The 288,358-nt window shown below is 37.0% G+C and overlaps 13 protein-coding genes, 1 long non-coding RNA gene, 1 other non-coding gene and 2 pseudogenes across 23 annotated transcripts in view; 8 read left to right on the top strand and 9 right to left on the bottom strand.

Annotated features, from left to right (window-relative positions):
- LOC145015949 (protein FAR1-RELATED SEQUENCE 5-like) overlaps window positions 1–395 on the top strand; it is a 2,490-nt gene extending 2,095 nt beyond the window's left edge. Inside the window, exon 6 of the mRNA XM_078974415.1 lies at window positions 17–395. Within this exon, the coding sequence (XP_078830541.1) occupies window positions 17–395 (379 nt within the window). The remainder of the gene's footprint in view (window positions 1–16) is intronic.
- Window positions 396–59,653: 59,258 nt separating this feature from the next.
- Window positions 59,654–60,160, top strand: LOC145015948 (uncharacterized). The gene has a single exon (XM_078974414.1). The coding sequence runs from the start codon at window positions 59,654–59,656 to the stop codon at window positions 60,158–60,160; it is 507 nt and encodes a 168-aa protein (XP_078830540.1).
- Window positions 60,161–69,866: 9,706 nt separating this feature from the next.
- LOC145015190 (late embryogenesis abundant protein D-34-like) lies at window positions 69,867–71,472 on the top strand (annotated as a pseudogene). Its single transcript, XR_013665778.1, has 3 exons — window positions 69,867–70,503; window positions 70,763–71,051; window positions 71,162–71,472. The product of XR_013665778.1 is annotated as a late embryogenesis abundant protein D-34-like (transcript).
- Window positions 71,473–73,471: 1,999 nt separating this feature from the next.
- Window positions 73,472–74,782, bottom strand: LOC145015191 (small ribosomal subunit protein uS13z/uS13y/uS13x). Its single transcript, XM_078973640.1, has 4 exons — window positions 74,668–74,782; window positions 74,392–74,552; window positions 73,864–74,052; window positions 73,472–73,760 (listed from the first exon to the last, which is right to left on the bottom strand). Exons 1-4 carry the CDS (start codon window positions 74,668–74,670, stop codon window positions 73,655–73,657), a joined length of 459 nt encoding a protein of 152 aa, XP_078829766.1. The 5' UTR covers window positions 74,671–74,782; the 3' UTR covers window positions 73,472–73,654.
- Window positions 74,783–78,781: 3,999 nt separating this feature from the next.
- LOC145014480 (uncharacterized) lies at window positions 78,782–83,975 on the bottom strand. 4 transcript variants are annotated; one of them, XR_013665542.1, is made up of 10 exons: window positions 83,770–83,975; window positions 81,325–83,414; window positions 81,107–81,233; window positions 80,929–81,011; window positions 80,589–80,827; window positions 80,312–80,498; window positions 80,042–80,228; window positions 79,398–79,959; window positions 79,014–79,321; window positions 78,782–78,915 (listed from the first exon to the last, which is right to left on the bottom strand). XR_013665542.1 is itself a non-coding variant. In XM_078972854.1 (9 exons), the coding sequence occupies exons 2-8, from the start codon at window positions 83,401–83,403 to the stop codon at window positions 79,418–79,420; spliced, it is 3,444 nt and encodes a 1,147-aa protein (XP_078828980.1). In that variant the 5' UTR covers window positions 83,404–83,414; window positions 83,770–83,975; the 3' UTR covers window positions 79,009–79,321; window positions 79,398–79,417. The 4 variants fall into 4 exon arrangements, 1 of the variants encoding a protein (XP_078828980.1); XR_013665544.1 differs by having other exon boundaries at window positions 79,014–79,313; XR_013665543.1 differs by having other exon boundaries at window positions 81,325–83,405.
- Window positions 83,976–87,187: 3,212 nt separating this feature from the next.
- On the top strand, window positions 87,188–88,667 carry LOC145018915 (18S ribosomal RNA). Its single transcript, XR_013667273.1, has one exon. It is a non-coding gene; the product is annotated as an 18S ribosomal RNA (ribosomal RNA).
- Window positions 88,668–134,050: 45,383 nt separating this feature from the next.
- Window positions 134,051–136,280, bottom strand: LOC145018442 (uncharacterized). Its single transcript, XR_013667013.1, has 2 exons — window positions 135,817–136,280; window positions 134,051–134,711 (listed from the first exon to the last, which is right to left on the bottom strand). It is a non-coding gene; the product is annotated as an uncharacterized LOC145018442 (long non-coding RNA).
- Window positions 136,281–136,768: 488 nt separating this feature from the next.
- On the bottom strand, window positions 136,769–138,530 carry LOC145018282 (small ribosomal subunit protein eS24z). The gene is made up of 6 exons (XM_078976185.1): window positions 138,437–138,530; window positions 137,828–137,907; window positions 137,677–137,718; window positions 137,429–137,599; window positions 137,225–137,311; window positions 136,769–137,003 (listed from the first exon to the last, which is right to left on the bottom strand). The coding sequence occupies exons 2-6, from the start codon at window positions 137,900–137,902 to the stop codon at window positions 136,968–136,970; spliced, it is 411 nt and encodes a 136-aa protein (XP_078832311.1). The 5' UTR covers window positions 137,903–137,907; window positions 138,437–138,530; the 3' UTR covers window positions 136,769–136,967.
- Window positions 138,531–162,945: 24,415 nt separating this feature from the next.
- On the top strand, window positions 162,946–164,103 carry LOC145017390 (uncharacterized). The gene has a single exon (XM_078975430.1). The coding sequence runs from the start codon at window positions 163,089–163,091 to the stop codon at window positions 163,998–164,000; it is 912 nt and encodes a 303-aa protein (XP_078831556.1). The 5' UTR covers window positions 162,946–163,088; the 3' UTR covers window positions 164,001–164,103.
- A 388-nt stretch (window positions 164,104–164,491) lies between these two features.
- LOC145017391 (uncharacterized) lies at window positions 164,492–165,898 on the bottom strand. The gene is made up of 3 exons (XM_078975431.1): window positions 165,556–165,898; window positions 165,442–165,468; window positions 164,492–164,968 (listed from the first exon to the last, which is right to left on the bottom strand). The coding sequence occupies exons 1-3, from the start codon at window positions 165,881–165,883 to the stop codon at window positions 164,613–164,615; spliced, it is 711 nt and encodes a 236-aa protein (XP_078831557.1). The 5' UTR covers window positions 165,884–165,898; the 3' UTR covers window positions 164,492–164,612.
- Window positions 165,899–192,054: 26,156 nt separating this feature from the next.
- On the top strand, window positions 192,055–193,747 carry LOC145015235 (spindle pole body-associated protein). Of its 3 annotated transcripts, none has more exons than XR_013665800.1 (4): window positions 192,055–192,431; window positions 192,971–193,112; window positions 193,221–193,360; window positions 193,458–193,747. XR_013665800.1 is itself a non-coding variant. In XM_078973690.1 (3 exons), the coding sequence occupies exons 1-3, from the start codon at window positions 192,127–192,129 to the stop codon at window positions 193,302–193,304; spliced, it is 531 nt and encodes a 176-aa protein (XP_078829816.1). In that variant the 5' UTR covers window positions 192,055–192,126; the 3' UTR covers window positions 193,305–193,437. The 3 variants fall into 3 exon arrangements, 1 of the variants encoding a protein (XP_078829816.1); XR_013665801.1 differs by having other exon boundaries at window positions 193,447–193,747; XM_078973690.1 differs by lacking the exon at window positions 193,458–193,747 and having other exon boundaries at window positions 193,221–193,437.
- Window positions 193,381–194,608, bottom strand: WDR5B (Transducin/WD40 repeat-like superfamily protein). Its single transcript, XM_078973689.1, has 2 exons — window positions 193,910–194,608; window positions 193,381–193,799 (listed from the first exon to the last, which is right to left on the bottom strand). Exons 1-2 carry the CDS (start codon window positions 194,573–194,575, stop codon window positions 193,509–193,511), a joined length of 957 nt encoding a protein of 318 aa, XP_078829815.1. The 5' UTR covers window positions 194,576–194,608; the 3' UTR covers window positions 193,381–193,508.
- A 2,234-nt stretch (window positions 194,609–196,842) lies between these two features.
- LOC145013977 (F-box protein SKIP17-like) lies at window positions 196,843–198,631 on the bottom strand (annotated as a pseudogene). The gene is made up of 3 exons (XR_013665357.1): window positions 198,188–198,631; window positions 197,880–198,055; window positions 196,843–197,203 (listed from the first exon to the last, which is right to left on the bottom strand). The product of XR_013665357.1 is annotated as an F-box protein SKIP17-like (transcript).
- A 3,836-nt stretch (window positions 198,632–202,467) lies between these two features.
- On the bottom strand, window positions 202,468–208,958 carry GA1 (Terpenoid cyclases/Protein prenyltransferases superfamily protein). Of its 2 annotated transcripts, none has more exons than XM_078973318.1 (15): window positions 208,552–208,958; window positions 207,943–208,005; window positions 207,529–207,614; window positions 207,104–207,413; window positions 206,146–206,329; window positions 205,803–206,017; window positions 205,578–205,698; window positions 205,378–205,490; window positions 205,076–205,302; window positions 204,751–204,866; window positions 204,019–204,117; window positions 203,521–203,769; window positions 203,296–203,410; window positions 202,998–203,183; window positions 202,468–202,921 (listed from the first exon to the last, which is right to left on the bottom strand). In XM_078973318.1, the coding sequence occupies exons 1-15, from the start codon at window positions 208,646–208,648 to the stop codon at window positions 202,697–202,699; spliced, it is 2,406 nt and encodes an 801-aa protein (XP_078829444.1). In that variant the 5' UTR covers window positions 208,649–208,958; the 3' UTR covers window positions 202,468–202,696. The 2 variants fall into 2 exon arrangements, with proteins under 2 accessions (XP_078829444.1, XP_078829445.1); XM_078973319.1 differs by having other exon boundaries at window positions 203,004–203,183.
- A 23,054-nt stretch (window positions 208,959–232,012) lies between these two features.
- Window positions 232,013–234,284, bottom strand: RRF (ribosome recycling factor, chloroplast precursor). The gene is made up of 11 exons (XM_078976116.1): window positions 234,030–234,284; window positions 233,857–233,944; window positions 233,524–233,593; window positions 233,346–233,441; window positions 233,082–233,179; window positions 232,902–233,013; window positions 232,762–232,803; window positions 232,618–232,674; window positions 232,475–232,525; window positions 232,339–232,395; window positions 232,013–232,210 (listed from the first exon to the last, which is right to left on the bottom strand). The coding sequence occupies exons 1-11, from the start codon at window positions 234,124–234,126 to the stop codon at window positions 232,193–232,195; spliced, it is 786 nt and encodes a 261-aa protein (XP_078832242.1). The 5' UTR covers window positions 234,127–234,284; the 3' UTR covers window positions 232,013–232,192.
- A 22,743-nt stretch (window positions 234,285–257,027) lies between these two features.
- Window positions 257,028–257,840, top strand: LOC145018441 (mavicyanin-like). Its single transcript, XM_078976331.1, has 2 exons — window positions 257,028–257,278; window positions 257,411–257,840. The coding sequence occupies exons 1-2, from the start codon at window positions 257,080–257,082 to the stop codon at window positions 257,824–257,826; spliced, it is 615 nt and encodes a 204-aa protein (XP_078832457.1). The 5' UTR covers window positions 257,028–257,079; the 3' UTR covers window positions 257,827–257,840.
- A 17,205-nt stretch (window positions 257,841–275,045) lies between these two features.
- Window positions 275,046–276,658, top strand: PLP9 (PATATIN-like protein 9). Its single transcript, XM_078972584.1, has 2 exons — window positions 275,046–276,182; window positions 276,259–276,658. Exons 1-2 carry the CDS (start codon window positions 275,244–275,246, stop codon window positions 276,484–276,486), a joined length of 1,167 nt encoding a protein of 388 aa, XP_078828710.1. The 5' UTR covers window positions 275,046–275,243; the 3' UTR covers window positions 276,487–276,658.
- The last annotated feature ends 11,700 nt before the right edge of the window (window positions 276,659–288,358 follow it).

The following is a 288,358-nucleotide window of genomic DNA, read 5'->3' as shown; positions in this document are numbered from 1 at the left end:
ATGATTCATATTATAGTTTTGAATCATGTTTGGATATTGTAAGAGATGACAAAAAGAGATTGGCTTTGTTTGTTGAGAACCAACAAATTTTGTTGAAGGAATTTGAGAGTGATTATATTTCTCCTGGATTGAAAAGCAAGACAGATGGTGAAGTCGTATGTAAGCTTTTGGGTGTTACTATTCCTATTCCAGAAGAGATTAATATTCACATTCCTGAAGTTCAAAGCAATAAAGGTTCTGGAATCAAGAAAAGAATTCCAAGTGCAGGTGAAGTAGCATATGAAAATTCTAAAAAAGAACATAGAATGTGTTCAGGATGTGAAAAGCGAGTTCCACACAATTTACGTACTTGTCCAGAAAGAGTTGGAGCTGCTAAATCAGCAAAAGACAGTTAGGGATTTTTTTTATTCATTTATGAATATATGCAGATAAAAACAATAAACAATAATATTCATGTATGAATAATACACATTTATATTGATATGGTAAATTGATATGTTGATATTTGTTTTTTAAATTACTATACAATAAGTTATATTGATATTGTGAATTATTTATAAATGAATATAAATATGTGAAATTTGTTATACTAATAAATAAGTAATATTTATATATGAACTTTTTTATGTTAATATCTGAACTTTGTTATACTAACATATTACTTTGAACTTATTTATAAATGAATATATCATATTCGTATTCATTTATGAATAAATAAAAATAAATTTTGAAAATATTTGAATATAAAAAAATGACATAAATAAGCAAACTTGTTTCTACTAATAAGTTAGTTATATTCATATATGAAATTTGTTATATTCATATATGAACTTTGTTATACTGACATATTATTCCTAATTTAATCATAAATGAAGATATCATATTCGTATTCATTTATGAATAAACATAAAGAAACTTTGAAAATATTTAAATATAAAAAACTGATAGAAATAAGCGAAGTTGTTTCTATTACATAATCATTCAACACAAGATAATAAAAGTTGTTCATAAGCATTTCACAAAATATTAAAACAATGTTCAACAATATCTAACTGTCACAACTAGAAATTTTGTGTCATGTAATCTATACACTCAAGTTAATGTGAATCAAAACTTAAGAGCATGTGTGATACCTACTATTATGACATCAAAAACTTCAATCAAATACATCCTACAAGTGCTACAAATGGTCATCAAACAATTGGAAACCCTAGAAGTTCTTGTTTAGATTCACTTTGGACTAGGACTTCCTTATTGGACCCAAATGGACCAATAAGCTTCCAATTTGACTATCATGGGCATAGAACCCTAATTGGGCTCTATTTGGACCCACATTAATTTATTTCAACATTTTGGGCCATATTGGGCCTAGAATGAAATGAATTAAAAGCTTTGATCCATGAATAACCTAAACTAGTCCAACAAATATGTAAAAAAATCATACTATATTCTTTTATGTTAAAACTCACCCAAACTAACTCTAATATTGGGCTTAGGGGCAAAAAGCCCAAATTTTCCTTTTCCTTCAAGATTCTCGGCCCAAGGCCCAAGTCCAAGAAGAAGTGGTGAGGAGTTGACTTTGGTTTGCCACCTCATTATTGTCTTTTGGATTTCCATGCAACATATCACATACCTCCATGCAAGTATCACTTCAAAGATCACTTCTTCTTTTCCCTCCTTCACTCTCGGCCATCTCAAACACACACACATCTCACAAACTCTCTCAAGAACACTCAAGAAAACTTCCTCCCTCTCCACTCAAAGATCTCGAAATTTAAGAAACTTTCAAGAGGATATTACCACAAACTCTTCATCTAAGGTAAGATTATGCTTGGATCTATGACTTAGGTTCTTTTTGTTATCAAAATCTTTTCCTAATCCATGCAAAAATCGTGATCTTACCTCTTTGAAGCATACCAAACTCGAGATCTTCAAGAAAAGGGTGCTAAGGCCAAAAATCACCAAGTTTTCTTCCATCTTTTCTTCAAAAACCGAAATCACACCCTAAGGTGAGCTTCATACCCCCTATTTTCTGTTTTTATGAGTTTTGTGGGGGGGGGGGGGGAATACAAGTGAAAGTGTAGATCTATATATGTTTTGTATGCCTTGTATGATTTCTATGCTTATATGTGTGTTTTTGTGTGTTATAATGTTGGATCTAGCCTTAAAACCCTTAAAAACCGAGATATACTTATGATTAATGATACTAGCATCAAATATATTTCTACATACAAAGTGATCCAAGGAAAATAGCTAAATGGCTTAATAACATTTTATTTGGGCTAAAAACTCAATTTTTGGACATAAAATGTTAAAAATATAAAGTTAAAGGGCCCAAAATGTCATATCACGAATTCTGATGGATGAGGAGTGTCAAAACAGTTTCAATGAAATATTTTCTGAAAATATACTCATTTGGAGGATTAAAGATATAAATTTCAAGCTTAATGGGCTAAAAATGACAATTTCGGCCCAATAGGGCACATTATGCGAAATTTTCTGTTTTGGAGGGCCAAAACTGTGTTTTTCTGTAAAACAGTGGACTACTAAGGTTCCAAGTACTTTTCAAAGGTTTAAAATGCTTTTCAAATTTAAAAAGGACCAAAGTTGCAAAAATTTTCCAATTTGGGCCAAAATTGTAAAAACTGTGAAAAAGAGGGGCTATAACCGAGAAAACTGCAATTTCAAGGACTTAAACTGTTTTCAATGAAAAATATGCTGAAAAATATTAATCTCAATAATTTTTGGTGTTAAAATGTCAAGAAAAATGATTTAAGGACCGAACCGGAAAGTTATTTAATTAGAGGGTTGAAAAGAGTAAATTTTACAAACAATGAGGGGCTGAAAACAGAAAACTTTCAAGGCTAATTCAATGCATGCAACTTGATCAAATATTGGCACCGCAACTACCTACGTAATACAATACACAACAATACCAAAAATCGTTGTTAAACGAATTGATTCGGTCTCGAATCAATAACAATCCGAAAATACTAACATGACGATAACTCGATTCATACACGAAAACATTTGGTAATTCAATATACACGTGAGAGTGCACAGACGTCTACGCACCATCTTTGGGCCCCAAAGTGTAAAATCTTGTTTGTTGGGCCTAGCTAGCCCAATGACCTGATCTTAAGGCCCGAAGACTTCTACCTTACGAGTTGTTGGGTCTTACATGATCTAACACAGCGTAAAAGGACTTTCAATGGCTTTTATACTATTGGTCCCCAAGGGTCCTATGGTATTGCTAGTAAAGTCGGTATTTCATGCGAGGCGGGTCAAGGGCCCCTCGTACCCTTTTTTTTTTTATTTTTTTTTTTTATCCCCAACCGGTTAATGGAGTCATCGGGGTCTTCGTGTCCTCTTTCTCTTCGGATGTGGGATTACTCGGAGTCAGGGCGGTTGGATAACGTGATTAGTACGGACGACGCCTACGGGATCGTTAGTATAGTTATAAACTGATCGTTTGTGTAACGCTTGTTTATAGCAATTAATCATGCGCAAAAATAATCCGACGTTGCTTGGAATTAATGACTTCACGCGTTACAATGGTTTTATTTTAACTTCATGGAATTCAAAGAATTTGGAAAACATCGGGTTTTCCTAGGGTTTTTCAATACATACAGTTTCGAAATGTACACAAGTTTAATGAACACTTTTTTTTTCACAACTATAGAAACAAACAAGCATACTTATGGATCTTCACAAACTTTTTCAGAAACTCTTTTTTTCTAGAAAATATCGGATTTTCTGGTGGTTTTCAAAATAATACAAAACATTGCTTTTCAAATACCGCTTATGAACTCACCAACATTTCATATGTTGACGTTTTTCAAAATACTTGTATTCTCAGGTAACCAGTGAATCAAAGGAAAATGTACTCAGTGATGGCTTGCAGTTTATCTATTAACGAACTGAACAATTTATTTTTGGGAATGTAATGTTTTGAGACAATGTAATGGATGTAAACACTATCAGTTGTAATATTCACATGTTGGTGACGAATGATGTTATGTTTCATGTATATTCATTGTGATGGTATTCAATTGAGTCACAACAACTCCCGAACGTTTCCGCCGTCTGGTTCGGGGGTGTGACACTAACAAACCATTTAAAACTTGTTTCGCAGAATCATCTTACGTGTACTTCAAATCCATTCATCTTCAATACAAACTGTTCTATAGCATCACACTTCAACATTCTTTCATCTTCACAAGAAATCATTAATATTCTTTTATCCTTTTTTGAATTGTTTGCATAGCCTTGTATGCATGATCAATACGCACTTTGAATTCAACTTTTTGATATTTTTCAGCAAGATCCAACACCTTAGCCTTCAACATGTTAATTTCAGAAGTTAGCATTATGTGTGCATATCTTTGCCTGAGCTTCTCTAAAGTAGTTTGTTGAACTGCACTTTCTTTATGAAGACCTGGTTTCCACTTTGAGAGTGGTTGTCCCATATAGGTCTCCATATGTCTCATTGCAAAGACCCCACAATCAACTTTGTTTTTAACTGTTCTCCATGACATTTTAAGTCGTTGGGGTTTGATACTTTCTTTTGAGATTGCATTTGCTCTTGGATGGTTTATTTCTTTAAAGTATTTCACAAACAAATTTTTCTGATCATTAAATAAAATAAAAGTTAGATATGTAATAAATTGGTTCTTTTATGTTGTTGTGAAATGGGTACATACCAAAGGTTTCATTTTACTCCGTATTTCCCTTCATAATCCCCCTCAACTGCACTATTGTCTAGAATTTCAATTGACGGTTTCTTTAAGTTGAAGACAATCACAAAAATGTGACCACTTTTAACAACTGGAAAGAATACCTGTTTTTATGTATATAATGGTAAGTATTTTGTTGATAAAATATATATAAAAAACAACTTTAATTAACATACCATGTCAATATCTTTTATGTTCAAGATTTTTTTTGTACCCATTGGTACTGTCATGAAAGTTCTCCTTGAATTTTTCATACTTTCTTTCATCAGACAATGTTGAAGTTAGATAAGCAGTCTGTAACCAATATAATCATATGTGAATTTTGATTGAATATATATAATTATGTTAAAGAATACATCATATCTGTATAATCATATGTGAATTTAAGTTGTAAAAAACTATAATATTCATAAATGAATACATCATATTGGTGTATTCATTTGTGAATAAGGAAGGAATTAAGGTTAGAACATAAACTTACAGAAACTCCAACTTTCAAGAAGAGTCTGTATGGTGAATTTCCAAAATCCCTTTCCAGTTCTTGGTGGTTAAGTAAATCAGACCAAGTGTCTAAAACTTCTCCAAAAATCTCTATGTTTGCATATAGACTTTTCATAACTGCTCTTTCTGCTATCTGACCATATTTTATCTGGACAACCACATCTCTGCAAATATATAATCAAAATGTCATAGATTATTATCTATATAATAATCATATATGAATATAGATATAAAATAAAGTTACTTACGATGTATTACCTTGTAATTTGAACAACCATTCACAGACAATACTCTCCTGATGTGTCAGTTTGGGTTTTGTGTCTGTTATTCTGCATTTGAAAGGTGATTTGAAAGCATCAGCAAGCTTCTTCTCTCTTGGTTGATCCAGATCATGCTTTGATGGTCCTACTTCAGTAGGAATTGATACAGAGATTGAATTTGGATTAAGAACATTTTTCTTTGCTAATCTGATAACAACCTTCTGATGGTCGTCTTTGATTTGTTTCTTTGTAAGTGTTTTTTTTTGGTGAAGATTCATTAGATTTTTTACTTGAAGTTTGATCTGAATCTTGTCTGAGACCTAGACTAAAGCTTGGATGAGTAATTGAGTATCTGCATGCCAGGAGATTTATCATATAAATAGTTGTAAGTTAATTATAATATTTGAGTTTATATTTTGAAATGTTGATCCAAATTGTTACCTCCTTTATTTCCTTTTGTCTTGTCAGCTTTTTCTCCTTTCTTGTTTTGATTTTCTGACTTTTTCTTTCCTGAAAGATAAAGAAATGTGATTAAGTAATTCATATGTGAATAAGTAATGTATTCATTTATGAATAAGTAATACATATCATTATTTATGAATAAGTAATACTATATTTTTTATTTATTCATATATTGTGTTATTCATTTATGAATAATAAAACTTACTATATTCATTTATTAGTGAATCAACTATTTACCTCTATCTTCTGCATTTCCTTTTTCAATTTCTGTTTGTTTTTCTTCACATCCATCTTTCGTGTTCTTAGCTTTCGTTCCTCCTTCATTTCTATCTTCAGAGTTTTCCTTGCCTGAAACATATACATCATATATGAATATTTTTTATTTTTTATTCATTTATATAGTATATTATTCATTTATGAATAAACAAAGTTATTAAAAAAATCAATATAAATATTGTAATATATTTTAAATCATTCATTTACCTGTATCATCTCCCTTTGTTTTTTCAACTTTTGTTCCTTGTTCATGTACACCTTCTGATTTTTCCTTTTCTGCAAGAGTATTAGTTTTACCTGTACTCATTAGTGACCCTGGTCAAAATTTAACAAAAAAAATTGTTATTGAGTATTGATATTTTTATATATATTTTTTAAAATAAAATTAAGACAAAATTTACCTATATGAATATTATCGAAAATAGTTTTCATTTCAGGGTGATTCCAGATTTCATCTTCTTGACTATTTAAACTTGAAACTCCAATTCCAAGGACAGTGTCCACAATGTTGTCAACAACTTTATCCAACAAATTTTGATTTTTAGTTTGTTGAATAGTCTCTTCATGATTATTTGTTTCCTCAGCATGATCATCTTTTTCTTCTTCATCATTCTGATTTTCATTCCTCTTTGCATCTTTCTCTTTTACTCTAATTTCACCTTCTTTTTGATTCTTATTTGCATCATTCTTCATTCCTTCATTATATGCTTCATTTGAATCAAGCAAATAATCTACTTCTGGTTGACTTGCACCATTATCACTGTCTTCTTCACCATTTCCCTCTTTATCTTCATTTTCTGTTCGATCATTTGTTTTTTGACCCATTATTGGTGTCAAATTGATTCCTTCAACTCCAATTTCATTAATTGGAAAATTAAAAAGTTTTGTGCTTTCAGTTTTTCCTTCAACAATCATATTTTTCATCTTTTCTTTGAAAATTCTAAAACTTTCCTTTTCAGGGAACTTTGTCATCGCATCATTAAGCTTTGAATTCATCTTTTCCTTCATCCTCTCAAAACTATTAATCATTTTTGATATTTTTGATTCATATGCCTATATAACAAAAAGAAGTATATGATTAGAATTTAATATAATAATTTAATGTAATCATATATTATTAACATGTTAAAACTAATTACCTCAACAGAATGATCTTCATCTTTATCAGAATCACTGTCTTCGAGATCTGTATCTCCTTCATTTTGTTCATTAACAAATTCTTCGTTTAATTCTCCAACTCCAAATCTACCTTTTTCTTGTTCAAATGTCTCTCGATATCTAATCTTCTCTGAACTCCAATAACAAATTGTTGGACGTTTACGTGTTACTGTTAAAGCTTCAGAGTGGATGTTATCAGCATAAAACAACTGCACATAAATGATAACTAATTGACATTCATATATGAAGAAGTAATATTATTTTTTACTTATTCATAAATGAATAAGTAATGTAAAGCATTACGTGTGAACAAATATATTTTTCTTATTCACATATGAATATTTGATATTAGATTATGAATAATCAATATTATTAAAAATTGAGTATAAACATTATAATAACTTACCACCAAGAAAGCTGAAGGTCCAACAAAGAAGCTGTTATCTGAGTATGGTATGTATGAGTTTTTTGTTCTGACAAGACAGTCCAAAACATAGCTACACCAGTCTATGTTGCTGATACCTGTTTTTCTTGAAATATAACTCAAGGGAAACAGGTTGCATCTTCCCATTGATGTTGACTCGCAAAAAGTGTTGACAAAAAGAACTAAGAAGTTCAATTTGAAATTGAAATCAGCTTGTGTGGTAGAAACAATAACATTTTTTATTGCACTCAGTCGGATGATTGAATCTTTTTTAAATTGTTGCTTCCATTCATCATAACTTGTATCATCCTTAGGCCATTGATCCAGTTGTGTAAGTTTGGTTCCACCAATTGGTATGCCTAACATGTCATGAACAGACTCTGCTGTTACTTTTAATTCCTTTCCTTCAATATCTATCACCACTCTCTCAGAATCAAATTTTTGAAGAACATAAAATCACAGCTTCAGTGGTATATCCGTGATTTTCATTTTTAACAAAGCTCCAAAACCCATAGATCTTACAGATTCTTTTTGTTCTTTGCTCATCCCAAGGATTATAGATAGTAATGCCTCTGGTGAACATCTGTTTTTCATTGAGTAAAATTCTTTTACCATTGGTTTTTTTGTCTTTTTTGATTCGTGACTCCTTTTTTTTGCCTTCTTCGATGGATGACTACTTTCAAAATCAGAGTCTGAATCTTGTAGTTGTTGTTTTTTAGGAGTTTTCCTTTTTGATGGACTTCTCCTGCTTTGATGCTTCATTTTCTTTGGTACTTTTGTTTCCTTTTTATCTGGGAAATGAAAACATATAATATTTGAATAAGTTACTGATATATGAATATGATATATGCTTGTTGATTTATTAATATTTATTTATTTTAAATAAATATAACTAATATATACAATTTTATTATATATGAATATATTAGATATGATAGGAATTTTGTACCTTTCGCATTTTTCCTCTTCTGCATTGATCTTGTTTCTCTCATTATTGGTGAATCTTTATCGAAAATGTTAGTGTTCTTACCTTCATTCAGTAGTAAGTAGAAGATAAATGAGTTTGATATTTACGAATGAATATTTGAATAAATCATATGTATTCATATTTTTTTATTCACATATGAATATGTTTTGTTATATTCATATGTGAATAGAACATATGTAAGTGATTCTTGTTGTATTCACATTTGAATAATGTATGTATGGTAGCAAGCTATGTTCTATTCATATGTGAATATAACATACATATTCACGAATGAATATTCGAATAAAACATATGTATTCATATTTTTTTATTCACGTATGAATATGTTTTGTTATATTCATATGTGAATAGAACATATGTAAGTGATTCTTGTTGTATTCACATTTGAATAATGTATGTATGGCAGCAAGCTATGTTCTATTCATATGTGAATATAACATACATATTCACAAATGAATATTTGAATAAAACATATGTATTCATATTTTTTTTTATTCACATATGAATATGTTTTGTTATATTCATATGTGAATAGAACATATGTAAGTAATTCTTGTTGTATTCACATATGAATAATGTATGTATGGCAGCAAGTTATGTTCTATGTGAATATAACATACATATTCACGAATGAATATTTGAATAAAACATATGTATTTATATTTTCTTTATTCACATATGAATATGTTTTGTTATATTCATATGTGAATAGAACATATGTAAGTAATTCTTATTGTATTCACATATTAATAATGTATGTATGGCAGTAAGTTATGTTCTATGTGAATATAACATACATATTCATGAATGAATATTTGAATAAAACATATGTATTCATATTTTCTTTATCCACATATGAATATGTTTTGTTATATTCATATGTGAATAGAACATACGTAAGTAATTCTTGTTGTATTCACATATTGATAATGTATGTATGGCAGCAAGTTATACATATTCACGAATGAATATTAGTTTTGCTTGTGTTCAGAAGTAAACAAAACATATTTTATTTACCTTTTTTATTTCTTCTTGGTTTTCGTTATATGTATTCTTCACTGTTGATGTCGTTTCTGTAAGGGTAAGTAGTTAATATTAGGAAAACATAAGCAAAATGTTAAGTAACGTTTGTATTTTGACAGAATAGTTTTGAATAAAGATGAAAAATGAAGAGATGATGTAAAATCATTTATATATCAAATAATAATGGATGATTCTTACAAAAATTTTACGTAAATAAAGTAACAACGAAGGAGGGTTACGAGAATGAACGAGTATCATAAATTTCAAGTAAAATTGAAGTAAACAACCTTTTTTGAAGAATGAATAGTGTGAAAACAATGTTTTTAGTTATAAATCAACTATTAATTTCTGAACATTACGAGAAATTTCAAGTAATCATGTGATAATTTTAGAAATGATTTGAAATCGTTAAAAACTCGAGAAAAAAACACCGATGGTTACCTTTCATTGTCAAGAGAGAGGAAATGATCTCGTTCATGTTTTCATCGGAAGACATTTTTCTTCGTTTATGTTATTTGATGCTTCTACAAATGTGTTTCTTCTTGTCGACTGTTCTTCAAATGGTTTTCAAGTTATGGTGTATCGAAGAGGGAAATGGTGCTTTTCTGTCGAGATTTGACGTGATATCAAATTACTCAAGTGCCCTGACGGTTTAATGTTTTTTGATTATTTACAAATTTGCCACCGCTCATTAATGTATTTGGATTATTTACAAGTTTGCCACCGTGCGTTTTTTAAGCTCGTTAAATGATTGGCTGAGAATGGTTCCCTCATTCTCAATTGAGAATAGGGGAATCGTTCTAAGCCAATCATTTAATAGCATCTTAACGTAAAATATACGGTGGCAAACTTGTAAATATAATATGAAATCCTTCAATCACAGATATGTAACTGTGGATAATTTGATAATAATTCAAATTCATTATACTCGATCGTTCATCATCCAAATTTCTTCTCCAACGTTCAACGATCATCCAGATTTCTTCAATTAAATCATCGATCAATATCATCTAGTATTAGTCAATCATCCATCTTCGTCAAAAACACGTTCATCAACATCATTCAACAGTAGATCAAAAAAAATCGTTTTTGGTTCTTTCAATTCAACCCTCAACTATGCTTGAGTACGAGAATATCTTCAACATCTACGATTAATTTTACTCCCGGTGTCATTAGATCAATATCATCGATAATCAACAACAGTTTCACTTCATATCATTCATTCAACATCGATCATTAAAAAAAACTTCGAAATTAAGGTTAGAAAAACATCAAATCATTTTTTTTTGAAAAATTTCATATAATTCTCTATCAATCTACTATTTTGTAAGTTTTAAATAATCAAAGTATCATGTTTTTAGCATTTTTAAGAAAGCTTACTTGTATGCACTCCAACTGTTTGATGAAATGCATAAACTAAATGACCACGTTATATTCACGTATGAATATGTTTTCGCACCTTAATCAATATATGATTATTAAAACACAAAAAATATATACAATTTTATATGTTATTCATATATGAATAACATATAAAAATTATATATATTTGTGAATATATCTTGTAATATGCATATGTTAATATCCTGTGTAATATTCACATATGAATATATCATCTAATATTCATAAGTGAATATAGCATCTAATACCTACAAGTGAAAATATTATGTAATATTCACAAGTGAATGCATCGTTTGATATTTAAATATGAATATCATGTATCATATTCACAAGTGTATATATTATATATTATTCATATATGAATATACTGTGTAATATTCATGAATGAATATATATATCATGCAATATTTAGATGTGACTAGAATGTGTAATATTCACAAGTAAATATACCATATAATATTCACATATGAATCTACTATATAATATTCATATGTGAATATACTATGTAATATTCATTTGTGAATATATCATGTAATATCACATGTAAATATACAATATAAACAACATATATCATATAATATTCACATATGATTATATATTCATATGTGAATTTACCATGTGATAATTAGAATGTGATAAATCACTATTATTATGAACTAAAAGTATATTTTTAACATTTTTTATGTGTATTCACATGTTTTTCAGGCATCGTTATAACTCAATAAAAGAATAACATTTCAATCAATGGTTGGTTCATATCTCGGTGGTTGACGATTGGTTGATGTAATTGAGAAGATATCATTGACGAAGACAATATATTTTTATATTCACGTGTAAATGTTATACAATTTAATATATTCTTCATTTTGATCGTATTAAATTCAAATGCAAATGATATTCATTAACCAATATAATGTTGTTTGTCTTAGTATAATGTTGATTTTACATGTAAAATAATATTGTTACATTATATATAAAAAAAACTATGCACAAACCAATTCATATAGTGTATTATTTATTTTTATATATAAAGGTTGTATTCACAAAATAAATAAATCAGCATGTATAGTTTATTCACATAAATAAAAATAAAAGATTACAATAACGATGTTTTTACTAGTAGGATTAAAGTTAGTAACATCATCAGTAAATATGTCGTTATGATTTCTAAACTTTATTCATATATGAATAATGATGATGTCATCACTAGTAGGAATGAAAATTTAGTGACATCATCAAAACAATATGCCGCAATGAAGTTTAGTCTCGGAATTGGACGAAATTCGCATATTTGATGTAAAATGGTGCGATTTACAAAACTCACTGCTTCGCCGTGATGTACGGTGTTTTTCGGCCATTCGAGGCTGTTTAGGACCTCAAAATGACGTTTTTCTATTTTTATAATTTTCTGAAACAAAAAAGTTATCATTTATTCACAAATGAATATAACATTAATAAAAATATATATGCTTATATAATTATTTTATTAACCTAAAAAGATTAGTTGTATGTGAATAAAGATATATTCTTATCAAATATGTTTTTTATCTTTAATTTTATATATTTTATAGTCCTCGGTTTTATTGACAGTTTTATTCATTTGTGAATAATACATATATATTCACATTTAATTATTACATATATATTCATTTGTGAATATTACATATGTTTATATGCGGATATAATTCTTATATGTTATTCGCATATGAATTACAAACTTACTTAGGACCTTAAAATGACGTATTACCTGTATTCATTTATGAATATTACCTGTATTCATTTGTGAATATTACATGTATTCGCATGTGAATATATTTTTTTATATATTATTCACATATCAATTACATACTTGCTCTGTGTTTTTAAAAGATATACATTGATTCTCATATAAAGACATATTCACTTGTGAATATAACGTGATATATTTAGTTTATGCATTTCATCAAACAGTTGGCGTGCAAATAAATTAACTTATATAATAATGGTAAAAAATTCACAATTGAAGCCAATAATTACAAAAAAATCAAATCCTATCAAAATCGATTAATAATCAATAGGTTTATATAAAAAATTGTGAAAAAAAATGTATAAAAAACGAAGTTTTTCAAACTTGAAAAACGATTTTTAATAAATCTGCAAATATATGGTTATGTTGATGAACTTTCGATTGCTACCTGTTGTTTGATATTGGCGAAGGTTCCTTTGATGAAGTTTCGATGATTTGTGATCACTAAATGATGTGACATTGATAAATATGGATTATTTTAACGATTTTGCTTGATGTCAATGAAACTGTACAAGATTGAATCACGAGTTACACTTAGTAGTACAAATAAATGTTTTTAATGACGAATCACAACATTTTGATGAATAAACGAAGATTTTTGATGAAGAATTGATGTTTTTATGAAGTGTCGATGTCTTTTTTTATGAAAAACATGTGATTTTGATAGCGAACAAGTAGTAGAACGTATGATGTTGATGAAGAACATATGATGTTGTATGATGTTGATGAAGAACACAGAGGAACAATCGAGATGAATGAATAACAGATGGTGTTGATGAAGAATAGATAAACGGTCCAGAAGAAATGGTATTTGTGATTGAAGGTTAATATATCATATTTACAAATTTGCCACCGTGTATTTTATGCTAATATGCTAATTAAATGATTAGCTGAGAATGATTCCCCCATTCTCAACCTTTTTTATTTTCTCAATTGAACTTACCTCTCTCTCTCTCTCTCTATATATATATATATATATATATATATATATATATATATATATATATATATATAAACAAAAGCAAGACTTGTCTTCTACGCACTCTGTCTTCGCCAAAAGGATCATCGGGTACCTATCTAATGTGGACCTGAGAATACAAGCATTTTAAAAATCAGCATAAAGCTGGTGAGTTCATAAGTGGTTTTTGTTTTCTGAAAATGTACGAGTTTCCTTTCGGTTTCTGAAAAAGTTACGACCCAAGAAAATCCCATATTTCTTTTATGTAAAGTTTAGTTATCTGATATGTTACACGGTTCTGGTTATGTTCAATTGTTATCCCAGGAAAATCCCATATTTTCCTAAATGTTGACTAGCGATCTGAAATGTAATGTGAAAGATGTATACTGAAAACCTGGCTATCCTTGTGAAATGTATGTTAGTTTACCAACTCGAGATGTAATGTAAAAGATGTACACTGAAAATGTATTAGTTTTAACACGTATATAAACTAATAACTACAAGGTAAACTAGAAACTGAAATCCATTATTACTAAAAATTAAATCTTTATTATTCAAATTGCGAGTTCCATAACCATACGATGGACTAATTATGGCAATAAGTAGTCCATCCTACTTTATGACTTTCGTCACCCTTGAACCTTTCGGTTCGGCTGTAGCTAGCAGCCAGGTGCGAGGTAATCAGCCCCGTATAGATCTATACACTCAAGTCACGCTCCTTATCTAAGAGATTCTGGTTACAGGGGCGGTCCTCCACTCGCGTATCTCTGTGGAGTATTCTCCGAGGACGTGTCTCCAATTTATAGAAATAACAAATTTACTAGTAATAATACAGAAAGATCAAATGACGATCCTCCACTCGCGTATCTATGTGGAGTGTTACCAAGGACAAAACAATATTCTAAGTTAATGTTCAAAGTTCAATGTTATGCTTTTAACTATTATGACATGGGAAAACCATTTGTGAAAATATAAAATACAACAATTTATAATGTTTTTCACAAATAATATGATAGTGTGCTCTGCAAGTTCAACGGTTATCTGTTATGATTATTAGTGTTAAAACCACATGTAAAATGAAACACAACATATATAAAACAAGTTTTGAGTACAAGTATTCCTTGTACTTTGCTTGTATTCCCCCCTCAAAACAGTGAAAACATTGAAAATGGGTAGGGGTATGAACTCACCAGACGAGAAAACGTGTCGGTTTGGATGCTATGTGTCGGTTCGGGGCTTGATAACGCGCGAGGTTCCTATGTAATATGAAATGGTATACAAATGTATCTAGTTAGACTTTAAATCACTAATTAGATATGATTATACACTCCAATACGAGAAAACACTTCAAATCAAGTGTTTGGAGTAACCCGGGTGACATCTACAGACGTATAGGACTTTGGAAAATGAGTTTACTCTTCAAGATTAAACTCCCTATGGAGTTTTCAGCCCTAAGACTAACTCCACATGAGTTCACGGCCGTGAACTCATGGATGTGGGGCTTTATGGTGCTAAATGGTCAAATAACACTTGGGAAGGGTTGCTATGATTTAATCTAAGGCATAGGAATGAGTTTTACCACCAAAGGGACCATCAAAGGGAGTTTACGGCCCTAAACTAGGATTTTACAGCCGTAAGCTCCTATACCCTTCTTATATTAATGATTTGGTGGCCTTAGATCAATCACACGTGATTCAAACCTATTTTACAAGCCTTAGAATGAATTTAGGGCATCATTTGACTATTGTATATGAGTTTACGGCCCATGAACCCATTCTCGGGGGGTTTACGGCCGTGAACTCTCAAAGGGGTGGTTTTCATCATGTTTAAGGCCCCTAAATCGATTGTGGTTGATTCTAGAATTTAATCCAAGGCTATTGGTGTGTTTAAGTGGCTTTTAAACACTCAAATTTGAGTTTACTCCCCATGAAGGTGAGTTTACGGCCCAAGAATGTTATTGGGTAGTAAACTCATGTTTACTCCCCAAAAATTTGATTCAAGGTGTTCTAAGTCCATTCCATTAAGCCATTTAGCCATATCTAAGCTCCAAAAGTGGTTTGGAAGGGTTTAAAGGCTCAAAAACCCATTATATGTGTGTTTACGGCCCAAGCATGTTCCAAGGCCGTAAACACATGAAAATGGTCCTAAATCATTGTTTGAACTCAGATTTGGAAGCTAGAAAGGTTGTACAACAAGTTAGGGAGGTTACCTTGATGAAACAGAGCTTAAATTTGATGATTTTAGACTTGAAACTTGGATTAGAGGAGAGAGGTTAGAGAGAGAGAGAGAGTAGTGAGAGAGAGAAAAAGCTTCAAATGGAAGCTTAAACCACTTTAAATATGTTCCAAGTTCGGGACACGGTGGAATTCTACCTGATACCGACGTTATACGATGCTTTTGGTCGCACCCAATTAAGTTGCCGTAACCCGATATGGTCGATTCTAAAATCTTTCCGATTACTAATATAGAGTGCTAATATGACTTCTAAACACGTTTGGACACCCATTAAGTCATAATAGAAATCCCACATTTATGACTTAATTTAATGAGGTAACGGAAACGAAATTGAAAACGAAGAATATATTAACAAAAAGGGTTACAAGCGATGGAACGAACTTCGGGTTGTCACACCATGATATAGTCTTCTCGGTGCTAGGGTAAGGGGCTAGTGGTGGTAGGGGCTGCTACAACTTGTTGCCTTTTGGTAGGTCCTTGAGTCGATCCGCTTCCTTTCTTGTTACCTAACTTTCACTTCATGACCTTAGGTTTGGAGTTTGGGGTGTCTTGGTAAGTTTAAACGTATAAACCTAAACTTTTTGTAAAAGTCGTCAAACATTGTAGAAAAATCGAATGAACGTGTGACAGTGGTCATTTTAAACATATAAACCTGAACTTTTTGCATGTAAAACAGTTTTGAAAAATAAAACCATCATGGTGGTCAAAATAGTCCGTAATTAGACCAAAATGTTTCTGTTAAAACCTGATTTTTGAGTTTAGGTTATACATGTTTGAACACAACACTTATTTATGCTATTTTGAGTGTATAATCCCAGATCTACAAGTTTACATGTAATATATATATATATATATATATATATATATATATATATATATATATATATATATATATATATATATATGAAAACACATACTTTTCTCATAGTTTTTATTAACATCTAAGTGATAAACTTCATGTTCAAGTAAAAATATACAAATCAAACACATAACACAACGGTACATGCAAATATCCAACGGTTAAACGAGAGTTGACTTGTATCCTCCCCCGAAAACATGAAAAATATGAAAGATATGGGGGTATGAGGCTCACCTTGAGGATTTTTGAGATGTAGATGAATAAGAAGATGAAACTTTGAACCTAGCTTGTGCCTTGAAGATATCTCGAAAATATGGGTGTTCTAAGGAGTTTGACACACAACAAAGTGTGTAAAATGAATGTTCTAAGCATAAATATGAAACAAAACTCTTGAGTTTATTATAGATCTTACCAAAAATCCTGGAACCTGATTTTGATAATGATGAACACTAAATTTTAGAAGAGAAGAAGAAGGATTGTTCTTGAGAGTAATGTGTGGAATTTGAAGTTGTGAAGTGTGTGTATTGTAGCCGAGAATAAGAGAAGAAAGAGGGGAGAAGTTGACTTTGGTGATTGGAGGCTTGAATGACACTTGCATGGATACATGGAGGTTAACTGTCTTCATGTACCTTGGACAAACATGAGGTGGCAAGCTTATTATCCCATCCTTTCCTTTTTTTAAAAAATTAGGCCAACCTACCCAAAGAGGGTTCTCGGCCCAAAGGATGGCCCAAGAATAGTGGGCTTCGATTTTGGCTTGACCGAATAAGGATTTTCGACCCGTTGATGCTTAATAAGAGGTTTTTGGTTCAAAGAGCCCAAATGTGGGAGTTTTTCGGCCCAAATAAGGCCCAGGGAGAGGTTTGTGGCCAAATATAATGTTCAATGTAAGTTTTTCGTCCCATTAAGGCCCAAAGAGAGGTTTGCAGTTCAAAAAGACCAATTGAAGGAATTATAGGCCCAATAGGGCCTAATAAAGAAGTCTTGGTCCAATAAGGGATTTGGATTGAGAGTTCATGGGTTAGAGCCCGAACTGATTGAATTTGGCTTATTGGATCGAGTTTTGGGCTTATACAAGGAGATTATATTGTTTAGGAATTCACATCTTAACCAAATTTTGCCAGTTGTGACAACAACATTAATCATTACATGTGGCTAATGGTGACATATGGCCACATTGTTTGAATGTGGCTAAATAATTATCACATTTGTTATAATTAAATGTCATTAGAGTTTTGATTATCTATACAATGGTCAAACAAACGAATTTAAATGTATTCAAAAATAGAATCTAAAGTTTTTTAGTGAAATTTTGCCACATTTTAAATAAAAAGCATGACATGCCGTTTTTCAAAAAGTGTGACCGTAGGTCATTTTTGTACTAGTGCTTTAACCGTTAGCTTATTCAGCTCCTGGTAGTCAATACACATCTGATGTAACCCATCCTTCTTCTTCACAAATAGGATCGGCGTACCCCAAGGCGAACTACTCGGTCGGATAAACCCTTGTCTAACAGCTCCTGGAGCTGTGTAGAAAACTCATGAATCTCTAGTGGAGCTAACCAATATGGTGTTTTGGCTATCGGAGCCGCACCAGGAACCAAGTCAATCTGAAACTCCATCTACTTCTCCGGAAGCACTTCGAGCAAATTCTCTAGAAACATATCTGGCTACTCCCGCACAATCGACACATCATCAACCAACGCCTTACCCTTCTCTCGGGTATCCATAACATAGGCGACGAAACCAGAACAAGCCTGATGAAGATAGCATTTGGCCCTAGCGGTTGAGCATCGGATTGACCCGCGTTGAGCGCCCTCTCCATGGACCACCAAATCTCCCCCACTTGGGCTCCGAACACGTACCATCTGACGCTCATAATCAAGTACCTCCCCATTGGGGCACAACCAATCCATCGTCAATATAACCTTGTTCCCGAGCAAAGGAATGGGAACTTAGTTGATTAGATACCACTCGCTAAACATCTCTAAAACACAATATTGATGAACCCTCGATACCCGTACAGATTGATCATCCTCAATCTCAACCTCTAATGGATAATCTAGCTTACGCGGATCTCCAACAAACCTCTTGCTGAGCACAGGAGACATAAAAGATCAGATAGCCCCCGAATCAAATAATATCAAAGCAGAGATGTCGTTCACAATGAACAGTCCTAAAGCGAAACACACAAATATAAAAAGAGAAATCAACATAAATAAAGAGTTAAGGAGAATAAAGATACCCATCACCACATCTGGTGCAACACGTGCCTCCTCGGCAGTCAGCTGAAAATCCATGCTCCTTACAATAGGCCCATCTGTCTTGCCCTGACGGCCATCAGTGATCCATAGGATCATTGGAGCAAGCGCTAGTTCTACTTGGGCAGTTGGCCTTCTTGTGGCCCCTCTGATTGTAATGAAAGCAAATCAGATCTGATGTCTGGGTGGTGGTGATAGCAATAATATGATCCTTGCTAAAGCTGTAACGCCTGCAGATCCGGGCTAGTCAATTTAGAGACAATAAGCATCAAAAATGAGTTTTTGATGGAAGATTATTTAGAAGTATTAAACTTAAATAAGTAGTAGTATATGTTACAAGGGTTCAATACATATAAAGAACGCCAAAATCCGAGTTATAACGAAGAAGTTATGACCCGTCGAAGTTTTTCGGCAAAACCGGCACGACACCGGGAGATGTAAATAGTGAATTTATGATAGATGACTTTTCAGCCTTAGTAATCTAAACAAAAGTCATATAATATGTTAAACTAAGAGCGTCCATAAAAAGAACGCCCAAATCTGACTTCGTATGAGCAAGTTATGAATTTTTTAACATTTGGCATAGCTGTGCACGGCCCGGAACCCGAATTTTAGATCGAACAGATTTTGGCCTACGCGACCTAAATGAGAATTGAATATCTCATTAATAGGAACTCAACGGTAAAAAGACAGACGAAAACAGAGTCCGTATGTAGAAGTTATGAATTTTACGCGGACATTTAACAGTATAATCTTCTCGTACTGTTAAATTTAAGATCGGTCGAGAATTAGCCGACAGAGTCAAAATGAAAGTTGTAGATCTTATTTTTACCTACACGTGGATATAAAGAACGTCAAAAACGGAGATCGTATGTGAAAGGTACGGATTTTTGAAGTCAGAAGTGTGCTGTGAGAAAATTGGTGATGTGACACAATTTTGGCCATTCTCTCTCTCTCTCTCTCTCTCTCTCTCTCTCTCTCTCTCTCTCTCTCTCTCTCTCTCTCTAGCCCTGAAACCCCCCACAAAGCCTAAGGAACCTCCCTAGCATGAGACGGAAGCCCCGGAGTGCTCGACGGATCCGACAAGAAGAGCTTTTTGGCTCAGGAACGCTGCTCCAAGAAAAGCCCGATTTTCTATAAAACCCGGTGTAAGTGAGCTACGTCTACGCTATTTTTAATATAGCTTTTATTTAAATATAGTAACGTTATTAGGAACTTATAATAAGTATTTGGGCTATTATTATGGGTTATATAAGTATTGTTTAAAGTTTATATAATAGTAATAATAGCTAGACTATTAATTATTCTCGACGAATAATATACTAAACTCTAGTGGTAATAATATTAGGTTTCATCGAAGGTTTCATCGACGGAAATTATTTTTAAGAAGCAAAACGCTGTCTGACTTCGGAATCAGCACCTTTTCAAGTGAGTGCATAGTTACTTTCAGCTTACACATAGATATGAAGTATTTTATATAAATTACGTGTTGTGTGTGCATATTATTTGTATACTTGCAATCTATGCTGGACGAACAATTGTATACATGTTTTAAATGATTTAAACTGTATATGTATTTTATATCTACAAAATGTATTGGGTAAAACATGGATAGATGTAATAGTTGTTATGTGACAAAATAAAATAATGAGAGGCCTCGTTATAGATGTTATTGATGATCCAGTCATCTAGCGGAATATAGATGACGACCACAGACTATTCTAGACAGTCCAGTGGAATGCTAGCAAGCTCGTAACCTGTAGGTGTTTATTTGAACTGTGTGCTCTCCAGCAGTACTCCATCCCTCACATGGTTGCCTTAGTTGACATGAATTGCTGAGGAACCCTCGAAGCATGTGTTGTCACCCCGATGAAAGTCCTTAGACTAGGTCCCTTGTGTTAGATGTTTTAGGGACGTAAAGTGAGGATAACGGGAACGGCTAATCAGGTTTGTTTGGTTTATAAACTTAATAAACTTATTTATTGTGGATTAAAAACCCTATGTACTCACCAGGTTTTCGAGTATGACCCACTCAGTTTATTTATATCACAGGTGTTGATATGAAGTCACATTACACTGAGAGATTAAGGAGATATAAATCACTAGTGATAATGAATGTAAGTTCTGTTTATGCTTATGTTTCTGTATTGACGATGACATCCCAAATGTTTTAAAATGAATAAAAATACTTTTCTTCGGAAATGCTTTGATAATGTATTTATCATGTTTTACTGGGAACAAATTCCGCAACATTTTTATTAAAGTATGTACTTTTACTCGATCAAATTACGGTCCCCTATCCCGAAATTAGAAACATCCTGAAATTGGATATTACAACACGCAGTTTAGGTGAAAGGTAGCCGGAACCATACCTAGGATCACCACCCTCTGGGTGCGGTTATAACGCCTGTGTTTCTAGCCTAGGCATTAATGATGAAGTAATAGTCTAAGTCAACCCTTGTAACAAATTTTGAAGTAATAAGAATGAATTATGTGAATTTATGTGTTTTATACTTAATTATTATGATTTAACAAGTTAATGATAAAAATAAGCATCAGAAATAAATATTAGATAAATCTGATATCTATGAAGGAAGTTGTAGTGGTTGAAATAAGGATTCAAGAAATATAAAGAATACCGAAATCCGAGTTATAACGAAGAAGTTATGATCTGTCGAAGTTTCGCGACAGAACCGACACAACGCTGTGTGATGTAAAAAGTGAAATTACAATAAAGTGCTTTTTAGCATTAGTAATCTAAACGAAAGTCGTAGTATTCGTTAAACCGAGAGACTACATAAAAAGAGCGCTCAAATCTGACTTCGTGTGAGGAAGTTATGATTTTTCTAAGTTTCGGCTTAGTAGTATGCAACCCGAAACTCGAATTTTAAATCGAGTTATTTTTAGCCAAAACAACCTAAATAGGAATCGAAGATCTTGTTGATAGTAGTCCAACGGTAAAAAGATAGACGAAAACGGACGTCGGATGAAGAAGTTGTGAATTTTTAACAGACTTTTTCTTTCCCGGCCTGTTAAAAATATAACTTTAAAAATAAAGTCAAAATTAGCCGACAGAGTCTAAACGAAGGTTGTAGAGTATAATCTCACCTACGCGTGGATATAATGAACGTCAAAAACAGAGTTTGTATACAAAATATATGAATATTTGAAGTTTTAAATATCAAATTTGAAGCTTATTCGAAGCCGTACGCCCAGCGTACGAGTTTACGCCCTGCGTACTTAGACTAGGTCAGAAGTTGGCCTCGTTGCCTCTTTCTTTGGAAGGATAACACGTATCTCGCACATTGACGCGTCTGAGGCCCGGAAACCGAACCAGCAACACGTTTCGTATGCCCAACGTACCGAAGTTACGCTCAGTGTAGAGCATCAGAAGCCAGTACACCCCGCATACCTGAAGATTACGCCCAGCGTACCGAGGGTCAGGAGTGTACTATAAATAGCAAGCGAAGCCCTCCGGAAATGGTTGCTAATTATCATACTCTTTCACTCTCAATACCCTCTCTGGCTACTCTAAATCATCCCGAAGCCTAGGGAACATCCCTAACACCCGAAGCAAGTCCTGAAGAACCGAAGTCCTCGAGAAAATAAATTTTTCGAGTCGAAACTCTGCCCGTGTGAAGCCCGATTTTTTAGAAAACATCACGGTTTCATTGAAAAAGATTGTTTTAAAAGGGACGAAGTGTTGTCCAGTCACCGTCTTATCAAGTGAGTGTATAGTCACTTTCATTTTACACATAAATATGAAGTATTTTATATAAAATACGTGCTATGTGAATATATATTATTTGTTTAGTTGGGATGGATGTTGAATGAATGTTTTATGCAAGTTTTAAATGATTTAAACAGTATACGTATTTTATATCTACAAAAATGTTGGGTAAAACATGGGTAGATGAAATAGTTGGTATATGATGAAAGATGAGTTGGATAAATGAGATTATCAGTGATATAGATCATGAGATGAGGGTGAGGGATGAAATATGAGAGAATCCCTTACCCAAACGTTGGCCCACATCATCTAACAGAGTATGGATAACAACAATGTATTATTCTAGACAGTCTGTGGAACACTAGCATGCTCGCAATCTGTAGGTGTTGTGAACTATATGTTTATCAGATGTACTCTAAAAACCCATTGACATGTATTGCAGGTGGATTCCCGTTAATAATATTGTCGATAAATGAGAGCTATGGACTTAGCACATGTTGTATAAACCCTGGCAGCTATGGACTTAGTGCCTGTTGTATAAAGTCTGGCGATGATATGACTTCGTGCCTATTCCTTAGGATGAATCCTTAGGAATGAGTGATAGATGATTCTTAGGGTAAATCCTTAAGAGATAAAGAAGACAATGAGGATGGGTAATTGGGTTAATTGTTTGGTGATAAAACACAATAACTTTATTATTGTGGGTTGAAAATCCTATGTACTCATCGGGTTTCCCAACCCGACCCACTCAAGTTATTTTTATCACATGTGTTGATACGAAGCTACGTTACACTAAGAGATTAAAGGAAATGTAAAATCACTAGTATAAATAAATGTAAGTTCTGTTTATTCTTATGTTTTTGTATTGACGATGACATCCCAAAGTTTTAAAATGAATAAAATACATTTCCTCGGAAATGATTTGATAATATATTATCATGTTTTTGGAAACAAATTTTGCAACGTATTTCTTTAAAAGATACTTTGATTTTCTAAAAAATCAAGCATAAACAAATCGGTATTTTCGGGCCGGAAAATGGGATGTCATAGCGGTTTAGCCTATGGTTTAGAGCCTTGCATTTTCTCCTCATCACAATCTCCCTCCTCACCTGATTGATCCATGTTTAAATTTATATATATATATATATATATATATATATATATATATATATATATATATATATATATATATATATATATAGTTACCTTTACCACACCAATTTGTATATTTTCTCTAAAAAAACTTATTCAATCACAATGTAGTCATCATCATCTAGTTCGTTGGATTCTATGGCGCAAGAAAAAGCAACATTTATTGGTTTCGTCATGGCAAAATCAGTTGTGTATTTCCAAAACTAGCAATCTCAAAGTTCACATTTTTAAAACGAGAAGACCTCCGTTGAAGAGAAATTCTGAAGTTGGGCACAAACATCTTATAGAAGTTATTTTGTAGATGACGTTGTATGTGCTGAAAATTTTTGACGGAAGTTCCAGATGAGGAAAGAGTTATTTTTATGGTCCGTGACTTGCAAAGTTGTTTTCCATATTTTCAATTGTAGTATGATGCGAGAGGTAGAAAAGGTTTTTCTCCAATTTAAAAATGCGTATACGTAATTCATCAATTAGCATACGACATGGCAGTAGATAATTGGGACGAGTATTTGAGAATGTCCGAGGGTACCACATGGGATACCAATTACAAGTTCGCAAAACCTATTACTTTGGTGTACGCCGAACGATATTTGTGCAAACCAATGATAAATGATGTCCACCAATTGTACATAGTGCGTGAAAATAAGCATGGGTTCCCAAGAATGTTAGGTAGCATCGATTGCATGCAATGGTCTCGACCATTGTGTCGCAACGCATGGCGTAGTCAATACATACGATATGATCATAGAGAGCCAACGAATATTCTAAAAGCAATTGCATCTCATGATCTTTGGATATGACATGTATTCTTTGGTCCAACAGGTGCAAACAATGACATCAGTATTCTAGACCAGTCACTAGTATTCAACGACATCTATCTTGGAAAGTTGCATGATGTATCGTGTCAAGCAAATAGGGTAGCATATAAGTGTGAATATTATCTTACTGATGGGGAATCGTTTACATGTCTGAACGACAAAAAAAAAATAATAAATAAAAAAAAGTTTAAGTAGGAACAATAGTCAGCTAAGAAGGATGTGGAACGAACATTTGGTGTACTCAATAGGCGTTGGCAATAACTACAACAAGTAGGGGCATAATCATATGAATTCAAAAGATTGCAACACATAATGTACGCGTACATTATATTATATAATATGGTTCTAGAAGATGAAGTAAAAACGATATGTTACTATAATGAAAATAAATTTTGCCAAATGTCGAATAAGTAGTTGTTGGTAGATAAGAGTATAGGGCAAACATAAGGGAAGTATGTGATCGCGACATTAATCACTCCCTTCATTCGGATTTGGTGTAACCTATTTATAAGGCTAACATCAACCTCGAGGTTGAGTATTGGCACAATAATTTGTTTGACGAATCAGATGAAGATTTAGATATGTTCGTCGATGATTAGGTCTATGATTCTAATAACAATGACGACGATGAGTGATGTAGTTTTTTAATAAAGGTTTATTAATTTTATTGTGTAATTTTTTTTATTATGTTCTAGGGTTTATTATGTAATTTTTATTTTTGAGTAATGAAGTATTTTTATTTTTATTAATATTTTGTGTTTATTAATCAATTTTTAATTAATTCAATTATATTTTTGAATTATATTCTTTAAAATTAAATTAATTCTATTTTTAAAAAATAAAAATGAAAGCTGACTATTTTTTGGATTTTGAAGAATTAATCGTGAGTAATGAAAAGTTAACGTGACACGAAGATGAAAGATGAGGATATCATTGGGTGTTTTATCATAAATAATAATAAAAGATAAAAATATATTTTCAAAGGACCGGACCGTTCGGGTCGAAAAAACTTGATGTTGTGAAAAACCAGATCAACAAAGGTCAAAATAAAAAAAATCCCCAGTCTGACCCAGTCGTATGTATGGAATCTGGCCCAAAAAGCCCAAGTATATTATCTAACTCGTTTTGGCCTTCAATTAAGTTCTTTATTATTTTTAAAAAGATTGTAGTTCAATATATATATATATATATATATATATATATATATATATATATATATATATATTCATGTGATACCATCATATTTTGTAAGACATAGAAACGTAATTTTAGTCATGGATGAAGCTTTATTAGGACGAGGGAGGCGGTGCCCCCTAGCTCATCGATTTTTATACATATTATATTTTCGGACCCTTCAATTCATATATTGAATCTCTGCCCATAATCCTAGTCATTCATTTTAGAGAAAAAAAATATATTTTCAAAATGCAAAATAAATGAAAATTTTTTATTGTTTTAAAAATATTATTTTCGTCATTTATTTTATCCAAAAAAAAATTAAAGTAAAAAATCACCGTTTTTTTCAAAATATACGTGAAATATTCTAATAGAATATTATACTGTAAATATTCTAATCGAATTTTTAGAATGTTAGAATATTCTAGTCGAATATTAAACTATAATATTCAAAAAATTCTAATACAATATTCTAATAAATCTAATAATTCGAGTAGAATATTAGAATATTTTAACATATCTATCAAATTTAATAGAATATTAAAATATTCTAACATTCTAAAATTCGATTAAATTATTTACAGTCTAATATTCTATTAGAATATTTCACTCATAAAAAACGGTGATTTTTTTTTTCAAAAATTTTAAAATTTTTATTTGGATAAATTAAATAACGAAAATTATATTTAAAAAAAGAGTTTTTGGATTTTTTATTTTATTTTGTAACTTTTATTTTATTTTTATTTTTTTTATCTTCAAGATAAGTGGTTAGGATCGCATCCCCGTGTTTCACAAAATTAGCATGGTCTCAAGTTTATGGATCATAATTGGTTTTAGACATGGGTCATTAGTAGGCCTTCAAGGATATTATAGTATGGACCTCGATGGGTCAGGGGTGAAACGGTCGTTTTGCCCCTAGTATAGTTTATGGATCATGGTTTGGGACTAAATTACTAATCGGGTGATACTGTGATATTGGGCCATTAGAATGTTGAATGTTGGACTGGACTAAATTTTTGGGCCTTATGGTAAGACCGTATAAAGGTTTGGGCCCAATTTGGAAAATTGGGCCATGTATTGGGCTTTGACCCATAGTTGACTTTTGGGCCTTTAGATTGGGCCTTAGGCTTGGATCAAGCTAATATTAGGGTAAAAAGGTCTTTTACCCTAAGCATGGACTTATGGTTATGTATTGGAACCCAATTATTAATTGGGTGTTGTTTTGATGTTGACAGTTCGGGAACCTGTTATCCAGCAGCTGGGGTTGGGTATGTGGCACTTCAGCAGTGTGAGGTCAGTTACCTTCTAGTAGAAGTGTGTCTAAGGCACCAAGGCCGGCCCACTAGTACTTGATTATAGTTGAGATGATTGTCTTCGCGATAATTGTATGGTTTGATACTACCTAGTATGTTTATGTGTTAGCATGATATGTTATATGTGATAGTGGTAGTAGGGGAATAGTCCCCAAGTTCGGTTGTTAGGACCAAAGGGTAGGTCGGGCACCCCGAATATGCCTGACAATATGATTATGTTATGATATGTGTGGTAGTAGCAATAGGGGTGAAATAGTCCCCGAAGTTCGATTGTTAGGACCGAAGGGTAGGTCAGCACACTAGAATGGCTTGAGACGGGTAGGTCAGCACCCCAGAATGGTGTGATATGGGTAGGTCGGCACCTCAGAATGGTCGGACCGGGTAGGTTGGACACCCCAGAATTTCCCGGCAGTATGTAAGCTATGTGATTGTATGGTATGTGGTATGATGGGGGAACTCACTAAGCTTCGTGCTTACGGTTTTCAGTTTTGGTTTCAGGTACTTCGTTTTCAAAGGAAAGGAGTCAGATCGATCGCAGCACATCACACTATGGTTTTCCGCAAATGAGATCATTGAGATCACACTCTGATATTGTTTTATGATAACATGTTTTGATTATTTCTACTTTGGTTTTGACATGACATGATATTATGGATGTTTTATTATATTGTTGGTTTCATAATAACCTATTTAAAAATGAAAATTTTGGCATGTATTTTTGGGATATTACAAGTTGGTATCAGAGCCTTAGTTTGAGGGATTCGGGCACACTCTCGGGTGTGTCTGAACTCAAACTAAGGACTTGGTATGAAAATTTTCAAAAGAAAATTATTTTGTAAAAAGAATTTGAAAAAAAATTGGAAGGAGAAAAGAACTTTGAAAGGAACAAGGTATGTGATGCGTGCAATCAACCGAGCTCAAGTAAGTTTTCCCTAAGATACCCATACATGCTATCCTATGTTATTCTATGATATGATATGATTATGAGAACTGCATGCTAGATTAGGGCTAGGATCTAGGAAAGATGCCTTATATGCCTATTGTATGTGCTTGTAGACTTGCATGCTAGTACTGATCAGTCAGTAATAGGAAAACCTATTTAGGTTATGCCTGATTGTTTGAGCCTTTGAATTGCATGTACAGATCCCTGAGTAGAGGCTAAAGAGGTTTGATTGGAATATGATGGTTAGATTTTCCATTGTCTGAATGTTGCTTGCTTTGTGCTTTGTAGGACTCCTAGTAATGTGAGCTAGCTATATTCATGAGGTAGCTAGTTGACATTACTGAGAATCTTTCGACAGCTGAGGACTGGGTGAGTTTGGGAACCTAGGAAAGCATAGGATCGTTTCAGTGGGTTAGTAGTGAGGTTCGGTGAGACTTGGGTGTACCGGTTTGAGGAAGTGACTTGGAGGATTCAGGAGGATTGCGGAGGAAAGTATGTAGGGATGTCAAAAACCTCTGTGGGACCTCGCTCCCACGGGACCCTGATACAATACGGGACTAAATTAAAAAAAAAAACGGGAGCGGGAGCGGGGCCGGGGGTAAAATTAAACCCCGTTTATTTTCGGGACCAGGGTCGAGAGTCGGTATTTCCGTTCAGTACCCCCGTGGGGGCCCCGGTTGTACCTTTATGTAAAAAATGTACATTTAATATAAAATACATATGCAAAATAGATTTTCTAATTTTAGTTTTAGTGTAAGTTTCACTTTCGGATTTCCAATTAATGGATGTTGAAGATGTAGCGAATTGATCATATATTTTTGGACATGTAAGTATTTTATATTTTTAATGTTGGATTTGTCATATTTTATATTTGTAAGATTGTTGGAATTGTCGTTTTGTAATGTTGGATTTTTAATTTTTAGTTTCTAAAAGATTAGGTTTTAAGCTTTTAAAGTTATTAAAAATAGTTTTTTTAGCCTAAAACAAAATAGTTTTTTAGCCAAAAAAATCGCATTTTAAGCCTATAAATCGGGGGAACGGGGGCGGGACCGGGGGCGATGGAGGTAACTGGGGGTGGGACCGAGGGACATGTAAACGGGGTATCCGGGGGCAGGACTGGGACTCGGGGCAACAACTGATTTCCGGGGTAGGACCGGGGGCAGCTATTTCCGCTCCCGTTTGGTCCTGTTGACATCCCTAAAAGTATGGATGGGTGTGGAAGGTAGTATTGGGCCCGTACTACTGAAAGCACAAGATCTATACTCGAATATGTGAGAGTCTTGGAGAATCTGAGAAGCTTCGGGGAAGAGTTTGTGACCTGGTTTAGGGACAAAGGATGTTCTTGTTGTTGCAACCTAGCCATTGGCAAGTGAGTTAGTGAGCGTGGCAGGGTGTTAGGCCCTGAAGGGCATGAGTTCCACGAGGTTGCAGATGCGAGATCGATATGGAGCACTTTGAGAATAGGGGTCCGTGCTAGGTGATTATAGTAAAGGGTCCCGGGAAGAGACCCATGATCCCTGATCATCAGGTGAAAGGCCAGCAGGACCGGAGTCAGTGCAGCACGTACGAGAAAGTGCACAAGGGAGTTTGTCGCTCCAAGGGTTTAGGTTGGTACAGGTGTGGCAGGGTTGGTCATGTCAGCAAAAGGTGATAAGGATTCTTGGGTATATTTGTATCTTTGGAATGTCAGTTCGTATGGTGTTAAGCACCTAACAACGAAACTCAGATTCAGGTTCCGACTCAGGATCAGGGTTTGAACTAGTCGATGCGCTATCGCACAAGTTCATCTCATCAGAGATTATTTGCAGAGTTATGGGCATGGACATTAGTGGTATTTCGTTCAGTCAGGGAAAGGACTTTAGGAGCCCTCGGTAGTCGTCTCGGGGCCTTTCGGGCCCGATTTTGTCGCGGGGGGGGGGGGGGGGGGGGGAGTTAAGGGTCCCTGTCATCAAGATCAGGATTTCGGTAGATGCTCGCAGGTATGTCATTATTTTCCACTTCAAGTGGATATGGGGAATCTGCACCGCTTCAGAATTTGAGTGAGTTTGGACAAGTCAAATACTAGGTCGGTTTCTGCTACTGTTTAGGTTATCTAGGATTTTCATATGCCAATCTGCATGCCGAAAGTCCTTGATGAACCTACAGAGGGATGTATCTTGCGGAGTGGATTCCGCGTGTACTGTTCTCATCTCAGATCTTTGTCGGGATCTGTGATGGAGTATTATTCAGATAATATTGGGTCAGGATTAGAGTGATGCTTCTCCAGTGAAGTCAGAGTTCAGTGATTCTATCATTTCTTCGTATATGGTCGAATTTGTCTATGGATGAACTTTGGAGTTCAAGGCACTACTATTGCTACGACAGGATTAGTAGCACGAAGACGGTGATGTCAGTTGTGGGTGTTAGACGCATAAGTGGTTGGTCATTGGATGTTTAAGAGAATTATGTTTTCGCATGGACTGTGTACGAACAGAGTTCAGTGGTGCTACGAGATTGGAAGTGGGAAATGAGGACTCATCAACCAGAGTGAAGATTAGAGCCTCTAGTTGTCAGCATGGGAGGTGGATTGAGGTGTCAGACTGGACAATATTACAAGAGTATTCATCGAGGTTTCCCAGTATGGGTGTTCTTAAGGTTTAACCGGTGATTAATCGCTAGCATGGGTAAGCACAAGTTGTCATCAGTGGGATACTAGAAAGCAAAAAGGATTGGGAATCCTTGAATTCTCGTGTGTCGTAAAGACTTAGTTGAATCTAAGTGGTGGAGATACTTTTTATTAAGTCCTCCAAATGTGAGTTCTGGTTGCGGGGGTGAAATATCTTGGGTACCTTGTCAAGCGGAAGGGTATTCTAGTCTGTCCCGAAAAAGATAGAGGTCGTGATGCAGTGGGAGATTCTGAGGTCTCCATCTGAGATTCAGAGTTTCCTGGGTCTAGCAGGTTATTACCGAAGATGTATACGGGACTTCTCCGAGATTACGGTTCCTTTGACCCGACTGACTAAGAAGTTGGTGGCCTTTCGTTGGGGACCTAAGCAGCAGAAAGCCTTCAAGTCTCTCAGACAACGGTTGTGCAAGGCACTGATTCTCACCTGCCAGAGGGTGTAGATGGTTTCGTGGTTTACTATGACGCTTTGATCATGGGCATGGGTGCGGTACTGATACAGTGGGGTCACGTGATAGCAGGTTTCGGGAACTAGGTTAGAGTTCTGGTTAGGGCTCAAGTTCAGTGGTGTGTTAGGTCGAGTGCGTGTTCAACCTGATTTGGAAAGTGTTGTTAGACTACGGGGATATCCTTAGCATTCACTAGTAGTCAGATAGTATGGAAAGTGTTGTAAGACTACGGGGGTAGCCGCAACATTCACTAGTGGTTAGTTATTATAAAAGGTGTTGTAAGACTATAGGGAGTGGCCGTAGCATTCACTAGTGGTCAGTTAGCATGGGAAGTGTTGTAAGACTATAGGGGTAGCCGTAGCATTCATTAGTGGTCAGTTAGCATGGGAAGTGTTGTAAGACTGCGGGGTAGTCGTAGCATTCACTAGTGGTCAGTTAGCATGGGAAGTGTTGTAAGACTGCAGGGTTAGCCGTAGCATTCACTAGTGGTCAGACAGTGATAGAGTGTCGTGAGACTACGGGTGTAGCCTTATCATTCACTAGATTGGTAGATGGAATGAACGTGTTGTTGGAACACGGAAGGAACAGTAGCACCCAACAGTTTGGGTCGACCAGTGAGGATATGGAAATCCGCGGATTGGATTTCGGAATTACCCAACAAATTAGATTTGATTGAGCCAGTGATAAGACTGTAAAAATGTCACTACAATTATGATATCAAGGAATCAAGAGATTGCTTATGGTCGTTTGTGATATAGGCCTACCATTGGTCATGTAGCAATCACTTTTAGCCTTGGATTCGGCAACGTTAGGATTTGACACATGGACCCGATCGGTTGGATCGGGAGGTTGTTAGAGCCACAGTGGGATGATAACTAGTGGCAACTAGTCCCAGAGAAGGATTTCTTTCAAAGGTCGACTAAGTAGGGAGCTCTTTAGCTCCGCATCCGGGTCAGAACCTGGTGTTTCAGATGATTGGTGAACGAATTAAGACCAGGGAGGTCTCGTTAGATTTTTGAAAGCAGCCATGTGGCAACATACTACTTTAGGCAGTTCAGTGTTCAGGTATTTTTTTGCATTTGGGTAGTATTAGTATTTGTGTTTTAGGTTGAAAGTACAGACATAATAGCTGGTTGATTGGGAGGTGATAAGTCACTCGTCGTGGGATTAAATAATCTCAGAGTAGTTGATTTGAATCTGTTGCGCAACTCTCATATGAGTCTAACCATTGCAGGGATGAGTCTTTTACTCGAAGGATTATCTGATCCTTCTATCAAGCTTAAGTGTTCTGTAGCCATTTATGGACAGTGACTTGCGCTCTTTTCAGTAGCAGCATGATGGTAACAGTTTGGTCTGAGAGGTCTGACAGGGAGCCGGACCACTGAGACCTTAGTGTTTAGACTCCAGGGAAATCGGATGGGTTTTACTTGAGAGATCAAGTAGTCATTCTCCACCGAGTTTGAAGAATTACTCTAAGGGTGGTTTTAGTAGATCGGGTTAGGCCGATAAAAGGACAGAGATGGAAGGGTTGCTATTGTTTAACTAGCAATTGAGGCATTGACGGAGAGATGTTTATGGTTGTTTCAGCACGGGCAAGCTGTTGAAAAGCCAGGTTATGAAAGGTTTCAGTTCTCAGAATGTAGAAGTAGCTTGAAAGGGTTGAAGGAACGAGCGATATCTCCTGGATGGAAGTTTCGGTTTGGGGTTCCAGTTGTATTCCTCAGATGATTGTTTTGAGATGGGTGTTGGTAAAGAGCGATTTCGAGGAACAAAATCTAATTTAAGTGGGGGAGAGTTGTAACACCCGGTTTCATATTTGCCTTATTAATTGGGGCTGCGACTTAATCATTAGTGGTCATGGGGATTAGAGCTTTGGGAAAGGAAGGATTTAGCCCCTCTCGAATGTAGTTGCTATGATTCAAGTGGCCATGTTTTCAATTATGTCTTCGTGTAGCAACGTAAATTTTCAAACAATTTTTCACATTTTCAAAAAGATACTTTCATTCATAAATATTATAAAAATGTCATTGTATCACATATCAACCATAGAAACACAACCCAAGATCATAATGTATAAAAACTCCTCATGTGTGTAATGATCATGTCGGCGCCTTCCCACGATCCTCACTGGTACCTGAAACACATAACACAACACTGTAAGCATAAAAGCTTAGTGAGTTCCCCAAAATACCACATGTAACACATAATAGCCACTCAAGGCTATAACTCTGTGGACCCTCCGGTCCTAACTCTGTGGACCCTCTGGTCCTAACTCTGTGAACTCTAGAACATACACAACATGAATCACATAGAAATAATGCGGTGAATCACAATCACATAAATAACATACAATATACTCTGTCATATAACTCTAATTACCACTCTAGGTAAAGTATAGTGAGAAGACTCACCTCGGGTAACTCCATAATCTCAAACTCGGTAAAATCTGGTCTAGCCTCCGCCTAATCACATGGAATAAGCACTCTAATCAATACAACTCTCAAGGCTAGACTATACACTCTCTTAGCACTCTCAGAAGGGTAAAAGACCATGTAGCACCTGGTTTCCGGTATGTGAATTTTATTTGAGCATTGCCCTAATTTAGCCTTGGACTCGGCGAGTCATAGGGTCCGACTCGCCGAGTAGGGACGAGACTCAGGACACGTTTTAAGTAGGCGACTCGGCGAGTCCACATCCTGGACTCGGCGAGTCACCGCTGCTAGATGAAACCCTAAGTTTCAAGGGTTTGCACCCTATTTAAACTCTCATTCCGCCCCAACTCGTCCCCATTCACCCCCAGAACTCCCCCAACATCGTTTTCCCTTGTTTCCTTGAGAGATTGAGGTGTTCTTGGTGTGTTCTTGAAGGTTTTGAGGAGAAAGAGGAGTAGATCAAGAAGAGGAGAAGGAGATCGGCCATCTTTGTGTCATTTCAACATTTTCCTTGAGGTATATCTCGTTTTCCCCTGTTTCTATGCTTAGGATGTCATTTGGGACACTCTTGAGCAATTCTCCAAGCTTGTTTGTGCTTAGGGACTCGTAATAAGTGGACTAACCTTTAGATCTAGGCAATTTTGAGCTCCAGGAGCTCAGATCTGTGAGCTTTATGGCCCCATGTGGCTTGTTCATCCTAGATCTACCCTTTTGAGGCATTTTGAACCCTAAAATCCACATTAGTGAATATCCACACGTAAAGTTGGAAACTTTACGTGTGATTTGTGTCCTAGAAGTCCAGATCTATGAATGGCATGGACTGAAACCGAGTAAATCTGTGTATTTGGTGGATGCATGGCGACGACTCGGCGAGTCGCATAGGTGACTCGGCGAGTCTGGTCGCGAGTCACCGATTTGGTCCCTTCATCATGTGTCGAGTTGAGCCATGAGTCACAGGGAGTGACTCGGTGAGTTGGGAGCTGAACTCACCCATGTTAGGACTCGGCGAGTCAATGCCCTGACTCGGCGAGTCCAAGGCAATCTTCATAGATCAAGAACAGACTCGGCGAGTTGTTCATATAACTCGGCGAGTCTTAGCATAAAGTGTTCATCGGGTGAAGATGAACTCGACGAGTTGTTCATGCAACTCGGCGAGTAGGATGAAGGTGTTGAACGACAGTTAGAAGGTGAACTCGTCGAGTCATAGCTCGACTCGACGAGTAGAACCAGGGACCCAGGATATTGGTTTGCTAGGGACTCGGCGAGTGGTGATCCACTCGGCGAGTCGGGTCAACTGAAAAATTGACTCTAGCTTTGGTTTAGAGCTAGACCGGGGGTAAAATGGTCATTTTACCTAAAGGACAGTTAGCAGTGTTTGATTGAGTATGTTGTGGGAATTGCAGCCGGAGGACTCCCGGAGCAGCAGCAGTCAGTTAGTTCCCGATCAGTTCAGCAGCTACTTTGAGGTGAGTTACCATCCAGTAGCAGTGGGTCTAAGGCCACAATGCCGACCCACCAGTAGGAGATGTATGATAGATGATTGTCTTTGTGATATCATCTAAGTTTGCTACTACCTGATATGTTATATGCTAGCATGATATGTTGTATGCGATAGTAGTAGAGTTTGGTTGTTAGGACCAAAGGGTAGTCAGACACCCCAGATACGTCTGACAGTACGTGATGATAGGTTTGCATGCTGGCTTGTTATGTTATATGTGATCGTAGTAGTAGGGGGGTGAAATAGTCCCCGAGGATCGGTTGTTAGGACCGATGGGTAGTCAGCACCCCAAAATGGCTTGACATGGGTAGTCAGCACCCCAGAATGGCTTGACACGGGTAAGACGGCACCCCAGAATGGCCGTATGGGTAGGTCGGCACCCCAGAATGGCCGTACCGGGTAGTCAGGCACCCCAGAATAGTCTGGCAGTACGTATATTATGTGTTTGTATGGTATGCGGTACGTTGGGGGAACTCACTAAGCTTTGTGCTTACGTTTACAGTTTTGTTTTCAGGTACCTCTGCATCGAAGGGGAAGGAGCCAGCGCGGTAGCGGCACGTCATACACACACTCTTCGGTTTCCGCATTTATGAGATTTACTGGGATTGTACTCTGATATTTTGATGGGATGTATGGTTTGACTTTTTAGAACATGGTTGCGATGTGTTATGGTGTGAACAAACAATGTTTTTATTTATTAACGTTTTCTAAAGTAATACCTTAAAAATGAAATTTTCGGACGTAAAAAAATTGGGTCGTTACAAGTTGGTATCAGAGCCCTGGTTTGAGGGATTCGGACACGCCTTCGGGAGTGTTTGGACTCAAATCGAGGGATTGAAAGATTTTTCCAAAAGAAATTGTTCTTTAAAACCCGGAAAAGAGTCACAAGAAAGAGTAAAGTGTGTGACGTGCGCGACCGGCCGAGCTCAAGTAAGTATTCCCCATAGTACCCATACAAGTTTATGTTATGTTTATCAGCTTTATGAATATTGCATGCTAGAATAGGCTAAGGATCTAGGAGTGATGCCTTATGTGCCTGTTTATTTGCTACAGCTTTATGAATATTGCATGCTAGAATTAAGTAGACAGCAGTAGGATAGCCTGTTTAGGTTATGCCTGATAGTATGAGCTTAGCATCCTATGTTAAGTGTCGTTTCTTGTTCTAAGAACAGTTTTGGTTTGAGTCTGTTTTTCCTTAACCGAATGCTGCTTGCTTCGTGCTTGGTGGGATTCTGAGTAATGGGAGTGAGCCACTAGGTAAACACGTCACACCACATGTAATCAGGGCTGAATAATCCCAAAGTGCTGGAACTGGCCCTATTGCGTAGCTCTTGTTTGAGTCCAACCGTTGTAGGGACGGATCTTTTACTTGAAGGATTATCTAATCCTCATCACATGTGATGGTGTTTAGGTGGTGGCTAACTGGCATTATGAGGAGACCTACAGCAGCTGAGGACCAGTTGTGTTGAACTTGGGTTTTCCCTAGGGCAAGCCTAGGATGAGAATAACAGAGAGTAGCAGTAGTAAAGTGGAGCTAGTGGAGTCGAGGAATTCCTCGGAGAAGGTACGGATAGATGTGGAAGGTAGTATGGGCCCGTACTACTGAAAGCAGAGGATCCGTACCCGAGCTGAGGAAGGCCAAGACGAGACCAAGGAACCTGTAAGTAGTTGAGATCCCTCAGAAAGTAGCAGTACCACTAATGATTATTATGATGTTTTGCAGAATGGTGGTACTTCGACCGAGACCGACAGATGGCGGGTCAGGAGAGGGGTCAGGTTCGGGATCTGGCACCGAGCCGATTGAGGAGAGGCTACGTGAGTTCATCACGTCGGAGATCACTAGGGGCATCCTTGAGTCGACCCCCATCATCTTTGGGTCGATCAAGGAAGGGATCGTGGAGTTGATGGAGGATCGCCTACGGGCATTCAGGAGCGACTTGGCCTCTAGCCAGTCGGGATCTCGCACACTGTCCTTCAAGGACTTCAGAGGTAGTGGTGCGCCGGATTTCCATGGGGTGAAGGACCCCATTGTCGCCAGGCGGTGGATTGCGGATATCGAGTCCGCCCAGTTGACCAGCTTCTGCCCCGAGGGGTCGAAGGTGAGGTACGCATCAGGGTGTTTACGGGACCGGGCTCGAGATTGGTGGGAGTCAGTGGGTGACTCGTTGGGAGCCTCGGCTATCGAGGCAATGACCTGGTCGGACTTTGTGGCTAGGTTCAGGGCAGAGTTTGCGCCAGCGGTCGAGCTTCAGTAGCTGGCCAGGGAGTTTTTAGACATGAGGCAGACGACAGAGACCGTGGCGGAGATCACCGCCAAGTTTCGGGAGAGGGCTTTATTGGTGCCCCAGTATGCAGGTGATGAGGATATGAGGAGGACTCATTACCATGATATGCTACGAGCTGACATTCGGGAGCATGTTAGCTTTTCGGCTTGCCCTACCCTGGACTCCATGATTGCCAGGGCTAGGGAGAGAGAGATAGATTTGGAGCACATTCGGAAACGGAAACTTGAGGATGGTCAGGCATCAGGGGCTTCGGGGAAGAAGCCCAAGGGATCAGATGGGAGGCCAAAAGGCCAGTCGGGACCGAGCCGCTGCAGGAGGTGCGGCAAGCCGCACGAGGGGGCGTGCAGGATGGGATCGTCAGGCTGCTACAAGTGCGGCAAGTTTGGGCATATCAGCAGGGATTGCACTGCTCCTGCGACAGTTATTCAGACATCGGAGTTGCTGTGTTTCCACTGCAACCAGAGGGGCCACAAGAAGGCCAATTGCCCCATGTTGACAGTTTCAGCGCCAGTGAAGGCGCCAGCTCCAGCGACCCTGCGGATCACGGATGGCCGTCAGGGCAAGGCAGAGGCTCCAGTGGTGAGGAGTCGGGCATTTCAGTTGACTGCTGAGGAGGCACGCGCCGCGCCCGATGTGGTGACGGGTATGATTCCTTCCTTCTATCTTTTATTTTGCGTTGTTATGATATTGATATGTGCTCCGTGTGTATACATGTGTATTAGGATCGTTCCATGTGAACGGCATCCCGGTTCAGGTATTGTTCGACTCGGGTGCATCCCGATCGTTCGTTTCTCTTGCTCTTAGCAAGAGATTTCATGAGACTTCAGGTGAGTTAGATTGCCCGTTAGAGGTAGAGATTGCTGACGATCGATCGGTTCGAGCGTCGATGGTGTTTCGAGATTGTGTCCTGCGACTGTTTGAGGAGCGTTACCTGGTAGACTTGGTTCCCATTCCATTGCGTGGGAACAAGGTGATTATTGGTATGGATTGGTTGAGCCCTAATGGGGCAGTGATAGATTGCGCACAGCAGCTAGTGCGAGTCAGGACCCCAAGCGGGGGAGAGTTAGTGATTCATGGAGAGCGGCCGCAGTGTGGACCCACTGTGTGTTCAGCAACGAGGGCTAGGCGCTACCTTCAGCAGGGATGCGCGGGTTATGTCGCGTATGTGATGGATACCCGGGAGGCGGGTAAGGCGACCGTGAGCGAGGTCCCGGTGGTTCGAGATTTTGCTGATGTTTTCCCGGAGGAACTACCTGGGATACCTCCGGAGCGACAGGTGGAGTTCAGGATTGACCTCATTCCCAGTGCGGCTCCGATAGCCAAAGCACCGTATCGGTTGGCTCCTCCCGAGATGCAGGAGTTGTCTACGCAGCTGCAGGAGCTGCTGGACAAGGGATTTATTCGGCCGAGCAGTTCACCCTGGGGAGCCCCGATTCTGTTCGTAAGAAAGAAGGACGGGTCGCATCGGATGTGTATAGATTATCGGGATCTGAACAAGGTAACGGTGAAGAACCGATACCCGCTTCCAAGGATTGACGACCTATTTGACCAGCTTCAGGGAGCATCTTGGTTCTCCAAGATTGACTTGCGTTCGGGGTATCATCAGATGAGGGTCAGGGAGGAGGATATGCAGAAGACTGCGTTTCGGATGCGCTATGGTCATTACGAGTTCGCGGTGATGCCGTTTGGGCTCACCAATGCTCCTGCCGCGTTCATGGACCTCATGAACCGCGTGTGTAGACCGATGCTGGATCGGTCTGTGATAGTCTTTATCGATGATATCTTGGTCTATTCCAAGACTCGGGAGGAACACGAGGAGCATCTGAGGGAGGTATTGGAGACCCTGAGGAGGGAGAGATTGTATGCCAAGTTCTCCAAGTGTGAGTTTTGGTTGCGCGAGGTGCAATTTCTTGGACACCTCGTCAACCAGAACGGGATTCTGGTTGATCCGGCCAAGGTCGAGGCCGTGATGAGATGGGAGGTCCCGAAGTCTCCATCCGAGATTCGGAGCTTCCTGGGATTGGCGGGCTACTATCGGAGATTTATCCAGGATTTCTCCAAGATAGCCGTACCCCTGACACGACTGACAAAGAAAGTCGTGGTCTTTCGGTGGGGACCCGAGCAGCAGGCTGCGTTTGAGATGCTGAGACAGAAATTGTGTGAGGCACCGATCCTAGCCCTGCCTGAGGGCGTAGAGGATTTTGTGGTTTACTGCGATGCGTCTATTTCGGGGTTGGGCGCAGTTCTGATGCAGAGAGGGTATGTCATTGCCTACGCTTCGCGGCAGCTAAAGCCTCACGAGGCAAATTACCCGACGCACGATTTGGAGTTGGGGGCGGTGGTCTTTGCCCTCAAGATTTGGCGGCATTACCTCTATGGGGTTCGGTGTACCATCTACACGGACCACAAGAGTTTGAGGTACCTCATGGACCAGCCGAATCTGAATATGAGGCATCGGCGGTGGTTGGATGTGGTGAAGAATTATGATTGCGAGATCCTTTACCACCCGGGGAAGGCCAATGTGGTGGCCGATGCGCTTAGCCGCAAGACGGCGCCGATCAGGGACGTCTGTTTGAGGATGACTGTGGTGACTCCCCTATTGGAGCAGATTCGGGAGGCTCAACAGGAGGCTATCAAGGAGGAGCATCGGAAGAGCGAGCATGTAGTGGGTCAGATTTCCTCCTTTGATTATGATGGCAGAGGACTTTTGACATTACACCGTAGGGTGTGGGTGCCGTATCACGGTGGCGTGCGTCAGATTTTGATGGAGGAGGCGCACAAGTCCAGATTTTCTATTCATCCCGGGGCGACGAAGATGTATAGGGATCTTCGTCTGGATTATTGGTGGCCTTGCATGAAGCGGGATGTGGCATGGTACGTCGAGCGGTGCTTGACCTGCAGGAAGGTCAAGGCTGAACATCAGAGGCCGCATGGCAAGATGCAGCCGTTGGACATTCCACTGTGGAAGTGGGAAGATATCACGATGGATTTTATCACAAAGCTTCCCAGGACCGCACGGGGAGTGGATTCGATTTGGGTCATCGTGGATAGATTGACCAAGAGTGCTCACTTTATTCCGATTCAGGAGAGCATATCGGCCGAAAAATTGGCCGACATCTATATCAGAGAGATTGTGGCACGACATGGGGTGCCAGTATCGGTAATCTCGGACAGGGATGTGCGTTTTACTTCCAGATTCTGGAAGAAATTTCATGACGAGTTGGGCACTCGTCTACATTTCAGCACCGCCTTTCACCCGCAGACAGATGGTCAGAGTGAGCGGACCATCCAGACTTTGGAGGACATGTTGCGGGCGTGTGTTCTGGATTTCGGTGGTAACTGGGATACCTATCTTCCTTTGGCTGAGTTCTCCTACAACAACAGCTATCACGCGAGTATTGACCGACCCCCGTTCGAGATGTTGTATGGGCGGAAGTGCAGAACCCCGATATGTTGGGGGGAGGTTGGCCAGAGAGTCATGGGAAGCACCGAGGTGGTGCTAGAGACGACCGAGAAAATCCAGCAGGTTCGGAGCAGACTTCAGACTGCACAGAGTCGGCAGAAAAGCTACGCCGATAGACGCCGATCCGACTTGGAGTTCCAAGTCGGGGATATGGTCCTCCTGAAAGTGTCGCCTTCGAAAGGTGTCATTCGATTCAGGAAGCGGGGCAAGTTGGGCCCAAGGTTCATCGGGCCGTTCAGGGTTGCAACCCGGGTGGGCAAGGTGGCGTATAGGCTGGACCTGCCAGCCGAGCTCAGTCAGATCCACAGCACCTTCCATGTTTCGCAGCTGCGGAAGTGTCTGGTGGACGATTCAGCAGTAGTACCGTTGGAGGATATTCAGGTTGATGACAGCTTGAATTACATTGAGCGCCCAGTCGCAATACTTGATAGAAAGACCAGGACGTTGAGAAACAAGAGGGTAGAGCTAGTAAAGGTGCAATGGCAGCACCGCAAGGGTTCGGAATGGACTTAGGAACCGATGGACGAGATGATGGAGCATTACCCCGAGCTGTTTCAGGACCAGGCAGCAGACTTCGAGGACGAAGTCTAAAATAAGTAGGGGAGATTTGTAGCACCTGGTTTCCGGTATGTGAATTTTATTTGAGCATTGCCCTAATTTAGCCTTGGACTCGGCGAGTCATAGGGTCCGACTCGCCGAGTAGGGACGAGACTCAAGACACATTTTAAGTAGGCGACTCGGCGAGTCCACATCCTGGACTCGGCGAGTCACCGCTGCTGGATGAAACCCTAAGTTTCAAGGGTTTGCACCCTATTTAAACTCTCATTCCGCCCCAACTCGTCCCCATTCACCCCCAGAACTCCCCCAACATCGTTTTCCCTTGTTTCCTTGAGAGATTGAGGTGTTCTTGGTGTGTTCTTGAAGGTTTTGAGGAGAAAGAGGAGTAGATCAAGAAGAGGAGAAGGAGATCGGCCATCTTTGTGTCATTTCAACATTTTCCTTGAGGTATATCTCGTTTTCCCCTGTTTCTATGCTTAGGATGTCATTTGGGACACTCTTGAGCAATTCTCCAAGCTTGTTTGTGCTTAAGGACTCGTAATAAGTGGACTAACCTTTAGATCTAGGCAATTTTGAGCTCCAGGAGCTCAGATCTGTGAGCTTTATGGCCCCATGTGGCTTGTTCATCCTAGATCTACCCTTTTGAGGCATTTTGCACCCTAAAATCCACATTAGTGAATATCCACACGTAAAGTTGGAAACTTTACGTGTGATTTGTGTCCTAGAAGTCCAGATCTATGAATGGCATGGACTGAAACCGAGTAAATCTGTGTATTTGGTGGATGCATGGCGACGACTCGGCGAGTCGCATAGGTGACTCGGCGAGTCTGGTCGCGAGTCACCGATTTGGTCCCTTCATCATGTGTCGAGTTGAGCCATGAGTCACAGGGAGTGACTCGGTGAGTTGGGAGCTGAACTCACCCATGTTAGGACTCGGCGAGTCAATGCCCTGACTCGGCGAGTCCAAGGCAATCTTCATAGATCAAGAACAGACTCGGCGAGTTGTTCATATAACTCGGCGAGTCTTAGCATAAAGTGTTCATCAGGTGAAGATGAACTCGACGAGTTGTTCATGCAACTCGGCGAGTAGGATGAAGGTGTTGAACGACAGTTAGAAGGTGAACTCGTCGAGTCATAGCCCGACTCGACGAGTAGAACCAGGGACCCAGGATATTGGTTTGCTAGGGACTCGGCGAGTGGTGATCCACTCGGCGAGTCGGGTCAACTGAAAAATTGACTCTAGCTTTGGTTTAGAGCTAGACCGGGGGTAAAATGGTCATTTTACCTAAAGGACAGTTAGCAGTGTTTGATTGAGTATGTTGTGGGAATTGCAGCCGGAGGACTCCCGGAGCAGCAGCAGTCAGTTAGTTCCCGATCAGTTCAGCAGCTACTTTGAGGTGAGTTACCATCCAGTAGCAGTGGGTCTAAGGCCACAATGCCGACCCACCAGTAGGAGATGTATGATAGATGATTGTCTTTGTGATATCATCTAAGTTTGCTACTACCTGATATGTTATATGCTAGCATGATATGTTGTATGCGATAGTAGTAGAGTTTGGTTGTTAGGACCAAAGGGTAGTCAGACACCCCAGATACGTCTGACAGTACGTGATGATAGGTTTGCATGCTGGCTTGTTATTTTATATGTGATCGTAGTAGTAGGGGGGGTGAAATAGTCCCCGAGGATCGGTTGTTAGGACCGATGGGTAGTCAGCACCCCAGAATGGCTTGACATGGGTAGTCAGCACCCCAGAATGGCTTGACACGGGTAAGACGGCACCCCAGAATGGACGTATGGGTAGGTCGGCACCCCAGAATGGCCGTACCGGGTAGTCAGGCACCCCAGAATAGCCTGGCAGTACGTATGTTATGTGTTTGTATGGTATGCGGTACGTTGGGGGAACTCACTAAGCTTTGTGCTTACGTTTACAGTTTTGTTTTCAGGTACCTCTGCATCGAAGGGGAAGGAGCCGGCGCGGTAGCGGCACGTCATACACACACTCTTCGGTTTCCGCATTTATGAGATTTACTGGGATTGTACTCTGATATTTTGATGGGATGTATGGTTTGACTTTTTAGAACATGGTTGCGATGTGTTATGGTGTGAACAAACAATGTTTTTATTTATTAACGTTTTCTAAAGTAATACCTTAAAAATGAAATTTTCGGACGTAAAAAAATTGGGTCGTTACAGACCATTTTACCCCTTTTATGGCTCAAGGACCCTAACATTGACCAAACCCTAAAAGTCAACAAAAGTCAACTCTCCGGGTTACGCTGCGCGTACAAAACCTGTACGTTGGGCGTACCTGGCAACCTCACAGAAACGGTGAACGCAACCCCTTACGTCGTGCGTACTGGGATTACGCCCCACGTAATTCCCAGTTTCAGACTCCTTAGCTTTTGGGGTCTTAAACAGTTAAGACACACGTCCAACTTTCAGATCTGGCCATCCCTAAGCCTCTTAATCCATAAAGTTGGTGACTTTAAGCCTTTGCGTGGCTGGACAAGTCACTAATACCCATAACATTCCATTTCCAGCCCTAGAAATCTCATTACTCAAGAATGACCCTATAACAACGACCAAGTTGGGATTTTTATGGATCCATAACACAATATCACTGAAATGGGACAGATGTAGGTCCATGGAGTCCATTACACTCATAAAGTCTCCACCTTTGGGACTTTTAACCCTATAAATGGTCCATGCAACATCAAACAAAATAAAAAGGAAAGTTTTGAACTTTATACCTCTAGATGAAGCTCCTTCCTTTAAAGAACTTAGATCCAAACTTGCACTTCAAGCCCTAGCCTCCATAAGCTCCTCTCCTTCTTCTTCACTAACACACCAAGGCACTTTTAGCTCCAAAACACTCATACTCAAGCTAAGGACGATGGAAGGCTCTCTTAGGGTTTCACTCTCTGATATGGAGGCTGAGAAATGAGCCTTAGCATCCTTTATATAATGCACAAGCCAAATATTAGGGTTTGCATCTGGGCCTGCTACGCCCAGCGTAACCCTGGGTACGCCCAGTATACCCAGGAGAGTCCGCGTCCAACTTAAGCCCATGAGTACGCGCAGCGTACTCCCCAGTACGCCCAACGTACTCATTTGCTACAAGAACTCACTCAAGGGATTGATCTTGACAACCTGACAAAAAGGGAAGGGTTAAATAGCTTTATCTGAATTTTGGGATGTTACACTTAGGGAGCCAAGGGTATGACTGTAAATTGATATCTCGGCCTGTTATGCATTTTATGAGTTATTGGGAAGGTTTTAAGACTCGGGTGTGATTCTAGGAGCGTAGGGCTTCTCACAAACTTTCTGTGGATATAAAGTTCGTCGGAAATGGACTTAGAAAGAAGAAGTTGTAATACTTTGAAGTTGTTGGTAGAACTGGTCCCTAATGGAGTTTTGTGACAAAGGCAACCCATGCATGCATAGAATGAATGCGTGTGTTTAGTTGGGTATGCCCAACGTAAGCAGAGTTACACCCAGCGTATTAAGTCACATGGTCACGGGTGTGAAGAGACGTACGCCCAACGTAGAAGAAGTACGCACAACGTACGTTCAGAGTGCCCAAAACCCTAATTCCTCTACTTGTTCCCTATATAAGCCTCATTATATCCTTCCCTAGGTCATTTCAGATCAACCTCCACCCCTTTTCATGAGCATGAAACCCTAAATGACCTTGGATGAATCTTGGAGCTTAAAAGAAGACTTTTAGTGTGTGTGTGTGTGCGCAAGAAGAGAATGTGGTGTTCAAGTGTTGATCTTGGAAGGGAGCTTGTAGATCCAGAAAGTTCTCCTATTTGTCAACCCATTGGAGTTAAAAAGCTCTGATCTTGACCTTTCAGTTCATAAATCCTCTTTTGAGTTGGTTTTGGCCATTCTTAGCCGTCTTCTTGGACTTTGTGAGCTAGGGTCGTTTTAGGGACTCAAACTTGTAGATCTAGACATTCTAAGGTCCTCTCTCTCATAAAGGTGCAAGCTATGTGAAGTGTTTGAGTCCAAGAATGAGTTAAGACCATCTATTAAGCTCTTTTGAGCTCTAGAGTCCCATTAAGCCACGCATGTTAGTAAAGTTGCCAACTTTACTTGAAAAGTCACCCATAGGAGTCGGACTGGAGAGTTAGGGAAAGGGTTGAGGTGATTAAGTGCTTAATAAAAGAAAGGGTCTTAACAGGGGAGTACGTTAGGTGTACAAGCTGGTATGCACAGCGTACAAGTCACAAGCCCAGTACGCCCCACGTATAGCTGAGTACGCCCCACATACTCAGTTGGAGCGAGTTCTGAACTAATGGGCCTCAGTTTGGGACATTCTTTGGACTTGACTACTTTGGGACATAGTGGGCCATCTAGAATTGAACTTTTGGACTAAAGAACCATTATTGGACCTTTGGCTAAGGCCCATAAGAAGGGAATTGGCCTAATTGGAAGTTAGAGATATTCATTGGGCCTTGTGGGACATTTTGGGTTTGGGATATTATTTGGGTCATGGATTGCTGGTCTAGCTAAGGATGTGTGTTTGTGTAATGACCCGTTCCCGGTATGTTGATTTATTGGTAATTATAGTGAGTTTTTCTAGAGGGACTCGGCGAGTTCTAGCCTGACTCGCCGAGTCAGGGTCGCGTCTGAGGGCACGCGTGAGCCGGGGACTCGACGAGTCCATATCCCCGACTCGGCGAGTCCATCTGTCTGGGTGAAACCCTAAAATCCCCGGGTTTCCCACTATTTATACCACCTTATAGCCCCCATTCTCGCCTCCCTCACCCTGAGAACGCAGTGATAGAGCCCCAAACCTCCATTGAAGAGCTTATATGTGTTTTGGTGCCCTCTTTGTGAAGGTGTGAAGAAGGAGAAGAAGAAAGAAGCAAGGAGAAGGGTTGTAGTGAAAAGATCCAAGGCCAAATCAGAGTTTATTGAGGTATTTTCGGAGTTCCATCTTATTATATGCTTTAAACTTCCATTAGAGCTCTCCTAAGAGCTAGTTGGTGCTTGTTTCAAGCCTTACACTTGCATGAACGTCTTATTAAGTCGATATATCTATGGATCTGAATGTTGGGGTGTTGTAGAGCCCAGATCTACTGTCTTTTTGGAGTTATATTGCATGATAACCATAGATCTACCCATTTTATGCATCTTTTAGCCTTATTTCCCTTATTCATGAGGTTGTGCACGTAAAGTTGGAAACTTTACGTGGTAAAACAGCTTATTGGACTCAGATCTATCAATTGTATGCATTGGATTCAAACAAAATCAAGTAAAAATCAGTTGCATGGCGGCGACTCGGCGAGTCGGAAGAACGACTCGACGAGTCGGGTCGCGAGTCCCGAGTCCTTCAGTTTTATCAGTGTCGAGTGGACGAGGTGAGTCAGGAAGTGGACTCAGCGAGTTGAGAGTAGACTCAGTGATGGAGGGACTCGACGAGTTTGTTCATACAACTCGGCGAGTCCAAGGCAATCTTCTTGGGATCAAGAACAACTCGTCGAGTCTGTTCATACGACTCGGCGAGTCGGATGAAGATTGTCTGAGTTCTTGGATCAAGAGGGTACTCGTCGAGTCGATGCCAGACTCGACGAGTAGCAGTGAGTAAAAGTGAAAAGTGAGAGTAGGACTCGGCGAGTTTGGTGGCCTGACTCGGCGAGTCAGCCCAAAGGAGAGTTGACTTTGACCAAGGGTAAAAGAGTCATTTTACCCCAAGCGCAGTGTTTAGTATTTGATTGAGTGTGTTTATGGACTTGTAGCCGAGGAGATTCAGGAGCAGCCGCCGTTAGCTTTCCGAGCCACACACTCAGCAGCCAGCTTACGAGGTGAGTTTCCTTCCAGTAGGAACGGGTCTAAGGCCACAATGCCGGCCCGTTCAGTTAGCAGTAGTTTCCGGATTTAGGTCCGATGCAGTAGTTGGTATGTTCGATGCCTTCGTGGTTCGAACAGGATTTGTGTGCTATGTTTTATGTGTTAAGTACTATGTGTTCCGGGCCACGGCCCGATGTAGCATGTCGTATATGTGTTATGCTAGTTGATGTGTTATGCTATGCCATGTTCAGTCAGACAGTTCCGGACTTCGGTTCGATGCATGGGACAAGGTCCCAGTCAGTTCCGGGCTTCGGTCCGATGCAGTTAGTTCCGGACTTCGGTCCGATGCAGGGGACAAGGTCCCAGTCAGTTCCGGACTTCGGTCTGATGCAGTTAGTTCCGGACTTGGGTCCGATGCAGGGGACAAGGTCCCAGTCAGTTCCGGACTTCGGTCCGATGCAGTTTCCGGGCTTCGGCCCGATGCAGTGGGCAAGGCCCAATATGTGTTTATATGTTATTGTATGGTATGTGGTAGTTTGGGGGAGCTCACTAAGCTTCGTGCTTACAGTTTCAGTTTTGGTTTCAGGTACTTCCGCAAGCAAAGGGAAGAGCTCGGGGTGACAGCATCGCACACACCACAACATAGCTTTTATCCTGGGGATGTCTCTTGATGTTTTGGATTGATGTAGTATGATACAGTTTTCCGCACAATATTTTATTATGTTTTGGGGATACATCGCGTATGTTTTATGTTATGATACTTATATTATGGTTTTGATTATATGGAAAAACGAAAATTTTTGGGTCGTGTTTTTGGGTCGTTTCAGTTTGGGCTGGAAATAAGTTATTGGGCTTAGGGTGAGGCCTATGTAAAGGTATGGGCCTAATTCAGAAAATTGGGCCATTAGTAGGTCATTGGTGGACCTTTATGGATTTTGGAACTTTGATTTTGATTGGTTTTAGACATGGGCCATTAGTGTGCCTTCAGGAATATTATAGTATGGACCTCGATGGGTCAAGGGTGAAACGCTCGTTTCACCCCAAGTATAGTTTATGGATCATGGTTTCGGACCCAATTGCTAATCGGGTGATACTATGATATTGGGCCATTAGAATGTTGAATGTTGGACTAGACTAAATGGTTGGGCCTTACGGTAAGACCTTATAAAGGTTTGGGCCCAATTTAGAAAATTGGGCCATGTGTTGGGCTTTGACCCATAATTGACTTTTGGGCCTTTGGATTGGGCTATTGGCTTTGATCAAGCTAAGATTGGGGGAAAGCAGTCTTTTACCCCAAACATTGACTTATGGTTATGTATTGGAACCCAATTATTAATTGGGTGTTGTTTTGATGTTGATAGTTCAGGAACCTGTCATCCAGCAGTTGGGGTTGGGTATGCAGGACTTCAGCAGTGTGAGGTGAGTTACCTTCCAGTAGAAGTGGGTCCAAGGCACCAAGGCCGACCCACTAGTAGTTGATTATAGTTAAGATGATTGTCTTTGTGATAATTTTCTGGTTTGCAACTACCTGGTATGTTTATGTGTTTGCATGATATGTTATATGTGATAGTGGTAGTAGGAAGGGAATAGTCCCCAAGTTCGTGTAACACCCATGTTTCTGGGCTTGTTATTAATGTTGATATAATATTCTAGGTTAACCTTTGTAACCCGTTTTGAAATAATAAAGATGTATTATTTGAGTATTATGTGTTTTGTGTTTAATTGCTTAATTATGTAATTTGATTTAATTAAGAATAAAATAAGCGTCAAAATTTAAGTGTAAAATAAACCCGATATTTTTACATAACGTTATAGTAGTTGAAATGAGGTTTCCGAATATATAAAGAATGTCGAAATCCGAGTTATAACGAAGAAGTTATGACCTGTCGAAGTTTTGCAACGGAACCGACACGACGCTGAATAACGTAAAAAGTGAACTTACGTTAGAGCGATATTTAGCCTTAGTAATCTAAACGAAAGTCGCAGAGTTCGTTAAACCAAGAGCGTGCATAAAAAGAATGCTCAAATCTGACTTCGTATGAGGAAGTTATGATTTTTCGAAGTTTCGACTTAGCAGTATGCAGCCCGAATACCCGATTCGAGATCGAGTGATTGTCGGTTGAAACAATCTAAATGAGAATCGAAAATCTCGTTGATACTAGTGCATTGGTGAAAAGACAGACGAAAACGGACGTCAGATGAAGAAGTTATGAATTTATAACGGAGTTTTCCTGTCCCGACCTACTAAAAATAAATAATAAACATAAAAGTCAAAACTAGCCAACGGAATCTAAACGAAAGTTATATAGCGTAGTCTCACTTACGCGTGGATATAAAGAACGTTGAAAACGTACTTCGTATGAAGAAGATATGAATTTTTGAAGTTTATTAAAAAATTAAAATATAAATTTAATTATTAAATCCGACATTATCCGAAGGGGAGTCACCGGACTTATCCGGGTTACGCCCAGCGTACAGCGAAGCATGACGCACCTCGCACTCGAGTTCTTCGGATACGTAAGCGATGAAGATTTCTGAGGCGTACGCCCAACGTAATGCGAGACCTCAGCCTCCTATAAAAGGGCATGCGAGGGCAGCCAAAATCTTTTGCCAATTTCTTTTCTCTCTCTCTCCCGTTTTGCATCGTTTTGCATTCCAGAAGTATCCCGAAGCCCCGAAGATCCCGAGAAGTGCAATTCCCGATCCGAAGTTCTGCCCGTGAGGAGCCTAGTTTTTTTGTGAAGATCTTCCAGATCTACCGAAGAATACTACTTCTACAAGTCGTAGTGTTGTCCGATCATCTTCTGATCAAGTGAGTGTGTAGTTACTTTCTTTTAACGCATAATTATGAAGTATTTTATATAAAATATGTGTTATGTGTATATTTTGTATTTATATGTGTGAATGTATATTCACTTTCTTCTATCTCATAGATCTGATTTATTCTCTATGAAATACGTGTTATGTTTGTGTGCCTCATCTGTTATGTGGAATATGTATTGATTGAACATGCTATACTAGTTTTAAACTATGTATAAAAATATATATTTTTATCTACTAATATGTTGGGTAGAACATGGGTAGATAGTTGATGTGTGATAAACAGATGAGAGGCCTCGATGTTGTTGATGTTGACCTAGTCATCTAGCGGAGTATGGATGACGACCACGGACTCTTTCTAGATAGTCCAGTGGAACGCTAGCAGGTTCATAACCTGTAGGTGTTGTGAACGATGTGTTCACTGGTGTACTCTATCCCCCTCATGGTTGCCTTTAGGATATCTATTGTTGAGGAAACCCCTTAGCAGTAATGTCCATCCCGATGAAAATCCAAGATTTGGTCCTTTGAGATAGATGTTGTTTTAGGGACATAAAGTGAGGATAACGGGAATGGGTAATCGGGTTATTGTTGGTTGGTGAAATTAAATATAATTATTTATTGTGGGTTGAAAACCCTATATGTTCACCAGGCTCCCAAGCCTGACCCACTCAGTTTATTTGTATTACAGGAAGTGGCGCAATGGCATAAGATGGATGAATCGTCAAGTTGTTTTGTTTACAAATCTGTATATGCATATATTTGTTGAATGACTTGTAATGTTATCGTTTATGCTTTATGGTCTGTATCGGAACATGACATCCCGAGTTTTGATTATATAATGAAAATGCATCTCTTGATGAAATGCTTTGATAAATATTATCTTATCATATTTTGTTTATGGGAACAAATTCTGCCACTCTTTTAAATCAAAAGGATTTACTCTGAAATTATTTTAAAAAGCATAAATGAAATCGGTCTTTTCTGGCCAAGATTTTGGGGATGTCACAGTTCGGTTGTGAGGATCGAAGGGTGGATCGGGCACCCCAGATATGCCTGACAATATGATTATATTATGATAGGTGTGGTAGTAGTAGTCGGGGTGAAATAGTCCCCGGAGTTCGGTTGTTAGGACCGAAGGGTAGGTTAGCACCCCAGAATGGCTTGACACGGGTAGGTCAGCACCCCAGAATGGCGTGACATGGGTAGGTAGGCACCCCAGAATGGTTAGACCGGGTAGGTTGGGCGCCCCATAATTGCCTGGCAGTATGTATGTTATGTGATTGTATGGTATGTGGTATGATGGGGGAACTCACTAAGCTTCGTGCTTACGGTTTTCAGTTTTGGTTTCAGGTACTTCGTTTTCAAAGGAAAGGAGCCAACTCGATCGCAGCACATCACACTATGGTTTTCCGCACATGAGATCATTGGGATTACACTCTGATATTGTTTTATGATATCATGTTTTGATTATTTCTACTTTGGTTTTGACATGACATGATATTATGATAACATGTTTTGATAACATGTCTTGTGTCGCAACTTTTCATTTTAGGATCGACAATCACTTTTGGCTTGTCGACTAACCTCTTGTTCTCATCATTTCTTAATTCCAAAAGTGGAATCATGTCACGTTCTTCTCCCAAGCATTTCCTCAGATAACAAACATGAAAGGTGTTATGAATACCGTCCAGTTCAGCTGACAATTTGAGCTTGTATTCATGCTTCCCTACTTTCTGAAGTACTTTAAATGGTCCAACAAAAAAAGAAATTAACGACCTACATTTTTTGAATCTGATAAGTACCTTCCATGGAGAGACTTTAAGTAACACTTGATCATTAACCTCAAAAGTTATAGGTCTTCGCTTCTTATCTACATAACTCTTTTGACGACTTTTAACAACTAACATTCTTTCTTAGATGATTTTCAATTTACCAATGATCTATTGAACGATCTCATGACCCACACTGTATTTCTCTCCAGCTTATGAACAACAAGATAATGTACAACACTTTCTTATGTAAAATGCTTAATAATGATGCATTTGATGCTTGAGTGATAACTATTGTTGTAAGCAAATTCCACTAGTGGTAGATGATCATCCCAATTACCAACTGATATGTGCATGTTTAGCCCTAGTATATATTTTTATAATTTAGTAGCTAATTAATTGCATATTATGGACAAAAGGTACTTAATTATGTTTGAATTATATTTTTAGTCCAAAAGAAGTGCTCGGAAGCAAAAGGAAGCAGGAGCAGCTATCGGGAAACTTTAGAGTGAACAAAGGAAGAAAGGACCAAAAACCACAAAGGACTCGGCGAATCTGGAATTGACTCGACGAGTTCCCACGAAGATTCATGAAGCAGAAGAGTCCTTGCTTTTCTGTACACGAGGATTTAATGAGGGACTCGACGAGTCGGTCTTGGACTCGACGAGTCGATTCGAATCTATAAAAGGATCCTTCCAGATCGATACACGGGAATTCTGAGAACCCTAGAGAGAGGAGTTGTGATTTAGAACGAAGAGAGGCATCTGGAAGAGTGAAGATCCAACCCAATTCCAATTTTGAATGATAATTAAGGCATAATTCGATTTCTCTTAACTAGATTTAGTACCTAAACCATGTTTATGTTATTGAATTTCATTTTTGATTTTTCTACTGCCTTCTATTTGGGTAAGACAACTTTGAGACTATGGTTTAATTAATGGTAGGATTAACTTTAAATTGGTGATTTTGTTAAATTAAGCTTGTTAAAGATCCTTATGCATTAACCATAACTATTTTATGTTAATAGGAAGGCAATTAGGTTGCATGAACATCTCTTAATTGTTTACCTCACGTGATTTACGTGAACACTTTATTATGTGCCTAGGATTAGCGAATGTGAAAATAGGATTTATTAGAGAATGGGTACGTTGATGTGTGAGCTTGTTTGATAAACCAACAACAAGAGGCTAATTGAATTATTAATTTGATTAACCATTACAAGTCTTATTTAACCCAAATCAATAACCTAGAGAATTAATTGATTTAGACAACTGGCCACTGCTTGAATTAGTTTATTTTCTAAGGATTAGCGATAGAGAATGTGAATCTAATCACCCGAATCGGTAGCCAATAAAAGTTTAATCCATTGCACTATTACCATTAAATCAACTATAGGATCAATTGAGTCGAACTTGAATAGAAGTCCCTTTAGATATTGAATTTAGTTGGTATTTGCTTGCTTAGTTGTTAGTTAGTTATTGAGTTTAACTATTAGTAAGTTTATAGTTTTGTAAAAATAGAGAAAACCCCTCTTTTATTATTTGTTATTTTGTTTGTTTTTAGATAATTTTAGTAATTAGTTTAATTGTTGTTCCCTGAGTTCGATACCCTGCTTACTAGATCTATACCACCAATTGACAGGTCTAATGCATTTTGTGTTATCAATTTACAATTCAAAAGTATGAATAAAACTAGTTGGTTTAACACACATCACCAACAAATTGTAAAGTACATGTGTACGACATATCTTCCAATGTTTGGATAGTTCTGTCATTATGTCTTCACATTTGTGGATGATAGGCAACACTCAAACACAACTTCATACCCATTTCCTCTTGCATATACCTCCAGAATCTGGAAGTTAATCAACTACATTTGTTAGATACAATTGACAAGGGTACACCATGAATATTGAAAATCTCCTTTACGTAGGTTTCTGCCAACTTTTCCATAGACCAAGTCTCCCGTGCGGCTAGGAAGTGCACACTTTTTGTCAACCTATCCACTATAACCCAAATCATGTTGTCGCCTTTGCATGTCTTTGATAACTTGGTTATAAAGTCCATCGTAATGGCATCCCACTTACCCATGGGTATAGGTAAAGGTGACAGGTCTCCATAAGGATTTTGATTTTGTGTTTTCACTCTTGAACAAGGCACACATTCAACCACGTATGTTGCCACATCGATCTTCATTGTTGGCCACCGGTAATAGGGTTTAAGTTCCAAATACATTTTGGTGTTGCCTACGTGTATAGAATAAATTATGTTATGAGACTCTTCCATGAGAAGATCTCGTATTCCGCCCATATTTAACACCCAAATATGATTTTTGAATACCTTTAGCCCATAATCATTTTTTCTAAAATAGTTGAAATAACCTCAATCTTCAATGATCTAGATTTTTTCCATTATGGATTTACTTTTTTACTCAAGGCATCGGCTATAATATTAGCTTTACCAGGGTGGTAAAGTATTTCACTTTCGTAGTCTTTGAGTAGTTTAAACCATTGCCTTTATCTCATGTTTAGTTATTTCCAAGTAAAGAGATATTGAAGGCTTTTATGATTCATAAATAGTTTTTATTTGGTCCCATAAAGCTATTTTCTCTAGATCTTTAAGGCAAAAACCGTTGTTGCAAGCTCTATATCATGTGTTGGATAGTTTCATTCATGAATATTCAATTGTCTTGAGGCATAATATACCGCTTTATCTCTTTAGGTAAGAACACACGCTAATCTAACTATAAAAGCATCAATTAATAATACAAAGTCATTACTTCCTTCTAGTAGGACGGGAATTGGTGCTTCACATAATCGTTTCTTCAGTTTACCAAAAACTACTTCTTGCTTCTCGCTCCAAGTGTGGGTAATCCCTTTTAGTGTTAAGGTTGTAAGTGGAGCAACAATAAAAGAGATGTCAGTGATGAACCTTCGATAGTAACCAACCCCGCCTATAAAGCTACATACTTCCATGGGTCTCTTTGGCATTTCCTATTTCATAACAACATCAATCTTTGATGGGTCGACCATTATACCACTTTAGCGAAATACATGACTTAATAATTGTATTTCTCGAATCTAGAAATCATACTTGGAGAATTTTGCATACAACATCTCATTATTTAGGATTTTTAACACCTCTCAAAGTTTTTTAACTGATCTTGATCATTCTTCAAGTAGATCAAAATGTTCAATCAACACTATTATCGATTAATCGGGAAAATTTTTACAAACTCGATGCAGCGGATCCATGAATGTGGCTGAAACATTTGTTAGTCCAAACGACATAACAAGGAATTCGTAGTGTCCAAACCTTGTTTTAAAGTTTTTTTTTTGTCAACATCATGTTCTCTTACTTTCAACTGATGATAACCTGACCTGCGATCAATTTTGGAAAAGCAAGTCGCTCCCTGTAATTGATCGAACAAGTCATCTATTCTGGGTTGTGGGTATCGGTTCTTTACTGTAGCGTTGTTTAGCTTGCGACAATCAATACACACTCTCATCGCATCATATTTCTTATTTACAAAGAGTACTAGAGCTCCGAGGGTGATGAACTAGGTCAGATGAAACATTTGTCCAATAATTCCTGGATTTGTGTCATTAACTCTTTCATCTCTGTAGGTGTGAAACGTTATGATGCTTTTGTAATTGACGTTATGCCTGACATTAAGTTAATTTTGAACTCAACCTATCTCTCTGGTGGTAATCTTGGTAGATCATCTGGAAATACCTATGGAAAATCACACACTATTGGTATTTTAGTCATTGTCTTTTTCTCGTTCTTCGAGTCAATCACATAGGCCAATGATAATGCCTAATTTATACATATATTTCCGATGTTTTCTTATTATTTTATATTATTTGGAACTCAAAGGTACTTATAATGCTTTAAATTATATTTTACATATATAACATGCTTTAAATTATATTTTACAAAAACAAAGAAATTTGTTGATTTACCCGTTACGCCCTGCGTAATTCTGGAGTACGCCCTGCATAATTGAATTTTTCCATTGTGACCTGCATAATCTTGGAGTACACCTTGCATACTTGGCTTGGTGAAATGGGGAATTTAATGGATTACATCATCCGTAATCCAATTTACCCCATGCGTAATCCAATTTATGCCATGTGTATTAAGTCGGCATAAAATCATATCTGTAGTTGTTTTTCATTAACCTAAGACGATATGTTGACTTCTAACCATCCTTGGTCGACAAGTAACATATGTTATGCATTTTAGAGAGTCTAGAAGCCGTCGGAAGGCCGTTTAGCTAATTTGGAGTGAAGATTTGAGGATTTGAGAGCGGATTCATGTCGGGAATCATTCAGTTTGCTTTTTTGATCATGATTATTGTTCCTATTGTGTTCCTACTGTTTTTACTTTCCAAATTCAGGTGTTAAAACTTGTTGCTTTCGTTATTGATTAGATGAAGCTTGATTTTATGTGTTGATTTCAATGATTTTGGGTTTTATTAGTTTTATTATTAATTATGTTTGATTGATCATCACCTATCATGTTAAACTTATGATTTTTATTGCCTATTGTTGAGTTATGTGTAGTTAATAGGACCAATATAATTACATTAACTTGAATCTTAATTAGTTTATGATCATTAAAATGTTAGTACTGGAGATTGATCAAATCCCAGGGTTAGGTAATTTTAATCTGCGACTTTGGTTGTGTTAGTTTTCATTATTCAACAGTGCTAGGAAATCTAATCAAGATAACTAGTCACATTAGAATTCGGTAACCAACTAATAAATCCATTGCACCATTAATGAAGTTAATAATGATTTTGAGGAGTAAACTAATCTAAACCAAAGTACTTGAAGTGATTTGTTTCCATTCAGTTTATCTAGTTAGTTTAGGTTTGTTATTTTAATAATAAAAACCCTTCCTTTATTGTTGTCATTTATTTAATGCAACCTGTAATCAAATATTCTAATATTAATTCACTATTATTCCCCTTGAGTTCGACACCCTTACTTATCAAAAGTATACTATACCAGATCAGGTTTACTGTCTGTAAGATGTGGTTTAGATGCGATAGACTAAGAATTATAAATAAAAAATTATTGCATTGAAAATAAACATCAAAGTTTTTGGTGTTGTTTTTGGGGAATGGTTTTAACTTAATTGAGTTTATTTGATTATTCATTATTTTTTTTTTGCATTTTTTTAGTTTTATTTTTATTTTCTTTGATAACATGTCACTTGTCTGGAAGGTCTTTGTTGTTATGTACAAGAATCCGTGATAATACTCATTGCTTAGTTTATCTTTTTGCATGGGTTTCAAGATTTCATGTGATTAGAGAATTCTTACCTTATTTATTCTACAACTTTGGTGATTTGTCCAACTCAATCCACGAGGCGTAGTATAGCAAGGGGTGTTGTGGTGGTTAAGTGGAAGACCGAACTCTTGCTACTCTTGGCTAATTGGTCACTCTTGCTCTACTTATTAGTTAATGGTGCAAAGAAAACAAAGGAAATACCCTAATGGGTCCCGAAAGTCTTTGTTTTCACAAACCACTTCTTGCATGCAATGGATTTAATGAATAATTGTTGCATGATTCTGATGAAGACGAGTGATCATGATATCTTTTTAGTTATTTAAATTTCCTAACTTTTAGTTATTTTAGTGTGGTTTTGATTTTGATTTTATTTTCCAAGTTGATGCTCTTGATGTTGTAGATCTTTGCAGAATTTTTGCCCTTCGAATGCCTTCAGTAATTTTTACAATTTGAATCAAGTGTGGTTTTGTCACGAGAGAAATTTCACGAGAGGCGTTGCATCACAGAAGTGTGGGGTCACTTACTCACACGAGAGAGGGATCGAGGCTTTTATTAAAGTTTACTACTAGAGGGAAGAGCATATATGAGAGATGAGATGAGTGTTTGGCCGACATAATTCGAGTTCATTCCTTTTAGTCGTGAAAAACCTACTATTTAACTTTCACGCCATGGCATGTACACACCCACAACGTGGTGACATCTCTTGCATGAAGAAACTTCTTAAGAAATGATTCCTATAATTTACACATTGATCTGTTAGACGATCTTTTCGACAATCATTTCACTCACCAAGTCCCGATCCGAACAGAAAGAAAGCAACAATTCCACTTTTTTCCCGTAAATTTTGGAGCAACATTATTCTCAAGCCTCCTACTTTTGTTTCGATATCGCCACTACTACCCCAAGGGAGTCTGTTCCTTTTTCTCCTCTTAGCTTTTCTGTGCTTTAATTGTTTATGCATGCAATTCGGACATTGCATGAATTAAGTGTGGGGTAGGGGCGTCTACCCATCCACACACACACACACACCAACCCACCCACACACATATACATACCCATCCACAGACACACATATACATACCCATCCACAGACACACACCCACCCACAAACACACACACACATACCCACCCCCACACACACTCACCCACAAACACACACACACATATACACATACATACCTACCCACACACACACACCCATCCACAAACACACACACACACATACATACCCACCCATACACACACACACCAACCCACATACACACACATACATACCCCCCCCCCCACACACAAACCCACACATATCCTCACCTCCACCCTCACAGACACACACACCCACACACACACAAACCTACATCTACCCCCACAAACACACACTCGTACCCCCACCAACCCAACACCACCACGACAATCACCGAACTACCATCACCACTAACTTGTCACTAGCACCACCACCACTGCTGCCGCCACCATCACCACTACTGATACAATTGCCGCCACCACCACCATCGCATGTCATCACCACCACCACCGCCGACCCGCTACCGTCACCGCCCCCACCCACACCCTACCACCGCTACCGTTTTTTAAAAATGAAAACCGATAGAAAAATACACATATAAACACGTTTTCTAATTTTCTAAAACTGAAAATGAAAAATGAATAAGTTTAACTAAACGCGTTTTTTAAATTTTTCAATGAAAAATGAAAACGGAAAACGAAAATCAAAAACAAAAAACAAAAAACGAAAAATAAAAATTATTTTTCCGTAAGTAAACACAAGCTAAGTCAGTCATTCTTATTTCTATTAAATTCTCAACCCTTAAAAATCTACTTCATTTCAACTTGACGTGCGATTTTCATGTCGTATTGAAATTGACCGCATAACATATAATTTCTTTAAAAGAATTTGGTAAGTTAAATAAAATAAAACACACTTATCCACCTTTTTTGTTTTAGACACTCTCTCACCTCATCTCGAAATCCGTGGGGAATCAAACACACACACATATAGATACAGAATTCTGTACGTATATCCCACGAACACACACCATCATTTACCAATTATCGATCATCCCTCAGTTTTCCCCAATCCATTTTGGGATTTGCATCTCCCTGTTTTCCAACTAGGGTTTCGTTTTTTCTCCGATCGACGAACCATGAAAGTTCACCCGACACCCAATAGGCGAAACATCACCGTGCGATACGATTTCGCCTCACAATCCAACGCCGCCGACGTTATTTGCCGGCAAAAGAAGCTCCGGCGACTCCCTCATATCTTCGCCAAAGTCCTGGAGCTCCCTTTTTACTCCGACGCCGACGTCTCCATCCAAGAAACATCTGATTCGCTCAAGTTTGTCGTCGATACAGACGACGACATCGGCACCGATATTGCTGCTCACACGATCGAGATCTACCCCGGCGTTACTAAAATCGTTGTAGGGGGGAGGCGAGTGGTTAATAGTTGCGCAAACCCGGTTAATGAGCTTGCTCTTGACGTGTGGAGGTTCCGGCTTCCGGCGTCTACGCAGCCGGAGCTTGCGACTGCATCGTTTACCGACGGAGAGCTTGTAGTTGTTGTGCCGAAAGACGTTAATTTGGATGGAAATCAGGGAGATCTTTGGGACGAAGGTAACGAAACAGGGCAATTTGTTCTTGTACAGTAATCGAAATATTTTACCTAGTTATTATTATGTTTCTTGAGTCAAATGTGATGAAATTGCTGATTTCTGATCCTCAAGCTATATGTTTCTGAATACTTCTGTTACTTATGATGATATCATCTTCTTCTCCATTGGGTTTTCAAGTATTTTTTATTAATTTTCAATCCATTAGGTGCTACTTTATGGTTTCTTTCATGATAATGATCTTATTTGGGAGCTTATTGACATTGATAGAATCATTGTCAATCATACAAAAAAGCTATCAAAATCTAGTCAATTTGGTGCATAATGCTCAGTCTTAAAAGTGATCAGGTGGTATTGAAGATTCAGAATCAGATAATTAGCTCTAATAGAACAAGCCTTTGCTACTTAGGTTTGTAATCATCACATTTTGATAGTGACATAGTGTTAGGTATTTGAAAAGTTGTAGCTATATGAGAAAGTAATAAATAGAATAAGGGTATATATAAATATAAATATATATATATATATATATATATATATATATATATATATATATATATATATATATATATATATATATATATATATATATATATTACTTTTCTCTAGCCTTTGATAATCAATTTTGTTGTGGCTAGTATCAAATGATTATTTAACCTCCAAAAAATTAGAAAATCCTAAGCAAAAGTACATTACCAATGGACTAAAATCTGATAATTAAAACTTGAAGTCTTAATCATCTGATAATTTCTTTCAAGATGCACACCGAAACACCCATACTCATATTGTTGCATAATCACCCAATTTTGCTTCCATTTTCGTCTCTAATTTGTGTATGTGGTTTGCTTTCGCCTCAACCCTGCTTTGTTAATGCAATGGGTACTTATAAGCCCCTGATTGCTACAATCATGTCAATTAAAAGGTCCTACTTCTATATCTTCCTATTGTGCATTTTTACTTTAACAAATCTACTTAATTATAGCACTTTGCTATATTTGGGTGGATTGCTCATGTACAATGTCTTGATAACAAAAATAAGTTGAAACTAGAGGGAAAATTACAAAAAGATCATTAATTTTTTGGACAATTTTTCGGTTTAGCCACTAAAAATCTTTATTTTTCCCAATCAAATCATGAAGTGTTAGACATTTCTCCAATTAACCATTTTGACCTATTTGAAAAAATGTCTGAAATTGCCCACAATATAATGGTTTGTCTGTAATTTTCCCAAACTATAATTTTATAATTGTGTAAATATTTCAATGTTCTTTGCTTTAATAAGAAAAGAAATTAAAAAGTATAATGCTATAACAAAAGGATATAAAAATACAATGCTATCATACACAAATAAATAAAAATACATTTCTATTTCTTGCATTAATACTAACCTAAGAAACACAAAAATATCTTTTTTCCAGCATCATGAGTACCCATGTTTGTGTTTAATTAAATCACCCGCCTTAAAAAATATTTATTTGTGCTAGTATACGGACCTTATTTGTGTATCTTGAATGGCGAATTGGTAAATTTTCAGAAAGTTAAAGGACTAAAAGGAGGATAGAATATGTTAAAGTTGAAAATAGAATACTGGTTTATCTTGTTGAACTTTTTTTGATGATTGGATGTAGGGCACCCTCCATCTTTTGGTCACCACTTTGTTAGATGCACATGGAGTTTTGGTTACTTTTGGTTTTAAACTTGAAATGTTGGTGTTGTTAAGTTACCTTGAGAAAAGCTTTAAACTTTTTCCTTCTTTTAGAACCACAAAGAAAGATTCTTGATTGTGTGCGTCCTACCACCATTGAAATTTACCTAAAATTTGACCAAAATTGTGAAATAAAATGGTGGATGGTGTGGGTTTTTCCTTTTGTCACATAGCACCCTAAAGATAGCGAATGGTTATTGGGTGTGGGGCCATCTAGATTGTGTTTTGTTGAGGTGTTTGAATGTGTTTTTATGTAGATTATTGCAACTTGAAATTTCGATGATGGGTTTTGGATAAATATTAACCATGGTTATGATACTTCGATTATTATGTTCAAATTTAAAGATTTGAAAGAGTATGGTATAAGTTGTAAGAAAACTTCTTCCTAAAAAATAAACACTATAGACATTTTGGATTTTGAATGGACAGGAGAAAAACACATATTAATGGATCTACGTTTCTTATTCATTAGCATACATTTTAGACATCTTATCAATAAAAAAAACTAAATGATAAGTCAAATGTCATAATAAATTTGTAGGTATATGAAAGATATATCTAATTGACAGCTTAACTTTTCTTTAAAATCATAATCTTCATTTTTACATATAATTTCTGAAATATACCGGTAATAAAAGGCAAAAAAAAAAAAAAAAAAAAGGTTTGACCAACGGAATGATAATTTTTTAATTGAACTATTGATATATATTTCTAAACTCATATGTTATTTATTATATGAAACTTTGAATAATTATAAAAACCACTATAATTTAAAACTTGTTTTGTTTACCAAAATATTCTTCTTTTGAGTAAATTACACGAATGGTCCCTATGGTTTGGGGTAATTTGCGTGTTTGGTCCCTAACTTATTTTTTTAACTCGGAAAGTCCATACTGTTTGTTTTTGTTACGTGTTTGGTCCTTACTGTTTGTTTTTGTAACGTGATTGGTCTCTGTTTTACCTAAAAATACTATTATTTAAATAGGAAAAAATTGTAGATAGGTAAGGTAAGATGATGGGGGTTGGGTTTGGGGTGTGTTTATTTAAATATTATAAAAAAATCAAGGAAAAAATAGTTTTTTTAGGTAAGACATGGACCAAGCGTGTAACAAAAACAAATAGTAGGAACCTTCCGAGTTAAAAAAATAAGTTAGGGACCAAACACGCAAATTACCCTAAACCATAGGGACCATTCGTGTAATTTACTCTTTTTTTTTTTTTTTATGATTGTGTTAATTTAAAAACAGAAATTAAATATCTTCATAATTTATCTTCCTACTCATCTCCTACCTATTTTAATATCACATTTAATAAAATAAATGATATTTTAAAACACTCGTATTTCAAAGAAAAAAACTAAAAAGATATTTAATTATTTCTTTAAAACATGACCAAAGGCTTTTTGTTTTTTTGTGTTTAAACCAAACGTACTTTTACCAATTAAAATCAATAGCCTTGAGCCCTTGACTTGTATGAGCTGATAATGTAGGTCCACTATTTTTAATCATAAATAATGGTATGGTTTTGGTATCTTATAGCAAGATCTATACTCTATACTTAATGCTACAATTAGTGCTTACTCCAAGGGTGTGGGTCAATCAAAGATGCCAAGAGCGTATGTGATGGTGTAGGTGACTTTCGGGTGATTGTCTCTTGGAATGCCATGCTGGCAGCTTGCTTGGATCATGATGAAACGAGTCATTGCATTTAATATTTTATCTTTATTGAAAATAGTAGCAGTCGAAAACTTTTACAGATCCAAATAATAATAATAATAATAAAAAAAATAAAACTAAAAACAATTTTAGAATTTTTTATTTTGAAAACTTTTACAAATCCCTAGTTTGAATTTGGATTCACACAAATTCTCATCAAATTCTTTCAAATCAGAGCTCTGACATCAACTTGTATCATTTCAAAATCACAATAAATTTTTTCATTTTTAATTAAAGAAAAATCATTGTTTTTCAATCATCCCAAATCTGCAAATCATAAGAACCCAAGATCAAATACAAATGTTCCAAAATCAATGTATCATAACTCCTTCAAAACATGTCACTAAAGGATGTGTACGATCACACTTTTGCTTTTCCCAGATCATCTGAAGTATCTGAAACATAAAACTTTAACTATAAGTCAAAGTTTAGCGAGTTCCCCAAAATACCACCACACACACATATAACAACATGCATATTAGGCCCACAACCATCGGATTGGATTACCCTTAAGCCCACAACATGAGTCTGACTTTCCTTCCTAGCCCACAACTCATGTTTGGATTGCTCCCGAGCGTACAACATAAGTCTGGCTTTCCTTTCTGACCCACAATTTATGTTTGGCTTGCTCCTAGGTTTGTTGGCTTTCGCACAAAGCAATATTGCATCAACCCAACCGCACTATGTCGACATATACAACAGATAAATATATAACCATCAAACAAATAATCATACAGATCTACCAGATCACTACAAAATAGCAACATCCTATATATCAGGATATGAACCCGAATGGACCGACGTTGGTGCCTTCGACCCACGAGTACAATGAGGAAACTCACCTCACAGTCTGAAAAAATAGCAAAAAAGAACGTTACTCCAAAAGTCAACTCTACATGTCACCTATACAAAAAACAATGACCTAACTCAAACTACAACTCAAAATACCCCTAAGTCAAACTTGGTCAAAATCCTGGTCAAATGTCAAAATTCAAAAAGTCGACGAGTCAACTTAGACTGAGTACGCTTGGTGTACTCAGTCACTACGCCCAACGTAGTACACCCTTGGTCCGATTACAGGGTTCCTACCAGGTACGTGCAACGTACCACTAGGTACGCCCATCATATTTGGTTGGCCTCCTTTGTGACAACCCGGAATTTCCATTCTGTATAAACAATAACACTTCAATAGAAGTTATATCAGTCACAGTAAACTTTCAGACTTTTCCGTATAAGTTTGAGAAATTTAGGGTTTACACTTCAGGAAATATCAGGAGAGTGGATGCACTAGAGTTTTGTGCAACATTGTTATTCCAACACACTATTATATTAGAGATCATTTCGGGAATAAAATATTTTCTGCCAAAAATATCAGGACTATAAATAGAATTCTGAACCAAATTCATTTATTATTCGCATTTCTAACTAGAGAAAAGCCATTTTCTCTCTCACGGATCTTCGGGTTTTTATACCAAAACGTGAGTAACTCCTTCAAGTAGTGTTAGAAAGCTTTATATGTGTTTATAACATGATTTAGAAGGCTAAATCACTAGATTTAGGAGTTTACTCCCCAAGGTGTTCTTGGGCGGTAAACTCCCGAAACAAAGCCTAGACCGTCCCTTGTGTTATGCTACTACCTTAGACTCATATATATGTGTATTAGGGACAAGAAAACAACCAAGAAACTCAAACACATGGGCGTTCACGTCCCAAGATGATCTTGGACCGTGAACTCTAATAAATTGGATCAAAGGGTGCTTTTAAGGCACCTAAAGCTCTAGACATTGCATAGAATTGTTCCCACTTAATTGAAGGACCCAAAACACATCCAAAACACCCCTCAAAGTGAGTTCACGGCCCTAATAAGGTTCTGGGGCCGTGAACATCAAAGAAGGGCACCAAAGTGTGCTCAATGCCTTCATATGCCTTAGGTAAAAGTCTCGAACCTATCCTACATATGCAAGAGACTTGAAAGCATCAAAAACACTTTTCCTTAAGAGTTTACGGCCGCAAACTCTAAAGGAAATGGCCTAAGGGCCGTAAACTCCTCAAAGGAGTGTTTCTATGCCTTAAACCCTTCCAAGAATTGAACCACCAAGTTGGAATAATTCTAGGGATCATTTAGAACTTCAAAACACAAAATACCACCAAGGTTGGGAGTTTACGGCCGTAAACTCAAGAGTTTACAACCGTAAACTCAAGAGTTTACAACCGTAAACTCCATGAGTGATGGTATATGGAGAGTAAACTCACATATGGGGTCCTTTGGAACCCTAAACCCAAGTACCTTGTCCCACAATGGCTTAGATGCAATCCTTAGGGATTAAAACACTTATATAAAGTGTTTATTATGTTCTAGGATGTCTTAACATTATCAATTAGTAATTTAAGACTAATTGAGTGCATATATGTGTGATTATATGTTCATTAGGATCGTAGTGTGTGTACAAGTCCTCACTTGACACCTAACAATCCTACACCGTCCAGTTCATCTAAACTACCATCTACAGTTGAGTTCATACCCCTAATCAATGTTTTAAATGCTTTAATGGGGGGGGATACAAGTAGAAAACAACCTGTTATTAAATCATATATATGTATTTTATAACTATGTTTTCATTCAACAGATTTCACATACAACAAAATGTGATGCATGAAATGGTTTTCTATCTTTAAAATACTTTGTTATCAAATGTATTACTTTTGAAATGTTTATCAACATGACATCAAGTCACTTTTTATATTTGTTTAAAATCCTTAGATGTTTTACAAAACCATTTTTACATTCTTGAACTAAACTATGCATATACATTTATATTCTTATATATGTATTGATGTTATAGTTGTCATCTTTCATTTAGTTTCCCACACCCTTGAGTAGTAAAAGTGTATAAACCTACTTGATTCATCAATTACCTTTTAGTAAATTATCATAGGGATAATTTGAAGATATTAAACATTATTCCAATTACAAGGAATCACACAAGAGTCAGTTCATTCATGAGTCTACACAAGTACATTACCTGATACATGAGTACATTTATATATGATTACATGATACATGAGTATGTTTACATATGCTTACGTGATACATGAATAACATACATGAGTAGTGTTACATAGATACATTATCCTGTATTCACTTACCTGGATACTTGTACCTAGAGTTATGAGGAAGATTTATTCGTACCTTCTGTGTAAATTTCCTGCCTATCCCTGTTCGACGGGATGTCTAGACGGGACTAATCATTCCGGAACCCAGCTGTTAGCACCACTGGGTGATGAACATCCACGGATGTCTAAGGTTATCACTTAGAATAGATAGATTGATATCGGAACTAACCATTCCTCCATCCTACTGTTGCAACAGAGGATGAGATGAAAATCTTCGAATGATCATTAGGTTACCACTTATATTAGGAGTCGGCTACGGGACTAACCCTTCCTCCAACCTGCTGCTGCTACAGAGGACAATTGGACAATCTTCGGATGTTCATTAGGTTATTCATATCGCTTACTGTGATGGCGTGTTAGTCCTGGTATCTAGGGATAATACTTACATGGTTATATTTTTCCTATTTACTTTCTTTTGTGATATATTCACATAAACGATGAGTTAGACCAATTACTGTTCGTATTAGTCAAAAAGAAGGAAAAACTATCATTTTACTTACAAAACATTCGGGTCTTGGTAGAAGACTACATTGTCATAACAAAGCATTCGGGTCTTGGTAGAAGACTACATTTCATACTAGTAGGAAATAAGGGATTTCTTAGGGTTTTTCATACTTATATCAACATTTTCATTTAAAGGTTTACATGACCTTTAAAACAGCGTTTCAAAGCAAGTCAATGACACTTAAATACTTATGAATTCACCAGCTTTAAAGCTGATACTCTCTTTCAAAATAACTTGTATTCTCAGGTCATCAGTAGACAGGTACGGTGGCAAGGTTTTGAGAAGACGGAGCAGACAAGTATCGTCTTTTATTTTGATTATATTTTTGGTGTCTTATTACAATGAAAGAACACATATGTATTAAAACTTTACTTATAATTCAATGGATGATGTTGTTGCTTGTTTACTATTTTACACTGTTGTGATACTCTACATGACGTCCTCCACCCCTGAACGTTTCCGCCGTTCGTGGTTTTGGGGTGTGACATCCTTTTTCTCTATTAAGTGCTTATTATATTGAGACACCATATCCAAAAATCAGATCTAGTTCCAAATAACATTCTAAGTCATAAAGTTTACAACTTATGACTTTTCGAGGCTAAAAAGGGTCCAACAACTAAACCATAACTTAATACACAGACCAAAACCTCATATCCCATGCATGAAGAAAGGAAAGGGACCGAGATCACATTTTTATTGTTCTAAGTACCTAAAAACGTCTGGAAGGACATCCCTTATGGGTTAGAGTAAGTCATACTCATGAACACCAAGATTATGGGACTAAAAGCATAAAAAGCTAAGAACTAGCAAGATCCAAAGCAAACATGCATCAAGATCCGAACTTTATACCTTTAAATGATGCTTGAGGGCAAGATATTTCTGGATCCAAGATGCATTGAGCTTTCTAAGTTGATTCCACATCATTCTTCTTCCTTCGAGATCACCAAAAGCACACTTTCAAGCTTAAAATGCTCACACAATGGATTAGGGTTGGCAAGGGGCGATTTGGGAGATAAAGGCTGACGAGGGAAGAGGTCTTGAAGATATAATGATGTTTAAATAGGTCTCATACCCTAAACATTAGGGTTTGACCCTTAACCACTTACACCTAACGTAAGCTGAAGTACTCCCAACGTACTAGGCACACACGCGTTTTTCACTTAAGGAGCTAAGGAACTAATTTGCAAATAAATTTCATAATAAGGGTATAAATGGAAAATACATGGATCAAGGGTGTTACAATGATAAACAATAGAATACTCCTAAGTCAAGAGGCCATGCTTGCCACACTTGGACTGACAAAACTCATCTAACACATAATGATAGAAAAGTTGAACATTACTTTTCTGACATTTTGACATACAACAAGACAAAGCATAGTCTTCTTCGGGTCAGTATCCTTCGATGTGGTATTGTAAGTCTTCAGTATTGATCTTCAAAACTCTTTGCAACTTATCCAAAAACATGAGCACTACCGCAACCAACAAAACAAGTCTTCAGTCCTTCAATACACTTCAAAGTTGTCGAGGATCACTTCCATGTATCAACAAATTTGATTCAAAATACTCCAATTCAAATTAATTTGATTCAAAATTTTATAATCCAAAGTTAATATGTATCAAAAAAAAATATGAACAGAAAATATTGTGGTCTTTAATATTCTATTTAAAATTTTATAATTGTTAAACATTAAAAACTCAAACCGATATTTAGTTTAAAAAATAAATAAAGAAAAACACTAGTATCTTCAAGTATGTAGTAATATATTAAAATAATAATAATAATTAAAAAAAACAATAAATTAAAATAAAAAATAAAACAAAAAAACAAAAAAAAACGATAAAACCGAACATATATCTATTTTTTTTAATTGATTTTTTAACGAAATATAAAAATAAAAAAAAAAAACAAAATAAATGAAAATAAATAATAAAACTCATTTAAATTATGTTCATAAACGTTCACCGTACATGATTAAATCTTTGGGTCTGTATTAGTTACCACGAACGTGGGTCGTATGCGAAAGCACCACAGCCAAGTATTTGAGTTTGACGTTTGCGTCCTTGGATCTTTTGATTTTTTTGACTTCTACAACTTGGTTGTGTTTCTTCAACCCGTTCGTCGTCATCATCATTGTCTAGGTTTATAGGTTAAGATTCAGATAATAAAACTTGAGATGGTTGTGAAGTTTGTTGACGTTGGGAAGTTTGAGGTTGAAATTGCGAAGAAGGTTGTTATTAAAAGACTTGAAATTGAGGTTGAAAGAATTGTAGTGATTGTTGTTGTTGATAGTAGTGTGGGTGATGTGGAAGATTGATGAATAGAGCTAAGATTCGCTAACGGATCATTTGAAGTGTTCGAGATGGGTAGTGTAATTTTTTATTTGGATCCATAACAATATGTGACGAGGAATATTTTTTTGGTGAATATGTGTGTTTGTGATGAAAAAGTGTGTGTTTGATATAAAAAAAGAGTGTTATATATAGAGAAAGTTTTAGTAATTAAATAATTAATTCTTTAATGCGTCAAGCAGTCACAACGGTCAAAAGGAATAACTAATCAGACCAAGCATTTTATCTCGTCTTTGTGAGGACGCCACAGTCAACCCACTGAAGATGAAGATGATCTTGACACGTCTTGGGGATTGACACGTCAGCCTCCCACGCATCTTCTCCTTATCACTCCGGAGAGCCTAACAATTATCTGGCAATGTTTTAAAAATGAGGTGTAGCATTGGTACTCAATCTGATTTACAAGAAAAGCCAGTTTGAGCCACGTGTACTATAGACGACACGTGGCAATCTGTAGTTTCACGTAGCAACCAACATACGTTAAAGCTGACATGGCGGATCATGGAGTCTTTCACGTGTCATTTGTCTGCTTCTGAGTTTGCAATAAGAACACTGGCCGTCTCCGAAGTACCACCCAATCAACCACCGTACCACCTCCGTTCACGGCGACAATGAGTCAGGAAAAACCACAGCGACCACAATCTCAAGAAGAGCCACAAGAGCCCATCAAGTACGGCGACGTCTTCAACATCTCCGGCGAGTTGGCCGAAAAACCCATCACTCCACAAGATGCAGCCGACATGCAAGCCGCCGAGAACTTGGTTCTTGGGGAGACTCAGAAAGGCGGTCCAGCTGCCGTCATGCAGTCGTCCGCCGCCGTCAACAACAACCGTGGCCTTGTTGGCCTCTACGATTTTAGTGACCCGGGCATCGCCATCTCCGACACCGAATACGCCGGGCACCGAATCGTGACCGAGTCCGTCGGTGGAGAGGCAACTTTCATCAATCTCATTTCTAATCAAGTAGCGGAACCAGGGAATCTACGAAGATATAACGGAATTTAAATATCCGCTATATTTATCCTTTAAGAGACGTTTTTATGCTAAACTTTTGCAAAAACATCCGTTACCTATAGAAACTCAAAGAACATATCGCATCCCTCCCTGGCTCTATATCTGTCTTAATTATATACGATTAATGCGCTTTACTCTTTGCCGGAGATTTGTTTATCAGAGTTGTAAATTTTCACAGGTTCTGGGACAGTATGTCCGAACGAACTTGGCTTCTTCTCTGGCTCCGGCGAACTTAGGCGATGACGCAATTACAGTAGGAGAAGCGTTGGAGGCAAGTGCGTTGTCAGCAGGTGGAAAACCGGTGGACGAGGGTGATGCAGCGGCGATACAGGCAGCTGAAGTCAGAGCAACCGGACGTATGCAGGCGGTTCCGGGAGGTGTAGCTGCGAAAGCTCAGGCAGCCGCCGCCCAGAATGTTAGAACCATGCGAGAGGAGGACAAAGCTTAAGCTTAAAGATGTCGTGGCGGCAAGTTCTTAATTTGATTGCAAATAAATCAATTTTTTAGCTTATTTTAATTCTGTTTAGTTGATATTGTTTTATATTTCCGAGTATTAGACTGATGTTTGAGGGTGCAGGATGCGACATCACTGCTGCCGAAAGACAAGCCGGCAACAAGGGTGGATGCTGAAGGGGTGATAGCGGCGGAGATACGTAACAAACCGGATTTGGCGACTTATCCTGGTGGTGTAGCTTCGGCGGTAGATGCGGCGGCAAAGATCAACCAACAGAAATGAAGTGGGGATGTAGATATGGCGCTGAGATATAAATAGAAAGACTTACGACTGAAATGAGGATGTGTTATAGATGTAGAAATGGTAAAGGTATAAATAGAAAGTGTTTTGTGATTGTGATAGTTATATAAATAAAAGTGATGTTTTCTTTTTCATTTCTAATTGGTAATTTTGATTCATCAATGTTTATTACAATGTTTATTAGTTTCATTGATTTGGTTATCTTTTTGACGTTTGAATAGTTATTCAAACATTACTCCTCATTAGTAATAATATTTTATCGTCAACAATTTATAGAAGTAAATAAAAATATTAGTTGGTCAATCCTACTTTGGCAAGTGTGGATATTGAGTTTAATTATAAGAGATATTTTGGTACTTTTGGGGCTTAAATTTAAATATTGTTTTTTGGAGTGCTTATATATTTTTGTTTGGCCAATTTAATTTGTTTCGATGTTAAATCTCGATGGTTATTGTCTATATGGCATGCGGCATCCGTTTTATTATTATATTTTCATAAAAAGTAGCATCAATGGAATCTCAACCACTAATCCACAACTAAGAAAATATGGTTGATGGTTAAAGCTATTAGATGAAGAGGACGTAGTGCACCTTAAAGTCACCTCCACCTCAAATATGTTATGAGCTCCATACAGTTGGATCAATACAAGGATTATTTGATATGATTTGATTATATTTGATTTAACTTGAAATGATTTATATATAAATTATTGAACAATTTTATCAATTAAAATATTTTATTAGTACAGTACATAACAGAAAGGTAAAATGGTAATATTTAACCAAAGCTTGATAGAGTCGGACATCTAATTTAGTCGATAACTATCAACCAATCTCTTATTTATTAGTATTACTGAATGGTTACCGAAAGATGAAAGATGTAAAGTACATTTGTATTTTATAAGTAAGGATATTAAATATGTTTTTAGTTTTTTACTTTTAAGTGATTATGATGTTTGGAATGCTTTAATTATAAATTTGTGTTTTATATAAATATATGCTAAATGATGTTAATCATATGAATAATGCATAATATGCATGAGTTTTTTGTTTGGACTTTGACATCTTAAGAGGTTTTTAAGGTTTGGTCACACTAATTCTCTTATGTATGGTTAAAGATAATCATTTTGGAAAATATTTTAATATAGGCCGTGTATTGTATTCTATGGCATTTGGGTTTTTCCTTTGATCCCATAAGAGCATGATGATTGGATAAGCGTGGAGGGAATCATTCCCGCACAACTCACTGCAATCCTCTCAATCTACAACACATTTAAACGATATATCTTCTCAAACCGCCATGACTCCCTCCTCCGAAGAGCCTTATGTTGGACTTATGGTAATTTTTACAAACTTTTTTTCAATATCCTTGAATGCTAGAAAACCACATTTTACCTAATTTTTTCAATATCCTTGAATGCTAGAAAAGCACATTTTACCTAATTTTAAGGTTGTTTATTATTTGGATAGATTCAAATCATTTAATTAGACAATTATTTGATTCAGATTTTTTATTTTGTTTTCAGCTACACCGAATTATTATTTGGATTTACGATTGGTTTTGGTTTGTAAAATAAAAACCAAAGTCTAAAAAAAAAACCCCCGATTAAAATATACTATTTATTTATTTATATTAATTATTTTAATATATAACTTTAATTTTATTAAATTTGTTTTAATATAGAAAAATTTTATCCATTATAATATCTTAATTTGCAACTATTAAATATTTTGTCTACAAAATATTTAATTATATTTATAATTTTCTTGGTACCTATTTATAAACTTTAATTCACAATTACCTAAATAATTTTCTCTAATTTCTTTTATACATATGACTAAGACTATAGCGAATTATAATTTGAGTTTTAAAACCAAAAACCAAAAACCAAAAACCAAAATAAATTTGGATTCACTTGAATCATATTAAACCACGAAATCAAAACTGACGCCTCCACATAAGAGCACAGACTGTGTAATCTAGTGTTTTGATGACACTTGAATTTTTCAGTTAGAACCAATACGTAGATAACTTTTAACCAAGTTTTGTAATCATGACTTTGTTTCGTCACGCTAAGATGAATACATAATACCATGAGCTTTAATATGAATATGCAACTTGACGAGTAATATGTAAATCCAGAGAAAAGCCAAAATTCATCAATAATCTATATATCCGGAACAACAATTTCTCAAATGAGATCTGAAAAACAGACTAACAAAAACATCATATCCAAGATAGTAAAATTATAACACCATGACATACCAACTTATAATAACCCCGAACATCCAAAACTGCTGAAAACAAAAACATAACTTATCTCTTCTTTGACACACCAACAGTCTTTCCCCTGCGCCCAGTAGTCTTGGTGTGCTGTCCACGCACTCTCAAACCCCAGTAATGACGAAGACCACGGTGGTTTCTGCCATATAAAAAAAAAAAAAAAAAAATCATTTCAAGCAACTAAAAAGGAAAGGAAAGGAAAGAAACTTTTTGGCCAAATAAAAGAAAATAGAAAAACCAACCTGATCTTCTTCAAACGCTCAAGGTCATCTCTCAACTTCATGTCAAGAGCATTGGATGTCACCTGGGAATATTTCCCATCCTTGTAATCCTTCTTCCTATTCAAAAACCAGTCTGGGATTTTGAATTGCCTTGGATTGGCCACGATTGTCATCAGATTATCAATCTCAGCATTTGAAAGTTCTCCAGCCCTGCAAATGAAACCAGTAATGTAAGGAATAGAAGAAAGAAGACTATTATCGAAACATCAAAAAAAGCTTTCAACAAAATTCAATAGAATGGTCATACAAACATTAAAAACACAAAGAGATTCATGTTGAAGCAGTCAAGAAAAAAATTGAATATGGGAACTCTGAGTCAATTGATGACATAAACAACATAAATCAAGCTACTCGCAGCAGGACTAGTGTTTACAATGAACACTTATTTGATGTTCAAATAACTAAGAGATCTAACATCTAAATGCCATAGAAACAATTCAATCAGATCTCAACGAAGTGAAAAAGATAGAGACCACGAAAATAAGGCACCTCTTGTTCATGTCGACATCGGCCTTCTTGCAGACGATGTTGGCAAAACGACGACCAATACCTTTGATTGAGGTCATAGCGAACATAATCTTCTGCTTGCCATCAACGTTTGTGTTCTGGACACGAAGAATGTGTTGAAACTCCTCGTTTGCTACCAGCGACTGCATAATTTTTTTAAAAATTACAACACCACAAAATAAAAGACTTCAAAAACTGAAACATGCTAAACAACGAGATAAATGGTCAATGGGACTTGATAGATGATATGTGACTCACCATTATTGCAGTCGGAATTGCAGGTATCGGCGGCTGGTGCTCCGGAAGTTCTAATAGCCGAGAATTGTAAACCCTAGATCGCCTGTAGGCACGTTATATATTATACGTTATATTCGACTGCATAAACTTGGGCCTATTGTTTAAAAGAATATTAAAAAAAAAAAGCCCATTTACATGATCGTCAAATTCTTAATATAATAGTTGTATTTTTATTTTGATAATTAACTAATAAAAATTATAAGCTGTTCTATTACTCTTACGAGCATATAACACATAATTTTTTCAATCATCTAACTTAATAAATTTCCATATGACATAAAAAGTTAGTCATTTAAATATTACAAACTAACATTTCTTTTTACCATTTAAACAATATGTTAGGCATATTACCAAAAATAACTAGGTATTATTTTTTTCAAATCGAACATATTCATCAAATTGATCAAACACATTATTGTTTTATGTCATCAATCTTCTAAGGGGAATAGGGGATAAACCTCGAGTTGTTTGAGACGACCTTAGAGAACTAAGATAGATTTTTGTCGAATATGAAATGCAAGGTAAAAAAAATGATTTTTTTTTTAATTTTTTTTTTTTAATTCAATTACTTTTATTCGTAACTTTTGTATTTTTGTAGATATTTCATATACATGAGATCTAGGTAAATTCCTTCCGGAGCACTTGCATTTCAGTTTCATAAAAGATGTAGTCATTCTTGAAAAATTCAAGAAATAATGGAAATTGTATCATCATGTAACATCCGATTTCAGGATGTTTTTTTATCTAGAAAACCAGACTTTAATTTAGTCATCAGAAGGTCTCTGGGTCTTAAGGGATGAAATTTGGACCTTAAAAGAATGAGGTTTATGGGCTAAGGGTATAATACTTCAGGCTAAATGGTTAATTTTGGGCTGAAAAACAGTTTGGTCTTAAATTGGTTTTAAGTCTTGCTATATCAAACTTTCACGGCATGACTTATGGTATGTCGTGGTGCGAAGTCTGTACAATTCAATCCCATGAAATTAGGGTTCTATCACGTATTTAAAGCCATTATCTCCGAGATTTAGGTCATTGTGCAACCTCATCTATCAAAGACCCCCTTGAGAGCAAACCCTAGCCTCCATATTATTCTCTATATTGTTTGTCAATTTTTGAGTCTTTTTTAAAGGATAAGGAATTGTATTTGTGAAGCATGAAAGCATTAGGCAAGCTCTTGAACACCTTTTGGACCATTGTAAGTCTTCAAGCTTAAAGTTTTAGACCACTCTTTTAGACCATTGTAAGTCTTCAAGTTTAAAGTTTTAGACCACTATAATCAGCAATTAAATCCAACCTAACTATTTATTAAAAACTGTTTTCTCTCTCATCTATATATACAACCCAACTAAACCAAAATTTTCACACACATTAACAACTAAAACCAACCTAACCTTGTGTTATATAAATATAATTTGTAATTATGTTTATTCTATTTTAAATAGAATCTATAACTTTTTTTATTCTATAAAATACAACTAATATATTTATTTTAAAACTTAAAAGTTATTTATAATTTTATTATAAAAAGTTTTTATAGATATGCCAATATTAGTCTTGATTTGTAGAGGAAATAAAATAAATTTTGATATAATCTAATGTTTTGTAAAATTATAGTTAAAATACAAATATATGTAGTATAAGTTTTGTATAATAATTAAATTTATTTAACCATTGAGAAAAATCCAAATGTCATATTGTAAGCTACCTACATGGCAACTATATTTCTAGAAGTTGGGTGACTAGGCATGGGTGTAGCAACCCTGTCGATAGGTTTCAAAGAGTTTATGTTCGTTTTAATCAATTTTCAACAACCTACAATTCATTTAGTCACCAATGACCATAGTCTTATGATGTATTAGGTCTGGATCTTTTGTTTTATGCATGTTTTGGTCTTTTGGTTGTTGTTTGGTCATAGTTTGAAAAAACTCTAGCCTTAAAGGTTGCATTTTTTGGCTTCTAGATCCATTATGGTATGAAGATGAGAAGTTCACCTTGTCATTTGGTCCATGCATGAGTTTTAAGAGCTTTTTAGTCTCATTTTTTTATATAGACTTGGAATGATGGTGTTAAGGACATGCAAATGGATAATTTTGGAAACTTTATGCATTAAGACTACATTTTGACGTGATTTGGAGGCTTAGAGCTTAGATCTTAAAGGATTAAGACCTTGGATGAAAGTTAGCTTAAACAACAAAATCGTGGTAACGACTTTTGAAGCAAATCGTGATTATCTTGTCGTCTAGACGTTAGCATCACAAACCTGTGTTTGTAGCGATGTGATGATGTGGATAGTTGACTTTTTGACCATGTTTGACTTTTGGTCAACTATGTTGGGTTTGGGTCTTGGAGGGGAAAAATGATATTTTACCCATATAATCGCTTTATTTGGACCTATATCGGATAAGGAAGTGTAGATAAATGTTTTGCCTTAATTATTAAATTAAGGTTATTTATTATGTAGTTTTAGGGAAGACTTGATATCACTAACTTGAGATTGTGGATTTCATCTTGTCGTCAATTTAGGCGAGTTCTCATGAACTTTTTTATTATATGGACTATGTGGATATGTGATGTAGGATCACAAAAATGGGTAAAAAACAATATTGAGTACCGAATCGAACCAACATTACCAGTATCCTATACGATACTCGTTTTCAGTACTAGCATATGTAACAACAATATTGAACCTTACTTTTCGTAAATTTTGATGCCATGTATCATCTCATATTCACATAAACGATACTTTTCATTACCGGGTCAGAGTTGGAATTTTGCTCACCCCTACTTTGACATCCTTAAGTCGTGGAAACAAAACACGTTGCATTCCATATCACTTCTCAGATAGTCAAATGTAATTTTTAATACTCTTTTTAGTATTTTTTTTAAAGTTTATTTCTAAAGTAATTGACTTATAATTTTAATCGTTTTTGTTAGCTATTTGGTCATATAAGTATCGATTGTGGCATCCGAGTTAGCATTTAACATTTGTGGTATTAGACAAGTATCGAATTCATTTTACAATAGCTATCTTTTTAATATTTTTTTTAAAGTTTATTTCTAAAATAATTGACTTATAATTTTAGTCATTTTTGTTAGCTATTTTGTCATATAAGTATCGATTATGGCATCCGAGTTAGCATTTAACATTTGTGGTCGCTTATTAGACAAGTATCGAATTCATTTTACAGTACTGATAGCTAGCTAAGGATAATTAATTTATTTTTCATAACATTTCTTGTTTTATTTGTTACAAACCATAAATTAGAATTATTCAACTGATGTTTAATTTGTTCTTTTGGGTTTTGGAACAAACATAATATTATTGTTTCTTTTGGTATTGAAAAGATGATACATGAAAAATATATTGGACTTTTATGGTTTCTTTTGGTTTATTATGGTTTCTTTAGTATGCCACAAGTGACATATTTAACCTAACTAAAATACTTCAAGAACATCAAGTAAACCACACAAGAACACAAACATATGAAATGAAGGTAAAATTGGGTTTGCGGGTAATGTATTTCATATTTAACCTAACTTAAATACATGTACGGTATGGTCCTCGGTTCTTGGTTTGGGCTTTTTGGTTCCAACCGAATTTGGGATAGGTTTGGAACCGAGCTCATCCCTAAGTCTATTTGCGTGATTTACTCAGTTTTTTATAACTAGAACTCACTTCTTGCTCATTGGCTTGCAAAATCTAGAAGGCACTTAACTACAAGTCATGATATGAAAAATCCATGTCATCTTAAGAAAACTTTGGTGTAGTCGTATAAATCATAATTATCATCACATTAGTTTTGAATTAAGTTTAGGTTATTGTTGATTTGCTTCCCTATAAAGCACTCAAATATAGGTGGGAATGAAGATGAGACATTGTTTTCGGTGTGTGTTGTTCTCCACCCATTCATCCTTAAGATGGTCAAGCTTAGTGGTGATCACTTGGGAATTAACTCATTAACTACTCTAAAAGGAGTTATCCTTTTAATGTGAACAGCTACGTCAAAAAAGCTAACAACTACACATAATCACACTTTGAAAGGGGCATAATGCAAATGGAAAGGGGCAACACAACTTCTACAAACTCTTTATGATTATTCAGACACAGCAAATTCCAAGACACAACCATTGTCCCCATGAGTTGCTCCTGCCTACCCTACAACGGCTATTGCTAAAAAAAACTAGTGCAAAATTACCAAAAGCTCCCGCCTACAATTGCAAAATTACCAATTAGTACACTCTAAAACCAACATATTGCAAAAGAAAACCACTTATCAAAGCGACAAGAAACGGGATGTGAAATTTACCTTAACATGAAGATCCACTTTACCAGCCTCTATATTTGCATATATTAACATTGTCATGGAGTCCAAAACCAGTCGCAATTCTGGATTCCATCTCCTAACTTGAGTTAAATTATTCCCCTACAAACCTTTCAACGAAAGATTAATTTACAAACCTAAAATCTACAGAAAGGAAAAAAAAAAAAAAAGGGGGTTCTCCATTGCATATCTAGAACATCTGAAAGGGAGGGGTTGATTATTATTAACATGCAACCATGTAATTCCATCGAGTACCGGAGTCAGATCTAACTGGCATAAACCTACCTGCAAATCTACGGAATGGAACAACTCAATAACTAATAAGAAAGAGATTTTTCAACATTTTATGAATAATATATAAAATCTGACCTTAGGCTCTCGAAACCGAGTCAAAGCAAAACAAGAGGCCGAGTATCGCAAGGCTTGGAATCGTCACCAACGAAATCAACCACAGTTGTTGTAGGGTGCAGATTCAAGTCAAAGGTGATTTTGGGAACCAATTGGGAAGTCAATGGAGACTCTTTGACCACAACAGAAACAGAACCACCATTCTCAACGTGTGATTCAGATTCCGACGGTTGGTGTGGCCCGCAAGTCATTCTAGTACAATCCGGAATGTTTTTTACTGGAAAATTTAAGTCGTACAGGTTGTCAGAAGCAGTTAATTTATCATCTTTTGGACATCCGCCATTATCCATTATGATGATATCTTCTTCCATTTGTTCATAACAACCAACAGAAGCATCTTTTGCAACCCCGGGAGGCTTTTCCTCACAATCGACCACTGCATTTGATGATTTGGTTTCCAATTTTTCACAATCAATGCCATTTTCAGCAGGCATTTCATTGCAATCTATTATTGCATTGCTTGGTGTCGTTTGAGAGACACTTTTATCGTTTGTGGTACATTCCAAGTCTTTTTCATCAGAATCTACAGAGGTTTAAACAGATTTCAGAATCAAAACTTAAATTTTGTTTTTGTAGAAAATAAAGACAATCATTTGTGAGTTTACCTGCAGATGGATGAAAAAGAGGCTTCCAAAGCATATTGATACCAGGAAACACAATCATGCTCATGCACTTCAGTTCTTGTTTCTTTGATTCTTCAAGTGGGAGAAAACCGAAAACCTTGGTCCATGTTTGCAGAAGTGCAGGGATTGCAGGAATGATCAGCTCTTCCACACCAATAGCAGAAAGAGTCTGAAATATTTTTTTATAATATAAATAACAATAATAAAAAAAAATGTAAAAAACAAAGTTGGATAAGTAAGATATATATATACGGATTCAATTGCATCGAGAAGGCGGCGACACATCCCTTGACGTCTATACATGTGGCGGGTCCCAATAAATGGCATTTCAGCTAACCGGGACCCGTGTAACCGTATAGATGCTGCTGTGATCAACTCATCGTCCTTTTCTAGTACAGCCGTAACAAACCCACCATAATTCAGCCGCCGGAAGTTTGATCTGAAAAGTTTCCGGAAGAAGATGAGATATTATTATTATATATATATAAACAATGATTATTCAAGAAATGTATAGTTATTTGGAGCTTACCCACAGTTGTATACAACATTATGGATTATACTGGTTCCACTTCTCCCATCAACAATTGGCACAAAACATTCATCCATAACAGAAAATGCAACAGCCAATTTCGAATTATTTTCCACCTTTAATTTGATGTCATGAATACTCAAATCTTGACTGATATCACAACGCTGAAGCAGACTCCATGTGAATCCATCTTCAAGTTCATTCTTCACTCCAATAAACGTTTGCAATCGCTCAAACAGCTATTTTTTTTTTTTTGTTATTTTTAAAAAAATCAAAATCAAATTCATGCATAATAGATATCAGTCAAATTACAAATGGCACTCTTTTTTTTTCAGCATACCTCCTGACATTTCTGCCCACAAAAAGGTGGTCTGTTGGAATCCATATCAATGGGTCCCACTTCGACTGAGCACGATTGGTGAACTGTTACATTGTTAAAAAACACAACACATTAGCAAGAAAAAAAAAAAAAAAAAGACATTTTTTGGTAGTTAATTATCATGTACAAGATTACATACATTTTTCCTCACATAAACCACATGAGAGCATTTCAGATGATGAAGGTTTGTCAGGGGCAATAACGGAAACCACTCCACAGAATTTGCAGGAACAGTAGAAGCAATTCCAGTCACCAGGAGGAAAATTCTACAATTTACATGAACCAAGTGAGCGAGAAAGAAAATTTTTAGTAGTAATAGATTACGACAAGAACAGATATTGAGAAACTTGTGATTACTTGAATGTCAAGGCAACTCTGATGGAATGTAGAAGGGCAACCATCACAACAGATCAAATTTCCACCATCTCCACAAATGTTGCATGTATCATCATTCGGATCATCTCCTTTAATATCAACAAGATTAAATCTGATACTACCAGAATCCTCTTCTTTCCTCCATGAATCCAATAAACACTTCCTAAAAGACACTCCAGATTCCAAATATATATCATCAAACACCTGATTAAGTTTCCCTCCAGAATGACCTACAAATTCTGATATACTCATACTTTGATTACAGCAGCTGCAAACAATCCCATCACTTGTAATTGTCCCTTCCGATGCCTTTTTCTTCCTTCTAGTTTTCCCATAATTCACTTTCCAACCGGACAAAATTACCCCCGAATCAATCATCCATGATAAAAGGTTACGTTTCCTGTTATAATACAATAAACAGCCTTTGCTATCTTGTTTTGTCCCCTTTTCTGAACCACGAACTAAAAGGCGTGGCTTTCGGTTTTTGACAATAATACCCTTTTCACGTTTCGGTTTGCCATCTTTTTTCTTCTTTTTGGTGGTGAATACTTTTTTAATGCTTTTTCCATCTTTCTGTATTTTGTTTTTCTTCTTCTTGCAGCCTAATTCTTTATCCACACGTTTGGATAGCATGCTGATTTGTACAAGTGACATTGGCATAAATGCAGAGACTTCATTAGTATCAGCAACACCATCTTTGATTTTTTTTGTAAGCTTAGCATAAGCTCTTGTGATTGACCAATGTGTCCTCCCATTAGGTTCAATATACACCATGTCCTGATGCACCCTATTGAGCCTTGGTCTACGCTCAAATGTCCACCCTGACTTTGAAAGTATATCAAGAAGTTTCTCTCTCAGTAACTTCTTACGTTCTCCTCTTCCAATAATGCCCTCACCAACAACACTTTTCTTATTACGAATTCTTATTCTTTTCACTTTATTAGCCTCTAACCCACTGTTGCTGTTTTTAATGGCCACAAGCTTCAATTTTCTTTTTCTCATTTTGAGTTTCTTCAAAATCATATCTTTGAGTCTTTTCTTTTCTGATACCTTTTCTTTCCCCTGTTTTAGTTTCTTGTTTTTTGGTTTCACATTCGGTTGATTGTTTTCACTATCTATTTTGCGTGGTCTTCCCCGTTTTTTTAAGGGTTTTAAAGGAATCTCATCCGTTTCAATACGTATCTTACGAGGCCTTCCACGTCTCTCTATCTTCTTCTCCGGTCTGCCACCATCAACCACCGTGCAGCCACCACTCACCACCTTATTCCTCAACCGCAATACCCTCTCACTAACCCGAACCCCAACTTTCTTCCTTTTAGCTCTTTCATCTCCATTGCATTCAGATTTCTTAACATTTTTCCTTTTCCTTCCTCTTTTCTGTTTTACAATACCACTTTCAACAACTTCACCATTTACATCTTCTACTTCATTCTTGTTTAAGTTGCTAATTTTTCTCTTTTTCTTTCGGGGCCTGCCTCTTCCCCTTTTTTGCCTAACTTTATCAATACCATTATCAGCATTCAACATTGACAAGTCATCACCATGGACAATCTTTGTATCATCAGCAAGTTTTTCAGATTCTACATGTTCAGACTCGTGTTCACAGTCCATTGGTGATTTAATTTCTTCCTTAAAACAGTGATCAGTTTCACTAGTTGATGATTTGTTTCCTTCTTCAACAGGAACACATTCAACACTTTCCTCTTCGATTTCTCCTTCGGAACAAGAAACTGGTAAATCTTTGATAGGATCCAACACCTCTGATCCCAAAAACAAACCTTTATCATCGGTATTTAATCCAACTTTTATACCTTCTGAAAATACAGTACCCATTTCAAGATCTTCATCAGGATTATCAACACATACCCCAATTTCAGCCTCATTTGCTCTTTTTTTACCAGAATTTGATACATGAGATCTCAGTGATGACCTCTCAGCCTCATTTGCTACCTTGTTACCAGAGCTCCTTTTCCTCTTCGCAATAGGAGATTTGATATTCTCAAGACCCAAAACAACACGATGTCTTCCACTTTTTAACACCCTATTCGATCTCAATTCCATCCCTACAAACCCTGCACACAATCAATTAACACTAATACCATTTTTTCTAACTCAAAACAAGTCTCAATTGTTAAAATTCATGATCATCTAAACACGAATTGTACAACAATCAAGAAAAATCGAACCGTAGGGTTATCTGATAGTCGAATTGCACCAATGCACTATCGAATCAAGAAAGTGAAACACGCTTGGAGATCATTCAATCAAAAGTACAACACATTCAATTGACAAGAAATCCGTAGAATTTTAAACGCTTCGGTTTAAAAAAAAAAAAAAACGCCCAATTTAAACTACCAAAGCCAGTTTGTGTACCAAAAAATCAGACCAAAATCCCAATATAACAGCTCAATACATGAAATTTCTTACCTGATAACTGGATCAAGGAATTCGGAGAAACTGAATTTCACTACTGATTCATGGTGGAAACACAATACTGCGAAGCGTACATGAATGGGGGAGTAATTCGGTGGCGATGATTTTAGAGAAAGAGACAATTGAGGGTTTTAGTGAGAGAAAGAGAGTGGGGAATCGGTATCTGTTTGTGTGTGCTTTCCTTTGGTTTTTTGGGTTTTATTATTTAGCTCTGATACGAGTTTTTTTTTTTCTTTTTTCTTTTTTCTTTTCTGTACTCAGAATTTGTGATTTCCAGGGTTTTTATGCATTTGGATATATTTAATTCTCTTAATTCCGGACATCAATGTCATAAAATAATCAATTTTTTGGGTTACAATTTGATCTTATAACTGCCTTGATCACTCTCTCAGGGTATATGTTAGTGCTCGTTATCTGCAAAATGCCATCATGATTTTTTTTAACCTTTTCAATATCAATGATCTATAATAGATTGTTATTAGGCCAGAAGTTGTTGACTCACCTCAGCAAACACCAATCCTCAATCTCGATATTTCAAGTTCGACAACACCAACTTGGTTAATGCTCGTAAACAAAAGAGTCTCTCTCCTTCTCCTTCTCTTCTTTTTCTTTTCTTCTCCATCATTCGATACCTTAGGTTTCGGGTAATTCGGGTTTTTCATGTTAGAAAAAATATTTGTTACCCTACCCAAACTAAATTCGAGTTTGGGTAATTCGGGTATCGGGTCGGGTTTGGGTAATTCGGGTATTACCCGAACTATATAATTTTTTTTTTGAATTTTACCTGAAAATAAATTTAATGAAATAAATATATCGTGTTTTATTAGTTTTGTTTATATAAACAAACGAAACATAAACGAAGTTACTCAAGCTTTGAAAATTGATATTTTTTATTTAATAATATCTGAGATATCAAGTAATTTTTTAACAACTTAATCTAATCTAATAAAATGTTAAAAAAAACAAAATACTTAAAGATCTTAATTTAAAAGTTTAAAATGTTTAAGATAATTGTAGCCTTAAAAGTTGACAGATAAGTCAACCTTACTGCCACTCTACAGAATCGTACATGAGATTTTCACCTCACACCGAGTAAATCCTTAACCCTCCCCCCTCTTACTAAGAATACAGAATGTTATTGTGAATTATGGTCAATATCGGGTATATAAGTAGTGATTTCAAATCTAGAGGTTAATCGTACTCTGACAACTTTACGTAAGGCATAGTTTGGTTTTTTTGGGGTGATAGTATAAAAGTTGACAAATAAGTCCCCCTTACTGCCATTCTATAGAACCATACATGAGATTATCACCTCATACGGTTCTTCGTTCAATTCTTTCGAAGTTATTGGATCCTTTTCCGCGTTCGAGAATCCCCTCCCTTCTTCCACTACGTCCTGAAGAGTAACTAGGATCAATTTAGTCACGTTTTCATGTTCCAATTGAACACTTTCCGTTTTTGATTATTCTCTTTACCAAACATATGTGGATCCAATCACGATCTTATAATAAGAACAAGAGATCTTTCTCGATCAATCCCCTTGCCCCTCATTCTTCAAGAATCAGAAAGATCCTTTTCAAGTTTGAATTTGTTCATTTGGAATCTGAGTTCTTCTACTTCATTTTTATTCACTTATTTTATTTTCATTTTTACTTACTTATTTTATTGATTTTTATTTAATATCAGTATTTTTGTCTCTCTTTTTTTATATTATTCCTTAAGTCCCATAGCTTTGATCATTTAGAATTGGACTCATTTTCTCAATGAGCGAAGGGTACGAAATAAATCAGATTGATTAAAAGCACTATGTGAAATATTCGTTTTTTCCTCTTCCTCTATTCCATAGGTACAGTGTTTGAATCAATCAAGAACCTTTTCTTCTGTTTGAATCGATATTATTCCATTCCAATTCCTTCCCGATACCTCTTAAGGAAAATCTCAAATTGGATCCTAAATTGACGGGTTAGTGTGAGCTTATCCATGCGGTTATGCACTCTTCGAATATGAATCTATTTTCTAAAAGATCCTGGCTTTCGTGCTTTGGTGGGTCTCCGAGATCCTTTCGATGACCTATGTTTTGTTGAAGGGATATCTATATAATACGATCGATTGCGTAAAGCCCGTGGTAGCAGTGGAACCGGGGAAAGTATACAGAAAAGACAGCTCTTTTTAGTTATATATTATATTAGTCTTTTCTATTTAATTCATATTAGATTAGTCTTAGTTAGTGATCCCGGCTTAGTGAGTCCTTTCTTCTGTGACGAACTGTTGGCGCCAGTCCTACATTTTGTCTATGTGGACAGAGGAGAAAGGGGGCTCCGCGGGAAGAGGATTGTACCGTAAGAGAAACAAGGAGGTCAACCTCTTTCAAATATACAACATGGATTCTGGCAATGCAATGTAGTTGGACTCTCATGTCGATCCAAATGAATCATCCTTTCCACGGAGGCAAAGCTTTTCCTGTTAGGTAAGAGGATAGCAAGTTCCAAACTCTGTCTCGGTAGGACATGGATCTCTATTACTATGAATTTCATAAATGAAGTAGTGAATGCTGGGGTTACCATTATCCTTTTTGTAGTGACGAATCCTGTATGTGTTCCTAAGAAAAGGAATTTGTACATTTTTTGGGATCTCAAAGGAGCGTGGAAACACATAAGAACTCTTGAATGGAAATGGAAAAGAGATGGAACTCCAGTTCCTTCGGAAATGGTAAGATATTTGGCGCAAAAAATGGGTTGATCCGTATCATCTTGACTTGGTTCTGCTTCCTCTATTTTTTTAATAATACCGGGTCGGGTTCTTCTCCTACCCATATCGAATAGAACACGCTGATCCAAATCTTCTTCATGTAAAACCTGCTTGATTTAGATCGGGAAAATCGTGTGGTTTTATGAAACCATGTGTTATGGCTCGAATCCGTAGTCAATCCTATTTCCGATAGGGATAGTTGACAACTGAATCCTATTTTCCCATTATTTTCATATCCGTAATAGTGTGAAAAAAAATAAAATAAGGTCCGACCCCAAGTTGTTCAAGAATAGTGTCGTTGAGTTTCTCAACCCTTTACCTTAGGATTAATCAGTTCTATTTCTCGATGGGGGCAGGGAAGGGATATAACTCAGCGGTAAAGTGTCACCTTGACGTGGTGGAAGTCATTAGTTCGAGCCTGATTATCCCTAAACCCAATGTGAGTTTTGATATTTTGATTTGCAACCCCGTTGTGATTGAATGAGAATGGATAAGAGGCTCGTGGGATTGACGTGATGGGGCAGGGATGGATATATTTCTGGGAGCGAACTCCGGGCAAATATGAAGTGCATGGATACAAGTTAGGCCTTGGAATGAAAGACAATTCTGAATCCGATTTGTCTACGAACAAGGAAGCTATAAGTAATGCAAATATGAATCTCATGGAGAGTTCGATCATGGCTCAGGATGAACGTTGGCGGCATGCTTAACACATGCAAGTCGAACGGGAAGTGGTGTTTCCAGTGGCGGAAGGGTGAGTAACGCGTAAGAACCTGCCCTTGGGAAGGGAACAACAGCTGGAAATGGTTGCTAATACCCCGTAGGCTGAGGAGCAAAAGGAGGAATCCGCCCGAGGAGGGGATCGCGTCTGATTAGTTAGTTGGTGAGGTAATAACTTACCAAGGCGATAATCAGTAGCTGGTCCAAGAGGATGATCAGCCACACTGGGACTGAGACACGGCCCAAACTCCTACGGGAGGCAACAGTGGGGAATTTTCCGCAATGGGCGAAAGCCTGACAGAGAAATGTCGTGTGGAGGTAGAAGGCCCATGGGTCATGAACTTCTTTTCCCGGAGAAGAAACAATGACGGTATCTAGGGAATAAGCATCGGCTAACTCTGTGCCAGCAACCGCGGTAATACAGAGGATGCAAGCGTTATCCGGAATGATTGGGCGTAAAGCGTCTGTAAGTGGCTTTTTAACTCCGCCGTCAAATCCCAGGGCTCAACTCTGGACAAGCGGTGGAAACTACCAAGATGGAGTACGGTAGGGGCAGAGGGAATTTCCAGTGGAGCGGTGAAATGCGTAGAGATCGGAAAGAACACCAACGGTGAAAGCACTCTGCTGAGCCGACATTGACACTGAGAGACGAAAGCTAGGGGAGCGAATGGGATTAGATACCCCAGTAGTCCTAGCCATAAATGATGGATACTAGGCGCTGTGCGTATCGACCCGTGCAGTGTTGTTACTAACGCGTTAAGTATCTCGCCTGGGGAGTACGTTCGCAAGAATGAAACTCAAAGGAATTGACAGGGACCCGCACAAGCGGTGGAGCATGTAGTTTAATTCGATGCAAAGCAAAGAACCTTACCAGGGCTTGACATGCCGCAAATCCTTTTGAAAGAGAGGGGTGCCTTCGGGAACGCGGACACAGGTGGTGTATGGCTGTCGTCAGCTCGTGCCGTAAGGTGTTAGGTTAAGTCCCGCAACGAGCGCAACCCTCGTGTTTGGTTGCCATCATTGAGTTTGGAACCCCGAACAAACTGTCGGTGATAAGCCGAAGGAAGGTGAGGATGATGTCAAGTCATCATGCCCCTTATGCCCTGGGCAACACACGTGCTATAATGGCCAGTACAAAGGGTCGCAATCCTGCGAGGGTGAGCTAACTCCAAAAACCCATCCTCAGTTCGGATTGCAGGCTGCAACTCGCCTGCATGAAGCCGGAATAGCTAATAATCGCCAGTCAGCCATACGGCGGTGAATCCATTCCCGGACCTTGTACACACCGCCCGTCACGCTATAGGAGCTGGCCATGCCTGAAGTCGTTACCTTAACCGCAAGGAGGGGGATGCCGAAGACAAGGCTAGTGACTGGAGTGAAGTCGTAACAAGGTAGTCGTACTGGAAGATGTGGCTGGATCACCTCCTTTTCAGGGAGAGCTAATGCGTGTTGGGTATTTTGGTTTGACATTGCTTCACACTAAAAAAGAAGGGAGCTACGTATGAGTTAAACTTGGAGATGGAAGTCTTCTTTCGTTTCTCGATAGTGAAGTAAGACTAGGCTCATGAGCTTATTATCTCAGGTCGGAACAAGTTGATATGATCCTCCTTTTTACGTCCCCATGCCCCTGTGTGGCAACATGAGGGCGAAAAAAGGAAAGAGAGAGAGAGAGAGAGAGAGAGAGAGAGAGAGAGATGAGGTTTCTCTCGCTTTTGGCATAGTGGGCCCCCGGTGGGGGGGGGGGGGGCTCGCACGACGGGCTATTAGCTCAGTGGGTAGAGCGTGCCCCTGATATTGTGTCGTTGGGCATGAAGATAATCAATTCGGTCATTGTGGTCATACTTTATTATGGATTTCTGACCACATTCTCCATAGGGCCCTCCTATCTTTTCCTTCTCCGAGCTCACATTATGGAAGAAGGATAAGAAGGAACCGAGAAGAAGGTATCAACAACAACTGGTTTTATTACGTGACAGCTCATAATGTTCATATCGGTCTATTATGCCCCTCTGCATCTAGCACTGGGTAAACCTCATACAATAATTGTCCTAGCTCTACCGTATCTTTTGTTTCATTTCTTCTGCAATACTCACAAACACTTCTTTGATTATGGATCTACTAACAGAAATTCAATGCGTAATCTCAGCATTCAATGTGTATTCCTGAATAATCTCATTTTCAATTATTCAATCATTTCATTTTACCAAGTTCAATGTTAGCGAGATTAGTCAGCAAGATTCAAACATTGAAAAAATAGTAAATTAATAAAAAAAAATTCTACATAAGAAAAATAAAAGAACAGATAAGAAGAAATATGTCCACCCTCTACCGATTTAATAACCTATGCTCCAAAGAAACTCATAAGACCAACTCCATTTGGAATTGCATCAGTTATTCGTCTATCAAAAAAATGAGCAAAGTTGACCATTTTTTTAATCCCCGCAGTTAAGAATCTTCCATAAAAGGCATCTATGTAACCCCGATTATATGACCAATCATATATATAATTTTTTATTTTGTCGTAAAAAATTCTATTAGGACCCATTTTAACAAATGCATTAAGGAACTCCAAATTTTGAAAAGATGAATAAATAGGTTTATATATAAAAAAAAAGGCTATAAATATTTCGAAAGAGGCTATATTGACTAAAAAAATGCATCTTTACTAAATTCATACCAATCTATCGAATTATTTGAATTTTGATGTAAAGGATTTATAGACGAGTTTAACCATTTGGATAATATATCAACGTCTTGATTGAAAGGAATTCCTAAGAATCAAACGAACAAAGTAATGAGTTTGTTAGTCGTAATAAAAACTATAATCTAGAAAACAGTTAAGTTTTAAAGAACATAATGATATATAAACAATTAGATTTAATATTGTTAGTGTCGTATTGTCATAATAAATAGATTCATGTTTTACAATAATGATAGTTTAAATGTGATCAAATATCTGCTATATAGTATAAGTTGTACAAAAATAATAATAATAATAATAAGAAGAAGAAGAAGTTGGATAATTCGGGTATACTCGAAACCCAAAAAATGTACCAGTTACCCGACCCGAAAAAAACCGAGTTACCCGATTACCTGAAAAAATTTACTCGATACCCGAAAAAATCGAACGGATAATTCAGATATCGGGTATTTTTGACAGGGGTACTCATTCCTTCTCTTTCTCATGATTTTACAATCTCTTGAGACAGAATTGTTACTTAGAAATGGAGCTCGATAAGCTCACCACCATTCATTTCCGTCTTATGGTAATATTAATTTTTCTTTATGCACCCTTATATTATTTGTGTTTTTTCCAATTATTTTTCTTTATTTTATTTTTTTATTTGTTTGTGTTTTTTTGTCAAGTTGTTTTTCTTTAAGTATTATTATTATAATATATTCATATTACTATAATAATAATAAATTAAATAATAGTAATAAAAAATATATTTTTTTTATTAATTATATGCTACATCAACTATATTGAATATCATTTTTTATTAATTACACGTGGTTTTTGTAAACGATTTTATCAATCCAAAACGTCGACTATAAAAAGTGAATAACTAAATATATAATGTTCTATTATAAGTTTATTTATGTTTATCAGTTTCTGTAGAACAACATGCTAGAATAGGACTAAGGATCTAGGAGTGATGTCTTATGTGCCTGTTTTATGTGCTTCAGTATACGAAAGAGTTGCATGCTAGAGTTGAGTAGACAAAAGTAGGGTAGCCTGTTTAGGTTATTCCTGATAGTACGAGTTTAGCATTGTATGCTAGTTCAGTTCTCTCTATGAGGATAGAGTTGCTTGAGATTGTTTTTCTTACGTCCAAATGTTGTTTGCTTTGTGATATGTGGGCTTTGAAGTGATGGGAGTTAACTGTTAGGCGAATACGTTAAAGTCACATGTGATTAGGGTTGAATAATCTCAGAGTGTTGGATTTGACACTATTGCGTAGCTCTTGTTTGAGTCCTAACCGTTGTAGAAATGAGTCCCTTACTCGAAGGATTATCCAAGCCTCATCACATGTGATTGTATTCAGGTAATAGTTAATTGGCATCACCAAGAGGCCTTCAGCAGCTAAGGATTGGGTTGGGTGGAGTCAGAGATTTCCTAGGGTAAGCCTAGGATAAAGAGTAGCAGTGATCAGCGGTAGGGGAAGGGACCTGGTTGAGTCGAGGCAGTCCTTGGGGAAGGCACGGATAGATGTGGAAGGTAGTATGGGCCCGTACTATTGAAAGCAGAGGATCCGTATCCAAACCGAGGAAGGCTAAGATAAGACCAGGGAACCGGTAGTGGGTGGGATCCCTCCAGGGGTATTAGTATCGCTAACAGTTGTTATTTCTTTGTATTTCAGAATGGTGGTACTATGCCCGAGGCCAGCAGTTGGCAGTTCAGGAGAGGGATCGGGTTTAGGATCAGGTTCCGAGCTAGCAGATGAGAGGCTGCGCGAGTTCATCGCGTCGGAGATCACCAGAGGTATCCTTGAGTCGACCCCCATTATCTTCGGGTCGATCAAGAAGGGGATATTGGAGATGATGGAGGATCGCCTCCAGGCATTCAGGAGTGACATGGCATCTGGCCAGTCGGGATCTCGCACACTGTCCTTCAAGGACTTTCGGGGCAGTGGTGCACCGGACTTTCATGGGGCGAAGGACCCCATAGCTGCCAGACGATGGATTGCAGACATTGAGTCTGCACAGTTGACTAGTTTCTACCCCGAGGGGTCGAAGGTGGGGTATGCAGCAGGGTGTTTACGAGACCGAGCTCGAGATTGGTGGGAGTCAGTGGGTGACTCCTTAGGAGCCTCAGCTATCGAGGCTATGACCTAGTCGGACTTTGTGACCAGGTTCAGGGCAGAGTTTGCGCCGATTGTCGAGCTTCAGCAGCTGGCGAGGGAGTTTTTGGACATGAGACAGACGACGGAGACCGTGGTGGAGATCACCGCCAAGTTACGGGAGAGGGCACTGTTGGTGCCCCAATATGCGGGCGATGAGGACATGAAGAGGACCCGCAATCATGACATGCTCGGGGCCGATATCCGGGAGCACGTTAGTTTTTCAGCTTACCCCACCTTGGACTCCATGATTGCCAGGGCGAGGGAGAGGGAGATAGATTTGGAGCACATCCGGAAACGGAAGACGGATGAGGGACAGCCAGGAGGGGCTTCGGGGAAGAAGCCCAAGGGATCAGATGTGGAGCCGAAAGGCCAACAGGGACGGGGCCGCTGCAGGAAATGCGGCAAGACGCACGAGGGGGCGTGCAGGTTGGGATCATCAGGCTGCTACAAGTGCGGCAAGTCTGGGCACTTTAGCAGGGATTGCACTGCTCCGACAGCAGTTATTCAGACGTCTGAGTTGTTGTGTTTCCACTGCAACCAGAGGGGCCACAAGAAGGCCAATTGCCCCTAGTTGACAGTTTCAACGCCGGTAAAGGCGCCAGCTCCAGCGAACCTGCGGATCACAGATGGCTGGCAGGGAAAGGCAGAGGCTCCCGTGGTGAGGAGCCGGGCATTTCAGCTGACCGCCGAGAAGACACTCGTTGCACCCGATGTGGTGACGAGTATGATTCTTTCCTTCTCATTTATTTATATGATGTTATGATATTGATATGTGCTCGGTTTATGTATATATATGTATTAGGATTGTTCCATGTGAACGATATCCTAGTCCAGGTGTTGTCCGACTCGGGTGCTACCCGATCGTTTGTTTCCCTTGCGCTTAGCAAGAAGTTCACGGAGTCTTCGGGCATGTTGGATTGCCCTTTAGAGGTAGAGATTGTCGATGATCGATCGGTGCGAGCATCAGCAGTGTTCAGGGATTGTGTTTTGAGGTTATTTGAGGAGCGTCATCTGGTGGACTTGGTTCCCATTCCGTTGCGTGGGAACAAGGTGATTATAGGCATGGATTGGTTGACCCCCAATGGGGCGGTGATAGATTGCGCGCGGCAGCTAGTGCGAGTCAGGACCCTAGGTGGGGGAGAGTTAGTGATTCATGGCGAGAGGCCATAGTGTGGACCCGCAGTATGTTCAGCAGCGAGGGCTAGACGCTACCTTCAGCAGGGATGCGCAGGATATGTCGCGTACGTGATGGATACCCGGGAGGCGGGTAAGGCGACAGTGAGCGAGGTTCCGGTGGTGCGAGATTTCGCAGATGTTTTCCCAGAGGAGCTTCCTGGGATACCTCCGGAGCGACAGGTGGAGTTTACGATTGACCTCGTTCCTAGTGCGGCTCCGATAGCCAAGGCACCCTATCGGTTGGCTCCTCCCGAGATGCAGGAGTTGTCTGCGCAGCTGCAGGAGCTGCTAGACAAGGGATTTATTCGTCCGAGTAGTTCACCCTGGGGAGCCCCGATTCTGTTCGTGAAAAAGAAGGACGAGTTGCATCGGATGTGTATAGATTACCGGGAGCTGAACAAGGTAACGGTGAAGAACCGATACCCACTCCCGAGGATTGATGATCTCTTTGACCAGCTTCAGGGAGCGTCTTGGTTTTCCAAGATCGATTTGCGTTCGGGTTATCATCAGATGAGCGTCAGAGAGGAGGATGCGCAGAAGACCGCGTTTCGGACGCGCTATGGTCATTATGAGTTCGTGGTGATGCCGTTTGGGCTCACCAATGCTCCTGCCGCGTTCATGGACCTCATGAACCGCATATGCAGACCGATGTTGGATCGGTCTGTGATAGTCTTTATCGATGACATCTCGGTTTATTCCAAGACGCAGAAAGAGCATGAGGAGCATCTGAGAGAGGTATTGGAGACCCTGAGGAGGGAGAGCTTGTATGTCAAGTTCTCCAAGTGTGAGTTTTGGTTGCACGAGGTGCAATTTCTTGGACACTTTGTCAACCAGAACGGGATTATGGTCGATCCGACCAAGGTCGAGGCCGTCATGAGATGGGAGGTTCCGAAGTCTCCATCTGAGATTCGAAGTTTCCTAGGATTGGCAGGCTATTATCGGAGGTTCATTCAGGATTTCTCCAAGATAGTCGTACCCCTGACACGGTTGACGAAGAAAGTCGTGGTCTTTCAGTGGGGACCCGAGCAGCAGGCTGCGTTGAGACACTGAGACAAAGATTGTGCGAGGCGCCGATCTTAGCCCTGCTAGAGGGCGTAGAGGATTTTGTGGTTTATTGTGACGCGTCCATTTCAGGGTTGGGCGCAGTACTGATGCAAAGGGGGCATGTCATTGCCTACGCTTCGAGGCAGCTCAAGCCTCATGAGGCGAACTACCCAACGCATGATCTGGAATTGGGGGCGGTGGTTTTTGCCCTCAAGATTTGGCGGCATTACCTCTACGGGTTCGATGTACCATCTACACGGACCACAAGAGTTTGAGGTACCTCATGGATCAGCTGAATCTGAACATGAGGCAGCGTAGGTGGTTGGACGTGGTGAAGGATTATGATTGTGAGATCCTTTACCACCCGGGAAAGGCCAACGTGGTGGCCGATGCGCTTAGCCGCAAGGCGGCGCCGATCAGGGATATTTGCATGAGGATGACCGTAGTGACTCCCCTGTTGGAGCAGATTCGGGAGGCTCAACAGGAGGCTATCAAGGAGGAACATCGGAAGAGTGAGCGTGTGGTGGGTCAGGTTTCCTCCTTCGATTATGATGGCCGAGGACTATTGATACTACACCGTAGAGTGTGGGTGTCGTATCACGAAGGTGTGCACCAGATTTTGATGGAGAAGGCACACAAGTCCCGATTCTCTATTTATCCCGGGGCGATGAAGATGTATAGGGATCTTCGTCCAGATTATTGGTGGCCTTGCATGAAGCGGGATGTGGCATGGTACGTCGAGCGGTGCTTGACCTGCAGGAAGGTCAAGGCCGAACATCAGAGACCGCATGGGAAGATACAACCGTTGGACATCTCGTTGTGGAAATGGGAAGATATCACGATGGATTTTATCACGAAGCTTCCCAGGACCGCGCGTGGAGTAGATTTGATTTGGGTCATCGTGGATCGATTGACCAAGAGTGCTCACTTTATTCCAATTTAGGAGAGTATATCGGCCGAGAAATTGGCCGACATCTATATCATGGAGATCGTGGCGCGGCACGAGGTGCCAATATCGGTTATCTCAGACAGGGATGTGCGTTTTACTTTCAGGTTTTGGAAGAGATTTCATGACGATTTGGGCACTCGTTTGCATTTTAGCACCGCCTTCCACCCGCAGACGGATGGTCAGAGCGAGCGGACCATCCAGACTTTGGAGGATATGTTGCGGGCATGTGTGTTAGATTTCGGTGGTAGCTGGGATACCTATCTTCCCTTGGCCGAGTTCTCACACAATAAAAGCTACCACGCGAGTATTGACCGACCCCCATTCGAGATGTTGTACGGACGGAGGTGCAGGACCCCGATATGCTGGGGTGAAGTTGGCCAGAGGGTCATGGGGAGCACCGAGGTCGTGCTCAAGACGATAGAGAGGATCCAGCATGTTCGGAGCAGGCTTCAAACTGCTCAGAGTCGGCAGAAAAGTTACGCCGACAAGCGTCGATCCGACTTGGAGTTCCAAGTCAGGGATGTGGTTTTCCTAAAGGTGTCGCCTTGGAAAGGCGTCATTCAATTCAGGAAGCGGGGCAAGTTGGGCTCGAGATTTATCGGACCGTTCAGGGTTGTAGCCCGGGTGGGCAAGGTGGCGTATAGGCTGGATCTGCCAGTCGAGCTCAGCCAGATCCACAACACTTTCCTTGTTTCTCAGTTGCGGAAGTGCTTAGTGGATGATTCAGTAGTAGTGTCGTTAGAGGATATACAGGTTGATGACAGCCTGAATTACATTGAGCGCCCAGTCGCAATCCTCGACCGGAAGTCGAAGGATTTGAGGAACAAGAGGGTGGAGTTAGTGAAGGTGCAATGGCAGCACCGCAAAGGCTCGGAATGGACTTGAGAGCCGGTGGAAGAGATGATGGAGCATTACCCCGAGTTGTTTCAGGATCGAGCAACAGACTTCGAGGACGAAGTCTAAAATAAGTGGGGGAGATTTGTAGCACCTGGTTCCTGGCATGTAAATCTTATTTGAGTATTTTCCATTTTTAGCCTTGGACTTGGCGAGTCATAGGTCCGACTCGCCGAGTAGAGCCGGGACCCGGGACACATTTTAAGTTGGCGACTCGGCGAGTCCGGATCCTGGACTTGGCGAGTCACCGCTGTTGGATGAAACCCTAAGTTTCAGGGGTTAGCACCCTATTTAAACTCTCATTCCGCCCCAATCTCGCCCCCATTCACCCTCAGAGCTCTATACCTTGTTCAAGAGTTGTTTCTTTGTGAGTTTGAAGCATTTGGTGTGCTCTCTTGAAGTTTTGGAGTGGGAAAAAGAGTAGATCAAGAAGAAGAAGAGGAGGTCAAGCATCTTTGAGCTATCTCAATGTGTTCCCTAAGGTATGACTCGATTTTCCCCTTGTTTTCATGCTTATAGTCCCTTATAGCTCCATTAAAGTCTTTCTTGAACCATTTCCAAGCTTGTGTATGTTTGGGGGTTCGTAATAAGCTGAGTAACCTCTAGATCTAGGCATGGTTGAGCTCCAGGAGCTCAGATCTACTGCCTTTATGGAACCATGTTGCATGAAGACCTTAGATCTACTATTTTGGTGCATTTTGAACCCTAAAACCCTCATGGATGGATATTTACACGTAAAGTTGGAAACTTTACGTGTTATTCATGCTCTAGGAACCCAGATCTATGAATGGCATGGACTGGATTCGAGCAAAATCGCGTTTATGGCTCTTGCATGAAGCAGACTCGGCGAGTCTAGTCGCGAGTCTCCGAGTTGTCCCCTTTTTCGTTGTGCTGAGTTGTGTAGTGAATCCACGGTGGACTCGGTGAGTTGGGAGCCAAAACTCACCCATGAGGGAACTCAGCGAGTCGATGCCCAGACTCGGCGAGTTCAAGGCAATCTTCTTAGAATCAAGAACAGACTCGGCGAGTTGTTCATACAACTCGGCGAGTCACAGTATAAATTGTTCATCGGATGAAGATGAACTCGGCGAGTTGTTCATACAACTCGGCGAGTAGGATGAAGGACTTGAACATCAGTTTGGAAGGAGAACTCATCGAGTCAATGCCTAACTCGACGAGTAGAAACAGAATCCAGGTCAGTCATTTGGACAGGGACTCGGCGAGTTGGCGAGCCAACTCGGCGAGTCGGGTCAACTAAAAGTTGACTCTGACTTTGACTTAGGGCATGATTAGGGGTAAAATGGTCATTTTACCCAAAGGACAGTTAGCAATATTTGACTAAGTCTTTGGTGGGAATTACAGCCAGAGGATTTCCGGAGCAGCAGCAGCAGACAGACTATTCCCACACAGATCAGCAACTACTACGAGGTGAGTTACCTTCCAGTAACGGTGGGTCTAAGGCCACAATGTCGGCCCACCGGTAGGAGATGTGTGATTAGATGATTGTCTTTGTGATATTCATCTAGGGTTGCTACTACTTGTGTTATGTTTATGTGTTAGTGACAGTAGGGGGAGATAGTCCCCCAGAACACCGGTCGATAGGGCCGAAGGGGCGGTCACGCCCAGCCATGCTAGATAGATTATGTGATATATGTGTTATGTGGTAGTAGTAGGGGGTGAAATAGTCCCCAGTATCCGATCGAGAGGACCGAAGGGGAGCCAGCACCCAGATATGCTAGGCAGTATCCGGTCGAGAGGACCGAAGGGGATGCTAGCACCCAGATATGCTAGGCAGTATCTGGTCGAGAGGACCGAAGGGGTAGGTCGGGCACCCAGATATGCCTGACAATTTATGTATGTTATGTGATTATGGTATGTGGTACAATGGGGGAACTCACTAAGCTTTGTGTTTACAGTTTACAGTTTTGGTTTCAGGTACCTCTTCATCGAAGGGGAAGGAGCTGGCGCGGTAGCGGCACATCATTCACACACACTGGTTTCCGCATCTATTAGATTTCTCTGGGATTATTACTCTGATATTTTGATTCGTTATATGATTTGGCTTTTAGACATGGTTTACGTTGTGATGTGGTCTGATCAAACAATGTTTTTAATTATTAACGTTTTCTAAAGTAATGTTTTAAAAACGAATTTTTTGGACGTGAAAATTGGGTCGTTACAGCTAAGCTCACACTGTCAGGCATAACCTAAACAGGCTATCCTACTACTGTCTACTCAATGCTGGCATGCAATTATCATAGAGCTGAAATACATATGGCAGGCACATAAGGCATCCTCCTAGATCCTTAGTCCTATTCTAGCATGTTGTTCTTGGAAACTGAAACTGATAAGCATAACATAATTTGTATGGTTAATTTGGGAGTACTTACTTGAGCTAGGTTGATCGCATGCACCACACCTTTTTCTCTTTCTCAAAACTCCTTTCATTTAAATTTCTTTTCCAGAGGTTCTTATGAAAATATTTTTCTTTTGAAAAAAATCTTTTACCATCCCCTTAGTTTGAGTCCAGTCATACCTGAAGGTGTGCCTGAATCCCTCAAACCAAGGCTCTGATACCAACTTGTATCATCCAAAAATACGACCCAAAATTTTTTGTTTTAATAATACTAAAATCACATCATCGATAACATACCAACAAAAACTATGGATCAAGTATTGCAAAAGGTCATAACAAATGTAACATAACAACTATATCAAAACATATCATAGTTTCTGACGAAAACTCCCAAGATAAGGAAAACTGAAGCAGTGGTGTGTGCGATGCTATTATCCCGAGCTCCTCCCCTTACTAGCGGAAGTACCTGAAACCAAAACTGAAATTGTAAGCACGAAGCTTAGTGAGCTCCTCCAAACTACCACATACCATACAATAACATATAAACACATATTGGGCCCCGCCCACTGCATCGGGCCCCGCCCGACATCGGACCGAAGTCTGGAATAACTTGGGCCCCGCCCACCGCATCGGGCCCCGCCCAGCATCGGAACGGAGTCCGGAATAACTTGGGCCCCACCCACTAAATTGGACCCCGCCTGGCATCAGACCGAAGTCTAGAATAACTTGGGCCCTGCCCACTTCATCGGGCCCCGCCCGACATCGGACCAAAGTCCAGAATAACTTGGGCCCCACCCGGCATCGGACCGAAGTTCGAAATAACTTGGGCCCCGCCCGGCATCGGAACGAAGTCCGAAATAAAGTGGATATAACATATCATGAACATATAGCATAATCACATTCTGTATGGGGCTTGCCCGACATACTATAGGTTTTGGAAGTGATAGCCTTTCACCCTAAGACGGATGGGCAGAGTAAGAGGACGATTCAGACTCTAGAGGACATGTTGTGAGTGTACATTTTAGATTTTGGTGGGAGTTGGGATACGTATCTTCCGTTACTGGAATTTTCATATAACAACAGTTATCACGCTAGCATAGATCGACCTCCCTTCGAGATCCTCTACGGTAGGAAGTGAAGGACCCCAATCTTTTGGGGCGAGGTCGGTTAGAGAGTCATGTGGAGTACTGAGGTGGTACTCAATACAACGGAGAAGATCCAGCAGGTCTGGAGCAGGGATCGGACTGCTCAGAGTTGGCAGAAAAGTTATGCCAACAAGCGTCGTTCAAACCTAGAGTTTTAGGTAGGGGATATGGTCCTCCCGAAGGTGTGACCTTGGAAAGGTGTCATCTAGTATAGGAAGCGGGGAAAATTGGGCCCCAGGTACATCGGTCTATTCAGGGTTTTGGCCTGGGTGGGCCGGGTTGCGTATCGAATAGATCTGCCAGTCGAGCTTAGTCAGATCCACAACACTTTCCATGTCTCCCAGCTGCGAAATTGCCTAGTGGATGATTCCGCATTTGTGCCTTTAGAGAATATTCAGGTTGATGACAACCTAAACTACATCAAGAAACCAATAGCCATTCTTGACAGAAAGACGAAGGAGTAGAGGAACAGGAGGGTAGAGTTGGTTAAGCTGTAATGGATGCACCACAAGGGGTTTGAGTGGGCATGGGAGACCGAGGAGGAGATGAGGGAGCACTACCCGAAGTTATTTCCAGATGCAGTGGACTTCGAGAACGAAGTCTGATTCAAGTAGGGGAGAATTGTAACATCCATGATTTGAGGTAATGCTAATTATTTATTTTCTTTGTAATTAATTGTTAGGCTATGAGATAAATAGTGGATTATTTAGTTGGGCCTTAGCGAGTGGGTCGTCATGATTGGGTTGCCAAAGACGTATGTTGGGCGTAAGCTTGGTGTATACGGGGCATAGTGCAACATTGGACACGGTGGGTTCATGCGCGTACGCGCAACATACGTGAGCAGACTCAAAACCCTAAATTTTAGGGGTTAATCCATATAAATACAACATTATCTCCCAAACCTTATCCTCCTTACCAACCACCTCAACTCAAAAACCCTAGAAACCTTTCATTCTTCATCTATGTGTGTTTTTGGCCTTGTGAAGCTTATTTTGGTGATTTGAAGCTTGTAAGGACAAGGAAGAAGTTGAAGAAGAGGAACTTGAGTAGCTTGAGCTCAAGGATCTGAGATAACATCACCATTTGGCATTCATTTGAGGTAAAAAGCTCACAACTTGCCTCGTGTATGCTTATATCTATAGTAAAAGGTGTTTTGGACCTTTTTGGTCCCAAAAATGGATTTTTATGGTTCAAACTCGTTTCTAGGCTTAGGGTTACCACCCTTAGTGCTATATGAGTCCCAAGAACATAAAAGCTTCCATCTTGAAGGTCTTATTGTGATCATGCATGAGTTTTAGTCATTTATGGGTTAAGACATGTTAGTGGACTCAGATCTGTGTTTGAAGCATAAGACTTAATGGATTAAGCATTTTTAAGGAATATGGCTTAACAGGGTAGTACGTTGGGCATACCAGCCAGTATGCGCAACATACAAGCCATGCAGCCAGTACGCTTAGTGTACAAAGGAGTACGCCCCGCGTACCACTAATTTTAGGCTTCACGACATTTAGGCCTCGGTTTGGGCCATCTTTGGATTTAATTAGCTGTTAGGCCTTGGTGGGCCACCAGAAGTTAATTATTGGGCTAAGGACATGTTTGGGCTTAAGGAAGGCTTATTTAAGGAGTTGGGCCCAATTTAGAAAATTGGGCCATAAGTGGGATGTTAGTGGGCTTGAAAAGGCTTTATAGGTTTGGACCATTGGTATTATGGATTTGGGCCTATGTTATTATCCAAATTAGATCAGGGGTAAAATGGTCATTTTACCCTAAGAAGGATTATTGAGTTTTTGACTAAGTGTTATATTTACATTGACAGTTCGGGGAGTCGTCGGAGCAGCCGTTAAGGATTTTGTATCGTGAGATTCTACATTCAGCATTGTAAGGTGAGTTTCCTCCTAGTTTGAACAGGTCGAAGGCACCAAGGTTGGCCCGTGTATGCTATATGTGTTTATTAGTAGCTAAGTGTGGGCAGGGCCTGGATCTTAGTATTATCTGAGCATGGATATGGGTTGATTGATTTGATTATACTTGTTGTCCGTGTGATACTCGCATGTGTTTCTTAGTAGCAGGGCGTGCGCGGGGCCCGTATCTCTTAGTAGCTGAGTGTGGGCGAGGCGCGTATCTCTTAGTAGCCGAGTGTGGGCAAGGCCCATATCTCTTGTTAGTTGAGTGTGGGCAGGTCCCGTATCTCCTAGATAGTTGAGTGTGGGCGGGGACCATATCTCACTAAGTGTGGGCGGGGCACGTATTTCAGAGGGCGGGGCCCGTTAGCAGAGTGTGGGTGAGGCCAATATCTCCTAGTTGTACGTTATGTGTATGGTATGTGGTAGTTTGGGGAGACTCACTAAGCTTCGTGCTTACAGTTTTCAGTTTTGGTTTCAGGTACTTTCGGTAGCAAAGGGAAGAGCTCGGGATGACTGTAGTGCACGCACCATGATTTTAGCATAGGATGTTTTTACTTTGATATGTTTGACAAACGATGATGATGTTTTGAGATACAATGACTTATGATTTTTATGTGATGATTTGATAATTATGGTTTTATTAATAATTAAAAATAAAATTTTTGTATCGTATTTTTGCGATGTTTCAAGGAGCATCACTTAATCTCTTGCTGAGTGTAGATACGAATTATTGGGTGGCTGCCGAATAAAAAAGAACTAAAGTTGGAAAATTGTTCACTAGGAACGACCCTATACAATAATATACATATAATAAGCATAAAAATCAAAGAAATAAATAAAATGAAGAGAAGTACATACCGGTAACTACATCTGGAGCTGCAGGAGCCTCCTCGGCTACTAGCTGGAAAACTCGACTCCTCACAACCAACACCTCCTCCTTTCCCTGGTAGTCTTCGGTGATCCTCAATGTAGCGGGTGTTGCAACCGCTCCTCCTGCCAAACTCAGATAATTAGCCTTTTTTTGGACCATCTAATTGTAATGGAAGCAAATCAGATCAGATACCTGGATGGTAGGGCAATTTTTGCTAAAGTGATCGGTCTTGCCACACTTGTAACATCCGGAACCACCCATCCTACAAACCCCATTGTGTGTCTTTCCACACTTTCCACAATGGTCCCGAACCTGTTGGCCCCTCAATCAATAATCAAAAACCTTAGGCTTCTTACCCGAGCCCTCTGATACCTGAGCATGAACCGGCTTCCTCTTCCTCACAGTCTCTTAATCAATCTCCCATTCTTGGGCCCTTGCTATCATGTCCGCCAATGTCCTACTGTTGGACATGCTCACAAACTTACGAATCTCATCCTTTAGCATGTCATGATACATTGCCTTCTTCATCTCATTGCCCGCCACATACTGCAAAACCAATAAAGCCTGCTCCCTGAACATAACAATAATCTCCTCCTCAGTCTCAGTAGTCTTGCGAAGGTCCTGAAATCCCTTGCCAATTGTTGGAGCTTAATCATTGGTGCGAACTCAACCATGAAACTCACCACAAAATCATCCCAATTCATCGTCTTAACAGCCTTACCTCCCATAACATAGTTCACCTCCTCCCACCAGTCTCGAGTACGGATTCTGTGATTTTAGTAGCACGGGCTCAATATTACCTTCTATAACTATACGTACTTTCCTTAAAGATCATCCTAAATCCTCTAAGTTACTTTCTTACTACCAAATACTTGTGCATCCGGCTAAACAACACACTCAACATGCTAACATACTTCCTAGGTTCTCCTAGGATCCACACTTCACATCACTCTCTGCCATCAGCTATAGAAGAAACTTCCGCTAATACCTTCCATCTACCTCCAGAATACAGTTACATACTATATGCGCTAGATAATTATTCGACTAAAAGGTATTACACTACAACGGTTGGACTCAAACAAGAGCTATGTAATAATGTCAAACCTAACCTTTTAAAATTATCTTACTCCTGTAACATGTAACCTGACGTATTTGGTTAGTAGTTAGCTAATATTAATGGAGATTTCTAAAAGCACAAAGTAAGCAACATTCGACCCTCAAGTAACCAATACCAAAGCATAAACTAATCAGGCCATTCTATCCCATATTTGATTCCATACTAGCATACAGTTCTAAAAGTTCAATCAATAAGCATATAAAAGCATCTTTCCTACCATCCTATCATGCAATCCTGAGTAGATCTTTAGCCCTATTCTATCATGATGTCCACACAACGCATACTGAAAAATATAAACATTTATGGGTATTTTGGGAATTACTTACTTGGGTTTGACTGATTACACGCATCGCACCCCTTTTTCTTTATAAAAACCTTTTAGAAGATTCATTTTCTTTAAAAAAGATTATTAACTCCTCAGTTTGAGTTCAGACACACCCGAGAGTGTGCCAGATTCCCTCAGACTGGGGTTCTGATACCAACTTGTAACGTCCCAAAATTACTAAGAATATTTTTTAATTTCTAAGTCAACCCAAACCATAAATCATTCATTTCTAAACAAATCAAAGTGTGACAGTGTGGAAAATAGTTATCAAAGTACAAATCAAAATCATAGAATATGGAACATTGGAGGATACAGTGTGATCATGTCGTGCCCTTCCCCATCGAACCAAAGGTACCTGAAACCCTAAACATAATATGTAATCATAAATCTTAGATCTTAGTGAGTTCCTCAAAATACCACATACTGAACATACATAACAACTGGAAGCTAAACTGGGTCTATTTCACCCCTGAGTCCTTTCCAACTCCTGCGGTATCTTTCAAACGGTATGGTTCTATTTCTCCCCTAAGTCTCTTCCTACTCCTTGGTATCTTTCAACCAGTACGGGTCTATTTCACCCATGAGTCCCTTTCGACTCCTTCGGTATCCTTCAACCGGTATGGGTCTATTTCAATCCCTACATCTAAGCATATAGTCATATCAGCAAGAATCACAAAGACCACAAGCACATACATACATATCAACAAGTGTCACAAAGACAACTATCATCCTACAAACATAATCCAGTGGGCCAAAATTGGTACCTTCAACCTATTAGTACAATGAAGAGATTCACCTCTCAGATGACAATCAACTACGACTGCTCTCACTGCTGAATCAACAGTGTTGTACCCCACCTAGGCATTCATACAAAATAAACCTTTAGCCCACCTTTTCAAAACTAATAGTTGAGCAAAATTTAACTTAGTTCAAAGAGATCACGGTCAAGACAAAGTCAAAATGCCATAAGCACCCCTCTACATAGTGGCCTTCCTTGGCCACACCGTGGGCACACAACAAAGAAACAATCGACTAGTCTCTGGTCGCTATGTCATGTCGACCTAATGCCACGTCGTGGGGACTAGTCTGAATGGCTTATTCGAGTTGAGCTGCCCCTAACTCATTCTCAAGGGCTCAAAATCTCAAATCTACTGCTTCCCAACATCTTAATGGATAAAGTTTCCAACTTTATCCATTAAGACAAGATCTTAAATCCTATAACATGCATGTCCTTCCTCAAATCTAGGTAAAAAAGAATAAAAGGTCCTAAAGCTCATGCAAGATTTCCAAATCCCAACCATTCTTCATATCTATGAGATATAATGTCCTTCGGGCTCCTAAGAGTCATACAGTTGCAAACTTTATCTCTTTGCTCCACTCAAAATCCAATAAAGAGCTAATTAGGAAAAAAATAACTCTAGATCTCTAAAGAGAAGATAGAAGACTAGATCAAAAGCCTTACAATCGGTCCAATAAGGTATTTTCAGAGATAAGGGAGTGTTGCTCGCTAGCCACTTGCACAAAATCCTCCTCCACTTCCTTCAAAATCACCAAATGCTAGCAAATAAGCTCCAAAATCTTCAAAGAAGATAAAGGGTTAGGGTTTCTGGGGGTTTGAGAGTGATGAAGGTTGAGGATGCATAAACCCTAGCCTCCTCATTCCTTTAAATAGGGCGCAAAGCCCGAAAATTAGAGTTTCCTTAAAATCAGCGGCCATGCCATGGCACATCTGGCCATGTTGTGGCTGATCTTTTAAACTTTGCTATCAATGAAAGCATTGTCACGCCGTGGTGAGGCTCCACCATGTCGTGCCACCCAAAATGAAGAGTTACTAATATAATGGATTAATTCATACATGGAATGAGTGTTACACTATATTTTATGATGTCCCTTGTTTGCATATTCACCTGGTATTTCAATTATGAATATTCAATATCTCAATTTCGTTTGGCATGTGAATAATAAAACTTCTAAATAATACAAGTTGGAAATGCTCATATAGAAAACTAGTGATAATCAACAAAAAAAACTTGTTTAGGGCGCTAGAGATGTAGTTCAACTTAGGGAAAAAAAACTTCATATAAGATAAGGATGGTGACAATATGTTGAATGGGATGAGGAGGAGACCAAGATAATCGCCATGATGATTAATGGGGAAATAAGGTCAAAATGGTAACATTGCACGAACACATACAAAAGTTTTCACTATGAATTACAAGTTTGGAATGTGTAGTTGCTTTATCACTCCTTACAAGAAAGATCCTTAGATTTGCATACGTTAGCATGAAAAACGATGAACTCATTGATGCTAATCAACATACAAAATTTTCTTTCCCCTTCGTCTTCTCTGTGGCGTATCTTGATCATCCCAAAATCCAATTTTCCTATTAATCAAGTGACTTGTACCATCAGCTACAAGTCTAATATGAGATTGGCAACATTTGGATCGGAAATCACATATGATACATGTTCCAGGCCTCAAGGTGATGCATTCAGTCGTTGCCCAGATCCCCTTACATCTAGGTTGGTCCAGTAGCGGTGGTTATTGTCGATGGTTGAAGCGTGAGGCTTTAATGGAGCTTTTAGGAGCAACAAAGAGAATGTGTGAAGCTCCGATGGAGCTTTTAGGCCTTTAGTGAATTTTCTTAATAGTTTACAAATTTGGTCCATCAAGTTGAGAAAATGAAATAGTATACAAAATCAGGTTAAAAAAACAAAAATATAGGTATTTGCATCATTTTACACCCATTAAACGAATGTTATATATAACGGTAACGATCCCAAAGACAAATGATGTTACCAAAACCATCCATAGGGACCAGCCATGACAAAACACCAATATTTTGACTAGAAGTGTGAATTTGGCCTACAACATGGACCAAAAACTATATTATCAATTTTTTTTATATAAAATCACCTGTTTACTACCGCATGTTAATATTTAAATTACATATACAAAAATATGATTATTATAAAAATTACAATTTTAATGATTTTACCAATAATGGAAAAGCATGTCTCTTTTATAAATGTACCTTTTCCTATCCTCACAATAATTGTGTTATTGTCATGGCTTTTCATAGCTCATGAAGAACACGTTCAATATATTGTGTTTGTACAATGCATATTAAAAACGCTTATTTTTTTGTAACATAAAAACAATATATAAATTGTAATAATATATTTTGTATCAAAATATTTGCTGTAAATTTTAGTGTGAGATTGTTTTTATGATAATTGAAAATTGTTAATCGATTTGGATTTTAAAGGATTAGGAAGAAATTGTTTTAAGCATGTAATATGTTTGGATGGTACCAGTGACAACATGTTTTTTCTAGAAGGACAATTGGTCGGGGTCGAAAACGTTATAGTCCTAATTTCCACTCCTATACTCTCTTGAAAAGTCAAAACGATGCCTACTGTTCGAACATGTACCCGCTATGGGTCGTTTTTGAGCTTGGAAAAATTATCTTAATAGCCCAACCATGCTATTGGAGTTGGATCGGTTGATGTCGGTTGTACACTTTGTGACTTGTGAGTCGTTGCTACTGGAGTTGGATCGATTGCATTTGCTTTAACTTTTATTTCAACGAAATCTTCACTTATGATGTGATGGGAAAATCAACTCTAAATTGATAAAGCTCCAAATATTTAGTCCCTCCTCTATCCGTTTAATATCCACCCCGATGTGATGTTTTTTATATATATAACAAAAATATTAAAAAAGAAATTAATACATCTCATTTTATATATAAGATTTTTTATATAAATATATCGTTCAAAAGCTAAATATTATGTAATTTTAAATATGTTAAAGAAAATATATTTTGTCTTTTAATGTATATTAATTCAATATTGTATAACTTTATTTTTATTAAAGAAAAACTACTAGAAAATGATTAATGATAAAAATGAATAACGTTGTATTTAAATAAAGTTTTAAATATTTTAAAGCATGAGTAATAAAAAAACAAATGAACTAAAATAAAATTAAACATTTTCATAAAGTTATGTAAATTGATTTAATAAAAAAATATTATGTAATTATAGATAATTATTAATAAATAATTAAAGGTGAAATATGTTATAAGGGAAACTATAATGAAAGTAAAGTAACAAAGATTAATTAAATGTTAAAAGTATAAATGTTTAAGGGATACATTGAAATTTTAGAAAGTATCAAATATACAAAGAAAATCTACATTTGGGTGAATTTTAACAATTGTTGAATGTACAAGGACATGAACTCAAAATGGTACGTGAATAAGGGTTTTTTTAAGGGTGGAGGGGGAATAACAGACCCAATTGATAATTTTGGGTAGAGTTCGAGTTAAATGGGAAAATTTTGTGCTACTAAAAGTCTCATGCTTCGTTTGAAGGGCGTGTACCGAAAGATTCCTTGAAGAATCTTGTATGTGGTTCTAAAAAATATACGTATAAATATTTCGTCAATTTTGTATGGTGCTTGCCTTGAATATATAGAGTTTGTTGACCACATCCATAAGGAGTGTTGATTTTCACATGAAGTAAGGGAATGGATATTCAAATAGTGTGTTATACCACTACATCAGTTTCATAGTGTGGATGGATTCCTTTATTCTGCTGTGGATTGGGGTATTTGCCAAAAAAAGGAAATAGATTATGGTTATATGTCAAGACCTCCTAAGAAGTTTATGGAAGATGAGAAACTAAAAACTAAAAAGCGTTCAACAAAGTAATATTTTCCCCTACCAAGATTGGGGATAATATAATATCAATAGTGTATATATGTTTTAAAATTAAGGGGGAATATGTTTTTTTAAATGGAAAATCTATTATGCATATTCTACTTCTAATATCACATATATTCCAAGTGGGACCTGAACCCTCGACATCATGAAAGGAGAACACACATCATACCGTTAGGTCAAATGTCATTTGGTAAAAAAAATATGTAACTGAAAAGTTGGCCGTGTTCCTCTTTTCTTTGTTTCTAAATTTGTAAATGTGTTTCTATGTATGCATACAGTTCCTTGTTAGTCATAGGGTTATTTACAAAAGGTAGGACATTAGAACCAAGGACTGAACTTTTACTTCCTTCGATGTGAGCTTCCACTTCCTTGTTAGACGATGATGTTGTAAAAAAAACACAAAGTTAGGTCGTTGTGTTCCATATTCGACAAGAAATTGACACAATATTATTACATATTTGTTGTTTTTTGTGTTTTGTATACGATTAAACATTTAACTAATGGTTATTTTTGTCATGTTTGACTTATTTGTCGTGTTTTAATTGGGCCAATTTCATGTTAGTAAAAAACAAATAGTATTGTGCTCATGTTATACATAATATTGTCATGTTATGTCGTGTAAGATTAAAACACGATACAGTTATCCGATTGGATATTTGTTAGAAAAATTGGATATAGAATTGCTTAGATCAATGAGAGTTGTGAAACATTTTCTAATTAAAGTATTTCGAGGGTACATTAAAAAAATTCTAATCGGACAAAACTCACTGATTCTAGAAAGGAGAAGGAAGAAGATGTTATGAAAATATGTACCCCAAAATGATTTCAAAATTGATTATATGACTAGAAACAACCTCAAACTGCCAAATGACAGTTTTATGTCCCAAGACTATCCACGGTCATAAACTAACTTAAAATCGAGTCTAAAATGTGAATCACAAAATCAATGTATTTACAGAAAATACGAATTTATGAGGCATTTTTGTATATACCAGTTCGACCCCAGCTAAGGGCTCTGCCCCTTGGACTCCGCCAGGGGCTGCCGTCCCTTGAACCTAGCTCTCAGGGGCGTTGCCCCCGCATCCCCATCAGTTAAGGGGTTTCGCCCCTAAATAGCAGTATACTTTCAACAAAAATAAAATTATACAAATGCACACTCCGCACCATACTAATTTATTCAATAATTGTCAAAGTGACATTGATCAACAAATTAACCATATTATACTTAAATAATATTAGTAATATACAATCACCAACAATACTAATATTCTTTTGCTGTCTTACTAACAAGTAAGGGGCGACAATGCAAATATATTCGAATGATACGATGGAGGTTGTGGTTGCATTTTCGATAATGACAACATTTAGGGTGAAGCAGTGGAAACATTTTATTGATGCCTACGACAACAATGGTTGTATATGGATAGAGGATTTAATTGTGAGGGACAAGGATTATTCGACGAGATAAAGATCAGAGTATTCCTGTCACAACATTTTTACAATATCCTTCTTGGAATGAATTTCCACATGTCTGATTGAATGATTTCTAAAATCTCGTAAACAAAGGATCTTGACAATATCGCATGACTTGAAATCACTCTTTTTTTAACCAAACATGGAATTGTAATACATTTAAATTCAAAACAATAAGGAATCCTTCTATGCAAACGTCATTTCATATTTCTCGCCTTCTGAAAAATATAACTACTATTAGATATTATGTTAGACTATAAACAACTTTCGCGTAGGTTGTTAAAGTTGCGTTCAAGCTACATAATCATAATCATCGGCTCACACATTTTTGTGACCACCACGAGCATCAAATTGTGATGAAGTCGCAACAAGTCACGTAGGACCCCTTTATAATTTTCTCATTTGGCTTCCAAATGATTGTGTGACAAAATTGTTGTGTATCACGACAAATAACAATACACCTCGATACCAAAAAAATCCACAAACCCAATTTTACCAATTATCCCCTAAATAAAATAAGATATCAAAGTTGGCAATTTTAGGGTAACAATCAAATAACTCTACATATATATTTGATGTAATTGTAATCTTAATTACGAAATCAACAAATCTCTTTGGTTTGAATGTGGACGTAGCACGATTACTCCAATATTGTGAACCACGTAACCCTTGTGTGACATTTATCTTTGTTGCATCTTTCATTATGTGCTTGTTACGCAAAATCTTACCATATAACCTCTCTAAATATTTTTATAACGAAAGTTATGCAATAAACTTTATTTGAAATGTCTATTACAACTATATTTAATGAAGAAAACTTAGTGGTTGCATGTTAGGATTTACATTTTTATGATCTAAAATTTCAAAAGGTCGTGGAAGGTAGTGGGAAAGAAAAGGGAGGTGGTTGTGTGAAATATAAAGAGATAAGCAAAAAAGGTTTGCTAGAAAATTAGGATGTTTTCCGAACATGTTTATTTATTTATTTATTTAATTATTATTATTATTATTATTATTATTATTATTATTATTATTATTATTATTATTATTATTATTCAGATACATCTCATCTCTTAAAAATAAGAGGCTATCAAAAAGTCTCAATGTTAATGATAAGACCATGCCTCTTAATTGAAAAAATAGAATACCAAAAAGCCTCTTAGTGTGAGCTTGATTCATATCTGAAAAAAACATACATAAAGGTTTAAAAAATTCATAATAATCATTGATTCATTGCTCAAATTTATTATTGTATCATTTCAACAAAGTATTACTAAAATTAGAAGTGAACATTTAGACCGGACCGGACCAAACTGGGACAGAACCGACACTTGGACCAGACCGGTTTCGGAGAATATTGTGGACCGTGGACTAGACCGGATGAGACTTATCGGGTCTAGGTCCATATCCATGTCCAGGTCCAGGTTATCCAGTTCTTGGACACGTTTGGATCGGTACAACTTTATATGCATATGATACAACTTGTTAAAACGTATTTTTAGGTTTGATACAACTTGTTAAAACGAATATTTTGATGGGTTTGATACGTTACAACTCGTTAAAATGAATTCTTTTGGGTTTGATACAGTACAACTTGTAAAAATGAATATATTTCCGTTTTTTGTGTCATTTGGACCGGTCAAACTTTGATTGTTTTGTAACATCCGGACTCCCATGTATATTATTTATTTTTGAGATCTATTGAGCAACTCGACGAGTTGGGGCATCAACTCGTCGAGTAGAGACTCATTAACCACGTGGGTCTAATAACTGACTCGACGAGTCAGAGAGCTGACTCGTCGAGTAGGCGTTGTGAGATGAAACCCTAAATCCCTAGGTTTGGGGCCAATTTAAGGAAACTTATGTCCTTATTTCCGCCTCACCGGCTACCCAACTCCCCTGTGTGAAACCCTAATCGGCCATTGAGCTAAGAGAGAGTGTTTGAGCTAATATTTGAGTGTTTTGGTGAATCTTTTGGAAGGAAAGAAGTGAGATACAATCAAAGAACGAGGAGAGGCTGTGGGATCCAACATTCTTTCACTTGGAGCTCTTGTGGAAGGTAAAAATCCTACACCTTTCTCATCTTATTGGTTAGATCTCATGATTATGAAAGTTAGGGCTTTTACTACCTTTTTATTGGGACATTGAGTGCATGGAGTCTATCAGGAGGTCTAGACTTCAAATCTAGACCTTGTAAGGTCCATAGAGTCCAAAGGTCCTAGGTTTATTCAACCATATAAGAGTTATCGTGCTTAAACCCATTTGTAAGAGTTGTATTGACATATTGGAGCAAAATATGCCATGTATGAACGTAAAGATCGAAGTTGTACATGACATTCAAGCATTGGGAGCCTAGATCTAGAGTTTAGAGTGGTAGATCTGCCTTAAAACATCTGAATGAGAAACTGACTTAAGGGACTCAAAGAATCAAAGAGCTGACTCGGCAAGTCGGCTAGGGGTTTCCCCGATAAGTATGGACATGGGTAACTCGGCGAGTTGTCGGGACAACTCGACGAGTTGAGTTGGGTTTTCACGATGTTCTAAAGAAACAAGGGGGACTCAGCGAATCACATAGATACACTCGGCTAGTCAGGTCAACATGACAGTTGACTCGAGTGTTGACTTTTGTTGACTTTAGGGTTTGGTCAAGGCATGGAGAATGGTAACCATAGAGGGTAAAACGGTCTTTTACCCATTCCAAGAGTTGAGAGAGACAATAACCTAGTTTATTTCGAGTCGTGATTTAAGTGTTAATTAGATATTATTATCTTATGTGTTAGGCGGAGGCTAGTACGAGATTCTTGTATGAGAATATTACTTGCTAGTTTACGAGGTGAGTCTTCTCACTATACTTTACCTAGAGTAGTAATCTTTGTGTGACCGGAGGGTCTTGTGTGTTATATTGAGTATTGTGATATCCAACATTATATCTTTGTGATTTGTGTTGTGTATTATTCCGAGCTACCGAGTTAGGACCGGAGGGTCCACCCGAACTGTAAGACCAAAGGGTCCCATTGAGATACATTGACCGGAGGGTCTTGTTGAGTTATAGCCTCGAGTGGCTAATGAGCTATGTGTGGTATTCTGGGGAACTCACTAAGCTTCGTGCTTACCATGTTATGTGTTATGTGTTTCAGGTACCTCTCAGAATCACGGAAAGGCATCAGCTTGATTGTACACACACGCCCGAGTTGGACCTATGTTTTTGGAGGATCCTGGATTTGTGATATATTCAGTTTTGGAACATGTGTTTTGATAACCTGATAATTGTGGGATTTTTGTGATTTTAAAATGAGATAATTGTGTTTTTAAATGAAAATTTTTGTTTGAAAATTTACGATGTTACAAGTTGGTATCAGAGCCTTGGTTTGAGGGATTCAGATATATCTTCGGGTGTGTCTGGACAGAAGCTGAGGATTTGAGAAAAAATTTCAAAACAAATAGATTTTTCTAAAAATAAGAAAGAGTTTTAAGAGAAAACGATTTGGAGCAGTGTGTATAATCCGCCAGAGCCCGAACGGTGATTTCCCAAAATACCCTTACTTTTGTGTTATGAGATACTTATGAGATATTAGTTATGCATGTTAGAGGATAGGCTAGGTATTTCATATTTTAGGACCAGATTTGCATGATTTATGATGCCTTAGCCTAGGAGGGATATACGTGTGAGTCGTTATATGAGCATACTAAGGAGGGATATACAGGAGATCGTGGCGAACTCATCATACCGAACATTTTCTAAGCTTCAGACCAATGTTAGGCGTAGGGAGATTGAGCTAGAGTTAAAGACGAGAGAGGAGGAGGAGTCACAGGGGGAGGGACAGGAGACCAACGCAGTCACAGTTAGCGATGAAGCGGGCTAAGCCCGCTGATACAAGGATTGGGGGCCAGAAGGGCCGCACTTGTGGTAAGTGCGGCAAGATTCACGAGGGATCGTTTCGAGCAGGGATTTGCTACAAATGTGGCAAAGATGGGCATATGGCGAAGGATTGCCCCAAGGGTTTTGCGGTCTGTTTTTACTTCAACCAGACCTACCATTGGAAGGCCGAGTGCCCCCAACTTCTGAGGGATCAGCACCGTGATCTACACTTGCTGCTATACGAGCTACTATGAGTCGGCCAGCGAAGGTCAAGACACCGAGGGTTCGTAGGAGAGCCTTCCAGCTGACAGCGGAGGAGGTCCGCGCAGCACCAAACGTTGTGGACGGTACGTATTCTTTATTTATATTCTTTTGAGATATGTTGTGCTTATATTATGTTGTGTGTAGGTACTTTTCTTGTGAGTTTTGTACTTCCTTTGGTGTTATTTGAATCGGGTGCGAGTCGATCCTTCGTGTCCTTAGCTTTTAGTTGTCACATCAATATCCGACTGGAGGTGTTGAGTCGACCTCCGAGAGTTTCTATAGCCGACGAGCTACTAATGTGATCCGGGGGTGTATGCTAAAGATCTTTGGTGTTGAGTTTCCGATAGACTTGGTACCGATTGCGATAGGTGATGTTTGTGTCATAGTGGGCATGGACTGGTTGAGTCGATTTGGAGTTGTGATCGACTGTGAACAACAGTTAGTGACTATACGAGACCCTAGTGGGAGAGTGCTTACGGTTTATGATAAGGGTACTAGATCTGGATTAGCTTTTTGTTCTGCTGCTAGAGCGAGATAGAGTCTACAGCAGGTTTGTATGGGTTTTTTGGCGTATATGATGGATACGCGGGTTGCCACAGAGAGGCCGAGTTCTAAAGTTGAGGTTCCAATAGTGTGTGAGTTTCCTGATGTTTTTCCCGAGGAGTTACAGGGTGTGCCTCCTGAGAGGCAGGTGGAGTTTCGGATTCATTTGGTTTCGGGGACGGCGCCTATTGCCAAGGCACCTTATTGCCTTACGCCACCAGAGATGCATGAGTTATCCTCACAGCTCCAGGAGATGCTGGGGAAGGGTTTTATCAGACCGAGAAGCTCGCCGTGGGGAGCACCGATCCTTTTTGTCAAGAAAAAGGATGGTTCACACCGGATGTGCATTGATTACCGGGAGTTGAACAAGCTGACGGTCAAGAACTGTTATCGACTTTTCGAGGATCGATGATTTGTTTGATCAGTTGCAGGGGGCGTCTTGGTTCTCCGAGATTGATTTGAGGTCTGAATATCATCAGATGAGAGTCTGCGAGGAGGATATCCAGAAGACGACCTTTAGGACTAGTTATGGGCACTATGAGTTTGTGGTGATGCCTTTCGGGATCACCAACGCACCGACAACGTTCATGGACCTCATGAATCGGGTGTGCAGGCCTATGTTGGATCGATCGTTGATCATGTTCATCGACGATATCCTGGTGTATTCGAAATCCAGAGAGCAGTACAAGGAACATCTTAGAGAAATTCTTGGAGTTTTGAGGACGGAGAGGCTTTATGCCAAATACTCCAAGTGTGATTTCTGGTTACGAGAGGTCCAGTTCTTGGGACATCTCGTAAACCAGAATGAGATATTGGTTGATACGGCCAAGATTGAGGCAGTTATGAGATGGTAGGTGTCGAGATCCCCTAGCGAGATCAGGAGTATTCTGGGTTTGGACGGCTACTATTGGAGGTTCATCAGAGATATCTCCAAGATTGTTGTTCCTTTCACCAGATTGACCGGGAAGGGTGTAACTTTTACTTGGGGTCCCGAGCAGCAGGCCTCATTTGAGACTCTTCGCTAGAGATTGTGTGAAGCCCCAGTGTTAGCCCTCCGCGAGGGAGTGGAGGACTTTGTAGTTTACTGTGATGTATCCATATCAAGGATGGGTGTTGTGTTGATGCAGCAAGGGCACATGATAGAATACACATTGAGGCAGTTGAAGCCTCATGAGACGAGATATCCCACCCACGATATGGAGTTGGGGCGGTAGTGTTTGCCCTCAAGATATGGCACCACTATCTGTACGGGGTCTGGTGTACCATATTTATGGACCACAAGAGCCTAAAGTACCTCATAGATCAGCCCAACCTGAATATGAGGCAGAGAAGGTGGTTGGATGTAGTAAAGGACTATGACTGCAAGATCTTATATCATCTGGGTAAGGCTAATATGGTAGCCGACACCCTGAGCCGTAGAGCAGCGAATGTTTCGATCTGAGACGTGTGCCTGAGGATGACAGTGATGACTCCAGTCTTAGACACCATTCGAGAGGCCAAAGTGGAAGTCGTGAGACCGAAAAACTGTGAGAGGGAGCGGGTGATTGGGTAGGTTTCTGAATTTGTGATGGACAGTCATGGGCTTATGACTTTCCAAAAGAGGATGTGGGTGCCTTATACAGGTGGAGCTCGGTGTACACTGATGGAGTAGGCACATAGATTGAGATTCTCAATCCATAAAAGGGCCACTAAGATGTATCTGGACCTAAAGAGAGATTATTGGTGGCCCTGTATAAAGAGGGATGTTGCATGGGTAGTTGAGAGGTGCTTGACCTGTCGCCGGGATAAGGTGGAGCACCAACATCCACATAGTCCGTTACAACCTCTAAAGATTCCCCAATGTAAGTGGGAGCAGATTATGATGGATTTTATTACCAAGCTACCGAGGACCGCGTGTGAGGTTGATGCGATATGGGTGATTATAGATCGGTTGACGAAGATTGCTCACTTTCTCGCCATCAGTGACAGCTCTTCTGCAGAGAAACTGGATGAGATTTATTTGAGAGAAGTGGTAGCACGACATGGAGTGCCAACCTCGATAGTGTCAGATCAAGATGTGAGTTTTACTTCCAGGTTCTGGAAGAAATTTCATGAGGAGTTGGGTACACGTCTGCATTTTAGTATCGCATACTACCCGCAGACAGACGGGCAGAGCGAGCGGACGATTCAGGCACTTGAGGACATGTTGTGTGCATGTGTTATGGACTTTAGAGGAAGTTGGGACACCTATTTTCCCTTGGCTGAGTTTTCTTACAACAAAAGCTACCATTCCAGTATTGGCATGCCTCCCTTCGAGCTCTTATATGGGAGGAGGTGTCATACCCCCACCTGTTGGGGAGAGGTACGGTAGCAAGTGATGGGTGGCACTGAGATGGTACTGAAGACAACCGAGCAGATTCAGCAGGTCAGACAGAGGTTACTGACAGCCCAGAGTCGCCAGAAGAGTTACACAGATCGGCGACGATCCGAGCTAGAGTTCCAAGTTGGAGATTTTGTCCTCCTGAAGGTATCCCCATAGAAACGGGTGATCTGATTCAGGAAATGGGGCAAGCTGGGGCCCTGATACATTTATCCTTTCAGACCGATTGCCAGAGTGGGTAAGATAGCTTACCGGTTGGAGCTACCTATAGAGTTGAGTCAGATTCATAACACCTTCCACGTGTCTCAGTTGAGGAAGTGTGTAGTCGATGAGACGGCGGTGGTACCATTAGAGGACATTCAGGTGGATGCGAGCCTGAATTATATTGACATCCCCATTTTCACCTAAGTTTATATAAATTAAATAAAGATATAGGCCCACATACTCGCCTATATATATATACACACACACACACACACACACACATACACACACATTGTGACACCCCATTTTCACAGCCAGAAATGACCGATTTGTTTATGCTTTATTTTGAAAATCATAGTATCTTTTAAAGAAATATGTTGCGGAATTTGTTCCCAGAAAAACATTATAAACACGTTATCAAAGCATTTCCGAAGAAATGTATTTACTTTCATTTTCAAAATATTGGGATGTTATCGTCAATACATAAACATAAGCATAAGTAGAACTTACATTCATTTACACTAGTGATTTACTCCTCTTTTAAATCTCTCAGTGTAAAGTAGCTTCATATCGATATCTGTGATACAAATAAAATTGAGTGGGTCAAGTTGGGAAACTTGGTGAGTACATAGGGTTTTTAACCCATAATAATATATTTATTATGTTTAAATATCAAACAGTCAACCCAATTACCCATCCCTATTATCTTCTTTACTCTTAAGGATCTACCCTAAGAATCGGCTATTCTTCTTTCATTCATTTATAAGGATTGTCCTAAGGAATAGGCATGAAGTCCATTGTTTCCAATGACACATCTGTCAATGTTATCTATAAAGCACAGCTGCCAATATTACCATTTAGTCACAACTCCTAGAATTGTGACATTCTCTATGAGGCGCAACTACCGATATTATCCTTTAAGCGCAGCTGCCAGGGTTGTGATGTTCTCTATTAGGTACAGCTGCCAATACAATCATTAGAGCGCGACTGCTAGGATGTTTAGAGTACATCGTAGATCAAAAAAATCTACTTGGTTAAGATTATTTATTCTAAATAATCTTTTGTCGAAAAGTTGTTTTCGACCCCTATTATCTCTAAATTGACTATCCCAGATCTACGGGCGTTACAATTATCTCCCTCTTAGGATGATTACGTCTCGGAATCATCAACGAAACAGGACTCACATGATGACTCCATACGTTATCTCTTCATCCTAAGTAAAAACCGTAACTTTCATGTTTCTTTGAATGAGTATCTAACTCTAAGACTTCCTGACTACAGGCGGTGCCTGATCTTGGACTCGCTCTCTATCTCATGTTAGACTTCCAATCATGATCTTTATGTCGCAATCTCGATCTTTATTGGAGACTCCTTTTTTTTAACAAACTAGAGATAAGTTTCTTCCTTCGATTATCATAATAGACTGATGGGTCATGTTCTAATGACCTCTCATCGTATGATGCATCGCTTGAACTCAGGTCTTTTAGAGTCAAATTCCAGAACAGACTATACCTTCCTTCATGTTCTAACCACATCTTAAAAGGTAGCATTTCTAGCTACAACCAACCGTCGCGATACCTCTACCGATCACTTCAATTATCTTTTACTTCAATCCTATGGCTTAAGTCAGATGTTACATCGAACTTGGTTCTCGGAACCACATAACATACTCAGCGTAGTCGGAGTCAAATTGATATGACCACTAGGGTCGGAATAACAATAATCTTCTTAGTCATTACCGAAACGATGGTAACGACATACATGAACAAAATTGAATCAATTACTATCTTCTTGGTAACCTTGTGACTTCCCCGATCCAAGCGTGAGTCATGTGCTTCCGGTAGTATATGCATCTACTACCTTTCACACCGACTCATACTCGTCGTAAGTATTGTCTCGTAGTCCCCAAGTCCTAAAATCACAAAACAATTTAACACATACGAGTGTGTCCAAATTATCATAAAAATTTCCCTAGACTCTACTACGACTTCTTCCATGCATATCTTCAATCATCAATTCTGCTTCAACTCGGTTGGTGATGGACATTCCAGATGATAGGAAAACTTTAGGAATTACACTAATCGTTCTATCATCCCGCCAATCAAATGTGTACATTCAGATGTACCCTACTTCTATAGACGTACTGCTATTTTATCAGACGTATTCTAAACGCAAGATACCTCTCTTATGATATCTTCCGATAGGTATCATTCAATATCGTAAGCCATCTCATTTCCTCTAGTTTCCCAGTCTATCATGGTTCGCATCACTTCCTGAACTTCTGCCATCGTGATAGGTTCGGGTGCAGGCGTAACGACCGATGTATGACCCATCACATTCTTAGGCTCATGTTGTCATCTTCCTCTTGTTTTGTATACCCAAGCAGACGTTCGGTGTACCGAGACGAGAATTTAGGATAGGAAAGATTTTATTTATGATAGACGTATAAATATCCTTGTCACATCGAAACGTTACATGCTAGTTCTAATATCGTAATCATACACTTAGAATCCTGAACACATAAGGTTTCCAGATCCGGTCGGCAACAGACCATAGATCTGAACAAATAACAGCGTATGAGGCATCTTTATAGCTATAACATAAATCATTTAGCACATAAAACATTTTAGACATCTTTCCTAAAATAAACTAGTGTTTGTGTCTAAATTATAGCAGACACTCATCTCACAATCATCACTTAGCATTCTAAGTTTAAGTCTAGAAATAAATCCTTATTCCTAGTTCGCTTAAACTAATGCTCTGATACCAACTGTGACATCCCCATTTTCACGGCCAGAAAAGACCGATTTTGTTTATGCTTTATAAAAATCAGAGTACTTCTTTTCATAAAAATGTTGCGGAATTTGTTCCCAGTAAAACATGATAAATAGGTTATCAAAGCATTTCCGAAGAAAAGTATTTTTAATTTGTTTTAAAACATTTGGGATGTCATTTTCAATACAGAAACATAAGCATAAATAGAACTTACATTTATTTACACTAGTGATCTACATCTCCTTAATCTCTCAGTGTAATGTGACTTCATCTCAATACATGTAATATAAATAAACTGAGTAGGTCAAGTTGGGAAACCTAGTGAGTACATAGGGTTTTCAACCTACAATAATATAATTATTATGTTTAAACAATTAAACAATCGACTCAATTACCCATCCTCATTATCTTCTTTACTCTTAAGAATCTATCATAAGAGTCATCTATCCCGCATTCGTTCATTATGAAGTCCTTTGCTTCCAGAGTTATAGAACTGGCACTAAATCCATAGCTACCAATGCTCGTTCGTAAAGCACTAATTCCATAGTTGTTGGGTACTAAATCCATAGCTACCAGTGTTTATTTAATAAGTATTAAGTCCATAGCTACCAATTCCTAACAGGTACTAAGTCCATAGCTACCAGTGTTTGTCCAGTAGGCATTAAGTCCATAGTTGCCGATGTTATTTGTTAGGCACTAAGTCTATAGCTGCCAATGTTTACTTACATCATCTTTTATCTCTCATCATTCATCTACCCATCTCATATCCAACATACTTGTATATTTAAAATACGTATATAGTTCAAATCATTTAAAACATGTATAAAAAAAACGTCCATCCAGCATAGACAGCAAGTATTCAGATAATATGCACACATAGCACGTAGTTTATATAAAATACCTCATTTTTATGTGTAAGATGAAAGCAACTATGCACTCACCTGAGAAGGTGGTGACTCGGTACTCAGACAGTGCTTTGTTTGCTTTAAAATAATTTCCTTCGACGAAACCTAGTATTATTACCACTAGATTTTAGTCTAATATTTACCGTGACTAATTATTAGTCTTATTATTATTATTATATAAGCATTTAAACAATACTTTCCAACCACTATGTACATACAGGGGCCAGACATAAAAAACCGGAGGGCAAGACCATTTTGGCGTATAGTACTTCTGAAATCCAACAACCCTATGCATTCCTTTAAACCAGATTCCCCGTACCGCGAGTAGTTAAAAAGATATTATAACGACACTTATATAAATCATAATAATAGCTCAAATATTTATTATAAATTTATAATAACAATACGAATTTTAAATATAAACTATATTTAAAATAGGGTAAGCATAACTTACTTACAAGGAGATTTTAGCTAGGAGTTGGGCTCTGCAGGGGCAGAACTTCGTCGCTGAATCTTTCTAAGAAAGATTCGTGCAGCGCTTCAGCGCTCACCTTACTATACTAAAACTACAGAAAGAGAAGTCGAATCACGAGGGACCAAAATGCTCGGGGGATAAGGAGAGAAAGACTCTTGAATCAAGAGAATGGTGCAAGAAATATGCGAGCCCAAGCCTCTTATTTAGAGTAATTGAATTTACAAAAACTACCCTCCATAATTACTTAATGACCTTATAGTTATATAAACGACTAAACATCCCTTCATAATACTATTTTAAATAGATTTAACGATATTTGTACTACACTAATATCGAAAGTACTCAACACTAGTCTTATAATAACCGTATCGTCGATACCTTTATAATGATATATACATTTGTATATATATGTGTACGTATATATGATTTATACTTTATTTTAATACGTAAATATGCTATTATAATTTGTAACTCGTTCATTCGAACTCCATTTTTAACGTTCTTTATATCCACGCATTGGCATTTACGAGTACTACAACTTTCATTTAGACGCCGTCAGCTAATTCTCATTCTATCTCAGATTTACAAAACTGTATCGAATTTATCGCGCTCGAAGAGTAAGGACCAAGCTTCGTCCATATCTTTCGCATACGAGCTCCGTTTTTTTACTGTCTTTTTATCATTTAACTCCTGTTAACGATATCTTCATTTCTCGTTTATATTATTTTGGCTGAAAATCGACCGATCTAAAATACGAATTTTCGGGTTGTGCACTGTTATGCTAAATCTTAGAAAAATCATAACTTCCTCATACGAAGTCAGATTTGGGCGTTCTTTTTATGGACGCTCTCAGTTTAACATATTCTATGAGTTTTTTTTTTTTAATTACTAAGGCTATAAAGTCCTCTATCGTAAATTCACTATTTACGTCTTCGCGGTGTCGTGCCGGTTCCGTCGCTAAGCTTCGACGGGTCATAACTTCTTCGTTACAATTCGGATTTCGACGCTCTTTATAGGTAGGGAACCCTTGAGAAATATTCTACAACTTGGTTAAGATTATTTATTCTAAATAATATTTTGTCGAAAAGTTGTTTTCGACCCCTATTATCTCTAAATTGACCAGCCCGGATCTACAGGCGTTACATTATTAGTGTAGATTCATCATTAACTCAAAGTCTACTTTCATGATCTATCAAATAAGGAACAACCAGGTAGGATCATATCGGAGGTAGGGTCCGTATGGTATACGAAGTATACCGTTTGGAAATCCCACTTTAAAATCCTCACTAAATCACAGCCTAGACATCATCCCCGTAAGTAGATCAATCAGTATAATGAATTGGAATAAATGATAAATCTTGTTTATAAGTTCATAGTAACGATAATGAACTTAAACATAAGTTATACTTAAAGTATGGTAAGCATAACTCACTTACAACGAGTTTTTCTCAAAACCAGGCTTCCATGAAGCAGCGTTTCTGAGCCGAAAGCTCTTCTTTTCGGATCCGTCGGGCGCTCCTGGGCTTCCACCTCGCGCTAGGGAGTCACCCTAGTCTTTGGGGGGTTTGGGGGTTAGAGAGAGAGAGTTTAGAGAGAGAAAGTATAAGTGAGAGGTATGAGAAATAAGCTTCACCCGACATTTCTATTTATAGGTTGGGAAACAGCCTAACTCATCGAGTAGGAGGACCTACTCGTCGAGTCCATGCCACATGTCACCATCTAGTAAGTCTTGAATCAATTGGGCAGGAAAATCAAGATGCTTCGATCCGATCGAGGAGGCGAGTACCTAAGTCTTGAATTCCACGACTATCTCAAGGAATGCGGAATAGTTTTGCAATTGACGCCGCCTAGGACACCGCAGTTGAATGGTGTGGCTGAGAGGAGTAATCGAACCTTGTTGGACATGGTTCGTTCCATGATGAGTCGTGCTTCACTACCTATATCATTCTGGGGGTATGCCTTAGAGACTACCGCCCATATCCTTAAGTTAGTCCTTATAAAGAAGGTTACCAAAACACCTCACGAAATGTGGACAGGGAAAACTCCATCATTGACACATATCAAGGTTTGGGGTTGCGAGGCTTTCGTAATACGAGAGACTCACGACAAGCTCGAACCTCGTAGTGAGCGATGTATTTTCATCGGCTACCCGCAAAAATCCTTTGGATATCTCTTCTATAGACCGAATGATAATGTTGTCTTCATTGCGAGGATAGGGGTTTTCCACAAGTGAGAACTCATAAGCCACGGGGACAGTGGGAGGCAAATCGATCTTGAAGAGATTCAAGAGTCGAGCGATGAAGGAACCTCTAACGCTGGCGCTCAACACGAGGAGGAAACTCCGGTTGAACTGATTGACGAATTCTTACCTCTTAGACGTTCCGAAAGAGTTAGAGTTCAACCCCAGTTGTATGGTTTTCATATTACTACTGAAGGAGACACGTATATTAGTGATAATACACTAGTAAATCTAGATTAACCTAACAACTATAAGGAAGCCATGGCAGGACCGGAGTCTGCGAAATGGAAAGAGGTGATGGACAACGAGATTTAGTCCATGTATGACAACCAAGTTTGGAATTTGGTTGACAATGTGCCCGGACGTAAGACGGTTGGGTGCAAGTGGATCTTCAAAAAGAAGACAGACATGGATGGGAATGTGCACACGTATAAGGCACGATTGGTTGCGAAGGGTTTTACTGAAACTCCCGGAGTTGACTATGATGAGACCTTCTCACCAGTTTCTAAGACTAAGTCTATGAGCGTGATGCTAGCCATTGTTGCATTTCATGATTATGAAATATGGAAAATGGATGTCAAAACCGCTTTCCTTAATGGGAAGTTGGATGAGGATGTTTACATGGCTCAGCCAGAGGGTTTTGTCGATACGAAGAATCCCAATAGAGTGTGAAAGCTTGAGAAGTCCATTTATGGACTTAAACAAACATCTCGCAGATGGAATCTTTGCTTTGATGAGAAAGTCAAAGAGTTTGGATTTGTACGAAGAGAAGATGAATCATGTGTGTATGTCAAAGCCAGTGGGAGTATATTTAGCTTTCTCGTATTGTATGTCGATGACATATTCCTGGCTCGGGAAGTGCTTCGCTATGAAGGACCTCAGAGAGGCTTCCTATATTTTGGGAATAAGGATAATGAGAGACCGAAGTAAGAGACTAATAGGACTTAGTCAGAATACTTAATTGGACAAGGTACTAAAACGTTTTAGTATAGAAAACTCGAAGAAGGGAGAATTACCGATCCAAAGTAATGCCAAGTTGAGTAAGACTCAAAGTCTGAGTACCGAAGCCTGGATAGCAGAGATGAGCCGAGTACCTTACGCTTCCGCGGTTGGCTCAATCATGTATGCTATGACTTGTACTCCCCCTAATGTGGCCTTCGCTTTAAGCATGGTCAATAGATATCAAGGGAACCCCGGCAGAGCACATTGGACTGCAGTCAAGAATATCCTTAAGTACCTTCGGAGGACCAAGGAATGGTTTCTAGTTCTCAGAAGGAGTGATGACTTAAAGGTGTGAGGGTATAGTGACGTCCGTTTCCAGACCAACAGGGAAAACTACCGTTCACAGTCGGGCTGGGTCTTTACCCTTAATGGAGGAGCAGTGACATGGAAAAGTTCCAAGCAAGAAACCGTAGCTGATTCAACGTGCGAATCAGAGTACATTGCAGCGAGCGAAGCATCAAAGGAGGCAATATGGTTGAAGAACTTCATTGGAGACCTTGGAGTTGTACCTGCCATAAAGGAGCCTATGGAAATTTTCTGTGATAATGAAGGAGCGGTTTCCTTGACCAAGGAAGCGAGGGATCATGGTAGATCTTGACATATCGACAGAAAATATCGCTTTATTAGACATCGGGTAGAAGAAGGACTCCTCGTAGTTAAGAGGATATCGTCAGAGGATAACCCAGCAGATCCGCTTATGAAGGGACTGAGTAGGGTTAAGCATTTGCAGCACGCTAGGAGCATTGGGCTGAAGGACGATGTTAGTTTGGATTAGATAGTTTAGAAATGTATAATAGATAATTGTAATTGACATTTGATGATTAAATAAAGGAGTGTTATTTATTAGTACAGTTATTATCTTATGTTAATTGGTTGACTATTATTTATTAGTGTTAATTGGTTGACTATTATTTTGTTTTGCATGTTTTGACTTCCAGAATAATTTAGATAATTAAGAATCACTACAAGAAAAAGACCCTTTTACGACGTGCAAACCACGACACTCATTGATTTATGTTACGGAAAAAAGAGTGACATTAAAAAAGTGTCATCTCTTCAAAAAAATTAAGGATTTAGGTCACGTATTATTGCATGCCCTTAAATTAGTGTCTCATGTAAAAAAAAACTTAAAAACATGGAGGGCACTTTATCTAAAGTGTGCGTCCTCTGTGAATGTCGCTTTATGTTTTTTACTCATAACGCGCGTTGTTGAGGAAACCCTCCTAAAATTCTAAAATCCTTAAAATTTCTAAAATTTTGAAGTACCCCGCTTTCCATTCTCTTCCGTAGATCTCCCTTCATTCTCTCCCTCCCTCCTCTCTGCAAACCCTAAGCCATTCCATTTCCACCACCATTGAACCCTAAAAACTCTCCTTATATTGGGGATAAACCACCCCGATTAAAGGAAACATATCATATCAAGGGTTCCAATCGCAATATGCCTACAAGAACTTTTTGGAGTCTAAAAGCCCTAATATCATGTTGAACTATGGATTATGTTGATTCGGAGCTTGATGCTACAGAAACAAAATGCGACCCAGCCTACCACAAAACCTAAATCTAGCAATAAAACTATGGAGGAGAAAGGGTTTGCTCTTCTTGCGATCAGATTTGGTTCAGGGGTTTACTTCATTCGATTAGCTCAAAAAAACCCTAGAAAAATCCAAAACATCATCAACAATAAACATACATCTTCTGCTAAAACTCACAAACGACCCTGCCTCTCCAATCGGGCAACCTCGTTCTCTATTGAAAACCTCGATATGTCTAAGTTATCATTATTTGATGAGGATGGTTCCCGATCGCCTTGAAGCTTCGAGAGAATCCATTGGATGGATAAGAAGAGGCGAAGACATGGATCAACATGTGCTTCTACATCACAAGTGAGTCACCTTTATGCTTATTTTTCCTGAAATTCTCAATTCTTGTGCTCTTTTCAGTAGCAGGGGAAGCTTTGGGGGTTTTAGTTTATGCTCACTTCATTGGATGGATAAGAAGAGGCGATGCAGAGTTTGTGCGACTCAAGGTATTGAAGCTACAGGGGGTTAGAGCCAAGGGAATGGGTATGTTGGAGGGATAACTTCCTAGTTCCACAACGTTTAATGGTTTATCATTGCTTAAAACTCAAGAGTATCCCTTTGGATGTAGGGAGGATTTTGACGCTGGAGGTGATTGAGATAATGGGGTGTAGCATCTCCACTAATCCCTCTGCATTAAAAATCAAAGAAGAGCAAGAGAGTGAAGGGAACTTCTTCTTGAATATCCATGTAACCAACAATGTTGCAGGAAATCGCTAAATAAGCTAAGGAAATTTTGACATTCCTAGGTTAGTATCTTTTTTTAATACGTACCTGCAAACTGTTTAAAGCTTATTGGCTAGACCATTCATATTCACCCAATCACTGATTTACAAATGAATTTGGTTTTATATTATTTTCTATCATGAATTATGTTTATTTATCTACAGGGTGAAGATAACTCGATTGGGTTCGGTTTCCAAATGACTAATCCTGCTTGTGACATATTATGTGGACGTTATATACGAAGCTTATTATAGCTTATCCTAAACAAACATCTTCCTGGTTAATGCAAACTATTTGCAAACTGTTTAATGTTGTTTTTCTAGTAGTGGGAATTCAATTTTTATGTAGATTTTGGTTGTGCACACCAACTGTTTGTTGAATTGCCACCCTGATTCATTTATGTTATCTTCCTGGTTAGTGCCTCTTCTCGAAGCTTATTATTGCTTGTCCTAAACAAACATCTTCCAGTTTTACAACTATCTTTTATATCATTATGTAGTTGATCCGGTCCTGATATTGTTTATGGTTTCATCTCCAATGAATGATAAATGCTTGGTGTTGTTCAAGGCTGGAAGTGCCCACCACAAATGGTTGACTTCATCTCAAGTTTAGGGTGGAGTGCAAACAACGAATCTTTTGGTAAAGTTGATTTCACAAGCTCCAAATATACTATACTTTCTTATATGCTTCCGATCAAGGTTAAACTTATGGATGCAAGTTTTTTTTTTTTCATATTACATATTTATGGAGGATATATTGGATAGCCATGTAATCTCAGTTTTATCACAGGTAAATTAAATGGAAGATTGGCATGTTTATTTTTCCTTTTATATAATTCTCGATATTTCTTGGATTTTTGACATTCAATTTATAACATAGTTGTATATTTGTACTGAACTGAAAGTTGTTTTCATTTACAGATTGTTTAGACCTGCGCTAAAGATTTTTTTGAAACAAAAGATTTTGCATATCAGGCAGCTGAACTTTGTTTGTCCTTCATTTTCAAGTTCATACAAAGGTAAACTCAAAACCATGATCTTTTGTTGCTTTACCTATTTTCATATTTAAATTATAATTGAATTTATCAATTTTTTTGATTAAATTGCTTTGTGTCAGTGCTGATATAACTTCATCCAATCACTCAAACTAGGAGGATAAAATATCGTTGTCTCTTACTTCAGCAATCAATCTTACTTCAGGATGAGGCCACAGGTTCAGATACAGAGAAGAATATATATGCACTAAAAGTCAAAGAATTACTTAATTGCCTCCATGAAGTTGGTACACTTCCTCAGGTATTTGTTGTGATGGAACTGTTTTTAATCTATTATTCTAAACTTGTTGAGATTTTAAATAACTTATAACACCAGTTATCAACTAATAGAGAACATGTCAAATATTAATAAAGGGAAAACATGGAGGGACCTGGTTGTAATTTTTATTACTTTATGTTTTACACCTCACTCCAGAATCATCCTTTGTAAGGTTAAATAGCATGAGTCATAGCAGTAGTGGGATTCATTTTCAGTGTTTTGCATTGGTATTTTGAGTCTTCGTCATTAGCTTGGGCAGGAGGTCATCTCTTTGAGATCCTCTCTCATTTAGGTCAGGAAGAACAATCATTTGATTAACTTTTCTGAATTGTTATTCTCTTATTTCCACGTGAAGTTCATAGTAATCAAGCATTCAATTTCTGTTCTTCATTATTGTGTTATCAATTCTTATCATCAACCATTGATTCTTGTAATTAGATCACAAGCATCCAAGGAGAGCAGGTTGTTCTTATTAGTCATAGGCGGCTTAGGATAACAGAGATGGTCAGTGAAGATCCCCTTACTGTCCAAGTGGATCATATCAAGGTATAATCACATCATATCCTAAACTATATGGAATCTAATTTCATCATTATCATAATCTTTGGTGAAACATGAATAAGGATTTTCTTTGTATTCCAGGATTTACCATACAGCAAGGATGATGATGTCCAGGGCCGGATGCCTTAAGGGGCCATTGTCCCCCCGTTTTTTAGCATTATCAGGAAGAATACAAATGATTCTGGTGGACAGACAAACAGTGATACGTATGAGGAGAAAAGAAGATGCTAGAACTTAGGAACATGAAACGATAAAAGCAAGAAATAGTTTGGCAGATAGCAGCAAAAGTATGGTAAATCCAACGATTGATGATTTGGTATTTTTTACAAAACATGAGATGAGATATTCTGCGATTTGCAGAGACATGACGTGCTACATAATTTCTTTGATCTTCGGCTCCTCCCAAAGATCCAAAACGCCAAAAAAAATGAAAATTAGGTATTTGTACTGGGTTTGTTTTATTGGGCTGTTGGGCTAATTCAATTCATTTAACTTCGTTACTCCTTTTTTTTGTAAAGTGCTTAGTTTAATAGGTTATTTGAAATTATTTTTATTTATAGGACTTTGTCAAAAGTTTGTTTATTGTTTTCATTTATTTATATCTCATTTGCTTTATTTTAATTTTTTAATGAGATAGTTATTAAAAAAAATGAGTTGGTTACTATTGTGATTACTAATTAGAGACATTTTTAAAAGCTAAAATACATTTGTCTGAGGTGGGATTTTTTCAAAAATAAAAGTAAAATAAAATTATAGCTACACTTGTTAGAGAGGATGGAAGTATGTATGTATGTATGATCTTATTAGAATAGTATTAAGTATAGTTGATAATTGTGTATGTTATGGTTTTATTGGCAGACATTATATGTGATGAACCCTAACAGGTTTAGGGCTTGTGAGTTTCTTATTTGTTTCCATTTATTTGAAGGATAAACGAGATAGATTTCGAGGAAATCCGAACATATGTCTTGAAAAACCAACAATTCAGCCCTAAATATAAAGGTTTGATATTGATTTTGTATCAAATTCTTTGCAATATTTAGTTGACAACTTTTAATTGCTCTTGTTTTATGCAGCAATAAATCCCATTCATCAAGTTCCAGCTATAGTTGATGGACGCTTCAAGTTGTTTGATAGGTTCTTTCTATTTCTTAATTCTTATCTAAAATCCTTACTCCTTATGCTTTTAACATTATATGGATTCATATATATATATATATATATATATATATATATATATATATATATATATATATATATTTGAATGCATTGCAGATGGTTTAGATGTTAGATATTATAGCATAATACTTATCAATTAAGGGGTTCAAGTATCAGAGACTTGATGGAAGTACAAAGGCTGAGGTGAGGCATCAAGCTATAGAGCATTTTAATGCATCTGGAAGTGATAATTTTTATGATTTGATGATGCAAATAGCTATTTTTTGAAGCAGCAATGGTACTATGAAGGAGCACCGGTACCTGAGGTTCAATCGCCAGGTAGACTTGGGCCAGAACTACCAGGTGGATGTAGGTGGGAGTATATTCCTTCAGCAGATTCTGGACAAAGCTACATCATCAACAAAGGATGGGGTGGTCTTGGTATCTGTAAGTAATAAGTATATATATATATATATATATATATATATATATATATATATATATATATATATATATATATATATATATATATATATATGCTTCGTTTATTTTATCTTTTATATCACAACTTTATTTTTTCCATTTTACCCTTTTGTTGCTTATGGAAGAAATCAAAACTGATGTAGATAAACTTTTTGTTTCTTAAGTAACAGAGCCAAAGGATTTTGTATACTCGTTGGACAACATCCCTCATGACCGGCTTTTCTTGCAATGTGCATCTGTGGTGAGTCATTGCTGCTGCTTTATTTTTCGCCCATAGTAGCAACTTAGTTACATTTTTGTTACACATAATAGCAATGTACTTACATTTTTTATTTTTTATTTTTTATTTTGTAATTGTAGGTACACCACGGGGGTGCTGGAACTACAGCTGCTGGACTAAAAGCTACGGTAATTTTCCTTAACAACTTGTTATTTTATTTTTACCAATAATAGCAATCTGATATTATATGTTGACTTTTTATCTGATATTATATGTTGACTTTCGGTGCCCAACTACAATTGTACCTTTCTTTAGTGACCAACCATTTTGGGGAGAACGAGTTCATAGCAGAGGCGTAGGGCCGCAACCCATACGAGTCGATCAGTTTAACCTCACCAAGTTGGTTGATGCAATTAAATTCATGCTAGATCCCAAGGTAACCAACTCCCCTATTGTTTATTTGCTAAATGTAAGAAACATCAATTTTTTTCTATTATAGCATTGTACCTTGAACACTCCACCCAGTTATATTTATCGCAATGAAGATTACTTTGTAATATTTGGAATACATTGCTGTAACTATGTAAAATCTAGAAAGTTGAAAACCAATCTGGACAGAGGAGTACCAAACTTAAAACCTCTTTATATATACATCTATACCTATATAAATTTTCAGGTGCAACGGTTATCCGAGATGTTGAAAACCAATCTGGACAGAGGAGTACAAAGACATGAAGATGAATTTAGAAACAGGGGAAATGCCTTTGGATCTAACACTTATCTTGTGAAAAAAGGAAGAAGCTTCTTTGTATGTTATATCTCTACAACAACTATTTCTTCTTTGCTTTTATTTACAACTGCAGCTAACCATGGGTATTTTAATGAGTAACAAGTGATTCTAGACAGTCCCTACAGTTTCAGAATCTAAATGAGGAAAAGAGAAATATACAGATAGATGTTTGTGTGTTATTTTAATGAGTAAGATATTATTTTTTGTATTATTTTACCTTTAGTTGTATCTTCTTAACATATGCAAATTGAAGAAATTATTGATCCACAGTAAGTCCATGGACTGATTGTTATGCTTATAATGTGTTTTTGAATTGTCCTGTAGGTAGTATCTCAGCTTCTCATTAATTTGGTGTCTTATTTTGGCAGGTTGATCCTGCTACATGACCAATAATGATCTCTAGGGTCTGCTAGAAGGATTGGAGATTGCAGTTAACCTATATGGCCAATAATGAACTAGTTCAACTATTATTTGTTGATGACTTTCATCTCTTTCACAATTGATGTAATACATTTGTCTACTATTAGAATGATTATTTATGATTATTTGTATGACATTAACTTTTGTATATGATTTTTTTTCTATTATGAAATATTAAATACAAATTTAATTTGAAAATAAGTAAATCTATAAATAATATTTTTTTAAACATTTAAAATTATGATACGCAAAAATGTGTGTCATCTTCATTTATGACATGCCCTTTCCTGACAGGGTCTTTCTTAATACGCATTGCGTGTCATTAACACGCGCGTCGTAAGGTTATGACACGCGAATGCATGTCCTCTTCCTTTATGACAGGGCCTTCCTTGATACGCATTGCGTGTCGTAAACGCGCGTCGTAATTGCGCGTCGTAAATGAGCGCCGTAAAAGCGTGTCGTCTATAGACGACGTGCAAAAGCGCGTCGTCTCTCTTTATGACAGGGCCTTCCTTGACACGCATTTGCACGTCGTCTGAGCCTTTTATGACGCGCAATGAGCGTCGTAAAAGGTTGTTTTTCTAGTAGTGAATAATCGAATTATTCAAATGATCCACAGTCGTTCATATGTTGGAAGTAGGTATGAATGAAGACTGTCATGAATTTGTGTGTAGATTGTCTGAAAGGTATTAGACATAACAAATGTTTGTTACAACGTTCATGAGTGCTTATGAATAAGTTTTGAGCATTGGAATAAACCCGCGCTTGCTGGAATCACTTCATGGAGTTTATCATGAGTGATCGCAAGACGATAATATCATATGGTCTTAAAACCAAGATATATGGTTTATTGTTTGATAATTGATTGTGCATTGATAATGCGAAACCGCATCAATAAATTGATGTCATAAAATGCATTGTTGTGTATGATTTGATTAGTGAGTAGTAAATGCATACAAGTCGAAGTTTATCGGTTTCTTTTATCCTAAGAGGGTAAAAGCGATATCAGGACCCCTCGATGATTTGATTTGACTTATGTGTCGGGCCCGGTCAGGACTGAATTGATGTGTTCAATTAAGTTCTATGTCAAATGAATCGGAGATCGAGAAACAAACTGCTGGACAATAAGTATGATTATGTTCCATGAGATTGTCCGCACGATATCAAAAACAGAGGACTGTACGATCCCTTATCTAAAGGATACGTTACTGATAAGATCAAAGTTCGACAACATCTTTGAGAGCTACAATTGCTAATCGAGTTATACTTACATTTGTGGTTACTAGACTTATCCAAGTAGGAGACTGTTGGATTAGTTGCTAAGCCCGTAACCATATTTGGTAAGTACTTGACCCGGTTGTGCATGGTTCTTTTGGGTTGCCTTCACCAAAACAACTTGACTGGAGAAATAATAGAGAAAGAGGTTATTATGATTTATTAATATATTATAAGAATAATATATTAATGGAAAAATCATATTTGTTTAATTAATATTGGTCAATAATTAATTAAAAATTAATTTTGTAATCAAATGTAATTAAATAAACTAGAGGGGCTGAATTGCAATTATGTGATAGTTGCAAATCAGGGCATTGGTTGCCCCAAGGAAGGGGTGGACTAATTCAAGGTGATAAGGCCTTAGAATTCGTCTATGATAAGGATTCAAGGCTTATCTTATGGGCTGCTTGGTGGGCAAGTAACCAGATAAGGATAAGGACTGAAACCCTAATCTCTACCCTATATAAAGACCCCTTGGCTAAGGGAAATCGGCCACTTGATCTCTAGAAGGCTTAGAGCCGATTTCTTGCCCCCCCCCCCCCTCTCTCTCTCTCTCTCTCTCTCTCTCTCTCTCTCTCTTGCCTCTCAATTTGCTTGTGGTGTTTGTGAGCCATCAGAGGTACTACACTTGTGGTACTTGCTTTCCAAGACAAAGAGATTGAAGACTTGTGTTGTTATTACAATATAACAACAAGAGGTATGTAATCGCTTCTACTATATAGATTTCGAAATACCTGGGTATATGCTATGATTCTTCTTGTGTTCATAAAGTTGTGCATCTAATAGAGAAAACATAAATCCAAATCTAGGGTTGCATGCACACACATAGGATTGTTTGTATAAAACCCATCAGTATCCCTATAAACACAAAGTATAATTGACCATTGTCTTTTACATATTGTTTTCTCAACTTCAGATAAGTTTGAAATTTGGGAAGTTATAAGAGATCGATGGAGCAATGCTTACAATATTTGATGTGGGTTAAGAGCAAGAACTACATCCTCGAGAACTCATGGGAAGAACAAGATTTCGTTGAGGATGCTCGAGGTCCCTTAGATGGGTTCATATGGTCTCCCAAGTCACTTTCATGTAGCTTCTGTAGAAGAGAGGTCGGCTCAATCCCTAAGTGGTCACATAAATGTTCACACACATCTACAGATCCAACAAATCCCATTCATCTCCGGCAAACTCCACGATTAACACACACACTTACATATCTAGAAATGGACACGCACACACATGTAGATATGGAAATGATGCATGAAATAATTCAAGTTGTTTTCTATTGTATCCCATCGACGTTATAGAGAAAAGATCAGAGAATTGAAGTGAATGAAAAGCTAAGGCTATCGTCTGAAGGGAGAGCTCCAACAAGAACGTAAGGGGGGTTTAGTTGATGTTGTTGAGAAACTCCATTCTTCTTTCATAAATGCCGGAAAAGAAAAAGTAAAGGTGTCTCCATGTAACTCATTCATGTCAAGTGTTTGACCAACTGAAAAAAAAAAATAATAATAATAAATAAATAAATAAATAGAAGTGGAGAGATGGAGACTTGAACAACATTTGCAAAGCCTCTAATAGATTTTTATATACCGACTATTAACATGATTATTGGTATTTGGAAAGAAAGTAATGTTCGAAAAAGTTTTAGAGGCCATTAAAATTCAATCATAACACATAATTGTCGTCCATAGTGTGTGGTTTTAATTGCAAGCGAAAAAACATGGGTGAGGAAGAAAACGAAGGAGGTTAAGTGTGCCCAAATTTATTATTAATAAAACTTAAAACAGATGGTCCCATATTTATTATTAATAAAATTTCAAATTAAATAAAAAAACATTTAAAAATGTATCAAAAGTTATTCTTTTCAGTTTTGTAATTGACGAAAACCACACACAAACTAAGTAAAAAAGACCATCAATCCAAAAAATTTATAGTTTACATAATTTTTCGAAAAACAAAAATATACATATCCAAATGACCATTTTTGAAGTTTTGTCAAGTATAAATATAAAGTCTTAAATTAAAATTGACATTAAGTCTTGAGTAAATTACACGACTCATCTCTATTTCGAATGTCAAAATACAGGTTTAATCTATGTTTTTTTGGAACGTCCATTATATAAAAAAATGTTGCATGATTCATCCTCTTACACATAAAATGACTATACTGCTGGTTATATTTTATTTTTCATTTTTTTTAATTTATTTGTTATTTCTAAATCAAAGATGTTGAATTAATATGATTCACATATTATTGGTCCCACCCCCTTCTATTACTACTCACGCATCTATGAAACCATCCTCTAATAGCTTAACACAACCAGTCACCGCCGGTTACCACCACCTCTGCCAACCACAAACATTAGTGAAAAATAATACCCATAATCAAAATCAGTACTGAGATACCTAAACCGAACCTAAAACACACATACAGACTCTGTCTAATGACTTTCTTTTACAATCGATTTCAATATCTTAGAACAAATCAAAACTGAAAGGAAAAAAAAACAAAAAAAAAAAAAAAAAAAACAAAACACACAAGAAATTATGCTTCTTGTTATCTTGTTAGATTATGTAGGGAAAAAAAAACATACCAATTATTTCATCTGGCCCCTGTCTCGGTATCGCACCAACACAGATAGGCGTACGTGTTTTGTATTTGTCTGAGCTTTTCTCTCCCGATCAGTAACATTTTAGGGTTTAGAGGGTGGGGTTCAAGGGCCAGTGGAGATGCAATCGATAGCTTGTAGATCTGTAGCCTCAAATCCATAGCTTGTAGATCTATGGACCTGTAGCCTCCGTAAACATGGTGGTCCGTCAATCTTCAGCAACAATGGTGGTCCGTTCGGTTGTTTCTCTTTTTTTGGAGAGAGAGCTGTAAATCCAGCATCATTGACACTGAAGATGAACAGGGAGGAGATGCAATCATGCAATCGATGGTGGTCACATGTTGAACAGTCAGTGACTGCTGGTTGCTTTCAAAGGTTTCTGGTGAGGTTTAAAAAATAAGTAAATGAAGAACGGAAAATCAACTCTACCTGCTGTTTAAATCATTAAATGGGTGGGGTGGGTAATGGGGCCATTTTTATTTATAAGTTTACATATAATAGTTAAACAATAAATAATTAACAAATAAATTAAAATTAATTAAAAAATAAGAATAATATATTCATTTAATGTCTAGTAAAGGACGAAGCTTGTAGCTTTAAACTTTTCAAACATGCTACTTTTGATTTGAATGGTTTTAATATAAATAAATAAATACACCTAAATGGTTACTTCATAAAAAAATTCAAAATAAACCGCAAAATAGACAAAATAGACAAAATTTTATTACCAATCATTCAACTTCAATTACTTACATATGTTTAGCTGCCTTATTCATGATCCATTTAAATGGTTAGACCAGCTAAGAATTTTCTCAACCATAGTTTTTTCAACTATTAGCAAAAAAAAAAAAAAAAATCATAATTTGAATTAAGATATGCCTCCGGAATTTTCACATATGACCATACGCCGATATTAAGATCTGATGTAAGCATATGGTTTTGTAGAGGAACAAAACATTAAAATTAGACAAGTAGTCCACAAAAATTACACATATTGTTCTTGCTATATAAATCTCTAAAAAAAACTCAGTTCATCTCAACATCGGGGAATAACCAATATGATCAAAGTCTAAAGATATGAAGAAAAAAAAAAAGTCGAACAATTGAAACTGCAGCAGCACATAAACTCTCAATGCTTACTTCTTCTTCTTGGCAGCATCTCCAGCTTTTGTCTGCATAATCAAAAAATATACAAGATTTATAGATTACTTTTAATCAAGTAAAACTAAAAAGTCAGTTATTTATGCAACAAAGCTACCCTTCTTTTACCAATTGAATCAACCAACTTGGAAAACAATAAACTGGCAACAATCTTGTAAAAAAATCCATTTTGTTTGATAATTGGTGTTTTATTATTATCTTGGAAAATTTCAAACTTATATTAACCACTTACCTTCTTTACACCTCTGATTTTCTTAGCCCTGTTCTTTCTTTCCTTCAATTGTTTTCTTGACTTCTCCACCTTAGTATCCAAGCCGTTCTACAAAGAACCAAAAAGAACATAAGAGACTGAAGGGGAAATTTTTTGCAGAGACAGAAGAAGTAGAAATAACAGAAAATGCTTCTATCAGTAAAGAAGAATGAGTGAGATAGTTACCCTAACAAGCCTGTATTTTGGTTCATACTTCTTTGCATTCTCAACAGAATCATAAATCAATCCAAAACCAGTTGACTTGCCACCACCAAAATGAGTTCTGAATTTGAATACAAAGATGGAATTTGGATCTTTAACTTCGTACATCCTTGCCAACTTCTCCTTCAATTCAGCCTTCATTTCAAGTAAATCATGTTACTTTGTATCAGAATTACAAACATAAATGGAACAGCTTAGAAAGAGGGTAGAACCTTTGATACATTGGGCCTTCCTGGATGAAGCACATCAATCACCTACATCAAAAGAAAAGAGATATATTCATCATAAAAACAATGATTTACACCAAACAGACAATTAAGTTACTACAGATCAAAACATAAGCAGTTTAGAATATGAACTTACAAATTGCTTCCTGGAAAGAAGTCTGTTTGTCATAAACTTCCTTGTACGGAGAGTCACTGCCTTAGTCTCCGCCATTTTCACTATTCAATCCAAATATAAAATTGGTGAATTTCTCCAGTTACAAAATTTGATCCGAGTGTTCATCATTCGAAAAAATGTAAGTAACTCTAAGTATTTTGTTTAAGCTCTAACAATCTTCTCAAATGAAGAAAAAAACTGTCTGAGTGAACACTAGCATTAAAAAAAAAAACTAAACCACCCGACGATGAAGCTGAAATTAAGTGTTATTAGCAAGTATACAGTTCAGATAAAAGTGCACACGCCCATCCATCCAATCTCATTGTCTAATTTCAACGCTAATGAAACCGTGCAATAGAGAAAATGGTAAGGCTAGTGAAAGTATACGCCAAAAATGGAGAAAAAGCTTGTGTTTTCGGCCACGCAGCCGATGATCGTACAGCAGGATTCGAAAAAAACAAGGGCGTTATCGTCGTTTAGACAGGTCCCTCGACATGATTAGATCATTTGAAGGTGAAACAATTGATAACTTGACTGAAAACAGATCAAAAACAATGTATAGCAAACTGCTGGATATCGGAAGAGACGAACCTGTTATTCGCTACTCCGGTGGACGGCGACTCTGCCTCTTCTAAGTTCTTCTGCGAGTGATCGGCTGGGAAGAAGCGAAGAAAACCTAATAGCGTTATATAAATGGGTATAGACTATATAACAAGCGGCCCATAACAGCATTTTCTATCTATAATGGGCTGGGTTATTTCTTTGGGCTACTGCTACAAAAATTATAAGATATATTTTGATCATGTGTTATCTACAAGACTACAACTCTACAACTCTACATCGATAATCCAAACAGTAAACTGTAATATTATGTCAACGGCGTTTTCAATATTGCGGAACACTAGAGCCCGAAATTTTGTATACATTAGCTACACCTCTAAATAAATATTGATAGACATCAAGTATGGAGGTTAAAACGGTTTTTAACAAATTATTGACGGTTGTTATTGTTTGAGTTTAGAGAGAAGGAAGAAAAACTTTCAATCATTTCATTAGCTACCCCCCCCCCCCCCCCTTCTCAAGCTGGCGGATATGGCTATAGTCCCAACTTGTAGATTGCACGATGATGTCTAGATCTCGACAAGGATTTAGTAAAAACATCTGTGATTTGATCAGTAGCCGGCACATGTGTTAATGAAATCAATCAACTTTGAAGCTTTTCACGAACAAAATGACAGTCTAATTTTATATGTTATGTTCTCTCATGAAAAACGGGATTCTTAGCAATGTAGACAGCAGCTTGATTATCACATTTAAGAGAGATAGGATTGATGTCTGATACTTGTAACTTGGATAAGAGATGGCTAAGCCAAGCTAACTTTGAACAAATATGTCTAATAGATATGTACTTGGCTTCTGCAGATGATAAAAACATGGTAACTTGTTTCTTTGACTTCCATGACAATGGTGATCCACCAAATAGAACAAAAAAAGCCACTAACAAATCTTCTAGTGATAGGATAGGCTGCCCAATCACTGTCATAGTAAGCTTCTAGTGTAAAAATGGGATTGTTATTCATAAATAATCCTTGTGATGCAGTATTTTTGACATAACATAAGACATGAAGAGTTGCATTCTAATGAGCTTGACAACGTTGTTAGTTGAATTGGCTTAAGTATTGGACTCCAAAAGACGACTCTGGTCTTGTGTGAAGCAAAAAAATCAATTTTCTAATAAGTTGTTGATAAATGGTATGATCAGACAAAGGATTTTCCATGTTTAGTAGTAACTTTGTTGTTGATGACAGTGGAGTAGATGCATGTTGTGAATCATCCAATGGATATGTATTGAGAACATCCATAATAAGTTTATATTGATTAACCACCATTCCACCAGGCACTTCATTGAATTCTAAGCCAATAAACAAATGAATGTAGCCCAAAACCTTTATCTTGAACTGGTCATCAAGAAATGCCTTTAAGATTAAGATTTGTTCACTATTATTTCCAGTTACTAATATGTCATCAACATATATATCAACAATAACAATATTGTGTTTGTATTTCTTTAAAAATAAAGAATAGTCATTCAAGGAGTGAGAATAACCTTTTGATTGTAAGGCAAGAGACAACTTTAAATACCATTGTCTTGAGGCTGGTTTCAATCCGTATAAGGATTTACGTAATCGACACATGTGATATGAAGATGGAACAAATAATCCATGAGGTACTTTCATGTACACTTCTTCATGCAGATCGTCATGACATCGAATTGATGAACTTTTCAATCTTGTTTAACAGTGAGTGAAACTATAGCAAGTGAAATTATTGTTGGCATTCGATTTATGAGATGTGTGGCTGTTTTAATGCATTATCCCTAGTAATCCTTCCCCAATCAAGACTAAAAACAAATGGCTTGAGCAGTTTCAAGAATATGTTTGTGCTTCCTCTCAACAAGTCCATTTTGTTTAGGAGTATATGGCACAGATTCCTAATGTAAAATGCCCATTTATTGAAAAATGCAACTCTTTGACTTAAACCAAGTTCTTGTGTATTATCACTTCTATCAACCTTGACTATAACTCCATATTGAGTATGTACAAGTTTAATAAATGCTTTGAGAATAAACATTGCATAACCTTTGTTAAATAACAAATGATTCTATGTATATCTACTAAAGTCGTCAACAATTATGACAAAGTACTATAACTGTGATATCCTCAGATTTTCGTAACCAATTAAAACATTTCTTTATGCTTGTATTTTTATTGATTCGGTATTTACTAGTACGTTTGAAACTTTTTGAGTATAAGTGATTGTCTCAATTTAATAAAACCATAAGGATGTCATAATCGATACAGAAACACAAGTTACAACGTAAAGACCTAATGGTCCTGAACTTGTTTGCATGTTGTCTCTTAATCAATCGGCTTCCTAATCAAGTTTCAGTAGCTTAAGTCTTGATACATGTAATGCATATAAACTGAGTGGGCCAGTTTTGGAAACCTGGTGAGATGCATAGGGATTCAATCCTATAATATTACTAGGATAATATTCCTTAATTATCAGACTTGCAAAATCAACTATTAATATACAATATCCATATAGGATTACGTTCCCACATACAGATTAACTTGGGGAAATTATATCTCCTAATGAATAGTTAAAAGACTCAACAACTCAGCTAAGGGCTTCCTTGGCTGGTACAATCATAAAGGTATATGGGTCATCCGATTATTTAATGAATATGATATCCCATTTTATCTACTATGTGAGTAATGAGTTCATGCCACCAACATAATTCACAAGACTATCTAGAATGATCAAGTGTTGTCGCCTACTCTTGGAGGTGACTAGACATATCATTACAGTTGTCTGATTTAGACCCACCATTTGTGGTCATCCAAGGGGAATACTATAATGTACTATCGTGCAGAGCTATCGTACATCAACACCTGAGAGTGACATAGAACAAAACTTTACTCTCCGTTCCTAGCTTACACACATTCTCCAAATGAGACTACCCAATATCAACCTTAATTAAATTAAATATAACCTATAAGTTTAAGTTTATCCATAGACTAGATTATGATGCATGTAACCAACTCTATTCTTGGGTTTAATTTTTAGTATTCGCTTATTTTTTCAACAATGTTACTCTAATATTATCATATAATATTATATTTTCATCCTAACATAAAATAGAACCACATTTGGTTCGCACATAACACGATATCTATACATATATCTTAGCATATAATCCAGATAATAAGCATATGGTTCTCATACGAATTTGAACAAATATTTAATAATTTAATTAATACTTTTATTAATTCATACTTATGAAAGAGACTATGCACTCACTTGATAAAATTGGGTGACTGAAGATTTCGTCAGCGTGTAACATCTATTATTCAGGTATTCATTTTAACCCTTGAGTTATACTTTATCTATATGGTTAGTCCCCAGTGGCAATTTCGTAAATTAAGAGTCAGCTTGGGTACGCGGGGCGTACACCTTCGTACGCAGGGCGTACCCGGGTTCGCATTAGTATGATGTATGTATGATGGTACGCATGGGGTACGCAACCATGGTGCAAACCTTAAATTTTATGGTTTTGACCCTATTTAAACACATTTATGGCCAAATGCACCTTCTTATCTTCAAATTCCTTCCTCATTTTGAAACCCTATAAAGTGTTTGTGCATTATGAAGCTTGTAGAGCCATTTTTGTGCCATTTTAAGCTTTTGGAGTAGAATAAAGAGCATTGGGGTTATGGTGTTCCACTCAAAGCTTTAGATCCAACATCTTGTTCCCCTTGTGCACCTTGTGGAGGTAAAAAGCTTCAACTTCGGTGTAGATATCTTATAGATCTAGTTTTAGCTCAAAGTTGTTCCCCTTTTTGTCCCAAACTTAGCCCTTGCAAGTCAAAGGTACTACAAGGCATTTTAGTTGACCTTCCAAAGGTTTTGAGAGGTGTTAAGTCATAAAGTTGGGTTTTTGGTCATTAGTTTCTCTCCATGCAAGTGCTAGATTGTCGTAATGGGTTAAGAGACTAGGATTTTTGGAGTTAAGGTCTTAATAGCCATGCTAAACCATAAATTTTGAGACTTTATGGTCAAGAACATCTTTTGTTGCCTAGATTTGAAAATTGGACATAAATGCTTAACGGATTAAGCACTTAATAATAGGGGTGGTAAGCAGTCACGTACGATGAGTGTGTCGAGGGTTATGTTGTGCGTACAAGGTCAACTCCCCGATCTTTGGTCAACTGTGAAGTACACCTCGCATACACAAGTAGTATGCCTCGCGTACTGACTGAGTCAACCCTGTTAAATCAGTTAACTTTGACCTGGATTTTGACTACGGTTTGACCTAGGGGTATTTCAAGTATTTGAATGGTAGTTTGAGTTTTGGTTACTGTTATTCATAAAGGTGACCGTTAGCGTGGGTTTTAGAGTAGCATGTCATTTCAGCTTTTCGTCTGTCGATAGGGTGAGTCTTCTTACCTCCATAAGTGTGCCGAAGGCACCAAGGCCAACCCACTGTATTGTATGAGTAATCCAAGCTATAAAATATTTGAATGTAGGTGAATGAAGATTCACCAATTTCCACCATGAAAAACGAAATAAATTATCAGGTTTTAATTGGTTTTGAAACTCCTAGATTCTTTGAGATTCATTGAACTTCTCAATGACATCTTTCAATCTCGAGTGTGCCAGTCAAGTTTTATGATTGGGATGTCGAGGATCACAAAACAAGGTGTGAAGTAACCATGCAAATTACTTGGTACTCTTAATGTTTATCACCAAATCGATGTGCTGGTTAACCACACACACTCCACCAATCTATGATAAACCTTACGTTGTCCTTTTCCTACCTTGGTAAGTCCAGGTTAGTGTGTCGATTAACCACACACGCTCCACTGACGACTTAAGCAAAGTGCAAAGTGTAATTTCATGGGTTAGCACCTTATTCACATTTTCCTAAAATAACTAAGATTGGGAATTTATAAAACATTTAGTTACTTTATAATCATCATACTTTTAATGAGGATTAAAGTCATTGTCCTACCCGTTCGGCTAACGACCCTCCACTAATCAAGGAAGCGGTGGGTGAGAATGGACACCCATTAAGCTGCCATTTTATAGGCAACAACCTTATATCCCCCTTATAGATTGGCTTCACGAATGAGGCCTACTAACAGTAAAATGACTTGTTCTTATTACTTATAATATTATAAAGGATAAGGGTTGAATTTTAACTTTTAAAATTCTAGGGGTTGGAACTAAAGTTTTCTAAAATGTGTGAGATTTTACATGTTCCAAAACTTGATGACAAGTTTTGTAACTTTCAAAACTTTTCAAGTTCATAACCTATGAGTTAATGGTCTATTAAAATGAGAGACTTTTCATTTTATGTAACCTATGTGTTTTTTAATGGACTTTAAAAGAATGACTTTTTGTAGCACCTGGTTTCTGGTATGTAAATCTTATTCGAACATTTCCCATTTTAGCCTTGGACTCGGCGAGTCATGGGTCCGACTCGCCGAGTAGAGACGCGATCTAGGTCACGTTTTAAGTTGGCGACTCGGCGAGTCCATATCCTAGACTCGGCGAGTCGCCACTGTTGGATGAAACCCTAAGTTTCAGGGGTTTGCACCCTATTTAAACGACTTAACTGCCCCAAGCCAGCCCCCATTCACCCTTAGAGCCCTGTATACCTAGTCCTAAGCCCTTCCTTGAGAGTTTGAGACTTTTGTGGGTGTTTTTGAAGGTTTTGAAGGAGGAAAGAAGTAGATCCAGAAGAAGGAAAGCCAACCAAGCAACTATTGTGTTCTTCCAGCAGTTCCTTTGAGGTATAACCCGTTTTCCCCATGATTCTATGCTTAAAACTTCATTTGGGTCTTTCTTGGTCAAGTCCCCAAGCTCGTATGTGCCTTATATGTCGTATTAAGACGTTTGGCCTCTGGATCTAGGCAAGATTGAGCTCCAGGAGCTCAGATCTGTTAGCTTTATGGCCCCATGTTGCTTGTTAGCCCTAGATCTACCCTTTTAAGGCATTTTGAGCCCTAAAATCTATATTGGTGAATATCCACACGTAAAGTTGGAAACTTTACGTGTGATTTGTGTCCTAGAAGTCCAGATCTATGAATGGCATGGACTGAAATCGAGCAAATCGGTGTATTTGGTGGATGCATGGCGGCGACTCGATGAGTCGTATAGGTGACTCGGCGAGTCTGGTCGCGAGTCACCGATTTGGTCCCTTCATGATGTGTCGAGTTGAGCCGTGAGTCACAAGGGGTGACTCGGTGAGTTGGGAGTTGAAATCACCCATGTTAGGACTCGACGAGTCAATGCCCTGACTCGACGAGTCCAAGGCAATCTTCATAGATCAAGAACAGACTCGGCGAGTTGTTCATACAACTCGGTGAGTCTTAGCACATGTGTTCTTCGGAAGAAGATGAACTCGACGAGTTGTTCATACAACTCGGCGAGTAGGATGAAGGAGTTGAATGTCAGTTTAGAAGATGAACTCGTCGAGTCATATCCCAACTCGACGAGTAGAATCAGGGACCCAGGACAATTGTCTGGATAGGGACTCGGCGAGTGGAGATCCACTCGGCGAGTCGGGTCAACTAAAAGTTGACTTCGAATTGACTTAGGGCTAGACCAGGGGAAAAATGGTCTTTTTACCCAAAGGACAGTTAGCAGTGTATGATTAAGTATATTGTGGGAATTACAGCCGGGGAGTTTCCGGAGCAGCAGCAGCAGTAGTAGGTGATCAATTCCCACACAGACCAGCAGCTATTTCGAGGTGAGTTTCCTTCCAGTAGTAACGGGTCTAAGGCACCAGGGCCGGCCCATATAGACGAGACGTTAGTATTAGAGAGTGGTCCGAGCCCGTATCTCTTAGTTGAGTTGATTATGATATATGCCAGTATGATAGAATTGTTTACACTTGTTGTCTGTGCGATACTTGTATGATATGAGTTGGCGGTTGAGTGTGGGCGAGGCCCGTATCTCTCCGAGAATGGAGTGTGGGCTAGGCCCTATCTCTCAGATAGCGAAGTGTGGGCGGGGCCCGTATCTTCACGAGTGTGGGCGGGGACCGTATCTCTCAGAAAGTGAAGTGTGGGCGGGGCCCGTATCTTCACGAGTGTGGGCGTGGCCCGTATCGTCTAATTGCATGTTGGTTGTTAAATGCTTGCATGGTATGGGGTATTATGGGGGAGCTCACTAAGCTTTGTGATTACGGTTTCAGTTTTGGTTTCAGGTACCTCCTCAGTTAGGGGAAAGGAGCCGACGCGGTAGCAGCATGTCACACACACACTCTTCGGTTTCCGCATTTACGAGCTTTTCTGGGATTGATACTCTGATATTCTGATTAGTTGTATGTTTTGGTTTTCAGACATGGTTCAGTTTATATTATGGATGATCGAATGATGTTTTAGTTATTAATATTTTCTAAAGTAACGTTTTTAAACAAAAAAAATTTGATGTGAAAATTGGGTCGTTACACTTTTGGTGATCCATAACTTGAGGACAAATTATGGATTCCATTAAACACATCAAGATCAAGAATTAAACTAACAAACTATTTGCAAATAGGTCCTATGATCTTCTAAACTCATAAGTTCATGAACATTCATATCAACAATTTAAAGAATCATAAAAAAAAACACACACACACACACATGCAAAACTTGAAATTTTGATAATAACCATTGTACATGGATTAACATTACCATTACAACATCTCGACGAGTAGGATGAATTAACTCATGGAATCATCGATCCCCCCATGGATTCGGAGAGTTCACTCTGCAGATAGCAAATTATTGAGTTTTTTTTAACAAGTTTGCATCAAGTATCAACAAGCCTAGGCTCTGATACCACTGAAGGGTTTTGAGCATTCTAACACTCCTATGGAGGACATGCAACCCTAGAAACCATGGATCTATGTTTTCTCTAATATACATGCAAATAATATTTTTCCAAGGTTTATATCCTAACTAGCATATTATGGGGTACTCGAATCATAAAACACTAGTAGAATTACATACCTTTTAGTAGTGGTTGATTACTTGGAGTTTAAGAGCCCAGCACCAATAATGTGAATGCCTCAAATGGAAGTCACAAATCACCACAAACTTTGGAAGCTTGAGAGAATAGTAATACACTTCTAGAAATTGCCCTGCCTTTAGTTCTCACACAAACTAGTGCCATTTCAAGTGCAAAGGACTCCTTTATATAGTGTGGTGGATTACGGTTACATTCATGTAAACCCTAATACCCCATGACCTTTCATTTCCATGAGATCAATGGGTTAAATCTCCATGGACTATCCATGGACTTTCCACGCAAGCTTAGCCCATTCTAAATAAGCAATAGCCTACACTATATAAATACAAGAGCCCATATTTAATTAGTCACCTTTTTTATCACCAAATTAATTCTAAACTAACTCCAGATCAATACTAATTAAATAATATGATTTCATATTAATATATTAGAACATATAATATATTAATAAATCATAAACATACTATTCTCAAAAGATTATCCATAAATTGTTCGGGTGAAGTGCAACCCAAATGGACCATGCCGAGTTGGGTCAAGTACATCTTAAATATACGTATAGACTTAGACACCTTATCCAACAATATGTGGTATTTTGGTAAGATTACAAAGATTTTATGCTTACATTTCAAAAGGGAAGGCCCTGACGTGATGGCACAACATCCTCCCCGTACGATTTTCGCACTTGATATAATTGTATTTTCATGCTTTGGAATATTTTAATGATTGATGGTTTTTGGTGCGGTCAATGAATGAAACTAATAGCTTTTAAATGAAAAAATTTAGTATTGTTTTAAGGGCGTTATACAACACTTCGGTTTGCACTTCCAAAGAGACATAAATGTATAAAGCATTAAGCCTTACTCTATTTTCATAATCCTGACGACTATTTAGTGATAATTTAGATTCCTCAATAATCTCAATGTCTACAATAAGATTTATCAAGTAAGGAATAACCAGGTAGGATCATATCGGAGGTAGGGTATGTTTGGTATATAAAGTATATTGTATGGAAATCTCACTTTAAACACCTCACTAAATCCAAACCAGAGACCACTCTAATAAGTAGATCAATCAGTATAATGACTTGGAATCATTGATAGATCTTAATTGTGGGTTCATAATAATGTCTATGACTATAATTAAACGTTTCACTTATATAAAATAAGTGTGGATTAACTTACAGAGTAATCTAGTGAGAATAGTGGATTATGTGAACATAACTCTAATCTGGGAGCTTCTATTCACCGGTTATCTGACGCTGCAAGGCTTAGCCAAAGGGTTCAGGAACTCGGGAGTAAAATGGAGTAAAAACTAGAAAGGGATTCAAAGAGAATATGAATGAAAGGTGTGAGGAATATGAAAGAAATCACGACTATATATAACCAATTTTTGAATGCGTGCCGCACACATGGTCGGTCAGGGTGACGTGCCTTTTTGTGTCGTGTCACGTGTCACATTCTTATGGAGTGTCATAAGCGCATCGCACATCTAGTCTTTGTGCGCGGATACGCACGAAATTTCCTGTTTTCTTGTATAACTTGCTCATATGATCTCCATTTTCAATTGGTTCTATACCGATGCATAACTATCATTGAGATCTACAACTCTCATTTAGACTCTGTTGGGTAATTTTGACTTGGTTTTTATCAGGCTTAGATGGTTAAAGTATGTGTAAAAATTATAACTCTCTTAAATGATATCTGTTCTCGCCTGTCTTTATATCAAAAGACTCCTTGTCATGAGATATTCAATTCTCATTTAGATTGTTTCAGCTAACGATCAACCGATCTAAAATTTGATTTCTATGCTAACACTGTTACACTAAAATATTAGAAAAATCACAACTTCCCCTTATGAAGTCATATTTGGGTGTTCTCTATGTGCATGTTCTAAGTTTTATGACTACTATGACTTTTCTTTATATTACTTAGGATAATAATCAATCTATCTCCAATTCATTATTTAAGATACACTATCTGATCGTGAAACTTCGAAAGTCTATAACTTCTGCATATAAAGTCATATTTGAGTGTGATTTATGTGTACGGGATTCATATCATAACTCCTACATTTTCCATTAAGATTATTTGTCCTAAATAATCTTTTATCGAGATTTCCATCTTGTCACTTATCGATAAATCACTGAAATGGATTTATAATATGTAGTATGCAACGTGCACGCCTAATGATAACCCTAATCGATGATTTATATTGTAATTATAATATATTATATCTTAAATGTCTAGCCCGAAATTGCAGGCGTTACAGTAACCATGAAAAGTAGAATGCTTATATGGTCCCCAAGCATCAAGGTAAATAAGATCAACCAGTTTTTGTGAAATAGTTTGACTTTTTGGAAAAGAAAGATGATGTTGTCTTACTTGAGAACAGATTAAAAAGGAATCAATATAGTGACCATGAACACTGGAAGAAACAACTGACAATTTCTTGAGTTTATTCAAAGGAAGATGTCCAAACCGTTTATACCAAATCTTTGTATCAGATAATGTTTTAAAAGTCATTTCAAAAGAATCATTACATAACTTCAAAGTAGAAAAACTAAAATCAAATGAAACACACGATTTGATTTCTTGATGATCAAAATCATACCAATCGTTAATGTGTGTCCCAATAATGCTAAGATATAAACAACCATTTGACGAAAGGTCTTGCTCGAGACATTCATCATTAGTAAATAGGAAAATTGTATTCAACTTTGAAACAAGTTCGAGAGCATATAGAAGATTATACTTGAAGCATGGAACATACAATACATTATGTGATGTATTAGAATCATGTTGTTTGACATCACCAACAAAAGAAACAATAGTACGTTGACCATTAGGCATACCAATCAATTGAGGCTAGTTGATTTTGATAAGAAAAGAAAATAATGACTTATTTAAACACATGTGATCAGTTTCTGCCGAGTAAATTATCCATGAATAGTGTGTTCATAAAAGAAAGGAAGATTTGTAAAAAATTGCTATTAATATGTGACATCCCCAATTTCACTTCCAGAAAAAACCGATTTGTTTATGCTTTGTTTTATAAAATCAGAGTAATCCTTTGATTAAAAGAGTTGCGGAATTTGTTCCTAAAATAAAATATGATAAGAATTTATCAAAACATTTCTTTAAAGAAATGTATTTTCATTATATAACAAAATATCGGGATGTCATGTTCCGATACAGACACATAACATAAACAGAACATACATTTATTTACACTAGTGATTTACATCTCCTTTAATCTCTCAGTGAAATACGTCTTCGTATTGATACCTGTGATACAAAGAAAACTAAGTGGGTCTTGCTTGGGAGCCTGGTGAGCATATAGGGTTTTCAACCCACAATGTTATATCATATATATACATATAGAACTCACAAACTTATATAATTTCACCATATAAAAACAACTCTTATCCTACCCCATCGATCCCCACAATGACACAATCTTACTCTTGTATCTAAAATTTTCCTCTTTACCTGATTCCTACTCACGGATCTAAAACTAATCTCTTCACCTGATCCATATTCCAAGATCTAAAACTAACCTCTTGGTCTGATCCATACTCCCAGATCTAAAATTGTGCCCAATCCATACTCCCGGACTAGGGACAATTCACTGTACCTAAATCCTGATCCGATCCATACTCCCATATTTAATAACAAGTTTATCTTGTTTAATGACAATATCATTCTCGAGATCCCTCTCGCAATACATGTCAATGGGTTTTTTTATAGTACACCGGTGAACACATCGTTCACAAACACCTACAAGTTGCGAGCATGCTAGTGTTCCACTTACTATCTAGAATAGTCTGTGGTTGTCATCCCCACCCTGTTGAATGACGGGGGGCATCGTTTGGGTAAAGGTTTCACTCATTTTCCACTTTTCACCCTCATCTCAAGATCTATATCACCACTTATCTCATTATCCAACTCATCCTTTTATCACAGACCAACTATCTCATCTACCCATGTTAATAAACAAACAACTTATTAACACATAGCATGTATTTCATAAAAAATACTTCATATTTATGTGTTATAAGAAAGTGACTACACACTCACACAAAACATATACTTAATACATTTAAACAATACTTGTATTAAAATCGTGTTATGAAAGGGACTATACACTCACACATATAAACAACTTTATATTATACACATAACACGTATTTCATAGCAAATACTTAATATTTATGTGTTAAAAGAGTTAAAAGAAAGTGACCACACACTCACTTGATGAGAAGATGATCGGGCAGCACTACGACTTGTAGAAGTAGTATTCTTCGGTAGATCTGGAATATCTTCACAAAAATCGGGCTTCTCGCGGGCAGAGCTTCAGCTCAGGAATCTCCCTTCTTGGGATTTTTGGGCTTCGGGACTCGATTCGGGTATCGGGATGAAACCGGGGCTTCGGGGGTACTTTGGGATGACTATGGATGGTATCGGGAGTGAGAGAAAGGAATTGGAGCAACCCCAAACTCGGTTGGCCCTTCAAATCTATTTATAGGGAAAATTTTGCCCTTGCCACGTCGTGGTACGCTTTACCACGTCGTGGTGGTTGGTTCGTCACTGCATGTGTCATTACAAGTGGGTCTGACAGACTCTAGAGCTCCTGCCACATCGTGGTGGCTGACAGTTTTGGGGTTTCGTGCCCCGAACATCATGAATTCATAACTTTCGCATACGAACTCCGTTTTCGACGTTCTTTATATTGATGCATAGGTGAGAATATGGTCCACAACTCTCATTTAAACTCTGTTGGCTAATATTGACTTTATTTTTAATATATTATAAATATATTACTTTTATATTATTTTTAGTAGGCCGAAGCAGGAAAACTTCGTTATAAATTCCTAACTTCTTTATCTGATGTCCGTTTCCGCCTATATTTTTTATCGTTTCACTACTATAGATGAGATATTAGATTCTCATTTAGATTGTTTCGGCTAAAAATCACTCAATCTCAAATTGAGGATTCGGGTTGCATACTGCTAAGTCGAAACTTCGGAAAAATCATAACTTCCTCATATGAAGTCAGATTTGGGCGTTCTTTTTATGCACGCTTTCGGTTTAACGTATTCTACGACTTTTGTTTAGATCTATAAGGCTAAATATTGCTCTAACGTAAATTCGCTTTTTACGTCATTCAGCGCCGTGCCGGTTCTGTCGCGAAATTTCGACGAGTCATAACTTCTTCGTTATAACTCGGATTTCGGATCATTGTAACCATGCATGACCATGAAATTTGCAACTTTATGGCTTTAGACGTTCTTATAGCTATGGATATGAAGTTTGGACTTGATATCTTAAGCCATTAAGTTATTGGTTTGGAAGTTAGTGAGCAGCGAGCAAACGCCAAACGTTTGCATGTGAATGCTTGGTGTTCGGACGCCCGACGTCGTGGGGAGGAACGCTCAGTGTTCTATGCAGAAGCCTAATGGGTCAAATTTGGGCCTTAGGTCAATAGGGGTCTTGGGCTTAGTCTAGTTGGACTTGTATAAAAAGGGTAAAATGGTCTTTTGCCCTTATCATGATGAGGAATGGTCTAAACCATGGGTTTGGGTTAAAACCTAATTATTGATTGGGTTTGTTTTTGGTTTTAGTTTAGCGTGAGGAGCAGCGTTTGCTACTGCTCGAGTGTGGTTTCAATTATCATCTGTAGAGGTGAGTTTCCTCGCTGTGTTTATCGGGCTGAAGGCACCAATGTTGGCACATGGTTTATTATGTTAGTGTAACATCCTGAAATTGAGGTTCCTTCTAATTCAACCCTAAGGATGTTGAGTATTTCAATATAGCACTTGTGTATGGAAAAGATTGCAAAATTATCCCATAGTGGTAATTTCGTAAATTGGGACAACTGTCATTACGCTGGGCATAATGGTTTAGTACGCTAGGCGTATTGCCCATTTAGCAGAACGACGTCGTTTTAGGTGTACGCTAGGCATAAGTCGTCTAGACTCAAACCCTAATCCAAGGGTTTTGGACCATATATAATCAACATTAAGCTCCATGCCCTCACCCTATTCCGAGCCTCCATCACTTAGAATGTTTCTTGCAAACCCTAGCCCCCTCCCCCCTTTGTACTTTTGAGTCGTTTGCATGGATTTTTGTGTGTTTCAAAGGAAGAAGAAGGTTGTGGTGAAGCTTGGAGACTAAGAACAAGCTTAGATCTGGAAGTCTTGCATCATTCTCCATCTATAAAGGGTAAAAAGTCTCCTCTTAATGGTTTAATTGATAGATATAGATTATATGTTGATATTGTGAGCTTTTGTCCCAAGATTATGACTTTCTTGTGCATTGCATGTTTGAGAACATCTGGGCTATCCTTTTGGATGTTTTTTTCTAGGTCTAGATCAATAAAAATATGATATTGTTCACTTATTTGTCCCCATGCACGTTATTAAGAGCTTTAGTGATTAAGAGATGTTAGGGTTTTGTTGTTGGGCTTGATTTAGGCATGTAGAACCATAAAGTTGGAAACTTTATGGTGTGGAATGACTTTTGGGACTAATAATAAGGTTTAGATGTGGTGGCTTAATGAAATAAGCTCTTAAAAGGAAGTTGGTAAACCACCGCTTATGCTCGGTGTAACCTGTTGTATGATAGGTGTATGCCAATGAGGACCCCGATTTGTATAACAAGTACGTTGGGCGTAACTTGGTCTGGTTGAATTTCTTGATCTTTTAACCTTTTGACCTTGTTGATCCAAGGGGTAATTTTGGTAATTTGAATGGTATTTGAGAATTGGTCATGTGGATGAATAGGTAGCATTTAGAGATGAGATTCGCACTCGGGACCTCATCAGCTATTGATCAAATTAAGATGTGATTTTTCTTCACTGTACTTGTGAGTCGAAGGCACCAAGGCCGGCCCATTGGATTAGATATTCTGTTATGTGATAGTATGTTTTTATGTTGTGGTGATCTATCAGACTGATATCCTTGTATATAGGATGATGCTATGCTTAGTGATCGGTAGATCTGCATGTTATCCGCTTCCTTGATATATGTTTATCTATGGTATATGTAGCCATAGTGTGGGTGGGTTGAGATTGTACTGCTTTGTGCTGTCAGTCAACAATCCGATAATGTTTATATTGATATGCTTTTATGGTTTACTGGGTTATATGTTTATTGGATATGTATATGTCGACATGTTGTGTGTGGTTGGGTTGAGGCATACCGGTGTAGATTGAAGGCCAAGAGACCCAGGTCATCCCGGATAGACTTGTAACACTCGTGTTTCTAACCTAGGCATTTATATTGAGGTGATAGTCTAGGTTAACTTTTGTAACTCATTTAGAAGAAATAAAAAGGAATTATGTGAATTTTATGTGAATTATGTGTTTTATGCTTAATTATTAGGGTGGGGTTTAATTAATTAAAAATAAAAAATAAGCGTCAAAATTAAAGTGTGAGATAAGCCCGATATCTTTACATAAAGTTGCAGTGGTTGAAACAAGGATTACGGGGATATAAAGAAAACCAAAATCCGAGTTATAACGAAGAAGTTATGACTTGTCGAAGTTTCGCGACAAAACCAGCACGGTGCTGAATGTCGTACAAAGTGAGTTTTTGATAAACTACTTTTTAGCCTTAGTGATCTAAATGAAACTCGTAGTGTTCATTAAACCGAGAGCATGTATAAAAAGAATGCCCAAATTTGACTTCATATGAGGAAGTTATGATTTTTCGAAATTTCAGCTTAGCAGTAGACAACTAAAAACTTGAATTTTAGATCGAGTGGTTTTTAGTCGATGCAACCTAAACGAGAATCGAAGGTCTCGTCATTAGCAACACAATGGTAAGAAGTCTGACGAAAACGGACGTCGGATGAAGAAGTTATGAATTTTTAACGGATTTCCTGTCTCGATTTTTGTTAAAAATAATAATATAAAAATTAAAGTCAAAATTAGCCGACGAAGTCTAAACGAAAGTTGTAGAGCGTAATTTTACATACGCGGGCATATAAAGAACGTAAAAAACGAAGCTCGTATGCAAAAGTTATGGATTTTAGAAGTTTTGGTGCGAAAAATGAGAAAAATCCCCAAAACCGATGAATTTCGCACACGTGGACTTCGGCCACGTGTCCTCGCTTCACATTCGACACGTGTCCAGGAATTTGCTGAGTCACCGAAGCCAGCTGGCGAGACGTGTCGCCTGCCCTCGCATCCGAAGTCCGGTCCACTAGAAGTCCGACGCGTGTCCCATTCCTCGTGTCCGAGCCTCGCAGGAGGAGCCACGTCCGAAGCCTCGACTAGACCATGGTCCAATCAGGAGGCGACAACGAGCCCCTCGCATATGCAGATCACGTGCGAGTCACCTGCACACCCTCGCCCAGCTGCTACCGCGTGGCCTTTGCTCCTAATGCCACCTCCCCTCGCATGCTGACTCCTCTCCTCCTTAAGCCGACTTCAGAACCCTATAAATAGAAGGGTATGCGAGCCTTCTTAGTTACTTTTGGACTTTTGCCATATTTAGCCACTTTCTTCATATTTTATTCATCTTAAAATCCCCCAAAGCCCCGATATCGATTATAACCCCCGAATACTCCACGAAGTGCCCGAGAAGCCCGAAAAATTTATCTTTTCGGTTTCGAAGCCCGACCTTTGCAGAGCCCGGTTTCTCAATAAAACTCCCGGTTTTTATTAGAAACAATCGTTTTAAGCAACAAATTTCTGCCCGATTATCATCAAATCAAGTGAGTGTATAGTCACTTTCATCTTACACATAGATATGAAGTATTTTATATAAATACGTGCTATGTGTGTGTGTGTGTATATATATATATATTGATTATTTATTTGAGACAATTGTTGAATTGATGTTTTATACAAGTTTTAAACTGTATATGTATTTTTATCTACAAATATGTTGGGTAAAACATGGGTAGATAGTGATGTGTGATAAAATAAAAGTGATGAGAGGCCTCGTTGTGATTTGAGATCCAGTCATCTAGCGGAGTTTGGATGACGCCCACGGACTTTCTAGACAGTCCAGTGGAACACTGGCAGGCCCGCAATCTGTAGGTGTAATGAACTAAGAGTGTTCATTCGCTGTACTCCATCCCCCTCATGGTTTCCTTTAGGACATGTATGGCCGAGGAAACCCCTTAGCAGTAGTGTCCATCTCGATGATATTCTCTAGGCTAGGTCCCTTGTGATAAGTGTCTAGGGACGTAAAGTGAGGATAACGGGAACAGGTAATCAGGGTTATTGTTGATTGATGAACTTAATAAGTTTATTATTATTGTGGGTTGAAAACCCTATATGCTCACCAGGCTCCCAAGCCTGACCCACTCAGCCTTTTATGTTACAAGTAGTGGACCTCGAGCATAATCGAAGGACGATGAGAGATTTTTGGATTATAGGGCAATAGTTGTAAATAATTGTTGAAAGGCTTATAACGTCTTGTTTATGCTTTTGATCTGTATCGGAACATGACATCCCGAGGTTTTGATATGAAATGAAACTATACATTTCTTAAAGAAAAGTTTTGCTAAACTTTTATCATGTTTTGTTTTGGGGACTAATTCTGCACCATCTTTTAAAAGGATTTCTCTGGTTTTATTTTAAAAAGCATAAATTAAATCGGTCTTTTCTGGTCGAGAAATTAGGGGATGTCACAAGATTGCGGGCCTGGGGGGCATACCAGTCAGGCCAAAGGCCCAAAGAACATTCCAGATAGGCTGAAGGCCCGGTGAGGCTAACCAGTAATGTTGAAGGTTCTGTGAGCGTACCTGATAGTCTGTAAGCCGGTGTGGCGTTCCAGTCAAGATGAAGGCTCTCTATGCATGTTGTTTGTTCTCTATGTGTAATGTGTGGTAGTACTTTGGGGGAACTCACTTTAGTTTATTATTTTAGGTGCTTCAGAGGACTGTGGCAAGGCAAAGCCGTGATTGTACACATCCTGATTTTTATGTTGCTGATCTTGGGGAAACTCTGATTTTTAAATAGTGCTTTTGGAAACAATGGCTCTGTAAATATTTATATTAGTAAATGGGTTATTTTGAAAAGTTTAAATTGGTTGTGATTTTCTAGGCGTTACAATTAGGATGTCAGATGCTTGCGTGACTCTTTCATGTGTTATATGTTGGTATGCTTACAGGGCAAGGCCCGATGTCGGGCGAGGCTCAATGACTATATTGTATGCTATTATCTTGGTGATTATCACATGTGTTCGTATGATTATATGTTTATATGTGTACTGGTTGAGGGCCAGATGGTTGACATATTTGTATACCGAGCGGGGTTCGATGCCGGGCGGGTGCCCAATATGTGTTCATTATGTATGTTATGTTGTATTTTAGGGAACTTACTAAGCTTTGTGCTTACGGTTTTCAGTTTATGTTTTAGGTACTTTTGGTTCGAAAGAGAAGAGCCCGGGATGATTACTGAGCACACACCACCTTATTCCGCATTTTATGATTTACTATGATATTTTATAATGTATTGATATACTTGGTTCCACTTTGATCTCGTCATGATGATTTGGATTATAGTTTTATTAATTTAAAAATGGAATTTTTGGTTTTAATATTTGGGACATTACAAGTTGGTTTTAGAGCCTTAGTTTGAGGGATTCGTATGTACTCTAAGGTATGTCTGAACTCAAACTGAGGGTTTGGTAAAAAATTTCAAAAAGAAATGTTTTATAAAAAAGAGTTTCTAATAAAAGAAAATGGTATGATGCATGCAATCGACCAAACTCAAGTAAGTTTTTCCAAAATACCCATACATGATTTATGATATGCTTTGATTTATGAATATGTGAATCATATGTTAGTTAGGGATAAGGATATGCTCAAGATTTGCATGATAGAATGCTACGAGAGATGACTTTATATGCCTACTGTATAAGCTTGTAGACTTGCATGCTAGTACTGATCAGTCAGTTATAGAACAGCCTAATTAAGTTATGCTTGATTTTGATTACTTGGTGCTCGAATTCTGGTTGCTTCGTGCTTTTTAGGAGTGCTCTCTAACATCAACTAACCAGTAAGCGGATATTTTAAGTTACATATTGCGGAAACTAAATAATTTTCAAAGGTTAGGTTTTAACTAGGGCTGTCAAATCAGATAGTCGTCTCGTTTTTTTCTGACACGACACGACACGACAAGGTTTTGGATGACACGAACACGACACGACACGATGTCGTGTTTTTTTTCATTAACACGAAAACGAACCAATTAAAACACGACAACACGACACGACACGACAAATATAATATTACATAACTGTTAGTGTATTTCATTCATACTTAAAGATATATAACACGAAAAAAACGACAAACACGACAACCATATGCTTAATCGTGTCAATTTATGAACACGAACACGACACAAAACGACATCGTGTTTTTTAATCTTGACACGAACACGACACGAACACGAATTCGAATTTTGATTTCGTCCCGATTCCGTTTCATTTCGTGTATTTTTGTCATGTCGTGTCATAAATTGACACCCCTAGTTTTAACGCTGTTGCGCAACTCTTGTCTGAGTCCAACCGTTGTAGTGTTAGACCTTTCATTCGAAGAATTATTTGGTGCCAGTGATATGTAATTGTATTCGTGGGCTAGTTAGAGGATGCTGGTATGAGTTCCTTTTGCAACTGATAGTGAAGAGTGGTGTGGTGGTTGCCCTTGGAAAACCTAGGAAGAGATTTAGTACTGGGAGCCTTATCTTGATGATGATTTATTTGTAAGGAGTGACTTGGAGAATTCAATGCAATCCTTGAGGAAAATATATATAGATGTGGAAGGTAGTATGGGCCCGTACTACTGGAAGTAGAAGATCCGTACTTGAGTCAAGGAGAGCTGCGATGAGACCAGGAAGCTTGTAGAGCATGAGACTCCTTGATATATATATATATATATATATATATATATATATATATATATATATATATATATATACATGCATATTTTGATGGTTTATATGGTCTATTTTCAGTATGTTGACTCTTTGAGGCAAATCGACTTGGTAGTTCCTGTGCCGGTGAGGGCTCGGGCTCAGGTTCTGGAGCTGGGCAGTTGGACAATCAAACGCGGGAGTTCATTTCGTCTGAGATTACCCGTAACATTCTTGAGCAGACTACTGTGATTTTTGGTACGATCAAGGAGAGTATTATGGAGGTGTTAGAGGAACGCTTGGGCTCTTTCCGTTTTGAGATGGTAGCTTTGATTGGGACGCGTTCACTAACATTCAGGGAGTTCTGGGCATGCGTGGCTCCAAATTACCACATGGAGAATGACCCGGTTGCGAGCAGACGTTAACTAGCAGATGTCGCTAATGCCTTCCGCACCAACAGTTGTCTCGATGGGGCAAATGTCAGACTTGCTTCGATTTAAATATTTACAATATAATATTTTATTGGAATATTTCACGTATATTTGAAAAAAAACGGTATTTTTTTTTTTTTACTTTTTTGGATAATATAAATGATGAAAATAATATTTTTTTTTTCAAAAATTTTCATCTATTTTGCATTTTAAAAATATTCTTTTTATCTCCAAAATAAATAATTATGATTGCGTTTTCATGTTTCATAAAATATGATGTTTTTATATGAATTTAACACACTCTCACCTCCTCTCCTCTCCTCTCTCTCTCTCTCTCTCTCTCTCTCTCTCTCTCTCTATATATATATATATATATATATATATATATATATATATATATATATATATATATATATATATATATAAAATTGTTTGATCAATGTCGGTAGTTTTGTGTTGGGACAAACAATGCATATATAATAAAGAAGAACAAAGTTGTACAAGTACACTACAACTCCACTTCACCTCCTGTGCATTTACTAAGTAAACCGCCAATACACATCTTGACCCCCTCAACGTTTACTTTATTGCTAGAAAACCATCGTTATATATGACATATAATAAAGTAAACAATAATAGCAAAAATTGCAAAATTAGTCCATATGGTTTGCTTTTTTTTCTTTGACTGAAGTTCAAAAAAAATTCAACTTGCAAAAATAGTCTTTTTGACTTGGTATGATTGTGGTTTTGGTCCCTATAATTAATGATCATTAATTTTAATCCGTTAAGTGCATTGAAATGACTATTTTATCTCTTATATTATTACTTATTAAACACTAACTTTCATTCTTTAAGAATGTGAAGTACGTACCCCTAAATATCATTCCACTCCAAAACCATCACCAACACCACGACTAACACTGTCACCGTCACTACTTCTCATCGTCTCTCCTCCTTTTCGATCTTCATCCTTCTTTTTTCTTTTTCTTAGTCTCTCCTTTTTATAGATCATTAAAGCTTCTTTAAAATATGCATCTTCAAATCATGTAGCATCTTTAATATACTTCAACTACATCGACTTTGAGCAAAGATGGTTAGTAGAAAACCATATGGATTCATTTTGCTATCTAATGTTTGTTGATTCAAGTGTTGATAGGTTTAAGCTTGGGCGTAGTGGTGGTTAACGAAACCCCAAATTCACAATCACCAACATCTACATTCCAAAAACTGACAACAAGGACTTAACAAAAGTTCAATAGAATCAAAACAATTCAATTGCTTTTGCATCAATTCGATGAAACCGAAGAAAGTTTTTAGATAGAGATTGATATCTTCTTGCATGTTCACACAAAAACGAAACCGACATAATCCTCATAACTTACATATATGAAATTAACCCCTTTTTGTTCAAGGGCGATGAAGATAACAATGAGATTTTTTTTAATTATTTTTTTTGCAATCTAAAATTGATGAATTCAAAACTTGCACTACACTTGTTCACTTAGTTTTCTCAACTGCAGTTGTTCATAAGAAAATCGATGAACCAAATCCACGTAAATCAAGACCTTGCATTAAATAGTTTTCCATGTTCCTCTTGATTTCTCGATTAGTATAAAAATCCTTGGAAATCCCATAAAAAATCCAAAGAAACCTAGATTTATGTTACCATTATATAAAACACGAATACATAACTATTGTATTGTGGACAACTTATTTGAAACCCAATTGCCAACCTCTCCACCGAATTGTTAGGCTCATCCATACAACATGACACTTTTATCTTGTTTCCGGATAAAAAATAGTAGTTAAATATCACATATGAATAGTAGTTAGATTTTAGGTTCATGTTTAAAAAAATATATTAATATTAGTAATATAAACATTTAATTAGTTGGACGACAAAACAATCATTTCAACACACTTAACATACTAAGGCTGGACGGAGCGGATGCGGGGAAAGGCCACGGGAACCTTCCCGCACGGCGGAACTCCGCACCATCGGTGCGGGTAAGGTGGGTGCGGGAAACGGAGAGGGGAGCCTCTCCCGCTCTCTCTCTCCTGTTGTGATTGGCCATTTACTTTTTTTTTTTTTTGAAAAAAATACCGTTGTGTAACGGTAGAAAAGTAATTTTTTTAAATTTTTTTCTGTGGCTGTTAACGACTACTTTTTATTTATTTATTTTTTAATTTTTTTTATCCTTTTACAACTACTATAAATACATATACATAACTTTTAACCATATCAAATATTCTATATACTCTCTACTTCATATAAAAAAAATAAAAAAAAATGAATCCCGACAAACAGATCCCAAGTTCCGATCGACGGAAAAAAAGTCATGGTTTCGAGTATAAACATCCCTCCTCGCAACATTTTTGCTATCGATTCATCCCAGCAAGGAGTTTACCGCCCCCAACTCGATTCTTCCATTCAATCGCCACTACAATTCCAATACCAAAATGTTGGCCAATATTACCCGATGCAAGTTCCAAATGTTCCGTCGCAAATGTTTTCAAACTTTGTTGTGTTTCCGGATCAACAATCGCCAAATCAACCCCAACCCCAAACTCAAACTGAAACTCAACCCCAAACCCAACACCACCACCAACTTGTCGATGAATTGGATGACGCGAAAGAAGAAGACATGGTTCCCAAAACTCAACCAACACCACCACCACAAAGACGTAAATGGAAAAAACAAGTGTGTGAGGGTGTCGCACAATCGGGAAGACAAAAGCCGACACTATGGGTTCCACACGAAGAGCTAGTTTTGGTCAAAGCTTGGGTTGATATTTCTGAAGATTCGATTCAGGGAAACGCACAACCGGGAGAACATTTTTGGTTTCGCATTTTAGAACGATTTCGAGAGGAGCTAGGAAAATGTGACGACTACCGTATTAAACATCAACTTAACTCAAAGTTTCGAGAAATAGCAAGGGGGTTTCAAAAATTAACGGGTTGTACAACAACCTAAAAACCCAACGGAAAAGCAGCCAAGGCGACGAAGAAATACTTGAAGAAGCGTTACAGTTTTACCTTAAGGAAGTTGGAAAACATTCAAGTGGCACGATTATTGGAAATTATTGGTCCGAATACCTAGGTGGATAACATATGAGCGGGATTTTATTTTTGGAGTCCAACAATCAAAGCGAACGAAAACGGGTTCTAGTGGTTACACAACCTCCTCCGATGCTCGGGTCGGTGTAGATTTAAATCAGGACGACGAACTCGAGCTAGAAGAAACTGTCCGCCCAATGGGTAGGGACAAAGCGAAGAGAAAGGGAAAAGGGACTTCTTCGAGTGCATCTGATTTCAGCGTGGACATTGAGGAAATGCGGAAGATAACATTGTCGTTTGATCGATATAATCTTAATTTATCCGAACGTTTGACTTTCGACAAAGAAAAAGAAGAAACAAGGAAAAAGGAGCGGACGGAGAGACAAGAAATGGAAGACATGAAGTTTTTGATGGAAAACGTCGATCATCTCTTGGGACCGGCTCTCGAGCTCGTAATGAAGAGGGAAAAAATTCTGAAAAAATATTTTTCATAAGTCGTTGGTGGTTTGTTTGATTTTTAGTTTATGTGTGTTTTTTTTTAATTGTTTACTTTTTTATATTTTAAGTTTAATGTAAGTTTTATTTTAATTAATGAAATGCTTTAGATTTTTAATTAAGTTTTATGTTTAATATTAATTTAAAAATTATAATTTATAACAAAAAAGTTAATTTTATTTATTAAAAAAAAAAAAAAAAAAAAAAAGAAAGATGAGGGAAGGGCTTCCCACCAACTCCTTGTTTTTTAGGTGAGGGAAATGAAAGTGAGGAAAAAAAAGATATGACCCATCAAAAGTGAGGGAACCATCCTTCCGAGCCTTCCTACGAGCCTGTTAATGTTAATTTTAAGGAATCAATTACAATTAAACCACGCTAATAGAATGACTATTTTTGTAAGTTAAAACTTTTGTGGATTTCAGAAAAAACATTGCAAACCAGGGGTACCATTTGTGAAGTTTTTCTCCAATAATTATATTCATTTTGTTCGATTGTGAGAAAGATATTTGCCTGTCGAACCTGTATCTTCTCTACCAGATGCCATTTTCTTCACTAATCAAAGATTTTCCCACAGAACTCAAATCTAGACCCTATTGCTTGCCCATCATAACTTATAGAATATTGCCCTATTTTCTTTTCAATTGCAAGAAACGTTGACAAAATTTGGTGATTTCAGAACCCACCCACAAACTCTTCTTTGGAGCTAAGGCTTGGTGTTGTTTCTTGAATCTAGGGCTATTATATCGATAGCCAGTTCCTATCCCACCTTCAACAACAAAAAAAGTAGGAAAATTTGTCATTTTAAATGAGGGATTTCCCTTCTTGCTTTGGCGAAAATGGTGTTCAAATCGCTGATGCTTCGTCTTCATCAAGTGCTTCGATTACTACAGCTAGTGGTAAAATTGGTCAGAATCTCGTTACTTGTGTTTATCAGTGTAGATTGCGCAATTTTTCTTGCTTCATTATCACTGTTACTTGGACTAAAAACTTGATGGGTCAAGGTCTTTCTGTTCAAATTGACGATTCCGCCCATCAATGTTTGTGTAAAGTTGAAATTAAACCATGGTTGTTCTCCAAACGAAGAGGGTGTAAGAATATTGAAGTGAGTTCTAAGTTAATCGACATTTATTGGGATTTAGCGTCTGCAAAATTCGGTTTTTCACCCGAACCACTTGAAGGCTTTTATTTTGCCATTGTGGTAAACCAAGATTTGATCTTGGTGTTAGGTGATATGGAGAAGGAAGTGCAAAAGAAGCTAGACGTGTCCTCCTTTGCCCCAAATGTTGTTTTCTTGTCGAAAAGAGAGCATATTTTTGGGAAGAAAGTGTATGCCACTAAAGCTCGATTGTGCGGAAAAGGAAAAATGCATGATGTTTCGATTGAATGTGATGCATTGGGCACAAATGATCCATATCTATTGATCCGTGTAGATGGTAAAACAATGATGCAGGTGAAACATCTTAGATGGAAATTCAGGGGAAACTATACGATTTTGGTGGATGGATTGCCAGTTGAAGTGTATTGGGATGTGCACAATTGGCTCTTTGGTAAACTAATGGGAGAAGCTATTTTCTTGTTTCAGACTTGTTTATCAGCTGAAAAATTGTGGGCGAGCCCATCTATGTTGGATTCCTCTTGGTCAGGCTCGTGTTCTAGAGATCCACATTCACAAGGTTTAGGTTTCTCTTTAGTGTTGTGTGCTTGGAAAAACGAATAGAATTAGGCTTTTAGTTAATACGTTTTCTATGATGTTATGCAAGATGTTATCCAGATACATATTTATCTTGACTTCGACTATAATTGATGCATTATCTTTTCAATTCTTTTGAATCTTTTAACTTTGATTTCGATAACAGATTGTGCTCGACTCCTTGTATGCTTAGGGGTTCTTTTCGACTTAATGAGCTTAATGTGTTAAGCTCTTAATTTGGATAGTTATATATATGGCTGTTTCCTTTTGACTTAATCTAGAGAGAACGACCAAATGGGTTAAGCCAAAAACGCTGGCTTGATCTATAAAGACACCAACCGTTTACCCATTTCCCCTTCTTTATGTTAAAGTTGACGAGCATTGTCGAAATTGTTTGTTAGAATGTAAGGGTAAAATGGTCATTTAGTCTCATTCAGACGGGTTGTTTCTTCTAGAAAAGAAATAGACGCATCACTTTATCCGGACATACATCATTACCCATTCAATCACAGCAAACATGATACTTATGCTTTGATTTCCATTATATCCACAAAGTATAAACACGGTTTTCTTTTATATATTTCCACTATGTGTACTTTTTTTGCTACCCGAAATACACCAAATGACATATTTAGGACATTAGAGAATGAAACGGAAGATCAGTACTTCACGGAAATTAGTCACTGCGATTGCTGCTAGTGTTAGCAAGAGAACAGGCTGTGAAACCATTAATGAAGGATTTGAAGAGGATGCTGCTGGTGTAAACACAGGTCTGATACCCGAACCAACTGTTTGACCTTTCCGGGCAGCTGGTGCTGATGCGGGCGGTGCCCCGGGCAGGTCACGCGCGTCTAAGTCGTCTGAAGTTGTATCAGATGGTGTTGGGGCCAACGATGATGTCACGGAACCGCTTGGACCTGGTGGAAAGTCTGGAGAATCAGCAGCTGGTGGAAGAGCTCGTGGAGGAGGAGGAGGAGGAACAAATAATGCAGGACCTGTTCATATGTGAGTTTTCACCCCATCAATTATGGAATTCCATGATTGGGGATTAATTTGCTGTTGATGTTATCATTAGTGGTTTCAAAATGGGTGGGTCAGGTAACGGGTTAGGGGTCAATATGTTCGACCCGTTTGACTTTATAGATATAAAATAGGTTTGAATGCAAGAAATCGCAACGCACTTTCATATCTTGTTTTTATAGCATCCTACTTTCACTTCATCTTATTACAACATTATACTTTTGAAATCTACCAAATTATAGCAATGTCATTCAAATACATAGCAATTTTCAGTAGACGCCTTGATAAAAAAAATTGGTAGTAAAATGCTATAATCGTCAAAGTACAATATGCCTTGATAAAAGAAATATCGAAAACACAATGTTGTAATAGACAAAAATTAAAGTTATATGCTATAATAAAAAAATAAATGAAAGTACATTGCTGTTATATGATAATCGAAAAGTACCTGCGGGAGGTAGAGGAACACCAGTAGCTGCAAAAAAACGGAAAAAAAATAGCAAGTAAGAACTTTACATAAGTGCGATTGTGCGAAGTGCAACTGAAAAAAAAAAAACGTTACATTTGCATTGCAATGGGACACTTTTAGAGTTACAGACTCTAGGGAGAGTAATAGCTAATGCTTGGTTGATTGCACTGGGTAGAGTAACAGGCACGTTTCCTGTAACTATAAGACACATGCACTCTGAGCTGGTGGTCATCAGAGACTCAACCGCAGCACAGCAGCCTGCGGTTGGTGATCCCCCATTTGCACTGCTTCCGGTGATAAAATTTACACAGGGGCTGAAGGTGGCAACCATCGACACACTGCACGGAGTGCTGATTTGGCTGTTAACTGTAATAACTGAAAGGGCTACAGTTATTGCTAATAAACACGTTACATGTTCCATGGTTGATGAAGAATAGTGATGTGGGAGTTGTGTTTAATTTGTAGAAATTTATAGGTTTGTTGGTTTGATGACCGGTGGTATAGGGGTTGAACCACCTTTGACTGGGTCAGGGAGTGTTTGGTTGATCTGGTTTGACTTCAAATATAAATGAAAAAAAATGTACCTCTCAATGTTAGGAAATCATAAACATTTTTTAAGGTAGTTTTTTTATGATGATGGTTTAGAGGGTATTCATGTCTTTTGCACGCCCCACCTTGTTAAATCTTTTTTGGTAGGACCATAAATTACAAATTTTGTATCGTTGATATTTATTGGTCACAGTTATAGTTAGTTTTGGTGAAAAATGGTCTTGCTAGTGACTAGTGAGTTAATCTAATTAAATCGCTCGTGAATATCAAACACTGACATATAATTGAGTTGTATTTCTAGAAGTTGCTATAGTATTAGTCAACGGTGGTCAATGGTAAAGGTGGTGGATTTACTGGAGGACGCAGATGGTCTGCTCAAATTGCAGGGTTGTTGAGAAAACAAGACATTAACAGTGATCTTTGACCACCTGTCCCAAAAGAAAGAGACTTATAGGTTCGACTTTTCATTATCTTGTTCTTAGTAATATACAACTTCAAAGTTGGTAAGATTTGTTTTGTTCACGTATGAGTTATCAGAGCATCTGAAGTGAATCAAACTCTCAACTATTTTTATTTATTTATATGTTATGTCATACCATATGATCAATAACTTAGATATAATTTATTTTATTGAATTCATCTTCATTGTAACTTCTAAAATAGAAGACATGTAACTAGGTTTTATCTTTTTATTTTCTAATATAGATTTGAAGTTGTATGATTATTTTGATAAGTATTTTTTTTTTATCTCTTGTATTTAGGTTTGTTTATTTAATAGCAAATAAGTAATTTGGCGGTGTTTGGATAAATGGTTAACCAAATTGTGACCAATTTTTGCATATTTGAATGAACTTGAATGTGAAGATATCAAGAGAAAGTTACACGACTTCGGATAAATCATTCACCGAATGAATTTGTGATTTGAACATTTGTTAGTTTCTTCACAATTTGAAAGTTCAACAAAATAAAAAATTAATTAGTATCCACATCAACAGTAATATTTACGTAGTTATTTTATAGATTAAATATTTTTGTAGTTATTTTATAGGACCATAAGAATATTAACATTAAGTTAAAGTACTCAACTCGACGAGTAATGCTGCCAGATTGAAACCATAATTTCCAGGGGTTAGCATCCTATTTAAACATCTTAACCTCCCAATGTTGGCCTCATTTGCAGCCTCCATCGTCCCAAACTCTAGCCACAAAACCCTAATACACTTTTGAGAGTTTTGAGCCATTTTGGTGCATTCTTGATGTTTTGAAGAAAAAGAAACTTGAAGAAGGAGCAAGAAAGTGTTGGAGAAGACTAGATCTAGAAGTCTAGATTCATTTCTGGCTCGACAGAGGTATAAAGCTCCTATCTTCTCTATTCAATGTTTAGATCTAGTTTTCACTACAAATAAAATTATATTTAATGGCACAAAGTTTTAGTGGCACTTTGCTTTTGTGCCATTATAACATACTTTTAGTGGCATTTTTATTTGTGCAACTATAGATTTCCTCAAAAAATTTGTAACGTCCCGATTCTTAGGTATTGCTTAAATAAGATTTGTTGGGTTAAACTCTACTCGACGAGTTGGTTGACCTACTCATCGAGTAGCAGCGGGATGGGATCGTATGTTAAGTGACCTACTCGACGAGTTAATGTTGAGACTCGGCGAGTAGGAGATGGCAGTGGAAACCCTAAATCCCGGGGTTTGCACCTCTATTTAAAGGAGCCTTAGCCTCCTTTGGGCTTTTCACAGTCTTTGAGAGCCCCCTTAAAAACCTAATTCGTGTGTGTGTGCCTTGGTGTGGTGTTGAAGCTTGGAAAAGAGGATCTTGGAGGAAGAAAGCTAAGAGTGCAAAGGAAATTGAAGCAAGGAAGGAGTGGGAAGCAAGATGGACCTCAGCTAGCATCCTTTGGAGGTATCAAAGTGCCATCCTTACTTCCCTTTTTCCCTTTTGTTGAGTTCTAGGGCTTTTTATGGATTTTCAAGTTGGTATGATGAGCTATGGGCTAGATCTGAAGTTGTAACTTCAGATCTGGACCCTCCTTGGATTCTAGAAGCATAATGGGTTTTGAGCATTCTAACACTTCCTAAGTGTACATGCAACCCTAATAACCTTGGATCTATGTTTGTCTAATTATCATGCAAAGTTGAATTCCAAGGTTATATTCCTATCTAGCATACATGGGGAACAATTTTATCTTAAAGTATAGATAGAATAACTTACCTTGTTGTTGTTTGTGTTCCTTGAAACCTTGTGAGCCTAGCACCCCAAGTGTGATGCCTCAAATGCTTCACACAACACCAAATGCTATTGGAAGAACTTATGAGAGAACACACACTTCTCAAAATCGGCCAAGCCCTCTTGTTTCTTAGTGTAGCCGATTTTGGGTGGAGAACATGTTACTTATATAGTGTTGACACATCTAGGGTTACACCATAATGTGTCATGACTCTTCATTTCCATGACCCATGGGTTTGTAACTCCCATGGAGCATCCATGGAGCATCCTATGGGTGGAACCCAACTTGATAGTCCATGGAGCCTTTTAGCCCACTATACAAGATATGGATGATTTACATAATCAACCCATATATTTAATTAGTTATCTTTTGATCACATAATTAATTCTAAATTAATTCTTGATCAAACTAATCAAATAATATTATTAATATATTAGAACTTATAATATATTAATAATCTCCAAGTGTTATTTCTCTCATTTAGTCTATCCAATTGCATGGTGCCATGCAACCCAAATGGACCATGCCGGGTCGGGTCAAGTACATACCAGAAATAGTTATGGACTTAGACACCTTATCCAACAGTCTCCCACTTGGATAAGTCTAATAACTATTACTGCAAGTATGACTTCAGGAACCGATCGGCAATCGTAGCTCTTTACAAGGTTCCTCGGAACAGAGAAGATGATGGTACGCCATTTAAGATAAGTGATCATATAATCCTCTGTTCTAGATATCAGTCGGACAAATACATGGAACAATGTCTTACTTATTGTCCAACAGTTTGTTTCCCAATTTCCGATTTGTTCGACAAAGAACTTAATTGAACACATCAACTTAGTTCTGACCGGGCCCGGTACATAGGTCAAAACAAAATCATCGAGGGGCCCAGATATCAGCTTCTAATCCAAGAAGGAACAGATAAACTTCGACTCATATGTTTGTTCTACTACTCATTGAATTACACACAAGAGCGCGATTTATAACATCGAGTTACCAATGCATTTTTCGTACAATCAATGCATAACCAACTTGTAAGTAACAAATCATATCTCTAGGTTTAAAGACTTATATGATATTACCGTCTCACGATCACTCGAGATAGAATTCCATGAAGTGACTCCAGTGAGCGTGGGTTGAGTCCAATGCTCAGAACTTATGACCACTCATGATTGGTGTAGCCTTGTCCAAGACCTCTACAACCAAACATGACAGCCTTGATTCATATCTACTTCCGACATATGACCGACTGTGGAGGTTTGAATAATATGTTATACTAAACAAAATTATTCTGGAAGTCAAAACATGCAAAAGAAATATAGTAAACGATCGACAAGAGATAGCAACACTTTACTCATAAATAAAACACTTTTATTCATCATCAAATGTCAATTACACTTTACAAATTTCGAGGTTATCTAACTACTAAATCTAATATCATCCTTCAGCCCTATGCTCCGAGCATGCTGGAGATGCTTAACCCGAGTCAGTCCCTTCGTGAGGGGATCTGCCGGATTCTCATCTGATGATACCCTCTTTGCCACGAGGAGTCCTTCTTCGATCCGATGTCTGATGAAATGGTATTTTCTGTCGATGTGTATGGATCTCCCGTGATCCCTTGGTTCCTTGGCTAAGGCAACAACACTTTCACTATCACAGAAAATTTCCATTGGCTCTTTAATAGCTGGTACAACTCCAAGGTCTCCAATGAAGTTCCTCAGCCATAACGCCTCCTTTGCCGCCTCGCTAGCTGCAATATACTCTGATTCACAAGTAGAATCTGCCACTGTCTCTTGCTTGGAACTCTTCCAAGAAATTGCTCCTCCATTTAGGGTAAAGACCCAGCCCGACTGAGAGCGGAAGTTATCCCTATCAGTCTGGAAGCTAGCATCACTATACCCTACAACTCTCAAGTCATCACTCCCACCGAGGGTAAGGACCCAGTCCTTAGTCCTTCGTAGGTACTTGAGAATATTCTTTACCGTAGTCCAGTGTGCCTTGCCAGGGTTCCCCTGAAACCTACTAACCATGCTCAGGGCAAAAGCTACATCAGGTCGAGTACACATCATAGCATACATGATCGATCCTACAGCCGAAGCATAAGGTACTCGACTCATTTGTGCTATCTCAGCCTCAGTGCTAGGGCTTTGTGTCTTACTCAGTTTGGCATTACTCTGGATGGGCAACTCTCCTTTCTTGGAGTCTTGCATTCTGAATCTCTTTAGCACCTTATCCAAGTAGGTACTTTGACTAAGTCCAATTAGTCTTTTACTCCGATCTCTCAAGATCCTTATCCCCAAAATATAGGCAGCTTCACCAAGGTCCTTCATAGCGAAACACTTTCCAAGCCAGGACTTTACTTCCTGCAGGGTTGGAATGTCGTTTCCTATGAGTAGTATGTCATCCACATACAATACCAAAAAGCTAACTATACTCCCACTAGCCTTGACATACACACAAGATTCATCTTCACTCCTAGAAAAGCCAAATTCCTTGACCTTTTCATCAAAGCAAAGATTCCATCTGCGAGGTGCTTGCTTTAATCCATAAATGGACTTCTCAAGCTTACACACTCTATTAGGGTACTCGTTGCTGACAAAACCCTCTGGCTAACTCATGTAAACATCTTCAGCCAACTTTCCATTAAGGAAAGCGGTTTTGACATCCATTTGCCAAATTTCATAGTCATGAAATGCGGCTATGGCTAACAGAACCCGAATAGACTTAATCTTGGCTACCGGAGAAAAGGTCTCATCATAATCCACTCCAGGAATTTGAGAGAAGCCCTTTGCAACCAGTCTAGCCTTATAAGTGTGTACTTTACCATCCATGTCGGTCTTCTTCTTGAAGACCCATTTGCACCCTACAGTCTTTCGACCTGGTACATTCTCAACCAAGTTCCAAACTTGATTGTCATACATGGATTGTATCTCGCTATCCATAGCCTCTTTCCATTTAGTAGACTCGGGGCCTGCCATGGCTTCCTCGTAGCTGTTAGGGTCATCTTGACTTACTAGTGTTCCATCACTAATAAGTGTCTCACCTTCTGCAGTAATATGGAAACCATAGTAATGCTCAGGTGCACTCCTAACTCTCGTGGAACGCCTCAGAGGTACAGACTCGTCAATTGGCTCAACAGGAGTTTCCTCCTCAAGTTGAGGGCTAGAGTTTGAAGTTCCATCACCACTTGACTCTTGAATTTCTTCAAGATCAATTTGCCTCCCACTGTCTCCTTGGCTTATAAACTCTCTTTCTCGAAAGACTCCTCTTCTTGCTACAAAGACCACATTGTCACTAGGTCTGTAGAAGAGGTAACCAAAGGATTGTTGTGGGTAGCCGATGAAAATACACCTCTCGCTTCGGGGTTCGAGCTTATCATGAGTCTCGCGTCTCACGAAAGCCTCGCAACCCTAAATCTTGATGTGGTCTAGTTTAGGTACTTTACCAGTCCACATCTCGTGAGGAGTTTTGGCAACTTTCTTTGTAGGGACTAGATTAAGGATATGGGCGGCAGTCTCTAAGGCATACCCCCAGAATGAGATTGGTAGCGAAGCTCGACTCATCATGGAACGAACCATGTCCAACAAGGTTCGATTACGCCTCTCAGCCACACCATTCAACTGCGGTGTCCTGGGAGGTGTCAATTGTGAGACAATCCCACATTCCCTTAGATAATCGAGGAACTCTGAACTAAGATACTCACCACCCCGATCGGATCGAAGCATCTTAATGTTCCTGCCCAATTGATTCTCGACTTCCTGTTTAAATTCCTTAAACTTCTCGAAAGTCTCTGACTTATGCTTGATTAAGTAGACATATCCATATCTACTGTAATCATCAGTAAAAGTTAAATAATAACGATTAGCATCCCTTGTGGCATGTTTGAATGGCCCACACACATCCGTGTGTATAAGGTCCAACAAACCTTCACCCCTTTCACAAGAGCCTGTGAAGGGTGACTTTGTCATTTTTCCAAGTAAGCATGATTCGCAACTATCATTTGACTTTAGGTCAAACGACTCCAAGACTCCATCCTTTTGGAGTTGGCCTATGCGTTTCTTGCTTATATGTCCAAGACGACAATGCCATAATGATGCTTTATCCAAGTTATTATTATTAGTAGAATCAATACACAAAACATTATTTCCTAAGTTATCTACAACAGATACAGCTTCATACACACCATCACAAGGTAATGCTTTAAAATAAAGAACATTATTAAAGAAAGCATCAATAGAACCAACTTCATTATTAAATGAAAAGGTAAACCCTTGTTTGTACAAAGCATGAAAGGAAATAATATTTCTTGCCATTTCTGGCGAATAACAACATTTATTCAAATCTAAATTTAACCCACTACTTAGCGATAAAGTATAAACTCCAATCTTGGTGACAGGTGAAGCTTTCCTGTTCCCCATGATCAAGTTTATTCTTCCTTGCTCCACATCCTCACTTCTTCTTAGTCCCTGCAAGTCACAACAAATATGAATACCACAACCGGTATCAAGGACCCAAGATTTCGAATGGGGTGAGTTATTAGAAATGATAGTGTAAATACCTGCATGGTTGGGTTTGACTTTCCCATCCTTCACATCCTGCTGGTACTTTGGGCAGTTCCGCTTCCAATGAGCTTTTTCATGGCAATAGAAGCATTCAGCCTCTTTTGGGTCAGAAGAAGGAGTAATGAAACCTTTCTTGGTTCCACTTGAAGAAGAGCCATCAAGGGTCCGAGCCTTGGTACCCTTCGAAGAACTCTTTCTCTTCCTCCCTCGACTTTGCCCGATTGCCAAAACCGGAGTTGAGTTTGGAGTAGGAGTGATAGCAACCGACTTCCCCTTAAGACCTGTTTCTGCGGTCTTGAGAAGTCCCTGAAGTTTGCTGAGGGTGACCTCCTCCTTGTTCATGTGATATGTCATGCGGAATTGATCATAGCACGATGGTAAGGAGTGCAAAATGATATCTATTGCAAGCTCCTCAGGGAAGTTCACATTAAGCTTCAGCAAACGATCCACATACCTTTGCATTTTCTGCATGTGGCTCGTGACGGAATCTCCGTCCTTCATCATGGTTGTTATCATGGAGCAGATGACTTCGTACCTCTCTTGTCGTGCACTTTGATGGTATCTTTCCATCAAATCTTGGTGCATTTCATAAGGGTAGAAATCCTCATAAGACTTTTGGAGTTCAGCTGTCATTGTGGCCAACATGATGCAAGCCACCTTGGTTGTATCTCTTTCATGAGTATGAAAGTCAGCGATCTCCTGGGGAGTTGCAGTGGACTCATCAATTTCCTTAAGCTCCTTGTCAAGGACATATTCTTTGTCCTCGTAGCGGGTAATCATCCTGATGTTTCTGATCCATTTATTGAAGTTGGATCCATCAAAGGTGACTTTCCCACACAAACTCATAAGAGTAAAGGAGCCATTAGGATTCGAGCCAGAAGAATTATTTGAAGACATCTGAAAGAGAAGAACAAGTTTAGTATAGATTTAAGAGAGTCCTTAATAAAACACCCAAATGTAATATTAAGGCTAGGATCCAATCACAATATAATATAACTTAGAATAGGTATGTCGTAATCTAAGCTATATCATATTTGAAAGGTAGGTGAATGACGATTCACCAATTTCCACCACGAAAACCGAAATATTAGATATTTAGTTTTTATTGGTTTTAGAAATTCCTAGATTCTTTGAGATCCAATGAACTTTTCAAAGGCATGTTTCAATCTCGAGAGTGCCCTCCAAGTTTTGTGACTGGGATACCGAGGATCACAAAACGAGGTGTGAAGTAACCATGCAAATCACTTGGTACCCTTAAAGTTTATCACTCAATCGATGTGCCGGTAAACCACACACGCTCCACCGATACTATAATAAACCTTAAGTCACCCTTTACCTACCTTGTTAAGTCCAAGTTAGTGTGCCGGTTAACCACACACGCTCCACCAACGACTTAGACAAAGTGTAAAGTGTAATTTCATGGATTAGCACCTTATTCACATTTTCCTAAAGTAACTAAGATTGGGAATTTAATAAAACATTTAGTTACTTTATTATATTCATCATACTTTGAATGAGAATTTATAAGTCCTTGTCTTACCCGTTCGGCTAACGACCCTCCACCAGTCAAGCAAGCGGTGGGTGAGAGTAAACACCCATTAAGTCACCATTTTATAGGCAACAACCTTATACCCACCTTATAGACCGGCTTCGTGAATGAGGCGTACTAGCGGTAAGACGACTTTATTCTTATACATATATATATAATTATTAAATCATCATAATATAAGTATAAGGGTTGAATTTTAACTTTTAAAATTCTAGGGGTTGGAACTTAAAGTTTTAACTTAAATTTACTTGTTCCAAAACTTGAGGGCAAGTTTTGTAACTTTCAAAACTTTTCATTTCTTGTAACTTATGAGTTTAATAGAGTAATAAAATGAAGACTCTTCATTTTTCTAACTCTTGTGTTTGTTTTAATGGTTTTAATTCAAGTGTGACTCTTGGTTTTCCATAACTTAAGGATAAGTTATGGACTCCATTAAAACACATTATGATCAAGAATTAATCTACCACATAGGTTACAAATAATTCCTATGATCATCTAAAACATCATAAGAACAAGAACATGAATATGAACACAATCAAAAATTACATTTAAAACTTTGTAATTTTGATAACTAGTTGTTTGTAAATGAATTAGCAAAGACATTACACCACCAAAAACAAGTTTTCATATGGGTCGGGTCAAGTACATGCAACCCTAAATACCTTGGATCTATGTTTTCTCTATTATACATGCAAATATGAACATCCAAGGTATTATCCTAATCTAGCATACAAAACTATCAATATAACAAGATAGAATACATACCTCTTTGATGTAGAATGTCTTCATGAAGCTTGAGTGCCTAGTGCCCCAAGTGTGACACCTCAAATGGTTCACACAACACCAAATACTCTTGGAATAACTTGAGAGAATTCTACACTTCATAAAATCGGCTAGCCCTCTCTAGAATAATACTAGTGTCCGATTTTGTCAAGAATAATATCTTTATATAGTGTTACAATTAGGGCAAACCCTAATTGTCATGACTTTCCATTTCCTTAGATCCATGGGTTCAAATACACCATGGAGCATCCATGGAGCATCATATGGGTTTTGGCCCAACTAGATAATCCATGGAGCATTAGCCCACTATACAAGTATGGATGATTTACACAATTAACCCATATATTTAATTAGTCTTCTTTTGATCACTTAATTAATCCTAGATTAATTCTTGATCAATACTAATTAAATAATCTTATTATTCTTATTATTAATATACTAGAACTTATAATATATTAATAACCATAAGTGTCTTATTTATCTCATTTTAGTCTATCCAAGTGCATGATGCCATGCAACCCAAATGGACCATGCCGGGTCGGGTCAAGTCTTACCAATTATAGTTATGGACTTAGACATTAATCCAACAGTCTCCCACTTGGATAAGTCTAAAACTATTATTGCGTATGACTTCAGGAACCAACTGGCAATCGTAGCTCTCAAAAGCTTCTGTCGAACTCTGACCTTGTCGATAAACGCTGACCTTTGTCAATGACTTGTCCATTAGATAAGGGATCATATATTCCTCCATTCTAGATATCATATGGACTGAGACATGGATTATAATCATTCTCTCTGTCCATTAGTTGTTTCCCGATTTCCGATTTATGACGACTGACTAATTGAACAAATCAAATCAGTCCTGGCCCGGCCGAGCACTTCCATTTGTCATCATCAAATCATCGAGGGGCCCACAGATATCGCTTTTATCCCGAAGGTAAAAGGAACGGATAAACTTCGACTCATATGGCTTGTTCTACTACTTGTTGAATCATACACAAAGACACGTTTAATAACATCGAGTTACCAATGCATTTTCGTGCAATCAATGTACAACCAACTCATAGTAACAACTCATATCTCTAGGTTTGAAGAATATAAGATATTATCGTCTCATGATCACTCGTGATAAAATCCATGAAGTGATTCCAATGAGCGCGGGTTGAATCCAATACTCAGAACTTATGAGCACTCATGAGTGTTGTAGCCATTTGTCCAATACCTTAGACCTCTACAAGCCAACCCATGACAATCTTAATTCATATCTACTTCCAACATATGACCGACTGTGGATGGTTTGAATAACTTAGTCATTCCGGAAGAATAACCTAGTTTATTCGGGAAGTCAAAACATGCAAAGTGAAGCACAATAATAATTGAATCCAATATGGTCTCAGAACTTATGAATATAAATAAAACACTTTTTATTTATCACCATATGATTGCACATTATTCATTGTAAACTGTTTCAGCTATCAACTTTATTCTTGAATTTAAAACAATAGTTGTCCCATGCTCCAAGCATGTACACTATGTTTTCTAAACACTAGTCATGCCATACACCAAGTATGCATACTATGTTTTTCTATGATCTTTACTTTGTGAACTAGATCAGTTGAACATAACTTCAATATGATTCTCTTTTCACACTCCCAAATCCTTACTGCAAATGCAAGAATTCCAAATTCATGTCATTTACTGAAATCTGTTAGATTCTAAACTTATATGCATTGATCCTCTTGTAATGATTATGCACAAAGTCAGAAAGACTTGGCAACAATCATTACAGAGTATTCCAAAGGAGATCAATTCCTTGGAAACATCCTTCTTGCATTAAGTTTCCTTAATCTTACACAGATTGAAAATTCTAACTTTGAAACATTTCCAGATTCCATTTTGACTATCACTTCTGAACAAGAGTTGCCTCCTTACAGATTATGTCAATATGGTCCTTCCAGAATTATCACTATACTTCCAGCTGTCCTTGAGCAACCAATCTTTGGTAAACCTTAGATTGTCCTCGACAATTGTTTAATCCTTTTAGTCATATCCAGTTCTAAACCTTTTCCCTTCTTAATGCCCTAGGCATTTGGAAATTTTTAGAAAGGATGAATATAGCACATGTAATCGGTCCTATATCCGAAGCATATGGGACACGATTCATGATGTCTCACATAAAGACTAAACCAGTCTTTTGCTATAACATTTCCACTAACAAGTTTTCATAATCCATACTTGACCCGACCCGGCATGGTCCATTTGGGTTGCATACCATCATGCACTTGGATAGACTAAATGAGAGAAATAAGACACTTATGGTTATTAATATATTATAAGTTCTAGTATATTAATAATAAGAATAATGAGATTATTTAATTAGTACTGATCAAGAATTAATCTAGGATTAATTATGTGATCAAAAGAAGACTAATTAAATATATGGGTTGATTGTGTAAATCATCCATACTTGTATAGTGGGCTAATGCTCCATGGATTATCTAGTTGGGCCAAAACCCATATGATGCTCCATGGATGCTCCATGGTGTATTTGAACCCATGGATCCAAGGAAATGGAAAGTCATGACAATTAGGGTTTGCCCTAATTGTATAACTATATAAGCATCTTATTCTTGAGGAAAAATCGGCCACTAGTGAGAGTATCAAAGGGCTAGCCGATTTTCATGAAGTGTAGAATTCTCTCAAGTTATTCTAAGTGTTTTGATGATTGTGAACCATTTGAGGTGTCACACTTGGGGCACTAGGCACTCAAGCTTCATGAAGACAAGCTCCATCAAAGAGGTATGTATTCTATCTTGTTATATTGATAGTTTTGTATGCTAGATTAGGATAATACCTTGGATGTTCATATTTGCATGTATAATAGAGAAAACATAGATCCAAGGTATTTAGGGTTGCATGTACACTTAAGAGTGTTAGAATGCTCATAACCCAACAGTGGTATCAGAGTCTAGGCTTGTTTTCTTGTTATACCTGCAATAGAAGCTGAAAAAATCGAAATTGGTGTTGTCAGCCCAGCAGACTCACCGAGTCCATGAAGGGACTCGACGAGTCCAAGGCAAAATGCATCCAACTCGCCGAGTTGTGTTCATGCACTCGACGAGTTGGACCCCAGACAGCATATCTTCGAGGTTTTTGGCTAGAAATGGACTAGGAACATTACCCTAAGTTGTTTTTGAACTTATAAACTTGTTTTTAATGTGGTAATGTTCATGCTAATCCATTTTCAAAGATAATTGTCAATAGATTCATGTTTTGCTTTAGTTTAAAGGTTAGACTAATTACATGAAAAAGTTTGATTTGAATTATCTTGTTCTTATGAGTTGCTTAGATTAATAGAAAAGTTAATTGAAATAGTTGTTTTCAATCCATTTTAATCTAAGAGTTGAGTATAAAATGTGTTTGTGTAACTTATCCTCAAGTTACATGAAGAGTCACGTTAAAGACTCATAAAACTCATAAAGTTGGCAAAGGTTACAAAAATGAAGAGTCTAGTTCTAATTAATTGGAGTTATGACTCCATAATTTGTCCTCAAGTTATGGAGGACCAAGAGTCTCTTCATTAAATAAAAAAAAATAATGTAACCTTAATTAATTCCATAAGTTATAAAATAAAGAAAAGATAATTATTTATTAGTTTAAAGTCTTCCATAATTTGTCCTCAAGTTATGGAACTTGAAGAGTTTTTGGATTAAAACTACTTTAAATACATAAGTTATGGAATTAATTAGTTTTGAATAGTTTCAAAACTTGCCCTCAAGTTTTGGAATTTGTAAAGTTTTCTATTATGAATACTTTAATTCCAAGTTAGCCCTTAGAATTTTAAAAGTTAAAATTCAACCCTTATACTTTATAATATTATAAGTTAATAATATATACATGTATAAGAGTAAAGTCGGTCTTACCGCTAGTACGCCTCATTCACGAAGCCGGTCTATAAGGTGGGTATAAGGTTGTTGCCTATAAAATGGCAACTTAATGGGTGTCCACTCTCACCCACCGCTTGCTTGACTGGTGGAGGGTTGTTAGTCGAACGGGTTTGACAGGACTATATTTCTCCCTTCATTAAAAGTATTAATGATAAATACTAAGTAACTAAACTCTTAATAATTCCCAATCTTAGTTACTTAGGAAAATGTGAAGAAGGTGTTAATCCATGAAATTACACTTTGTACTTTGTTTAAGTCGGTTAGTGGAGCGTGTGTGGTTAACCGGCACACTAACTCGTATTTAACAAGGTAGGCAAAGGGTGACTTAATGTTTATCATAGTATCGATGGAGCGTGTGTGGTTAACCGGCACATCGATTGAGGGGTAAACACTTAAGGGTACCAAGTAATTTGCATGGTTACTTCACACCTTGTTTTGTGATCCTCGGCATCCCAGTCACAAAACCTGAAGGGCACACTCGAGATTGAAACATGCCATTGAACAGTTCAATGAATCTCAAAGATCTAGGAGTTTCAAAACCAATTAAAACCTAATAATACATTTCGTTTATCTTGGTGGAAATTGGTGAATCGTCATTCACCTACCTTCAAATTGTTTTATAGCTTGGATTACGACATACCTCTTCTAAGTTATAAAATAGTTTGTTGGGTCCTAGCCTTAATATTTCATATTGGGTGTCATATTAAGGACTTTAAAATCAATTATCTTGAATATCTCCCAAAACATGTCTGGTTTAGACATTTATGATCTTCCCAAATCTCTTGAAACAAGCTTTCCTAAATGAAGATGATGTCCCATGGATATCATACTTCTTTCTCCTCCTCCAATTATTCTCCCTAACCCACAAGTTCTTGAAAAGTTTAAGATCACTCAAGCCCTAATGGCAAGGCAAGGTCTAGGTGTGATCACATCTTGGAGATGTAGTCACATATTGACAAGCCGGGAGAGTTGGGTGTCAAAGTCTTGAGAAAGTTAGTGGCTCAATTACTTTCTAAGTCACATAGTGAGTTCTTTTGGAACACCTATGAAACAGACTATGACAAGACCCTTAATGATCTTATCTATTTGCTAAGATCAACTTCCTGAAACTTTATGGCCATTGACAATGGTGACACAGGAAATCCAGAAAAGCATTCTCTTCCTAATGGAAAGGGATCGGCCATAGTCAACTCGGTTGACCAAATGGTAAAGAGAAAAGCTAAGTTTGTGATAGTCCCGTGTACCATTATCAAAGGGTCCATATGTTTATATTGCCAAAGGAAGGGTCATTAGTTGCGAAGCTGCCTAATTTACCTAAGGATGTTAAAGTCAATAAGTTTGACTCTACTTCAGGTAAAGTCCACTATCTAACTCTGTTAAGTTTCTATTCTGAGATTCATGATACATGATGTGATTGGGTCACATGGTAATGTTTTAAGAATCAAAGAAAAGTAAAGGAACTTAAAGAAAGAATATGTTGAATCTGATCGCATAGATGGATTTCTATCGCGTAGTTTGAAAAATCGGATTCTTGAGCTAATTCTTAGGAGTTATGAGATATTGCTAAGGAATAGATAACAACAAGTTTTCATATGGGTTGTAAGGATAAGTTTTTCCGCATAGTTTTAAAATAAAAAGAAAATTTTGATTTTATTTATTTTAAAATATCCTTACAGTGGCATTTGAAAAAAAATTGTTGCTTATATGATTCCATTAATAACAAGAGTGGAAATATGAAATTGATTCTTTCATTTGTGGTAATGTCTAGCTAAATTTACCAAATAAAGGAAAGATTCTCATCATCCAAAGTCTCAATTGGACCGGGACTTGGAATCATGCAAGTTGTATAGCATGATGAATGAGAACTTTCAAGTATTGGAAAAATTAAGACTAATTACTTGTTCACATGGATGTGTGAGTCAAGTAATGGACTAAGGAATCGAGTACATAGACATGTGCACTGATTAAGTCCACCACAAAAGATATAAGGTTATTCGTCATAGTTTACTAAAGCTCAGTAAATATGATTATACTTACAAGCTTAAGTGTAACTCTGAGACATTGGAAAAGGTTCCAATGCATGGCAGAGCGAATAAGAAGAATCAAATTAGGCAGAAAGATAAAAGTTTCTCAAATCTGAAAAGATGGGAGAGTACTTTAGTATCAGTTTTGTGATCATCTTAATGATTAAGATACGATATCAAAATTTGTTCTCTAAGGAAGTCTTAGTGCATTCTTATGACTAAGAAGAAGGGATCTTGAATTGTTGAAATGGTCAAATCAAGAAGATGAGTCATACTTCGTTCCAATACAAGTCTTAGAGTCATACTCCAAGATTGTAATTTGAGTGACATGTCTTTAAGAAGGTTTAAAAACACGTGTCAAATGTAAGAGTAAAAGCTTTCTACTCTTGTACATTTGAAATTGGTAAGTTGTGATGTTTTGGATAAAACAAAGACCAACTTAGCCCAATTGTGTGAAGTGTTTGTCTTGATTAGAATCCACACTATCTCTTGAATGTTTGACAAGGAAGTCTTATATGTCAAGAGGACAGTGGGAGTCTTAAAGGTCTTGAAAGTCTCAAGAACTAATCAAGAATAAAACCTAAAGTTCTTCACTAGCACACGACTTAAGGTTTATAACCTATCGTGTTGACATATTCTGTGCCCATTCCAGTTAAAGTTGGCTTTGCATATGAGTTCTTAGAGTTCTCAATGTGTTGCACAACAACTTGGAAGCAATGGTAGGCCCTTGAGCTACCAGGTGGCAAGAAATTAAGATTGAGTTCAGTCCATATGAGTTTGGATTTGTCATTATCCTTGTCTTGTGACTATGGTTTTGAAAATTCACATGGATAAGAACACATACACCATTAAATCTAAGTGTCATAAAGTTTCTCTCCGATTCATGAAAATGATGGTGAGGAAACACTTTCACTAAGTAGATTTTAGTTAGATAGCAATAGTGATGTTTGCATTCTCAAAGTCGTTAGTGGAGCGTGTGTGGTTTACCAGCACACTAATTGGACTTGTGAGAAGTGGCAAAAAGGTCTAACCATTATGATTACGGCATCCCTCTTCATAATTGTTTAGACACACATGTGAGCTATCTAAGAGAGGTGTATGATATTGATAAAGTCTTATCAAGGAAATCTAGTATCAGAAATCTGAACTTTGGTAAGAAAGTCAATAAAGTATTGATTTCTAGAAGTCCAGCTGATTTTTGAGAACATGTCAAAGCTAGTGGGAGCATAAGTGTTATGCTAATAATCATCATGTTAGTGGGAGCATGATAATTATGATAAAGATTGCAAGTTAGCAATGTTAATTATAGAAAACAAAAGGTTTCAATTGGGAAAAAGTTGTTTTGCTATAATTAAGGGAGAGGAAATTATACTTCATCTCAAATCTATAAGCTTAGATCGTGAGGTTTTAATCCAAAAGTCAAGGATATATATATGAATTTCATGTTGGAATGGCTCAACATAAGGAAATTCTGTATATGGGTCCATTATTTGCGTTCTTAAATTCGATTATGATTACGGCATCCCTTTTCATAATCTGAATTATGAGAACTTGGCGAATAGAAATGGAGATGTTATAGCAAAAGACTGGTTTAGTCTTTATGTGAGACATCATAAATCGTGTTCCATATGCTTCGAATATAGGATCGATTACATGTGCTATATTCATCCTTTCTAAAATTTTCCAAATGCCTAGGGAATTAAGAAGGGAAAAGGTTTAGAACTGGATATGACTAAAAGGATTAAACAATTGTCGAGGACAATCTAAGGTTTACCAAAGATTGGTTGCTCAAGGACAGTTGGAAGTGTAGTGATAATTCTGGAAGGACCATATTGACATAATCTGTAAAGAGGCAACTCTTGTTCAGAAGTGATAGTCAAAATGAATCTGGAAATGTTTCAAAGTCAGAGATTTCAATCTGTGTAAGATTAAGGAAACTTAATGCAAGAAGGATGTTTCTAAGGAACTGATCTCCTTTGGAATACTCTGTAATGATTGTTGCCAAGTCTTTCTGACTTTGTGCATAATCATTACAAGAGGATCAATGCATATAAGTTTAGAATCTAACAGATTTCAGTAAATGACATGAATTTGGAATTCTTGTATTTACAGTAAGGATTTGAGAGTGTGAAAAGAGAATCATTGAAGTTATGTTCAATTAATCTAGTTCACAAAGTAAAGATCATAGACAAACATAGTATGCATACTTGGTGTATGGCATGACTAGTGTTTAGAAAACATAGTGTACATGCTTGGAGTATGGGACAACTATTGTTTTAAATTCAAGAATAATGTTGATAGCTAAAACAGTATACAATGAATAATGTGTAATCATACGGTGATAAATAAAAGGTGTTTTATTTATATTCATAAGTTCTGAGACCATATTGGATTCAATTATTATTGTGTTTCACTTTGCATGTTTTGACTTCCCGAATAAACTAGGTTATTCTTCCGGAATGACTAAGTTATTCAAACCAGCCACAGTCGGTCATATGTTGGAAGTAGATATGAATTAAGACTGTCATGGGTTGGCTTGTAGAGGTCTAAGATGTTGGACAAATGGCTACAACACTCATGAGTGCTCATAAGTTCTGAGTATTGGATTCAACCCGCGCTCATTGGAATCACTTCATGGGTTTTATCACGAGTGATCATGAGACGATAATATCTTATATTCTTCAAACCTAGAGATATGAGTTGTTACTATGAGTTGATAGTACATTGATTACACGAAACGCATTGGTAACTCGATGTTATAAAACGTGTCTTTGTGTATGATTCAACAAGTAGTAGAACAAGCCATATGAGTCGAAGTTTATCCATTCCTTTTACCTTCGGGATAAAAGCGATATCTGTGGGCCCCTCGATGATTTGATGATGACAAATGGAAGTGCTCGGCCGGGCCAGGACTGATTTGATTTGTTCAATTAGTCAGTCGTCATAAATCGAAAATCGGGAAACAACTAATGGACAGAGAGAATGATTATAATCCATGTCTCGGTCCATATGATATCTAGAATGGAGGAATATATGATCCCTTATCTAATGGACAAGTCATTGACAAGATCAGAGTTCATCTACAAGGTCAGAGTTCGACAGAAGCTTTTGAGAGCTACGATTGCCAGTTGGTTCCTGAAGTCATACGCAATAATAGTTTTAGACTTATCCAAGTGGGAGACTGTTGGATTAATGTCTAAGTCTATAACTATAATTGGTAAGACTTGACCCGACCCGGCATGGTCCGTTTGGGTTGCATACCATCATGCACTTGGATAGACTATAATGAGAGAAATAAGACACTTATGGTTATTAATATATTATAAGTTCTAGTATATTAATAATAAGAATAATGAGATTATTTAATTAGTATTGATCAAGAATTAATCTAGCATTAATTGAGTGATCAAAAGAAGACTAATTAAATATATGGGTTGATTGTGTAAATCATCCATACTTGTATAGTGGGCTAATGCTCCATGGATTATCTAGTTGGGCCAAAACCCATATGATGCTCCATGGATGCTCCATGGTGTATTTGAACCCATGGATCCAAGGAAATGGAAAGTCATGACAATTAGGGTTTACCCTAATTGTATAACTATATAAGCATCTTATTCTTGAGGAAAAATCGGCCACTAGTGAGAGTAAGAAAGGGCTAGCCGATTTCATGAAGTGTAGAATTCTCTCAAGCTATTCTAAGTGTTTTGATGATTGTGAACCATTTGAGGTGTCACACTTGGGGCACTAGGCACTCAAGCTTCATGAAGACATTCTACATCAAAGAGGTATGTATTCTATCTTGTTATATTGATAGTTTTGTATGCTAGATTAGGATAATACCTTGGATGTTCATATTTGCATGTATAATAGAGAAAACATAGATCCAAGATATTTAGGGTTGCATGTACACTTAGGAGTGTTAGAATGCTCATAACCCAACAATAGTCACAATCTTGGTTGTGATTAAGGTCCCTCTTGAGCATGAAGTTCCATTAAGACCTTATAATAAACATTTGGAGCCTTTAAGGCCATGCATGCACGTAAAGTTTACAACTTTACGTGATGAGCATGCCCTAGAAGCTATGGATCTGTGATTTGGAGTCACTGCATGGCTCAAAACAAGTCTGTATGGAAAGAGGACTGAATGGACTCGGCGAGTCGCAAAGTTGACTCGGCGAGTCACATGAAGATGGTCGTGAACTCGATGAGTTGATGAACAACTCGGCGAGTCCGATGAAGATCACCATAAGACTCGACGAGTTGAAGAACAACTCAGCAAGTCGGATGAGTTTTCTCTGGGATATGTATGAGTGTGTATCCATTGAGTTGCAAGGAGGGAACTCGACGGGTGACCTTAAAGTTTGATCGAGAATCGAAGGAACTCGACGAGTCACTCTGATGACTCGGCGAGTTGGAATGTACTTCAGAGAACTCGATGAGTACCCAAGGGTACTCAACGAGTTAAGGTCAACATGGACAATTGACATTGACTGAGGACTTTGACCTTAACCAGGGGTTGACTAGTGGGTTATGGGGTACCTTATAAGGTTAAGGACTTATGAATATATTACACTATGATCTTAGGTGGTGGAGCCGGTGTCGGGTGATCCGAGGGTTGGAGTGTATCTTCCGAGTCGACATTTGCAAGGTGAGTTATCCTCACTATATCGATAGGGTCTACGGCACCAAGGCTGACCCTTTAGTTGTTATTACTATGGTATGCTACATGTGGTTATGATATGTTAGATCAGAATCAGGGTAGACAGTATGTTATGCTCTTATGATCCATAAGGATTGGTATGCCAGTATATGAATATATGATAGTATGTGCACATGGTTATTTGCTTGTGGTTGGGTTGAGGCGGTCCTGCTTTGTGCTGAAGGCCAATAGACCCTATGAGCGGTCTGGGGAGACTGTAGGCCCACGTGGCAGACCAGTCATGCCGAAGGCTCGGGATAGATTCAGACAGATTGTAGGCCCGGTAGGGCGGTCCAGTCAGGCTGATGGCCCAATATGCATGTTGATTGATTGATTATTACTGTTATGGTATTGATAGTGTGGTATTGGTATTTTGGGGGTAGTTCACTAAGCCCTCGGGCTTACAGTTTTTAGTTTGTTGTTTCAGGTACTTCAGGAGATCGTGGAAAGGCGAAGGCGTGACCGTATCGCTCCTCATCCTTATGTTATGATTTTTGGGACACTCTGATGGGAAAATGATTTGAAAACATTTTGTAAACAATGCTATGTGGTTTTTTTTTATGATTGAAAAAGTTTAAATTTGGCGTAAAATTTATGGTTGTTACAAAATTGAAAATCCCCTCTCTTATGTTGCAGCGGGAAAATGTTTTTCTCCAAAAATTACAAAACCCCGCCCCTACACTTTAATTCCTTCCTATTAAAAAATTCCCCTGTTCTTTAACTTTGTAAATCCTAATCGCCTTTATCCTTCTTGTTACGTCCCACTCTCCAAGTCTCATCGTCTCCCACATATTTTGTAAACCCTAATTTCCATCTCCATTCACATAAACTGGACTCCAGACTCCAAATCGCTCGCAACCTTGTTGTCGTTTCCCCTTACACTGCTTGTTGTGTGCTCGGACCACATATCTTTGACTCATGTACGAAATCCTTTTTTCCTTTTAGAAATCATTCACTGAAATATACGTCTAACATTGATCTTCGACTCGTATTCACGAGGAGTCAACTAGAAACCATAAAACCCCTGATTTTTTATTAAGCGATAGCGCTAGGCGATTTATGGTGTTCTTTGTTCTTCACGATTTCAGGAATCACGCACCCAAAATCAACAATTCATCATCAATGCTACTTGAGAACATCATTGCTTTTGATTTATGGAACCAACATCGTAGTACCGAGAACTAAGTAAGACAAGAAAGATTCTGGATAGTGAGGATGTATATAATTTCTTGAGATGTATAATTAGAATTCCAAGATGAAACGCATGACCGAGCCTCTTAAATCCTAGGTAATTCGTATTCTAGTGTTAGACTCCTACAACGAAATGTTTTTTTTAATAGTTGCGTTGGCTTTTTGTTTGTTCATCTCTACACCATGGTTTGGAGCTTCATAATGTGATGATTAACATTAGTATAAATTTACAGTTTGTATTCTTCTAATAATGATTTTTGTTGATTGAACTTAATATGTTTAACAATCGTGTTTATCAAATATCAGTCACACTAGTTAGATTTTACCCCGCGATTCACGTTTTCATTTGTAACATCCCTGTAGTAGTAGTAGTCCTTTTTATAACAACTTATTTATGTATCTTAAGAATCGTTAAAGTCATCATAGGATGCCATTTGTGTTTCTAAACATCTTTACTTAAATTGTAATTTTGTTGGATTGTATTTGTTGCAGATATAAACCAAGTGAGGAGACAATCACTTCCATCATTATCATCTCTAATGAGTAAATCTTTCAATTCCAAAATTAGCCCTGGTACTGGTAAGTTTTTTTTATTATCTATTTTTACTGAAATTTTGTTTTTACTGAATATCTGTATTTTATTAATGCTAGAAGTCTGGCTATTTTATATCATGAAATCTGATTGTTCATATTGAAAATCATTTATTTTTAGTTGAAAAAACTATTTTTTTTATAATATTGATAAAATTCCATGTTTTTACAATTCTTACTTTCTTTTATTCTCTTTCTTGTAGCTTCACACGAAGAAATGGAAAATATTCTCACAATATAGGGTGAGTAACACGGTGTCTACAAAATTCAGTCTCAACCTTGGACATGATGAAGGAGTTGTAGGGTGACCACACTCGGGTGTATAGGAATAAAGTATATGGATCTTGTAATGCAGTAGAATGTAATGGAATATGGTCTATCTGAATGTAATGGAGTACATTTATATTAACCTTATTATAAATGATATATAGGGAGCGACTCTTGTTAGACAAATAAACTTTTATTTTAAGTAATAATATTGTGTTTCCATTTCTCATCTTAATTGATTATTATTATTTTCTATTATGAAATAAGGCCTAATTTATTAACATATTTTATGTGTTAAAAAGTGCAACTAAAAGTATGAAAATAACATTTGTTTTAGAAGTTATATAGTGTCATAAAATAGTGCCACTAAAACCTGTAAGTGTTTTAGTGGCATAATAAAAAAGTGCCACTAAAACCTAATAAGGTTGCACTGACACAACCAGAAAGTGCCACTAAAGGTTTTTAGTGGCAGTGGTTTTAGTGGAACTTTTTTTTGTGCCGCTGATTGTCCAGGGGGCTTTTAGTGACACTTTTTTGGTTTTTAGTGACACCTTTTCTATGCCACTAAATGTAATTTTATTTGTACTGTTTGGAGTGATTTCTCCATGTTTTGGTCCACGAATGCTAGCTTCTGAGACTTGGATGTCCCAAGCGATTGCTCTTTCAGATCTGTGGTCTAGGAAGACTTTCATGGCATAAAGGTGCAAAATTTATGGCCATGGAAGTCTCATGCAAGCTTTAAGGTGTCATTTTGATCTTTTAAGCTCCAAAAGGCCATGCATGGAGGGAAAGCCAGGGACTTTACATGTTCATATGGTTTCTAGAGTCTAGATCTCAGTTTTTATGCTTTAGTTTGGAGTATTATGACTTATGGATCAAGATGTAAGTCTTAAAGGATTAGGGTTTGAGCTAAAACCAATAAGAATGGCTACTAACGGGTAAAGTTGGAAACTTTACCCATAAGAAGACATTTTCAACATGTAGATGAAGTAGGGGATTAGACCTGAAGGATAAGAGCTTAATCTATTAAGATGACTTAACAGACTAAAGAACTCGTCGAGTCCATAGAGGAACTCGACGAGTTGGGTCGAAGTGTCTCGAGTCTGTAAAGGGCAAAACTCGACGAGTTGAATGATGACTTGACGAGTTGATTGGAGAAGTCTCGACTTTGTTATAAGGAGAAACTCGACGAGTTGGATCGCGATTTCAATATTTTATGATTCATAGAACTCGACGAGTTGATGGACTAACTCGACGAGTTGAGTCAACCAGATGTTGACTTTCACCATGGTGTTGACTTTGACTTTGAATTTGACTAAAGTTGACCCTTATGAGGTCATGAGTATGGAAGGATAATTAAAGGAAATGTTTATGTGTAGGAGTCTGAGAGAGATTGATTTCAGAGCAGGAGTCTTTGCAGCTATTCCCAGTTATCGAGGTAAGTTACCTTCTAGTAGAAGTGCGTCGAAGGCAACAATGCCAGCCCACTAGTAGTTGTTTATAGTTGACATTATTGTCTTTGTGATAATTGTCTGGTATACCACTATCTGTTAGGCTTTATGTGCTAGGATGCTATGACATTATGCGATAGTGGTAGGAGGGGTTAAATAGTCCCTAGTTACTGATTGAAAGAGACCGAAGGGGTAGACAGTACCTATATATGCCTAGTAGTATGTTTATGATATGTTATTATATGGTAGTGGTAAAAGTGAAATAGTTCCCTATAACTGGTTGAGATAAACCGGAGGATAGGTCGGCCACCCAGATATGCCTGACAGGGGTAGGTCGGACACCCCGGTATGTCTGATAGGGGTAGGTCAGACACCCCAGTATGTCTGACAGGGGTAGGTTGGGCACCCCGGTATGCCTAACAGGTGTAGGTTGAGCACCCTGGTATGCTCAGCATGATAGGTCGGACACCCATATATGTCTGACAGTATGTTTATTGTATGGTATGTGGTATGATGGGAGAACTCACTAAGCTTTGTACTTACGGTTTTCAGTTTTGGTTTTAGGTACTTCCTCTTCGAAGGGAAATGAGCCGGCATGATTGCAGCGCATCACACCAGGATTTCCGTACATAAGATCTATGAGATTTATACTCTGATATTATTTTTTCATGATATGTTTTGATTATGAATACATTGGTTTTTGATATTGAGTAGCACTATGATGTTTTTAGACAAATGGTTTTATAATTTATCAAGCATACCTTATAGATTTAACCAACATTTTTTGGGTTTAAATCGGTCAAACTGGTATGTATGTTTTTCTATATGGATATATACAGTAAAGTTCCAATATTTTCATCGATTTAACAAGAAAGTCCTAAACTTTATTTTTTTGACAGTAAAGTCTAAATTACCGGCAGTTTTTGACACTTTTATCATTTTTTCTCGGTTAGCCGGTAATTAGGACTTTTTTGTCAAAAAAATAAAGTTTAGGACTTTCTTGTTAAATTGTTAATTATGACTTTACTATCAAAAGAATAAAGTTTAAAACTTTGTAGTCAAATCGTTGAAAATATTGAGACTTTAGTGTATATATAATTTTTTTTGTTAGAAATTTAATTGTACGATACTCTTTAAGCATAAGAATTATTGAAACATTCTCTAATCAGCTAAAACCTATTGAAATCTTTAACGTTTGCTTCTTGTTAAATCGTTTTTTTAATCTCAACAAACCTACATTGAAAAAAATGGAGATAATCAAGAAAGAAAGAACGAAAGAACCAGAGTTGTGTTGGCTTTTTGCAGTCCTAAAAATGGAGAAATAAGAAACCGAAAAAAACGAAATTGCCCTTCTTTCCTTCTCCACATTCACACCCTTTTGACTAGACATGTGTTGTTTGTGTTTGTATAAAGCCAGGACAATTTCGTTTTTTTCGGTTTCTTATTTCTCCATTTTTAGGATTGCAAAAAGTCAACACAACTCTGGTTATTTCTTTATTTCTTTCTTGATTATCTCTATTTTTTTCAATGTCGGTTTGTTGAGATTAAAAAAACAATTTAACAAGAAGCAAACCTTAAGGATTTTAATAAGATCTAGCTGATTAGAGAATGTTTCAATAATTCTTATGCTTAAAGAGTATCATACAATTAAATTTCTAACCAAAAAACATTATATATACACTAAAGTCCCAATATTTTCAACGATTTGACAAGAAAGTCCTAAACTTTATTTTTTTGACAGTAAAGTCCTAATTGAAAATAGGACATGAAAGTCCTAAACTTTATTTTTTTTTTGACAAAAACAGCTAACCGGAAAAAAGGGTAAAAGTGTCAAAAACTGCCAGTAATTTGGATTTTACTGTGAAAAAAATAAAGTTTAGGACTTTTTGTCAAATCGATGAAAATATTGGGACTTTACTGTATATCTAAGTAGTTAATATCGGCGATTTCAATATGATTTCCAGGTGGGATATCGGTACTTTTCAAAATAGCAGTGTCAAATATCGGTCCAAAATATCGGACCACAAAAATCGGTGATATTTACCGATATTTAACCGATATTTCCAGGTGGCATATCGGTTAAGTAATTTCACTTGCTTTTTTTAGTGTTAATTCATGGCTTTAAGTCTTATGGTCTTAACTTAACTGAACCTGCTATTATGTTAAGTTCTTAATTATTAGTTTTAGGTCATAAACTCATGTTTTAAGTATTAACCAATCTCACTGTTATGTTAACTGTTAACTTACTAATTTCTATAGGTTTGATCATGTTGATGTGTTAAGTACTTAATTCTCAAATGATGACGATGATGACGATATTAGAGTTGATGTGGAAGATCTAGATAAAATAATGGGATATCTTGGTTGATGTGGACTTGGAGGAAAATTTCATGACTTACGTAAGATTATGTTTAGAACATTGATAGTTTTGAGTTTTGACTTTTTATATTACTTTTATATATGTTTTACGTTTATACATATTAATTATGCATGATATATAAATACCGATATCCCACCGCGATAACCTATATCTCAAATCTTGGCCCTTAACCGATATTTGATATTGGACCGCTATAACTGCCTAGTTGTATATATCCCTTTCTTATACGTAAATTTGGAGGAATATTTAAAGATGTGTAAAATTTGAGTAGTCTTTTTTGTATAATGACATAATCCGAGGGGTCTAACATGTCATTTCAAATTACTCCCCAACGACGTCGTGCCTCTATTCTAGTCTGACACTTCGCAAATTTTGGGAGGCTAACAATTTACACTTCACAGCACAGAAGCGCATCAAAACGAGAAGGCGATAATGATAACCATCTCCCTCTTCTCTCGTTGCTCTGCTCCTCCAACGGTGGTTGCTTCTCCGGGATCTCATCGCTCCGGCAGCGTGTTCCGGCCGGAATACGGTCTTCGTCTTCGAAAATCTCAATTTGGCATTAAAACCCTACGCCTTCACAGCAGCAATTCCTCCAACGGACAATCAAAGGAGGAGGAGTACAAGTCGAGCTCGAGCAGGTTCCTGGATGAGGAAGGCGTGGTGGAAGACATGGACGGATATCTCAACTACCTTTCACTCGAGTACGATTCAGTTTGGGACACCAAACCTTCTTGGTAAATTTTAATCCACTTTTCTCTTTTATCTTCTTAATTCCTGTATTTGTTGCGGTTGCTAAGCTAGAGCCTGAATCCATTCAGATAGATAATTGTTGCGCATTTAGAAGTTGATTGATAGAAACGAATGCGTTGGTCCGTATCTCTGTTTTTCCCAAATGCACTGTGGTTCTGAATTGAGCTTTAGCTGTTTTTATATACGACACTTTAAGAATTTCTTAGCATTTGACATGTACAATTTGCGAGGAAGTGTATGATGTGAAAATTACTGGCGGATCATTCTGATTGCATTGGGAAGTTGATTTCAGAAATCAGAAAGGGATAAAAAAAAAACACGACAGATCAATGCTTTTTTAGTATCTATGGTACACTCCCATGCAGCTATTGTCTTTTGAATTGAAGTTTAGCTGTTTGTATAAATGACACTTGAAAATTTTTAGCCTTCCACATCTACAAGTGCATGATGATCCATAGATAAAAATCAATAGGCCTTATGGTTGAGATTGATTCATTCAATGCTTATTAATTTATTGTTTTAGGTGTCAACCATGGACAATTGCCCTCACTGGAACATCCATCATTGGTGGAAGCTGGCTAATATTGCACAACGTCTTAGCCACTTCAGTTGCTTCCACTTTAATCTGCACCTGGTGGTACATCTTTCTCTATTCTTACCCAAAGGTATGAAGTATGGACAACTTAGAACCATTTCATCATTCATCTTTCACAGTGTGGCTGATACTATCAGGTCTTAAATGCTTTTTTCTTTCTTTCTTTTTGTTCATTCAGGCATATAAGGAAATGATTGCTGAGAGAAGGAAGAAGGTCACCAGTGGTGTTGAAGACACATTTGGTTTAAGAAACAGTCCTTAATCTTTTGCTTGAAAAACCATCATCAACTGATGCCAGGCACGAGTGAGTCGATTTTGGTATGTAAATTGTAAACTACTTTCAAGTAAAATTACTGAAATCTTTTTCCTAACCAGAATGACCATAATTAATCTCATTTTACAAGTCTTGAATTAGGTATACAGAAGTAACAGTAGATACACAACAAAACAGCTTTAGATTTCCTCCTTAACTTGGTTGAACCCATATCCTAATTGTTCGATCACCAAGAAGCCCTGCAGACGCAATCATGTTCTCTGTTGGGTGGCAATTTACAGAAATAACCGTATCAGTATGCCCTTCTAGTTTCTGAAGCAGATTCTTCCCCTGTAAATCCCAAATGTAGACACAATGGTCCTCTGAACCACTCACGATGTATTTACCATTTGTCACAGAAAACGTAGGCGTTATGCAATACTTTTTGTTTACATGACCTGTATACATCTTCAAGAACTTTCCAGTTGAGTAGTTCCAGAGCTTCTACATTCACAGTAGTATAAATTATAGATTACAAATTATAAACTAACTGTTAGATCTAGAAGAAGATTAAACAATAGATATCCAAATAAATTCATAGGATATTAACTAACCAGATTATCGTCAAGTGTGGCGACGAGTATAAACTTTCCATTAGGTGAGAATTTGGTGAAAGAAACCGCTGGAACCTTATCGTCGATGAGCGTCTTCAAACAGGTTCCGGTTGCGGTATCCCAAATCTTACAGCTACCGTCGTGGCTGCCGGAAACAATCAGCGATCCGTCTCGGTTGAAATGCACGGAGGTCACGGGTAACGAGTGAGCTCTGATTACGTGATTAGTCTTCCCTGTTTTTACGTCCCAAACCCTAATCGTCTCATCGAATGATCCGGAGACGATGAGGTTCGAATGAACGCTGAAATTTACACAGAAGACGAAATCGGTGTGGCCGCGTAGGGTTTTGACGCATTCGGCGGCGCGTGCGTCCCAGATGCGGAGGGTTTTGTCGTCGGAGGCGGAGCAGATGTAGTGTGAGTCGGAGGACCAGGCGAGGTCGGAGACGCCTTCGGTGTGGCCGTTGAGGCGGGAGATTAGGGTTAGGTTTTCGGCATTCCAGAGGATGAGGGATTTGTCTAAGGAGGCGGAGGCGAGAAGTTTGCCGCTGTTGGAGAATTTGACGCAGGAGACGGCGGATTGGTGGGCGGTTAAGGTTTTGACGAGGCGGTAGGGAGCGTATTGAGGTGGTGGTTGGACGGTGTTTGTGTTACTGTTGCTACCCATTTTTTAGACCGAGGCAACAAGTCTCTAGAAGCAAATCTGGGTGGTATTTATAGGTGGTGGGTGTAGTATCTCTTCTTTTTTATTTTCTCAAAATAATTAGTCCTAATTAACATCTCTTTTTATTTTTATTTAAAAAAAAAATGCAAAGTCTCCATTTTCTTTCAAGAATAGAAAGGTTTTTGCATTAAGACTTTAATCATCAACTTTATGATTTAATAACTACTAGATACAATTAAGAATAATTAAGTAATTACGTGCTCGTCCTTAAAAATCAATTTACTTATAATAAGCAACAACACTCTTTGACGACTTTTCTAAACCGGTAGTACGACACTGGCCAAAGAATGGTAACATGCCTTGATCCGGATTGCACATGTTTGGTTTAAAAACTCCCAAACCAGGAGTAACTACATTGGTAAAAAAAAAGAAAAAAAAAAAAGACCCGATTGATCCTCGAAATTCAGGTACCAGTTTTAAACAGTTGAGTTGAAAACGTTTTGTAGTCAGGTTGGCTGGTGAATAATAATAATATCCAAGGCTAGTATAATTTTATGCCAAAGATAAAATGTTATTTAAAAAAAAAATACTAATGTCTTATAATTGTCCATAACGAGTATTCATATTTTGAAAATCATCTATAAATTATCGTTGTCAAATGTCAATACTATCAAACCTATCTTTCTCAACGTACGTAACTACACAATCATTCATAAATAAATCATTTATCTTATTGAACAAATCATTCTTTATCAACATCATTGATAAAGACGCACACCCTGCCAGTCCACCATGGAGCCCAAAGTATTATTACTATTTAATGATTTACCTCACACATGATGACCTTGGGACGAGTTCAACATGAATGGTGTAGATGGTAAAGTTTACCATTTTGTTTGTTGTATGTTTTTTTTTTTTTTTTCGATCATCATCTTTGCCAAGTTTTCAATTTATTTCAAGTAATTAAACATTGTATCTCCATGCACATCCATAATATAATCATCAAGTTATTAAACATTGCATCTCTATGTATATTCATAACTGTATCTCCATGCACATCCATAATATAATCATCAAGTTATTAAACATTGCATCTCTATGTATATTCATAACATAAGCATTGAGTGCTCAAATATCATGATATGGGAATTTGTTATGATAAAACTTATTTAGACACAAATAAGCCATAGAAGTAGATAGTGTCTATCTTGTTTATTTTATTGAAACGGTTGTTGAGCTTTTCAAGTTACATATATTTATGACCGAATAAAATATGTGAGTTAAAAAAATAAATTGCATTTAGTTAACTCACCATTTAAAACTTCGGCATTTGACCCTTAAATATGGTTTATTGGTTTACCCCGAATTGCGACAGTCTGACCGGTCATATAGCTTTAGATTTCACCGGACAGAAAGCTCTCATCACAAGCCTTTGAAAAAGTTTTGTGAAAGTAAGGTGTGTACAATAACCGAAGAACACGCCTCTTGTCCATGTACATTCATTCTCCCTTGGTTATAGACCCAAAGAGAATAATCGGTTACACGTCCACCAATTCACCATGCACCTCTTATTATTCAAACCCCAATTTGGTTAAAGATTAAGAATGAACAGTTGTACAAGTTATCACAGAAAATTTGAATGTCAGTATAATACAATAAATAGATTATATAATATTTCAAAATAAGTGAGTTAATTAAATAATGTATTATAAAATAATATTATCTTATCTATGAAAGAATTCTTACAAATATGATTTCAATATATATTTTTGTCGGTAATAATATATGAAGATAAAGATAACGAATTAAATCCTACAGAAATGATCTTTATTAAGTAGGGTTAGAATGTATCTATGTAATAACATTTCTTTACCACAAATTATCTGTAAAGGAAATATGCCATATTTAATCTGACAAAATATGCAATATTACAGCCGTGCGTCATTACAATGCACCAATTAAATAATAATATGTTTCATTTTTTTACCAATAATGTCGTCGCACATTTCATAATATACAGAGTATTTTGTTATATAAACTGAGGAAAAATAAAATAAAATAAAATATTATTGCATAAATCAAATACACAAACAATTTATTAAAACTGTCCATTCCACTCCCTTTACTTATAAATAGGTTGCAGTCGATCTAAATTATAAAAATGGTCCCTCATGCTTTCTATTTTCAATGTTGGTCCCTAGATTTTGGTACTTATTTCAGGGGATAGCATTAATGAAGAAATATTCAATTGTAAACCAAACATGGTAAAATCAGAAAGCGTTTTCGCAGTTTTTATTTTAACGATAAATTAGCTAAAAAGAAAACAGGCTGAAAGTATTTACAACATACCCCCTGAAATAAAGGCCATATGAGAAAGCGTCCAAACATAAAGGCCATATGATGAGTTATTCTAATATAATCACAACATACCCAGGTGCACCACCATTCGCACTCAAGGAACTCAAGCAGGACCTTGTTAGAATACAGGACTCTTTTCCTTGTCTGGATCATTGTTTGTCGTTCCATGAAGCTCCTGATGCATCAGTAGAGTTCCTAATACTGTAAACTAATGGCTCTGATGAACAGAAAAGAGGAGGTGTACAAGGTGGGAGAACACCAAGCTTCATAGACCTTCACAAGTAATTTGTAACTCATTGTAAGTATATGCATATTGCAAATTGCAATGCACACTTATGGAAGAATTAACAAACATTAGCATTTAGCAAGTGATGTGTGAATGAAGGTTCACATAACGCAAGATTGGATATTATACTTTAAACCAATTCAAACATGCTATCACCACTTTACCACATAAGGTAGTAACGCATTTAAGAGTATGATACTTGAACATATGCAGCCTATTGAATGATTAATAACACATCCAAGCACAGAATATAATAACTGCATGAGGTGTTAGTGGGTAGTACATGTTTGTTTCAAACATGGAGACTAAGCAACAGTAGGAGAAGGCTTGGAACAAACCCATGTTATGTCCTCGTTCCTTGCAATATGTACACAGTTTTAACAAGTTGGGGCATTCTTTATCATATATGCAACTGGTGCAACCTTGTAGTTATATATTTTTCCTTATTCTTGGCAAGAACCAAACGTTGTGACTTCACTAGCACAAGATATTAACATTTTACAGAAACAGAATTGTGCCTGAATAAATGTCCTAGAACATCCCAATTCATTAGGTATTAATTAAGTAAGAATGATCATGCATGGCTTCTCACATAATAACAATCAAAAACTGACATCGTATAACAATATATACTCGCTGCCACACACAGAAAAGAGAGCTTACTGAAGTGCATTTCCAGCTCGCCGAATCATGGAAGAAACTACAGCATTGTTGACCTTAGGAACTAACGTAATTAAGTCGATGTTTGAAAAACACAAAGGATCCGCAACACACTTTTGAAAAAATGAACACGTCGCCGCAGCATAACAAACGCTTTGAGTATCAAGCATAGCAAAAACCTACAAATCATCATTCATATCATAGTTCATCATCCAGGATCGAATTCGACTAAAACGATATCAGTTGTACTAACTAAATGCACAAATAAAAAACAAACAAACAATTCAAAACCAATATAGATTCCGAAGTACCTTGATCATGAGATCAGGAGGCAGAGGCCATACTACGGCGTTGTGTGAGGATGATCGTTTACGATCGGACCGTTTTCCGGCTTCGAGGAGAAGAGAGCCGAGGTGAAGAGCGCGTTGGATCAGGTCATTTTGATCGGATCAGAAGACCTAGATTCGATGAGACTGTCGAAAGAGGTGTTGATTGAGTCGTAATCGAAGAAACCTAAGAAAGATTTCAACACCGCATCGTTGTCAGATTCCGGCAACATAGTTGATTGAGTTTTAGCGATGGAAGGATCAGAACAACAAGGGCGTTTGGCCATGGAAGGTCCATGAAGAAGGGGAAGGGTGTCCATTACGAGTGGTGAAGAAGAGGGAGTTAACAAAACCTTGCTTTTTCACCAGTTACCTAATAACTTCATTCGTAATCGTCGAGTCAGAAGGGTTATAAAGTAATGACTATTGATTGTAAGAAACAATAATATTATACAAGTTGATAATGATTAGATGAACTTTTTGTTATTTAAGTTATTATTTTGATGACGTTAAAATGTTTGTCAAATAGTTATTTAAAAATAACATTTATTTAATGTTAGAGGTAATATTTGACTCATGATTGTACTATGGGTACAGTCCTCTTCCCGCGGGAGTCCCCTTTTCTCTCATGTATTGCCTTTACTTTAGGATGCTTATTGGGCCTACATTTTGGGTTAGTGGGTTTCATTTGTACATGGGAATTTTGGGTTAGTGGGTTTCACATGTAAACGGGAGTATGAGAATCAAGTTAGTGTTTACATATGGACCCGTAAGAAAAAGATAGTATTTGTTGTGTATTTTTGGTGTTTGCTTGCATGAATGAGTATCTATAGGTGTTTTGTATGATAATTGACTAATTGTAATTATTGTAACATCTTAATTTTTGGTGTTTTCTTGCATGAATGAGTATCCATAGGTGTTTTGTATGATAATTGTAACATCTTAATTTTTGAGGGTAAAATAACTTTTGTTTTAATCAATTATTTAAATAAATAACTAAAAGGCCAAAATAGATAAATAAAGTCACACTAATAAGAATTAAATAATCAAAACGAACTGGAAATTAATGTTGACTTTGAACTAGAAATATAATACGAGGAAATTGTCATTCATATATATATATATATATATATATATATATATATATATATATATATATATATATATATATATATATATATATATATATATATATATATATATATATAAAAGAAATCTAACTATTTCTATAAATATATTGAATATAATAATATTATTTTTTTAAGACGTCCAAACTATTAAGCTTGAAGTACAACCCATTTATAATATAATAATATTAAAACTTTAACCATATCCTTTATCCCTTAAAAATCTCGTATCAAATTAATAGTAGAATTCATTTGCAAATTGAACCCGTCAATCTCAACATTTCAACCATTTGAAGCGGTCAATGTCAACAATTTATAGAGGATCTCTTCTCTCACATTGGTAACAAACAATCTCATAATATCTATCTTCGTAATCCCTTCAAAATAAGAAATATACGCACACTCTTTCGAAGAACCCTAACCAGTAACCAAGACAGTATAACCACCACCACCACAGCCGCTCTGCCTCCTTTCGCCTTCAATCAACCACTATCACGACTACCGCCCTTCCTCTCACCCACGACATGAACTTTCTTTTGGAACATAACATTTTTCTTTAAAAAAATATCGTTGAAAGAAGCTATTTGTCCCCGCCGCTGTGCGCGGGTAACGGCTAGTATGTATATATATATATATATATATATATATATATATATATATATATATATATATGGACAATTGTTAGGAATAATAAACTTCGTGTTTTTTTTTTTTTTTTGCAGAAATCGTCCTTGATTTATGCTGGTGTTTCTTATTTTGGCTTAGTTGTTATGTGTTTGTCCTCTAGGCAGTATATGATATTTTTTGCTAACTTTCTATACACGTGCAGATCTCGTCTGATATTTTGGCTTAGTTGTTATGTGTTTGTCCTCTGGGCAGTATATATATATATATATATATATATATATATATATATATATATAATAATAATAATAATAATAATAATAATAATAATAATAATAATAATAATAAACTCACTAAAGTAGAACAAAATTGTATTTATTTATAAAATGCAGAAAAAACTTTTCCTTACAATGCAACTTTAAATGAAAACTATGTTATTATATATTTCCTAGCAATCTATCATAACTCCTAAGTAGCAGTTCAAGAATCCGATCTTCGAACCATGCGATTGAAATCCATCTTCACGAACAGATTCATCATACTCTTCCTTTAAGTTGCCTTCCATTTGCTTGATCCTGCCAAACATCAAAATGTAACAGAGATTCCTCAAGCACGAGTTCAACATCCAGTTTGAGAGGTGAGTTTTCCTATAGTAGAATGGGTCGAAGGTAGGAAAAGGCCGACCCATATATGTTATGTGTATGACTAGTAGCTGAGTGTGGGCGGGGCCCGTATCTCGTAGTTAGTAAAGTGTAGGCGGGCCCGTATCTCATAGCATTATTTAAGTATGGATATATATGATTGTTTGATCTTTGTAGATGCACTTGTCATCTGTGTGATACTTGTATGCATGTTAGTAGTTGAGTGTAGGCGAGGCCTGTATCTCATAGTAGCTAAGTGTGGGTGGGGCCCGTATCTCATAGTAGCCGAGTGTGGGCGGGGCCCGCATCTCATATTAGTCGAGTGTGGGCAGGGCTCGTATATCCCAGTTAGTGGAGTGTGAGTGGGGCTCGTATCTCCATGAGTGTAGGTGGGGCTCATATCTCCTAGTTACATGTATATGTGTATGGTATGTGGTAGTTTGGGGGAGCTCACTAAGCTTTGTGCTTACAGTTTCAATTTTGATTTTAGGTACTTCTGCTAGCAAATGGAAAGGTTCGTGATGATCGCATGACACACCATAGTTTTAGCCTGAGATATTTACTCTGATATTAATATGAGATTGTTATGTTGATAGTTATGACATTTTGTGATACATGGTTTATGATGATGATTTTTATGGTTTTATTAATGATCTAAAAACAAAAATTTTGAACTGTATTTTTGGGATATTTCAGTTTATATTTCAAAACTTTTGATAAATTTACAAATCAATCAAATATATACGAAGTAGTTGAATTGACTTTCACAATTTATTTCCTAATCAAAAATATAATAAAATTCAATTTTTTCTTTTTAAATTTCAAAAAGTCTTCAAATATCGAATTTGGTAAATTTCAATTTCTTTCAAAACATTTCATGAACCAAAAATTCTTATGGATTGTTGAAAGAATAACATGTCATATTATGTTATCAAAGGCTTATGGACTTACAGTTGTAAGGATGGTTGGTCCATTGTTTTTTAAGCTTTATACAAATAATAAAAATGGGTTACAATTTTGGATCAGCAAGAGACACCATGGATAGCAACAAATTAGTAACATATAGCGACATATCATTGAAAATTTAAAATTTCGGGGTTGTTCAGGACACGGTGTGTGTACGGTTGCACAGGCAACACCTCCTCAAGCCTAGTTGTGAGAATGTGAGCATTGAGTAGGGAAAAGATATAGAATTATGTTGTGAAAAGATAAATATTATAAAGATTTTCAACATTACATATGTAAGTTTTAAATTTCCAAAATTTTATATGCACATTTACAACCCTTAGGAGAAAATTTTGTTTTCTAATGCCTAAGGCAATGTAGGAGTGGGGCGTTGGGAGACCCTCGCTAGACACGCTATACACCGCCCCTAGCATACACTAGGGAGCTCGCCACCCATGCATCGCCATCGAGAGAGAGAGAGAGAGAGAGAGAGAGAGAGAGAGAGAGAGAGAGAGAGAGAGAGAGAGAGAGAGAGAGAGAGAGAGAGAGAGAGAGAGAGAGAGAGAGAGATGTGATTGGTGGTTGCCCTATTGACTAGAATTCAATCCATCTTTGACAATTTTATTTTTTTAAAATCTTTTGTTTAATAAAAAATCGGATAGGTACATTTTAGCACTCGTCAATACCGTATAGTGTTTGATTTAACTTGATGTGATCGTCTGCCACTTTGAGTAAAAGAAGCTTTTGATGCATGTGTTCTAAAAAGACACATGCCCCCCAATCCATCGACCATAATGCCACCCATGCATACACCCACTAACTTTGATGATAGATAGATAGATGTTTAGTACTGCTCATCAACTTATATGCCTTTCTTCTTTCTTTAACTAAAAGTTACTTCTATTTTTGACTACAAGACATTCTAAAATAGTTGAACATTATCCTTTTTATACGATTTTCACGCCTCTCGTTTTCGTGATAATATCTTAAAAATCAGAAAATTTCAGATACCATTTTCACTGACAATTCTTTCTGAACATGGCGACATGCTATGCTATGTAAGAATAATATATATATATATATATATATATATATATATATATATATATATATATATATATATATATATATATATATATATATATATATCAGTCTTTTCAAATTATCGTTTCGAACATTACTTTGGAAATATGAACATTAATTGTCTCAGGATCGCAGTACGCCTTGTAGTAGAAGGTTTTTGCAACGGTGAGGAAAGTCTGTTTTAAATCCTGATCAAGATCATCCGGTGAGTCGCTGAGCACGAGTTGCACGAGTTCTTGCATTTTGGAATCTATCGAAGTGCTGATAGTTGTACTGTTGACTTCCATGCAGGTTCGATTCTGAAAACGATTGAGAAAAAATTATTACATTTCAACACGATCGAATTAGAAACAGGCTTGAAATGTGGCAACTTGCATTTACGTGGGATATTTCGTGACAGATGTTATTAATGACGGATGAGAGGAGTCTGTATTGAGGATGGGCTAAGAGTTCGTTGGACACCCATCGGCCAGCCGTCATGTTTATCGTTTGTACTATCAGTTCCGCTTGTCCTTCCATTACGTCTACGCCTTGTTGCCACCTCATCAACCACATCTCCCACTATAAAAGTACAATGGTTAGCGACAGCCTATATATGACTGGTCAAATAGTTAAAAAAAACCCTCGATCATATATATATATATATATATATATATATATATGGAAAGCTTACGGCATGGTGAAGCTGTGGATGGATGTCTCTACGATGAGTCATAAGAACGTCCAAAGCGATCTCGTGTAGGGTTCCTTTCAGTGCAACCATCAATCCATGCCATGGCTTCCCGTTTCTTATATCATGTAACCATATAATTAAATAATAGAAATTATATGCGAACAATTAATTACTTTTTGAGACACCTAAAACGGTTGTCGCTATATGGCGCGAGAAGAAACTCACTTGGCATGATGGATAGAATTGGATACGTTTCTGAAATCCTCGACAAACTCTCTCCTATGCTCATCGGAGATTTTGAATGAGTAGAAAAACGAGGAGATGGTGTCGACTAATGTAGTAGTTTTAGCCCATGCTATCCGTTCTTTGGATCTTTCTGGCTCGAATACACTAGCCGCCGCAAGGTAGTATGACAACAAAAGGCTCGTGACGTCACTCGTCCCAAACCGTTCCATACCAAAATCCACATACCATCTGCTTAAAAATGGAATTTTTAGAGTATATATCGACAATTCATTCAGATCATTCGCTAAGACAAGATAAGTTTTCTAGCTAGGACGATTTTACTTGATGACGTCTAGATGAAAAGGGCATTTCCCTCGTTTGGAAACTAGAGATCGATAATGACTCACTTTGCGTTGGGACAAAAAATTCGAACCGGTCACAAATATTGCCAAATTTCTTATAGTAGAGTAGCCTACAACAGTTGAATAGCAAACTTACTGTTGCATAGTGTTCCATTCGAGGTGATGTATTGCTAGACAGTTATTGTAATCCAATTTAGCCATCTCAAGATACGTATTATTGCTCACATTACCCATCCTGCATTTTCATTAAACCGTTATAATATATACCAGTCGTCGGAAGTGACCTTTTATATATATATATATATATATATATATATATATATATATATATATATATATATATATATATATATATATATATATATATATATATATATATATATATATATATATATATATATATATATATATCATAATTAGATAATATACGTATTATTTTTTTTGGGGCCCAGCTGATATGTATACGATAAATACAGATCACTTAATCAAGACATAAATTCGAATGGATATAATTAAAATTGTCGGATACCCAAAATAGTTACGTAAGATCATAGAAAGCTATATACAATTCCCAATGTTTGTTTGATTGCATCTTAAGCGATAACCAGAAATGCACGTGTAGTAGCATGCACAAACCAATATTGTGCAGAGAATTTATGTGCGTATGTATATCCAGATCGATCGAAGACAAACAAACCAACGCATTCACGGGTTTTAAAAGAGGTGAACGTACTATTGTCTTCCGCTGTCGTTTTGAAAGTCATCTTCAAATGGCAGATATATGGCCGTGGCAAAAAGCAAAAGTTGCTGTCTTGTAAATTAAAGTTGTTCGATTTCTAGATTTATATGTAGTTGTAATAATTAATACCTGTATAGGGTTTTCCCGATCCAAACGTCGTCTTCACCTCCGTATTGCTCCAAGTAAAATCTTGTTTCGAGTCGGGGTAAGCTCGCATACCATGGGACATCTAATGCGTATTCAACCTGTAGATCATATATATTTGATTATGAACACCTGTCGCAAAATGTTATAAAATCAATATCTTCATATATATATATATATATATATATATATATATATATATATATATATATATATATATATATATATATATATATATATATATATATATATATATATATATATATATATATATATATATATATATATATATATATATATATATATATACCTCGCCTGGCAAGTCCTTGGCGATGATCCATTTATCAAGAAGCTCGTTTGTCGATTGTTTCTCCTTCAAATAGTTATACGAAAATTTCTTGGCATCTTCGAGAATTTTCTCATCGGGGAAGAGCACCTGCGAAGCCCTAAATAAATTGAACATTCCGGTCACCGCTTGTGTTGTTTGCCCTGGGAAGCACACAAATTTACCATCTTTCTCGAATTGTCGAAACACATCTGCCACAAATTAACATGCTCGTTAATCTTTAATGCAGTCACCTGATTGATCGAGGTGATCATCTAAAAACTGACCTGTAGTAACTTTATAGCCGTGCATTCTTAAAACCCTAAATCCCATCGCGGTGTCATCAATATCTTGTACGTTAGAATTCTTCGCCCAACAAATTCCGTCCTTCGTCCAATACCTGAAACCATATTCAATTCCATCATTTTAATTACCAACGCCGACGACTTTATTACAAGTTCTACTTTTGATCGAATTTGCAATATACCGGTATATATAGTCAACGCAATCCTTGATCTCGGAATCGAAATAACGCGAAATCCCAAGTCGTTGAAGGCGATCAACGACCCAAATATGCTCAAAAAGATCCACTGGGTACACGTTCGGAACTATAACAAAAAAAAAAAAAAAAAGAATATGATCATATTCCCTAAGTAGAAAGATTTCTTTTTATAGAACAAAAAAAGGGTTCTATATATAACACCAAACATACCTCCACCATTGAATTTGGTGACAGCATCTGTAAGATACTGCAGACACTTTTGATCTTTTGTTTGCATGAGTGCAAAAGCAGTAGATGATGGAGAAAACAGAAATGACCCATCTATGCACTGCAATTTTAGAAGCTTTTCCCACTCCAAATCTGGCATTCCTTCCAAGCTATGAAGTAAAGTTGTTGGCACTTTGTGCATTAAGCTCTTCGGTATCCTTTTCCACACAAAAAAAAAAAAAACGTCATAAGTACATTCGTGTTTTTGGTATTAATTTCCTAGTGAAAGTAACGAACATAATTTCTTTCAATAATTTTTTTTAGTTTCGGGAAAAAAAATACCGACTTTGTGAGCTTCAGGTTTCGTCTTGCATAGATTTCTTTCAAGGCGGGAGAATCCTCGGGGACTTGAATGTCTAGTTTCCTTGCAATATCAATGAGCGAAGGGAAAGCTACTTCAAAACCGATCGGCATGTGTTCTGGATTTTCCTCTTCAAGTTTGCTTATATTGTCATTCAGAAATTTCAGTCCTGTGTATACATGTTTGATGGTTTAATTAGTGAAATTATTTCTATCGCAAAAGGTTCCATTAGGCATCGCTAAAACCCTCGTAAATATTTAGCAACAACAACCAAATTCACCATAAAGTTTTGTTGATGTAAATTCATTCTACTCATAATCATATTTTCAGTCTAATTAAATAAATAATTGAGTCATCATCGTTCATGGCATACTTTCAGTCTAAATAAATAAATACTTGAGTAAATTACACGAATGGTCCCTATGGTTTGAGGTAATTTGCATGTTTGGTCCCTAACTTATTTTTTTAATTCGGAAGGTCGCTATGGTTTGTTTTTGTTACACGTTTGGTCCCTAATGTTTATTTTTGTTATGCGTTTGGTCCCTGTTTTATCTAAAAAGACTATTATTTAAAGAGAAAAAAATGATGGGGTAGGTGAGGTAAAGTGAGGGGTAGGATTAGGGGTGTGTTTATTTAGATAAATTAAAAAAATCAAGGGTATAATAGTCTTTTTAGGTAAGATAGGAACCAACCGCGTAACAAAAACAAACAGTAGGACCTTCCGAGTTAAAAAAATAAGTTAGGGACCAAACGCGCAAATTACCCTAAACCATAGGGACCATTCGTGTAATTTACTCTAAATACTTTGAGATGATAACGAATAATGTTTAAGATTGTACGATCTTAAAATAAAGTAAAATCATGTTAATTTATTGTTTTTTTTTAAAGAGAAATCATGTTTACTGTTGTGATGTACGAATAATGAATTGTGACCAACTGTTACCTTTTTGGCATTTACCGGGATGAACTTTCCAAGAAGTTAGCGCGATAACACATGCCAATGTATTTATGATCCGGTCATGAGCCGAAAAGATCAAACGGTCGCCCCATGATCCGTCAGGTAGTTGATTTTTCACAATCCACTCTAAACTTGACGGAAACTCGGGGCGACCATTTCCGTTAATATCCTGAACGAGTGCAACCCAAGCTGTGTCATAAGCCGATACAGTTATCTCTCCTTCATCCATCGATCCCAACATCACTTTGATCCTCTCGACAAACCCTTTGATCTCATCATTCGGATACAAAATCTTCTGTTAGGGTTTGAGGCATGATGAGAAAATGTTAGTACCAAACAAATTAAAAGGCCTTTTACTTCAAAATATAACTATAGAAGGTAAAAATGAGATTATAAGTACAAAATAGCACCTTTTCTTTATCCAACTCATCCTCCACGATGTCATTTTGCCAGTTTATAAATGGTATACCATTTTTTTGAAGTACATCAAAGTATTCTACACCATCACATATAAAGAAATATTATATTAAAAAAATATATAAACAAACAAAAAAGTTACATATTATCTTTAAAAGTAATTTTTTGAATAAAAGGAAATAAAATAAAGCTCTATTTATAGTAATCGGACCGTTTGATTAATTAAATTACATTTTTTTTATCTCAAATATTATTAATGAGTAATCTTGACACCCATAAAACAATGAATAAAATAAATGTTAAAATATTTTATTCTAATTAATAAGGATCAGAAAAGGAAGTTCTTTTTATGGGATATATGCATCAAAAGATTAATAAAAGAAATGTTAACATTTTGGGATACTTACCTTGTGTAGGAGACTTTGATACGGCTTTGCATTGGATTTTCGATCCAGTAAGGACTACACTGCCTGTAGACCAATTGCAATAATTAAAATTTAATTTATGAACAATAAAGAAAAAAAAAAAAAAAAAAACGGGATTTTCCTATAAAGAATTGAGTGCTTGAGATCGAAGCAGAAAGGAATAAAGTTACAATGATGATGATCGTATTCTACTGCTCCAAATTGAGTGATGAAAACAGTGGGATCCAACTCACGCGCATAGAGAGATAAAGCTCTAATCTTCGCAACCGCAAGAACAAAATGATTAACCAAAATTAAAGAAATTTCGTAATTCCCCATATACGTTAATTAAAGAAATCTCAACGGTTTACCAGCAATGAGTACTTGAAAATTACGACAAGAGTAGAACTGTTTTATCGACTTTAACTTGTATTCATTAATTCACATAAACATATGTATATATACAGTATACGTGTAAGTATATATATACAGGCATAAATACAGATACTACGAGAGAGAGAGAGAGAGAGAGAGAGAGAGAGAGAGAGAGAGAGAGAGAGAGAGAGAGAGAGAGAGAGAGAGAGAGAGAGAGAGAGAGAGAGAGAGCACTACCACTGGATGGAAGGAGGGATGAAAGACGATGAGAACCTGCCGCCGGTGAGAACCGGGGGTGGAAGGTTGGAATCGGAGAGGAGATCATCGTCTTCATGGCGATTGGATTATAGGATTTTGTACTTTTAAACACAGCTTTTGCGCTGAAGAGGTAACGATTTATAGCCTTTAAGAATAATATATATATATATATATATATATATATTTAAAGGTTCTTCACTTATTGGATGGACATCACTCTCTATATATACGAATACCTGTATCTAAAATAACAAGGGGGTGTGGGTGGACGGTAGGAGAAGAAGACAGAAAGGAGTTCCCAAGAGATACTCAGAAATGTGTGCATGGGATCATTGTTGCTACCTTATAATCTAGTAAGAATCTTGTTGCCAACAAGCCTTGTTTTGTTTTAGTCTACACAACACACACACACAAACATATATATATATATATATATATATATATATATATATATATATATATATATATATATATATATATATATATATATATATATAATCTAATCTCCCTATACTAATAAAAGAGTAGTTTTTTTTACCATTTTTCACTATATTAGACCTCTTAATTAATGTGTTGTCACTTGTTAATTTATTAGTTCTTCATTTTAAATTTATTAAACCTCCTCATTAATGTGATGCTATTTTCAATGTATTTATTCTCTATTTTAAATTAAATTTTAAAATTTATATTATTGTTTTCATTAATTCACAAAAAAAGTGTATTATGTATTAAAAATTATTTTTATATATTTATTTGAATAAACGATTATAATTTCACATAACTAATAAAAATATCTCTTAATTAGTAATTTATTTAAAATAATTGATTAATGATTTTGATTTTTTTTATTATAAAAGTTTAGTTATTTTTATAACCGTGATTCCCACAAGTTATAAACAAGTAAAAGAATAGTTTTAATCTCATTTTGACATGTGTTACACATTTTTTTTTGTCATGTGTCACCCTATTAAACCTCTTAATTAATTATGCTACTTGTCAACCTATTAATTATCTATTTCAAAATTTAAAATTTTAACTTTAATTACAATAAATTAATAACAATGCAATAAAAATTAAAATAAAATTAATATAAATTATAAGATGATATAATTTCATATATTTATTTAAATTAACGATTATAATTGATTAATAATTTTTTGTTCAAACTATTAAAGTTTAATTAATTTTGTAGCCGTGGTTTCACGGGTTATAAACTAGTGTGTGTGTGTGTATACACACACACACACACACACACACACACACACACACATATATATATATATATATATATATATATATATATATATATATATATATATATATATATATATATATATATATATATATACATTCATGTGAGACCAATATATTTTGTAAAACGGGTTTACGCAATCCTAGTCACTCATTTTTTAAATAAAAAACATTTTTAAAATGCAAAATAAATGAAATTTTTCAAAAAAATTTAAAAATATTATTTTTATTACTTTTTTTATCCATAAAATAAATAATTAAAAAATTAAAAAAAATTACCTTCTTTTTGAAATATCAGTGAAATATTCTAATAAAATATTTAAAATATTTTACATATCTGACAAATCTACTAGAATACTAGAATATTTTAACATTCTAAAAATTACATTGGAGTATTTACAATGAAATATTTTATTAGAATATTTTACGTATTTTTCATAGTGTGATGCGCTGCGATCATGCCGACTCATTTCCTTTCGAAGTAGAAATACCTAAAACCAAAACTGAAAAGCGTAAGCACAAAGCTTAGTGAGTTCCCCAATCATACCACATATCATACAATAAACATACTGCATAGCATATTCGTGTGTTGTCTTACCCTTTCGGTCTCTTTCAACGGGATACTACCGAGCATATTTGGGTACTGGCCTACCCCTTCGGGCTCTTTCAACCGGATACCGCTTAGCATATATGGGTGTTGACCTACCCATTCGATCTCTTTCAACCGGATACTGCCTATAATATCTGGGTGTTGGCCTACCCCTTCAGTCTCTTTCAATCGGTTACTACCTAGCATATCTTGGTGCTGGCATACCCCTTCGGTCTCTTTAAACCGGTTATGGGGTATATTTCACACTTACCACTACCATATAATATCCTAGCATATAAGCACATAAATCACATATTGCCTAGCATATTTGGGTGTTGGCCTACCCCTTCGGCCTCTTTCAACTGGTTACAAGGTCTACTTCACCCCTATACTACCACATAATAACATAGCATACAAGCACATAAATCTCAAAAGATAGTGGCATACCAGACAATTATCACAAAGACAATCATCTCTACTGTAAACAACTACTAGTGGCCGACATTGGTGCCTTCGACCCACTTATACTGGGAAGGTAACTCACCCCGAAAACTGGAAGTAGCTGAATAGTCCCATGCTCTGAATATCAACCCAACTCAATCCCCTACACATAAAAATTCCCTTAATTACCCTTTCATACTCATAACCCCTTAAGGGTCAACTTTGGTCTAAGTCAATGTCAAAGTCAACGCTCCGAGTTGACTCAACTCGTTGAGTTTTCCCTTCAACTCGCCGAGTTCCCATGAATCACAGAATCATGAAATCGCGATCTAACTCGTCGAGTTTTCCTCCAATTCACCGAATTCTTCCTTTTCAACAAAATCGGGACTCCTCAATTGTAACGTCCTGTTCCGAATCACTTTCCTAATTCAGGATGGTGGCTCGAGGATAGGCTATCGTATGGCTTAGGGCCTTTGGAAATGGAGATTTAAACCCATTTAGGTGTAGAGGATGTAATTTAGGTAGTCTGGGAGTACGCCCAACGTACTTGTATAAGTGTTTCGAAGTCAGTCACCCTCCCTATACCTTTGCATGCGAGCCACGTTTCATGCATGGTCCTTTTGGGTTGCCTTCACCATAGCAACTTGACAAGGTAATTTAAGGAGAGAAAGGATATTATGATTTATTAATATATTATAAGATTAATATATTAAAAGAGAAATCATACTATTTAATTAATATTGGTCATAAATTAATTAGAAATTAATTTGGTGACTAAAAGAGATTAATTAAATAAAGGGGTAAGGAAACCTAATGGACTAAGGGGGAACGAAATTAACTGTCAAATGTATGATAGTTAAGTTTTGGACTAAGGAAACCTAATGGACTAAGGGGGAACGAAATTATGATGAAGGATCATCATATTTTCGTCTAAGGGCCTTATTCCAAAAGGTTCCTTGGGCTGCTTGATGGCTAAGTTATCAATTAGGGTTTTGACTGAAACCATAGCATCCAGCAGTATAAATAGGGACCCCTAACTCCCAAATTCGGCCACTTGCTTCCAAGGAAACCCTAGGGCCGAATTTAGCATCCTCCCAGCTCTCTCATATAGTTTCCTTCTTGCTTGTGGTGTTTGTAAGCCATTAGAGGAGTTACAATTGTGATTCTAAGCTCCAAGAAAGAAGAATCAAGCTTCCATTAAATAGGTAAACATCTAGACCTGATTCTATATGTTATTTTTTGATATATGTATGCTAGATAGGGTTTATAAGTCTGGGATTCATTGCATGTACAATAGAGAAACCTAGATCCAAGCATTTGGGTTTGTATGAGCATATAGGATGGTTCTAATGTATAAAACCCATCAGGTTCTTTATATAGTCACATGCCCTAAAAATTAGGGTTTAGGGTATCTGAGAGTACGTTGGGCATACTCCTCCCACACCTGTGATCATTTTACTCTACCAAGTTGGGCGTACTCCCAGCTTACACTGGGCGTACCCAAGCGGACACGTCATACTTCCCTTGCATGCATGGGACTTGCTTGCCAAACATTTCCATTAGGGATCATTTATGCCAATAACTTCAAAGTGCTATAACTTCTTTCTTCTAAGTCTGTTTCCGACGAACTTTATATCCACGAAAAGGTGGCGAGAAGCCTTACGCTCCTAGATACACACCCAAGCCTTAAACCTTCTGAATAAATCCTGAGACCCATAAAAGACCGAATCGCTTATATCTTGGGCCTCTGAGACTGCCACCATAGTACTTTTCAAAACGGGGTGTTAAAGAATGGCTCACAATCACTCACAGTAGCTTTAGGGTTTCGAGATTTAGGTTTAGGGACTTGGAAGCTAGAAATGAGGCCAATACCTTGGGATTAAGGTGTTTAAATAGGGTGCAAACCCCGTAAATTAGGGTTTCATGTCCGCCAGCTTACTCTTCGAGTTGAGGCCTCCTAACTCGTCAAGTAGCTCACTTAAAATATGTGGACCGTATGATCTCTACTCGACAAGTTTGGGGCTCCCAAATCGTCAAGTTTCTCTATAAAATAGAATGAACTATAAGTTAAATACATCCCAGAAACCAGGCACCACATAAGCGTTTATGAGGATTGTAAATATTTAGGGCTTGGGAAGTGTTTAGGGTTTCTTATAACACAAATGCATGCATTGAAGCAAGGCATAATCAATGGGTTCAAATTGGATTGTTTTATACATATATTGGTGAGCAATGTCTTGGCTATGATGTATAGAAATAAGTTTTGATTTGGGACAATAACAAAACAAGTGTGGGGTATTTTGGTATTGTTGCATTTATACATTTGTTTATGCAGTATCTCAACACATTTGAGCTATAATTTGGGTGAATATTAAGATATTTGGTACTTATTAGTATCAATTCAATTTTTGTAGTTAAAAGAAGGCATTCAAGAATAGGCTAAAATTGTACAAAGCTAGAAGATGAAGGTTGGAATACGATTTAAAAAGAGAAGAAGCTTCAAAATCGTGTATCAAGAAGATCACCACGGCGCGGTAATTTCTTTTCCACACCATGGTGCCATGAAGATTCTCGATCAAAGAAGACTTCCTTGTTGAATACAATTAGGAGGCATTGACCATGACGTGGCAAACATTTGGCCACGACATGTGTGACATCCCCGGTTTCGTGGTCAGAAAATGACCGATTTGTTTATGCTTTATTTTAAAATCAGAGTAATCGTTTAAAAAAAAGAGTTGCAGAATTTGTTCCCGAAGCAAAATATGATAAGAATTTATAAAAGCATTTCTTTAAAGAAATGTATTTTCATTATATAACAAAATCTCGGGATGTCATGTTCAATACAAACCAAAAGCATAAACAGAAAAAATAGACCTTACAACAGTTATTCATAACTACTGGCCTACAATCCAAAATCTCTCGTTATGTCAGCCAACTTATGCTCTCGTACCATAACCTGTAATACAAAGAAAACTAAGAGGGTCAGGCTTGGGAGCCTGGTGAGCATATAGGGTTTTCAACCCACAATAATATAATTATTATATTCAATTATTAAACAATCAATCCAATTACCCACCCCCACTATCTCCATTTATTTCTTAAAGATTTATCCTAAGAACCGATTACCCTTCTCCCATTCATTCCTAAGGATTTCCCTAACGAATTGACACAAATTCTAGTGCTGCCGAGGTTCTTAGATTACCTCTGGTGAACACGCAGTTCACAATAATTAAGGAACACCTAGTTCAAGAACACCTAATGAACACTTAGTTCCAATATTACCTAATGAACACTTAGTTCAAATATACCTGATGAACACTAAGTTCAAATATCTAATGAACACTTAGTTTGAATATCCCTGGTGAACCCAATCACCTAAGGTACACAGAGTACGAAAGCTCTTAGTTCAAACAATGTGATAGTAAAGTATATCTCGATCCTGCAAACCACTAATATTATAAACACATATAAATCATATTTCTAAAACAATATATCCCATCCCGTCGATCCCCACATACTGACCCTATACAATGATCTTACGAGATCTAGCCTAAGGAATCGATATGAACCAAAAACTGACGAAGTTGCTTCGGAAATTCCCTGGAAGAAAACGAGGATCAACAAAGACATCAAATGAGGGGAATGGAATAAGTTTCACCACAAACCTTCGTACGTAAAAGAAAGAACCACAAGACAATTAAGTCAGGGGTAGTTATCTATATAACAATGCCTAGGCGTGGTCCGACTATCGTGAGGTATTTTACCCCCGGACTCTCCCAATCCAGCATCGAACTTTGCCTAGCAGTGGCTTGAATATCATGAGGTATTTCACCCCCAGACGCACCCTATCCAACAATATAACACCAGACATACCTAGTAGTGGTATATTACCGACACACTATATTAGGCAGTCTACGAAGTTCCCTTAGTTACTTCGTGAAAGAAAACGCTGACATATGAAGCTCGGTCAATAACTTCATAAAAGAAACGCTGATTCCAAAGTTCTCTCAAAATAAAAGTATGGGGAAATACTACTAGAGTACTCCCGTACGCTCCCGTAACCGACACACAAAATTGTCAAAAAGACTTTGTACATGATAGTACTTCTGGCACATTATAGTACTTTGGTATGCGAAAGACTCGTACCCGAGAACATAATAGTACCCTGGCACAAGCAGCACCCAAGACACAAAGCTTTGAAAAGAACTTCGTACATAAAATGTACTTCTCTACGTAGGACGTACTCCACTGATCATCAATCTCACAACACACGTACGCTTAATAAGAGGCTACCCAATGTCCAAACTTAATGGACCTAAACATCCCTATTTAAGTCTTAACCCGTCACTACGCAAGCCTACAATGCCTATAATCAATTTTCGATACTATCTCCGTTTGGAAACGCTAACTATGAGTATACTTAACACAAAGTTTTAAGTAATAATATCATATATATACACATCTTAACACATATTGGACCATAACTGGTTCGTACGTTGTATATCATCAATTATATATATAACATACGTTTTGAGCAATAGCAAATAATTCACACACACGCGTACATACATATATATATATATATATATATATATATATATCATACTTTAGTAAATACTCGTATTAAAGTCACGTTCCTAAAAGGGACTATACACATGATACCTTATCAAATGAACACATAGTTCAAAAATACATAATCCGTACTCCAGGATCTTAAATTTGCCTCATTACCTAATCCATAATCTCGAATCTAAAACTAGCCTCTTGATCTGACCCATACTCCCGGATCTATAACAAGTTTATCTCTTTGCCCATGTTCTACCCAACATATTAGTAGATACAAAATACATATACGGTTTAACTCATTAAAATCTATATAATTCATCCATTCCACAATCGTCTCAAATAAACAACAATATATACACATATAGCATGTATTTCATAGCAAATACTTAATAATAATGTGTTAGAAGAAAGTGACTATACACTCACTTGATCAGAAGATGATCGGGCATCACTACGGCTTGTAGAAGTAGTATTCTTCGGTGAAACTATGATCTCTTCACACACCGGACTTCTCGCGGGCAGAACTTCAGCTCGGAAACTCTTTTCTTCTCGGTATATTCGGATCTTCAGGACTTGCTTCGGGTCTCGGGATGATATCGGGGCTTCAGGGGGGGGGGTTAAAAGAGGGCTTAGAGAGGGTATCGGGAGTGAGAGAGTGATAAAGTAGCAACCTAAATCGGTTGCCCTTCGATTTCTATTTATAGGGTTGGTTTTTTGGATTCACATCGTGAGTTCAGTCGTCATTAGGTGTGTCATCGCAACTTGCATCTGTCAGGCTCCAGAAGGCGTCAGAAGTCAGTTCACGTTGTGAACACTGTTTTCACGTCGTGAACTCTGACACAACTTTGGGGTTCGCGTCCCGAACTTCAGAAATTCATAACTTTCGCATACGAGCTCCGTTTTCAACGTTCATTTTTTTCAAACGTAGGTAAAAACAAGATCTTCAACTTTCGTTTAGAATTCGTCAGCTAATTTTGACTTTAATGTTTATTATATTATTTTTAGTAGGCTGGGACAGGAAAACTCCGTTATAAACTCATAACTTCTTCATCCGACGTCCGTTTTCGCCTGTCTTTTTACCATTGAACTACTATCGAAGAGATCTTCGGTTCTCATTTACATTGTTTCGGCTAGAAATCACTCGATCTCCTATTCGAACTTCGAGCTGCATATTGCTAAGCTGAAACTTAGAAAAATCATAACTTCCTCATACGAAGTCAGATTTGAACGTTCTTTTTATGCACGCTCTCGGTTTAACGTATTCTACAACTTTCATTTAGATCGCTAATGCCAAATATCGCTCTAACGTAAATTCACTATTTACGTCACGTTGTGTCGTGCCGGTTCTGTCGCGAAACTTTGACTGGTCATAACTTCTTCGTTATAACTCGGATTTCGACATTCTTTTTTATGTACGAATGCCTTGCAACATATACTACAGCTTAGTTAAGATTAATCCTTCTAAATAATATTCCATCAAAAAGTCATTTTTGATGCTTATCGTCTCTAAATTGACTAGCCCGGATCTACGGGTGTTACAGCATGATGACTAAGTTTTGGAGATATATAACCCTAACTTGGAGATGAACCACAGAAGAATATTATTGGAAGCCTTGGAAGTCATAATTCATTAGAGAAGAAAGATCGGAAGAGATCATCAGCATAATTACAGTTAATAACTCAAATAGCTTGTTTTCAATCATGTAGATAAAAGTTTGCTTCATTTTAATAGTTTTCTCTGCCATGATAGTAGGCTAAAAACCTCAACTTTCTTTTAGGGTAGAGAAGCTTTGAGACTATGATTTTATTCTACGATTACATATTTAATTAGTTGGTTATTTATTATATTAGCTTGATAAAGAACCTTATGTGTTAAAGTTTAATCTTTCAGGTTTATTATTGAGCATTGTTAGGGAGAGATGACCATTATATATTAACTTGTTTCAATCATATGATCTCTATGACCATTAGGTTTATATGACTAAGACTTTAACCATAAGCCCAGAGTTAAATAGAGAATTTTGTAACTTTAATATGTAAACACATGTGTAATGACCATTCACACATTAAAACTAAAGTTATGACCATTAATGACAGTGTACAATTCAAGTCTAGCATAATTCCAACTAAAAGTTAGTTTGTTAAATTACATGTTCCCTGGATTGCTGAGCTGGTAATTGTATTAAATCAGAGGATAGCGAATATGTCCATTATTATATGTCACATTAAGAATCAGTAACCAACGAAATTACATCCATTACACCAGCATATGAATAACCTGTTGGATTAGTGTCTAAGTCCATAACTATTTTGGTATGTACTTGACCCGATGGTGCATGGTCCTTTTGGGTTGCCTTCACCAAAGCAACTTGATTGGAGAAATGAATAAAGAGAGAGAGGATAATATGATTTATTAATATGTTATAAGAATAATATATTAAAGGAGAAATCATATTTGTTTAATTAATATTGGTCAATAATTAATTAAGAATTAGTTTTGTGATCAAATGTAACTAATTAAACTAGAGGGGCTGAATTGTAATTATGTGATAGTTACAAAATAAGGTAAGGATTATCTTATATATATGGTGAACGAATTTGAGGTGTAAATCCCTTAGAATTCGAGTATGATAAGGATTCAAGGATTATCTTATTGGTTGCTTAATGGATAATCAACTAGATAAGGATAATGACTGAAACCCTATCTCTACACCTATATAAACACCCCTAGGGCCATGAATTCGTGTATCCCTTCCCAAGAGGTCCTAGATACGAATTCTAACCTCTCACTTCTCTCTTTATACCTTCTCCATTTGCTTATGGTGTTTGTGAGCCATTAGAGGAGTGACACTTGTGACTCTATGCATTCCAAAGTCAATACAACGAGGAATTGGGATTGTTATTACTACATAACAATCAAGGTATGTTCTTAAACCTAATTACATGTTAATATGATTACTTGCATGCTAGAATTAGGGTTTATAGTCTTGGATTCAAAGCATGTACAATAGAGAAACCTAGATCCAAGCATTAGGGTTTGTATGAGCACATAGGATGTCTTATGACCAAAACCCATCAGTGGTATCAGAGCCTAGATTGGTTTCAATTGTATTGATGCATATTTGATCGAAATAAGCACTGAAAATCGATTTTTTGAGTTTCTGAATGTTTGACTCACCGAGTCACTTGGTGAACTCGCCGAGTCAGCTGTACTCGACGAGTCCAGGTCCAGACTCGACGAGTCAAAGGGTCTGACAGCTCAGATTCGCGATTTTCTTCCTGTTTTGGTTTTGGATAATTACCATAAACTTGCTTTTGTGATAAAATCCGAATTTTTCCATTATTATGCGATTATTCTTACCAAAATAGAAGATAATTGTCAAAATTTAGATAATCACTTGTTTTATTAGATAAAGTTTGATTATTTGTAATTTAGATTTGAATTATCTTGTGAAATAGTTTCAATTTATCCCTTTAGGTTTTATAGTTTAAATTTGAACCCCAAAAGTTTTGTTGTTTTGAAATTTAAATAGTTAAAACCCTAATGTTTTGAAATGTTTCAAAACTTGCCCTCAAGTTTTGGAATTTAAAAGTTGATTAAAGGTTTAATTAGAAATGTTAAATTCTAAAACTCTAGTAATGTTTTGAAAAGTTCAAATCACACCCTTATGGTTTTATTAATTAGTTAAGGAGTATAATTAAAAGAGGTTTAATAAATCCATAAAAGTTTAGGTTAACCTTTAATTGAATTAAAAGTGTAATTGTTAAAGTTAACCATATAGTATTTTAAAAGTATAAAATACACCCTATACTATATATAACATTAAAAGTCTAACATTATATATGTATGAGTAAAAGTCAGTCTTACCGTTAGTAGGCCTCATTCACGAAGCTGGTCTATAAGGGGTGTTTAAGGAAATTGCCTATAAAATGGCGATTGAATGGGTATCCACTCTTACCCACCGCACTCTTAACTAGTGGAGGGTCGTTAGCCGAACGGGTAGGATAGGACGAAACCTTCCATTATAAGTATAATGAAATACAAAGTAACTAAATGTTTCGCAAATTCCCAATCTTAGTTACTTAAGCAAAAGTGAATTGATGCAATTCCATGAAATTACACTTTGTGCCCTTGCGAAGACGTTAGTGGAGCGTGTGTGGTTTACCGGCACACTAAATGGTTCTAATCAAAGGTAGCGAAGGTGACTCAATGTTTGTCATAGTTTGGTGGAGCGTGTGTGGTTTACCGGCACATCGAATAGGTGATTGTAACATGTGAGGGCACCATGTAGTTTGCATGGTTATTCACACCCGCTTTGTGATCCTCGGCATCCCAGTCACAAACAAGAGGGGCATATCGAGATTTAAACATGCCATTGAAATGTTCAATGAATCTCAAAGGATCTAGGAGTTTTCATAGATTTAAAACTTAAATTTCTTTTTCGTTTTTCATGGTGGAAATTAGTGAATCGTCATTCACTTACCTTCAAATGTTCTGCATTTGGGTTACGGCATCCCTCTTCTGAGTTGTAGGATATTGTGTTGGGTCCTAGCCTTGGAATTTCATTTGGGTGATTTACCAAGGACTCAATCAATCAACTAACTTGAATTCGTTTTTCTCCCGATGTCAAAGTTCGACAACTATGGTCTTCTCAAATCCCGTGGAACAAGCATTCCACATGAAGATGATATTCCACGATTCGATCGAGGAACAAGAAATCATGCTTCACTTCCTCCTCCTCCTCCAATTATTCTCCCTAACCCACAAGATTGTAATATTGAAAAGTTCAATATCACTCAAGCCCTTTTGGCAAGTAAACATAAAGAAGGAAAGTCGGTGTGTACACACGTCCTGAGGATGAAGTCGCACATTGATAGACTAAGAATGATAGGATCCATTGTCGGTGAAGAGATGGCTGTTGATTGGGTTCTTCAATCACTTCCTAACTCATATAGTGAGTTCGTAAGAGAGTACTATATGATGAACCGCGACGTGACCCTTATAGATCTCACCTATATGCTTATTGCTGCTGAATCAGCAATGGTTTGGCGCAATAGAAAAGCAAAGTTGATTGGTGAATCTGCCTTCGACACCTCTGTGGATATAGACAATGGCAATGAAAGACATGCAATGATCGAAAAGTTTGATCATAAGAGAAAGGCGATGTCTGAAGTAGTTCCATGTGTTGTTCCAAAAGGAGTCAATTTGCTTTTATTGCCAAGAGAAGGGGCATTGGATACGAAGCTGCCCTATTTACCTAAGAGATCTAAGAGATGGGAGAGTCGAAACGTATGGCTCTAATTTAGGTAAAATCCATTAACTAACTCTTTTAAGCTTCATTCTAGGTTCTGAATACATAATGTGATAAGATTACATTTGATGTTTAGAAGGATCAAAGAAAAGAAAAGAAGCTTAAGGGAAGAAGTGAGCAGAATCTAACCATGAAGGAATGGATTTCGATTGCGTTTCTCGAAGATTAGATTCTTGAGCTACTACTTAGAGTTAGAATTAGATTGCTAAGAAAGATGTATTCGCATAAGTTTTTCAAAGAGTTGCATTGTGAAGGACAAATTTTTCCGCAATAAAATAAATTTTTATTTTAAATTTTATTTATTTATCCTTACAATGGCGTGTATGAAAAATTGATGTTAAAATTATTAGCAATAATGGATTTGTTTCTTATTATGTTATGGAAAGTCAAGAATTTACCAAATAGGGAGAGTTTCTCATCGCCCAAGTTTCAATTGGACAGAAATTTGGAATCACGCAACTTGGTTGCATGATGAATGAGAAATTCCATATTTGGAAATTAGACAAATTCATTGACAATGTGTCAAGTGAAGGACTAGGAGATCGAGTACACAAAGTTGTGTGTTGATCAAGTTCACCATAAGAATAACAAAGATATTCGTCATGATTTACTAAAAGGCTTAGTAAATATGATTATACTTACAAGATTAAGTGTAATTCTAAATTGATTAAAGGGTTTAGATCAATAGTAGAACGAATAAGAAGAATCATGTAGGCAGAAAGATAAGAGTTTCTCCATTCTAAGAAGAAGGGAGAGTGGCTTTTATGCTTTATGATAAGTCTTAATGATTAAGAACCATATCTCAATTGATCCTCTAAGTGAGTCTTGGTACAATTGTATGTCCAAGAAGAGGAATCAAAGATTGATGAAATGGTCAAATCAAGAAGACAATCATACTTTGTTCCAATAACAAGTCTTAAAGTTAAGATTGTGACAATGAGTAAAAAGTATTAAAGGTTTATAACATTCATCAAATGTGGAAAGTTGTGATGTCTTGGATAAGACAAAGACCAACTATGACCAATTTATGAAGTGTTTTGATACAAGCTACACTAACTCTTGAAAATTTGTTTGTCAAGAAATGTTTATTGACAAAAGAATCTTATATGTCAAAGAGTCAGTGGGAGTCTTAATGGTCTCGAAAAGTTTCAAGAACAAATCAAATAAACCTTATCGATCATCACTAGCACACGAGTTGAGGTTTACAACCTATCGTAAAGACATTATTTTGTTTCTGTGCCAATCCAATCGAGTTAATTATGCATGTGAGTCCTATGAGTTCTCATTTGAATGCGTAAAAAGCAAGGACCTTGATCAATGAAAGGTACATTGATAGGAAAAAGGTAAGATGCTTAACTACTTGGAAGACGTGGTGGTCAGCTGTGCTACCATAAGGCAAGAAATCAAGATTAAGAAAGTTCGATCCATATGAGTTTGAATTTGTCGTAAACTTTGGTTTTAACAAATTCGCATGGATAGGAACACATACACCGTTTAAATCTAAGTTTCATAAGATTTCCTCCTTCATGAAAATGATTGTGAGGAAATGCTTTCACTAAGAAAGATTTTAAGAAGATAATGATTGTAAAATTGCATTCTCGAATTCGATCATGGTTACGGTATCCCTTTCCATAATTTGAATTGTGAGGTTTGCCAATTAGTCTTAATTGTTAAGACACACATATGAACTATCTAAGGCAAAAGTGTATAAGTTCAAGAAGCCTTGATAAAAGATTATCAAAGCACTAAGTATTAGAAACATGAACTTAAGAAATTCAATAAGTATTGTTTTTCTGGAAGTTAAGATGTTTATGAATACATGTCGAAGCTAGTGGGAGCATAAGTGTTATGTTTTATAATAATCATCATGATAGTGGGAGCATAAATGTTATGATTGTATGATTATTAAGGCACGTATTGCATAGTTGGCAATATTAATTATAGAAAACAAGAGTCATACTTTGCAAAGTTGTAAGAGTTGAAAGGTTGTTTTGCTATAATTAAGGGAGAGAATATTATGCTTCATTTCAAATCTAAAGGATTAGATTGCGAAATGTTGATAAATTTAGTCAAAGGTACATAGTGTGTTCTTAAAATTTCGATTGTGATTACGGCATTCCTCTTCGCAATTCGAATTTTGAGAACATAGCAAATAAAACATTATGCGTCGTGTCCCATACGCTTCGGGTATAGGATCCATTGCGAATGCTTTAATGTTTGACCATTCTAAAATTTTCCAAATGTATAGTGCATTTAGAGGGAAAAGGGACTAGAATTGGTTTTGACTAAAATAATTAAACAACTATCAAAGGACAATCCAAAGTTTGACGAGGATTGGTCGCTTGCGAGTAGTTGGAAGTATAGTATTGGAAATTATGGAAGTGTTTCCATATTGGATGGACGATATCGACATCATTACGAATAGATAAGATTCTATTAAGAATGAGTTGTCATATAGAAAATATGGAAGTATGTCCATGTTGGGAAGTAAAATCTATGTCTAGATTAGAAACTTTATGCGAAAGGATGTTCAAAGGAATGTACTTTGAGTGAGAGACATCATATCTAAGGAATTGTCTTGTAACAATCTCCGATAGAGGAATTTGTAATATCATTGGCAATAGTCTTTGAGACTTTGGTGCAGTGACATTACAAAAGGATCGTTGCATAAAGTGTTAGAATCTAGTGTATTCTATAAGTAACAAGAATTTGACATTCTTACACTTAAGAAAATGGATTTGGTGTTGTAAAATGAGAATGATTGGAAATGTGTTCAATTTGTCTATTTCGCAAAAGTAAGAACCATAGGTAAACATTGTGTGCATGCTAGGAGCATGGGACAAGTGTTGGAATTCAAATGCGAAGTTGATTACCCGAAACGACAAATAATGAGTAATCGATATGGTGATAAATAAAACGTGTTTGTTTATACTCAAAGGTTTGAGGCCATATGGGATTAGTATTATTCTTGTGTTTCACCTTGCATGTTTTGACTTCCAGAATAATTGAGTTTATTAAGAATAATCGAATTATTCAAACGGGCCACAGTCGTTCATATGTTGGAAGTAGATATGAATGAAGACTGTCGTGAATTGGTGTGTGGATTGTCTAAAAGAGTATTAGACATAAGCAAATGTTTGCTGCAACGTTCATGAGTGCTTACGAATATGATTTGAGCATTGGATTAAACCCACGCTCACTTGGATCACTCCATGAATTGTATTACGAGTGATTGGTGAGACGATAACATCTTATATTCTTGAAACCGAGATGTGTGAGTTGTATCTTGCGAATCGGTTGCACATTGATAATATGTAAACGCACCAGTAACTTAGTGTTATAAAACATATTGTTGTGTGTAATTCGGTGAGTGAGTGCAAGCAAGCATTGTATCAAAGTTTATCCGTTCCTTTTATCCAAAGTAGGATAAAAGCGATATCTTTGGGCCCCTCGATGGTTTAGTGATGACATACGTAAATGCTCGGCCGGGCTAGGGCTAATTTGATTTGTTCAATTAGTCTGTCGTCATAAATCGGAAATCGAGAAGTAGTACAAAGAGAATGATTTGAAATCATATCTCATACGATATCTAGAATGGAGGAATATATGATCCCTTATCTAAGGACACGCGTATCTGATATGATCAGAGTTGACAGCGGCTTTGGAAAGCTACGATTGCAGATCAGGATCTGAAGTCATACGCAGAATAGTTGTTAGACTTATCCAAGTGGGAGACTGTTGGATTAGTGTCTAAGTCCATAACTATTTTGGTATGTACTTGACCCGATGGTGCATGGTCCTTTTGGGTTGCCTTCACCAAAGCAACTTGATTGGAGAAATGAATAAAGAGAGAGAGGATAATATGATTTATTAATATGTTATAAGAATAATATATTAAAGGAGAAATCATATTTGTTTAATTAATATTGGTCAATAATTAATTAAGAATTAGTTTTGTGATCAAATGTAACTAATTAAACTAGAGGGGCTGAATTGTAATTATGTGATAGTTACAAAATAAGGTAAGGATTATCTTATATATATGGTGAACGAATTTGAGGTGTAAATCCCTTAGAATTCGAGTATGATAAGGATTCAAGGATTATCTTATTGGTTGCTTAATGGATAATCAACTAGATAAGGATAATGACTGAAACCCTATCTCTACACCTATATAAACACCCCTAGGGCCATGAATTCGTGTATCCCTTCCCAAGAGGTCCTAGATACGAATTCTAACCTCTCACTTCTCTCTTTATACCTTCTCCATTTGCTTATGGTGTTTGTGAGCCATTAGAGGAGTGACACTTGTGACTCTATGCATTCCAAAGTCAATACAAGGAGGAATTGGGATTGTTATTACTACATAACAATCAAGGTATGTTCTTAAACCTAATTACATGTTAATATGATTACTTGCATGCTAGAATTAGGGTTTATAGTCTTGGATTCAAAGCATGTACAATAGAGAAACCTAGATCCAAGCATTAGGGTTTGTATGAGCACATAGGATGTCTTATGACCAAAACCCATCATAACCCTAGTGAATTAGCTGATCAAACTTAAACTAAAGTTCACTTTGGATATTGTTTTCTGGAATCGTTTTTTTTTTTTTTTTTGCATTTCTTAGTCGGTTTTATTTAATTAATTAAGTGAAGTCTTAAGTTTTCTGAACTTGCAAAATCAGAATCCTCCTCTTTTGAATTTGTTAATTTAGTAGCAAATAGTTTACTAAGAATCATTCTCGTTCCTTAAGTGTTCGACAACTCACACTAACTAAATGTACTAACTAAATCTAGATTGCAAAACGAATAGATACGCTTGCCTAACTGTGTAGTGATTTCAGAGAAACTAAGTACAGATTATGAAATTACCACATCAATTTCCTTATTAAATAATAGTAGAGGGTAAATTATACATTTGGTTTATTATTTAATAAGGAAAAAATGGAGATTATGTGATACAATTTACAAAGCACAATTGACATGGTCTCTACAGTATATGATTCTTATTCTCAAATAACAAAATTTTGCTATTTTTTCAGAAGTTGACATGTATTATTTAAGAATTTACTTTGTATCAAACATGCATTCTTCCAAATAGTATAAATTCTCAAAGAATTTAGTTTTTGTCAAATTCTTTTGATCCGAGTACGATGTAACATGAAAGTATCTCTTGTTCTAATAGAATTAAGGGGAAAGAAAAGCCAAAGTTCTAAATTTTATTCCCATTATCATGAATTTTGAAAGAATATTTGTCCAATAAAATATATAGTTGATGGTTGTATCATAACAAAAATATTAAATTCATGACACAATATAGTGTTTAATACAATTCTCTCTCTCTTTCTCTCTCTCTCTCTATCTATCTATCTATATATATATATATATATATATATATATATATATATATATATATATATATATATATATATATATATATATATATATATATATTATATTCAATTACTCTTGTATTTTCATGTTAATTCTCAAAAGAATTTGTTTTGAATTCTCAAAGAAATTGATTTAAATACCATCTTTGACACAAAGACCTTCAAATTCATATAAGAAGCATGTACCAAAAACAATTTAATAGCATTCAAATCCAAGATGTTGTTTAAGAAAAAATTCATGCTAAAGAACTCCATGAAGAAACATTGTCTTCACATCAAATTCATATCCATTTAATAAAATTCATATAAGAAACATATGCCAAGAAGAATCTAATGAGTTCCATTCTAGCTATTCTAGCTACCGGAGCAAAGGTATTGATAGATACATTTTATTTACTTATTTTCATAGTTTACTTTAGTATATTTTAATTTAATTTTAGTTAACCATCAAGTATAGCCTCTATTGAACTGCCATCTTTGTTGATCGATTTCGATGCTCACCACCAAATCAATTATCAATGGTCAACACCTCATCATGATCAATTGCCGTTTCTCATCTTGATTGATTATCGATTTTTAAGTTGAATATTTGATATTATTAATGGAAATACACATACACACACATATATATATATAATATATATATATATATATATATATATATATATATATATATATATATATATATATATATATATATATATATATATATACACACACACATAAGTAGTATACAAGTAGGTTCATGCGAAAACGCGAAAACAAATTTTATCTTATCAAAATTAAACACATGTGTTATAAAAATTAAATTTGTTACCAATAAATTAAAGATAATAAGTTTATATTGGACGGTGTGATGATAATATAGATTTAAATACGGTTTTAACAACTGTCTTTTTTTTCACGTCCTTCACCGCTTTTAAAATCAAGTTTTTCATAATAAAAATATCAAAAAACATGTTCTGTTAATGGATTAATCAGCGAATGTTATGCCACGTTAAGTGGTAACTTGGCGAAAACCGGCATTTTTGGCGTATTTAAGTTTTTAAGTTAAAAAATTGTATTTAAGGTCAAACCAATAAAAACCAACAAATTTAAGGATTTTATAATGATATTCCTAAATTAAAACGCTCAGTTTGCTATTTTTTTTTTTTTTTTTTTTTGGGGGGGGGGGGTTCTTTTCGAATAGCCACTTATTAATTTCTTAGTTAACCATTTTGAACATAATAAAAAATCCAACAACAAAGCACCAAAAATGTCATCTTAATGTTCGACACGTTCAAACATCCTATATCCTATATACAAATAAAGTAATAAACAATCAAATCAAACCCATCAAGTGATGTAATCCCAAATATAACCAAAGAACGAGTCGAGGCATCTTGGACGGACGAACCACCCTACCACAAAAGGTCAATGTCAAACCATGTTTGCACCCAAATTAATTATTAACCCAACAAAAAAAAACGAAGGATGAGCCAAAACATCATGTAAGGCCTATGAGCCGAAACATATTGTGGATTCTTGTCATCCAACGTCTTTTATAAATTGATTATATGTGGTACTAGTGTACTACGATTACGATACACTATAAATATACAATAAAACTTAATTCGTCTTGGTATGTAGCATCCTAGTTTTATTTAAATCACTAGGTTAAAACCCGTGGAACCCACAGGTGCTGTTTTTGAATTGAATTTAAAAATTAATTATTTAATAAAATATTATATCAATAATTCTGATAACTTATAAATTGTAATATTGAATATTTAAATAATTTTTTTTATTGGTAATTATTTAATTACTAACTAAATGGGAAGTATTTAATTAGGAATGAAGATTTTTGAAAACTATTTTTTTTTATTCATCATTCTAATTGGACATATGCAGATGATACAATACCAATGTGTGTAATGAAATTAACATAAATATGAAGAACTCAAAGAAGCATTTACAATGTTCTGTCTACTGCCACCCAGCACAACAGGTAGAATTTGTCTAAAATCTCCTTCAAAGACAATAACTTTCCCTCCAAATGGAATATTTGAGATGGTTGAATTTACGCACCTTAATAAATCCTTCAAAGTTCGATCTAAAGCTTCAAATGCATGCTTATGGACCATAGGTGCTTCATCCCAAATTATCAAAGAGGTTTTCCTTATTAAACTTGCCAACTCACCGTCTGGATTTATGTTACAAAAAGAATCCTCTATAAGCTCAAATGGAATTATAAGTATAACTAACTAGTTAAAATTGATAGTGTAAAAATAACACAATAACTTAAAAGTTCAAGTCCTCATATTGACGAAAAATCTAGACTTAAAAATAGACAGATATGTGTCCTGACAAAGGTTAAAAGTTCAAGTCCTGATATTGACATCTAGACTTAAAAGTAGATTATTGTATGGTAAGTCATTCTAAAAAATCAACTCTGCATATTTTTATTAAATTAAAATTTAGTTATTATTGTCGTTTGAAATCACAAATAAACAAAATTTTAACGAGATGGATTATAGTTTTGATATTGCATCACTTTGGGCCAACTTTGAAAAACAGATCATTTGCAACAACACCCTAATTAATAAGGAAAAAAAAAAAAAAAAGACGTTTTCAGTTTTTACAAACCAAATAACAAAATAAGTGACGGTGCAGATTCTTTAGCTTATATTCCAGACCCAGTAAAGACAAATACCTTGGAATATTCGAAATTAAGTCAATTTGCTTAAAATAATCTAAATAATATAATTTTTTTATTTTAATAGATTTTAATTATTTATAGTTTCCCCGTAAACTTATGCCCTCTAGAGCAACATGAATCCATTGACTAATAAAGCAAGTGTTATGCCATCAGAATCGTTGGAAACTTACGTAACAATTATTTTGCGATTTCTATTATGGTTGTCTTTAGTTACGGAAAAATAATTTTTATTTTTTTGTTTTTCCTTTTCAATTTTCATTTTCCGTTTTCATTTTTCATTGAAAAATTTAGAGAACGCATTTAGTTAAACTTATTCATTTTTCATTTTCAGTTTTAGAAAATTAGAAAACGTGTTTAGATGTTTATTTTTCTATCGGTTTTCATTTTTAAAAAACAGTAGTGGTAGTAGGGTGTGGGTGGGGGCGGTGACGGTAGCGGGTCGGCAGCGGTGGTGATGATGACAGACGATGGTGGTGGCGGCGTCAATTTTGTCAGTGGTGGTGATGGTGGTGGTGCTAGTGACGGGTTAGTGGTGGTGGTGGTGATGGTAGGTCGGTGATTGTTGTGGTGGTGTTGGGTGGGTGGGGGTGCGAGTGTGTGTTTGTGTGTGTATGTATTTGTGGGGGTAGGTGTAGGTTTATGTGTGTGTGGGTGTGTGTGTCTGTGAGGGTGGGCGTAGGTGTGGGTGTGTGGGTATGTATGTGTGTGTGGGTTGGTGTGTGTGTGTGCGGGTGTGTGTGTGTGTATGGGTGGGTATGTATGTGTGTGTGTGTTTGTGGGTTGGTGTGTGTGTGTGTGTGTTTGTGGGTGGGTGTGTGTGTGTGGGTGTGTTTGTGGGTGTGTGTGTGTGTGTGTGGGTGTGTATGTATGTGTGTATGTGTGTGTTTGTGGGTGGGTGGGTGGGTATGTATGTGTGTGTGTGGATGGATATGTATGTGTGTGTGGATGGATATGTATGTGTGTGTGGATGGATATGTATGTGTGTGTGGGTTGGTGTGTGTGTGTGTGCGGGTGTGTATGTGTGGGTGGGTGGGTATGTATGTGTGTGTGTGTGGGTTGGTGTGTGTGTGGGGGTATGTATGTGTGTGTGTGTGGGTTGGTGTGTGTGTGTGTGAGTGGGTATGTATGTGTGTGTGTTTGTGGGTTGGTGTGTGTGTGTGTGTGCGGGTGGGTGTGTGTGTGTGGGTGGGTATGTATGTGTGTGTATGTGGGTTGGTGTGTGTGTGGGGGTATGTATGTGTGTGTGGGGGTTGGTGTGTGTGTGCGTGAGTGGGTATGTATGTGTGTGTGTTTGTGGGTTGGTGTGTGTGTGTGTGTGTGTGCGGGTGGGTGTGTGTGTGTGGGTGGGTATGTATGTGTGTGTGGGGGTGGGAGGTGTTAAGGTGGGGGTAGGTAGAAGTGGATGGGGTGAAGTGGGTGTGTGTTTATAGAAAAATTTTGGAATTAGAAAAATATGAAAAACAATGATTATCGGTTTTCCAAAATTTTCCAACTTCTTTGTAATTTTAGAAAACGGAAAATTTTCATTTTCCGTGAAAAATTTAGAAAAATAGACGAACTAAACGCGTTTCCAAAATTCTCATTTTTTTTGGAAAATTTTTCCGGAAAACGGCCAATTTTTCCGCAACTAAACGCACCCTATACTTTTGGTCAGTTTTGATCTAAGTTTTGAAAAATTAGTCCCCATGCTTTCAGAATTTATCGTGGCTGTGTGGTTGGTCCTTTTGCCGAAAACCAGTAAAGTTTTTTGGAAAGACCTTTGTAAAAAAAAAAAAAAAAAAAAAAAAAAAAAAAAAAAAATTGTCATTGGACCAAACATAATAAAAAAAAGATAACATCACAACAAAAATAAGAAATAAGAAAGTTTAAAGTTTAGGTCATTTTTAGTCATTACTTTTTTAATGTTTTATTTTGATCTTTATATTTTATTTAAGTTATTATTGGTCATTGAAATTATAATTAATCATTGAATTTTTCTTGGTGTTTTATTTTCGTCATTATATTTTGTTTAAGCTACTATTTTAGTCATTCTAGTTTTTTATTATCATTTATAAAAAATTAAAAAACTATTATTTTTTCATTTTCTCCACAACTAAACTTGTTACATCAATTATTAAGAATAAATAATATGAAGAATCCTTGTAATTTACGGTATGGTGTACATTTAGTCCTTCACTTTTTTAACTCGAACTCCCAATAACTTTAAAAGAAAAATGTTGTGATTTACGATAGGATGCACATTTAGTCACTATGATTATTCTTATAATTTACTCTAAAATAACTGATGTAACAAATTTAGTCGTAGAGAAATGAATATATATATATATATATATATATATATATATATATATATATATATATATATATATATATATATAGTTTTTTAATTTTTTATAAATGATAATAAAAAATAGAGTGACTAAAATGAAAAAAAATAAAAAAATTCAGTGACCAGTGGTAGTTTAAACAAAGTATAATGACTAAAATAAAACACCAAGAAAAAATTAAATGACTAATTATAACTTTGACAATGTTATATACAGGCTATCACCCGTTAGAGTGACCAAAATGATCAAAAAGAAACAAGTTCAACGACCAATAATAACTTAAATAATATAATGATCAAAATAAAACATTCAGAAAAATTCAATGACTATTTAGATGTTTGTATGTTGTGTTTAGCTAGAATTGGTCGGAGAAATACGGAACCTACAAAATTATTGAAAAAGCATACGGAAAAATCTTTGTTAATTAACATTCGACTTGAAAAACTTTGATATGAAAAATGGCCTCTTAATGTTTTTTCAAATTTTCAAAGAGTTTTTGTGTTTGAAAAAACTCTTCAAAAAGCTAATATCGTGGATAGATGGCTAGTGGTCACACATAGTTAAAGAACCCCATGACTAACTAAGTGGTTATCCAGCTACTTAAACTCCTAACTACAATTAGTAATTTTAATCTCTTTTTATATTTTCTAAATATGTTCCTTAAGCCATTAGAAAGATACTGGAAGTGATTTGAGGTGAAACGGATCAATAATGAATAAGTTGTAACATTTTCTGTTTTGAGTAAGTTAGTAATCTAACAAGTTACAAACGATCATTCATATTGTGTTTTATCTGTCAAATTATCAAAACCCGTGTTTAGCAATTTTTAATGTGCTACTATTTTTTAAATACATTCCATCAGAATCAAGCCAAGAAATTAGAAACCAAAAACAATAATTACATAGCATTCGATCACAATCAATGCAAAAAAGATGACAAGTACATGTTGATAAACTTAATTTCAAAAGATTAAAAACTTGTCTTTTTAGATTGGTCGATGATGTAGCCCTCTCATATATAATAACCCAATGCATATTCTCATCATACTGTGAGCACTTCCTGTAAGCAAATGAAACAGTGTCAAGATTTTGGTTGTAAGCTTTCATACAAGCTCAATGAAGCAATCATACAAATTTCTTTTGTAGTGCTTCATAATAGTGTAAAAGAAGAAAAAAAAAAATTGTTACCTTTTCTTTCTGTTTGAAGATGGATTCAATCTTCTTCATGTACTCATCGGTAACTTTCTGCAAGATGAAAAAAAAAAAAGCATGAGAATAAAAAACTGTAGTGACATCATGGCCTATGAACAAACAGTTTAAATACCTGCAAATCAGCCGATAAATCCTTTACATTATCTTCTGAGAGTTTTTTCTCCTGCAAATGATAACAATGATGGTTAAAAGGTGGAAGATAAAGACGCCTTTGCACAAGTGAGAATCAAGAAATGAGAAGTTTAAAGGCTAAACCTTTTCAAGTTTGTCATACGATTTAATTGCATCTCTTCTTATGTTTCTGATAGCTACCTACATAACAAATGAATAAAATAAGATCAATCAATAAGATTTTTGAACAAAAACAAGACTTTTGAGCAAAATGACTAAAAACCCAACCTTCCCATCCTCAGCCTGCTTAGCAACAATTTTTGACAACTCCTGTAACCCAAAAGCATGATTGAATGATAAAGATTTGGAAACATATAGTCAAGGTGTATAATCATTGGTTATGGGTATGAATATGATAAAGGGCACACCTTTCTCCTTTCTGATGTGAGCTGTGGAATGGATAATCTTATCACTTCACCATCATTGTTTGGAGTCAAACCAAGATCAGAGTTGACTATGGCCTTCTCAATAGACTTTAAGCTGAAAAAATGTCATGCAATAAATGAGGGAGTATTTACAAAAAGATACGACTTAATTTGATCATGTACCTTGATTTGTCATAAGGCTGCACTAAGAGAGAGCTTGAATCTGGAGTGCTGATTTGGGCGATTGTTTTCAAATTGACTGGTGAACCATAGTACTCAACCTAAAAGAGGACTAAAATCATAAAACACAACACCAAAACAGTTGTAATAAAAAGAAAGAGGGAATCTAAAAACGCGGATGAAAGTTACAAATTTATTAATGATTTTATGTAGGGGTGAAAACCAACAAGTAATAATTAAAACTGAAATCAGTAAGGCATCTCTAACCTCGACTTTATCAAGCATCGCTGGATTTGAACGTCCAGTTCTTATAGAATTAAAATTTGATAACACACTGTCAATAGCCTTGTCCATCCTTTCTCTCTAAAACACACCAACAAATGAAATGCAATCAATATCTGTGAAGTTATATAAGGGAATGCATAGACTTTGTTACTCAACTTACAGCATTCTTTTCGATCAGAGATTTTTCCGCCTCGATTTCTTCCATGGTGGCACACTTGATGATTGGATCCCTGTAATAACCACTTTTGATGGTGTCAATGTTTCACAAATTCTGATTATTTAAGTAATAGATTCAAAACACCCCCCCGACTCGGCAAACCCAAAGGGCAAAGCACCATGAATAAGTGAACAACCTCTAAGCAGACTAAAATCATGGAAATGTGTGAATAGTAAGCGCCCAATCAATGGTTTACGAAGTAACCTCGTGAATTCAGATTAAACAACAAGCACAACAAGTAAGAAAAAGCATAAAATTAAGTGCCAATAAACTTGCCTCTTCTTTGGCAACCCTTTTACAACAAGAGTAACCTTTGCTTGAAGTTTCACATAACTCGCAGAAGAGCTCCATGACAACTTATTTCCTGAGACAAATTTGCAATTCATGGAACAATAAGCTTCATTTTACTAACAGTTGCACAGTCCAGATATAGAAAGAATTTTAGGGACCTTGAAGAGAGAGGAGTGTTTTGGGAGGGCTTATTCTGGGTTGTCGGTAAATGGAGCGTACGGATGACGTAGCGGGTGACAATGACGACATCGCCATTTTTATCTTAAATTGAAGCTTGAAATCCTTCGAATCAGAGGAAGGAGCAAGGGCCTTTGGGTTATATAGTCTTCATTGAAGACCGGAGAGGATTTTTGTGGATAAGAGGAAGAGGCTGTAGCTGTATGAAGTAAAAACAACCAGTCAAATTTTACAGCGACTGGTCCTCCGTTTTCGTCCCTTTCCCTAATCCCTCACCTTGAGCCTTGAGGCTCGAACATGAACTGGACTATTTGGATTTGGGCTTCCGTTGTATATTGTTGTTGGACTGATGGAATTCGAATCGGACCGATTCGAACGGGGTAGGAAAAAGAAACATCGGGTTGTAAACGATTTGGGTTGGACCGTTTTCATTTGTTTAAACCAGTTTTGGAAAATTGGGAGTGCTCTTCATTATATTTTGTAATGTACTATTATGTTACAACGTTTTTATATGTTTGTCTTGACTCTAAGAATATGAGAAATCAACCATCGATGGAGTAGGAATCGAAGGGCTTGAGTGAGTCAATTGAACTATTCGGCCTTGAGTCAAGATCGAGTTAAACGAGCTCAAGTTTAATTTAGAGCTCATTGATTAAATGAGCTTGAGTCTGACTATCTATTGGTATTTTTCGGTTTCGGTTCCGGTTCCGAAATTTCAGTAACCATCGATTTTGGATTCAGATAATTAGAACGGATACCTGTCTTATCCCGATGTATAGATATAGTTTTTTTAAACATTAATGATTGATATGTTCATTTATGGTATCTAATCTTTCAACAAAATCCTTAATAATAAACTATACACTAATTAAATTATTTGGTTTTTTATATTGGTTTTTTACAATTTGTTTTCCAAGTTTTTAATTCAAAATTTTTATTAACTTCATTTTTTTATAATGTAATTGTGTTAGTACAACTTTTTTTTATATATATTATCTTTTACAATTGCCTAATAACAAGAGTAGTTTGTTTTTTGTTTATGGGAACCGAGGTTCGATCCATGACCAACACATTTCTTGGAGCTCTTTCTTTTTCTGACACATCAAACCAAAATTGGCTCACACTTCAGCATATCTAACATACTTGATGCACATGTGGCTTGTCAGCTATACATATGACCGGTTAGAACTGGTAAAAGAGTAAAAGTGAGAAAAAAAAAATTGAAAGTTTGTGGTATAAACAAACCAAAATTTATTCAAAAGTTAAAATCGATATTCTTAATAAATATAAGTTTTTTTTATAACATTATCTCTTTTAATAAACCTATTCATATTTAAAACAAATTATACAATCAAATTGTTACAAGAAAAAGATGAAGTTGTAAATAGACCAAGTTATAAATTTTAAACCATCTGAAAAATATTTTGTTAAAATTGTCCCAATACCCATTACTTTATAAATAAATTGTGAAAACCTAGCAATATCTTGTGCGTATCATGATTCAAATCATGGACCTTCAACCTAACTATTATAAAGAAGACATAAGTTTAGAATTATAAAAATATGTAAAAACAAAGTTGTATATTAAAAAAGGTTAAAAAACAATGTAAAAAACAAAGTACAAATTATATAAAGTTGAAATAAAATTAAAAAAAAAATGTAAAAATAAAGTTATAAAAAGTATTTAGATGAAAGTGTTAAAAAACATTAAAAATAACAAATTATGAAAAACATGAAAAAATTTGGACAAAAACAAATACAAAGGTAGATTTGTAATAACAGTTAAAGTTCGAGCAATCTAATAAAATAAAAATAAAAAGAAAGGTGTAACCTCAAAATCCACCTCGAAAAAATTGTCTTGCGTACATAAGGCTATTCTCATTAGGGATAAAAGTGGGTCAAAACCCGGACCGAATGGATCCGGACCTGGAAAACTCGGAACCGGTTAACGTGATTTTATAGAACCGAAAACCAAACCGGTATATAGGAACCGATTCTGGTTCGATGCCGGGTACGATACCGGGTAAAGTGGATCTAGAACCGGAAAACCTGTAAGCATCAAAGTGGGTATGTTAGAACCGGGATAAAGTAAGTTTAGAATCGGAAAACCCAAAAAACCCGGAATTTTTTGGTAATTACTTACTACTTTATGGATCGAACTTTAAAAAATTTCATATTGATATCCCGACTTTGGAGGGTTGTAAGTCATTGAATATTAGATCAAAAATGACAAAATTTATAGTCTAAAATCATGTATAAACTCTAAACTACACTCTGGAAAAAACCACATGTCAATCCGACTTTAAACGAATTAGATATGCATGTGTTAACTTTTTCACAGAATTCAAAGTACAAAAATAAATAGTTGAAAAGTTGAAAATTTTCAACTTTGATATCCCGACTTTAGGGGGTTGTAAGTCATTGAATATTAGACCAAAAATGATAAAATTATAATCTAAAATCATGTATAAACTCTAAACTAGAAGTTGGAAAAAACCACATGTCAATCCAACTTCAAACGAATTAGATATGCATGTTTTAAAACTTTCACAGAATACAAAAAATTGAAAAATTAAAAACCTTCAGCTTTGATATCTCTACATTAGGGGATTGTAAATCAATAAATATAAAACTAAAAATGACAAACTTATAGTCTAAAATCATGTACAAACTATAAGCTATACGTTGGAAAAAACCGTATGTCAATCCGACTTGAAACGAATGAGATATGTATGTTTTAAATGTTTCACAAAAACCGATTCCGGACCTAAAAATGGTTCTGGTTCCTGACATCGGTTCCGGTTCTTAAACCCGATGGACCCAAACTCGGATTACCCGGAACCCAAATAAAGCCAATTTTTAAACCCGAAACTGGAACATGTTCTATATATTTCGGTTCTAACGTTCCGGTTCTGGTCCGTCCGGTTTTCTGGTTTTAAATCTCATCCCTAATTCTTAGGGGGGGGGGGGGGGGGGGGGGGTAGGCAATCCGCTCACCAAATTTTTAAATAAAGAAAATAAAAATTAAATGATTAATGATGAACTGGGCCACCACCACAACCCTCAGCTCACACTTGCTCACTCCATTTCTTTTCTTTTTTCTTTTATATGTCATATTCTATTTTTTATTGATTTGTAATTTATACATTAAATATTATCTCAATAAAATTAGCAAAAAATAGTAAATTTTATAAAAAAATTATCTTTAAATAAAGTATAATATCGATATATTTTCTACTTAATTTTAATTTTTTATTTATAATAAATAGTTGGTTTGGGTTGGATTGCTAATGGAGTGAAAATTTGGTTGGATTGGATTGCATAGATAGAATGAAGAAAAATTAATTTTTAATAGAAAATTGGGGTTGGGTTGAATTACTCATGGGGATAATCCATTATTATAACCACGTGTCTTCTAAATTCTAGAAATAAACAAGTTTTTCAAATAATTGTTTATTTGAATTACTTTTTTTTCTTCCATTCAATCTTTTAAAAACATATTTGAATCAGTCGGTTGGATCGGAAATTGAGGAAATGAAGGGTTCAATTAGTTTATGAATTCTGACCGGTTTTTACAAAAGCTCAATTGAACCGGTTAAAATGAATAAAAACGCATGGATTGATGTAATTTATGGTTATGTGTTTTTTTAATGTATTTGACTTGTGTGAAAGTTGTGAATCTAGGCTAGACGTTTAAAGTATAATAATAATAATTATACATTTAATCAAATAAATAAAATCACGAAATAGGATACGCGAACTATTAATTAATTGAGTAAATTATTGAAATCGTCCCTATGGTTTGATTAAAATTGCACGTTTCGTCTCTAACTTTTATTTTGCACTCGGATCGTCCTTATGGTATGATTTGATTGCGTCTCTCGTCTCTATGGTTTGGTTAAATTTGCACATTTGGTCCCTAACTTTATGTAAGCAAGGAACGAAAACGCAACAAAATTAACCCATATGGATGATCCGAGTGCAAAACAAAAATTAGGGACCAAACATACAATTTTGACCAAACCATAGAGATAATTTCAATAATTTACTCTAATTAGTTGTTGTTTGCACGATATGTAAACAAATATTATTAGTGTATAATATTTGTAGAAAGCCTTAATATAAAATTTATAGTTAAAATAAACATTAAAGTAAACGATCATTTAGGATAAATAATATTAGCAAGAGTTATAGTATTTGTAATGATAACGTTGTGGATATAAAGAACGCTCAAACCTAACTTCGTATGAGAAAGTTATGATTTATATAAGTTTCACATTCAAACTGATACGATGGTGCGTCATAAAAAGTGAACCGGAGATAGGTTGTTTTTTGGCCAAGGTGATGAAAGTCGAAGCGCTTGTCAATAGGAACGCATCGATATAAAGAACGCCAAAATCTGACTTCATATAAGAAAGTTATGATTTTTCAAAGTCTCGAGTGCGACACAATACAACAGTGTGTGACACACAAATCGAAATCAAATTTTGTTGATTCTTATCCGAAACATTTTAAATAAAAGTTGTAGTAATCTTCAATATGAAGTCAACAATATAACTAACGTTGAAAATAGAGATCGTATAAAGAAGTTATGAAATTTGCAGTGTTATTTATAATCTAAGCATTCTCGGACCATAAAACGTTTAAAATAAAATGAAAACTATCTGACGGAGTCTAAATAAAAGTTATAGTAGTCATCGATATCTACACGTGGATATAAAAACCATTAAAATAACACTGCAAATTTCATAACTTCTTTATACGATCTCTATTTTCAACATTAGTTATATTGTTGACTTCATATTGAAGATTACTACAACTTTTATTTAAATTGTTTCGGATAAGAATCAACAAAATATTAAAATTTGACCAACCAGAAGCCAACACGTGGCATAACCAGAGTGTGACACGTGTCACGATCTCAAGCCACCCTTCCTCCCCATGCTTTGCACCCAGAACACACTATGTGTAGATGACATGGCACACCCTATAATTTTCCTATAAATAGATTTGTTTTCTTGCTTGGAGCCAATTCCTTTCCAATCACTCCCAAACTTTCCTGAGGCCCGAATTTAATAACTCTTAGGTGTTAGTAGCGAAGTTCTAGAGCGCCCCTAGAAATTGACCTTTAGGTTTAGAAGTTATGCATGTGTAATGTCTGGTTTTTCACAAACAACATGTAAGTTGAGTTATCCTTGCTGTGTTTTAAGTATAACTTATATTTATGTATGTAAACATTTTTATCAACTTATAAATAAGATTTATCACTAATATCATTCGTTATAGTGATCAATCTACTTACGGGAATGATTACAAGGCTAGATTAATTAGGTGTTTCAAGTAGATTTTCCAAGCAGTTTATCTTTATCTACCAAACAGATCCTACCTCCGATACGATGTTACATGGTTTTTTCTTATCAACTATAAGTCAGTATTTGTTTGGGATTATTGATAAATCTGAGAAACTATTATTACGAATAATCTTCATAAATACGAACGAAATACTAAGGCTTGGTAATAATCGTATTTGGTTTATTTTAAAGGGAAATTTGAAGTGTCGATCAAATACTAAGGCTTGGTAATAATCGTATTTAGTTCATGAACAATATTTAATACCGGTAGTTATTAAAAAGTATTAAATATTTTTTAAAAGTTTATATGTGAAATTAGATGTTTATTAGTTGGAACATTTGTTAAATAACATGCATTGTGTGAACGAGTTAAGGTTAATTATTTGTTAAAATGTTTATATGATATTACTACGCGATGATCTTAATAATATTTATCATTACTTAACAGATTGCTTCATGTTAAAATATTTGATAGTCTTTGTTAAATATATACACTAAGTTACGATAAGTGTTATTTACACAGGAGTTAATATTAAAGGTCGGTTACAAGAATTATAGTATTGTCTAAGCTTTAAACTAAGACGTATAAAGAATATTTAAATCCATTTAAGTTGGGTAAAGGAATAGTCGTATATTGTATTTCGATAATATGGTATAAACAGGAAAAATGGTTTTAGAATTTTATTATAAGCTTTATAGACTTACCTAGTAATGAAAGAAGGATGCTTAGTTCAATTAAGTTTGAATAGTCGGTAGCATCATATTAAGGGTGTGTGTGACGGGAACAGAGAGTAGAATTCCATTCTTTGAAACTATCAGGTGTTGATGTACGGTTTACATATCAGAATACGATATAGTATTCATTTGGATAGCCAGATATGGTGGGTTCGATCAGGTAACTGAAATGGTATTTTTGGTCATTTAACATAGTAAGATGGAAACACTTGACATTCTAGATAGTCTTATGAATTATGTTGCTAGTGTGGGATCATGTCCTATAAACGTAGATGAAATAGGATATCATATTAATCAAATACTCTGACGACTTAAGTGCCTTTATGATTTATACCAGCAAATGGAGGCCCTAGTCGTGTAATCAAACTATTACTCTAAACGATTCATCAGGTAGACAGATTCTTTCCGATAATTGTGGACTTAGATTTAAGAGGATCGATGAATGGATATATATATATATATATATATATATATATATATATATATATATATATATATATATATATATATATAGGTGTAAAGTTTTATAGATATCTAAGTTATAAGATATATATATATATATATATATATATATATATATATATATATATATTGTTTGGTAATAGTTGGTTTTGCAGGTTTGGTAATTATAAAATTATTATCATAATAATATTATGAGGTTGAAAACTCTATGTGTCTCACCAGGTTTTACAACCTGGTGCACTCAAATGATATGCATCATAGGTAACAAGTTTAAAGTTGCTAGAACTTGTTTAAGATGCAAAGTGATTAAGAGACAACCTACAATAGTGTTTAGGATCATTATGTATTTACACTGTAACAATGTTATGTATTGATTATGACACTCTTAAAGTTTTTGTATTTTGAAGCAACATCTTTATTCAAATATATTTTAATAAAACGAGACATTTCCGCAAAATATATTATTATACTGGGATTTTCCGCAAACAAAAATACTATGATTTAAAAGCGTAAAAAAAAGTTTTTTTTGTTTGGTTTTGAAAAATAAGGGATGTCACAAATTGATGATCTACAAGTTGTTTTATGTGTATTTTTAATGTTTTAACGTATGGATATAAAATTCGTGATTTATGTATGTATGTATGTAGTATGTATGTGTGTGTAGGAAAATTGGAAAAATATGAAAATTATAGAAACCGCTTGACCCGATGGTTGAACCAGTTAAACTGAAAACCAATCACCATACCGGTTCAACTAAAAAAATGTTTTTAAAATATTGCTTCCAACTCTCTTATATCATTATCATTATATAATATATAATTTTAAGATAAATAATTAGTTTGAAAGTTATGAAGAAATTAAAAATCATAAACATCAACAAGTTCAGATGTCGATCCAAAAACATGTAAAATAAGTTCCAAAAATAATGAACAGGTTAAAAAATTTAAAATTTATATAGATTTTCCAATTTATTAGAAAAATCTGAAACTCTAAACTATTTTTTCAAAAAAGTAATTTTTAAACTTACATTTTGATCAAGAAAAAACAATTATATAAGACAATATTCGTTTAGGGTTTGTTGAGGTTAATGCCTCAAAAATCAAATCATAACTTGTAAAAGTTGTTATAATAAACGAAATATTGTAATATACAAATAGAAGGTTTTCCCGCACGATGTCCTTGATGGAAGGTATTCCTTTTACCCATATAGCAACATACTTGCATTTATTTGTTGTCTATGTTAACGATTCTACTATTATCTAGATGACCACTTTGCCTTTACTTTCTTTATTTTCATCTGAAAGCATAACTCAATCCTATTACATGTGAAAATGACCATTTTGCCATTGTCCTTTCCATTTCCTTCATCCCCTTAATATTCATCTCAATCCTTTTAATGTACCAAATTAGCAATCATCTTTCTAGCATGTGATGCCAAAAGAAAATTATGAACCATAAAAATGGTTCGGATCCATAGAACCAATATGCAGATACAATTGTAGAAGTGTTGCATACACGGTTGATTCTGGATGACAATGAAGGGACGGTGTTGTACGCATATGGTGGAAGGTGGTAAGCAAATGGAAGTAGAATGTTATAAGGTTAGCAACTCCTAATCCATCATTCTTAGTCTAATTAACTCGTTATAATGTTGTTCATGTTCTTCATCAAAATTGCAACCCATTAAATGTTGTAAGTCATAGTAATTCAATAAACACAATAAAAAAATTAAGATACATATGTAGAACAAATGACTTGGTTACTATTCCTTGGCGTTGTTCATTCTTTAAATTATAATAAGAATGCAACGTCATACTTTTCATGAGCTATATTTTTCATTATATGTCATGAAGATCAAGTTTTCATATTCCAACAAACATTTGTCTTTGGAATTATGAAAATAAAATGCAACGACTTTAACAATAAAAAGATGTGCAGTTACCTATATGCAGATTTATATGCCACTAGTTTATGGGTAACTTTTGAAACACCATCAAACAGTGGGAACTTTATCACTACTTCAACCCCTTTTAGTTGTGGTCATGATTGACCATTAGAATGCAATTATGTATGACTTTACCAAACACTGAGTTAAATGATTTAGGTTACATATACTCTTTTGGAGAAGATAACCAAAAATACATATATGTCCTTGCAAGTACAGGAGTTTATAGAGTAGCCCACCGAAGTTGTGGTATTATAGTTGCTGAAAGGAAAATGCAACATAAGTGCAACAACCTGATGCTCAAGTATTTATTTATGGTTAAATTTTCATGATTTCAAGGTCTGCTTGACGAGTTGGTTGCCCTGACTAGTCAAGTAGCAGAGGGTTGGTCCACGTGTTTAAGTGACCTACTCGTTGAGTCCAAGAAGGGACTCGACGAGTAGGAGTTGGAGGATGACACCCGAATCTCCGATGTTTTTCACCCTATTTAAGGGATCATTAGCCTCCTTTGGCCTCTTTGCAGTCCCCTGAGAGATCATCAAACCCTAATTTGTATGAGTGTGCTCCATTTGTGTTTCAATCTTTGGAAGAGGATTTTTGGTGAGAAAATCTTGGAGAACAGGTGACTAGAAGCAATGAACATGTGGGAATCAGAGATCTACCTCAGTTGGCATCCTTTGGAAGGTATTAATGTAACACCTCGATTCTTCAGGTATTGGTTTTGTGAGAATTGTATTCATTTCAAGGCCTACTCGAAGAGTTGGCTGCCCTACTCATCGAGTAGCAGCGGGTTAGTTCGCATGTTTTAGTAACCTACTCGCCAAGTCCAAAAAAGGACTCGACGATAGGAGCTGGAGGATGAAACACTAATTTCTTGGGTTTTACACCCTATTTAAGGACCACTTATCCCCCTTAGCCTCTCTTACTGCTCCCCTCGAATTCAGAAACCCGAATTGTGTTTGTTCTCTATATTGGTGTGCTTCTTAGCTTGAAAGAGGAATTTTGGTGAGGATGTTTGAAGATCAAGAAGTTTTGAGCAAGGAACAGTTGAGGATCTAAAGTCTACCTCGTTTTATATCCATTTGGAGGTATCAATTCATCACCTTGAGCTTCTTCTAGTTAGACCCCTTCTATATTTGAGTTTTGGGTCCATTTAGGACATTTGGTGTTGCATTCCGAGTGATGAACCAATACCTGAAGTTGCAACTTCATATCTAGGCTCATCTTGACTCTTATCATCATAAAGTCTCAGTCCTTAGCATGTTGGTGAAGCTCTTTTGCCTAGAATATCTTCTTTAACTTGTTTTGGGTTATTATCACCTTGCATACATGTAAAGTTTGCAACTTTACGTGATAAACATGCCCTAGGAGCTTGGATCTACAATATGGAACCTCAACATGGATTAAAAAGCCTCTGTATGGATGAAGGACTGATAAGACTCGGCGAATCGAATGAAAGACTCGGCGAGTCCGATGAAGATATTCGTAGACTCGGCGAGTCGGACGAACAACTCGGCGAGTCAAATGAAGATTGCCTTGGACTCGATGAGTCAGTCGAATGACTCGACGAGTCGGCTAGGGTTTTCCCAACCTTTGGACATGTATGAACGCGATGATTTGTAAGGGGAAAACTCGCCGAGTTGGCCGAGGAGTTACGACCACTGATTCTAGGAACTCAATGAGTCACTCAAGTGATTCGACGATTTGGTGAGCATGCAAGGAACTCGACGAGTGAATGGTTGTACTTGACGAGTTGAGGTCAACATGGACTGTTGACTTTGACAATTTACTTGGACCTTGACCAAGGGTTGACTTTTAGACTTCTAGGACATTTTGGAAAATTGGAAATTTACCAGCATGGTTATATGGTGCATTTAGGGGGTGGAATTGTACCGGCAATCCAGGAGCTTGAGTTTATCTTCGAGTCGACAGTGCGAGGTGAGTTATCCTCACTATATCAACAGGGTCTAAGGCACCAATGTCAGCCCTTATACGATTTGCATCCGGGTTTATTGCATGATATGTTATTGATTTACATCCTGGTAGTTAGGATGGTTGTTATGTTAGAGATTAGTTAGATTGTTATCCTGGGTAAAGGATGGTTGCCATGATTAGTGATTTGTTAGATCTGCTTGCTTAATTATTTATATGTATGTGCACGTGTTTGTTGGTTTAGGGGAAAGGGTTGAGGTCGACCCTGTTGTGTGCAGTAGGCCAAGACACCCTGGGTGGACCGGGTAGACTGCAGGCCCAGGTCGGGCAAATCTAGTCAGACAGAAGGCCCAGCGAGTGGTCCAGATAGGCTGAAGGCCCTGATGAGGGCGGTCCGGACGTGCTGAGGGCTCAGAGAGCGGTCCAGATAGACTGAGGACTGGGATTCGGTCCAGTCAGACTGATGGCTCGTTATGCATGTTGTTTTCTATATTTGTGTTGGATATGTGATATGATTATGGTTATGTATGGCTGGTATTTTGGGGGAACTCACTAAGCTTTCGGGCTTACAGTTTCAGTTTATTCTTTCAAGTATATCCGGGGATCGCGGCAAGGCAAAGGTGTGATCATACAGCTCCTCATCTTTTGTTATGGTTTCTGGGAAAAACTCTGATATGGACTATTTTGGAAACAAAGTTGTAATAACTGTTGATTTAAAGTGTTTTTGAAAAGTTTAAATTTGGATTAAATTTTATGGGTGTTACAAGTTGGTATCAGAGCCTTGGTTTGAGTAAATTGGAGGAACATTCATGTGAATCCAGTCTCAAATCAAGGAAAGGTTTTTAAAATGATTTCTAAAATTGTTTTCAAAATAATTAAAGGAGGATGCAGGGTGTACGATCAGCCGGATCCAGTAAGTAGACCCCAAAATACCATACAATTATTTGATATTGTGATATTGTGAGAACAGTATGCTAGTACTAAGTTAGGGATCTTCAAGAATTGCATGATACAACTGTCTGATTATATGATGTCTGATAGCCTAAGGATTTCCTTATATGAAATTGACATCATTACTGTAGTTGCTTAGTGTATGCATCGCGGTTGTACATAATTAATATCTTATAGCCTTAGAATGTTTGATTTAGCCTTATGTTATGTTCTTGTTTGTTTGGGAGCTTAGGGTAGGATTGGATATCCGAAAGTCTATGGGGTTCAGTGTTGTGTATGGCTAACATACACTAGTGTTGCAGGGTTGGTGGAAGTCTCATGGATGGGTGGGTTGTGTAAGGCCAGAAGGCCAGTTATGTGATATTTAGCATTCCTCTAGGAGAGAAGGTTGAGCGCTCGTTATAATTATGCATATTGTTAGGGCGTTGTGATGATACTTAAGACGAATATGGGTAGGTGTGGAAGGTAGTATAGGCATGTACTACTGAAAGCACAAGACACATACACGTAGCAAAGAGGTCACAACCCCTAGGGTTGGGTTGGGAATTGGTTCCCTGTTTATTTTAAGTATGGTGGTTACGAGACGCTTTACGACTGGGTCAGGATCAGGATAAGGATCGGGAGACGGAGGCCATGAGGGGCCAACAACACCTTAGCCTGTGGTGCATATGGGTACAGACGAGTTGGATGCCAGGATCCGAGAGATCCTGCATGATGAGGTTGTTGTTATGTTCCGGGCACAGCTGTTGGAGATGTTTGGGTCGATTAAGACTGTCATGGTTAAGTACTTTAATGAGCGTTATGCAGCCCTTGCAGAGATGGTTGCCATAGTAGTTGCATCAGTTGTATTCGCGACAGTAGTACAACTGCATCAGTTGTACTACTTAATCTCCTAGGATTCTTTAGACATTCCCATTCTCGTGAAAACGACCTAGAAATAGATAGCCACTTCACTACAACCACCAACACAAGTGTCAAGAAGGAACCAGAGAGGATTCATAAAGAGGATTCCTAGAAGGAATCATTCTAGAAGTCATATCTTCCATCAGAGAGTGGTGGAGATCAGTGATAGAACTTGAAGCATGATCTATAGTGAATAAGAAAACCATAAGAAAGCCCATAAATAACAAACCCTTACAGTAGAATTCAGGTCAACATAACCAGGACACGAAACCCCTCTCGAGGCGCGCAATGTGGTTAAGCATTGTATACGTCATAATAATACATAACTAATTAATATAATATAGTGAGTCAGTGGTTACACTGCTCACACTATGTGTTAGGCTTATCGCCTTTATCATATCAACTAGTAACAGTAAACCAGGTCTCATAACTTCTGCAAGAGGGTAGTCACCATCAAATTCATAATTCTATGTTGCATAGACCTCTGTTATGAATTACTTCCAAACATCAGAACATGAAAAACACTCAGAACTAAGATAACTTCGATTCAGAATACACTCGATTTGTAACCACTAAGGATTTACTCTCGTTTCGTCTTTTAACCTTTTGGCAGCAAGATGCCACCGAAGAAGTCAAACAAAAATAAAAACAATGCACCACCACCACCTCCTCAGTATGACCCGATTGTCTTCCAGGCAGTAGTAACAGCCGCAGTGATGGCGGCCATGACTCAAATTGGTACACGTGGTACCAGTGGATCGGGTAGTGGGACCGGCAACACTAACCACGAACGCACACGGGAGTGATCATACAAAGACTTCATGATCTGTGGACCCAAATCCTTCGATGGAAGTGTGGGAGTCATCTCCCTGATGCGATGGTTCGAGAAGACAAAATCAAATTTTGAATTATGCGATTGCCCAGAAGGGAGAAAAGTGAAGTTTGCTGCCTGCACCTTCTCCGATAGAGCCCTTGCATGGTGGAATAGCCATGTCAAGCCATTAACTCTTCAAATAGCAAACGCAATGGGCTGGGAAAATCTAAAGCAGATGGTGTTGCAAGAGTACTGCCGAGGGGCGAAATACATAAACAAGAGCATGAGTTGTGGAATCTCACCATGGCAGGATCAGACATAGATGCCTACACCGATAGATTCAGCGACTTAGTTGCGCTATGCCCGGGAATGATTACTGTCACACCCCCGAAGCGGACGGTGGAAACGTCTGAGGGATCTTGTGACTTAATTGAATACCATCACAATGATTATACATGAATCATAACATCATTCATCACCATACATTGAAGTATTACAACTGATATTGTTTACATTCAGTACATTGTTTTAAACATTACAATTCCATATCATAAACCGTTTGATAATTAATCTAAGCAAAACACCATGACATAACTTGATACATATTCTTCTGTTTACCTGAGAATACAAGTTATTTTGAAAACAGTCAACATATGAAATGTTGGTGAGTTCATAAGTAATGTTATGGAAATTGAGTTTTGTGAAGTTTGAAAAACCCAGAAAATCCAATATTTTTCTGAAAAGAGTATTTGTTTACAAAAAGTGTGAAGATCCGTAAATATGCTTGTCGATTTTGAAAACATGTATAATTGTTGGACTTTGTATACGTCACATAGGTTAAAATGTTGAACTCCCCGGGAAAAACCCGATGTTTTCCCCATACGTAAATTACATGACTTGTTTATTGTTATACCGATACGACGATTGTTTATGATTACCCGGGGGACATTGGATTAATTAAGGGTTGTGAGTTGTTACAATCATGCATTATTGAAAATGACTAGTTTATAACTACAAATTATGAACGATCCTTGAGGCGTCGTCCATACTACTCACATAATCCAACCACCCTGACTTCTCTTGTTTCACGTCATGAATCTATTTACTCGGTTTCTCATAGCCCCACAACCAAGGAGAAAGGAGGGTAAGAAGCCTCCTTTATTTCCACAAGTTATTCAAGGCTATCGGGAATGCGAAAGGCACTTGGCCCGACTCGCATTTGAATTCTCGACTTCGCTAGCAGTACTAATGGACCCTTGGAGCCCAACAACACAATAGAGCTACTAAAAGTCCTTTTACATGGGATTAGGTCATAGAAGGCCCATTAACATGTAAGTGCATCCCCTTCGGGCCCAAAGATCATGCTATTAGGCTAGCAAGGCCCAACAAGCATGATTTGAAACTTTCAAGCCCAAAGATTGAATATTGACTCATCGTAGTTATCGCGTGTTTATTGAAGTACTATGGTTTATTTTTTTATTTTTTTTTTTGTTATTGATTCGAGACCGAGTCAATTCGTTTGGTAACGATATTGGTTGTTGAATGTGTATTTGTTATTACGTTTCGCTGGTAGTCGTGGATTTCGTATTTTGTCTTACGGGATTTGTTTGTTTAAAAGTAAGATGTTTATCTTTTTACAACCCTTCTTTTATAAAGTTAACACTTTTAGTCCTTTACATAAAAGAATTTCCATTTTAGTCCTTAAACCATTTTTTTCTTGCCACTTTAGTATCATAACATGTTGAAAAGACGTTTTTAGCCCAAATTTGTTTTGTAAACAACTTAAGTCCTTCCAAAATGAAGTTTCTCGGTTAGAACCTCCATTTTTCGCAACTTTTACAGTTTTGGCCCAAAATAGAAATTTTTTACATTTTTGATCCTTTTTTAATTTGAAATTTTTTTTTGACCTTTGAAATAATTTTAATACACTTTAAACCCCCTGTTTTACAGAAAACTTCCTTTTCAGTCCCTCAAACTTAGAATTTTCACAATTTGGGCTCATTGGGCCGAAAAGCCCAAATTTAACCCATTAAATTCAAAATTTACATTTTAAGCCCCTCAAAAATGTTGATGTTCAGAAAAATTGTTATAGAAACTGTTTGGACCCTTTTGAACCTCCAAAAATTATAATTTGTCGGTTTGGACTCTTAGTTTTGTATTTTTGACAATTTAAGCCCAAAAATGAGTTTTATGTCCAAATATGTTCATCCTAACCATATAAACTATTTTTCTTGACTTGATTAGTGTAAAATGGTTTAGGTTAGGTTTATTTCCTTTCCCATGTCTTAGATCTCGGTTTTACACACTTGTTGAATAATATATTCATCACAAACACGAAATATCATACACATACATGCATCAAATCACAAACAACATACATTTACACATAGATCTACACATCTACTTGTATTCTCCCCCATAAAAACTTATAAAAACCGAAAAGAGGGGGGTATGAAACTCACCTTGAGTTGTGGATGGTTTTGAAGAAGATTTGGAGAAGTTTGGTGCTATTTTCGGCCCTTGCATTGTTGATTTCAAATTTAGAGGGTTTCTAAGAGAGTGATCATGATTTTGCATGGGTTAGGAAGAGATTTTTAATAAAACAAAGAATCTAGATCATAGATCCATGTATGATCTTACCTTAGATGAAGAATTTATAGGATAATTTCCTTGAAGACTCCCTAGATCTCGAAAATTTTGGAGAGAAATAAAGAGAGTTTCTTTGAGATATTTTTGAGTGAAGTGTGTGTGTGTGTGTGTGTTTGTGCTTGGGTTCGGCCGAGAGCAAGAGATAGGGAGAAGAAGAGAATGATCTTGCATGGAAAGATGAGAATGCATGGATGTTTGAAGTGTAATACTTAGATATCCTCCATACAAAGATGATGTGCCATGCAAGAAGTCAACTCCTCCTTCTTTGGTTGGTCTTGGGCCGAGAATGGAGAGAGAAGAGAGAGTTTTTGGGCCTTAAAGGCTTAAGCCCAATTTCATGGTTATGTTGAGTGATTTTTGGTCCTAATAAATATAAGTGTGATTTTTATGACCTATTAGGTTATGTATGAACTTCTAGGGTTTCCAATTTCATGGTTATGTATGAAATTACAACCATGAAATTGCAACCTGTAGGTGTTGTGAACGATGTGTTCACTGGTGTACTCTAAAAACCCATTGACACGTATTGCGAGTGGATACTGTCGATAAACAAAATAGCCCTGGCAGCTATAGATTTAGTACCTGTTGAGCAAACTCTAGCAACTATAGATTTAGTGCCCGTTGAGTAAACCCTGACAACGATGGATTTCATGCCGATTCCTTAGGATGATCCTTAGGAATGAATTAACGAGGAGTAGCTGATTCTTAAGGTAGACCCTTAAGAGTAAAGAAGATAATGGGGATGGGTAATTGGGTTAACTGTTTGACGATTAAACATAATAATTATTGTGGGTTGAAAACCCTATGTACTCACCATGTTTCCCATCCTAACCACTCAGTTTATTTATATCACATGTGTTAATATGAATTCACATTACATTGAGAGATTAAGGATATATAGATCACTCGTGATAATGAATGTAAGTTTTGTTTATGCTTATGTTTCTGTATTAACGACGACATCCCAAATGTTTTAAAATGAATAAAAATACATTTCTTCAGAAATGCTTTGATAACGTATTTATCATGTTTTACTAGGAACAAATTCCGCAACATTTTTATTAAAAGAAGTACACTAATTATTATAAAGCATAAACAAAATCGGTCTTTTCTGGCCATGAAAATGGGGATGTCACATAGATCCCAGTGGTAAGTTGAATAACCACTCTTTAGCTTTATCTACCAAGGTGAGCGGGAAGGCGGTTAGCTTGAAATCATCCAATGTCACGTTTTCGGGTAACATGCTAACACATATAATATGAAAGGACTTCAAATGCTTTTGAGGATCTTCTCTATGCAAACCATGGAACTTGGTTAGTTGATGTATGAAACTGGACTTCAATTCAACTCATCGGCAGTTTGCGGGATAAACAATAACAAGAGGTGTATGAGTAACATCTGTCTCCATCGTTTGTCTAAGTATCAACTCTAGAAAGGGATTGGGTGGATTGGGTTTATTGGGATATTGTTAGATGTAATTGGGAGGTTGTTGGTAACGTGGATATAGGTATTGTTGGGGATTGTACATTGGTGGTGGATAAGGTTGGTAGTTAGGATAGTGGTTGTAGGGGGGTTGGTGTTGTGGGTACATTGGGTTTTGGTACATTGGAGGGTGTTGATAATTGGGTTGAATTGGGTAATATGCTTGTTGTTGAACTTGAAAAGCATTGTTTTGAAGTTGGTTGTTTTGGTAGAAGTTTTGGTTTTGTGGTTGTGGTGGTTGATAATTGGGTTGGTTTTGAGGAGGGGCTTGATTCCAAGGTGGCATATCTATGAGAGGTTCTTATTGTTGTTGTCTTAGTTGTTGGGGTGGGGTATTTTCATCTTGATTGTTTGGGTTTATGTTGGGATTGTGAGGTGGAGTGTGATTCATGGCTATATAGTTTTCAAACGGAATGTCTTCAAAGGAATGGCCAACAATTAGAGAACTCGGTTCGGTGTCGGTATCAATTGAAGTATGAACTTGATCTTCTATTTTGATTAGTGTAGAAGAGGAAGAAGCTTGAACGAGTTGTTGTTGCTTTACTTGTTTGGGTAACTTTTTCAAACTTTTTTCTTCTTTTTCAATTTCCGGATTGTATAGTAGTTCACCAGTTCTTGTAGACCTAGGCATAAACAATCAAATAACAATAACCAATTTCCCCAGCAACGACGCCAAAACTTGGTGGGATGTCAAGTCCACCAAGCAAATTACACCATTTGTTTGCAAATAAAACGTAATATAATGGTAAAAAGGGGTATCGATCCTCGGGGAAATGGTTGTATTCAATCACTAATGCAATCCAATAGAACTAGTGTAAATAAACTAACTAACTACATCTAAACTAAAAGGGGGGGGGGGGGTGTTGTGATTGCTTGAAAACTAAAAGACTTGAATAACTAAAAAGTTTGCAATTAAGCAAGATTCGGAGATGTTCAAATGTTGGGAACAATTGGTTAACCAAGGCAATTCAACACAATGAACATTTGTGTGTTTATCATTAGGATTCAATGCAAAGCTTATCATTCATCCCAAATTGGTTATAGCAATCACGAAGCATGATATGCCAAGATTCCTCATAGGTAGTATGGATGTTGGGGAAGCCTACAACACACCTTCTTAATAAAAATCAAGGGTCAATTGAAGCAATTGAACCCAAGAAGTCAATTAGCCTTAAGAATAAAGGAATCCTCAATTCTTAGAGGATGTCAATGCTTACACATCCATAAAGGAGCTATGATTCATAAGCTAGAGATGATTTCTACCATCATAAAGCTCTTGTTCTAAGTAAATTCAATGATTCAATGCAAAACCAAAGAAATAAACTAACAATTGCTCATTCAAGTACCAAGCTCATGAGCAAAGTATCAAACAAGAATAAGAAATATGAACTAGAATCATAAACATAAGATAATTGATAATCAAACATGAATCCTTCAAAACCCACAAACATCCAAAGGTTTTTTAGCCAAAGTTAACCAAAATAGATAAACTAGCCACTCATGGCAATAGAATAACAATCAAAAAAGTCTAATTGCATAAAGAAACTACCAATAACTTGGAAAGATGAAAAGAAATGAGTCTCTAGCTCCAAAATCGCCTTCTTCTGGTCTCCAATGGTGTAAAATCGAAGTTATGGCTGATAGATCAGACCCCCCAAGGTAATAACAAGCCAAATGACCAAAATGCCCAAAATTGGGCAGTCGTGCGGGTACCTGCGCGACGGAGATTCCACCCACGCAAGTGTTGTTGGAATATAATTGGCTCATTTTTCCTCCACAAACCATCCCACTACCAAAGATTCTCTTGGTCCCCTCCATATCCCACATGATTCAAATTAACCAATCATCTTTTAGCTTCAGATATGGATGCTCCAAGCCCAAAATAATAATCCATGACCCATCTTCACAAGCCCACTTCATCCAAGCCTTTAGCTTTTTAAGCCCAAATTTCCTTTAATGGATCCGTAAAGCCCAATAATGCCTCGGAAGCCCACAAAGCCCATTTCCAAGCTAAACTATAACTGCAACAAGTTCCAAAACCCTGCAAAATTCCTCAGGCAAAATAAAAAGTCCCCGATACGATCCATGATAAAGAAAATAAAGAATATACAATGCAATACTAATAAAAAGAGCTAAAAATTTGAAATAAACTAATAAAAATAAGGAAATAAAATAAGCTGTCAATAACTGAATGGTTTTAAATGATTTAAAAAGTTTTAAATTGGTTCGAATTTTATGGATGTGACAAGAAGATGTAACTCATATCGGATCTCCACCTTCTCCAAGGGGTAATCATGTCATTAGCAAATCTATGGAGTTTGTGGTTAGTGACACTTTGATATTGTATTTATATGAAAGTGTAAATGAAAAGAGTATCAAGATCATTTTATTTTGGTTGGTTGTGAAATCGAAATAGGTACTTAGCTTTTTATAATGAGTTATTTAAAAAACGAAAGGTATTTTCAGGTTTTCATTCTTTTACAAGAACAATGAAATGTGATTTTTATTTGTATATGAATATGATTCATATATAATGAAAATCTAGTATTTTGCTTTCTTTTGTTTCTCTGTATCTTGGCTAAGGTGTCCTTTATTCTGATAACAAAGATAACCTTTAATTGAAATACTCACATAGTTCATCGTGGACATATCCTAAAGGATTATGACGCACGCAATAGGGGTTTGTTTGATACAGTGGAATGGAATCACAAAGGAATGACACCAACATGTAACGGAATGGATCATTACATTCCATTTCCATGTTCGGTCAACATAAAGGAATGGAATGAATCATTCAAACATACTTTCCCATGTACAATAAAACTAAATAAAAATCAAATTGATAAATAACTCTACTTTAAGTCACAAAGTAAGTAGAAATAAATTAATAACATATGTGTTCTCCTAAGGGTATTTTTGAAATATGGTTACTTTTGTTGACGAGAAACAGACAACAAGAATCCTAACAAATGAATGTCAATAGATTATAGTTAGTAAGATCATAAAAAGTTTATAATATATAGAAGAACATGTCAGGTATGGGATTCCTTTGTTAGAAAATCAACGACCTTGATTTTTTCTAGAATGTCAAAACTTAAACCATGCTTCAAACATCAATCTTATCAACAATATCTTTTTCTATCGCTTCATCACACAACTCAAGAGTCAAATCCAAGTTCCCTTCATGATAATTCATATATATATATATATATTTTTTTTATGAAATCAACAAACTCACTTGCTAAATAAATTGACCTGGATAGCATTTGCAGCTCTAAAATCGACGACATGTCGTTTTCTAGAGTTGAAGAACACCTAGATGACATAGACGGCATATCATAATCTGCAGAGAGTAAGCCAAACATGTCGACTATAACAATGCACATGTTGGGTTCCTTCATCCATTGCTCCAGCTTATCCCCAACTTCGCCTATGGCTTCCATACGTTTTCTTGAAAACATCTTTTAAACACTAAAAAAACCTATGGGATGAAATGAGACAACGAAACGGAAAATCAAGGATTCACACTTAGAAGCCGACGAACATTTTTCGAAGGTTTTTCAAGAAGATGGGAATTCGATGAATCATGGTTCAAAATAGAGCAATTAGTGTCTTCCTGATAGAGAGAAAACATGTGTTTTGAAGAGAGCAACACAACACATTAGTTAAATAGGAAGTCACGACTTGAAACCATGCGGTAATGGAGCCGACTCCAAACCAGACACTATTCATAAGCCCCTACATGATTTAATATGTATATTAAATTTATAATTTTAGTCGCATTATGTATCCAAATAAAGTTTAAATGATTATATAAATATATTAAGGGGATCAATTTCAAACATGAATCATATTTTGAATGCATACAGGGTTTTGAATTGCTTTATTTAAACAATTATTTTAATATTACCTTGATGTATTTTTTATTTTTATTCTTGTCAAATTTACTCACATTAACTTCTTTTTTTTAAATACTAATGGAAAATTAGTAAATTGATGTTTACAGATTTAAATTTATATCAAAGGATAAATTGGTTTTAACTTGTTAGTATGTTTAACAAAATTAATTAGAAAGTAGAAATAATAGTTGAAAGTTGGAAGTTATAGTTTTATTTATAAAAAATGTTTTGTAAAATGTGCTGGTAGTTTATATATATATATATATATATATATATATATATATATATATATATATATATATATATATATATATATATATATATATATATATATATATATTAAATTTTTTTATTTAAATCAAAAGTTAAAAGCTTGGAAGGAAACTTTTTCTTCTTTTAATGTTTATTTTCTTATAAGCAACCTCTAATTTTAGCATAAAATATTAAAGTTCTAACCAAAATTATTGTATATCAAACTATTATGATCACGTTCGTAGCAATGCAAACATATTTTAACTTTGACCTTGAATTTGTCTATTACAACAAATTTACATGAATAATGTGAAAGATTTCCAATAACTAAGTGAAAGTTTATTTAGAAAAGAGATGTTTTCATTGGTTTCATCACATTCACATGAATATTATGTCATGTTATCATATGGAAAAGAGCACAACATAACGTACACTTTGACAACTCATATTTGTTTGCCTCATTACGTCATCACTACGTTGTTTTGTATATGTTGCAAATATAAGAGTAAATTAGGTACTTATGGTTCGGAGTAATTTATGCATTTGGTTCCTAACTTATTTTTTTAACTCGGAAGGTTCCTATTGTTTTTTTTTTACGCGCTTGGTCCATACTGTTTATTTTTGTTACACGTTTGGTCACTATCTTATATGAAATGATCATTATTTAAATATGAAAAAATTGTGGGGTATATAAGATAAGTTGAGGGGTGGAGTTGGGGGTGTGTTTATTTAAATAAATTTAAAAAAATCAAGGGCAAAATAATCTTTTTAGGTAAGACAGTGACCAAACGCGTAACAAAAACAAACAGTATGGATCTTCTAAGTTAAAAAAATAAGTTAAGGACCAAACATGTAAATTACCCTAAACTATAAGGATCATTCATGTAATTTACTCCAAATATAATTATTTTATAGCATAGCATTTTTTAAATTCAAACTTTGGTTTCTTTTTTGAATTCTTTTGAAACACGGATAAATAGATTTTGTGGAAACTGGTAGATAAAGCTACAATATATTTAGTTAAATATACGATTGTTTAATGATGTGTAACCAAGTGATATCTATGTTAGCACAGTGTCTGTCTACCCAAGTGGTTGAGGGTTCAATTTATGTAACGATTTGTAATAGCTAGTAATTCGATTTAAAAGTAGATTGGAAATATATTTATATCGACCTTCTAAAAAAGATCTATATAATCTTATATTTATCTGGTTTTGATTTAAATACGCAATCCAAATACGTGGTGCTTAATAGTGTCTTGTCTCTTTTTTAGTATTACATGAATACATGTTTTCCATACAAAGTAGTATTTTATTAGAAAAACAAAATGTTCAGTTAAAAATAAAAAAATAATAATAATAACTCTTAGAACAATGTGTCACAGAAAACACCGGTTAAAGTTTTCATTTGAAAACAATCACATGAAAACGCAAGGATACGGTAAAACAGCTAAGAAAGGAATAAAACAAACAAAAAGAAAATATTATTCACATTACACATACGCACAAAAAATACCTCAAGAAATGCGAATAATGTGACGATATACTCGCATAAATTCTGGTCTTCACACTTGCTCCCAATCAATCTCACCATTCTCTCCAAAATCTTTTCATCTGATTTCTCTCTCGCAAACATAAACAAGTGAAATAAGAAACAATGGAGCTTTTCAATGAGAGATTAACAGCAATAAAAACGATGCTGTGTGTGCTACTAATGATCCAATTAAGTCTTATGGCTATAATGGTTAAGGGAGAGGTTTACAAGGTTGGTGATTCTAGTGGTTGGGTGGCTAATACTAACTCCAATTACTCAAATTGGGCATCTTCTAAGATCTTTCGTGTTCATGACATTCTTAGTAAGTATTGCTTTGAGTCTCTTGTTGTTTAACTATCGCTTGTTAATTTCTTCATCTTTATTTACTTTATTTGCTATATAACTGTGAGATTTTGTTAAAACTATCGTATTAACTTTTTGTATGACGAAACAGTGTTTGAGTATAACGCAACGAACGACAATGTAATACGGGTGACCCATTCAGATTTTCGTTCGTGCAACACATCTGCTCCAATCAAAACGTTCAACTCAGGCAACGACTCCTTCACAATCAAAGCACATGGCCATTACTTCTTCACTTCTGGATTTCCTGGTCACTGTGTGACCGGTCAAAAGCTTGACGTTAGGGTTCCAAAATCATCTCATGTTGCAGCCACGCCACCACCAAAGCCAACCACAAGTCTCAGTCCTAGCCCAAACCCCTCTAACTCAACAATGTCGCCCATGGAGTCAAAGGCAATGGCGCCTAGCCCGGTAGACAATGCCGTCGCATCACACGAGCCCAAGTGGTTGCTTATGAGCACTATTGGTGTGGCCATAAGTGGTTTTGTGGTTTTGGTTTGCAGTTAAGTGTAGTAATAAAATGCAAGAATTTTGATCTTATAATAATTAAATGTAACCTTAACTAATTGAATAGTATTTCATCATTTGGTTTTCTTAGTCCTAGTTATGTTTGATTGTTTTATCATTATAGTACAGATTCGCATAAATTATGTTTCAGGGTAATGCTTTAAGCATTTTGAAAATCCACAAGGTGAACATAAAAAAACGACATTTTGGTACATATGTAGTGGCGATGAGGAGTTTTTATTTCATATATGTTGATTTTGTTTCAATTTGGACGATTTTGTTCCAACAAATTTTGGCTTTCTGTTGCAAACAATGAACGACAATAATAATAACGACATGGTTTAAAATGCACTAAAAGTAAAACTCGGGTGGGTAATTGAGTTAATTGTTTGATAATTAAACACATTAATTATTGTGGGTTGAAAATCATATGTACTCACCAGATTTTTCAACCTGACCCATTCAGTTTATTTGTATCACATGTATCGTACGAAGATACATTACACTAAGAGATTAAAGGAGATGTAGATGATTAGTGTATTCTAGATCTACTTCTTCTTCCTTGAGCTCTTCTATCTTCTCCTTCTTCCCCTCGCTCCAAAATGCACCAAAAGTTCCTTCACAAGGCAAAGATCACTCACACACACTTCAAGGATGCTAGGGTTTCGGGAATAAGTCTCTGGGAAGTGAAGGAGGCTGGTTTGGGGCTATAATGACGTTTAAATAGGGTGCAAACCCTTGAAATTAGGGTTTCATCCAGACTGGTAGACTCGCCGAGTTCGAGAATATGGACTCGTCGAGTCGCCAACTTAAACCACGTGCAAATCCCATTTCTACTCGACGAGTCAGGCTACTGACTCGTCGAATATCCCTCAGAAATGAAAAAAATTACTTTATTTAAATCACATACCAGAAATGGGGAGTTACACCGAAAGCTTAGTGAGTTCCCCCAAAATACTCATACTCGCATAATACAAATATAACCATAAACAACATACTATGGGTCCAATCAACCATCGGGTTTGAATACCCCAGGCCCTTAACCTTCCGGTTGGAATGCCAACATACTATGGGTCCAATCATCCTCGGGATGGAATACCCCAAGCCCTCAACTTTCCGGTTAGAATGCCAACATACTATGGGTCCAATCACCCTCGGGATTGAATACCCCAGGCCCACAACCAACAAGTTGGAATACCTACATACTATGAGTCCAGTCATCCTCGGGATGGAATACTCCAGGCCCACAACCAACAGGTTGGAATGCCCAGGTCTACTGGCTTTCACACAAAGCAGATAAGCCTCACCCAATAAACAAACATGTGCACATATAACAGATAATCACATAACAATCTATAGACAACAAACTGATCTACCGGATCATACCACATAACATATAATATTATCCTACCCTCTATGATGTCTAACTAAAAAGTCATATCATATATCACATATTATCATCCTACCCTCTAGGATACTGATCTAACATATCATACTAACATAACATAACCATTAACAGTTCGAAGGGACGACCTTGGTGCCTTAGACCCTTAAGTATAGTGAGGAAAACTCACCTCGTAATAACGATCTGAACTGAAAAACAAATTCTTGAACCGCTATCTCACTAGAACTCCCGAACTATCACATAATAAATACCCAGTCATTACACATTATAACAATCTTGGAAAAAGAGCCCACTTAATTTATCATATCCATTCCTTTTTATTGGGCCAAGGCCCAGTTCCAAGTCCATAACTTTGCTAGTCTTTACATAAGGCCCATTATTAGCCTAATTTACTTAATTGGGCCTAACTTCCTTATTGGGCTTAACCCCATGATCCAATATCACCAAAACTGTTCCAATACATATCTACTCATAAGGTCCAACAAGGCCCAAACCTTACTAGCCCAAAAAGTAGCCCAAACCCAAAGCCCAAATCACCAAAAGTCCATAGAAGTCGTAACGTTGGGCGTACTACAAGGCTACACGGGGCGTACGCGAGTCTCGCATTGACGGGAAAACGGGCCATTGAATCAGTACGCTAGGCCTACAGAAACTTACTCTGGGCGTACGCAGGGTTCCGCCAAAATCCTAATGAGTGCTTAATGGCTTAAGCACTTAAGCCCAAACTCCAGAACCAGTGACCAAATATGCCTAGGACTCATAAAGTCTCAAACTTTATCACTTTGGACGTCCGAAATATTCTTAATCCAAGGTATTTATCCATTAAGATCTTTCTACTACTTGCATGGGACCTCATAAGCCATCGGTACCTCATTTTTAACACTCAACACCCCTCCAAGAGTCTAGAAGGACAAATTATTTCGTCCAAAACACAACATACATCATCTTGGAACTTTTGGGACAAGAAATGATTCCAAAATGCTAGAATGGCTCGATCTATATTATACAAACATAAAGATTGAAGCTTTTTACCTTCTGGAGCTTATAGGGTACAACACAACTTCAGATCTACAAGCCAAACTTCTTCTCTAACCCCTTGATGCAATGACTCCACCTTCAAGAGATCAAAATACTCACCAACTGTAACGCCCGTGTTTCTAGGCTTGCCATTTTTAGCAATGTAATAGTCTAGGTTAACCTTGTAACTCAACTTGAAATAATAAGAATGTATTATTTGTGAATTATGTGATTTATGTGTGTATTTTCTTAATTTTTATAATTTAATGAATTAAGAATAAAATAAGCGTCAAAATTAAAATGTGAGATAAGCCCGATATCTTTGCATAAAGTTGTAGTGGTCGAAACAAGGATTCCGGAGATATAAGGAATGCCAAAATCCGAGTTATAACGAAGAAGTTATGACATGTCGAAGTTTCGCGACAGAACCGACATGACGCCGAGTGACGTAAAATATGAATTTAAGATAGAGCGATATTTAGCCTTAGCGATCTAAACAAAAGTCGTAGATTTCGTTAAACCGAGAGCGTGCATAAAAGGAACGCCCAAATCTGACTTCGTATGAGGAAGTTATGATTTTTCTAAGTTTCGACTTAGCAGTATACAGCCCGAATACTCGATTTGAGATCGAGCGGTTTTTAGCCGAAACAATCTAAATGAGAATCGAAGATCTTGTTGTTATTAGCGAAGCGATGAAAAGATAGGCGAGAACGGACGTCGGACGAAGAAGTTATGATTTTATAACAAAGTTTTCCTGTCCGAGCCTTCTAAAAATAAATAATAAAAAAATAAAAGTCAAAATTAGCCGACGGAGTCTAAACGAAAGTTGTAGAGCGTAGTCTCACCTTCGCGTGGATATAAAGAACTTCGAAAACGGAGTTCGTATGAGGGAGATATGAATTTTTGAAGTTTTAATAAATATTTTATATTTATTTTAATTTAACTCCGATATTATCCGAAGAGAAGGAGAGGCGGTCTATCCGAAGTACGCAGCGCGTACCGCTGTACGCCCCGCGTACAGCATAGGGCACTCGAGTTCTACGGTAGTCCGAAGTCGTAAGCGATGACGAAGAGGGCCCGGTGACGTAAGCGCTGACGATCTGCGAAGCATTACGCCCCGCGTACCCCGAAGTTACGCCCCGCGTAACCCCGAGGATCAGCCTATAAAAGGAGGTCCGAAGCAGCTTCTTTTCTTTTGCAAATTTCATCATTCTCTCTGGTCCTTTACCTCGATTTGCGTGCCGATTGTACCCCGAAGCCCCGGTAATATTCCCGAGCCCCGAAGTAAGATCCGAAGCCCCGAGGATCCCGAAGAGCGTTATTCCCGAGTCGAAACGCTGCCCGCGAGGAGCCCGGTTTTGTGAAGATCTTCCAGATCTACGGAGAAACACCTCTTCTGCAAGCCGTAGTGCTGCCCGATCATCTTCTGATCAAGTGAGTGTGTAGTTATTTTCATTCCAACGCAATATTATGAAGTATTTCCTATAAAATACGTGTTATGTGTATATACTTGGTTGTTATACGTGTGAGTGTATATTCACTCTCTTCTATCTTATAGATCTTATGTATTCTCTATGAAATACGTGTTATGTGTGTATGCCCCATCTGTTATGTGGAATATGTGTTGATTAAAACATGTTATATAGGTTTTTAAACTATGTATAAAAACGTATATTTTTATCTACTAATATGTTGGGTAGAACATGGGTAGGTAATTGGTGTGTAATAAACAGATGAGAGGCCTCGGTGTTATTGGTGTTATTCTAGTCATTCAGCAGAGTATGGATGACGACCACGGACTATTCTAGACTGTCCTGTGGAACACTAGCAGGCTCATTACCTGTAGGTGTTGTGAACGACGTGTTCACCGGTGTACTCTATCCCCCACATGGTTGCCTTTAGGACACTTATTGTTGAGGAAGCCCCTCTGCAGTAATGTCCGTCCCGATGAAAAATCCTGAAATAAGTTCCTTATAATAGACGTTATTTTTAGGAACGTAAGGTGAGGATAACGGGAATGGGTAATCGGGTTTATTGTTGATTGTTGAAATTAAATATAATTATTGTGGGTTGAAAACCCTATATGCTCACTAGGCTCCCAAGCCTGACCCACTCAGTTGATTTATTTTACAGGAAGTGGCGCAAGAGCTTAAGATGGGCGAACATCAAATTGTTTTTGTTTACAAGTCTGTATATGTATATATTTGTTGAACGACTTGTAATGTTATCGTTTATGCTTTATGACCTGTATCGGAACATGACATCCCGACTTTTGATTATGAAATGAAATCATATTTCTTTGTGAAATGTTTTGATAAATATCTATTTTATCATGTTTTGTTTTTGGGAACAAATTCCGCATCTCTTTTAAAATTAAAAGGATTTACTCTGAAAATTATTTTAAAAAACATAAATGAAATCGGTCTTTTCTGGCCGAGATTTTGGGGATGTCACAGTTGGTATCAGAGCATTAGTTTAAGCGAATTAGGAATTTGTAGGATTTCTAAACTTAAACTTAGCATTCTAAGTGGAGATTGCGAGGTGTGTGTCTGTTGGATCTTAGACACAAGCAATAGTTTATTTTAGGAAAGTTGCCTAAAATGCTTTTATGTGCTAAATGTTATATGTTGCCATATATGATATTATTTGTTCGGATCTATGGTTTGTTGCCAACCGGATCTGAAGGTTTATGTGTTTAGGATTCTAAGCGTATGTATACGATATTAGAACTAGCATGTAATCGTTTGGAGTAATAAGGTGAAATTATTCGGTGTATAGATCAAAATGGTGAGAACAAGAAGCGGAGTTGGAAATGCTAATGAAAACAGGAATCAACCGCCTGTAATCGAGCAAGTACCTATCGTAGCTGCTGCACCTGAGCCGATAACAATGGCTGGTGTACAAATGATGATTCAAATGATGTTGGATCATCAGATGGAAGAAACAAGACGCCTGCTTAGGTAGAATCGTGAAGAACCGTCAATTCAAGCGGAAGAGCCCGAGGAGAATGGAGGGCAGTCTGAAGGAGAAAACTTTAGTGGGATCATTGGTCAAGACGAACAACCAGTGGTTTGACGCAATAACTAGTATGGAGGAAATGATGGTCGTGGGTGCAAGTATAAGGATTTCATGGCATCCAAACCACCATGCCTATCCGGAAGCCCGACACCGGTACAAGTTATGGACTGGGTCTCTGAAATGGAGACTATGTTTGAAAGTTGCGAATGCAGCAACAGGCAGAAGACCGCTCTTGCGATCCCTCTACTAAAATCTGGCGTGTTGAGTTGGTGGAAGCTGTTAGCTGACTCTATGCCCAAGGGAGAAGCAAGCAAAATGTCTTGGGAAGACTTTCTGGAACAACTAAAACTGCAATACTGCTCCGAGCAGGACCTTCTGGAAATTAGTAATGAGTTTCAGAATTTGAAGAAAGGGAAATTGAGCGTTACTGAATACGCTACAAGTTTCACGGAAAAGATGAAGTTTATCCCATATTTGGTGCCTACAGAACTCTCTAAGGTCAACAAGTTTGCCCTTGGACTACCAGCGGACTATGGTCCAATGGTTAAGCAAGCAACCACATTGAAAGCCGCCATCTGGGCTGCTAGAAATGTTGAGACCCAGATTAGGGAAAAAGGTCTAGAAAGGTCAAAGGTTGGTGAGAAAAGGAAAATCGATGGATTTTCAGGTTCCAGCAAGAAAACTAAATTCTCGAAGTCTAGTTCGAGAGGAAGTGGAGGAAAGGTAGAGGCGAAATGGTGCGACAAGTGCAAGAAGAAGCATCATGGGAAGTGTGGCGGGGAAACCACATGCTACAAATGTGGAAAGCCAGGGCATTATGCCAACGAATGCACCTTCACCAAGAATGTTTGTTATGGTTGCGGTGAGGAGGGGCACATCTCAAGGGATTGTCCGAAGAAGAAGGAGGCAGCAAGACCCAACATTCCGCCAAAGCCAAAGGCGAGAGCATTCCAGATGACACTGGAAGCTGCTAAAGATGAAGCTGATGTCGCTTCAGGTACCTTTCTCGTTAACAAATTGCCTGCCCAAATTTTATTTGATTCTGGAGCCAACTACTCCTTTATATCGCATGAATTTGGAAGAAAACTAGCTTTGCCTATTGTGAGACTAGATAATGCTTTATTAGTCGAAGTTGCTAGTGGCAAGATTGTACCTGTTAGCCATCGTATGAAAAACATTTTAATTGATTTGAATGGGAATAAGTTCCACGAGGAATTATTACCTATAGAACTTAATGGTTTCAACATCGTTTTGGGAATGGATTGGCTTAGTGCCAATGATGCCGAAATTTTATGCAAGAAGAAAATAGTGAAAGTGAATCCGCTTGGAAAGGAATCGTTTATGGTGTATGGAGATAAACGCAGAGTAAATTCTGGAATCATTTCTCTAATGAAAGCCAGAAAGTGTTTGACCAAGGGATGTACATCATATTTAGCATTCGTGATCGATGCTAAGAAGGAAAAGAAGGTGATGCAAAATATTCCTGTTGTGTGTGATTATCCGGAAGTATTTCCCGAAGATCTTCCTGGATTACCGCCCGATCGACAAGTAGAATTTCGTATTGACTTGTTGCCCGGAACAACGCCAATTGCAAAAGCACCTTATCGATTAGCACCGACGGAGATGAAGGAGCTAATGATGCAACTTCAGGAGTTATTGGACAAAGGTTTCATTAGACCTAGTTCATCACCCTGGGGAGCTCCGATATTATTCGTAAAGAAGAAAGATGGAAGCATGAGGATGTGCATTGATTACCGAGAGCTGAATAAGGCAACAATAAAGAATAGATATCCGTTGCCGAGGATTGATGACCTATTCGATCAGCTACAAGGTTCAAGTTATTTCTCAAAGATCGACTTGAGGTCAGGATATCATCAGCTAAAAGTAAGAGAGCAGGATATAGAGAAGACCGCATTCAGAACCCGATATGGACACTATGAGTTTTTGGTTATGTCGTTTGGACTAACCAATGCTCCAGCAGCATTCATGGATTTAATGAACAGTGTTTGTAATCCGTTCCTTGATAAATCTGTGATAGTGTTCATTGATGACATTCTGATTTATTCAAAAAGCCAAGAGGAGCATGGCAGACACTTGCGAGAAGTTTTGGAAGTCTTAAAGAAGGAGAAGTTGTATGCGAAGTTCTCCAAATGTGATTTTTGGATTCGAGAAGTCCAATTCTTGGGTCACGTGGTCAACCAAGAAGGTATAATGGTTGATCCAGCAAAGATTGAAGCTGTAATGAAGTGGGAACAACCAAAAAGTCCCACGGAGATCCGAAGCTTTTTAGGATTAGCCGGATATTACCGAAGGTTTATCCAAGGCTTTTCTTCGATTGCTAGTCCATTAACAGCTTTGACCCACAAAGGAGCTACTTATGCTTGGAGTGATAAGCATAAAGAAGCATTCGATAAGCTAAAGAAGAAACTATGCGAGGCACCGATACTTTCTCTACCCGATGGAGTTGAAGACTTCGCTGTTTATAGCGATGCATCTGGTGTTGGATTGGGTTGTGTTTTGACCCAAAGAGATAAGGTGATCGCGTATGCATCTCGACAGCTGAAAGAGCATGAAAAGAACTACCCGACTCATGATTTGGAGTTGGCAGCGGTAGTTTTCGCTTTGAAAATATGGAGGCATTACCTCTATGGCACGAAGTGCAAACTTTTCACTGATCATAAGAGTCTCCAATATCTCTTTAGTCAGAAAGAATTGAATATGAGGCAACGACGCTGGCTGGAACTACTTAAAGACTACGACTGTGAGATACTTTACCACCCCGGTAAAGCCAATGTTGTCGCTGATGCTCTCAGTCGGAAAGTCAATCTTGAAAAGAGAAGGCCAAGAGCGTTGAGAATTGAAGTTGTCTCAACCATTTTGGAAAGTATAAAGAAAGCTCAAGAGGAAGCTTCGGAGAAGAATGACCGAAAGGAGGAACGTTTGGGCAAAACGTTGGTGTTCGGTGTAAACAGTCATGGACTGAAGGTGTTCCAAGATCGGATTTGGATACCTAAGACAGGAGGAGTCAGAGATCTTCTGATGGAAGCAGCTCACAAGACCATGTACTCAATTCATCCCGGTAGCACTAAAATGTATAGGGACCTAAAACCCTATTATTGGTGGCCGACGATGAAGCTCGACATTGCGAAGTATGTGGCTGAGTGTGTGACTTGTGCAAGAGTCAAGACACAACATCAGAAACCGTACGGGAGTTTAGAACCATTGCCTGTGCCTATGGGTAAGTGGGAAGACATTACTATGGATTTTATCACTAAACTGCCCAGACCAAAGAATGGTCACGACATGATTTGGGTGGTCGTCGATCGATTCACTAAGAGTGCGCATTTCATAGCAGCCAATGAGAAATGGTCTATGGAAAAGCTTGCGAATTCTTACGTAAAGGAAATTGTGAGACTTCACGGTGTTCCGCTAACAATTGTGTCGGATCGTGATAGTCGTTTCACCTCAAGATTTTGGAAAAGTCTACAAGAGGAATTGCGTACCAAGTTGTGTTTAAGTACAGCTTACCATCCGCAGACTGATGGTCAGAGCGAACGGACGATACAAACACTTGAAGATATGTTGAGAGCGTGTACCTTGGAATTCCTAGGTAATTGGGATGAACATTTACCTTTGGTAGAATTTTCCTATAATAATAGTTTTCACTCGAGCATAAAGATGGCACCTTATCAAGCTTTGTATGGACAGAAGTGTCGTACGCCGTCTTGTTGGCTTGAGGCTGGGGAAAAGCAGTTTATGGGGCCGGAGATAGTCCATCAAACTGCTGAAAAGTTGAAAATAATTAGGGAGAGAATGTTAGCAGCTCAGGATCTTCAAAAGAGTTATGCTGACAAAAAGCGAAGACCGATGGCTTTTGAAGTTGGAGATTCGGTTTTGCTTAAAGTCTCGTCGTGGAAGGGACTTATAAGATTTGGAAAAAAGGGAAAGTTAAGTCCAAGGTTTATTGGACCGTTTAAAGTTCTTCAGAGGATTGGGAACCAAGCTTACAAGCTCGAACTACCAGAAGAACTGAATGGAATTCATAACACTTTCCATGTGTGTTATTTGAGGAAGTTCACGGGAGAAGTTCCCGACATAATTCCACTTTCAGAGTTGAGGATCGATGAGAACAAAAGGTTGATTGAGGAACCGGAGGCAATTGTTGACCGAAAGACTAAGAAATTGCGACGTAAGATGGTGGAGTTAGTGCTTGTCCGATGGAAACACACGAATGGGCCAAATCTCACCTGGGAGACGAAGAGTGACATGATGAGTCGCTATCCGCATTTGTTTGCTGGTGTGTGATTCCGGGGACGGAATCATTCTAAGGTGGAGAGAATTATAACGCCCGTGTTTCTAGGCTTGCCATTTTTAGCAATGTAATAGTCTAGGTTAACCTTGTAACTCAACTTGAAATAATAAGAATGTATTATTTGTGAATTATGTGATTTATGTGTGTATTTTCTTAATTTTTATAATTTAATGAATTAAGAATAAAATAAGCGTCAAAATTAAAATGTGAGATAAGCCCGATATCTTTGCATAAAGTTTTAGTGGTTGAAACAAGGATTCCGGAGATATAAGGAATGCCAAAATCCGAGTTATAACGAAGAAGTTATGACATGTCGAAGTTTCGCGATAGAACCGACATGACGCCGAGTGACGTAAAATATGAATTTAAGATAGAGCGATATTTAGCCTTAGCGATCTAAACGAAAGTCGTAGATTTCGTTAAACCGAGAGCGTGCATAAAAGGAACGCCCAAATCTGACTTCGTATGAGGAAGTTATGATTTTTCTAAGTTTCGACTTAGCAGTATACAGCCCGAATACTCGATTTGAGATCGAGCGGTTTTTAGCCGAAACAATCAAAATGAGAATCAAAGATCTTGTTGTTAGTAGCGAAGCAATGAAAAGATAGGCGAGAACGGACTTCGGACGAAGAAGTTATGATTTTATAACAAAGTTTTCCTGTCCGAGCCTTCTAAAAATAAATAATAAAAAAATAAAAGTCAAAATTAGCCGACGGAGTCTAAACGAAAGTTGTAGAGCGTAGTCTCACCTTCGCGTGGATATAAAGAACGTCGAAAATGGAGTTCGTATGAGGGAGATATGAATTTTTGAAGTTTTAATAAATATTTTATATTTATTTTAATTTAACTCCGATATTATCTGAAGAGAAGGAGAGGCGGTCTATCCGAAGTACGCAGCGCGTACCGCTGTACGCCCCGCGTACAGCATAGGGCACTCGAGTTCTACGGTAGTCCGAAGTCGTAAGCGATGACGAAGAGGGCCCGGTGACGTAAGCGCTGACGATCTGCGAAGCATTACGCCCCGCGTACCCCGAAGTTACGCCCCGCGTAACCCCGAGGATCAGCCTATAAAAGGAGGTCCGAAGCAGCTTCTTTTCTTTTGCAAATTTCATCATTCTCTCTGGTCCTTTGCCTCGATTTGCGTGCCGATTGTACCCCGAAGCCCCGGTAATATTCCCGAGCCCCGAAGTAAGATCCGAAGCCCCGAGGATCCCGAAGAGCGTTATTCCCGAGCCGAAACGCGGCCCGCGAGGAGCCCGGTTTTGTGAAGATCTTCCAGATCTACGGAGAAACACCTCTTCTGCAAGCCGTAGTGCTGCCCGATCATCTTCTGATCAAGTGAGTGTGTAGTTATTTTCATTCCAACGCAATATTATGAAGTATTTCCTATAAAATACGTGTTATGTGTATATACTTGGTTGTTATACGTGTGAGTGTATATTCACTCTCTTCTATCTTATAGATCTTATGTATTCTCTATGAAATACGTGTTATGTGTGTATGCCCCATCTGTTATGTGGAATATGTGTTGATTAAAACATGTTATATAGGTTTTTAAACTATGTATAAAAACGTATATTTTTATCTACTAATATGTTGGGTAGAACATGGGTAGGTAATTGGTGTGTAATAAACAGATGAGAGGCCTCGGTGTTATTGGTGTTATTGGTGTTATTCTAGTCATTCAGCAGAGTATGGATGACGACCACGGACTATTCTAGACTGTCCTGTGGAACACTAGCAGGCTCATTACCTGTAGGTGTTGTGAACGACGTGTTCACCGGTGTACTCTATCCCCCACATGGTTGCCTTTAGGACACTTATTGTTGAGGAAGCCCCTCTGCAGTAATGTCCGTCCCGATGAAAAATCCTGAAATAAGTTCCTTATAATAGACGTTATTTTTAGGAACGTAAGGTGAGGATAACGGGAATGGGTAATCGGGTTTATTGTTGATTGTTGAAATTAAATATAATTATTGTGGGTTGAAAACCCTATATGCTCACTAGGCTCCCAAGCCTGACCCACTCAGTTGATTTATTTTACAGGAAGTGGCGCAAGAGCTTAAGATGGGCGAACATCAAGTTGTTTTTGTTTACAAGTCTGTATATGTATATATTTGTTGAACGACTTGTAATGTTATCGTTTATGCTTTATGACCTGTATCGGAACATGACATCCCGACTTTTGATTATGAAATGAAATCATATTTCTTTGTGAAATGTTTTGATAAATATCTATTTTATCATGTTTTGTTTTTGGGAACAAATTCCGCATCTCTTTTAAAATTAAAAGGATTTACTCTGAAAATTATTTTAAAAAGCATAAATGAAATCGGTCTTTTCTGGCCGAGATTTTGGGGATGTCACACCAACTTACACTCTCTCACAAGGACTAGGGTTTGGGTACGTTTCTGGAAGATGGAGGCTGAGAAGGAGGAGAGGAAATGAGCCATAAGGATGTTTATATAGCATAGCCCCTAACCCGATATATTAGGGTTTCCTTCGTTTATGGGTACGCCCAACGTACACAATATTACGCCCAACGTACTAGGGCGCGCCCTAGTACACGCAACGTACCCTTATATACGCGTAGCGTACTCCTCTTGGTCCCAAAATTACAATCTAGCCCTTAAGCTCTTCATGGCTTTACCCTTCCATCCCCAAGTACTTCAAATGAAAAAACTTGGGATGTTACACACTTAGTCAAAAATTTAAATCATTCTAAGGGTAAAATGACCATTTTACTCCTGGTCAAAGTCAACATTCTTTTCAAAGTCAGCGTTCCGGGTTGACTTAATTTGCCGAGTTCTATAAATCAAAATCTTGAAATCACGATCTAACTCGTCGAGTCACCCCCTGACTCGCCGAGTTTCCTGGCTACTCATAGTCGCGATTTAGTGAGTCAACTCGTCGAGTTATCCTCAGACTCATCAAGTTCTACAATATTCAGCATCGGGACAAATCATCGATTTTCTCTATGAACTCGCCGAGTTCCTCTGTCTGTTTGGGTCATTTTAACGGATTAAGCCCTTACACTTCGGATCTAAGCTTATTGTTTCTCATACATACTGAACACGTCCTTTTAAGGGTTTGGACAATGGAAGCTGGAAATGAGGACAAACCCTAAGTCATAAAGTGTTTAAATAGGGTACAAAATCTCGGATTTACGGTTTCCCAAACCCAATCCAACTCGTCGAGTTGGCCCCCTTCGGCTCGTCGAGTTGGTCTTCCAACAACATGCGTGACCATCGTTCCTACTCGTCGAGTTCTCACCCTTGAACTCGACGATTTGCCTTCTGGTTTGGAGATTTTCTTCCTCATTTGCTCTTATGGTTTCCGGGTGTTACAATATGTGCTTACTTTCAAAGATGTTATGTGTTTGATAAAATTTTATAAAGATAAGTTTATATAATTTATATCATATATGTATTTTTATAAATATAATACATTGGGTAACAAAGGGTAATGAAAGATGTCATAGTATGATGAAAGATAGGATGCCATGGTATGAAAAAAGAAGTAGGCAATGATAAAATGTCACGACTTTGGAATTGTTAATTTATCAATGATGTAGTCACTTAGCAAAGTATATGTGACAACTACTAGACTAATTGATGATAGTCTAGTAGAACATTGGCAACTATGGACTTAGTGCATATTCAAGGCCAGCCCGAGCTTAGGGTGAGTTGGGCCATGGCCTAGGGCAACAAAATTTCATGAGCATCATATATTATAGGACTTTTATGGGTATATGTTATTTAGGGTACTAAAACTATTGATCCGCTGCAACTAAAGCAAGTCCGGTCCAAATGAAAAGTAGGCAGCCGACCACACGTTTTTTCTATATCTAAAAATTAGGCGTCAAATTGAAGTGTATTTGGAAGGCATGACTCTTCTGTCCCCTAAGTAACAGCGCATGCCAAGTAATTTTTGTTGAAGAATATGTGGCATTTCGATCGGTGTGCTCTAGAGAAAACGATTCAAACAATAACGGACATACCAGTTGATCTCTATAAAACTTACAGTGCTCTTTCTTCCCTCACTCTCAGCCTAAAAAAAAAAAAAAAAAAAAATCCTCATATTTTCCTTCTTAATTCTCCCTCTTAATATATTGTTCTGTGAAAATGTGATGACATTCATTCATTATCCCCGATTCCACATCAGTTTTCACCAATAATCACACTTCAAGAGGTGATATGGTGTACCAATCTTAGACAATTCATAAGTTACAAATACATATGATTATTTCAGATACGAAAAATCTCAACATTCAAGGATGTCTCTTCAGTCTCGTATATTTCTGTGTCTCTCTGATGAGCTCACCAGAATTTGGAAGCCTCATCATCTCAAATTCTCTCAGTTAAATGTTCATTAGATTAATTTGTGCCAGGTTTGTTGAATATACATACGGTGTTTGTTGTTAAATTTTTTACTATGGTTATATTGTTAAAAAGTTTATTAGTTAGTTTATGGCAGATTTTTTGAGGTGGAAATTTTAGTGCTCTATTTTGTCATAATTGGTGTTTCTCTAAATTTTGGTCTTATTTCTATATGTCTTTATAATCACATAGGTTGAAGATACTAAATGAAGGTGTTAATGTCAAGACTTGAGGGTGGATGCATTCAGATTTAGTTTAAAAATCAGTAAAGTTAGATTGCTTGATTTTTTTAGTCAGTTGTGTTTTCACAAAGTTCATTGCGATAATTAGTTTACCAAAGGAATTTCCTAAAACTTCGTTGTCATAATTGTGCTTCTCTCAATTTTGGTGTTATTCCCAAATCTCTTAATTTACTTATGTATAGCCTTTTTGTTGTTGTTTAGTGGTTCTAAGTGCTAATGTGCTCCCTATTTGTATAGCTTTGGCTCGTTTTCATATAATCTATTTTTGTTTCATCATGTACCACAAAGGTAATTGTAGAATCACATTTAATTGTCCAGTTTTAGATTTTCCCAACATTATCGTACGTTACATTTTTGTATTTGAAACCTATTTTGTTATGCCCCCATGTATATATAGTATATTTTAGGAGTATCATTATATATATATATATATATATATATATATATATATATATATATATATATATGAAAATAGTTTTTTTCTATTTTTACAATTATTTGTTTTTAAATACAGTAAGGGCGTCATAAAGTTTCTTTGCCTTGTTAAATTGGATTGCCTTGTTAAGTGTTAATAGACATACCTTGAATTGAAAGATTGTGGTGACAAAATCAACAAGAAGGAGGTGAGTATGTGATGGCAAGAAGAGTGAATCATGAGTATTTGATGTATACGAGAGTAGGGCAAACAAAGAAGAAGTACATTTGTCAATCGCATGAACTCCAATATGCAGGTTAATAAAATCCTTGAAAAAATCCATTCGATTATGAGCTTTGGGTTAAGTTTGTACGTAAAGGGGTTTGAACTACTTGAATTCTCTGGGTTTTTTATTATTATTCTATTTCTCTCTATTTTTCTCTATTTTTAATAGAGAATTGTTTTGATAGAAAAAGAATCGGTTTATTTCTGAAATTCTTATTTTTGTAATAACCAAACAAAAGAAAATGAATCAATTCATTTTTCCTAGTTTTATTTTTCAGTACCAAACACCCCCTTTTGTCTATGTCGTTTAAGTGTGTATAAATATGTGTTTGATGGATTCGTAAGAGATTGATGATATAATCTAAGTTTGTATGTTTTTTTTTTGTTGGGAATAGGACTAATTAAGGTAATTAACTTTTCGGTTTGTTCGCATGTAGGTAACTATCTTTTTTTTTGTACACATCTAGGTAACAAACTTTTTGAAACTGTTCACATATGACCATTATAACCTACTGTAGCAGGTTACATCCGACTACAGTAGGTCATAATGGTTACATGTGAACACTTTCAACAAGTTCGTTACCTAGATGTGTACAAAAGAAAAATAGTTACCCAAATATGAACAAAACCAAAAGTAAGAGTAAATTACAAGAATGGTCCCTGTGGTTTGGGGGAATTTATGCGTTTGGTCCCTAACTTATTTTTTTTTATTCGGATGGTCCCTATTGTTTAGTTTTGTTGTGTTTGGTCCCTGTCTTACCTAAAAAGATTAGTGTGTTCTTATTAATTTAATTTTTTAAATTAATTTTCTTATTTATGTGTTTTTATATGTTTAAAAAAATTAATAGACCCCACATATATGTATCTCCTCACCATCCCATTTTTCATCATCATCAACTTCTATTTCTTTTCCATTTTTAATAACATCAAAGCCTTTACCATCTATTCTTTTTCGATCCTTCAACTCCAGTGAACCAACACTACAACCCAATAAAGTGAAGAGACAGTGGGTTATGTTAATTGTTCGCCAGAGTTGAATGACCAAAAAAAAGGATGGTGAAGACTTTCATGTCACTAAAGATTGAAAGAAAATAGAGGTTGAAAAGGATGTGAGATGGGATGGTGACTGATGGGATACGGATTAAATTTCTCAAATGTGGTTTCAGGTTTACGGTGATGAGATACATATATGTGGGGTCTATTAACTTTTTTTAAACATATAAAAACAAAAAACATGAATAAGAAAATTAATTTAAAAAATAAATTAATAAGGGCACAATAGTCTTTTTAGGTAAGACAGAGATTAAGCGCGCAAGAAAAATAAACAGTAGGGATCATCCAAGTTAAAAAAATAAGTTAGGGATCAAAAGCACAAATACCCCCAAACCATAGGGACCATTCATGTAATTTACTCTTACTTTTTGTTTTGTTCATATTTAGGTAACTATTTTTTTTTATACGTCTAGGTAACGAACTTGATGAAAGTGTTCACGTATAACCATTATGATATGTTGTAGCTAGATGCAACCTGCTACAGCATGTCATAATGGTCATATGTGAACAGTTCCAAAAAGTTTGTTATCTAGATGTGTACAAAAAAAGATACTTACCTACATGTGAACAATCCGAAAAGTTAATTATTTTAACAAATCATATTTCTTTTATGTTTTTATGGTGATCTAACCATTTACTTTGTATTCTTCAACACGGACTACTTAAAAATAATAGATAGTGGAGAAGTTAATATGGACCTAGCAATTATATAACTATATATTAGGCCCCAATAAAGATAGAGTGCTAAAGAAGGGACACAATACTAACAAAATTGTGATGGATTTATGTTTCGGCACCAGCCCTATCGAATTCAAAACAAAACATATAGTAGTATTTGCGACAAACTGTTATAACTTGAAATTCATAACTACGTGGATAAATGGTTAAATTAATTACCAATGGGAATCCGAGAAATAAATTCGATTAAACATATGAAATTCCACGCAATTCTCACGTGCGAAGAGACAGTGATAGGATGTACTATTTGCATAGAAAAAGGTAAACAAAGTAAATACTGCCGAGAGTACACAATTATCACCTACACCACCAAACACAGTAACATTGTCATCCCTTATATAAATACAACGTCCCACCACCTTCGTTCCACTCTTTACCCATACACACACAAACTGTGACACTGTTTCGATCGACCTTACTCCATTAATGTATTGCAGAAAGAAAGCGTGAGTACCGCTAGCCTATATATATTTTAGGCTACAATTTGGCTCTGATTTTGAGGGGAGTTTTGTTTTGGGGTATAATTTGATAAGATCTCAATCTCCGAGAGAAAATGGCGATGGAGATCAGTAAAATTACGTTGGAGATATTTTCGAAGCTTGAGAAGAAATGGCTGTCGCACTGTGAAGGCAGTAAGAAGACAAGAGTGCTCAGCATTGATGGCGGTGGAACTACTGGCATAGTCTCAGGAGCCTCGTTGATCCATCTCGAAGACCAGATCCAAGCAAAAACCGGTGATTCGAATGCTCGAATAGTCGATTTTTTCGACATTATCGCCGGAACCGGTATTGGAGCGCTTCTCGCAGTATTGCTTAATGCCGACGACGGTAACGGCCGCCCGCTGTTTACCGCCAGGGACGCGGTTAAGTTTGTGAACGATAGACGGACGGAACTTTTCAAAGTAAAAACTGTAGGCGTTTTTCGTAGGAGACTGATGTTTTCCAGTAAGAGCATGGATAGGATTTTGAAAGAGGTGTTAACCAGAGACGATGGTAAGGTGTTGACGCTGAAGGATACATGTAAGCCTCTCCTTGTTCCCTGCTATGATCTCAATAGTTCTGCGCCATTTGTTTTCTCTCGAGCCGACGCTTCTGAATCGGCTAGCTACGACTTTGAGCTCTGGAAAGTTATCCGTGCCACCTCCGCTGATCCGTCCATGTTCAAGCCGTTTCCGCTTACCTCACTCGACGGAAAAACCTTGTGCTTAGCTATCGACGGCGGTTTAGTGATGAACAATCCTACCGCCATTGCTGTCACTCACGCATTGCACAACAAACGCCATTTTCCTTCACTCACCGGTGTTGAAAACCTCGTGGTTATTTCCATAGGAAACGGTCTATTGAGCATATCTCCGAAACGGAAACTCGATCGTCACGGCCGATGCCTTAATTCATCCGTCGTAGACATTGCTCTCGACGGTGTATCGGAGACCGTTGACCAAATGTTAGGCAACGCATTCTGCTGGAACGATAGTGATTACGTCAGAATTCAGGTAACTTTTCTGCGAATAGAAGAATCATTTTGAGTTTTTTGGTTATGGGTAACTGACGCCGTTGAAGTTTTTGCAGTCGAACTGCTACACGAAGGGAAGCGTGGGACCGACATTGGAGGAGGTGTTGATGGAGAGAGGAGTTGAATCATTGCCGTTTGGGGCTAAACGGTTACTGACGGAGACTAACGGAGAAAGAATCGAAAGCTTTGTTCAGCGACTCGTGTCTTCTCGAAGGAGTAGCTTGCCACCTAGTCCTTGTAAGGATGCCGCCGTTAGTGTTACTCCACTCGTTCACGGCCGGTAGGTGTTCCGATTGTTAGTTTTAAGGTTTAAGTTTTAACCCATCTCGGGTTAAATTTTACCATGGTCAATAAAGTAACCAGTCTGTCGCTATGTGTAATGTCGAAATTTTTGAAACTTTTTGGTCTGTATTTATTTTATTATTCATGATGCTAAGTAACATTTTTAATTATAAATTCTTCTTGTTTTCCGAACAAAATAAGTAAATAAATAATTAAGTAGCTTCTTGGCTAATAAATGGCATTAAAAGCCTAGCAGATGCCTTGTAAAAGTAAGATTCCAATATCTAATAATACTTAATTATGTTGATGGTCCTCTTTTATTAAAGAATCAGATCTCGATGTATTTGTGTTTTATCGATCCCCCTCATCTCAATTTACCAATTAGATATTATTTTTTGATAACGACAAACTAACATGTAAAGGCGAAGTTTGCTATGTACTCATGAGGTAAATAATCAACACTAATGAAGAAGATTAGTAAAAGTGTGCGACATTTTATCATGGAAAACATAGTAGAAATACCTCGTAACGATCACAATTGGCGGAAACAATGATTTTCAAGATTAATACCCTCTGTAATTATCGCACCAGTCTTACAAAAACGTAACAAATAAATTTTGTTCTCGATAATAATCAATTACATTATGCTTTTCCAAAACAAATAGACGTGATTATATATATTTACCACTTTGAACGACTGCCTATGGATAATATTTTTTACATAAATATTAAAAAAAAAAATCCATAAAATGTTCTCAATTGTCATGATATATTATTCCGTGTTTACCAATATGTTTATGTGTTTTACGTATCTACCAATATTTTGTGATGATATATTATTCTGCTATATCACACCCTATTTAACTATTATTAGTTGAGGCAAGCTCATAAGATGTTAGATTATTGAATGACAATGTCATGTTTACGACCGCTACATGCATGGTCATCTGGATTTTGGACAGGACATGTATTTGCTCTATACGTGGCATGAGCATTATATCCATGTCATTATATATTTATTTGATGATGTTATTTTATCAATGGTCATTGTATTACACAAGGATTTTATGGGAGTTTGGGATGGGTTATGTTTTCATGCATGTTGTGAGGCTAAACAAAGTGGTGTTAAACTCAACGGCTCCGTTTAACAACATCCACAGCATCTTGTCATGTTTTTGTCATACCTAAAATGTAACGCCCCAATTCTGGTATGATATTTAATTATGTATTTTTCTAGTTTGCAAGACGAACTCCACGAGTCAGTAGCCCGACTCGTCGAGTAGAGACGGGATAAGCACGTGTGTAGAGGCGGCTACTCGGCGAGTCCGCTAGTCTGTATGAAACCCTAAATCTGAGGGTTTGCACTATTTAAACGAATTTTTGTGCACTCATCAGCCTCCCTTACCCACAGAAAGCTCCATACTAAAACCCTAGTCGTCCCTTATCATTATTGGTGTGATTTCTCACCTTGTGAAGTTGTTGGTGCATTTGTGGATTAGAAGAAGAGAAGAGAAGATGAGGAATCAGGGGGGGGGGGGGGGGGGAAGCAAGTAGATTCGATTTCCTTGTTGCATTACAGTCTTCATTGAGGTATCAAGCTCCAACCTTTGTTCTTCTTCAAGTATAACCCTTATTTAGCTTGTTTTTGCCATTTTTGGCTTAATAGTGGTATTGAGATCATGTGGAGATGAATAACATTCAGATATGCCAATGGTTGACCTCTATAAGCTCAAATTTACTGCCTTTATGGGACCATTTTGTATGATAGTGTCACACCCCAAAACCGAGAACGGCGGAAACGTTCTGGGGCGGAGGACGTCATATAAAGTATCACAACACAGTATAATAGTAAACAAGTAAACAACATCATCCATTGCATTAAATATATAATTTTAATACAAGCGTGTTATGTACAGTTATAGACACCAAAAATGTAAATCAAAATAATAAGATGAGTCTTGAATGCGCTCCATCTTCTCAAAAGCTGGCCTCGGTACCTGTCTACTGATGACATGATAATACAAGTTATTTTGAAAGAGTTTATCAGCATTAAAGTTGGTGAGTTCATAAATATTTAGTATCGGTATTTGTATCAAAACATTTGAACGTGGTTTGAAGTACAAATTTTTAAACGTTTGTAATAACAGTATATGAATGTTTGTAAGTGTTTGTAAAAGTTTGTATCTCCTAGAAAACCCTATATTTCCTACTAAAAGTAGCCTTCTACCAAGGCATAACTGTTTTGTATGTTCGTTTCTTGTAAAAGTGTGTAATTTTCTCAAGTGTAACTATCATTATCAAAACATAGTTTGTAAATTAATGTTTAAGTGAAATGATCACTAAATATATGTAAAGGGTAAATTAATGTAGTACTGTAGGTTGTATTATAGGAACTACTGTTGTACTAACTACTTTAAACCGGATTTATATCAAGGTATTATGTGATTAATTGTACCATACTATCGACTATGAAACACGATAATGTAAGTCGTAAAAAGGTATGATGTTTGGCACCTGCAGACCTGCAGGTCCGGCTATAGCTAGCAGCAAGGTGTATGATAGTCAATCCAGTATAGATCTATACGCAAACTCACGCTCTCCCTCCAAGAGACTATGGCTACAACTCGGGCCATGACATTGAAGGCATGCTCCGATACAGTGGATCACATTTATGTTAATGTATTCATGTATATGTAATGTATTGTTACTCGTGCTAGTATCATTGTATATATTCTCTTTCTAGTATAGTTGTATATGTTCTCATATTAATATAATGTATATGTTCTCATAGTAATAAGTAATGACTCATGAATGAACTGACTCTTATATGATTCGTAGAACTGAAGTAGTAAGTAGTATAACCCTAAACTACACCTATTATAGTTTAGTAGTAAATTTGATGAATGACTGAATGTACTGAACTGAGATATAAATCTTTATGTCTACACATATATACATAATATATAAGTAAGGATTCAACGACACTCGGACAAACAACTGGGTACTTTAGAACCACAACCCAACGAGGACATGAAGCAAAGTGGGTTATCTCTCCTAAGTCCTTCAAACCTTATTTATATAACTATATATGTAGTAGACATGGTTTTAACAATATATAAGTTTAAAAACATGTAAAATAGTTTGATAACAATTTTAATTCATTTGCTTGATAAAACAGTTTAAAGTATGAAAAATCCATTTGCATGTTGGTTATTAATCACATGTGATTGATCTAATAACTAACATGGTTCAACTTGTATTCCCCCCCATAAAGCATTTAAAACATTTAAAAGTATTTCAAAGGTTAGTTAAAGGGGTACGAACTCACATGTAGTGAGTGGATTGGATTGAAGTGTCGAACACGGTGCTAGGTGACAAGTGAAGACTTGTGTACACACAATGAGCCTAGTTAACTTATAAATACACATACATGTATCCAGTTAGTCTATAAACAACTAATTAACAAAGTTAATACATCCTTAGACAAGTTAAACACCTTATATAAGTGTTAAAAGTCCCACGGATTGCATATAAGCGTTGTAGGGAAAGGCTAGTATGCTTGGGGTTCAAGGAAAACTCCATTAGGGAGTTTACGGTTTTGTGGTCACAACCAAAAGAGTTTACGATCGTAAACCCTTGAGTTTATGGCCGTAAGCTCACACACTTTTGACCATTTGTTGTTTGAAACCTTAAAAGGTCCCTATAAGTTTTTCTACTTGAAGTATGTGTCTAAAGAAGAAATTAGGGCACCATTTCACTCCTATTTGTAGTTAACGGTTCCTAAACCATTTTCCTTTGAGTTTACTACCGTAAAATCATAAGTTTTATGGTATTTTGGGGGTTTCAAGTCCTTAACTCATCAAGGAATGGATCTAATCAAGTTTCTAAAGCCTATGCAGGACTAAAGCACACTTTGGCACTTTTATTTGGGGTTTGCGGTCCAAGGACTTCTTGGACCGTGAACACCATGTTCTTGGTGTTCTTGGGACATTTTCTTGATGCATGGGAAGGTAAAAAGCTTAACAATACACTAGGGTAGGAGTACTTACTAGTTAGAAGCTTGAAAGGTGCTAAGGGCCCAAGAACACTAGTGTGTGTTCTTGGTGTTTTGGAAATTGAATCAAAACACAAAAATGGATGGATGAAAAGATGTAAAATCACTAGATTAAGTGATATACTAACTTGAAAGGGCTAGAAACACTTACTAGATTGGAGATCTTGAAGAAAAACTTGGATGATACTTGAGAGAGTTTTGGTGTTGTTCTTGAAAGTGAAAGTAAGAAATGATGAGTTTGGGGAGAAACTCATCCTTAAGGCATGAGTTTACGGTTTTGGGGGAGTTTACGGCCCAAACATAAAAGTTTGGACGTGAACTTCTTAACTACGTGATATTTGCGGCTTTGAAATTCCAAGAGCCGAGACGGTACTTCCTTTCACCCGTTCGTTTAAGAATAATTATTAAAATAATCAACCGAACTTTAAATTTGCTAAAAACAAATAATAATGAAATTGACTTATAAATTGAAGTGATTTACTTTTAGGGTTTGACCAAAAGAAAATTTCAGGTTGTCACATCATCCCCCCGTTAAAGGGAATTTCGTCCCGAAATTAAAGTCTAAGCAAATAAAGTATTTACAGATAACTAAGCGAATAGATGAGGATATTTCAATTTCATTTGATCCTCGCGCTCCCATGTGAATTTTGGTCCCCGCTTGGCGTACCAGCGAACCTTCGCAATCGGGATGCGACTTTGCTTCGTCTGCTTGACCTCACGGTCCATGATCTCTACAGGTTCTTCCACGAAGTTGAAGCTCTCGTTGATCTCGATCTCGTCACGTGGGATTACAAGAGTCTCGTAGGACATACACTTTTTCAAGTTAGAGACGTGGAATGTAGAATGTACGTTGCAAAGTTCGTTGGGCAGATTGAGTTTGTAAGCTACAGGGTCGATTCTTGCGTGAATCTCGAAAGGCCCTATGTATCTCGGATTGAGCTTCCCACGCTTACCGAAGCGTATCAAGCCCTTCTAGGGTGAGACTTTAAGAAGGAATCGGTCTCCCACCTGGAATTCCAAAGGTTTCCTTCGCTTGTCAGCGTAGCTTTTCTGTCGGTCTCTAGAGGCTTTCAATCGTTCACGGATCTAAACGATCTTCTCTGTCGTTTCCCGAATGATTTACGGTCCTGTAAGAGTACTATCAGAAACTTGCCCCTTAGCTAACTCGGTGTCACCCACTTTAGCCCAGCATAGTGGGGATCTGCACTTCCGGCCATAGAGGGTTTCAAAGGGAGCAGCCTTGATGCTCGTGTGATAACTGTTATTGTAGGAAAATTCGACAAGGGGTAAATGAGTATCCCATGCCTTCCCAAAGTCAATCACACAGGCTCTCAGCATAGCTTCCAATGTTTGGATGGTTCTCTCACTTTGTCTGTTGGTCTGAGGATGGTAGGTTGTGCTCATGTCTAGCCTTGTTCCTAGGGAATGTTGTAGCGATTGCCAGAATCTTGAAGTAAACCTACTAACTCTATCAGAGATAATAGATATAGGAACACCATGCAGTCGCACGATTTCCCTAATATATGTTCTAGTAAGCTTCTCCATCTTGTTGGTTTCTTTGATAAGCAGGAAGTGTGCAGACTTGGTCAATCTATCGACGATGACCCATATGGTATCAAGTCCACCCGTTGTCTTGGGCAACTTGGTTATGAAATCCATAGTGATCCGCTCCCGCTTCCATTCTGGAATCTCTGGTTGTTGTAGTAAACCAGAGGGCTTCTGGTACTCGACCTTAACCTTTGCGCAAGTAAGGCATTTACTTACGAAGGTAGCAATCTCTGCTTTCATGTTAGGCCACCAGTATAACTTTTTAAGATCCAGATACATCTTATCTGAACCAGGGTGGACGGAATACCAAGTGTTGTGCGCCTCGGTCATGACCAAGTCTCGGAACCCACCGTGTTTTGGGGCTTAAATCCGTTCCATGAAATATAGGGCTCCGCCACCCTTGGCTTCTAAGTTCTTATCCATTCCTCTGAGGGATTCACCTGCCACATGTTCAGGTTTCAAGGCTTTAAGTTGAGCCTCCTGAATTTTTGTAGACAAGTGTGAATGGATAGTCATCGTCAATGATTTGACTCTTCGACCAGAATATTCTTTCCGACTTAGGGCGTATGCTACTACGTTGGCTTTACTCGGATGATAACGAATATCGCATTCGTAGTCATTGAGTAGCTCGACCCACCGTCGTTGACACATGTTGAGCTCCTTCTGATCGAATATGAGTTGTAAACTCTTGTGGTCGGTAAAAATTGTGCTTTTCGTGCCATACAGGTAATGCCTCCAGATCTTCAGGGCAAACACAACTGCCCCCAGCTCAAGATCGTGTGTGGTGTAGTTGACTTCGTGTGTCTTCAGCTGTCTCGAGGCGTAGGCGATGACCTTGCCCCATTGCATCATAACACAACCGTGCCCTTAATTTGATGCATCGCAATAGACAACGAAGTCTTCTATCCCTTCGGGGAGGGATAGTATTGGCGCGGTGCACAAGGCTCGCTTGAGCGTTTGGAACGCTCTCTACTGTTTCTCTTCCTAGTCAAAGGACACGCCTTTCTGGGTCAGTGTTGTAAGAGGTTTCGCAATGTGGGAGAAGTTCTGTATGAACCTGCGGTAGTAGCCAGCGAGACCTAGAAATTGACGAATTTATGTAGGCGTCTTCGGTGCTGACCAGTTCTCAATGGCCTTAATTTTGGATGGGTCCACGTGGATTCCCTCTTCGCTTACCACGTGTCCTAAGAATTCGACTCTTTGGATCCAAAACTCACATTTAGAGAACTTCGCATAGAGCTTCTCCGTTCGTAAAGTTCCTAAAACTTGTCGCAGGTGATCGCCATGTTCTTCCTTACTTCGAGAGTAGATCATGATGTCATCAATGAAGACGATGACGAAGTGATCTAAGTGAGGTCGGCATACTCTATTCATCAAATCCATGAAAACTGCGGGCGCATTGGTCAATCTGAATGGCATCACCACGAACTCGTAGTGTCCGTAACGAGTTCGGAAGGCTGTCTTTGGAACATCCTCCTCTAGCACTCGTAACTGGTGATATCCGGATCTTTGATCAATTTTGGAAAAGTAATTCGCCCCTTGCAGTTGGTCAAATAAATCGTCTATGTGAGGTAGAGGGTAACGATTTTTGACTGTCAGCTTGTTGAGTTCTCTGTAGTCGATACACATACAGAATGATCCATCTTTCTTCTTAACGAACAAGACCAGTGCTCCCCAAGGTGAGAGACTTGGTCTTATAAATCCTTTGTTGAGTAGTTCGTTAAGTTGACCAGATAGTTCCTGCATCTCAGCTGGTGCTAATCGGTAGGGCGACTTGGCTACTGCGGTAGCTCCTGGGACTAAGTCGATCCTGAACTCGACCTGTCGTTGCGGAGGTAATCCTGGTAGCTCTTATGGAAAGATGTTGGGAAAGTCGCTCACTACTGGAATGTCCTTTAGTTCTTTTGTTTCTAGGCTCGTATCGACAATGTGAGCAAGGAATTCACGATATTCCTTTCGTAGATACTTCTGTGCTTGAATACTTGAGATAATACGAAGACTCGTACTGGGTTTGTCGCCGTAGACGACAAGAGTTTCGTTAGACGGAAGGTTTAGACGGACTGCTTTCTCGTAGCACATGATGTCGGCGTGATGAAGACTCAACCAATCCATGCCGATGATGACGTCGAAGCTTTTAATCGAAACTGGCATGAGGTCGATTGAAAATGAATGGTTATCTAGAGTTAGGGTACATCCTAAGTATATGCTATTTGTGCGCTCAGTTTTTCCATTAGCCATTTCTACCGTAAATTGTTCTTTAAGTGTGTGCGGTTGTTGTTTAAGTATGCGAGCAAATTTATGGTTCACGAAGCTTCGTTTCGCTCCACTATTGAACAATATGCATGCATAGGAGTTATCGAGGAGAAACGTACCAGTCACCACCGTCGGGTCAACAACCGCTTCCCCATGGCCTATCGCCAGTACTCTCCCCGCTCCACCAACATTCTTTGCTTTGGGGCAGTCCCTCTTGTAATGGCCCACATCGCCACATCCATAGCAAGCCTGGCTCACGCTAGTGTCGGGGACTTGGGTAATCGGCCTCGCCGGAGATTTGCAGAATCGGACAGTGTGTCCTTTCTTGTTGCAGTTTGAGCGCTGCATTTCTCGGCAAGGACCGTTGTGGTGGAAGTTGCATTTGTTGCACTTAGGCAAACTTCCAGCATACTGCCTCACCGGAGCAGTAGCAACAGCAGGGGTTATTGCGGCATGCACAACCACAATTTGCTGCTTTTTGGCAGCTCGTTGTTTCTTCTTGTCATCCCATAACTTCCGCTTAGTGTCAGCGGGTTTGGAGGGTTCCGAGATGGCTACGTTTGTTGTCGCTCATGGGGATTGGACTCCATGGTCAATGAGTCGCTGTGCCAGTCGCTCGACACTGTCGAAGGTAGCAGGGTTTGATGATAGGACATTTCCCTGATACGGAGGCACCAACCCCCATATGTACCTCTCGATCTTTTTCCCTTCAGTAGGAACCATATTGGGACAGAGGGCCACCAGTTCGCTGAATCTGGCGGTATATGCGACTATGTTGGAGCCCTTCATGTTTAGGCTCCACAACTCCTGCTCCAATTTATGGATCGCACCCCTCGGGTAGTACTCCTCAATCATAAGGTCTTTCATAGTATCCCAGCCCATGTCATTGGCCACTACGAGAGTTAGTGCCTTGACATGGTCGTTCCACCACGTCAGGGCTTTCTCCTCAAAGGTGCACGCGACAAATTTGACTTTGCTCGCATCAGGGCATGAACAAATTTCAAAGATCGATTCAGTCTTCTCGAACCATTACGAGAGGGCAATGACTCCGCCAGTCCCCTTGAAGGACTTCGGCTTGCAGTTTGTGAAATCTTTGTAGGAGCACTCTCTCGAGCGCACAGGGATTTCACCATGAGTGGAGTCAACAGGGGTCCCACCTCTGCTTGTATCAGTGGAGTGATATTGAGCCATGGTAGTTGCCACTATCGCAGCTACTGCAACATTCAGAGCTGCGGTATCGATGACCGGAGGAGGAGGCCGTGGTGGTGGAGGTGTAGGGTTATGTCTTGTTGACTTTCGAGGAGGCATCTTTCAGCTATAAGTTTATAAAGACAAACACAATGGTAAGAATCAATTGTAAGTAGGGTGAGAGTGACACATGGACTAAATAACCATAGTCCAACAGTTGAATGAGTGTATGTTTTGAAATCACAACATAGATGAATAGTAGGGAAACACAAGTGTACAGATTTTCCCACAGATTAGATAGCTGTCAATATTACTAGTATTATTGATGTAACAAGTTCAGGGGAAATTGACCTAAATGTAGGTCTTACATCATACCATACGGGAAAAGTTTGAAAATTCCTAGATCCTTAGTTAGAGTACCAAAAGTAAGGAATATTTTTCAGACAAGTGCTACTTAGAGCACAGATACGAAAAGCTATTCCTTAAACAAGAGACAAAGATGTGCTAGACATCTTCTAACGGCGATGGGAATTCCTCGGGTGAGCCCTGAGGTCTGCCACTTGACGAACCACCTCTTGAAGGTGTCGCTCATGAGCCCTCTGGCGAACTCGAAGTTCTATGACTTCGGCTCGGGAGGCATCCAGTTGTTGCTGTAGGGTCTCATTGGTTCTCCTGGTCCTTTCCATTTCTTCTTCAAGACGGCGGATGCGGACTATGTTGACACCAGAGTTGGCATCAATTTCCATAACCCGGTCGATGGTTGCTCGACCTTGTTCAACGTTCCGAGCAATTCTACGGATCATGACGGGTAGAGCTCGGTCTACAGAGCCACCTTCGCTAACGTTGTAAAAGCTTCTGTCCCTAAAGTAAGGTAAGGGTTGACCCTGCTCGTCGCTCCAGCGATTCAAGTTGGTTGCTCACAAGGGTGTGGGACATGGAAAAGCTGGTCGGGGGTTGTTGTTTGGGGCTTGACCTACTGGGGGTAGGTTGTTGACTTCGGGCTCAGAGTCAGATCCATCCGAGAAGCCTTCTGCTTGATGATCATCCAACGGGATTTGGTGCTCATCATCGGACTCTACTTCGAGCCATCCTGCGTTGCCTTCGTTTGGGAAGTACGGGTTGCCATGACGGAATCCAGCCATGATATCTACGCGAGAAAAGGGATATAAGAATCTTATATAAATAGACGTACTACTTAAGATAATTATAAGATGATCTATATCAATTATGTCAATACTTGTGTAGTGCAATATTCAAAATAAAGTCAAAACTAGCCAACGAAGTCTAAATGAAAGTTGTAAAGCATAGTCTCACCTACGCGTGGATATAAAGAACGTGAAAAACGGAGCCCGTACGCAAAAGTTACGGAATTTAGAATATTGAAGCCGGGATTACGCCCAACATAATTCGAGAGTACGCCCAGCGTACTCAGGTGTAGGGTCGAGTCCCATCGGCTGCAAACTCTACGCCTACCTAGACCCAAGTCGTAAGCCATGACGCAAAGTTACGCCCAACGTAACCTAAGTACGCCCAACGTACTCCGGTGGTACGCCTAGCGTACTCACGCCTTCAACCCTAAAACTAGAAGGCATGAACTTTGGATTTTGGCACACTTTTCTCAAACTCTCACTCACTCTCACACACTTTTAAGCACCAGAGACCATCCCGACACCCTCGCTTCCACACCCGAGCCCCCGACGAAGGTTCTACGCTACTGAGATCCCCGAGAAGCTCGAAGATGCAGCTTTCCGCAGTTGAAGTTCTGCTCGATTCTAGTCTCACTCTCTTCAACCGAACAAGTGGGTTCATACCCCTACTTTTCAAGTCTTTTCATGTTTTTTTTTTTTTTTTGGGGGGGGGGGGGGGGAATACAAGTACAATAAAAGAAAACGTATCGTTTATATAAATACAACATCTATCTTATTATTATCCGATACCAACATCTTACTTTACGTATAAAGTTTAGTATTTCACCAAGTTATTTTCACCAAATGGAACAATTTTCACCAAATGGAACATACTTTCTGAAAAGCTATAATGGGTATAGTTTTCGAGTTATTCATATATTCTTACGTATACATCTTGAAAACGAAATACTTTCGCCTAAAGTGTAATAAAGACTTTCTTATCGTAAATCTATTTATACTAAGTAATGTGAGATATTCAACTTCAACGTACTCGTAAGTATTCATTTCAAGTCCTGTATTATAAGCCATAATCTCTTAGAGGGAGAGCGTGATACTTGTGTACAGATCTATACGGGATTGACAATCCTGCACCTAAGCTGTTAGCTACAGTTAGACCGGCAGGTCTGGGGTGACAAATGTCATAACACTACAACACCTGAAGAATGTTGTTGCAGGCTGTCTGTGTCAATAGTATGGTTATAAGACTCACACGAAAGTATAAAAACAAGCTTGATTTACGAGACTCGTATATGCATTCAGTAATTACATTATTTTGAGTACAAAATTCATCTTTATCATTTAAGTACGAAAGATACTAACGCCCTCCAACTTTGGGAACTTTTCAAACTATATGTGGAAAATATTGGATTTTCTGAAAACTACATTCACCTACTTTCTTCCAAAAAGGACATACTTTTTCAGTACAAAAACACTTATGAACTCACCAACTTTATTGTTGACACTTTTTCGAAACCACTTGTATTTCTCAGGGAATCAGTAATACAGGTAACTACCAGCTTTTGAAGAAGGAACACTAAGGCGTTTATTATCAAACATTTTGAATCATCATATTGTAATATTCTTTTGGAAACATGTATGACGCAACAATGTACGTTTTTATTATATATATGATGGTTGTGTTAC

Source organism: Lactuca saligna, chromosome 9 (assembly GCF_052625555.1).
Source record: "Lactuca saligna cultivar CGN05327 chromosome 9, ASM5262555v1, whole genome shotgun sequence".
NCBI lineage: Eukaryota > Viridiplantae > Streptophyta > Magnoliopsida > Asterales > Asteraceae > Lactuca > Lactuca saligna.
Note: the sequence above shows the minus strand (reverse complement) of the source record. Positions and strands in the feature narration are given on the sequence as shown.

What these genes read in the sequence shown, in the direction of transcription:
- LOC145015948 (XM_078974414.1), top strand. Translation starts at nt 59,654, where the DNA reads ATGAAAGTTCACCCGACACCCAATAGGCGAAACATCACCGTGCGATAC.
- LOC145015191 (XM_078973640.1), bottom strand. An exon ending in GATGTCGACATGAACAAGAG is followed by an intron (nt 74,053 to 74,391) that starts GTGCCTTATTTT and finishes TTTCATTTGCAG; the next exon opens with GGCTGGAGAACTTTCAAATG. An exon ending in GAGCGTTTGAAGAAGATCAG is followed by an intron (nt 73,761 to 73,863) that starts GTTGGTTTTTCT and finishes TTTATATGGCAG; the next exon opens with AAACCACCGTGGTCTTCGTC.
- LOC145014480 (XM_078972854.1), bottom strand. Translation starts at nt 83,403, where the DNA reads ATGGAATTGAGATCGAATAGGGTGTTAAAAAGTGGAAGACATCGTGTT. An exon ending in AGAGTTGCCTTGACATTCAA is followed by an intron (nt 81,234 to 81,324) that starts GTAATCACAAGT and finishes TGTAAATTGTAG; the next exon opens with AATTTTCCTCCTGGTGACTG. An exon ending in AATGTTGTATACAACTGTGG is followed by an intron (nt 80,499 to 80,588) that starts GTAAGCTCCAAA and finishes GAAACTTTTCAG; the next exon opens with ATCAAACTTCCGGCGGCTGA.
- LOC145018282 (XM_078976185.1), bottom strand. Translation starts at nt 137,902, where the DNA reads ATGGCGGAGACTAAGGCAGTGACTCTCCGTACAAGGAAGTTTATGACA. An exon ending in GAAGGCCCAATGTATCAAAG is followed by an intron (nt 137,600 to 137,676) that starts GTTCTACCCTCT and finishes CTTGAAATGAAG; the next exon opens with GCTGAATTGAAGGAGAAGTT. An exon ending in CAAAATACAGGCTTGTTAGG is followed by an intron (nt 137,312 to 137,428) that starts GTAACTATCTCA and finishes GGTTCTTTGTAG; the next exon opens with AACGGCTTGGATACTAAGGT.
- LOC145017390 (XM_078975430.1), top strand. Translation starts at nt 163,089, where the DNA reads ATGAGGGATTTCCCTTCTTGCTTTGGCGAAAATGGTGTTCAAATCGCT.
- LOC145017391 (XM_078975431.1), bottom strand. Translation starts at nt 165,883, where the DNA reads ATGGAACATGTAACGTGTTTATTAGCAATAACTGTAGCCCTTTCAGTT. An exon ending in TGTCCCATTGCAATGCAAAT is followed by an intron (nt 165,469 to 165,555) that starts GTAACGTTTTTT and finishes GTTTTTTTGCAG; the next exon opens with CTACTGGTGTTCCTCTACCT. An exon ending in TGTTCCTCTACCTCCCGCAG is followed by an intron (nt 164,969 to 165,441) that starts GTACTTTTCGAT and finishes ACATATGAACAG; the next exon opens with GTCCTGCATTATTTGTTCCT.
- LOC145015235 (XM_078973690.1), top strand. Translation starts at nt 192,127, where the DNA reads ATGATAACCATCTCCCTCTTCTCTCGTTGCTCTGCTCCTCCAACGGTG. An exon ending in TGGGACACCAAACCTTCTTG is followed by an intron (nt 192,432 to 192,970) that starts GTAAATTTTAAT and finishes TTATTGTTTTAG; the next exon opens with GTGTCAACCATGGACAATTG. An exon ending in TTCTCTATTCTTACCCAAAG is followed by an intron (nt 193,113 to 193,220) that starts GTATGAAGTATG and finishes TTGTTCATTCAG; the next exon opens with GCATATAAGGAAATGATTGC.
- WDR5B (XM_078973689.1), bottom strand. Translation starts at nt 194,575, where the DNA reads ATGGGTAGCAACAGTAACACAAACACCGTCCAACCACCACCTCAATAC. An exon ending in CCACACTTGACGATAATCTG is followed by an intron (nt 193,800 to 193,909) that starts GTTAGTTAATAT and finishes CTGTGAATGTAG; the next exon opens with AAGCTCTGGAACTACTCAAC.
- GA1 (XM_078973318.1), bottom strand. Translation starts at nt 208,648, where the DNA reads ATGAAGACGATGATCTCCTCTCCGATTCCAACCTTCCACCCCCGGTTC. An exon ending in ATGAGTTGGATAAAGAAAAG is followed by an intron (nt 207,414 to 207,528) that starts GTGCTATTTTGT and finishes AAACCCTAACAG; the next exon opens with AAGATTTTGTATCCGAATGA. An exon ending in TGCGTTGACTATATATACCG is followed by an intron (nt 205,491 to 205,577) that starts GTATATTGCAAA and finishes ATATGGTTTCAG; the next exon opens with GTATTGGACGAAGGACGGAA.
- RRF (XM_078976116.1), bottom strand. Translation starts at nt 234,126, where the DNA reads ATGGCGATGTCGTCATTGTCACCCGCTACGTCATCCGTACGCTCCATT. An exon ending in CTCTGATCGAAAAGAATGCT is followed by an intron (nt 233,442 to 233,523) that starts GTAAGTTGAGTA and finishes GGTGTGTTTTAG; the next exon opens with AGAGAAAGGATGGACAAGGC. An exon ending in TCACATCAGAAAGGAGAAAG is followed by an intron (nt 232,804 to 232,901) that starts GTGTGCCCTTTA and finishes TTTGGGTTACAG; the next exon opens with GAGTTGTCAAAAATTGTTGC.
- LOC145018441 (XM_078976331.1), top strand. Translation starts at nt 257,080, where the DNA reads ATGGAGCTTTTCAATGAGAGATTAACAGCAATAAAAACGATGCTGTGT. An exon ending in TCGTGTTCATGACATTCTTA is followed by an intron (nt 257,279 to 257,410) that starts GTAAGTATTGCT and finishes ATGACGAAACAG; the next exon opens with TGTTTGAGTATAACGCAACG.
- PLP9 (XM_078972584.1), top strand. Translation starts at nt 275,244, where the DNA reads ATGGCGATGGAGATCAGTAAAATTACGTTGGAGATATTTTCGAAGCTT. An exon ending in GTGATTACGTCAGAATTCAG is followed by an intron (nt 276,183 to 276,258) that starts GTAACTTTTCTG and finishes AAGTTTTTGCAG; the next exon opens with TCGAACTGCTACACGAAGGG.